Genomic DNA, 288,358 nt, shown 5'->3' on the forward strand with positions numbered 1-288,358 from the left:
GAGCATCCTAGGCCTCTACCCACTAGACACCAGTAGTAGCAACTCTCCACCCCACCCCACCCCAAATTGTCCCTGATTAAGACCCACAGCTGTAAGATTTTATTTAAGCTTCATTGGTACAAAAAGGACATAGTCATTTTAAAAAAATATTTATTTATTTTATTTGGCTGACCTGGTCTTAGTTGCAGCATGCAGGAGCTGGTCTAGTTGTGGCATGCAAACTCTTAGCTGCAGTGTGTGGAATTGAGTTCCCTGATCTAGTTCCCTGACCCCAGGGATCGAACCTGGGCCCCTGGGAAGCACAGAGGCTTAGCCCCTGGACCATCAGGGAAATCCCTCAAAGGCATAGCCTCAGGACATGTTTTTGAGAGAAAACAAAGCAATGTTTGATTTCTGAACCACAGAGACTAAGAGATGGGAAGAATGATGACCTCATTATGAATGAAACGGGCAACGTCAACTTCTATTTGGTTCAGTAGATGAGGAGGGGTAGGCTGCCCCCCATTTAGCTACAGGACATGCTGGTTGTTGTGAAAACGTGACCTGTCCACTCCAAGGAGTTCATTTCGACTGCAATTGAGAAGTATTTTTGCGATTATAAATTATTTCCCTCAGGCAAGTATGTATAACTCACCACCTTTCCTTTCCTTAGTTTTTCCTTGCTCTTGAAGTAATAATTTGAATGCTTGCACACTTGCTGAAAAATTATTAAATAATCATTTCTGATTACCTTAACCATTCTGCTTTACTAGAAAAAAGAAAGAAATATAGCATTTGAATAACCAGGATCATTGCTGCCTTACATTCTCATTTTTCACCCTGAAAACTAAATTCACATACCATAAATAGATCCCTTTTTCTCTTTTCTTTGTTTCTTCAACACGTGGGAGGAAAAGCAAAGGAAGAAAGAGGAGCCTGTGTCTGCTGTGTTCTGAACTATAATGGGGTCAAGTCTTAAAGATGAGTCATTTTAGTACAGACTGTTTGGATTTGCCTTGTTGAAAGGAAGCACCTTCCTTTCAACAAGGAAATAACCACCAAAATGTTGGTGGTGTTTTTTTTTTTTGAATCAGATAAATTCTGAAACCAGGATATTTCTGTGCTCCAGAGATGTTAGCATTTATGATGGATGCCATCGGTGGATGGCACATTAAGTTCTTGAACCCAAGGGTGTATTCAGTTCCTCCCAATGAATTAACAATCCACTCAGGAGGGTGAGAGTGGTAAAGTGAATAGCATTTTTCAGGATTTGTTTTTATCAGTCATGTCGGGCTATTCTTACCTTGTTTGTACCACATGAAATGAAATCCCACCTTCAAGACACTTTGGAAGAGCTGGCCACCTGATGGCAAAGTGAAATCTTGGCAAGAATGGATAAAATCACTAACAGTCAGTTGTCTCATGGTGGACAACTAGAAAAGTGTGGAAGAGAGAAGAACTAAGGGTCATGCAAATTAAAATTACTTTGTGTGCTGTGCTTAGTCACTCAGTCCAGGGGATCTTCCCAGCGTAGGGATTGAACCCAGGTCTCCCAAATTGTAGGCAGATTCTTTACCAGATGAGCTACCAGGGAAGTCCTTTAATTCCCTTTTAATTACAAAGCATAAAAAGCAAAAAGGGTATTTCTTACAATGCCAGTGTTTGTTTAGTTATTAACAACTAAACCCTGGCACCAGAGGGTGGTTACTGTTTGGCTTGAGTCAATCAGCACATTCATTCTCCTTGACCATAGTCATTGGTCAAGCACACCAGGCTTCCCTGTCCTTCACTATCTCCTGGAGTTTGCTCAAACTCATGTCCATTGAGTTGGTGATGCTATCTAACCATTTCATCGTCTGTCATCCTCTTCTCCTCCTGCCCTCGATCTTTCCCAGCATCAGAGTCTTTTCCAGTGAGTCGGCTCTTCGCATCAGGTGACCAAAGTATTGGAGTTTCAGCTTCAGCATCAGTCCTTCCAATGAATATTCAGGGTTGATTTCCTTTAGGATTGGCTGGTTTGATCTCCTTGCTGTCCAAGTGACTCTTGAGAGTCTTCTCCAACACCGCAGTTTGAAAGCATCAATTCTTCGTCACTCAGGCTTCTTTATAGTCCAGCTCTCACATCCATACATGACAACTGGAAAAACCATAGCTTTGACTGGATGGACCTTTGTCAGCAAAGTAATGTCTCTGCTTTTTAATATGCTGTCTAGGTTGATCATAGCTTTTCTTCCAAGGAGCAAGCATCTTTTAATTTCATGGCTGCAGTCACTGTCTGCATTGATTTTGGAGCCCAAGAAAACAAAGTCTGTCATGGTTTCCATTTTTTCCCCATTCATTTACCATGAAGTGATGGGAGCAGATGCCATGATCTTAGTTTTTTTGAATGTTGAGTTTTAAGCCAGCTTTTTCACCCTCCTCTTTCATCCTCATCAAGAGGCTCTTTAGACTCATGAGGCACTCCAAAATTATTGCACCTTCCTTCTGGCTGCCTTCTCCATCAGCAAGCGCAAGGGTTAAGGTATGTTCAGGGGAGCAAATGCTTCCAAAAAAACCAGTATTGCTCTTAGGAATCTGGTATTGCTGACTAAGGACCCTGAAACCAGCTATTTAAATTGTGAAATGTTAAGTGTGTTATTCCTGAGGCAGTTTGTAAATTGTTATTTTTTTTTTCTTTTCTTTCTTTTTCTTCTTCTTTTTTGGGGGGAGCCTCACCACAAGGCTTGCAGAATCTTGACCCCCCGACCAAGCACTGACCCTAGCAGTGGAAGCACCACCTCCTAACCTAGATTGCCGGGGAATTCCCTGTAAACTGTTATTTTTCATTAAACAAAAAATTAGGACACTCCACACATATGTTATCGCATTTTGTTTTATGCTAGCAAAATGTCTCTTCTGAGGAGTTCACCATTTATCAACTCTTTTCATTTTTTGACAGTATAAATTCTTCCCCTTTGTCAATTAAAGAAAGGCACTCGTCATCCAGCTCTACAGGGATTCAGTCATTAACCACTGCAGTTGCTGACCTTCAGTATACCTTGAAAGTTCAGGATAGAGATCAGGATGAAGCCCTCTGTGCTCTGGGAGAACTGGCAGAACAGGCCTTACCCACAGATATTTTTCAGGAGAAAATTTCATGAACCCAATTTCTTGCATCTTCTCATACTTAGAAAAGCACTAAAATCATTAAGGTATCTGTGCCTAGTGACTAGCAGTAACCTTTTATCTACCAAGATATGTGCTTAGTTGCACGTCCCCCTTCTTGAAAATCACATGAAACGGAGCAGGACCCTACGGTTCTCCCCACCCTTCCCATGTCTTCAGTCTGCCTTTTGTGTGTAGATAAACTTTAGCCAAAGAATAACTTTAATCAGAGAAGTGAGAAAATGCAAAAAAAAAAAAAAAAAGGAAAACATTCCAACAAGATTAAATAATAAGAGTTTAGTCATTAAGCATAGTCAAGCACTTTCGTCCCTCCTAAGGGCTACAGATAATATTCTGAGCCATGTCCTGTGAACTGTCTTATGGATACTGAAACCCCCATCAGGCAGAGAAATTAACTACATGATGACAAGACTGTGGACATGACGTAGCTGCCACTGTTCTGAGAGCCGGCCTCAAAGAGATGGGAGCAAACCGACCCCGGAACTGAAGGCTAACTGCACTTAAAACAGGATGCTGCTGCTCAGGCCTCCGATGACTAATTTCAAGATGACTGTCAGAGCTGACTGTGCTGTTTCTGCATGCAGCCACTCCCTCCAGCTATAAAAGTTCTTGCCCGGATTGTCTATGGGAAGGATCAGCCTTTGTACAGGAGTCCATGGACTCCACTGGTGACAGGCCTCTAAACTAAAGCAAACTTTCCTTTCCACCAGCCTGGCCTCTTTATTGGCTTTTGAGCTGTGAGTAGCCGGCTCCCCACTTTTGGTAACATGCTAAACTCCCCGCCTTTTACCTACTGGGAGCCGTTCCTCAGAGCCCTCTGAGAGGGTGGCTCCTGGGCCTATATCGTCCTCAGGAAGCCCCCAAATAAAACTGAAACTCATAGCTCTCAGGTTGTGCGTTTTTATTTCAGTCGGCACCTTTCTCTCTGAAGGGAGGGGACAGAGTCAGCCCAAGGCAAAAAGGAAAGTCTGTCTTTAGCTCCTGACTCCTGCTTTTCTAAACTTCTCTCCAGCCTCCTCACCTACTATGGGTTGTCTCTCCTAACTGTCCCAGAATGTAGGTCCCTGACCACCTGTGCCAAGGTTCTCAAGCCCCATATACATGTCCTGTTCCTGTCTGATTTCTTCTTGGCCTTACAAGGGCTTGAGGGGCCGAACCAGCAAAAGGCAACCCCCGTCCCATCTTACATCATCAGCTATTAAAAAAAGTGCCCCCTTTCTCCTAGAACAAACCACAGCAGACCGTTTCCCCTGCCTCCAGCCCTGCACCGGCTTTGTTTCGTCTTCCAATGGTGAGGTCACCTCCTGAGGAGAAGTAAGACCAATCTCGGCTTATTACCACTGGGGCAGAGATGAAAGAAAGGACGTTTTTGTTTCTCGAGAGTAAAGAAGCCCCAGCCTTACTGTTGTGACCTATGACATGTCCTTGAGGATGGTGTTTGTCCTTGAACAGAATCAGAACTCTTCCTCGGGCAGAGTAAAGTGTGTCTATGAGTAAGGAAATGAGGGGATGCTTGGCTGCAAAGTGGGGAGAGGGGACTCCAATACTGAGGAGTCCTGGGCTATTTCCAAGAAGCGTTCCATGTACCTTGTTGACTTTTTTTTCTTCTTTTTTTAAATTTTATTTTTAATTGGAGGACAATTACTTTACCCTTGTTGACTTTTTTCAATAAGATTGGGGCTCCGGGACATTCATCACGATGCAATAAAACCGACCTGGTCAGACCTTTGTGCTTTAAATATGTCTTTACAAGTTACATAATGAAAATGCCTGCTAGTATGTAATCTGACGTGTTTTCTCCTAACTAGTTGACTCTGCACTGTTAGCTTCACCTACAGTGGACAAATACCTTCCTCCTGCAAGGCCTTCAGTTCCACTTTGGACTAGAGATGTGGGGATGAAAGGCCTGAGGCCTTCCTGCTCTCAGGAAGCTAAAGCAGAAGAAGCTCTTAGAACAAGGTCCAGAGTCTGGCCAGCTGGGCTATGGATTCAGTGTTACAGTGAGGCATTTCAAGAAAATACCCTAGGCCCTGTGTCTAAGGTCTTTCTTTGAGATTGGAATGAAAACTGACCTTTTCCAGTCCTGTGGCCACTGCTGAGTTTTCCAAATTTGCTGGCATATTGAGTGCAGCATTTTCACAGCATCATCTTTTAGGATTTGAATAGCTCAGCTGGAATTCCATCACCTCCACTAGCTTTGTTCGCAGTGATGCTTCTTAAGGCCCACTTGACTTCACATTCCAGGATGTCTGGCTCTAGGTGAGTGATAACACCATCTTGATTATCTGGGTTATGAAGATCTTTTTTGTATAGCTCTTCTGTGTATTCTTGCCACCTCTTCTTAATATCTTCTGCTTCTGTTAGGTACTTACCATTTCTGTCCTTTATTTTGCCCATCTTTGCATGAAATGTCCCCTAGGTATCTCTAATTTTCTTGAAGAGATCTCTAGTCTTTCCCATTCTATTGTTTTCCTCTATTTTTTTGCATTGATCACTGAGGAAGGCTTTCTTATCTCTCCTTGCTATTCTTTGGAACTCTGCATTCAGATGGGTATATCTTTCCTTTTCTCCTTTGCCTTTCACTTCTCTTCTTTTCTCAGCTATTTGTAAGGCCTTCTCAGACAACCATTTTCCCATTTTGCATTTCTAAGGTCAGATGAATCTGGGGTAAGAGCTGGCATTTACAGCCTCTCGTGGGCAAATTACTTAATCTCTGTGAAATCGTACCTGAAATGTGGCTAGGAAACCTACCACACTGTGGTTGTGTGGAGACCGATTAAGTAATACAACATAAGCGAAGTGCCTGCCAGCAAAGGGAGCACGCTGAACGGCAGCTGTGGTTGTTATTGCCTTAATGACCTAATCTCCTGTCACCTAAGACACATCCTCGCTTCCTGCCTCTCAGAATCCTGCCCCAGCACAGCATGCAACAACATGTAGTTTCCCTACCCTCATCTTTCACATGGAGAAGGCAATGGCACCCCACTCCAGCACTCTTGCCTGGAAAATCCCCTGGACGGAGGAGCCTGGTGGGCTGCGGTCCATGGGGTCGCTAAGAGTTGGACAAGACTCAGCGACTTCACTTTCACTTTTCACTTGCATGCATTGGAGAAGGAAATGGCAACCCACTCCAGTGTTCTTGCCTGGAGAATCCCAGGGACGGGGGAGCCTCATGGGCTGCCGTCTATGGGGTCGCACAGAGTCGGACACGACTGAAGAGACTTAGCAGCAGCAGCAGCATCTTTCACAGGGTGCCGCCTCTGTGGCATTGCTGCCTAGACAATCAACCATCAGGGATTTGTGCTCAAGGTACTGCCTCTGGGGATGAAGAGAAAGACCACACACCCCAGGGCCAAGCAACCCAGTCCTCCTGCACATCATGGGAGAGGATCGAAGACTGGCAAAAAGCCCCCCACATCACAATAGGGTTCTTACAATTTTAACAAATAAGCAAACGTTCAAATTTAAAATTTTATTTTGCCTTGTGGTACACAAACCTGCTCATTTCTTCCTGATAACAGTTATAACAAACAGCAGTAAAATGAGCCTGAAATGGATATGAACTCATTTTGCTGGAAATAGGCAATGACCTGGTCCCATGTTTGATTTGCCAGCCTTGGGACCTCTCCAAACACGTGGTGTGAAGACGAGGTATTAGTCCAGTCGCCTTGAAGGTCAGGTCAGACAGCACAGAGGAAGAGGGTGCAGATGAAGGGATCAGATGCTCCGCGGGTTACAGGGTGCTAAATGATGGGCTGAGATGCTCAGCACAGATCCATCTCTTCCAGGAACCAGGATTCCAACTGTCATACACTTTAGTCCCTTTGTTACTTACACCCTAGAAAATATTCCTACAATGTAATACATGCTTATGTATGTGTATATATATATATATATTCATATATGTATGTGTATATATATATATTCATATATATATGTATCTATTTTCAGAGTGAGAGAAAACAGAAAAAATAAGAGGAGACTTTTGACTAAGGAAAAAAAAGTCACAGATTTCTAAAAGTTAGATAGATCTGTGTTAATATCGTCACAGATAATTCAAAATCAGAGAACCAGATTTTAGCAGGGAGTTTTAAATGCCTCCTTCCTGCTGTTGAGAGATTCCTAAGAATATTCTGAATGTCGTAGATTTTAACTTTGTCAGTGTCCTGGAAAGATTTTTTTTTTTTTTAACATTTAATTGTATTACATTTCTCTTAAAGCCCTTTCCCCACTGTTATTTTTTAAGACATTTCATTTCTGCTTCACAGGTCACTACGGTGATACTGATACATTTTCTAAAGGACTATTACAACACCATGAACTGCATGGACTAGTCAGCCACCCTGCTCAGCACTGGAAATGTAGACATTCATCCATTCATCCAACAAATATCTGTGGAATTCTTTCCAAGTAAAGCCATTGTGGAAGACTGCTAACAGTTGATTTAAAGATCATTATCAACAAAAAAGTTTTTGTCTGCCTGCTGGGGCAAGGGATGCAGGGAGGAATAAGTGAAAGGCTACAGGGAAGTACGGGTGGGACCAAGGACTTAGGGACCAGAAAGAGAGCTATGCTCAAGCCTCAGTCTTCCTGTGTGACCCCAGGAAGCAGTGTAAGCTCTCTGATCCTCAGTGTCTTCCTCTTCAGAATGTGGATCCACCATCATTCATACAATGAACCTGTCCACTATGTGCTAGGTACCGGTCCTTGTCAAATTCATTTACTTACGCTCTCCTGTTAACTGCTGACCCCAGTGCTCCGAGACAACTGGCCACGAGGTCCTCAACAAATGCTAATTGATGTTCTCCTGTCCGTCTCACCTATATATTCATTTAATAAACTTTGAACAAAGCCCTGTGCTAGGAAGCCCTTGGTTTAAAGAAAAAAGAGATAAAGGCCACACCTCAAGCTTCCCAATCTAGTTGGAGACACAATCCATAAACCCATAAATTATCCAGTAATCATTGTAATGAGAGCACTGTGCATGGAACCTTATTGGGAATGGAACTGAGGCACCTCGCCTGGCCCGGGGCTAGGGTGTGGGGTCGGGGAGGAAGCAGGTGGCCCCGAGCCGAGGTGAGGAGGCTGGAGGAGGGATCCGCCCTCTTTCTGCCAGATATGGAAGAACCAGTACTTGTGAGGACCAGCAGGTTCAGTTCAGTTCAGTTCAGTTCACTTCAGTCGCTCAGTTGTGTTCGACTCTTTGCGACCCCATGAATCACAGCACGCCAGGCCTCCCTGTCCATCACCAACTCCCGGAGTTCACTCAAACTCACGTCCATTGAGTCGGTGATGCCATCCAGCCATCTCATTCTCTGTCGTCCCCTTTTCCTCCTGCCCCTAATCCCTCCCAGCATCAGGGTCTTTTCCAATGAGTCAACTCTTCGCATGAGGTGGCCAAAGTACTAGAGTTTCAGCTTTAGCATCAGTCCTTCCAAAGAACATCCAGGACTGATTTCCTTTAGAATGGACTGGTTGGATCTCCTTGCAGTCCAAGGGACTCTCAAGAGTCTTCTCCAACACCACAGTTCAAAAGCATCAATTCTTCAGCGCTCAGCTTTCTTCACAGTCCAACTCTGCCTTGACTAGACGGACCTTTGTTGGCAAAGTGATGTCTCTGCTTTTGAATATGCTATCTAGGTTGGTCATAAATTTCCTTCCAAGGAGTAAGCGTCTTTTAATTTCATGGCTGCAATCACCATCTGCAGTGATTTTGGAGCCCCCCAAAATAAAGTCTGACACTATTTCCACTGTTTCCCCATCTATTTCCCATGAAGTGGTGGGACCAGATGCCATGATCTTCGTTTTCTGAATGTTGAGCTTTAAGCCAACTTTTTCACTCTCCACTTTCACTTTCATCAAGAGGCTTTTTAGTAACTCTTCACTTTCTGCCATAAGGATCTGCATATTTGAGGTTATTGATATTTCTCCCAGCAATCTTGATTCCAGTTTGTGCTTCTTCCAGCCCAGCGTTTCTCATGATGTACTCTGCATAGAAGTTAAATAAGCAGGGTGACAATTTACAGCTTTGACGTACTCCTCTTCCTATTTGGAACCAGTCTGGTGTTCCATGTCCAGTTCTAACTGTGGCTTCCTGACCTGCATACAGATTTCTCAAGACACAGGTCAGGTGGTCTGGTATGCCCATCTCTTTCAGAATTTTCCACAGTTGATTGTGATCCACACAGTCAAGGGCTTTGGCATAGTCAATAAAGCAGAAATAGATGTTTTTCTGGAACTCTCTTGCTTTTTCCATGATCCAGCGGATGTTGGCAATTTGATCTCTGGTTCCTCTGCCTTTTCTAAAACCAGCTTGAACATCTGGAAGTTCACGGTTCACATATTGCTGAAGCCTGGCTTGGAGAATTTTGAGCATTACTTTACTAGCGTGTGAGACGAGTGCAATTGTGTGGTAGTTTGAGCATTCTTTGGCATTGCCTTTCTTTGGGATTGGAATGAAAACTGACCTTTTCCAGTCCTGTGGCCACTGCTGAGTTTTCCAAATGTGCTGGCATATTGAGTGCAGCACTTTCAGAGCATCATCTTCAGGATTTGAAATAGCTCAACTGGAATTCCATCGCCTCCACTAGCTTTGTTCATGGTGATGCTTTCTAAGGCCCACTTGACTTCACATTCCAGGATATCTGGCTCTAGGTGAGTGATCACACCATCGTGATTATCTGGGTTGTGAAGATCTATATTGTACAGTTCTTCTGTGTATTCTTGCCACCTCTTCTTAATCTCTTCTGCTTCTGTTAGGTCCATACCATTTCTGTCCTTTATTGAGCCCATCTTTGCATGAAATGTTCCCTTGGTATCTCTAATTTACTTGAAGAGATCTCTAGTCTTTCCCATTCTGTTGTTTTCCTCTATTTCTTTGTATTGATCACTGAGGAAGGCTTTCTTATCTCTTCTTGCTATTCTTTGGAACTCTGCATTCAGATGCTTATATCTTTCCTTTTCTTCTTTGCTTTTCACTTCTCTTCTTTTCACAGCTATTTGTAAGGCCTCCCCAGACAGCCGTTTTGCTTTTTTGCATTTTTTTTCCATGTGGATGGTCTTGATCCCTGTCTCCTGTACAATGTCATGAACCTCAGTCCATAGTTCATCAGGCAGTCTATCTATCAGATCTAGTCCCTTAAATCTATTTCTCACTTCCACTGTATAATCATAAGCAGGTTACTGCTTCTGAACTTCGGAGAAGGCAATGGCACCCCACTCCAGTACTCTTGTTTGGAAAATCCCATGGATGGAGGAGCCTGGAAGGCTGCAGTCCACGGGGTCACTGAGGGTCGGACACGACTGAGCAACTTCACTTTCACTTTTCACTTTCATGCATTGGAAAAGGAAATGGCAACCCACTCCAGTACTCTTGCCTGGAGAATCCCAGGGATGGAGGAGTCTGTTGGGCTGCCGTCTATGGGGTTGCACAGAGTCGGACACGACTGAAGCGACTTAGCAGTAGCAGCAGCAGCTTCTGAACTAAGGAAGGAATAACAATGATGTAAAACTACAAGCACATCGCAGTGAAACATACTCTCTCTGATGACGAAAATGCAAGAATTCCAAGGAATAGCAATGGCTCTTCAGGAAAAGGATCTGACCAAATAAAACCCATATGGTCAGACCTTTGTGTTTTTAATTAATTAATTTCTGGCCGCTCAGCATGTAGGGTCTTAGTTCCCTGACCGGGGATCAAACCAGTGTTGTTTGCAGTGGAAGCACAGAGTCTTAACCATTGAGTGGCCAGGGAAGTTCTTTTGTGTTTTTAAACATATCCTCACAAGTTACATAATGAAAATACCTATCAGCTTGACCTCTTTTTTTTTTTAATCCTTCACGTTCTTATTCAGAGTCATCTGGATGAGCTCAGTTCACCTGGCTTTTAGAAGCGTGATAGAGTCACATGGTTGGCAAAAGCTTCTAAAGTTACCAAAATGGCGCTTGTGTCCTGACTGCTTCTGGAGGAGGTAGCCCGCCACTCTCCTGACCTGGCCAGTTACAATACACCAAGCCAAACCCAGTGCCCACCCCAAACGGGACCAGTGAATAGAATTCAATGGGCTCACGGCAGACACAGCATGGCCGCATCTGGGAGAGCAGGTGAGACATGAAAAAAAACCCTCTGTCGAAGCATGTGTGCGTTAAGAGCAAACCCAAGTATATCTGAGACTAGAGGAGTGGGAGTCAAAGTGTAAATAAACTGTAGAAATGAGGATGCTTGTGCAGAGAGTAGAAATCCTAGAAATGTGAATTTATTCTCTTTGCCACCCAGGGGAGCCAGAGATTCATGAAAATCTTACACAGAGCTGCCTAAGTTAAGAGCCAGGGACTAAAAATGCACTATTTCAGTTTGGGCTTTTGCAATTGTAGGCAATGAAAAAACAACTAACCAACAAAAAAAGGAGAATTTATTGATTCACATAACTTAGAAGTTTTGACGTGTGTCTGGTTTGGGCTCAGCCAGCCCCAAGGGCTCTGGTGGGCTTGTCACAGCCTGCCCCGTCCTTCTCTGTCTCCCAACTGAGCTTTGCCCCATGATGCTTTCCTGCCATCCTGGGCCTTCCTCACTTGGGAGCAAAGCCAGGCCCAGCTCCAGGGGGAGCCAGTACGTACTCCTAGAAGAAGGAGAGAGGTGGGTGTTCTCATGTTTTCCAGATAACCTCCAAGGTCCCCCTGAGATAGTTATTTTGTATTTCATCTTCGTTTTACAAACAAACCTCAGGTGGATTAAGTAATTCTCCGAACTGTTAAGTGATTAAGTGGTGGCATGCATGCTCAGTCATTCAGTCATGTCCAAGTCTTTGCAACCCCATGGACCATATCCCGCCAGGCTCCTCTGTCCATGGAATTTTCCAGGCAAGAATACTAGAGTGGCTTGCCATTTCCTCCTCCAGGGGTGGAGGGAGGGAGGAGGGGTGGGGCTGGGCGTGGACACAGGAGGGTGTGAGGTGCTTTTAAGTAATTCCTCCCTTTCTTCAAGCACAGCCTAAGTCATAAAACCTTCTATAGAGGTAAGTCCCAAAGAATGGAACAGAATTTTCATTCCGTGGGAGGCACAAGTTATTATCTGGTGTAGAGCAGTTTGTGGGGATGGAGTGCGTGAGGTGAGGCTTCAGGAGTGTGGACGGGACAGCTCGCCTGTCAAAGCCCTCACGGAGCAGAGTCCGGCTCTCCACTGGGGAAGTGGGGCAGAGGTGGGGGGCGGTGGCCCGGAGGCTGCTGTCAGATGCCAAGGCTGACCTAGGAGGCTCTCTTACCTTCTGGGGACTCACAGCCTGCAGATGCTCATCTCCCTGTTAGTTGGGACCAGGTTGCTATATCTTGCGGAGGTTGGGGGAGAGCTGCCTTGAGTCCAGTAGAGGTGGGAACAGCCAACCAGGATGACTTTCAAGCCAGTGAGGGCAGGGACTTACCCGTGATCCCCATGGGTGGGGGGTGGGACACACTTCTGATCCCTGGTCAGGGAACTAAGCTCCCCCAGGCCAGGAGAGGACTGACTGGAAGAACTGGAATTAACTGTGTGTAGAGTGACTGAACAGGGATCTAGAGGTCTGGAAGAACTGGAATTAACTGTGTGTAGAGTGACTGAACAGGGATCTAGAGGTCTCTAGAAAGCAAGGATTTTTTTTCATAAGAAAAGCTGACATTCTAACTTCTCCTTGAAAGGGGGAGAATGTTCAGGAGGACACTTGTCATTCTTCAGTCACTCAGTTGTGTCCAACTCTTTGTGACGCTATGGGCCACCAGGCTTCCCTGTTCTTCACTATGTCCCGGAGTTTGCTCAAACTTCTACCCATTGAGTTGGTGACACCATCCAACCCTCTCATGCTCTGTCGCCCTCTTTGCCTCCCGCCCTCCGTTGGCCTCTTCCAATGAGTCGGCTCTTCATATCAGGTGGCCAAAGTATTGGAGCTTCAGCATCAGTCCTTCCAGTGACTAGTCAGGATTGATTTCCTTTAGGACTGACTGGTTGACACTAGGTAATCGCAAATGAGGGAACGTCCAGAGCACAGGTGACTTGGAGACAGATGAAAACTGAAGCCAGGCCTGGCTCTTGAAAATTTAATCCATCTGTGACTTGACTCTAGTTATTGTAAGAGCACAGCCCAAGCCTAAGAGTAATTGGTTTTATGCTACTGGGGCGTCTTTGGTTTCTTTTGATTTTACATGAGAATTATAAACTATTGTAACTTATTTTAGTTCTGAAAAAGAAGGAAAGAAAAAAAGATTTGGACTTCCCTGGTGGTCCAGTGGTTATACTCTGTGCTTCCACAATGGGAGGCACAGTTTCAATCCCTGGTTGGCAAACCACGATCCTGCATGCTGTGTGATGTTGCCAAAAATTGAAAAAAGGAACAGAACAATGATGCACACAAGACTTTTGTGAGTTGTGTTTGTGTTGGTAATATTTGGGATATCCAGCATTTCCAGGTCCCATCCTGCCTTAGTCACTTCCTTCAGTTTCTGCAGATAAAAGTTCAGGCAAAAGGAACCCCATTACTATGAGGCTCTTGCTTTAAACTCCAGTGTAGAAATCTATCGGTGATGGAGGAGACCCGTTTACTTTGGCCAGCAGCAGACCTGAGCGGCAGCCTGGGCTTTCCCCCCAGCCTCGATCCGCACAGATTTACTGCTCTACTAGTCATTCAACAAACACTCTTTGGGTGTCTACTACATGCCTGGCACTCTTCTAGGCACTTGGTTCTCATCAGTAAAGGACACACAAAAATTCTTACCCTCATGGAACTTATAGCCTAAGATAAGAAGGCTGACCCAGAAAAATGACAGCCTGTGGTAAGCACCATGAAGAAGACTGAAGCAGAGTAAAGAGGGAACGGGTGGTACAAGGATGTGTATATGTGTGTGTGATGCACGCATGTGTATGCACTCCTACTTTAAATAGGGTGGTAACACGTGAGCAGAGGCCTGAAGGAAGGAGGGAGTGACATACAAATATGTAAAGGAAGGGATTCTGAGTGGAGGGAACAGTACACGCAGAGGTCCCGGGCTGCAAGCCTGGTTGGCATGTGCAAAGTGGAGCAAGAAGGCTAATGTCCCTGAATGGAGTGGCCAGGGCAAGAGTGACAAGTGAGGGGGTCTGAGAGGCATTAGGTGGGATTACGTATGATTGTCAGAGTCCTCATGGGCCACAAGATGATCTTTTATTTGCCCCTGAGGGATGTGTAAAGCCACTGGAGAGTTTGAGTAGAGAAGTGACAGGAGACTCGGGACTCTCAAAGGACCGCTCTAGGTGCTCTGTGGAGTCCAGACCAGCGCTGTGCAGTAGAAATATAACATGAGCCACAAAATGCGAGATATTTGTCATTTAAAATTTTTTTTCTAGTAGCCATGGTAACAAGTAAAAGAAACAGGTGGAAATATTTTACTGTATGTAACTTAACCTAATATATCTAAATTATTAAGAGTACAAGCTGTGATCACTATAAAATTACTGTTGAGGCTGTTAACATTTTTTACATACTCAATCATCAAAATCTGGTGTGTGTTTCACTCTTACAGCATCTCTTTGGAATAGTCAGACTTCAAATGCTTAATAGTCCTTTCTGGCTTGTGGTTACACAGCCAAAATTTGGTCTCTGTACTCTCTCACCCCCGTTCCAAATTGAATTCTGAAACAGAGTTTTGCAGGGAAGAAGTAGAAAAGAGTAGCTTTATTGCTTTGCCAGGCAAAAGGGGCCACAACAGGATGATACCCTCAAAGCTGTGCCCCAAACCTGGAGGGGGCAGTGAGGAGTTTTATAGTAATGGTTCAAGGAGGGCGTGATCAGCTCGTGGGCGTTCTTCTGATTGGTTGGTAGTGAGGTAATGGGACTGTGTGTGAGCTCAGTCGTGTCTGACCCTTTGCAACACCATGAACTGTAGCCCACCAGGCTCTCCGTCCGTGGAATTTTCCAGGAAAGAATACTGGAGGGGGTTGTCGTTCCCTTCTCCAGGGGTAATGGAGTCTGCATCATCAGCCTTCTGGTTCCAACCCATTTGGGGTCTGCATGCTGGTGGGCAAAATACGGTTAACGTCTCCCACCTAGCCGGGTGTTTCTGTATTTGCAAAACAGTTCAAAGATACTGTTCCATGTGTCCCTTGAGGGGGAACCAGGACCCTTCCCCAAGGCTCCACCATTGTTTTTTGACTCCATTGTCTCCACATCCCCTCCCTTCCCTGATTAGCACCTGTTTGAACCCACCTGTTGGAACTCAGGGAAGGTCCTGGAGGCTGAATGAAGACAGTTCTTGCAGAGGTGCAAATAAGAGAGAAGGGTGAATAAAGGTGAGGCTGAGGGCATAAACACCCCAGGGAGGAGCAATCTAGAGAAATCACTCCTGCTCCCTAGCGCAGAGAGTAGAAGTTGATCTATCTCCCAACCCTGCTCCCCATAGGGAGGAGGAACTTTACTGGGAATAACTCCAGGTCTGACACAAAACACATTAGAAGAGTCCAAAAGTAGACTTTCAGCTTGGGCTGAGCATTGTAATCCCTTCCTCATCACACTCCAGCACCAGGAAAGCCCCACCATCTCTTGATCCCCAAATTATTTTGGAGACATTATTAACATAGCTGGTGTGCCCGACACACTGCCAAACAAACTGAAACATTGGAGTCTGGAGGAGAGAAAGGTTTATTACAGGGCCACGCAAAGAGATGAGGTGGCTCATGCCCTCAAAAGCCCCGGGTTTCCCAAGGGCTTCTGCAAAGTATTTTTAAAAGCCAGGTGGGGGGATGGGGGCTTCCCCCGTGGAAGAGCCCACCTGCCAATGCAGGAGACCAGCGTTCAATCCCTGGGTCAGGAAGATCCCCTGAGAAGGAAACGGCAACGTACTCCAGTGTTCTTGCCTGGGAGATCCCATGGACAGAGGAGCCTGGCCGGCTATTGTCCATGCGGTCGCAAAGAATCAGACAGAGCAACTGAGCCAGAGAGCAAGGAGGGGTTGTGGGGTTGCAGGGTACGTGATCACTTGGTGCACAGTCCTCTGACTGGCTGATGGTGAGGTAACAGGGTGGTGTCACAGAGGTGAGCGTTATCAGCCCTTAGACTCCAGGAGGCCTGGGTCCCCACTGTCAAGTAGGTAACATCTTCCATTTGGTGGGGGGCGGGGAGGGGTGTTCATGTCTGCAAAACAGCTGAGGAAATTTGCATCAGGATACTATTATCTAGATACTTCAGACAGGAGCTAAAGTGGAGGATAAAGGGGAAGTCCTGCCCTGGGAAGGCCCCATAGGTCCTGCTTGACCATCTTTATCAGCACTCCTCCATGGGTGTGCCCTGGGGTTGGGGGACAGGCGGAAGCTCTGTTTTCTCTTTGAGGCCTGAATTTCCTGATTTGTGTTCTTGGTTAATCCCAAATGCATTTGATAGTCAGGCTGGATCAACTGTATTTCTGTTCTTTAGAGGGGAGGCTGGGAGAGAATCCAGGGTTCCTCTCCCCACACCACATTTTGACACATTTGTTGTCATGAACCCTTTTTCTCATAAGAGATAAAAACTATATTTTAGTATGACCTTGGTAAAAAGATGAATCTATTAATATTATATATGAAAAAATTTCCTTTGACTTAAAAGTTATTTTTTTCTTCTGATTTTAAGACAACATAAAACATTGTCCTGGGCCCTTTAAAGAATTGTGGGCCCCAGATACCATGCCTGCTGCGCCCAATGGGGACATTGACCCTTCACCCATCCTCTCCCCTCACCCCCACCCCCAAGGGCATTTGAGTCCCTCGAGACCTTTATGATGTGGCCTCTGAGCTAGATGGACCCCTGGGCATGGAGCTAAGATCGCACTGCCACACAGTGTGGCCAAAACCAAAACTTTCACTTTTTTCCCCCATAGAGAAAGTTAAAGGAACATGTAAAAGATGTATTTCAAAAATATATATGTTTATGTATTTATATTTATTTATTTAGGCTGCATGTGGGATCTTTTTTTTTTTTAGTTGTAGCATGTAGGATCTAGTTCCCTGACTAAGGAATGAACCCAGGCCCCCTGCATTAGAAGCACAGAGTCTTAGGCATTGGACCACCAGGGAAGTCCTCAAAAGATGTATTATTTTTTCTTTTCCCCTAGTCTTCAAAATCTGGCCTAAGCAGTCACAGGCATTTGGTGAATTCTGCATTCTTTATTCAGCTGCTCAGCCCAAGCCAAGTTCAATAGATGTAACCCCTTCAATACCTTCCATGAGCATTCCTGGGGGGAGGGGTCACCTGCAGTTTGGTTCTCCTCCTTCCAGGTACCTTGTGGGATAGTTCAGTTCAGTTCTGTCGCTCAGTGACTGAACTCTTAAAAGTTCAGTCTTCTTGCGACTCTTTGCAACCCCATGGACTGCAGCATGCCAGGCTTCCCTGTGGGATAGTACTTTCCCTTTAAATTTGGGCATGGCCACGTGACCTGTTTTGGGCAACAGAATGGGAGCAGGAGTGTCATGTGTCACCTCTTACTGAAACACTTTAGGATAGCGTGACCATGCTCTCCTTCTCTGTCCTGGGTCCACCCTGTGGCAGGTGATGAGGTGGACATGCATGTCTCTGAGTGAGGACATGTTAGGTAGGTAGAATAGGGAAAAGGAGTCCAAAATGGCGGTGGCTTAAAGACAAGAAAGGTCCGAGGACCACAGTGAAGACTTCAGGCAGAACAAACAGAACAAACAGCACTCCTGGCTAAGCCCAATTTGCATAGGGCAGGCCCAGGTGGAGGAAAAAACATATAAAAGGAGGAGCCAAAGCGCTTTCTCTCGGACTCTCTCTCCTGCGTGCGCACACGCTCTCGCTCTCTTGCGCGCGCGCGCTCTCTCTCTCCCGCGCGTGCTGTCTCTCTCCCTACGCACTCCTCCACTCTCTTCTCTTGGAGTCTTGGATTCTCCTGCTATCTTCTAAATAAAATGGAGCTGTAACATTGATTTGCCTAAGAGCTGTAACACGGTTTGTCCAAGATACGAGAGCTGTGATGCCCCGAGGGCTTTAATGTCCGTTGCTCCAAATCTTTGTTGTGACGAGACAAAGAACCGAGGAACATACACTCGCGTGACAGACACAAGAGAGCAGAACCCCCTGGTGTGATTGTGGACTCACAAAAATATTCACAACCTGAAAGTTGAGAGTTATGCCTTGTGAAATGAAAATATCTCCTGCCATATTAATAAACAAGAAACGTCACAGCTATCAGGGGTTTCTGGCCTCCAAATGTGAATGTACTGTGCTGTGCTTAGTCACTCAGTCGTGTCCGACTCTTTGCGACCCCGTGGACTGTCACCCGCCAGGCTCCTCTCTCCATGGGGTTCTCCAGGCAAGAAACTGGAGTGGGTTGCCATGCCCTCCTCCAGGGAATCTTCCCAACCCAGGGATTGAACCCAGGTATCCTGCATTGCAGGTGGATTCTTTACCATCTGAACCACCAGGGAAGCCAAATGTGATCCAAACTGTGATCCAGCAGAGGCTGCCACCACCACAGTTATTGCTGAAGAGCTGGGGGAGTGCAAGAAGCAAAGTGAATAAGGAAACAAGATTGGCCCCAGATATATGAGGTGCATATGAAAGGAATGAATTCACTGAGCCCAGAGGCTTGCATCTTCCGGTACATAAAACATTAAATTCTACATAAAACATTAAATTCCTTAACTTGATACCTGATCTTTGATGTTCAGACTGCCTACTCCCTTTGTTGCAAACTTATATATATCCTGACGTCTCTTCCTACCTCCTCTGAGCAGTTTTCTCAGAGCTATTGAGATGCTGTCTCCTGGGCTTGGAGTCCTAAACATTCCCACTAAATAAAATAACTCTCTACTTTCAGATTGTGACTATATTTTTCAGTCGACAGTTTTATTTGCAGGAATGTTCAGGACTTCAAGCCCCGGAGACAGCGTCTCAAGTGACCCTGAGAGAATAGTTCCGAGGAGGCAAGAGGAGGAGCCAGGTTGTTTGGCCATAAAGGGCATAAAAAAAATGATTCTTCATGAAAGAAAACCAGATATCCCAAGTTAAGGAATTTAGTGCTTTTCTATATATGGGAAGATGCAAGAATCTGGGCTCGCTGAAATCCTTCCTTTGATGGGTACCAGGTATCTGGAGCCAGTGTCCAGTTTCCTCTGGGCTGCAGACTGATGACTCTAGATGGCAGGAATTCTTCCCTTCCTGAGTTCCCTCAGAGCTCATCAGCTCACCACTTCCCGTGGCTGCAATTGCTAGTGACTATAGACCTAAGAGAAGCAGAAGATATTAAGAAGAGGTGGCAAGAATACACAGAAGAACTGTACAAAATAGATCTTCACAACCCAGATAATCATGATGGTGTGATCACTCACCTAGAGCCAGACATCCTGGAATGTGAAGTCAAGTGGGCCTTAGAAAGCATCACTACAAACAAAGCTAGTGGAGGTGATGGAATTCCAGTTGAGCTCTTTCAAATCCTAAAAGATGATGCTGTGAAAGTGCTGCACTCAATATGCCAGCACATTTGGAAAACTCAGCAGTGGCCACAGGACTGGAAAAGGTTAGTTTTCATTCCAATCCCAAAGAAAGGCAATGCCAAAGAATGCTCAAACTACCATACAATTGCACTCATCTCACGTGCTAGTAAAGTAATGCTCAAAATTCTCCAAGCCAGGCTTCAGCAATACGTGAACCATGAACTTCCAGATGTTCAAGCTGGTTTTAGAAAAGGCAGAGGAACCATTGATCAAATTGCCAACATCCGCTGGATCATGGAAAAAGCAAGAGAGTTCCAGAAAAACATCTGTTTCTGCTTTATTGACTATGCCAAAGCCTTTGACTGTGTGGATCACAATAAACTGTGGAAAATTCTGAAAGAGATGGGCATACCAGACCACCTGACCTGCATCTTGAGAAACCTATATGCAGGTCAGGAAGCCACAGTTAGAACTGGACATGGAACACCAGACGGGTTCCAAATAGGAAGAGGAGTACGTCAAAGCTGTAAATTGTCACCCTGCTTATTTAACTTCTATGCAGGGTACATCATGAGAAATGCTGGGCTGGAAGAAGCACAAGCTGGAATCAAGATGGCTGGGAGAAATATCAATAACCTCAGATATGCAGATGACACCACCCTTATGGCAGAAAGTGAAGAGGAACTAAAAAGCCTCTTCATGAAAGTGAAAGAGGAGTGTGAAAAAGTTGGCTTAAAGCTCAACATTCAGAAAACAAAGATCATGGCATCTGGTCCCATCACTTCATGGGAAATAGATGGGGAAACTGTGGAAACAGTGTCAGACTTTATTTTGGGGGGCTCCAAAATCACTGCCGATGGTGATTGCAACCATGAAATTAAAAGATGCTTATGCCCAACCTAGATAGAATATTGAAAAGCAGAGACATTACTTTGCCAACAAAGGTCCGTCTAGTCAAGGCTATGGTTTTTCCAGTGGTCATGTATGGATGTGAGAGTTGGACTGTGAATAAAGCTGAGCGCCGAAGAATTGATGCTTTTGAACTGTGGTGTTGGAGAAGACTCTTGAGAGTCCCTTGGACTGCAAGGAGATCCAACCAGTCCATTCTGAAGGAGATCAGTCCTGAGTGTTCATTGGAAGGAATGATGCTGAAGCTGAAACTCCAGTACTTTGGCCACCTCATGCGAAGAGTTGACTCATTGAAAAAGACCCTGTTGCTGGGAGGGGTGGGGGGCAGGAGGAAGAGGGGACGATGGAGGATGAGATGGCTGGATGGCATCACCGACACGATGGACATGAGTTTGAGTGAACTCCTGGAGCTGGTGATGGACAGGGAGGCCTGGTGTGCTGTGCTTCATGGGGTCGCAAAGAGTCGGACACGATTGCGCGACTGAACTGACTGACTGACTGATGACATCCTTGCTTATTGATTTAGTAGGAAATTTTCCATTTCTTGTTACCATTATTGGAGAAGAGGAATTTTCAGACCTTCTTATCATTTTCAGCCTCCCTCCCCATAGTGGGTAGAATACGTTAAGCCACATTTGTTCTCAGGCTCAAGCCCTTTAGCGCTTCTGCAGAAGGAGAACTTGCTTATCTGATTGGTTAGAATTCAAGATATCCCCTGGCCTGGGCTTTGCTGGTGAGCTGTGCTGTTGGTCTGAAAGGTCTGGACGGACAAGACCTACTCTCTCTCTTTTTTTTTTTTCATGCGCCGTGCCCGCCCGGGGCACTGCCCCCTCCGTCCCCTCTACTCTCTTTTTTGTAATCTGCCTCCTCAGGACCTTGCTTGTCATTTCTGCCCATTTGATTGCCTGGGCAGGTGGACTTACTCTGTCCTACCAACCTAGTCATCACAGACTTGGAAAAGAAGCATTGGTAGCAAAAGGATTTACTTAAGATTCCTGGCCTCAAACATATTCAATCTGATTTGTCATTTAGATGCTAAGTCGTGTCCGACTCTTTTGTGACCCCATGGGTGGAAGCCCACCAGGCTCCTCTGTCAATGGGATTTCCCAGGCAAGAATACCGGAGTGGGTTGCCATTTCCTACTCCAGGGATCCTCCTGACACTGGGATGGAACCTACGTCTCCTGCATTTGCAGTTGGATTCTTTACCATTGAGCCATCTGGGAATCCCATTCAACCTTATGCATCCAGCCTAACTCCAGCTCAGCAGTGGGGGTTGTTGTTCTACCAGTTCTTCGGCTAGTGTTCCTTGGGTTTAGGACACTTAGGAATAAATCCTGAGGGGGAAGGAGGAATTAACGGTCTGTTACCCTAAACACCAACTCAAACCCTAAACAGCTCCTTTAATAGCATACAATCTACTATTAATTTCCTTATCTCTCGAATTTCCCAAATGAAAGCAGCATTCCTAATAGCTCACCCATATTATTGTTTCAGAATAGCCATTATCAGAAATGTAATGTCCTGAGGGAGAAGTAAACAGAGAACAAAATAAAGAATAAGTGCTCAGTCAAGACCCTTTATGCACCTATTTCAAATTCACTTTTTAGAAAAATCATTAAATGGTATGCTTTGGAGGCTTATTGGCAGGGAAATGAAGCCATAGAACAGGGTCTCCAATCTCTGGGATCTAATTCCTGATGATCTGAGGTGGAGCTGATGTAATAATAATAGAAATAAAGAGCACTATAAAAGTAGTGTGCTTGAATCATCCTGAAACCATCCCCCAACCCAGTCCGTGAAAAAATCGTCTTCCAGGAAACGGGTCCCTGGTGCCAAAAATGGTGGGGCCTGCTGCTCTAGAACATCCTACAGAGTCAACACTCACCGTCACCTCCCCATCAGGCAGCGTGCACTCACCTCATCAGAGAACTCACACGCTCAAATGTTAACATTAACAATGTACATATTAATACAACAACAATAACGTGTCTGATGAGCTGGGCCATCAGTTGTATAATTTAAACGACTAAAATAGACATCATGAAGGACCACAACATAACAGTATTTTTTTTAATTTTTCTATTTTTTTTAAACAAGTATTCACAGTCAGATAATTCTCGTAAGAAAAAACAATGAACCTTGAATGCCCAAACCGAATAAAATGTTCAGAAATGGGAATTTGACTATTTAAAGTATATTCCTGTTGTTCTGTTTTTTTCTCCAATGCAAGACTTGTGTGAATAACAGGGCTTTTGGCTTGGTTTGGAGAGAGTTTTACATTTGCAAATTAATGACCCAGTCCTCACTGAAATGGTAATGTCTGAATACTTCATTTCTAAAACAAACCCAGATCTGGAATTTTTAATAGCCTGGGCCTGAGATTGGTGTTCATTTGTGCCCTGCGGCATACTTCCAAGACTGACAGGAAAAAACCCAACTGAGCTCAATTGTTGGGACCATTTGAATGAAGGAGAGCAATTCATTTGAGGTTTACACTGCATTTTTTCAGTAAGTCATTTAATGCAGCAATGTCTACAATCAGCCACTAGTGAGAAATTATGGGAATTTTGAAGTATTTATAAAAAATGATTTATAATGTTATATGAGTTAATTCAACAGATATTTATAAGCACCTCTTTTGTGTCAGGCACTTTGTGGATACAAAGACAAACTAGACAGGGTATTTTAACTTTTTATTTTTGTATTGGAGTATAGCTGATTAACAGGCTTCCCTGGTAGCTCAGCTGGTAAAGAATCTGCCTGCAATGCAGGAGACCCCAGTTAGATTCCTGGGTCAGGAAGATCCCCTGGAGAAGGGATAGGCTACCCACTCCAGTACTCTTGGGCTTCCCTGGTGGCTTAGACGGTAAAGAATCTGCCTGCAATGTGGGAAACTTGGGTTTGATCCCAGGGTTGGGAAGATTCCCTGGAGGAGGGCATGGTAACCCACTCCAGTATTCTTGCCTAGAGAATCCCCATGGACAGAGGAGCCTGGAGGGCTACAATCCATGGGGTTGCAAAGAGTCGGACACGACTGAGAGACTAAGCGCAGCACATAGCTGATTAGCAATGTTTTGACAGTTTCAGGTGGACAGCAAATGGACTCAGCCATACATATACCTGTATCCTCCCCAAAGTCTCCTCCTATCCAGGCTGTCGCCACCTAACATTAAGCAGAGTTCTTTGTGCTATACAGTAGGTCCTTGTTGGTTACCCATTTTAAACATAGCAATGTGTACATGTCCATCCCAAACTCCCTAACTATCCCTCTTCCCATCTCCCCCTCTCCCGCCCCAGCCTTGCAACCAAAAGTTCATTCTCTAAGTCTGTGAGTCTGTTTCTGTGCAAAGTAAACAGGATTTTGAAAAAGAATTATAATAGGAGGTGATAGATGCTATGAGTGTGATAGAATTATGCCTAGAGGGTGTGGTCCCAGGGTTGGGGTGGAGGATGGACAGGAAAAAAAGTATTAGAACTTGTCTTTATCTCATACTTTAAGTTTTTCTATTTTTGTATGTTTTTAGATAGACATAATTGGTCCAATGACACACATAAAATTTATAAATAGACATAGGTAGCTATGGTATATAATTGGTCATTTAGAGAACACTGCTAAAGAAGACCAGAAATAGGAATCATTTGATCTGATATGTGGAGGACTCAAAATAACGTTCCCAAATGAGCATATTTGATCTGAACGCCCCAGGAATCCTGGGCAGAAAAGTAAGGGGACCATCTTAGTCAGAAGAAAAGTATTGCAGTGGTTTTCACATGTGTGTGAGCGTGTGTGCTCAGCCATGTCCTACTCTTTGCAATCCCATGGCTCCTGGAGGAGCCCTCCAGGCTCCTCTGTTCATGGGATTCTCCAGGCAAGAATACTGGAGTGGGTTGCCATTTCCTCCTCCAAGGGAACTTCCCAACCCAGGGATCAAACCCTAGTCTCCTGTGTCTCCTGCAGTGGCAGGAGGATTCTTTGCCACTGAGTCACCCGGGGAAGCCCAATAACACTTTTACAAAATGTGGAAAGGCTAGAGAGAGCCCTGCATCCGTGGTGGGCTCATCCAGTGAGGGGAGGGAGGGGCGGACTAGGTAAAAGATGGAGAAGGACTTTGCCGAGTTCTCAGACCTGTGTTTTACCAAGTGCAATGGACAGGAGGGGAGGCGAGGGCAGGATGGTTAACCCTTGCTCCTGTAGACCAGTCCCTGGGGTCCTGTTCCTGGTGATGATGCTGAGTGGGTCTCTCTCTGTGGGAGGGAAGAAGGAATGAGAACACATGGCTCTCCTGCCTCACTGAACCTCTAAAAGGTAGTCCTGAGTAGGAGAGGGTCTGGATTTTTAATTCTTGGACCATAATGGTCCTCCAGCAATCTTTGGCCATATCCCTAACATTGATGACCACAGTGTTGATCTCAGACTTGGGGTTAGATAAGAATTATACTTGAACTCAGTCTTTTTTTCTTTTGGCTGTGCTGTACAGCACGTGGAATCTTAAATCCCCAACCAGGGATTGGACCCGTGCCCCCTCATTAATTAATTACTTTTAATTGGAGGATAATTACTTTACAATATTGTGATGGTCTTTGCCATACATCAGTGTGAATTGGCCACAGGTATATATGTGTCCTTCCCCATCCTGAACCCCACCTCTCACCTCCCTCTCCACCCTATCCCTCTGGGTAGTTCCAGAGCACTGGCTTTGGGTGCCCCGAGAAGCAGGAATTCTTAACCACTGAACTTACAAGGGAGGCCCCCCAGTTATTGAGAGGTCCTTTAAATTCTGTGCCTGCCAAGTTCCTTCCTGCAACCTCTTCTCTTCCAGCACCACTCCCTCACTTTTTCCCTGTTCTCAACCAACCCCTGGGTGCTTCAGTGAGTTGCTTTTGCAGCTTCTCTGAGCAGAGGTAAAAATGCATTCTCAGGATCTGTGGTCTCCTTCCTTTTCCTTCTCTTCTGTCCCTCTCAAACCAGGTGTTAGTGTACAGAACAGGGAAACACAAAACCAGGACTTGCCTCCTCTCAAATGCCAAAAAACCTGACTGATTTAAGCAAAGAGACTCCAGCATCCACTTGACTTAAAGCTAGTAAAATGCTATTTCTGAAAATTGTGTTTCAATTGTGTGAGACATTATCACGCCGCGGCTATTGTTATTGAAGTCAGAGAACTGTAAAGGAAATATATTTTTAGAAGAAAAGAGACGTAAATCATGTTTTGGTTCTAGGTTTTTTGATTAAATGGTGTCTGTATCGCGAAGCCTAGCATTTCTCTTGTTGATTAACGAGATGTCCTCAGGGTTCCGTGGCCGCCTTTCCGGGGTCTGGTCAGCTGCACCCGCCCCACCCAGGGACTTGCATCCTTACCAGCTCAGGGCCCACTCCTGGGCTTGCTACTGCCCTCTGCAGACAGCTCTCCTGTCTTCTCACCCCCGATGTCATCTTAGTGCCAGAAGGCACTGACAGGATGAACTGCAGCCCCAGTCTTTTCACCTTCCTGCAAGTGTTCCTCTTACTTCACCGATTGTATGTGTGTGTATGTGTGTTTATCCCTCCCCTTTTCCATTTCTATCACTTTGGGTCCTTTCTTCATTTTCCGACTTGTATTCAAACCCCACCTTCTCCCTGAAACCATCCTTGATTACTCAAGCCAGAGTTTTCTTTCTCCCAGGAACACTCACGACTGTTGGGGTCATCTGGATTTCTCCTCTAACTGCCTGGTGCCCTGGTTATTTGTGTGGTTACCTGGTACCTAGTGAGGAGACATACACAGGTGAGACAACTAATAGCTTTTTATAGTTATAGATACAAAACTGTAGGTATTTATAGTTTGCTATTTTCTTTCTAGATATTTTATGAGTTTCTGAAGGGCAGAGGCTAAGTTCTAAAAACTGAATCTTTAGATTCCACATGTAATTGATATCATATTGTATTTGTCTTCATCTGACTTCACGTAGTATGATAACATCTAAGTCCATCTATGTTGCCACAGATGACTTCATTTCATTCTTTTTGATGACTGAGTAATATTCCATTATATATATGTATATGTATATGTATAAACATTATTTATCCATATATATGTCTCTATGGCTAAATAAAAGGATATGTAGAGTTCCCTGGTGGCCTAGTGGCTAAGATGCTGGGCTTTCACTACCATGGCCCAGGTTCAATCCCTGGTTGGGGAACTGAGATCCCACAAGTTGAGCAGTGTGGCCAAAAAAAAAGACATACAAATGAACTTATTTCTGAAACAGAAATAGACCCACCAATATAGAAAATAGTCTATATATAAAATAGATAACCAACAGGGAACTGTACTCAATATTCTATAAACCCCATAAGGGAAAGGAATCTGAAAAAGAATGTATATATGAATCATCATGCTGTACACCTGAAACTAATAAGATATTGTAAGTCAACTATACTTGAGCAAAATAAAAAACTGAACCTTGTTGGTACCCCTCACACCTGGCACAGCATCCTCAGAGCAGGTGTTGGGGTGTTCCAGGACGGAGCTGCAGAGGAAGGGTGGGTGGGGTGTCGTTCTGGGCTCAGCAGCACCCAGCTCTCCTCCCTTCCGGCTGCAGGCACTGTGCCTTCCCCACTCTGTGATGAAACCCGAGCAGGAAGCATTTGTCTGCTGGTGCTCTAGCAATGAGGGCCGTGAAAAGGAACTTGAGCTGAGATGGCAGTCAGCCCAGAGGTCACCCATGATGTAGAACAGGGGGCCTGGAGGGGCATCCGGGCAAGCAGCAGAACTGGCAGGACCGAGAGAGCCTTGGTAGCTGTAAGCCGTTGACATTTGCAGGCTGTTACCTAAGCATAGCATTGCCCATCTAATGGATACTTATTATTTAAATCCTTGGTGGTTAGGAAGTTAAATAGGTAATTGAGAGCCAAAGTGGGATACTTGGAAATTTGGCACCTTAAATGCAACAAATCTAAACTAAAACAGGGAGCAATTCAGGGCAAGAAGGAGGGTTTTGGGGTCAGACTGACCAGGGTTTGAATCCTGGCTCCTGCAAGTCATATGTCCTGAACTGGTAGTTGTCAAGCTTTTTGGTCTTAGGATCCCTTTGTACTCTTAAAACTTATTGAGGACCCCAAAGAACTTCTGTTTTTATGGGTCACATCTATGAATATTTGCTGTTTTAGATACAAGACCAAAGATTTTTAACAGTGATTTATTAATTCATGTAAAAATAATTATAGTGGCACTTTCCTGGCTGTAGAGTGGTTAAGACTGCATTTCTACCGCAGGGGGTGCAGGTTTGATCCCTGATCTGGGAACTAAGATCCCCCGGGGCCTCAAGGCATGGCCAGACCGCCCCTGCCCTGGCCAAACCCTCCCCAAACCTGTACTATACCTAGGGCTTCCCAGGTGGCACTAGTGGTAAGGAATCTGTCTGCCAATGCCGGAGACACAGGAGATTCAGTTCAATCCCTGGGTCTGGAAGATCCCCTAGAGTAGGAAATAGCAACCCATTCCAGCATCCTCACCCGGAGAATCCCATGGATAGAGGAGCCTGGCGAGCTACAGTCCATGGGGTCGCAGGATCAGACATGACTGAGCAACTGAGCATGCAAGCATGGTGCATATCACTCTATCGCATGTTAATATATTTTTGTGAGCAGCAACTTTATTTCCCCCCCAAATTCTTTAATATCTAGTTTAATAGGAGGTGGATTCTCATATTTGTTTTTTTATCTGTCGGGATATGCTGTTTTGGATGAAGTAAATGAAGATCCAGCTTTACAGGTACACAATTGGAGAATGGGTTTTTAATAATATTTCAATGAAATTGTGGGCATTTTTCAATATTACACCAAGATTCAAGACAATCAGAAGTTTCTTAAAGATTAGTTGCAACTTGAAACTGAAGTCTTATCAGGGAACTTCTGTATGGGGTTTCATTAAAACCCATTGGTCTTTTACTTTGAATGAAACTTTTTTAAAAACCCGTTCATGATTTTGTAACATCTTACATAGGTCCCTTGGAAAATAGTTTTCAGAAGTTGCAGGACTTACAAATGTTGACTCCTGTTGTTATACAATATCAAAACTTCACATTTATTAACTCTCATTGATGTCACTGAAAAATCTTCACGGATGGGGAGGCTTTGAAGCTCATGGTAGCAGAAACAAATTGTCTAAAATTCAAGTTTCATGTTGAAGCTTATATCTTAATAGCTGTCACAAATAACATCAGCTGTTTTCTTTGAAGTGGAAGACTCAGTTTATTTTTGAGAAAATGTTTGCCTGGTCCCTAAGGGTGAATTACCAGTTTACGTGTCAGTCTGTCAAGTAAAAACCATGTTTTATGAAAAAAGCAGCTAGTTCAACTTGCGACTCAAGCATCATACAGGAGCTTTTCCCTGAGAAAACATCGTAGTTTGATATACAGAAGAAGGACTTTTATGTTATGCCTCAGTTTCCCCCACAAAATGTTAAAAAGATGTCTACTCAAGGGTGTAATTTAATAAAATTATTAATTTGTCCTGCCGCAGCAAGGGTCCTTTAAAGTGATCTGGCTTTTTTGTTGTTGCCACTGCCTTGATTAGTGCTAAGGCAATAATATTTTTTCCCATAAGTAGTTTTGCAAGATTGGTGGAGATTCAACCCAGAAGAAAAAGGTAACATTGTACTTAGTACTGTTATGAAAAGTTTTGAGCTTGTGAACCTGGGCATTCAAAAGAGTCCTGGGAACAAGAGGATCATAGACCATACATGAGAAATGCTGTCCTAATGTAAGCTGCCTGACCTCTCTAAAATAGGAATAAAGCTGTTTTATGAAGTAACTAAAATATTATTTAATAAGGAATAATGCATGGAGAGCACCTAGTATTGTGCTGGTATATAACAAGGGTTTGTTAAATGTTCACTATTACTATTAATGTTATCTGTTGATATGTGAGGGTGTAGCTATCATTTATAATAGTAGTAATGATGATATGCTTTCATTTTTTCCATAAACTCATTCCTTTGGCAGATCTCCTTGTAGTTAGTGGCTCCATCTGTCTCTTGTGGTCCTTCTCTCCACTCAGCCAGTGTCTACTCACTCACAGACACTGCTGATGTGACCTGTTTCAGGTCCTCAGGATGGTCCCTTCTCTGCCATTTTCCTGCTGCCACCAGCTGGCTTACAGAGCATGGTTTGGAAAGAGACTGCCGCCAAAGACAGTTCTGGCTGTTGGTATGCTGAAGAATTGATGCTTTTGAACTGTGGTGTTGGAGAAGACTCTTGAGAGTCCCTTGGACTGCAAGGAGATCCAACCAGTCCATTCTAAAGGAGATCAGTCCTGGGTGTTCATTGGAAGGACTGATGCTAAAGCTGAAACTCCAAAACTTTGGCCACCTCATGAGAAGGGTCTCTGGAAAAGACCCTGTTGCTGAGAGGGACTGGGGGCAGGAGGAGAAGGGGATGATAGAGGATGAGATGGTTGGATGGCATCACCGACTCGATGGACATGAGTTTGAGTAAACTCTGGGAGTTAGTGATGGACAGGGAGGCCTGGCGTGCTGCGATTCATGGGGTCGCAAAGAGTTGGACACGATTGAGCGACTGAACTGAACTGAAGTTTACTAATCTGTAAAGTGGGAAAAATAGTCTTTATATAGATTTTTTTTTCCTAGTGAAGATTAAATGAAATAATACATTTGAAAGTAACTGATACATATATATGTATAGCTGATTCACTTTGCTGTAAAAGTAGAAACTAATAGAACACTGTAAAGCAACTATATACTCCAATAAAAATTTAAAAATAAAAGTAAAAGATAAAGTAGCTGGCAGAGTGTCTAGCTATGGCAAATATTCAGTGCATGTTAGTACATTTTAACTGTATAAATTCTTCCAACCTATGAGCATGGAATATCTTTTAATTTACTTGTCTTTAATTTCTTTTATTTATGTCTTACAATTTTCAGTGTATGAGTGTTTCACCTCCTTGGATAATTTATTCCTAGATATTTTTATTCTTTTTGATGCAATTACAAATGGAATTGTTTTTTTAATTTCTCTTTCTAATAGTTTATAGGAGCATAACAGATTTTTGTGTACTGATTTTTTTCTTTTCTTTTTTTTTTTACTGAACTCCTTTATTAGTTTTAATGGTTTTCTGATGAAGTTTTTAGGGTTTTCTGTGAGAAGGCAATGGCAGCCCACTCCAGTACTCTTGCCTGGAAAATCCCATGGACGGAGGAGCCTGGTAGGCTGCAGTCCATGGGGTCACTAAGAGTCGGACACATCTGAGTGACTTCACTTTCACTTTTCACTTCCATGTATTGGAGAAGGAAATGGCAACCCACTCTAGTGTTCTTGCCTGGAGAATCCCAGGGACGGGGGTAACCCCAGTGGGCTGCCGTCCATGGGGTTGCACAGAGTCGGACATGACTGAAGCGGCTTAGCTTAGCAGTACAGAAAATCATGTTATTCACAAAGAGCACAGATCCCACTGTTGGTAGGAATATAAATTGGTATAGCCACTCTGGAAAATAGTAGAGTTTCTTTAAAAAGTTAAAAATAGAACTACCATATCTGGCAATTTCACTTCTGGATATTTATCTGATGAAAACAAAAACATTAATTTTTTTTTCAAAAACTCCAACTTGAAAAGATATGCACCCTATTTTCACTGCAGAATTATTTACAATGGTCAAAAGATGGAAATGACCTAAATGTCCATTGTTGGATGAATAGATAAATTGTGGTGTATATAGAGTGTTATTCAGGTATAAAAAAGAAATGAAATCTTGCTGTTTTGTGACAACATGGATAAACCCCAAAGGCCTTATGCTAAGTCAGACAGAGAAAGACAAATACTCTATGAACTCTCTTTTCTTTTAATTAGAGGATATTTTCTTTTCAATGTTGTGTTGGTTTCTGCTGTACATTAATGTGAATCAGCTATAAGTATACATATACCCCCTCCCTCTGGAGCCCCTTCCCACCCCCTGATCTATGTGGAAGTTAATACATGCATACTCCAAGCTCATAGACGCAGGTTGGTGGGTGCCAGAAGCAAGGGATTAGAGGGAGGGAGAAATGGATGGATTTTTTTTAAAGTTTAAATAAATTGAATTTTAAAAATGGATCATAGTAAATAAAATATACAAAATTGCAAAAAAAAAAAAAAAAAAAAAAAAGGAAAGAAAAGAGGGATGCTTCCTGTTGCTCTTGTTGATACGCCTAAAAGGAGCAATTCCTGATCTTTACTGAGAACCAGAGGCTACGTGATTCTAGAAAGGAGAAAAGAACCAAGTGGATAATCTGTTTCTGGTCAGAAGTTTCTAGCAGATAGCTTTTTTTGGTAGAGAAGAGTCTACACCTTTTTCTATCTTCAAAAAACCAACAGCTTCAGATTTCTGGGCTTGTCCTGGGGGACTACAGAGATGGTAACCTCAGTTCTATTTCCTGGATCTTGGTTCAGGGATGATAGTCTGTAGGAATTTAGTCTCTTTGGGTAAAAATCATGGTTCAAAGTGTGGCTTGCTAGAATGGGTTTCACTTCTAGTCTTGGAATAGCTTTGAAAGCAAAGGGAGACAGGCTCATCAGAGGCGTGGGAGGCACCCTCTGATTAATTGTCATCTAATTGTCATCGGGGTGTTCTTTCTGAGCGCCCGCTGCACGGGAGGTGTGGCCACTGGGTCTACTGCGAGAGATGGAGGTCTTTGCTGTCTCTTCTCCTATAGGCGGTAAGATTCCCCTTGTTTCCCTAAAGGTTAAGGCCTCAGGTGAAGTGACTGATTTCTTCCCTAGAGTCATGTGTGCACTGACTCTGGGGGAGTGGGGCATGGTTGTATGTGTGCTCAGTCCTTCAGCTGTGACCGACTCTGTGCGACCCCATGGACTGTAGTCCCCCACCAGGCTCCTCTGTCCAAGGGAGTTCCCAGGAAAGAATGCTGGAGTGGGTTACCATTTCCTCCCCCAGGGTATCTTCCTAACCCAGGGATCGAACCCGAGTCTTCTGCATATGCAGGTGGGTTCTTTACCACCGAGCCACCTGGGAAGCCCATGGGACAAGATTAGTGGATGGTTATATGATGGGTCTGATTATCACAAAGACCCAGTTTTAGACATTCTACTCCACTGTCAGACCTCAGGGTGGATTTTAGTTTGGGAAAATAACCCTCAAGGCATATGCATAATTCATAAGGCCACTTTTCTGTGTGCAGAGGAATGGTCCTCCTGATGCCGTGTGAGAGGGCCCTGAGAATGGGGAGCTGGAGTCTGTCCCCTGGTCTTTGCTGGCACCGGGCAGGATGCCCACGCCGGGCTGGGCAAGAAGCCTGCACCCTGTCACCACTGCCCCCCACACCAGACACCTCTGAGCTTTGCGGTGTGCATGTGAGCTTCTGTCTAGATGCCCTTCTTTTTGCTCGCAGCCCAGAACCTCCTATTTCCCCTTTAAGACCCTGTCCAAAGGTCACGTCTGCTTTTCTAATAACCAAATCCTATGGCCCTGACAGAGTCTGTTTTCCCCTCTGTATGTTCCGAAGTGTTCCCACCTGTGCTATAGTGTTTCATTATGGCAGGAAAATTACTTCTGAACTTGGAAAAAAAAAAGATTGTATTTATTTATTTGGCTGTGCCAGGTCTTAGTTGTGGCACGTGGTATCTTTATCTGAAGCACGTGGGATCCGGTTTCCTGATCAGGGATTGAACCCAGGCCTTCTGCATTGGGAACCCAGAGTCTTAGCCACTGGGCCACCAGGGAAGAAGCACTTCTGAATGTTTCTCTCCTTCTCACTGGACTGGGAGTTCTTACACCCAGGGCCATGCTGTCTGCTTCTTTGTATCTGCCCCAGAGCTGAGCACTGGGCATGCCAGCTAGAAGGCGTTCAGTGGGTCAACGTCGGTTGAATGAATGAATGCAGTCCAGCCTTTTGGGCCTAATGTATAGTTATTAAGTGATCAGAAACCACCTTTGTAATAATCTCATAAACCTATGAGATTATTTGGTGATCTATGGTTTTCTCCATATAGTATTACGTTCTCCTTTAACATTTAGGAAATTCTTTTTAAAAATTACCAGTCCGTCTCAATCATGATACTATAGCCTCCCACCCCCAAAAGAGGTGACTCCCTGGTTCTGCCCTGCACAGAGCAAGGGCATGCTTTCAGGGGCACGTGTGGAGGTGGCACCTGGAATTCAGGTGAGTGAGCCCCAGGAAGAGAGTTTGACCGGCTCATTTTCATGGTCTTACAGTGAATGAGATGAATTTTTTTTCTGTTGAAAGGTCTCCCCTTAGTGGTTGGTGGTTCAGGTGGCAAAAGAGGCACGGAGGCAGATGGTGTGTTTCTGTGAACACTGGTGTCCCCACAAGCACGGCTTGTTCTAGGCAACTCTCAATCTGTGATCGGATGGGGAGGGAGCACTCTGAGCAAATCCACTGATCATGTGACTAGAGTAAGTGTAGAGTAATCCTTTTTAAAACGTGAGTTATGGAGCTCTGTGATGTGCCATTTATCTGTGTCTGCCGTGGCAAGGAAGCACGCCAGGGCAAGTTTACGACTTGGTGCTCTCAGCTGTATTTAGAGCTGTTTCCCACACCTTTACTACACATGGATGAAAATATTAAGCGCCTAGAGTTGCTTGTTATCAAACATGGAGTAGATATGTGAACACATAGAAAGTAAGCTGCTTAATTTCTAGGTTTCTGTGTCTGTTTAAACACTGTAATGTTTTGTTTCGGTTTGAGTGGATTTTTATTTATGTATTTGGCTGTGCTGGTTCTTAGTTGCATCATGAGATATCTTTAGTTGTGGTGAACTCTTAGTTGCAGAATGTGGGATCTAGTTCTTTGAGCAGGGACTGAACTCAAGCATTGGGAGCACAGACAGAGTCTTAGCCACTGGACTACCAAGGAAGTCTCTTGTTTTAATTTTTAATATCTAATATATGCGAGAAAGGTTTTCTTGGAAGAAAGCTGAACAGCTTTGGAAATTGGAAAACTTCTAGAACTCTAAACCAGGCAGGTGAATTTTAAAGAAAGATAGAAGGGATCAATGCAGTCAGTCATAAATTTGCAAAGCTTCACTAAAAAATGGAAGGAAGGAGTCTTACATTTCTTTTCCCTCCCAGAAAAATGGTGTTGACAGGGGGCCACAAACCTCGGCTGAATGGAACCAAATGGCACTATTTGCATCCACACAAAATATTCAATCTCCAGTTTTAAGACTTCAGTGTCAACCAAAGAGGAAAAAAAAAAAACAAACACACCATTGCCTCCAGACATCTTTTTCAAACAACTGTAGCAGCTGTTTTAAGGGCAGGTGACCATACAGGTCCCAGGCACTCAAGGTCAGACCTCCGGGAGAGCATTCACCTTTATTGGTCTAAAGACAGCAAACATTCAGCACCTGCTTCTCTGTCTCACCCACATCTTACTGGCATCCCTAGGGCCTGGCACTGGTCTTCACTTGATGTTCAGCAAGTGGGTGGATGCTGCATGTCCACGTGGAAGATACTGGTGTTCAGAGGGTGCTTGGTGCAGTGAGAGGCACAGAGCGGGCATCCAAAAAATATAAGGAAATAGGAATGAAAATATGGGCATGACCTTCAGGAGGCCACAGGTCGGTGAGCGCAAGCACTTGGTCCTGCCTCCTTCCTGGGAGGCAGCAGTGGGTTGAAGTTTCCGGGGTAGGCGCGCGCGCGCGCGCGTGTGTGTGTAGGTGTGTGTGTGTGTTCCACCTGGGGGACTTTGCCAAGGTTCCAATGTAATTTATTTTTTAAATAAGACTTTTCAATAAAATTACACCCTTCCTCTTCCATTATGGTGAACACTTAAACTTACATTTACACAAACTTCAATTAAAAGCCAAATTCCAGGCCTAAGGTATTGGCAACACTCCCTTTCAAAAGAGAATATGAAGTAAATTAGTTGAGCTGATTAAAAACACCTTCATCAAAGTAGAACTGTTGGTGCCAACAATATTAAGACTTGAATTATTGATTTCTTTTTTTTTTTAATAACAGATGGTACATTAGCAGGGAAGAAAAACGATTCTCCTTCCTCTGCTGCCCATCCTCCTTTTAGCTTCACTTTGGGGATAAGAAGGGACACTGATCTATTGCTGGCAATCGAGGAAAGGGAGGTGATGGAGCAAGGCAGGAGCGCACGAAGGCAGAGGATGGGGCCCAGGTTAAATGCGATGAAGGAAAAGGAGAAATGTAGACCGCAGGGAACAGAGGTCAGACCCCTGAAGGAGGCCGCTGTCCCCGCAGAGGGGCGGACACCTCTATCCGCAGCCCGGCCCCGGGGGACCTCCAGGCCACAGCCACGAGCCGGGCGGACGCTGGAAGCGCGCACAAGGGCGCTCCCGCTACCGGCCGCCAGAGGGCGCGTCCGGAGCCGGCGCGGGGCCGGGGAAGGGAGGAGGGGAGCCGCGGAGACGGGTCAGCCGCGGCGGCAGGGGCGGCGGCGGCGGCAGCCGTGCAGCTCCGCTCCCCGCGCGTCTCCCGTCCCCGCGCCCATATAGGGCGCGCAGCCCCGCCGCCGGGATGCTGCCGCCCGCCCGCCGCGGCCGCCGCCTGGCGCTGCCGGCACTGCTCTCACTGCTCACCTGCTCCCTGGGTAAGTAGCGGGCGGCCCAGGCGCGCACTGGAGAGGCGTGGGCTCCCCGGCTGCAGCCGCCCGCGCCCCGCGTCCGCGCCGGGGGAGACGCCGGGCGGCCCATCCCTGCCTTGCCCCGCGGGCGCCCGCGCCCCGCCGTCCCGTCCCCGCCGCGCCTGCGGCGGCAGCGCCCTCTCCCGGCGTCCCGGCCGGCGCCGGCTCTCCGGGACCCCGGGACCCCGGGGTGCGCCTGGCCGGCCTCTTTCGGCTCGCTGGGGTCCCGCCGCCGCTCCGGTTCGACTCGCGTCTCAGCGCTTCCTTCCGCCGGGAGCGGGCGGCCGGCCGGGCCGCGAGGGCGCGGCGCCCACCCCCACAGGAAGCGCGGAGTGAATGTGCAACTGCGAGAAACTTTGGAGCGAGGGAAGCGGCGGCCGCGGGCCCGCCCCCTTGCCTTCCGCCCGCGTCCCGCCGGCCCTCCGCGCCCCGCGCTGGCGGCGGAGGCTGGAGGCGGGCGGGCCGGCTTTGCGGCCCGCGCTCCCGCGCGCTCTGGCCCGCGTCGCCCGCCCGGCCCGCGCGGTCGGCCAGCGGTGCACCCCCCCACCTCGCCAGGGGCTCCCTGTGGGGTTCTCGCGGAATTGCCCGGGCCCCCTAGGCTGGGGTGTCCACCGGGTCCCAGCCCCTTCTACCGGGTCCTTGACCAGGAAGGGAGGACCGGGTGCCCGGCTGGGCCTCTGGGTGTCGGTCGGGGCGCGGGGGAGGCTGTAGGGAGTCTTCCGAACCCTGCATCTTCCTGGGGAAGAATTAGAGAACTCTGCAAACAGTGCTTGTCTGCTGCTGCTGTAATGCCCCTTCCCATTTTTTCTTCCGTGCTCCTCGCAAGAGCATGCCCCCCCCCCAATAAAATAATGTGATAAAAGTTAAAAAAAAAAAATCATTGCAATTGGATTTCATGGTTGAGGTGTGTTCAAGTTTGAAACCTTGGAGGAAAAATATTCCTATTAGCGTTCTTGGGGTTGTTGTCATCTCAGACTTTTTGTTTCCAGCCTGTTAAGAGGCAGTGATTTCAGATTTTTAGAAATGGCAGAATGGTGCGATTTCGGAAAAGACGTAGCGTCATTGTGCACGGCTGTTTCGGTAGCCCACCGGAACCTTGGCAGCCGTTTCTACTTGGACTTAAAACTCTCGGAATGAGGACCTTGACTGTGTACCCCTGGCCTGTCTATAGCAGTTCAGTAAGTGTGGGAAAAGCCAGTGAAATTAATTGGTAATTGTTCACACGCGTGATTAAGTAACAATGTAATTAAAAATGTTTGGGCACCTTGGGCTGCGAAGGCTGTAATTGGCGGTGGGGGCGCTACTGAACTTGGCGGGGATCTGCTTTAGCAGAAGAGTGCATCGCTGGGGTGGGGGCGCCCGGAGAGGAGGGGAGGTTGGAGGGACGATGAGACTCCCGGCTGCATCAGTTGGCCTGCTGCCTGGACGTTTTGCACCTCACCAAATGGGGTGGGTGGGAGCTGAAATTGGCGTTCTATTTATAGCTCTGCACTTTGTAACTGCTGTCCTGGGAATGTAATATTTGTGTGTAATATATTCACTATAGGGGCTGAAGTGCACACTTGTGTTGCTCTGTGGATCTGTTTTTCACTGCAGGAAAGGGAATGTCTGCACTCGATAATATATTACCCGACATTCAGAATGAACTAAAATGTCCACACGTTCTTAAAAGATGTGTTTTAGCCTTGTGAAATTGTCAGATAAGCACAATAAATAAGACATAAGACCTATTAAAAGGTCCCTGTGAAACATTTGGTTTTGTGAAGGGGATTTCATGGTCGGTATAGACAGAAAGCTGTGTTCTTCCAAATCTGAAGTAAATCATGAGTTCCTTTTACTGCGTTCTGCTTTGATGTTGTGGAAGGACAGGGAGAAATAGAAAGGTGTGGTACCCAGCCTTCATATGTCTTGAAATCAGGGTTCTTGGACTCCTGTTGAAATAGAGAGGCTTCCAAGGCATGAGAACAATTCAGACAGTGTAAAAATACCTGAAATATTCCCTGATTAGTGGACCTGACTGTGTATACTTTAGTTCTCACACAAGCGTAGTGTATTTATTTAAGCTTTCAGAGAAGTCAACAAGAACATTTATTTTAAACCCAGGTGGTTATACAGACAAAAGTCACTGCAACTTCAGTTCTAAAGTCCAGAGCCAAGACTAGACTCAGAAGATTTATTCATGCCTCTGGGTCAGCCACTATGTGGCTTCTCCTTGCTTTGAGTCTCGGTTTTTTCCCTATAAAACGGGAGGCATAGACTTGATAAAATACTAAAACTTTGCCATCTCTTACAGTGTCAACTGGTTTTCTTGTGGCAGAGTCTATCCGCTATCCCCCAAACCCTTAGTTTTTTCCTGATTCAAAAAACCTCTTAGGGGTCCCCAGGCCCCAGGCCAGGGGCTGGTGCTAGGCTGCACAGCAGGAGATAAATACCGGGTGAAACTAAAATCATCCCCCCCCCCCACCCCCCGCCAGGGGAAAATTGTCTTCTACAAAACCGGTCCCTGGTACCAAACAGTTGGTGACCACTGTCTTAGATAATCAGCAGTGTTACAGACTGTGTTTTGTCCTTCAGATACATATATTGAAGCATTGATCCTCAATATGACTGTATTTGGAGATGTGCCTTTAAGGAGGTAATTAAAGTGGCTCTGTTGTAAAGAATCCGCCTTCCTAGGCAGGAGATCTGGGTTTCTTCCTGGGTCGGGAAGATTCCCATGGGGAAGGGAATGGCAGCCCACTCCAGTATTTTTCCCTGGAGAATCCCATGGACAGAGGAGCCTGATGTGCTACAGTCTATGGGTTCACAAAACAGTGGGACAGGACTTAGTGACTAAACAACAGCACAACAAGGTTAAAGGAGGTCATAAGGGCAGGGCTAATCTAGTAGGACTCTAAGAGGTAGAGACTCCAGAAATGCCCACAGAGAAAAGGCTGTATGTGGGCACGGGGAGAGCTCATCCAGCTTCAAGCCAAGGACAGAGGTCTCAGCAGAAACCAACCCTGCTATCTCCATGGTCTTGGACTTCTGGCCACCAGAAGTGTGAGAAATAAGTTTCTGTTGTTTAAGCCCCTGCCCACCCCACCCGCCCATAGTTTCTATTATGGCAGCCCTAGCAGCCCTTGCCGACAAAGGTCTGTCTAGTCAAAGCTATGGTTTTTCCAGTAGTCATGTATGGATGTGAGAGTTGGACCATAAAGAAAGCTGAGCGCTGAAGATTTGATGCCTTTGAACTGTGATGTTGGAGAAGACTCTTGAGAGTCCCTTGGACTCCAAGGAGGTCAAACCAGTCAATTCTAAAGGAAATCAGTCCTGAATATTCATTGGAAGAACTGATGCTGAAGCTGAAACTCCAGTACTTTGGCCACTTGATGAGAAGAACTGACTCATTGGAAAAGACCCTGATGCTGGCAAAGATTGAAGGCGGGAGAAGGGGACAACAGAGGATGAGCTTGTTGGATGGCATCACTGACTCGATGGACACGAGTTTGAGCAAGCTGCAGGAGTTGGTGATGGACAGGAAGCCTGGCGTGCTGCGATTCATGGGGTTGCAAAGAGTCAGGTACGACTGAGCCACTGAACCGAGCAGACTAATAATACATGGGATGAGGGGAAGGGTGGAGGAGCGGTGGTGGCAGCAGTGTGTCTGGTGGAAAGACATTTTCAGCGGCCCTTGCAGACAGGGGTCGCCAGTGAGCTGTCTGCAGGGAGTTCTGAGTGCGTCTCTTGGTAAAGTTGATTAAAAGTGACTGACCCGGCAGTGGTGCAGGCCTTCTGCCGTTTCCTCCTTCTTGTTGCCTGTTACGTGAATCTGATGGCTGGAGCTGCGGTGGCCATCTAGTGACCATGAGGTGACCTTGAAGACAGAACCGGTAGTTACAATGATGGAGCAGAAGGGATGGTACCATCTGGGTGCCAGGTAGATGTGGAGCACTGTGCCAACCCACCATTGCCTGTTTCCACACATGTATTGCGTGAGATAACAATCTGTCTTGTTTAAGCCTCAGTTGTTGGGTTTTTTTTTTTACCTACATGCAGCCAAACCTAATTGTAATTGATACATCTGTGAGGAAGCTTATTTGAACCAATGATAATAGATAGTAGCATTTGTCTTTCTTATCCCTGTTTCTACTGAGTCAGGTTATATTTCTTAGCACCTGCCAAAATCAGGGATGATTTTCCACTCTGAGCCAGGTCTTGCTTGGATTCTTTTCATGACAGCGAATCAGACACGTTAGGACCCCAAGAATCACACCTGGCTCCAGGTTGCTTTGTGCTCTTCTGTTTTGGATTTTTAAGCCCTTCTCTTATTTCTTCAGCATTACTCAGATATTACCGGCACAGATTTAACTGTCTGGGTGGATTCTTTGTTGTTGGACACCAAGCTGGTGTGGCCCCCTTGGTCACCAGCTTGATCCAGGAGTTTGCCTGTAGCCAGTAGTCAGGCTCTTGGGATGAGGGGGTGGAAGCAGAGGGAGGAAGAGCAGCTGTGTCAAATGTGGGTAGAGGAGGGGAGGAGATGTCCTGACCCTTGTGTTCAGTTCTTCTGAGGGAAACACTGTGGGCCTGGTACTTAAGTCATAATTATTGACCTCATTTGGACCATTAGGGGCCAGCTTTTTTTGCTTTTCGTTAGAAACATTATAATAGTTTACAGATGTTACTTGAGAAACCTATATGCAGGTCAGGAAACAACAGTTAGAACTGGACATGGAACAACAGACTGGTTCCAAATAGGAAAAGGAGTATGTCAAGGCTATATATTGTCACCCTGCTTATTTAACTTATATGCAGAGTACATATGAGAAACGCTGGGCTGGAAGAAGCACAAGCTGGAATCAAGATGGCTGGGAGAAATAACCTCAGATATGCAGATGACACCATCCTTATGGCAGAAAGTGAAGAGGAACTAAAAAGCCTCTTGATGAACGTGAAAGAGGAGAGTGAAAAAGTTGGCTTAAAGCTCAACATTCAGAAAAAGAAGATCATGGCATCTGGTCCCATCACTTCATGGGAAATAGATGGGGAAACAGTGGAAACAGTGTCAGACTTTATTTTTTTGGGCACCAAAATCACTGCAGATGGTGATTGCAGCCGTGAAATTAAAAGATGCTTACTGCTTGGAAGGAAAGTTATAACCAACCTAGATAGCATATTAAAAAGCAGAGACATTACTTTGCCAACAAAGGTCCGTCTAGTCAAGGCTATGGTTTTTCCAGTGGTCATGTATGGATGTGAGAGTTGGACTGTGAAGAAAGCTGAGTGCTGAAGAATTGATGCTTTTGAACTGTGGTGTTGGAGAAGACTCTTGAGAGTCCCTTGGACTGCAAGGAGATCCAGCCAGTCCATTCTAAAGGAGATCAGTCCTGGGTGTTCTTTGGAAGGAATGATGCTAAAGCTGAAACTCCAGTACTTTGGCCACCTCATGAGAAGAGTTGACTCATTGGAAAAGACCCTGATGATGGGAGGGATTGGGGGCAGGAGGAGAAGGGGACGACAGAGGATGAGATGGCTGGATGGCATCACTGACTTGATGGATGTGAGTTTGAGTGAACTCTGGGAGTTGGTGATGGACAGGGAGGCCTGGCGTGCTGCAATTCATGGGGTCGCAAAGAGTCAGACATGACTGAGTGACTGAACTGAACTGAACTGAACAGATGTTACAGATTTTTAGTTCCTTGAGGCAGTACCAAGGGCTTCCCTGGTGGCCCAGATGGTAAGGAACCCACCTGCCAATACAGAAGACCTGGGTTTGACCCCTGGGTCGGGAAGATCCCCTGGAGAAGGACATGTCAACCCACTCCAGTATTCTTGCCTGGGAAATCCCATGGACAGAGGAGCCTGATGGGGGACTACAGTCCATAGGGTCGCACAGAGTTGGACACGACTGAGGGGCTGAGCGCGCACACACACACCTTTCCCAGTATAAAGGAGAAGTCACAGTAGGCGTCAGGGATTCATTAGACCTCTTGACTGAGTCTCCCTTAAGGCCACGTCTCAGAGGTCTGATCACTAAGCTGCTTCCAAAGAAACCAGGTAAGGGCTGATTTGAACTACCAGAACATGTTAGTAAGTTTTACGTAGTATTAAAGGGAAAAGCTGAACTCAGAGTTTCTTCATCTGTTCAGAAGGTGTTGAGCATCTAGTATGCGCCAGACACTGGGGTTGTTGCAGGAAGAACCCGATATAGCCTGTCTCTACCCTCATGGGGCTTGCAGTCTCGAAAGGGAAGGTGACACTGAACAGGAGCACCAGGGGCAGGCCTGTGGTCTGCCCAGTGCTGTGGTGGTGTCCAGGGCGCTGTGACAGGTGTTTCAGGGACATTGTTCTGTCGCTCAGTCGTGTCCAACTCTTTGCGACCCCACGGAGTGTAGCCCTCCAGACTCCTCTGTCCATGGGATTCTCCAGGCAAGAATATTGGAGTGGGTTGCCATGCCCTCCTCCAGGGGATCTTCCCCACCCAGGGATCAAACCCATGTCTCTTGTGTCTCCTGCATTGCAGGTGGATTCTTTACTGCTGGGCCACCAGGAATTGATGAGGCTTTACTGGAAATCTGGAGCTGAGGTTCTCGATGGGGAGTGGGGGTGGGGGCGGTCATCTTGCCCCCCCAGGGAATCCTTGTCCATACGGAGAGATTTCAGGACTGTCACAGAGGGTGGTTTGGCAGGGGCACTGCTGAGCAACCCACAGTGCCATGGGACATCCCCTTTCCCCTCAGAGAATCAGCTTTCCGGTCCAAACCGGCAATAACGCCAGGCTGAGAAGCCCTGACATTTTTCAAGGCAGGGCCTTGGAGCTCAGACCTGAAGGGGAAGCAGAGCTCAGCTACCATGGGGAGGATGGAGGGGGCCAGGACAAGGCTCTGGCTGGAGGAAGCGGGTGGAGAAAGGGCGGGACTGGACAGGGGAGGGGGCTGGAAGGTCCATGGGCGCCTTGCAGACCAGCGTGGAGATTTTGGACTTGATCCTTAGAGCGGTGGGGAGCTGTTGCAGGGCCGTCATAGGGAGTGATGTGATTTGACTTAACGTGTTAAGAAACTCAAGCTGGTGGTTCTGTAGAGCAGGGATGGGCGGGGGCTGGTGTGGACGTGGGGGACGAGTGAGGAGGCTGCCAGAGTCAACCTGGCGAGAGCTGATTAAGAGTCAGAGGCGCGGTAGTTGACTGGTCCAGTGGGCCGAGAGGAGGGCCAAGGATGAGTCACAGGCTCCCGCTCTGAGTGTAGGTGGAGAGCAGAGCTGTTTACTGATACAGGATCTGATGGAGAAGGACCAGATGTGGTCAAAGGAAAAAATTGTTTTATTGTAGTTAAATATATATATAGCATAAAATGAATCATTTGAACCATTTTTAAATGTACAGTTCGGTGGCATGAAGTATCCAGACAGTTTTCTAAAGTTTGCTTTTAATTTTAGGGGGAGGCAAAGATGAGTTCTGTTTGGACAGGTTGAGTTTGGGATGCCTGTGAGATGCTCGGGTACCATGTCCAGTAGCAGTGAGATCCACTGAGGGTCTGGACCTCAGAGGAGAGGTCTGCACGAGAGAGATTTAAGGGGAAATTTGAGTTCATTTCTTTCTTTATTTTTTTTTTTTTATAAGAAGAGAGCCTTGATTGACAACATAAACATTTAAACATTTATTAATACTAAAAATGTCTGTGTAATAAAATTGGAGAAGCAAACAGGCTTTATCTGTAAAGCTGATCTGATGTAGAGCAGCAGGTTTAACCAAAACAAATGAGTTAAAGTATCATGAAATACGATTTGAATGCATCTCAACTAGAGCAGTGCCAGTCTCTCCTAGGGATACAACTTACTTTCACTCCTAAAGGAATATTTTATGATCTTACAAGGTGATATGTTTTGGTTTACATCATTGCTTCCCATAAGAAGCTCAAGGCTCTTTACACATCACACTGAATTTATCTTCTCCAGATCCTCGAGGGTGGATAGGCAGGAGCTTGTTTGTCATTTATGAAATGAAGGAAGCAAAGGAAGATAAATGGCCAAACCCAGTTGGGGGAAGGGAAAAATAAAAAAAGACAGGCGTTCTGTTGCTTTGAGTGGGTGTCGGACTTCAGCACACATGGGAACACTTCAGGGTCTTAAAGAGTCTCCTTTGTTAAAATGCAGATTTCTGGGTTCCAGCTCCAGCTTTTGCTGGTTCAGGAGAGCCAAGACAAGGCCCCGGGGATCTGTGTCTTTAACAGGGCGCCAGGTGAGTTGTGTCTGCTGGCACGTTGCAGAGCCCTGTTGGGACCACCCTGGCCCAGGTCTGAACTAGGACTGTCACTGGTGGTTCCCGTGCACGTCTGTAGAATGTAAAGGTGATTGCTGGTTGCTTTGTCTTTTAAGGTGCGGTAAGGAGCTGTTATGGGGAAAGCAGAGTGTGGAGGTGAGGCCTGATACTCGGCATTCAGGGGCTCTGCCTTCTTGGGAAGGGAATGAGAAACCCCAGAATTGGAACTCAGAAGTCTTCCTCTGGTTCCAGTATTGTCTGGCAGATTTATAATCCAGTATTGTTTGGCAGATTTATAAATGCTACTGGAGGGATTCTAGTACCTGGAGCGTGAGTCTCAAAACCTGGAGCAGTGGGCTGTTGGATCAAAGGTTTTTGGACTATAGATGAGTTCCTGGAATGTCTCAGACTGTGGATACTATGGATTCAGCGGCACTGACCACTGTGCTTTTGGGGACCCACTTGTTTTGTGTGGCTGTGCTGGGTCTTCGTTGCCACACAGGCTTTTCTCTGGTTGGGGGCTCCTCATTGTTGCAGTGCACGGGCTTCTCATTGCGGTGGCTTCTCTTGTGACCGCTCCCCGGCTTCAGAGCACAGGCTCGGTAGCTGTGGCCCTTGGGCTTAGCTGCTCTGTGGCATGTGGGATCTTCCCGGATCAGGGATTGAACCTGTGTCTCCTACATTGGCCAGCGGATTCTTTACCACTGAGCCACCAGGAAGCCCTGGGACCCACATTTTATATTTCAAAACTAAGATAGTAAAAGTCAGGCATAAAACGAGCCTGACAGTTGACTGCTGAATGTTCTCCAGCAGTGTAAAGGGAGTTGGACGGAGCTCTGACTTCCTGTGTTTGCATGTTAGCTCTCCTGGACCCCTTCCGGGTGTTCTGGGGGGTGGGGTGTGTGCACAGGGTTCTTCTGCCCTCACCCACAGCTCCGCCTGTGGACCCTGCTTATGACTTCGTCGCCAAAACTCTGTTTGAGTTGGAGTTTGCTTCTTTTCAGATCCTGAATGGCATATGGGTTTTCATATCATCTGTTTAAATGAGATATGAATCAAAGAAGCAAAAAATCTTTTCCTTCCTAAAATATATAATTCTTTCCTTTTTCTCTTTTCCCCCCTCTGTTTATTGTCCTTCCTGTACATATGCTAACCCTCTGGCATGTAGAGTATATTGGTCCTGGCAAATGTCGCTGCCGAGTGAGGGAAAGTCTGTGTTCCAGACTCCATTTCCCGCTGATTTCTGCGAGGAAACAAGGGGACGTGTTTCAGATGGAGTGAGATCCAGTGTGGGCAGCGGGGGGCTCAGGCAGGAGGAAAGTGGGGTCTGTGTGCTCCCTGCCATGGGGGAGCCTCGCCTGCCTTCATTTCTCCCAACTGGCTGCATCCTTTGAAAAGATTGGGAATCCCATGGAACACAGCGAAGAGGTTCCCGACCCTGAATGTTCTCTACCTGCCGTGGTGTTGGAATGGTGCTGGCGTTGTCCCCAGAGCAGGGGATCTCTTTTCCCGAGAGTTTGCTGTTTATATTTGGTCCCTGAGCAAAAGTCTCTAGCTCTTGTGTCCATCCTTCTCAGGTGCTCTTAAGGAGAGGGCTCAGAAAACACCTCACATGCCTGCCTTCTCTCTGCCTGGCCACGCCTTTCTGTCTCCTTGGCAGTTTAGTCCCTGAGATGTTGGGGTTCCCCTGCTCCCGTCTTGAGCATCCAGCTTTGTGGCTCTGGTTCCACCATGCTGCGGAGACACTGAATGCGCTTCTGCGCTGAGCTGCACTGGGGACCAGGCCGTGATGGGGGTGTTGCCACTTGAATCCCTTGCAGCAGCTCGGGAAACTGGGAACCCTGTTGAGTTTTCCCACAGTCTGCTCACTGTCCTTTATCCTGTAGCATCTGAATGGCGCCCCAGGCTTACCCCGTTCATTGGATCCGAAACCTGGAGTCACCTACCCTCGTCTCACCATCGGCCCTTCCCTGCCCTCATCCACTCGTGGGGTCCGTCTCCAGACCTGGAGATGCTGCTGCTTCAACACCTCAGCGTGACTCTGGCTCTCCACCTGCTGTGCCTGGGAGTCACCTCACCTTCATTAGGTCCCTTAGCTCTCAGAGTCTGGCTCCAGCACCGTCCTGGCTGGTGTGTGTGTGTGTTATTTGTCTCTCCACAGCCCACCCCACACGCTGCCTCTGGAAACTGGTCTCAGGCACACCTTTCAGCATGGCATCCCCCTTCTCAAAAGCCTCAGAAAGCTTTCGGTGGCACTCAGAGTAAGACCGGACTGACCCCTTTCAGGATATGGCCCTGCCATGCCAGCCTCACCCCTGGCTCCAGTCACACAACACCCCTGCCCTGCCCCCCACCAAGGTGTCCATGCCCAGGTCACTCCCCCCCCCCCCCCCCCCCAGGTGCCCATGCTCTGGGCACGCTGGACGGTTGGACGTGCTTTGTGTGCAGAAGCCTGTTTCCAGGCCTCCTCCTCTTGTGCTTGGAGCCTCTGCTACTCTGCTTGGTGCTTTGCCCTCCCTTCTTCTCAGGGGCTCCCTGGGCAGCGGTGCCATCAGAGCGCGCCCATCTGCCCTTGGCAGTTGACACAAGACTTGTCTGTGGGGTTAGACCTCCTTGGGGAGCCGCTGCTTCGTCATCGTCACCCAGCTCCTAGCATAAAGCCTGGTGCTTAACTCAGGCAGCCCCTCTTTGGTTTTCTGTTGAACACGCGAAAGCATACATTAATAATGATCCTGACAGTGGCTGCTCACACCCAGAGCCCCCAGCACGTGCCAGCAGGCCCCATTCTGAGCCCATGTGGTATGTTGTGTGGCCTCACCCATGGGCTCTTCAGCTGCTTTGATTCTGCCCTTCTGTCCTCAGCTCCCAGAGTCACGGGAGCTCCATGCGGGGTGCCCCCCGCCCCCACGTCCGCAACCCTGGAGACAGTGGCTTTGTGAGAGGAGCATGAGGAATGCAGGTGCTTGAGCAGACGCCTTTGTTTCTGTTCCCTCTGCTGCCAGGGATTATCTTCAAAGCAGGTCAGGGAACCAGTTAAATTGGCTGCAGGCCTTGCATCCCGGAGTCCAGGCCCCTTCGGAAGAGCTGGAATTAAACCTGGAAGCCCTAGGGAGCCGGGGCTGCCTGGGGCGGGGTTTGCCACTGAAACCTGTTATGTGAAGTAGGTCACAGCAAAGAACGGACCAGGGGGAGCCTTGAGCCTGGGGGCGCCAGCCAAGGCTTCTAGGGGTGGGCTCTGTCCCAGACAGCTGGGGTGGGGGCCCAGGATCGCCTGGTCCCATGGTGCTCATTTATTTCCTCCACCGACACCTCCTGAGCCTTTAGTCCTGCTGAACCTTCGCTAAACCCTTTCTGCCCATCCCACAGCTTTCCCATCCTGGCAGCTCTCCTCTGAGGGGGCCCCTTAGCGTCTTGGTGCTTTTCATGTTTGGTACTTAATTTGGTTTCTGTGATCAAGGTTACAGGAGTTGGTACAAGGTGAGTTGGGTACAGAAACAAAGCAGAGATGGGAGGCTCCAGGGGTCTTTTCTTGCCTGGGCTGGTCCTGCTTCCTCCCTCCCCTGGGGGGATGGACGGAAGACAGTTGATTAGTGTTGCCTAAATTCATCGCAATTAATTCCTCTCCTGTTTCTTACACTCTAGGGCCGAGGCTAGCCTATAAATCTCAGGCCCGGGATCACTGTAAAATTTGATGTATCTCTCGGGGTAGATGTGCTCACACACATTCGTTGGCTTGAATTATCTAAAGTTATCATGAGAAAGGTCTTATTTCTATTGCCTGCCCTGATTTGCACTTTAAATATAGTTCCCTGTAGCAGTTACAGGAATGCATGTTGAAGATAGAAAAGGGAAAATTACTTTTTAAACAGCCGCTTGGCATAGAAGAGCATGATTTACCTTTTAGACTATTTCTCCAAGTGTGCATTAAGACCAAGCTTTCAAGAATATTTTTCCCCCTACTGAATCTGGAAATTAGTATGAAGCCAAACAGCAAACACTGAGCCTCTGGCAGCCACCCCTCCTTGCTGGGGTCTCTGCCTCCCTCCTGCTGTGGGAGAGTCCCACTCTGTATTCTTGTTATGGTTGTCGAAGGTGACAGATAATTTCTTACCTCACTCGCTAATTTTTCTCACTTTCCTCCTCTGTCAGCACCGTTTTTTCCTTCATTTCCACAAACTGCAAAAGCTGGGATTTTGTTGGTAAGGTGTTAGTCGCTGAGTTGTGTCTGACTCTTTGTGACCCATGGATTCCTGTGTCCATGGGATTTCCCAGGCAAGAATAATGGAGTGGGTTGCCATTCCCTTCTCAGGGGATCTTCCTAGACTAGGGATTGAACCCAGATCTCCTGCGTTGCAGGCAGATTCTTCACCATCTGAGCCAACAGGGAAGTTGGTAGGAATTCTGTCAGTGATTCATTATTTTATATTTGGATTTGTTAATGAGATAGCGTATCCTGTGCCTTCAAAATGCATTTGGTTCCTTGATGATTTGCTTTATTTAGATTATGGAAATGCAAAGATAAAGCCAACTAGTGTTTTTCTTAATATTCATCTAACGGGGATTATCTTGCCATGTTCTGATTTGCTCTTATGCGTGCAAGTAACTGCATTTCTTATGTTATTGCTTTAAATATTATATAATTTATTTCTGTCATGGGAAAAAGGAGTTTTTAATTTCATAGAGTGATGGAGAGAAATATGTTTTGTTTGTTACTTGTTTTTAAAGGGTATTTTAACTTTTTGTTGTCATTTAGTGGCCGAGTCATCTCCAATTCTTTGGGACTCCATAGACTGTAGCCTACCAGGCTCCTCTGTCCATGAGATTCTCCAGGCAAGAATACTGGAGTGGGTTGCTATGCCCTCCTCCAGGGGATCTTCATGACCCAGGGATTGAACCGCGTCTCCTGAATTAGCAGGTGGATTCTTTGCCACCTAAGCCACCTGGGAAGCCAGTATATTTTTTGCAGAGAATTAAAATCTAGTTTACCCTTCCCTCAGTTAAGCCTTGCTGAATAAAAGTATGGTGTTTTTATTCCATAAAGACAAGGATGATTTGTGGAATTCACTTGATTTATGGGGAGCATCTTTCCTGAAGGTAATTCTTAAACAGTAACACTGTCAGCTAACATTAGCTGCTTGTTTATGAAAGGTAATGTGTTAGTAGTATTTAGAACCAATACATACTAAAGACACTTTTTCTTCAGTACAGAGTCTGTTCTGGAGGGCAAGGGCTTTTGTGTTGACACACTCTTCTTTTTCATAAGGCCACCTGGCCTTGGCAGAAAAATGAGGTTAAGACTAACCCTGCTTATTAGCTGAGGAGTCACTGAATTTGTTACATTGGGAAGGTTATTTTTTCTTGATAAAAGGAAATTCTAATCCAGAGAGCTTTGACTGTCTGTGCTCGGAATTAGGCATCCATGAGGTTGGGGGAGGGCTTCACCTGGTGGCTGCATGGTAAGGAATCCCTCTGCAAAGCAGGAGCCACAGGAGAGTCCGGAAGATTCCTTGGAGGAGGGTATGTCAACCCACTCCAGTACTCTTGCCTGGGAAATCCCATGGACAGACGAGCCTGATGGGCTACAGTTGGACATGACTGAAGCAACTTAGCATGCCATGCACAGGGTTGGGGGAGATGGATTTTTGAGGCTCAAGAGTCCTGTATTAGATTGACCACAGTTTTTACATCCCATAGGTTGACACACTGTTTCATTTTCTAGAATTCTGTGATGCTGAGGGGTGTTGATGTGTTGCAGCCTCCCTGTAAGATGTTTATTAATCCATTTTGGGGATCTTCTTGAGGGTTTTAAATGTTTGCTAGTTTAGAGATATGTAAAACAAAACCGAAATATTAAATACCCAGAAGCAGAATGGTGTTTGATGTTAAATCTCTCCTCCCTTCTTAGAACTTTGTGAATGATTTGGGCTTTGCATTTGTCGTGGGGGGTGTGTGTGTGTAAAAAGTGAACTAGGCATCGATCTTAGTGACCATGAATTCAGTGGGGGCACTAAACTCCTTTGTTCTCCGGGGTTGGCGATGTCAGTGTAAGGAGACAGCCCTTAAATGATGGTTCGGGAAGACTTTCATTTGATAAATATTTATTGACTTTCTTCCATGTGCTGCCCCTGTCATAGGGGGCAAACAGTACATAAAACCACATTCTTGCCTTCATGAAGCTTACATTAAACTAACATAGAGGACAAGCAATAAACAAATAGCTGTAGATGGTGTCAGTGGTGGTAAGCGCTCTGGAGAAGAATAAAGCGGAGTGCAGGGTGGGGAAGGGGTCGGGGGACACTGCACTCTCCAGAGCCTCGTACAGTGCTACCTGGGATCTCAGTGCCCACAGAGAGGTTCATCTGGATATTACCTGCCTTCTGAAATGTCATCCTGGAAGTGGAAGTGATTAAACCACGTTAGTGATTTGCTTCCGAGTGTGAATATGTTTTAGATTTGAGGCAGTGGATGTCTGGGGCTGGGGTGGGAGGATTCCAAGCATCAGGATGGGTGGTCCTGTCTCCTGCTTCTGAGCAGGGTCTTCTCCATTACCTAGAATCCTGTCCTGCCCACCCCCATGCGCCTTGCACTGCTCTGTTGTTCCCTGGAATTGTCTGGCCATCCTTTCCTACCTTCTTGCGCCACAGCGTTGTTTTCTCTTGGGAATGCTAATTGGAGAAAGCAGACTCTGAAATGCTTCCTCTTAGCTTTTCAGGAGAAACTCACTGTAAAGTTAAGGTATTATGGTTTTGTCTGGTTACCCTTCCTGACTGGTTTATCATTTTACTTCCTATTTCCCACGTGTTACTGTCAGATTATTATTATTATTTTAATGTAGAGCCTAGATGTGTCTCTGGGGATATCTTTGTCTATATGGGCTCCGACTCAAGGTCATTCTAAATGGGGAATGATTCTACTTCCTCTCTCTCCCCTGGCGCCGTGGCTTTAGCCGGGTTCTGGTAACTCTCCCCACGTGCCTGGAGCAGCCTCTGCACCACCACACTGACCCGAATCCACGGAGGTGGACAGCTTGCCCCAGATTTCGCTCCGCTGCCCGCCGGGCTCTGACAGGGATGTGAGAGTGGGAATTTGCACTTCTTCCCGGTGGAATCTCAGCAATTCCCCTTTGCTTTTGGAAGGCACCAGAATTCAGGTTTCTAGGAAGTTGTACTCTGTATGCCTCTGTCTTGTGGTTTAAAGCTACAGATACAAATGGTATCCTCTTTAGATGTAGTGTTTCCTTCGCTGGGAACCTGAGCCTGTTGACTTCACACCAGTGGATGCTCTTAGGTCTGGAGAAGGGCGGCCTTCGGTACTAGTTTGCAGCAATGCAGCTGCTTTTAAAACGAGCAAAATTTATTCTGTTAAAGTATATATATTTTTTCCATTTTAAGCAAAACTGTTGAATATGAGAATGAATCTTAATTGCTGATTTTAATGTACAAATGTTTCTTATTTCTCCCTCCCCCCCCAGCTTTTGCTTTGGTTTCTGAAGATGTGAAGAAAGAGGCCATACAGTCTAAGGTACTAATTCTAAAATAAAATGTATTCTTGCTGTCTGAGATTTGTCTGTCTTTTCTTTAATGGGAGCTATAATGATTTCATCTTTCAATGAATTAATGAAATGTTGGTCAACATCGGTTTTTGAATCCACAGCAGCAACTCACAGATAGTCTTGCTTAAAAAAAACCTTTATTAAGGCAGATCCACTTGGTTTTAAATTTTATCTTAAGAAAAAAGGTGTTCGGATATGGAGCTAGACATTTTAGAAGTCTTAACTTGGATACTGTAGATTTTTTCTGGTCTTTCCACGTTTTAGGTTGTTGTTCAGTGGCCCAGTCATGTCTGACTCTTTGAGACCCCATGGACTTAATCTTGGACCTGGTTTTCCCAGCCTGTGAAACGTGTGCTGTGTCGGGGTCACAAGTCCCTGAGTGCTCCTCACCTTGAGGTGACATTATGTGAAAGAGCATCCTGGGGACTGGCTGAGACCCCAAAGGTGACCACCAGGCTCCTTGTACAGTCAGAACCTGAAATGAAGACGTGGGGGACCCATGGTGGGGGAACAGCATTTTTCCAAATCTCAGAGCTGCTCCTCTCCCATCATTGGTTGCATTCAAGAACTGCATCTAACTTTTGCCATTTGGGGTTGCATTAGATCAGTTTAGCATTTGAGAAAGAGAATATTTTTTAAAATATGAGTTGTTTTTGTCACATTAATTAAGGCTCAGTTGACTCTCTTTTTTGCCCCACAATTAGTATAAAAGCGTTTTTAAATAGAATGTTTCTTTTACCAACAGAGTGTGATCTGTTCTAACTATACCATGGGGTTCCCACACAAGGGAAATGAGGATAATAATTCCTTATGGTTTTGTGATTCTTTATGGTTAATAAAGCATTTCAGACGTTTAATTTGGTTTGCTTTTCTCAGTGGTTGTGTTATTGCTAAGCAAAGCAGATACTCGCATACAGAGCAGAGAAAATACTCGCTTAGAGAAGTGAGTTGATCGAGGTCACTTGAGTATTAAAAGGTGAAGTCAGAATCCACTTTCAGACTCCGTGAATTCTTCATGCTGTAAATTTGTATTACGTTGTCCTGTGCATTGTCAAGTGTTTGTTTGGCTATAATGAAGCTCATTATGAATTTAAGGGTTATTAATAGGGAATTAAAATTTTGTATAATAGATTTAGGAATTATAGCACATACTTTCAAATATAGGTTTTTACTCATCTTTCCAAAAGAGGAAATACATATATTTTTGGCCTTAAAAACTTATATGAATATAAGTAGAGATACGGTAAGTCCTATATCTTAGTGTCATTTTTTTCATGCAAAGGTATTAAAGTCCTTGAAAAGTGTCATTAACCCCATCTGTGCTTGGCTACGGAGCCAAAAAGCCATTAATCCCCTGAGGAGAGGCAGTGATGAAATGTCTACTGTAGCCCATGCCAAGGCTGGGAGACGGAGGAGAATCGATTTGTCCAAGGTTGTCTGAAGTCTGTAGATGAACCCAAGACAGGACTTAACGCCCTTGACAGTCATCATGTTCACTGGGGTGTCCTTGGCGTATCACCCTCAGCACACCTGAGAACCGTCACTGTGGCCCAGAAGGCCGCCCTCCTTCCTGCCCACCCCACTGCTCATTGCAGTCAAGGGCCCTGGTTCCCTAGAACCAGGCCAGTCCTGCTCAGAGCTGGGGGCCTTCCCCAAGTCACTCAGCTCCCCTGGTTGGTGTCAGGAGGCTCCTCACGGAAATCCCGAGGCAGCCGTCACCCTGCCGTCCCGGCCGGGGCCTGCCCTCTGGCCCAGGTGCGTCTCCTGGCTCCCCGGTCCCTGGCTGTGTTGAATTCTGGCCCACCCCGGCTTTCCGTGGAGCCTGCCCTTCCCAGCTCATGCTACGCATGGCCTCAGCCAAGCTCTGAGGGTGACTTCGACCTGCCTTCCGTCCTGCGCTGGCCTGCGACACTGGGCCCTGTGGGACATAGGCGTGGAGCCAGGCTCTGGAGCCAGATTGCTGTGGTTCACGGTCCTTCTCCCACCCTGGCCCCCGGCGGACACAGCCATGCCCAGTTCCCTCATCTGGAACAGGACTGCCCTCACAAAGCGGTTTTGAAGATTGTGTTGTGTGTCTGCCACTGAGAGCAGTGCCCGTCCCTATTTACACGTTTACCTGCTGTGACAGCAAGAAAGGCCCCGTGCAACCTTTCAAGAAGTTTCCACACAGGGGTGGGTGGGCGGTTGTGATCAAGCTGAAGATGCCAGTTTAATTCTTTACTTAAAAGATTTCATAGCAAATTCTTGTGAGGCTTTTTTTTTTTTTAATCTTCTTTTAATGAAGGATTTATAAACGAAGCATCACATATATGGATTGCAAGTGTTCAAATCTCTTGTGTTTTAAAGATAAAAGCTGCACTGAAGTTTGTCTTAGATCTCTGTTTTTCTGGCCAGGGTAGGAGCTGTCTGTGGGGTGCGTGTCCTGGTAGCAGATATCTTTCCTGTCTGAGTAGCAGTTCCGTTGACCTAGAGAACTTTTGATAGTGAGCACGTTTTGATGGATACTGATGGTGTTAGAAACACACAGCAGAAGAGATAATAAAACAAACCATGTGTTTCTTCTTAGGAAGAACTAAGCCTTTTCACAAGGAAAGCTGGAGACAGAATTTTAAATGTTCTGTCAATTAGTTCATTTACTCCAATTTTCTTTCTCAAAGGGGAAATTAATGAAGACCATTTTGGTTCCATTTCAGTTCACCTAAATCAGGCGATTCTTGGATATTTTATTTTTACAGTTTACAAATTGAGCCGTTTGAAATGGTCAGTCATTTCCTACCTATTGTATCCAGCAGTCAGAGCTGCAGTGCTTAATAACAGGAAGCTGTGGCATTTCAGTTGATTTTCTTTGGTTTTGCCAAGGCATCTGGCAGAAAGTCTAGCTCCTGTTCCAGCTTGGCTGGAATCATTGAGTTCAAGATACTTTTTATGTGCAACTTCCGGTAAAGGTGGCTTTTGTTGTAGGTATTATTAATACTTTTGCTGTTGCTGTTCAGCCACTCAGTCATGTCTGACTCTTTGATACCCCATGGACTGCAGCACGCCAGTTTTCCCTGTCTGTCACCAACTCCCGGAGCTTGCTCAAACTCATGTCCGTCGAGTTGGTGATGCCATCCAACCATCTCGTTCTCTGTCATCCTCTTCTCCTGTCTTCAATCTTTCCCAGCATCAGGGTCTTTTCTAATGAGTCAGCTCTATGCATCAGGTGGCCAAAATATTGGAGCTTTAGCATCAGTCCTTCCAATGAATATTCAGGACTGATTTCCTTTAGGATTCACTAGTTGGATCTCCTTGCAGTCCAAGGGACTCTAAAGAATCTTCTCCAACAGCACAGTTCAAAAGCATCAAGTCTTCTGTGCTCAGCTGTCTTTATGGTCCAACTCTCACATCCATACATGACTACTGGAAAAACCATAGCTTTAATTATACGGTCCTTTGTCGGCAAAGTAATGTCTCTGCTTTTTAATATGCTGTCTAGGTTGGTCATAACTTTTCTTCCAAGGAGCAGGCATCTAATTTCGTGGCTGCAGTCACCATCTGCTGTGATTTTGAAACCCAAGAAAATAAAGTCTGTCACTATTTCCATTGTTTCCCCATCTATTTGCCATGAAGTGATGGAACCAGATGCCATGATCTTAGTTTTCTGAATATTGAGTTTTAAGCCAACTTTTTCACTCTCCTCTTTCACCTTCATCGAGAGGTTCTTTAGTTCCTGTTTGCTTTCTGTCATTAGGGTGGTGTCATCCGCATATCTGAGGTTATTCATATGTCTTCCGGTGATCTTGATTCCCACTTGTGCTTCATTCAGTGCAGCATTTCGCATGATGTACTCTGCATATCTTTTAGCTTACTCTCAAAGTATGTTTCCATTTCATGATGCATGTTTCCTGAACAGTGCCTCTGGGGGAGGATTGGGCATGCATTACTGGAAGGTGTAAGGAAGGAACGCTGGAAAGGAGCCAAAGACCTGGATTTCAGTCCTGGCCTGTGGCTAGAATGGCTGTTAGATGTTGTGCAAATCCTGTACCTTTTCCGAGCCTCTTTTGTTTTATCTGCAGAAGGGGAATGTTGGATTGGATCATCTCCTATGCTATTTTTAGAAAATTGTAGTAGAAGACACATAAAATTTACCATTTTAGCCATTTTTAAGTGCACAGTTCAGTAGGGCTATGTATGTTCATACTGTTGTGCAAGCAGTCTCCAGAACTCTCTTCATCCTGCAGAACTGAAACTTTCCTCCTGTGAAACCACAGCTCTGCATCCCCTCCTGGCCCCTGGCCCTCCACCACCCCGTTTTCCATCTCTGAATTTGATAGCTCTAGGTACCTCACGTAGGTGGTGTCATACAGTCTCTATCTTTTTATGACTGGCTTATTTCACTTAGCATCATGTCCTCAAGGTTCATCCATATTGTAGCATGTGTCAGAATTCCCTTCCTTTTTTAAAAAAATCTACTTATTTATTTGCCTGTTTCGGGTCTTAGTTGCGACACTCGGGATCTGTGGGCTCTTTGTTGTGGTGCACAAGTTTAGTTGCCATGTGGCATGTGGGATGTTAGTTCTCCACCCAGGGATCGAACCTGTGTCCCCTGCATTGGCAGGTGGATTCTTAACCACTGGACTACCAAGGAAGTCCTAGAATTCTCTCCTTTTTTAAGGCTGGTTAATATTCCATTGTACCAAGAGGCCACAGTTTCTTTATCCATTCCAGTGCTACTTTTGGATCTGAAATTTCCAGTTTTCTATAATCCGTGTCTAGCAGCCAAAGGTGTGGCCTGGCAAGGAGGAGGTAGCCTGGTCAAGGGGAAGCCAAGGGGTCCGTCCCCGGGCTCAGGCTGTGCTCCTGGCCAGAGAGGCAGTGAGTCCACACGTGCCGACCTAGGATGCTAGCCTGGCCCTGGTTGAGCACATTTAGGGAAGTGGTTGAGCCTTCCAGTCTTCTTAGTGGCTCTTCTGAAAAGTATGTGTTTTATCATCGTTGGGGCAAGCAGATCAGTACATAACTCTGAGGTTCTTCTCCACTCACTGTTATTTCTACCCCTGAGACACAGAGAATTTCAGAAAATGCTGCCGAAGGTGGCTGCTCCCTCGTCTGCGGTTACAGTCCCTCCTACATCCTGAGAGGACACGTCTCGGTGGCAGTATCTTGGCTTGTAAGCTGCTGATGTTTTGTTGATAACGGCTCACGACTGCATTTCTTGTTGCCGTCGTGAGGGAAATGGAAGGATATTTGCCACCGTCCAATTGTCATAATTATAGCGTGTGGTGGTTGAAAATGGAAAGGGGCAATTAGAGGGAGAATTCCTTCTGCCAGAGGAGACAGTGAAGATGGCAGATTTAGCTGCTGACACTCTGCGCTTTGTGGAGGAGTCTTTGAGGAGCTGGTTTGATCAGGATCAGGTACATCTGTGCTCACGTGCCCACGTCCACGTTTCTGTGTTTGAAGCTCTGCCGCTCTGAGAGCCCCTTCTGTGCTCAGGAAATCTTGTGAGCCCCAGGCGGACCCCCTCCCTGCAGGGCTGCTTCTCAGGTAGGAGAGAATACAGTGGAGGCATTGCTGATGGCAGCATGTCTGAGCCCCCCAGATGATAAATACGGTGTTTGGAGGACCCCGTCTTCCCAAGGAACACACAGTCAGAATGGGTACAGTCCTGACGCGTTTGTAATGCTTACCATGTATCAGCGTTTAAAACGATCTCTCCCAGGAACATTGTGAACCATTTTACACGAGAAGAAAGAGCCTCAGCTCAATTCGGTGACTTGCCCACCATCACGTAAGAGAGGAACGGCCCCATAGGAGTCTTCTGTTCTGATGCAGAAATATATTATTGCTGCTTTTCCTGCCTTAATTTTTGTCTGTTTCTTTAAGGAAGCACTTCCAAGCTCTCATTTTCCATGTCTTACCCCCAGATGTTAATATGTACCATACATGTTTATTTCATGTATTGCTGTTTTTGTTTTCTGTTAATGTGACGAGATTGATCTTTTTCTCTTTTATTTAAAATACAGAATTTGGAGAAAAGTGATATATCAAAGAAAAATGACATAGGTGAGTAACGATTTCTTTTTTTTTTAACTTAAGAGTTGATATCCAGGGGCTATTTCTTGTAAATTACATTTCAGTGAAGTGAATTTTTCTTTCTGATTTTATTTATGTGATAAATGTTGTTGGCCAAATACTTCATCTTTTGCTCAGCCCAGTGTTTACCGTCACGAAGACACGAGAACACATTTCAGATGAACATATTGGAAGTAATAATCCATGAGCTGGATTTATTTCTCTCAGCCTCAGTGTATTGAGCTGCTGGTAAAGGGAGACTTCCGTGCTGGGGGGCCGCTGTAAGGAGTACAGCGGTGATGGAGACAGTCTGTTCTCAGGGGCGCACGCACACAGTGGGAGGAAGGGTCAGCTGTGGCCTTTTTCATGTCCCCTCTGCCTGGAGCCGGGGCACCACTGCTGACCGGCAGGCAGCCTGTCCCCTGCGGGTCAGCGTGGTGACCACGTCTTCTGTCAAATCCTCTGGCGGAGGCGGCTCCTGGCTTCTCTGCAGACGCTGCACGTGTCTCTCAGTCCCACCCGCTCCCAGTGTGCACTCACGGCCTTATAAACCCATCTTTCTCCCCCATGTATCGTCGTGAGCATTGTCAGGGTTGTGACCATGAGTTAGTTGTGTTTTTTTTTCTGGCTTCAGTTTTGGGAAACAGGCTCTAGGTGATGACGGGAGGGCGAGGCTGGCCTCTGTATGTTGGGTCTCTTCCCCAAGCGTGTGTACTTGGTCGTCGTGGGTCATCCCAGGACAGGTGATGGACACTCGGGAGGTGAACCTTGGATGAGGGGAGAGGGACACACTTTCCTTCGTAAGGTCCTCGTTGCCTGGGCCTGGATTCTGAGGAGTCTGGAAGGTGGTAGTGGCCCTGCTGGGTGGCGGGGGTAGGATGGGCTGTGCTGGGGCCCAGGTGTACAGGGACCACAGGGGTGCGGGCTAGAGTCTTGGGGTCTTGAGAGCAGTTGTGTTTAAGAAGCCACAGTGATGCGCTGCTTGTCTTCCCTACATGACAACACGACAATGCCCTGCCTGGTCAGCCACTCCTCAGGAGATTTAAAATAGAGATTTTACCTCTGCAGCCAACCCTGGTGGGTTTCGGCATTTGTCTGTGTTTTTTTTTTTTTTTAATTTACTCTTTTATTGAAGAATACCCTCTTTACAGAATTTTGTTTTCTGTCAAACCTCAACATGAATCAGCCATAGGTATACATATATCCCCTCCATGTTTTTTTTTATTTTTTATTTTTTTTGTGGAAACTGCTGGGCCTCCTGTAGCAAATGTTTTTTTTCAGATTGATTTGTTTAGTTTAGGCCACACTGGGTCTTCGTTGTCACGCCTGGGCTTTCTCTAGTTGTGGCTGCGGGGGCTACTCTCTTGTGGCGCGTGGGCTCTAGGGTGTGTGGGCTTCCGTAGTTGCAGCACGTGGGCTCAGTAGCCGTGGCTTCCGGGCTCTGGAGCACAGGCTCAGTGGTTGTGGTGTGTGGGCTTAGTTGCACTGAGGCATGTGGGATCTTCCTGGGTCAGGGATCGAAGCTGTATCCTCTGCATTGGCAGATGGATTCTTAACCACTGAGCCACCAGGGGAGCCCGTAGGTGGTTCTTAAATGAACGGTGGTGCTGGTCTAGCGCATGAGTTTTCAGCATACCTGGGAAGCTCCCCGAGCAGGTGAATCTGCATTCTCGCAGTTGTACATGGCAGAGCTGGTAATACTTGACTTGGTATCTGTTCATCTGAAGAAAGACCCAGAGGGCTTATCTGCCACACCCTTAATGTGAGTTGGTGGGACGGATTGGGGTTGGGGTTTACTAAAGCAGCTGACCCAGCAGAATCCGCACCCCGTCGCGGTCTCATGGTCCACAGGGTCTGGTGACCGGCTCCAAGGGTGGGGTGGTCTTTTCATCTCTTTTGATCCAGTGCCTAGTCCGTACATTCACCAGTGACCATTGTTCTGGCCAGCATCACTGTGTGGCTCTCCGTGTGTGTGTGTGCATGTGTAGGCGTGCACGTATGTTTATCCCTCTGCCTCACATCACAGGCTGCTTGTCATGTAGCTTTTGTCTGAAGAACATCACGTTGATTTCTCATCAGAAAAATGCCAGCGTGTGGAAGTCCATGTTTCTAGTTACTTTCTGACCGAGACAGATTAGCACGTAGTGTGATGTTTGGTATGGTGTATACTTAGAAATGAGACTCCAAGAACCTTGGGTTGCTTTACCTGTGCAGAAGAGTTAATCCTCCTGTGTAGCCCTCTCCAGTTCTGTTTCCTGGAAGCTCTTTGCAGCCTCTGTCCGCTTCAGCACCGCCTGGGTCCTCTCCGCCCCCGTGATGGATGTCTTTATCGCCCCTTCTCACCCGTCACACTCATCATTATTGTCAGGCATTTGGTGTGCCGCCCATTTATTGCTCATTCCTGGAGGAGAGACAATGACAGTCTGTCTTGAGTTGTGACAGTGTTTGCAAAAGGCAGATCACAGTGGGTTTCAGGAAGTATCAGCAAAGGGATGGAATCGTCTTATTTGATTCCAGTGACCAGGCTGTGGGAGCTTGAGAGTTGGGGGGCTGAGCCACGTGAATAGAGAAGACGGCTCCCGAGGTGAGCCCTGGGGTCTGGACTTGGTTAACATGCGATGAATGCAGTCTGCAGAGCTTAGGATGTATATCAGGAAATATTTATTGATGCTGATACAAAGAACAGCAGGACAGACTTCCCTGGTGGTCCAGTGGTTAGGACTCTGCCCTCCCAGTGTGGGGGCCTGAAGTTCAGCTGGGCTTCCCAGATGGTGCTAGTGGTAAACAACCCGCCTGCCAATGCAGGGACATAAGAGACTTGGGCTCCATCCCTGGGTTGGGAAGATCCCCTGGCGGAGGTCATGGCAGCCCACTCCAGTATTGTTGCCTGGAGAATCCCACGGACAGAGGAGGAGCCTGTTTGGCTATAGTCCATGGGGTTGCAAAGAGTCGGACACGACTGAAGTGAGTTAGCACGCACACGTGTTCGATGGTTGGTCAGGGAACTAGATCCCACATGCCGCAACTAAGACTTCACATGCCACAACTAAAGATCCTGAGTGCTGCAACAAGACATGCTGCAGCTAAGACCAGATAAATGAGAATACATATTTTTTTAAAAAGAAAATACCCCATTTGGAAAGAAAAATAACAGCAGGAATTTAAGAACTAAACTGGACTAGGTTCAAGATGGAGAAGGCTGTGCGCTTCCTTCCTCCTGCAAGAGAACCAAAATCACAGCTAGCTGCTGAACAGCCATCAGCAGGAGGACACTGGAACCCACCAAAAAAAGATACCACATGTCCAAGGACAAAGGAGAAGCCACAACAAGACGGTGGAAGGGTTCGAGCACGATAAAATCAAATCCCATAGCCACCGGGTGGGCGACCCACGAACTGGAGAACGTTAATGCCAGAGAAGTTCTTGCACTCGTGTGAAGGTTCTAGGCTCCACACCAGGCTCCCCAGCCTGGGGATCCCCAGGGAGTCTGACTCTGAAGGCTGACAGAATTTGATTCCAGGCCTGCCACAGGACTAAAGGAAACAGGGACTCCACTCTGGGAGGGTACAAACACATAATCAGACTGGACTCCTCGGGTTCTTGTCTGGAATGGGGGTGGGGCTGAATGCGGGCATCTGTCACTCACTGTATCAGGGCTATAGTGCCGGGCACACCTGGGTACCCCTTCTTCTCTTGCCTCATACAGGTAACTCCCCTATGTGTCCGTCCCTTGCCTCACTCTGCAGCCACTTCTAGCTGTAATCTTTGCTGGTGACCTGTGTTCCACTTGCTGTTGCAAACCTCTGCTGCTCCCTCCGTTGGGAAAGGGCCCCCTGGGATCCCCAGGGCTCCGTGCCCTCATCATGTCCCCTGGGGAGGCCCTGCTCTCTGGGGTCCCAGGTGGCTCCGGGGCCCTTCCCCAGTTTGAAAGCTGTTACTCTATAGACCCGACAGAGGATGAGACAGTTGGATGGCATCATCGACTCGATGGACATGAGTTTTGAGTAAACTCCGGGAGTTGGTGATGGACCAGGAAGCCTGGCATGTTGCAGTCCATGGGGTTGCAAAGAGTTGGACATGACTGAGCAACTGAACTGAATCTCTAGACGCAGCCTGTTTGTGTGGCACATAGGTTCTTCCTAATCTGACGTGGCTGACACTGCCTTTCTCTCTGACTTCATCACTGGCTGTTCTCTTCATCCTTTTCTCAGAAATGCCTGATAAACCTCCCAGTCACCCATTTAGGGCTGCTGCAGAGATGAGGTGGGCTGAGGGCTCCGTGATAACCCAGTTCTTTCTCTGCCACTCAACTGCTCCCTTCTGTGCCTGCGTCTGCAGAAAACGGCTACATTTCAGTTTTATTTTTTAATTTATGTATATATGTATATTTTGCCGCATCCCATGGCCTGTGGGATCCTAGTTCCCTGCCTGAGCAGGGCTGGAACCTTCACCCCCTGCAGTGGAAGCATGGACTCTTAATCACTGGGACCACCAGGGAAGCCCCACTGCTGTGTTTTAAAGGAAACGCAGGGTGCATCCTTCCCAGAAGCTCTCCCTGCCCTGGCTCCCTGCCTCCAGGCCCCAGCGTCCCCGCCTGGCTCCCAACACGGAATGCTCCGTGTTGTCTCCTGAGCTGGACTCCTGTGCTGGAGCCGCGCTTGCATCCTTCCCAGAAGCTCTCCCTGCCCTGGCTCCCTGCCTCCAGGCCCCAGCATCCCCGCCTGGCTCCCCACACGGAATGCTCCGTGTTGTCTTCTGAGCTGGACTCCTGTGCTGGAGCCGCGCTTGCTCCTTTTGTGCCCTGGACTCTCGTGCTAGGAGAGGCTCAGTGTTCGCTGAGTGCACACAGCATGTGAGATCCAAGCGCGTGATAAAAGGAGGGGGAGTGAATACAAGTCATGGCACAGGACCCAGGAGATGGAAAGGGGGAGAATTTGCTTCCTCTCTTTTTGCCAAGCCTCTTCCCCATGCGAAAGTGCTGCTGTGTGTGCGAACTGTGGAAACTTTGCTGATCTGGTAGAGGAGGTGGTGGGAGGTGATTCCTGCAGGGTTAACCTCTTGACAGGTGGAGCTGCTCTTTTAAAAAATTTATTGTGAATTATTTTGAACATACCAGGAGCTACAAAGATTCACATCCAGGTATCTACCTCCCAGATTAAGAGACAAAACATTGCGAACATGGCTGCAGCCTTTAAACCAGTATCTTGATTTTGGTGTTCATCACTCTCCTATAGTCTTTGTTTTTCCAAAAAATTTTTATTTTATTTTTGGCTGTGCTGGGTCTTTGTTGCTGTGTGGGCTTTTCTCTAGTTGCAGTGAGCGGGGGCTACTCCTTAGTGGTGTGCGAGCTTCTCGTTGCAGTGGCTTCTCGTCTTGGAGCTTGGGCTCTAGGGCTCAAGGGCTTCGGTAGGTGTGGCTCCTGGGCCCTAGGGCACAGGCTCAGTAGTTGTGGCGCACAGGTTTCGTTGCTCCGTGGCATGTGGGATCCTCCTGGAGCAGTGATCAAACCCGCGTCTTCTGCCTTGGCGGGTGGTTCTTTACCACTGAGCCACCAGGGAAGCTCTCCTGTAGTCTTGGCTACTTTCACATCAGTTAGATATGTGTGTACATGCGTATCATATAGCATATATCCATTTTATATAGATTTATGTTTATAGTTTTGAAAACCATTGATTTATGCCGTATGGTCATTACCTCCCGCATTTTTTTCAGTGTCTGGAGGGTTCATCTCCAGCTTCCGTCTGGGTTGTTCCATATACAGCTAGTTGATCTTTCTTGCTGTGTGAATTCCACTGTGTAGTATTCCAGTTTGTGTATCTTGTGAATGTCTGGTTTGCTTCCAGCTTTTTTATTTTCACACAGTGATGCTGCGGTGAGCACTCTTGTTAACATATACGAGGGCTTCTCAAGGATGACATACCAGTGAAGTTTCTGGGTCATTGCAGATGTGCGTCTTCAGCTTTATTACACTTTGCAAAAATTATTCTCTGAGGTTTATTGACTCCGTTCTTGAACAGAAATAAACCTTGTTTCATTCTGATAAGTGAGTTATGTTAATGTCTCAGATGTAGTGGATCGGAAGTTACATTTCAGCTGAAGTAGAAGACACTTATTTGAGTGTTATCTGTGTGTCTGATTTGTAGAACCAGGATGCTGACTTAAAGTAGAGATAGTACGTGGAAGGTTCGAATTTATATAAACTCCTACATAGAAGGAATTAGGTCAAATTCAGCAGGTTGTTCAAAAAGCATGTTGGATCATTTTTAGGATTTGGATGGCTCACTGTGGGGCTGTTTGTTGTATGAATATTTGAGTGAGTGAATAAATGAACAAAACTGTAGAGCTCAACACAAGAATGGTAAAATACAATGGAATAAATAGAAACCAAGTTAGTGTCCTTGAAAAAAAAGAGTTAGTCACTCATTCGTGTCCAACTCTTTGCAACCCCATGGACTGTAGCCCGCCAGGCTCCTCTGTCCATGGGATTCTCCAGGCAAGACTACTGGAGTGGGTTGCCATGCCCTCCTCCAGGGGATCTTCCCGACCCAGGGATCAAACCTGTGTCTCTTTCATCTCCGGCATTGGCAGGCGGGTTCTTTACCACTAGCGCCACCTGGGAGTCGAGGTGTTAAAGGGAAGAGCTCACAGTGTGGGGAAGGTCCCCATATTGGTTTATAGTCAACCTTGCCAGAGGCTGCAACTTTATGCGGTGTCTGCCTTTGGCCAACACCCCTGTCTGGTGGCAGGGTCCTGGCACACCTGCAGTTTCTTTCCTTCATCATGAGCTCGGAACCTGGGCAGGCCTGACATGCTTTCCCGATGTGGGGTCTGAGCCTCCCCCTCTGGAGGCGAGACCCTCCTCTGGTCCGGAGGGGTGACAGATCAGGGCTGCCTCCCTCCCAGCCCCGGTCAAGACCCTGACGACCCTGAACCCAGGCTTGACAGGCAGCTCATTCCCACTGCAGCCCTGTTGCCCTGCAGTTATGGGTGTTTTCCTGGAGACGAACTTCACCCTGGCCAGGTGCCCCCTGAGGTCCCTGCTGAGTGTCGCCTTGAGGGGCCGTCCAGAGCGTGCTTGCGGTCCCGTGTCAGTTTGCGCGGAGCTGCTGAAACAAGGTGGCTCAGACTGTGTGGCTTCCGCAGAAATGTGTCTCCGCGTTCTGGGGGGCGGGGGGTGGTTTCCTCTGAGGCCGCCCTCCTCAGCTTGAAGGTGGCCGTTTTCTCCCTGGGTCTTCACAGCAGCCTCCCTCTGTTTCTCTTGCCCAGATCGCCTCTTTTCATAAAGACAGCAGGGTATTGGGTTAGGGGCTTCCCTGGTGGCTCAGCTGGTAAAGAAGCTGCCCTCAATGCAGGAGACCTGGGTTCAACCCCCTGGGTCAGGAAGATCCCCTGGAGGAGGAAATGGCAACCCACTCCAGTCTTCCTGGCCAGAGAATCCCCCGGATCAAGGATCGTGGTAGGTTACAGTCCTCTTTTAATAAAGGCACCGAGTATGTTGGGTGAAGACCTATACTAATGACCCTACATTAACTTGATTGCCTGTGTAAAGACCCAGTTCCCAATAAGCTCACGTTCTGAGGTCCTGGGGCTGAGGACACTTCATCCCGTGAAGCTTGGGGGTCGCAGTGCAGCCCCTAACAGGGAGGCGCATTGTAGGATTCTGTGTAATTGTTAAAAGGTTTCTTGCAAACACAGTGGGTTTTCGGTGACTGGGGAGGTGCGTGTTCTAGACATTTTCATACTTTCTCACATTTACATTTGCATACTTTGTGACAGATGCAGGAACAAATTCACAGTTTGTTACCAGACTGGGTCTAGTACAGCCAGCGTATTTACTTGCTAACTTCTAGGAAGGAAGTTGTAGAGATGAGTTTAAAAAGAGAGATTTTGTCACTAGAATTACATATAAATTGACTTTTTTTCCCCTAAGAGTTTATTGCCTGAAGGCATGCCTTGTGACTGTTTTTTTCCTTTTCTTTTCATTTTGATTTGTTTTCAAGTTTATTTCAGTTGTTGTTTTAAAAGGAAAAAAAAAAAAAAACCTGAACAAATTTTTTTGTTGTTCTAGATTTAAAAGAAATTGTATTTGTCATCCAGAGTCAAAGTAATTCTTTTCATGTGAAGAAAGCAGAACAGTTAAAACAAAGCATCCTAAAGCAATCTGCAGATCTTACACAGGTACGTAAAGATGACTTGGGATGTCTGATTTTTTTCTTGATACGTTTATGTTTTCCAAAGCTCTTGGTCCATAGAGAGTCAGTTCTATTTAGATAGAATACATCTTCTGGCTTGTTTTGCTGGCTTAATATGGACTATCTGTTGTTTAAAATGCTCTAGTTAATTTCAAATGCTCTAAGTATCATGTTCTAAATTATTATATACATATTTTAACAAACATGTAAAAATGTATAGGACTAGCATGGTTTTATCATAAAATATGACAGAAAAAAGTGGAAGAAATAACTTTTTAAAGGTGGAGCTTAAAATAGCAAAGATAATTAATGTTCAAAATTTTGGTAACAGGTTCTAAGGCAGTTTTTATGTTGAAATAACATTTTCATTAACCTTTGTGCAGTAGTGCTTCTATGAGTTTCTTAATCTGTTTTTTGATTGGATATTATTAACTGAACTTCTGATTTGATTTATAATGTAATATCCGAGGAGGATTATGGAGAGAAAGATTGACACATCCAGGTTTACTTTAATAAAGTTTAAAATAAGCGTGAACTGAATTTAAATCTGCTCTGCATATTGTGGGAGGTTTGGGGCAAAGGAAGATCTACCCACGCATGCAGCCATATAGAAGCGTTCCTCCTTAGCCAAGCAGAGACAGTCCCCCCAGCCCAGTACACTGCATGGCTGTGGCCTTGGCCTTCAAGACAGAAGTGCTTGTCTGCAGGTAAAAGCCATCAGAGTTCTTTGACCAGAGACCTGTGTGTTTGGCGGATGGCTTGCTTTCTGTCGGTGGGAGCGTGGAAGTAAAGGGTTGGCAATAACAATGGAAAACTGAACCACCTTAACGGTGTTCAACGTCAGGGCGCTGCTGGCAGTGAGGTTTATTGTGTTTGCTCTTTAAATGCTGTGTGTGAGAAATTCATCCGACCTCCCCATGTTGGATGAGGACAGATCCTGGTTCCTCTCCTTGGAGCATCAGCACTTCTCAAGGGACAGGAAGGGATTGCAGGCTGTAGACAAGTGGGTTTTTTTTGTTTGGGGTGGGGCAGTAATTAGAGATAGTAGCTTGATTAAAGTTCTCTTTTGACTGGGCTTCCCCTATGGCTCAGCTGGTAAAGAATCTGCTGCAATGCGGGAGACCTGGGTTCGATCCCTGGGTTGGGAAGATCCCCTGGAGAAGGGAAAGGCTACCCACTCCAGTATTCTTGCTTGGAGAATCCCATGGACTATGGGGTTGCAAAGAGTCGGACATGACTGAGCGACTTTCAAATTATTATTTGTCTGGAAACTCAGCTTGGGGCAGTCTCTTCTACTAAACCTTTTCAGATTCCATCACAGAGGAACTCCTGTAGCAACCTTGCACGGCTGGTCTTCCCCCATGGGCTCTGGTAGAGGCGGATGCAGGGCAGCGGGGGGATGTGGAGGGGTGGGTGTGGGGTGAGGGGGTGGGGGCGGGGAAAGTGGAGGGGTGGAGGGGAAGCCAGGAGCCCACATAGTTCCTCAGTGGGGTCCAGGTGAGTGTTCATGGCACTGAACTCAACCAGGCCTTGGCAGTTACCCCAGACTGGAAGTCAGTGATAACATCAGGACAGAGTTATGCATCATTTGATTTCATGTATGGATTAAGGGCACAACTATCTCTGTGTAGCTTGTTCCCAGAAAATACCTTCCTTCTTGGAAAGGCAGATTCATGTGTGTTTTCTTTATTTTGTTTTCTTTTTTTGGCTGTGACTGCAACATGCCGGATCTTAGTTCCCTGACCGGGGACTGAACCTGTGCCCTGTCTAGTGGAAGCGCAGAGTCTTAACCACTGGACTGCCCGGAAGTCCCCTGTGTGCCTTTTAGATTATATACCTTGCATTTACTCCATCCTGGTAGTCCTCACTGTTAATGTGATTGGTTATATACTTTGCCAGCCAAGGCCACTTGATTAAGTATACCCCCAGTACTTCCTCTACTAGTTGCCAGCTCCTTTTTTGCTGTTTAATTTTTCATTTTTTTTTTTGGCAAATGGGTACTTTTTTTGTTCTAATAGGCACTCATCACTGTCTCCCTACCTGTCTTATCCCCTTTGCTCTTCTGGGAAGAGTGTCTTCCCGGGAACCAGGGACAGGACACTGCTCCCAGAACTTTGTTTACAGTGGGGAAAAGGCATTGTGGGTACCTTTTGGAGGGAATCAATAGGGATTATTATTATTATTAAGGCTATGGCTTTTCAAGTAGTCATGTATGGATGTGAGAGTTGGACTATAAAGAAAGCTGAGCACAGAAGAATTGATGCTTTTGAACTGTGGTGTTGGAGAAGACTGTTGAGAGTCCCTTGGACTGCACGGAGATCTAACCAGTCCATCCTAAGGAAATCAGTCCTGAATATTCATTGGAAGGAAGTTGCTGAAGCTGAAACGCCAGTACTTTGGCCACCTGATGCAGAGAACTGACTCATTGGAAAAGACCCTGATGCTGGGAAAGATTGAGGGCAGGAGGAGAAGAGGACGACAGAGGATGAGATGGTTGGATGGCATCACCGACTCGATGGACATGAGTTTGAGCAAGCTCCGGGAGTTGGTGATGGACAGGGAAGCCTGGCGTGCTGCAGTCCATGGGGTTGCAGAGTCGGATATGACTGAGCAACTGAACTGAATAGGGATTGTAAAATGTTCCTTCTTCTTTCCTGCCCCTTAGGCAGAAGGTGCTGTTAGGGGCTGGGAATGCCTGCTTCTTCAGGGATCTGGGGCTCACATGCAGGACCACTGGGTGCTTAAAACTGGCAGTAGACTCTGGGGAGGGTGGTTACAGATTCTTGTCTAAACAGACTGTGGCCATCGTGTATATGGATGGAGAGCGTGTGCATCTCCCGGGAGTGGAGGCAGGTGGCGGCAGCTGAGGGTATGGATCTGGCAGAGCTGTGGGGCCTCCCGTGCTCCTTACCTTTCACCAAGACGCCACACCAAAGCTTGCTAACTTTAGTCCCACCTCTGGTGCCAGCTTCATTTCCCACCCCTCATCCCTTTGTATTTTGTTTGCCAGTAACTGCAAACTCCTTGGAGTCCCTGGGCCTGCCTGGCTATGCCAAGCCTCTGTGACCTTGCACAGAACCCCCTTCATCTTGACAAGCTCCCGGGGATGTCTTTCTGTGCAGCGTCCTGACCCACAGGGACGAATTGCTTCCTCCTTGGTTCTGCTTTTATTGTATGGTTTTCACTTTTGTACTGTTTTTGTTCCATCTCTTTTATAAATTTTGAGAGCAGAGAATGTCTTATTGGTTTTTGATCCTCAGAACCAAGCACAGAGCTTTCCATGTTCAGAACCTGAGTCCTCAGTGAATATTAAACTGAGTCCCTGAAATTAATCATCCAACTCTTTCCGTATTTTCTTTTCTATTGTAATAGAAGTTTCCTTTTATTTCTGTTACAGTATGGTCACTTTTTTTCTTAAACTGTTTTTAAAAATTGAAGTTTAGTTAATGTACAATGTTATGTTTCAGGTGTATGACAGAGTGAGTCAGTTATATAACTGTGTGTGTGTACACACCTTACACACACAGATAATTTTTTTTCAGATTCTTTTCCATTATAGGTTATTAGAAGGTATTAAATATAGTTCCCTGTGTTCCACAGTAGGTCTTTGTTGTTTATCTGTTTTGTATGTAGTAGTATGAATATGTTAATCTCAAACTCCTAATTTATCCTTCTCCCTTCCCCTTTGGTAACCATAAGTTTGTCTTCTATGTCTGTGAGTCTGCTTCTGTTTTGTAAATAAGTTTGCATATTTTTTTTTTTGTTTGCACATATATTTGTCTTTGGCTTACTTCACTTAGTATGATAATCTTTAGATCCGTCCATGTTGCTGCAAATGGCATTTTGCTCTTCTTTATGGCTGAGTAGTATTCCATTCACTTTTCACTTTCATGCATTGGAGAAGGAAATGGCAACCCACTCCAGTATTCTTGCCTGGAGAATCCCAGGGATGGGGGAGCCTGGTAGGCTGCTGTCTGTGGGGTCGCACAGAGTTGGACACGACTGAAGCGACTTAGCAGCATCAGCAGCAGTATTCCATTGTATATGTACCACACCTTCTTTCTCCATTCATCTGTTGATGGACACTTAGTTTGCATCCATGTCCTGACTATTGTGAATAGTGCTGTAACGAACAGTTTTGACTACACACAAACACACAGAGCGCACAGACTCGTATGAAATCACAGGTTCTTTGAAGGCAGATGCTCTGGCTTGTTCTGCTTTTAATTCTTTCATAGTACCTTTTGCATAGTGAATATTGAGCATCAGATCAGATCAGATCAGATCAGTCGCTCAGTCGTGTCCGACTCTTTGCGACCCCATGAATCGCAGCATGCCAGGCCTCCCTGTCCATCACCAACTCCCGGAGTTCACTCAGACTCACGTCCATCGAGTCAGTGATGCCATCCAGCCATCTCATCCTCTGTCGTCCCCTTCTCCTCCTGCCCCCAATGCCTCCCAGCATCAGAGTCTTTTCCAATGAATCAACTCTTTGCATGAGGTGGACAAAGTACTGGAGTTTCAGCTTCAGCATCATTCCTTCCAAAGAAATCCCAGGGCTGATCTCCTTCAGAATGGACTGGTTGGATCTCCTTGCAGTCCAAAGGACTCTCAAGAGTCTTCTCCAACACCACAGTTCAAAAGCATCAATTCTTCGGCGCTCAGCCTTCTTTTGAATTGAATTCAGAATAAATGGAACAAATGAAAACTAAGCATTATTTTAAGTAAAGTATTTTATCTATTAAAATTATTTGTCTTAATTTTTAAATTGATTAGAGCCACCACCTCTTATATTAAATATAACAACTATTTTATTTCTCCCCAGGAAGCCACAGAGTTTAGGGAGAAGAGTAGACTAAAACGAGCATGAGTCGATGCTTGGAAAGTGTGATCTCACGCTTAAGTGGATCTTTGAGAGACAGTATGGAAAAGAACCAGAGCATTCACTGACTGCTTTCAGCGTAACAATGACTAAGGAAGATGGGAATTCACTTCCCCATAAACAGTCCACGTGAGGAGGGCAGGAGTAGGCAGCCCTGCTCTGCTTTCCTTCTGTCTGTTGCTTGCTGTGAGCTGAGGGGTCTTGTCCTTACTGCATGGTTGAAGCTGGCTGACACCCTTACTTTGCATCCTGGTGTGTGGAGGACAAGTAGGGATCTTTTAAGGATATGACCTTGAAGTTGTTGTTCAGTCACCAAGTTGTGTCTGACTCTGCGACCCCATGGACTGTAGCCAGGCTCCTCTGTCCTTCACTATCTCCCCGAGTTTGCTCACATTCATGTCCATTGAGTCGATGATGCCATCAAATCATCTCACCCTGTCACCTCCTTCTCCTCCTGCCATCAATCTTTCCCAGCATCGGTGTCTTTTCCAGGGAGTCAGCTCTTCACATCAGGTGGCCAAAGTATTGAAGCTTCAGCATCAGTCCTTCCAATGAATAGTCAGGGTTGATTTCCTTTAGGATTGACTGGTTTGATCTCCTTGCAGTCCGAGAGACTCTCAAAAGTCTTCTGCGATACCAGATTTCATTAGAAAGCATCAGTTCTTTGGCACTCAGCCTTCTTTATGGTCCAGCTCTCACATCTGTACATGACTACTGGAAAACATAGCTTTGACTGTGTGGACCTTTGCCAGCAAAGTGATGTCTCTGCTTTTTAATACGCCGTGTGTCTAGTTTCAGTGTGCTCCTGCTTAATTTGTAGTGTCATTTGCTTTCACTATTTGCCGGTTAGATCGCCTGTTTAGCCAGTGACTTAGACGGCCACTAGGTGGCAGTATTGGTTTTACATTTAAAGACACCTAATTAAGCATCATCATCAAGAAACCCCTCTCCCCATCCCGTTTCCATGGTCATAGGAGGAGTCTAGACTGAAGCAATAGGAAAGCTCCCTTTAATTATCAGAAGGTATGTTTTTCTTATTCTGAAATTTGTTCCTAGCGTCAAAGCCAGCTGCTGCTGCTGCTGCTGCTAAGTCGCTTCAGTCGTGTCTGACTGCGACCCCATAGACGGCAGCTCACCAGGCTCCCCTGTCCCTGGGATTCTCCAGGCAAGAACACTGGAGTGGGTTGCCATTTCCTTCTCCAATGTATGAAAGTGAAAAGTCAAAGTGAAGTTGCTCAGTCGTGTCTGACTCTTCGCGACCCCATGGACTGCAGCCTGCCAGGCTCCTCCATCCATGGGATTTTCCAGGCAAGAGTACTGGAGTGGGGTGCCATTGCCTTCTCCGGAAAGCCAGCTATGAGTATTGAAATAGTTATGACAGAATGTTGTTTTAGCACTTGGGTTTAATTTGCCCACAAGATCCAGGGTGTCCTGTTAGGACTTAAAGTAATTTCATCTTTGGGTTAACAAGTCTTGTGGTAGTTGAAATGGCTGGAATGATTTTAAGCATTTGTAACTGTACATGATGCTGGCTCATTTTTTTATCTTTGTAGAGTTCTTCATGTTACTTATACAATTGAGAGTCGTATTTATTCCATGGGTAGCATTTTGGAGATCCACAGATGGTTGAAAGTTCACATTGGGTCTGCAGACAGTTCTTTGAGCAGTGATAAGCTACCCTGACCTATAACTCCATGAAAATAGAGAAAGAAGATGCAGTGCAGAGAATTAAGTGCTGAGATGCACAAAGTATAGGGCAGCAGGGTCACTTTGAGAGGCAGGTAGTGGCTCCCAGGTTATAGCTTGACTGAAACTTGTTGTAAAAAACTGACATTTTTTTTTCCTTTTTTAAAAAAATTAATTTATTTTTTATTGAAGGATAAATGCTTTACAGAATTTTGCTGTTTTATGTCAAACCTCAACATGAATCAGCCATAGGTATACATATATATCCTCTCCCTTTTGAACCTTCCTCCCATTTCCCAACCCCTCTAGGTTGATACAGAGCCCCTGTTTGAGTTTCCTGAGACATACAGCAAATTCCTGTTGGCTGTCTATTTTACATATGGTAATGTAAGTTTCCATGTTACTCTTTCCATATATCTCACCCTCTCCTCCCCTCTCCTCATGTCCATAAGTCTATTTTCTATGTCTGAAACTGACACGTTCTTGAGAAAGAATTGATGGCCTAGTCATCAGCTGGGGAAACTGAGGATGTCTGAACCCCAGGCAGAGTTATCAGGGCCTCTCCAGCCTGTGGCATGGAGTGGCCGGCTCCTCCTCCTCCGAGGGGCCAGCCCCATCGTTCGCCAGGTGTGTGCTGCGCCTCTAATGGGACAGGATGTCACCTGCAACCTGAACTTGATGTCTTCAGGTTGCAGTTTTGTTTTTTTCCATAGATTTGCCCACCATGAGCATTCAGAACAGTTGCTAAGTGAGGAAGGAATCACCGGTAAGTTTTATCATGTGAATATTTATCTGATACCCCAAAATATCTCTTCCTCCCACACCACCAGCTGTCTAGAGCTGCAGTTTATTTATTCATTACTCCTGTCGGGTTGCACTTGACTACGAAATCTGCCAAAAATTAAGGTGCAAAAATGTAATGGTTGCTGCAGTCGTGCATCTGCTTTTAGCTGTTCTCTTTTGCTCTGGCAAGTCGTCCTCTATGCCTGTTTTGCCTCAAGATGCTAAAATGCAGTCTTACTGAAAACACAAGACGTTTTTCATTCTTCTCATGTGACTGGAGGAACCGGGAGCCTAAGCGAACTTTCTGTCTGAGACTTATTACTGTATTTGGAGTTGTTACTGGAGTGGTGAAGCTGTTCTTGTTTTCTGAAACAATCTGGGTCATTGTGGGTTGTCACTCCCATCTCTAGGTTTGAAGCTTACAGTGCAGTTCATAATGTTTTGAAGTCTATAGTGAGACATTTCTTCTAAAGAGGAAGGCAGCAGACTTTACCAAGTGCTTCCTATGTGCAGAGAACCATTCTGGATTGTTGTGGAGCAGTTTGAGAGGAATTAACAGATACTCCAGTTCCTTGAATTACTTATAGATGGTGGTGGTGGTTTTTCAGTCGCTCAATCATGTCCTACTCTTTGTGATCCCGTGGAATAAGATAGATGGTAACAATCTCATAATAGAAAATGCAGGAGACGCAGGTTTGATCCCTGGGTCAGGAAGATCCCCTGGAGAAGGAAATGGCAACAACCCACTTCAGTATTCTTCAGGTGCCTGGAGAATCCCATGGACAGAGGAGCCTGGTGGACTATAGTCCACGGGGTCGCAAAGAGTTGGATATGACTGAGCAAGCACACACATAAGTAGAAATTAAAAATCAAGTTAAGTCTATTAACCTATCTATTTGACAAATATTAACTGCACAATTCTAGCTATATTAGGTACTTTCAAACATCTCTAGGCAGTCCATGGGACCCTTGAAAAGACAATAGTCACGAAGCTGTTTAGGAAGCAGTGCGATGTGTAAAAAGCATGAGTGAAAATAGTGCCGATAGTGCATGTGAAGCTTGAGGAGATAAAGAGGGAAGACTTGTGTCAGGTTGGGAAGGGGGGACGGGAATTGAGCTGGAGGGATGTTGGTTTAGAACCAGTCCATTCTGAAGGAGATCAGCCCTGGGATTTCTTTGGAAGGAATGATGCTAAAGCTGAAACTCCAGTACTTCGGCCACCTCATTCGAAGAGTTGACTCATTGGAAAAGACTGATGCTGGGAGGGATTGGGGGCAGGAGGAGAAGGGGATGACAGAGGATGAGATGGCTGGATGGCATCACTGACTTGATGGTCGTGAGTCTGAGTGAACTCCGGGAGTTGGTGATAGACAGGGAGGCCTGGCGTGCTGTGATTCACGGGGTTGCAAAGTGTCGGACACAACTGAGAGACTGAACTGAACTGAACGGATCTGGAAGATGTAGACATGAATCATCAGTATGGTTGGCTTTGGGGTGCCTAGAGACCTAGGGTTTTTTGGGGGGATAAGTAAAGTGTGTTTTAGCAGGAAGAGTGGTCTTTTTAGATTGAAATAGGTGGAAAGTAGAGCTGGCGAGGTGCGGGATGTGGTGGCCTAGTGTGGGGTTCCTGAGTGCACATCCCTAGAGAGAAGACTGCAAATTTGGAAGAAGTGCTACTGTTTTTCCTCAAATGTTTTCTCCCTGCATTACAGATGGAAGGGTAATGTGCAGTTAGAGAGCATGACTATTTAAAGAGGCGCATGAACAAAAGCCAGGTGGAGGTGAGGCTGACGGAAGCCCACGAGGACAGAGTGTGTGACAGTCTCTGATTTAATCAGCACTTGAGTGTGTTCTGTCCTAAATACCTATTCCGGGTGGCGTCTGGGTGTCAATTATGTTATGACTTAGGTGTTTTGAACTTGAAAAAATTCCTCCTGGAGTGGATGTTTGTGGGAAAATTCTGTTTTTTTTGTTTGTTTTATTAAATAAAAATGGGCACTGACACTTCGGTCTCTGTGAAGCCTCTATTGGAGAAGTTTGTGTCTGTGGTCTGTGTTGTGATGCAGAGACTGTCCAGTGAGAGGTTTTGCTTTTTTCTCCTCTCCTGCGTCCTGGGATCCAGTAACCATGGTTGATCCCAGATCATTTTTACTGCAGCTTCAGAAATGTATGAACACTTGCTTAAAATTATAGGAACCATTTTGTTCTCCTAAGGGATTTCTTTTTCAAACTTTTATTTATTTTCATTAACTTTTATTGGAGTATGGTTGCTTTCCAATGTTGTGTTAGTTTCTGCTGTACAGCAAGATGAATCAGTTACATGTATTCATATATCCCCTGTTTTCTGGACTGCCTTCCCATTCAGGTCACCGCAGAGCATTGAGTAGAGCTCCCTGTGCTATACAGTAGGTTCTCATTAGTTATCTCTTTTATACATAGTACCATTGGGGAAACAGTGTCAGACTTTATTTTTCTGGGCTCCAAAATCACTGCAGATGGTGATTGCAGCCATGAAATTAAAAGACGCTTACTCCTTGGAAGGAAAGTTAGGACCAACCTAGATAGCATATTCAAAAGCAGAGACATTACTTTGCCAACAAAGGTTCGTCTAGTCAAGGCTATGGTTTTTCCTGTGGTCACGTATGGATGTGAGAGTTGTGTGAAGAAGGCTGAGCGCCGAAGAATTGATGCTTTTGAACTGTGGTGTTGGAGAAGACTCTTGAGAGTCCCTTGGACTGCAAGGAGATCCAACCAGTCCATTCTGAAGGAGATCAGCCCTGGGATTTCTTTGGAAGGAATGATGCTAAAGCTGAAACTCCAGTACTTTGGCCACCTCATGCGAAGAGTTGACTCATTGGAAAAGACTCTGATGCTGGGAGGGATTTGGGGCAGGAGGAGAAGGGGACGACAGAGGATGAGATGGCTGGATGGCATCACTGACTCGATGGATGTGAGTCACTCAGTCGTGACTGATCTGATCTGAATAGTGTATATATTTCAAATCCCAATATCCCAATCCACAAAGGAGTTTCAAAATAAGATTAAATTGGAGGGCTTCCCTGGTGGCTCAGTGGAATAGAATCCGCCTGCCAATGCAGGAGACATGGGTTTGGTCCTTGATCAGGGAAGATCCCACGTGTCGCAGAGCAGTGAAGCCTGAGCACCAGGACTATTGAGGCTGTGCTCCAGGGCCTGGGAGCCACGACTGCTGAACCCTTGTGCTGCAGCTGCTGAAGCCCACACACCTAGAGCCTGTGCTCGGCAATGAGAGAAGCCGCCACAAAGAGAAGCCCGTGCACCGCGACTGGAAAGTGCTCCTGCTCGCCACAACTAGAGAAAGCCCACACAGCACTGAAGACCCAGCACAGCCAAAAATAAATACGTACAAAGATTTTTAAAAGAGATTAAATTTGAAACAGTGAAGAAGAGAGGCTAAAGCATGGTGGTTGTTTTAAAATAGGTTCTAGTAAAATAAAGACTCATGTATGTTTTGAAGACTCTGAAGTGTGACCCTTTACCTTAGCACCAGGCACAGGTCATGCTTGGTCGGGGAATCACTCTGAATGAGGAACAGGGAAGAAGTCCCTGCAGGACGTGGAGAGGGGGATGGGCAGAGCTTAGAATGAAGGCAGGACCTGGGGGAGGGGCAGAAGCACAGATGAATTATGGATGCATTTTTAAAGCATCCTCCAAATACAGAAAATTCAGAAGTGGATTAGGCTTACAAGGTGTGTTTTATTTTTTAGGTGGGTATGGTGCCCCGATTGGGCTTCCCTGATAGCTCAGTTGGTAAAGAATCCACCTGCAATGCAGGAGACCCCAGTTTGATTCCTGGGTTGGGAAGATCTACTGGAGAAGGGATAGGCTACCCACTCCAGTATTCTTGGGCTTCCCTGGTGGCTCAGCTGGTAAAGAATCTGCTGCAATGTGGGAGACCTGGGTTCAATCCCTGGGTTGGGAAGATCCCTTGGAGAAGAGAAAGGCTACCCACTCCAGTATTCTGGCCTGGAGAATTCCATGGACTGTATAGTCCATGGGGTTGCAAAGAGTCAGACGTGACTGAGTGAGTATATTTCATTTTATAGCAGATGTTGGATTACATTTTCTGTTTTAGGCCAAAGGGGCCAGACTAGCTGCTTAGAAATCTTTGTACTCTCCCTACCCACAATAGCTTAAAAAAAAAAAAAGGAAAGAAAACTTCATTGTTCAGAGACTACAAGATTGTGCATGAAGGAAAAAAAAAGAATGTACAAAACCAACAAAAGAGTTTATCAAGGTCACTAGTTTAAAAAAAAAAAAAGGGTCAATGTTTAAAAATCATTTGTATTTCTATATAAGCAGTGACAATTAGAATTGAAAAATGTTAAATGATATCATTTATTCATAGCATCAAAAAGCATTAAATACCCAGGGATAAATCTAATGAGAAATGTTCAGTATTCTACATTGAAAAGTAGGAGACATTACTGAGAAAAATTGTTCAGTTGTGAAGTCATGTCTGCCTGTGACCCCATGGACTGCAGCACGCCAGTCTTCCCTGTTCTTCTCCCTGAGTTTGCTCAAACTCATATCCATTGAGTCAATGATGCCATCCAGCCATCTCATTCTCTGTCGTCCCCTTCTCCGCCTGCCCTCAATCTTTCCCAGCATCAGGGTCTTTTCCAGTGAGTCAGCTCTTTGCATCAGGTGGCCAAAGTATAGAGCTTCAGCTTCAGCATCTGTCCTTTCACTGAATATTCAGGACTGATTTCCTTTAAGATTGACTGGTTTGATATCCTTGCAGTCCAAGGGAGTTCAAGAATCTTCTCCAACACCACAGTTCAAAAGCATCAATTCTTCAGCACTCAGCTTTCTTTAGAGTCCAACTCTCACATCCATACAGACTACTGGAAAAATCATAGCTTTGACTAGATGGACCTTTGTTGGCAAAGTGATGTCTCTGGTTTTCAATATGCTGTCTAGGTTTATCATAGCTTTCCTTCCAACTAGCAAGCATCTATGGAGAAGGAAATGGCAACCCACTCCAGTGTTCTTGCCTGGAGAATCCCAGGGACGGCAGAGCCTGGTGGACTGCCGTCTATGGGGTCACACAGAGTCGGACACGACTGAAGTGACTTAGCAGCAGCAGCAAACATCTTTTACTTTCATGGCTACAGTCCCCATTCACAGTGATTTTGGAGCCCAAGAAAATGAAGTCACTGTTTCATTTTTTTCCCCATCTATTTGCCATGAAGTGATGGGACCAGATGCCATGATCTTTGTTTTCTGAATGTTGAGTTTTAAGCCAGCTTTTTCACTCTCCTCTTTCACCTTCATCGAGAGGTGTTCAGTTCCTCTTTGCTTTCTGCCATTAGGGCGGCATCATCTGCACATCTGAGGTGGTTATTTCTCTCAGCAGTCTTGATTCCAGCTTGTGATCCATCCAGCCCGGCATTTCTCATGATGTACTCTGCATCATGCTGACTCTGCAAAGAGCCGGAGGCAACTGAGCGACTTGCGCTTCACTTCACTTCACTCTGCATATAAGTTAAGTAAGCGAGGTGACAGTACACACCCTTGACATGCTCCTTTCCCAATTGTGAACCAGTTGGTTGTTTCGCGTCTGGCTCTGTTGCTTCCTGACCTGCAGACAGGCTTCTCAGGAAAGTTAAAGAAAAATTAAAGAAAGCCTAAATGAACAGAGAAAACACATACTCATGGATTGTAAGATTCAATAGTGTGTCCATTTCCCCTAAATTTATCAAGAGATTAAATGCAATCCCATTGAAAACCCCAGTAGGTGTTTCACTGGAAATTGCCAGGCTGACTCTAAGATTTACATGGAAATCAAATAACCAAAGTGAAGAGAACAGGCACTTCTAATTTTGTTGCCATCTTTTGTGGTATGAACTTTATTTAAAACCTGGCAGAATTATAACAGTACAAATAAATGATTCTTTCTGCTTATTCACAGAAAGTTTTGGAAATCACTGTTTTCTTGAGAAGAGTTAGGCCTTGGCTTATTAATTAAAAAAAAAAAACACAAAAAAAACCCTTATTTCCATGCAATAAGCCAGGAGAGCTGGGAGCAAAGCTTTTCATGGATTAGTGTGAAGAAGCTTGAGAAAATGGCATTGTGTTTTCTATTTTTAGATTTTTTTTTTTTTTTGTTGTTGGCAAGGAGGTAGGGTGAAGCACTTCCTTGAAAGGTGAGCTGTGAGTCAAGTGGCTTTCACTAAGCTTCCCTATTTGTCGTTCAGTTGCTAAGTTGTGTCTGACTTTGCAATCCCATGGACTGTAGCACGCCAGGCTTCCCTGTCCTTCACCATCTCCTGGAGCTTGCTCAAACTCATGTCCATTGAGTCGATGATGCCATCCAGCCATCCCGTCCTCTGTTGCTCCCTTCTCCTCCTGCCTTCAATCTTTTCCAGCATCAGGGTCTTTTCCTCTTTCAGCTGAGACCAATCAAATGCTTAATTTCTTAGTGAAGTTTGTTTTTTGTCATAATTGACAGGTGTTAGGTAATAAGTTTTTATTACATTGCTATTGAATAAGAATTTATGCATCCATTTACTAAGTCTTTGTGGAATATTGACTCAGGCAAGGCTTGGGCAAGATGCCCCAGAATGCAGAACAGTGAGACAGTCTGCTTCCTCAGGGGCTTGCTCAGCAGTGAATTCCTCACATCTTGTCATGAACATGCCTTTCTGTTTGGCCCCCAGCATTTGGACCTGCTCCCTTACCAGCAAATTCAACCCCATGTGAGTCTGGTGGGGGTGGGCTCAGCCCACTAAAGACATCAGAGGCCAGATTCAGGGTCTCCCTGACTCAGGAAGGGTGTTGGACGTTGTAACTCAGGATTCTGAGTTTGGAGCCAGGACCCATAGATGTGGTCACTTAATTCTTTTTATTTTTTGGTCACACAGCTTGGCATGCAGGATCTTAGTTCCCCAACCAGGGAGCAGTGGAAGCATGGAGTCTTCACTGGACCTCCAGGGAAGTCCTGAAGTGCTCACCAGCTCTCCTTCCCCTGGTGGTGACATTGGTGGCCAGAGGCTGGTGGTGACGGTCAGGACCAGATGTGGCGGCAGCACATGCTGGTGTGTGGAGGTGACACCCATGGGGTGACCTCTTCCTTGTGATTCCCTGTGGTCGGGCCCCTGCCTGAGCTGCCCTCCGGGAGGCCCATGCTGGGATCGAGGGACACTGTACATTCCTTTCTGCAGCCACATCAGCAGCCACCATGAGAACACAGGCCAGGCAGCAGACTGCCCTGGTTGGAAAGTTTGGGTTTGTTGTGAAATCTGAACTCAGCCTTGAAGTAGTGTTTGCTGGACTCCTGCCTGGGGTGGCTGCAGGGACTCCCACGGATGGACAGTGAACTGGGGTCTCTTGGGATGTTAGCAGAGGGCTCAGTCCATGGGCTCGCTAAGAGTCGGATACGACTGAGCGACTTCACTTTCGCTTTTCACTTTCATACATTGGAGAAGGAAATGGCAACCCACTCCAGTGTTCTTGCCTGGAGAATCCCAGGGACGGGGGAGCCTGGTGGGCTGCCGTCTGTGGGGTCACACAGAATCGGACATGACTGAAGCGACTTAGCAGCAGCAGCAGCAGCAGCAGCCACTCTGAGCTCACACAGCACCCTGAGTTCCTATTTCGGAAGGTGGGCTTGGTGGGATTAGCGAGACTCCTAACACGTGGGGCTGGGGTCTGCAGTGGAGACCCTTGAGGAGGGTTCACGTCTACAGGAGTGACCACAGCTGACTTTTATTGAGTGCCCGCTAGTGGTAAAGAACCCGCCTGCCAGTGCAGGAGATGTAAGAGACTTGAGTTTGATCCCTGGGTCGGGAAGATCCCCTGGAGGAGGGCATGGCAACCCACTCCAGTATGCTTGCCTGGAGAATCCCATGGACGGAGGAGCCTGGAGGGCTACAGTCCATGGAGTCGCACAGAGTCGGACACGACTGCAGGGCCTTAGCACACACTGTCATCTTTATTTTACTTTGCGCTCGTGTCAGTGCACTCTGCCACTTTTGAAGCCTCAGCTCATCTAAGTTATTCCGTGGTTTCTGTAACTCTCCCCATTTGCAGAGAGGAAACCAAGGCCTCGCGGGATTCAGCAACCTGCCCATGCTCCCATCCCTCATAAGAGGCGCTGTCAGGTCTGCCTCTCAGTTCTGGCCTGTCTCCCGACACGCAGGTGGGGCCTTAACCTCAGGGCCAGGCAGCAGATCGCTGCAGCTGCTGTGTGCAAGTGACTCCATGCCTGTGCCCTCTCTCGCTTTACCTGGCTTTATTTTTTTTTTAATACCATTTTTTGTTGACAGTGTATTCTAGATTTATTTGCTTAATGCCTGCCTCCTTCATTAGAACTTGAGATCCAAGAGGGCAGGGACTCTGCCTTGTGTTTGCACAGTTGCTTGCTATCATCCTGGAACAGTACCTGGCACATAGCAGTCGCTCAACAAATACCATACAATCAATAATAATATTAGTAACCATCACATTCAAGCATATGCCAAGTGCTTGGCATCTATTAACTCACTTGATCCCCAGGACTGTTGTTACCCTTGTATTAGAGGTGAGAGAACAGACCACAGGCAGGTCTGGGAACTTGCTCAAGGCTGCAGGGTTCAGAAGAGCTGGAGCTAGGATTCTGATGTAAGCACTTTGGCTCCAGAAATCAGGTTCCTAAAATGCTAAGCTTCACAGCCTTTCATGAATGAGTGAATGATTATTTAAAGCAGGTTTTATGAACCATAAAAATGTATTTAGTAGAGCATTTCAAAGTAAATAAATTACATAAATTAAAATAAATTACATCAATGATGAGGTAATATTTTTCTCTTGTTAAGAAATGACAGTTAATGATTAAGACAAATTTCTGGGGGAAAATATATTTAATACAGGCTTAGGTTCTTGGAAGGTTTGTTATTATAGCATCACATGTAATCTGCTGGTCCACAAATGAATGGTGGGTTTTTAAAGGCTAGTAAATCTGTCTGATATATGTTCCCAACAAGATATTATACATCTCTATTATTATCCTCATAAGATATGCCTACTTCATATGGAAGAAATTATAACAATAAACAGATGTTAATTTTTGTCATGATTTATTTGTTAGTCTAAAAGCTCAGTTCAGTGCCTAAAAACTATATAATTGTTGGGCTTTGGAAATGCATTTGAACTGGGATCAGTCTTAAAACACAATTCAGTCCTTTAGAACGTTTGCCTAATACTGAATAAATGTCTTGGGTTTTGCTTTCTGAGCACTTGGTCTGAATAATGAGACTGAATTAGACCATAAACTCATGTACTGCTAGGCTTATATTTTATATTAAGGTATGGGTGGCGCTAGTGGTAGAGAACCCACCTCCCAGTGCAGGAGACCTAAGAGACCCGGGTTCAATCCCTGGGCCAGGGAGATCCCCTGGAGGAGGGCATGGCAACCCACTCCAGTATTCTTGCCTGAAGAATCCCATGGACAGAGGAGCCTGGCGGGCGATGGTCCAAGGGTCAAAAAGAATTGGACACAACTGAAGCGACTTAGCTCATATGCAAGGACAAGTGACACATTTTGGGAAATAGTCTGTTAACAAAGGAAAAGGAAAGCATCACAGACTTAAATTAGTGGATTTTTTTTGGCAACCCACTCCAGTATTCTTGCCTGAAGAATCCCATGGACAGAGGAGCCTGGCGGGCGATGGTCCAAGGGTCAAAAAGAATTGGACACAACTGAAGCGACTTAGCTCATATGCAAGGACAAGTTACACATTTTGGGAAACAGTCTGTTAACAAAGGAAAAGGAAAGCATCACAGACTTAAATTAGTGGATTTTTTTTTTTCCAGAGAGAGGCAGAAGGACTAAAGTGGTCCCAAACCAAATTTGTCTAATAATTAAAGTTACTTATGACATTTAAAATATTAATCTGCTTTGATCTACATTCACATGTTGGCATTTTCATTCATACTACTGATATTTCTAGATATAAATTTTGAATGATTTCTCCCTCCATATCAAGAATAATGGGCTTTTTCCTCTCAGAGCATCTTCAGATGCTCAGCTGTGGAATCTGAACCTTTTCGTGAATGAAGATGATGAATATGTATGAGAGCCAGGTAACAAGGGAGAGTGTTGGTTTTGAATTTTTGGTTCCCAGTAATTATTAGTGTCTTTAAATGCGAATGTGCCTTGAGAAAAAAAGTTCAAAGGAAGCACTGTGGGACGGTCCTGTAGGCTTTCTGACTTCAAAGTGCTTATTAGGATAGAAGCAGATGCCTGCTAGAAATGTAGATTTTTGGTTCAATGAGACAAATAGAATTAAAGTATTTAAATTACCGTGATCAACTTTTCCATTTAAAAAAATTTTCCTTTTCTGTCATTTACCCTTATTTGATTATTTGTATTTTTAGTTCCCTTATGCTTGCCTCTGAAATGGTATTATCTCATTTTTGATAGAATTTTACCTTCAGCTTTTAGGTTTGAAATAGTAGCATGGTTATAAGTGTTCTTTAGGTTGGTGAGAGGCAGTACTCCACACATCAGTGCCTTTGCTATAGCGTCTAGCTTTTATTCCAAAGGGCTCTGTCGATAGAACATTTTCTTACTTTTCCCTTGATTTTTTGTTTGAAAACTCTTTCTTATTCAGTCAGGCATTACATTTTAAAAAATGGTCTTTGTGTCCAAAAGTGCTTTAAGCTGTCGATATGGTACTTAAAAGAGGTGTAAGTCTTGTAGTATGGATAGAAGAGACAGAAAGAATATAAATTATTACAGTCTCAAGTGTTAAGAACTGAGATAAGATCATTTGATGGAACATTTTTTGTTACCTTTTAAATTATTTTATCTCAGGGAGCTAATAAGGGCTTCCCAGGTGGCACAGTGGTAAAGAATCTGCCTGCCAATGTAGGAGATGCAAGAGACATGGGTTTGATTCCTGGGTCTGGAAGATCCCCTGGAGGAGAAAATGGCAACCTGCTCCTGTATTCTTGCCGGGATGATCCCATGGGCAGAGGAACCTGGGGTACTACGGTCCATGGGTTGCAAAGAGCCGGACTGAGCACGCCCACACCATGCTAATATTTGGTTGGCCAAAAAGTTTATTTGCGTTTTTCTCTAATACCTTACAAAAAACTCTGAATGAACATTTTGGCCAACTCAATACATATGAATATGTGTGTATCTAAGTCTGGGTCTGTGTGTGCATACAGACAGAGAATACATAAATACACACACATACATACATACATATATACACACATATGTATATATAAAACAAGAATAAAAGCTATTGGTACTTTCTGAGGATTAATAGACAAAACTTTGTAAGTAAAATGTTATTGTTCAGTTGCCGAGCTCTCCTGTCCTTCACTATGTCCTGGAGTTTGCTCAAATTCATGTCCATTGAATTGGTGATACTATCTAACCATCTCATTCTCTGTCTCCCTTTTCTCCTCTTGCCCTCAATCTTTCCCAGCATCAGGGTCTTTTTCAATGAGTCAGCTCTTTGCATCAGGTGGCCAAAGTATTGGAGCTTCAGCATTAGTGTTTCCAGTGAGTATTCAGGATTGATTTTCATTACGATTGACAGGTTTGATCTCCTCTCTGTCCCCGGAACCCTCAAGAAAGTCTTCTCCAACACCACAATTTGAAAGCACCAGTTTTTCGGTGCTCAGCCTTCTTTATGGTCCAACTCTCACAAATGGCCTTGGCTTATTCAAGATCATGTTCTTGAGTATCAAGTGAGGACCTATTTTATATTTTGAGACATATTTGGAGATAGTTGTCAACATAGAACACTAGTTTTTGAAATATTTCTATTTGGAGATGCAGAGGTACAGAAAACTTGACTGCCATTTTTGTGTTAACCAACTGAAGCAAATATGAAATCCAGGCATGTGATTTAGTAAACAAAAAGTAATGGAGATAGGAAAGATTGTAACCCACTAGTAATCCAGAGAGCTTATTTTAGTCTAGAGTTTAACTCCTCCTCTGTACTGCCTAAACCTTTGTCTGCTGCACTTTTATCATCCTGACCTTTGCATCTTTGCCTGGCAAGGGCCCTCACAGTCTTTCTGCTGAAGTTACTTGTCTGGTGTCATAGCAATGCTTGTTGCCATCCCTTGTATATTTCCTGTAACTTGCTATATAACTCAGAAGGGTGGCTCTTGTTTGGAAGCCACATTTTTGTATTTATTTTTGCTGAAAACAGATTTTTACTTAAAAGATAGTTTAAAGTGTATATGTAATCATTTCATCATTCTGACACAAATATTTTCATTTTTCTGGCTCCTTTATGCTCTCTGTTTTGTTTTGCATGGTTGGAGTTATGTCTGTTTTAATATTTAACGTAAAGACATTCCCACTGTCATAATGTCTTCATTATTATAATTTCATTTGCTACATAAAAGCGCATTTGCTACTTATTTTCTTGTAAGACTTTTTTTTTAAGTGTCTTCTGTGTTTCTTTTCTAGCTAGTGCATATTAGCATGGTCCCAATTAGTTTGAGAGAACTCCAGAAAGTAGTGAAGGACAGGGAAGCCTGGCATGTTGCAGTCCATGGGGTTGCAGAGTTGGGACACGACATAGTGACTGAACAACAAATAATTATTTGAAAATTTAATCCATGTGTTAAAGTTATTAGTTATCTTCACACATGATTTTTTTCTCTTATATAATCCCCTATGAATATGTATGTGGTATATATTTGTGTATTTATGGCATATGTGTACATGTACAGATATGGCATATATGTGTGCATATATGGCATATTTGTGTATAAAACATACAGCTAGTATGTGTATATGTATACATATAACACATTTTGAAAGACAGTGAGAATTACTTCATTATTCAGAATCAACAGTAGGAAAGCCCAGAGTTATATTGGGTAGCTGCTAATTCAAACTTCAGGGTTTGCTTTTCTCTGTAACATGCCATATTGTTAGTGTGATGTAACCTTCAGTTCAGTTTAGTTCAGTTGCTCAGTTGTGTCCTACTCTTTGCGACCCCATGAATCGCACGCCAGGCCTCCCTGTCCATCACCAACTCCCGGAGTTCACTCAAACTCACGTCCATCGAGTCGGTGATGCCATCCAGCCATCTCATCCTTTGTCATCTCCTTCTCCTCCTACTCCCAATCCCTCCCAGCATCAGAGTCTTTCCCAATGAGTCAACTCTTCACATGAGGTGGCCAAAGTACTGGAGTTTCAGCTTCAGCATCATTCCTTCCAAAGAAATCCCAGGGCTGATCTCCTTCAGAATGGACTGGTTGGATCTCCTTGCAGTCCAAAGGACTCTCAAGAGTCTTCTCCAACACCACAGTTCAAAAGCATCAATTCTTCAGCGCTCAGCCTTCTTCACAGTCCAACTCTCGCATCCATACATGACCACTAGAAAAACCATAGCCTTGACTACATGTAACCTTAGGTTACTGTTTTTACATTACATATTTGTACATGAAAGTTAAAAAGTACTATATAAAATGAATAAATAAGACATATTTGATAGTTCAAAGATTTATATTGAAAATCATTCTTTCTTAAATAATAAGCTTATATGAACTTCAAGAATGGTATGTAATCTACTTTAGTGTGGTAATATTTCAAATAGTTAAACATGTATCCTTAAAGTCTTTTCTCTGTAATAGTTACCTGGATATAGCTTGTATAACGGAGAAGGCAATGGCGACCCACTCCAGTACTCTTGCCTGGAAAACCCCATGGACAGAGGAGCCTGGTAGGCTGCAGTCCATGGGGTCGCAAAGAGTCGGACACGACTGAGCGACTTCCCTTTCGCTTTTCACTTTCATGCATTGGAGAAGGAAATGGCAACCCACTCCAGAGTTCTTGCCTGGAGAATCCCAGGGACGGGGGAGCCTGGTGAGCTGCCATCTATGGGGTTGCACAGAGTCGGACACGACTGAGTGACTTCATTTTCACTTTTCACTTTCATGCACTGGAGAAGGAAATGGCAACCCACTCCAGTGTTCTTGCCTGGAGAATCCCAGGGATGGGGGAGGCTGGTGGTCTGCCGTCTATGGGGTCGCGCAGAGTCGGACACGACTGAAGCGACTTAGCAGCAGCAGCAGCAGCAGCAGCTTGTATAAAGCACAGAATATGCTGGAGTTTGTTGTGGGGGGTGTTCAAGCTTATTATATGTCTGACTTTTGGCTTGTCACAACTGCAAATAGATTGAATACTGCTTAATCGTTTTATATTTATAGCTTAAAAAATATGAGTCTCTATGTATATGTATATGCATGTATATATAGCTATGCTGCTGCTGCTGCTAAGTCGCTTCAGTCGTGTCCGACTCTGTGCGACCCCATAGACGGCGGCCCACCAGGCTCCCCCGTCCCTGGGGTTCTCCAGGCAAGAACACTGGAGTGGGTTGCCATTTCCTTCTCCAATGCATGAAAGTGAAAAGCGAAAGTGAAGTCGTTCAGTCGTGTCTGACTCTTCGCCACCCTATGGTCTGCAGCCTACCAGGCTCCTCTGTCCATGGGATTTTCCAGGCAAGAGTACTGGAGTGGGGTGCCATTGCCTTCTCCAATATATAGCTATAGTTGTGTCTATTTCTGGATCTTCGTTCTTACTAAGTTTATACATTTTGAAATTATATCATTATGCTGTAACTGTTGTTGCCTGAATACTTAAGGATTCTATTTCTAGTTTTCAGAACTGAAACTCTTCATTATGATGGTGTTTTAGTGTTTTTAGGGCATTCTAAAATTTTTTTCTTCACATGAGATAAATTGTATATTATTCCTTTTGTTTAGCCGAAGTGTTTTATTTTCCATTTTCCACATGCTTCCTCTGTTGGGTACACAGTAAAAGCTGTTTACACCTCTGAGTTTTCCCTCACTTGTCCTGGGCTCTTCCCTTCCAGTCCTCTTTGCAGATATGCAAATTTCAGGGCTCCAGCGCTGTCTGGAGCCTAGGCGCTGGGGAGTTTGTGTGGGTTCAGTTGAAGTCCTTCATTTCTAGTGGCTCCTGAAGAGAAGAAAAAAGAGTAGTATGAAGAATAAAATGTCAGATCTTTAAAAATACCTGGTTTGAAATTTGAGTCTTTTAAAGAAATCTTTGTGGTCATATTGTATTATTTATTTTTTGCTTTGATGGTTGTTTCTTCAGGAAATGCCCACCGTGCTCCTCCTTCACCAGCTGGCTCAGCAGGAAGGCGCGTGGACCATACTTCCGTTGTTACCGCTGTACGTCGCCCATGAAATGTGCTCATTATTGGCATCTCTACCTGACACTTGTAGGCTCCCTTGTTTTCTCACTAAGCGTGTTTTTCCCGAGAGTCAGCAAGTAAAGTCATTGGATTCTATGACTGCTACCTTAATCAGATTTCTTAATGATTGATTCTTAATCATGAATAGCTTATATTTTTAAATGTTTCTTTCTTAAAAGATATAATATCAGTACATTTGATATTTTGAGACTGATTTTGAGATCTGTTGAGCTGGGGTTTGTCATGGAAAGCGTTAACTTGAACTCTGGCTGTTCCACAAACCATTAGTATCTGGCTTTTCTATTAATATAAGCCGAAACTGTACATGGAAGAAAAATATAGGGGAAAAAATTCAGATTTCTTGCTATTTTATATGTCCTTTATTTACTTCCTGCTTTCTCTTCCTTAGTAAGTTTTAAACCTTGTTATAAACTCACTTTATAAAAATGATTACTAGAATCTTTCTTTTTCTCAGCTTTTCTGTAACATATAGCAGAAATTCATCATGGATTTTCTTCTGTGAAGAAGAGACAAGAATACAAATTGTACAACTCTTAGAAACACTCAGAAGATATGACCCATCAAAGGTAAATACAACTTCAAGTATTTTTATTTTGCATGGAGAAAGTGCTTAAAGCAAATTTAATTTTGATTAAGAGGTTTTTCAGTCTAATAAAAACACTTAATTTAAAATTAAGAAGAACAAAATAGGCCACTCTCACCCTGTGATATGCAGCATATTATATGGAATGTGTATCTCTCTCAATAAACTTGCTTTAACTTTAAAGAAAAAAGAATGAAATAGCAGTTAAATATCTGGAAGCAATGTTTAATAATTCTCTTTGAGGTTTGGAGCTGTCAGACAGATGGAACTTACAATGAGCCATTTCTAAATGGAAAGAAAAAACTATATGTTTTACCAGTTTTAGAGAATTAAGAAAACTGTAAATCAGAGTTAAGAAATAAGTTCCAATTGGTTATTTCTCTTTATCAACAATGACCACATATTGTTTTAGGTAAGAAATAACTTTGAGTACCAACTGTGTGTTGGGCACTATGATAGCAGGAGGAGCTTGGACAGACAGACAAGGGTCTTGACTGGATGGGTGGTGCAGAGGAGCAGGGGGTGATGGACCATTGAAGAAGCAGTTACAGTTAAAAGTGAGACATCTTTTAAGGGAAACACTGGGCGTTGTTAGAAGTAACACAGCAGGGCATCACATCTTATCTGGGAAGGTCATGACATAATGTGACATTTAACCTGAGTCCCATGGAGTGAGTAGGAGTTAATAGGAGAGAGAACTCTAAGCAGAGGGAACAGTATCTGAGGTCTGGAGGTGAGACGGAAATACCTTGTGAGAAAAGTTCACCCCTGCCTTCATATTTTAACATTTTATCTCATGCAGATAGGATGTTGCAGATGGATCATGTTTACCTCTGAGTGCTGAACACAGTGTTTAACACTTACTAGGTGGTCAGTAATGGAGAAGGTGATGGCACCCCACTCCAGTACTCTTGCCTGGAAAATCCCATGGACGGAGGAGCCTGGTAGGCTGCAGTCCATGGGGTCACTAAGAGTCGGATAGGACTGAGCGACTTCACTTTCACTTTTCAGTTTCATGCATTGGAGAAGGAAATGGCAACCCACTCCAGTGTTCTTGCCTGGACAATCCCAGGGACGGGGGAGCCTCGTGGGCTGCTGTCTATGGGGTCGCACAGAGTCGGACACGACTGAAGTGACTTAGCAGCAGTAGCAGGTGGTTAGTAAATATGTGTGTGTGTGTGTGTGTGTGCATGCTCAGTCATGTCTGACTCTTTGCAACCTCATAGACTGTAGTCCGCTAGGCTCCTCTGTCCATGGGGTTTCCCAGGCAAGGATACTGGGGTGGGTTGCCACGCTCTCCTCCAGGGGATCTTCCTGACTCAGGGATAAAACCTGCATCTCCTGTGTCTCCTACATTGTCAGGTGGATTCTTTACCACTGAGCCGCCTGGGAAGCCCTAAATATTTGTGTAGGACTGAGTAACTCTGAAACGTCAGCTAACCTGCTGGGCTACAGGCAGTGTCTCTGGAGGGTCACAGGCAGCTCTGCAGCTTTGTGGAGGGTAAATTAGGCTGTTCAGTTCTCTTGGAGAAGCTCAGGTTATGCCCTGATCACTTAATGGGATTCTTCCAATGTGGAATAAGCAGAATTGGGTCTTTTCTGGTATTGCTAGACACCCGCCCCACCCCTGTTCTGATGCCCACTCCAGAAGTGAATCAGATTCATTGAGGGTATGGAAAAGGAGCCATGGCTTCCCAGTGCCCGCAGGGTTTGTTGATGTGGACACACACAGAATTGGGCAACGGTGACCGTTAGGTTGGTTTCTCAAACGCTGGAAAGTTTGTTACTACAATAAAACCACTGGTCTTGATGCTTTTTAAATTCTGTGAGGACCCATTATGATTTCTTTTCATGCTTTTGATTTCTGGGAAAACACAGATATAATTGAATGCGAAAGTTGTTAGGTTAAAAAAATAATTCCTTCAAAGGAGAGAAGATTTATGAACGTGTCTCATCTGGTCTTTTCAGATGGTGCTGAGCAGTGTCTTTGTGCTGTGTGCCACATTTTATGTAAAACATTTGTTAGCTTTTATGTTTTCCTTTGACTTGAGAAAAACTCCCAGCTCTTTTCTGGAATGTAGGAGTTTTAATCGCCTCCTAGTGTTTGCTTCACCTGGAGATTATTTTTTCCATTATCCATAGCTCTAATTCTGTACAGAAGATGGTGACTCATTCTACTTTTTAATGAAAATTGGAATGATAAATTTAAAAGTTCAGAGCAAGTTCATGAAAAGCAAGTACAGAACAGAGGTAAAATAAGACATTTTCTTCTTTTGTGAGCTCTACCACATGAAAAAAAGTCAAGGATGTTTTATTTCATTTAGAACTAGCACTAGGGAATAAAAATTACATGATGTTGAAGTTAGCTTAAACCAGTGTTTTTTTTCCCCCGACCATATGAAATTTTAGGAAAAAAGTATAAAACAAACCTAGTTTTGACACTGACACAAATAAACTATATTAAAATAATGTGTTAGAGTATCATTATTTCATTGGATTCTGACATTGTTTCCCTTCAATATCTTGTCATTCTCACTAATCAAATTTATGCTGTTATACAATATTTTAAATGAAAAACTTTAATCTTTATTAAAGTAATTAATCTCTGTTAATTGCCTTTCTGGGTGATTTCTATAAATTTCTATATCTTATTGAAGTCTTTCAGGTTTTTTTCCCCCTATAGTATGCTTTTATTATGTGTGCATTTGCTGAAATGTCTTTAATTTTTAATTCTTAATAGAGGTAAAACATGAGTGCTGGCAAAGAGTAATTCTAAGATACTAATAGAACACTGAGTTATTCTTTTACAGTTTGTCTTAATAGTCTTCATTAAGAAGCCATTAAGCAAATTACTGGGCTTCCCTGGTGGCTCAGCTGGTAGAGAATCCACCTGCAGTCCGGAGACCTGGATTCGATTCCTGGGTTGGGAAGATCCCCTAGAGAAGGGAATGGCTACGCATTCCAGTATTCTGGCCTGGAGAATCCCATGGACTGTATAGTCCATGGGGTCGCAAAGAGGGACACAACAGGGAGTGCTTCTTCACAGAATATGTGTTAATTTCTCCCTTGCTGCTAAGTCGCTTCAGTCGTGTCCGACTCTGTGCGACCCCATAGATGGCAGCCCACCAGGCTCCCCCGTCCCTGGGACTCTCCAGGCAAGAACACTGAAGTGGGTTGCCATTTCCTTCTCCAATGCATGAAAGTGAAAAGTGAAAGTGAAGTTGCTCAGTCGTGTCCGACTCTTAGCGACCCCATGAACTGCAGCCCACCAGGCTCCTCCATCCATGGGATTCTCCAGGCAAGAGTACTGGAGTGGGGTGCCATTGCCTTCTCCCAATTTCTCCCTTAGAGTAGTTTATAATATGCGTCTATGCTTAGTTGCTCAGTTGTGTCCAACTCTGCTACCCCAAGGACTGCAGCCCCAAGGACTGCAGCACGGACAGGCTCCTCTGTCCATACGGATTCTCCAGGCAAGACAAGAATAGTGGAGTGGGTTGCCATGCCCTTCTCCAGGGGATCTTCCCCACCTGGGATCGAACCCAGGTCTCCTGCATGGCAGGAGGATTCTTTACTGTCTGAGCCACCAGGGAAGCCCACTTTACAGTATAACCCCCCACAAAAATATTGAAAAACAGTCTTATATACTAGATAGCCAAACACTGCTATTAATCATTAAAATACACAAACATGTTCTGCATAAATTTATGTTTGGAACAGGAGAGTATAATAGTGGAAGATTATTGAGAAAAGTGCTAAAATATACTGAAAATTGAAATAAAATTATCATTTATTTATGATGAAGTGTTTATTTTCTTTAAACAAGCTATATTTACACGGTATGTTTATGTGATGATTTTCATGTTGATTAATGTTTAGTCATTTGAATTTTCTTTAATATAAATTTAATTGGAGGCTAATACTTTACAATATTGTATTGGTTTTGCCAAGTACATGTGTTCCCCATCCTGAACCCCCCTCCCACCTCCCTCCCCATACCATCCCTCTGGGTCTTCCCAGTGCACCAGCGCCGAGCATTCTGTATCATGCATCGAACCTGGACTGGCGATTCGTTTCACATATGATATTATACATGTTTCAATGTCGTTCTCCCAAATCATCCCACCCTCGCCCTCTCCCACAGAGTCCAAAAGACTGTTCTATACATCTGTGTCTCTTTTGCTGTCTCGCATACAGGGTTATCGAGTCATTTGAATTTTTAAGAAGATGTTGAATTTTCTATCTTAAGCCAAGGTTATTTGCTTTATAATTACTTCCCTTGCCCAGTGGTGACTTCATATATCCATAAAGTGTTGGGAAGAAATCCTCGGGTAACTAGGAACCTAGACCTTTCATGTCTGCTCATTTATGACTTGTTGCCGAACTGACCCAGACTGAGACGGGGAGGTGTTTGAAATACAGCCATGAGCAGAAGAGGGCTCTTAGGAGACAGCACTGTCTCTCTCCTGCTTTTATTTTCTGATAAGGAATAAGGAGGGAGGTCGTGATGGCTGGATAACAGAAAATACTACCAAGCTTTAGAACTTCAGGTACTTAACGATTCTGCTGACGTTTCTTTAATGGTTGCCTTTGAAAGCTCTCCCAGGATTGGTGCATCATTTAACACAAAACTTGGAGCACCTGGGGCAGGGGAGGTAGCCTGCAGATAGAGCGGAGAGCGAAATGGACACCACCCCAGGTCACAAGGAGGGTGTGTTCATAATGATGCAGGGGAGACGGGCGGTAGGCAGACCTGAAATACTGCATCAGATGGTGTAAGTGCTGTGGAGGAAAGAACACAAAATGAGAGGGATGCCGGATAGGCTGGGGTGGACTTCCTTCTCTGTTTAGGGTATTTAGGAAGAACTTCACAGCTCACGTCAGTTTGAGCCATGTGTGAAGGAGCCAAGGGAGTGAGTTTTGTGGTCTCTGATCCTGTGCCCACGGCCCACATACCCAACAGGAGCTGCAGACTCACCTGGTTCAAACATGAACTCTGCATTCCCCTTTGTTCCTCTTCCACCTCAGTCTCCCGCTTCCCAGAAATGGCATCCCTGTCTATCAGCCTTTCCCTTCTCCAGCGGGTCTTCCCAACCCAGGAATCGAACCGGGGTCTCCTGCATTACAGGCGGATTCTTTACCAGCTTCAGCTACCAGCGGAAGCCCTGGTATCTCTTGTATTGGGGTAGGCCAAAAAGTCCACTTGGGTTTTTCTGTACAAACTCAAACTTCTTGGCCAACCCAATATTATTAATGTCTGATATTCACTTGAATTCCTAATTTTAGCTATCGCATTATTCAGTTTTAGAATTTCTATCTGGCTCTTGTTTATAGGTTCTAGTTCTTTGGTAAAAATCATCTTTTCATCTATTTTCTTAACCATATTAACTATAGTTTAACTGCAAAATCTTATTTGTGAAGCTCTAGTTCTCATTTTTCTGTTTTTGGTGTGGTCCTGTTTCTTGGTGTGCAGGGTTAATTTTCACTAAATGTCAGCTGTTTGATGTGAAAAACTGAAGAGATTGTGGGTGGTATCCCTTCCTACAGGAACATTTGATCTTCTCCGGGGTTGTAGACCTTGTTTGGGTAGGTCTGTTTACAGACCGCCCTTATCCGTAGACCCTTTCCCCCGGTAGACCCTGTACTCCAGGCTTGGGCTCAGAACTACTGCTGAAGTTTCCCTCTGCTTAGATTTTAGCCACCTCACTGCTGTTTTCCACTTGGTTCTTCTGTTTTTCTCTTGGTTTTTGTGTAGCCTAGGAGTTGAAGGGAGATTGCAGGTAGAATTTTGGCATCACTCCTTTGGGATCCCTGTCAACCTCGACCTCCATGGCAGCCTCCAGCTCCAGCTCTGTCTCTGCGGTGCAGCCAAACAGGAGCCCCCAGTTGCCACTCTCTGTTATGTGCTGTCCTTTGCTCTTGTTCAGTCGCTCAGTCTTGTCCAACTCTGCGACCCCATGGACTGCAGCATGCCAAGCTTCCCTGTCCATCACCAACTCCCGGAGCTTGCTCAAACTCATGTCCATTGAGTCAGTGATGCCATCCAACCATCTCGTCCTCTGTCATCCCCTTCTCCTCCTGCCTTCAATCTTTCCCAGCATCAGGGTCTTTTCCAATGAGTCAGTTCTTTGCATCAGGTGGCCAAAGTATTGGAGCTTCAGCATCAGTCCTTCCAATTTAATATTCAGGGTTGATTTCCTTTTGGATTGACGGGTTTGATCTCTTTGCTGTCCAAGGGACTCAAGAGTCTTCTCCAGCACCACAGTTCGAAAACATCAATTCTTTGGTGCTCAGTCAGCCTTGTTTATGATCCAGCTGTCACAGCTGTGTATGACTACTGGAGAAACCATAGCTTTACTATATGGACCTTTATCGGCAAAGGGATGTCTCTGCTTTAATACACTGTCTAGGTTTGTCATAGCTTTTCCTTTGCTCTGAGAACCAGCAAATTCCTCGAGGGTAAAGAAGATGAATATGAGGTTCCCATGGGTGGGCTCCCCTGCCCTCTGGGATGTTAACCCTCACATCCTGTTTGCCTGTTGCTTTCCGATGCCCTCAATCATTTGCTCTAAGAATTTCTCCAGCTTTTGTATTTATTCTTGGTGGGAGATGGGTCTGACCCAGGCTGTTCTCTTGTGACATATGAACCCTGGTCTCTCTTCGGCTTCTCTTTTGTACCTTGTTTCCCATATCCAGTATCTTCCAGCCACACCAGACTAAATTTTTTCATCAAATATATATCAAGTTGTTTTTTTTTTTCCCCCACCTCAGGGACTTGATATCAACTGCCCCACCTGTTCATCCCCAGATGTGTGCTCAGCTTAGTGATCTTAAAGCTGAGTTCAGCGGTTATCTCCTAAGAGGGTCCCTCTCTTTCCAGGGTGGTCTCCATCACTCTGTTTTATTTTCATCGTAGCACATGCAGTCACTATCTGAACTCATTTTATTTTCCTGCTTGCTTTCTGTCTCCCCACTGTTGTATAAGCTCTGTTCCCACCTGGTATGGGATAAATGTTAAATGTTAAAGTGAAGTGAAGTGAATTCGCTCAGTTGTGTCCGACTCTTTGCAACCCCATGGACTGTAGCCTATCAGACTCCTCCATCCATGGGATTTTCCAGGCAGGAGTGCTGGAGTGGGGTGCCATTGCCTTCTCCAGGGGATCTTCCCAACCCAGGAATGAACCCGGGTCTCCCTCATTGCAGGCAGACGCTTTACCGTCTGAGCCACCAGCCATCAATTTGTTAATTGATAACATAATAAATGTTAATTAAATGAATGAATAAAATAAACACTGATTCTGGCAGGAATTTTCTGTTTTCTCCTTCCTCTCATCTTTCAAGCACCAGAGGGTGGGGACCGCTCTGCAGCCATGGGCTCCATGCTGGCTCCTGCCATGTCACTCATGGCTCTTTCCTGACCCCTCGTACCTGGGAGAGTTACGGTCCCTTTGGCAAATAAACCTCTTGAATTATCCTAATTTGAGTGTGTCATCCTTCAGCCTACTGACTCTGCTTTGGTCACTAAAAATAATCGAACCCAGGTCTCCCACATTGCAGGCACAGCCTTTACCAGCTGAGCCACTAGGGAAGCCCAAGAATACTGGAGTGGGTAGCCTATCCCTTCTCTAGTGGATCTTCCCAACCCAGGAATCAAACCAGGGGCTCTTGCATTGCAGGTGGACTCTACCAACTGAGCTATCAGGGAAGCCAGTAAAAATAAATTAGTATATAAATTTCTACATTTGATTGTTTTTATATTCAAGTTGTATTCATAGACTATCACTTTGTTCCTAAATTCATTAAATAAATGTTGAACTTAGCAAAAAAAAAAGTAACAGTTTTCTTTAATAGTATTTTGATAGGAAATATTCTATAAAATAACATTTTTGTGTTTATAATGTAATGACTAACATTTTGTTCATCCTGATGGTGTGATCTTAAATTGCTTTCTTCATAGACAAAGATTATGCTGTATTCATTATCATATGAGTATCATATTTTTGTTAAAATTCTTTAAAAATATATAATCGGTGCTTATGCTTTATCACTCAGAATATTTAACTAAAACTAATGGTACTTATTTGTTTTCGGTCTTGCCTGAATGGCTTTTTAAATTTTTTTTCTATCTTTATTTAACAGGAATGGTTTTTAGGAAAAGCATTACATGACGAAGAATCTACAATAATTCACCATTATGCCTTTTCTGAAAATCCTACAGCTTTTAAATATCCTGACTTGGCTGCCGGCTGGGCCCTTAGTATCCCACTGGTAAACAAGTAAGAATGTATTAGACTTTCTTTTCATTTCATTTTGTGTATGAATCACCTTTTATTTCGCTAAGTCTTGTAACTGGTGGATCTGAGTGAGCTTTTTAGCAGAGACAGCAAGTGGTAGAGCAGGGAGACGGGAAGCAGGAGCCAGACACAGAGGCTCCATCCTTACTCGTCCTGTCTCAGGGCTCAGCTGCTCTGTGCTTCCTCTTCCTCACCTGCTGCAAAATGAGGTGAATGATGAACTGTGAGACTGAGGAGGCCCCATGAGTGCTCAGGACTGTATACCCAGGAGGGTGACCACTGCTGTCCCTGGACCTGGTGATCTCCAGGTGTGACTTTGTCAGTAAGGAAATGAATCCGCAGCATGCCTGTGGGGCTGGGTTGATGTCTGGTTATGTTCATGGATATATACACGAGTTTAAACGGGGCCCGGGCAGAAGATGCTGTAGATAATCATACCTGGCTATTTGTGTGATAATCCCAGTGATGCTTTTGTGATGTGAAAGGAGAAGGTAAATTGTAATTCAGGGGAAATATGGCTATTGACAGTCCTCTTAACCTAAATAATTCAGATTATTTGTGAGTTTTTGTTCTTTCAGGAATGGAGAGTTGATAATGCAAATGTGGTTTTTATTTCTACAAAGATTAAAGTGTTTCTATTATTTCTTACACTAAGTTCCCTGTTTCTAGGGGTTGGAGCCCTGAAAAGCTTTTTAGCCCATTGTAGATGTAGAAGGTTGGAGAAGGCAATGGCACCCCACTCCAGTGTTCTTGCCTGGAGAATCCCATGGACGGAGGAGCCATGGGGTGCAGTCCATGGGGTCGCAAAGAGTCAGACATGACTGAACAACTTCACTTTCACTTTTCACTTTCGTGCATCGGAGAAGGAAATGGCAACACTGGCACTCCAGTGTCCTTGCCTGGAGAATCCTGTGGACAGAGGAGCCTGGCAGGCCTTGGTCCATAGTCTCAAAGAGTAGACGCGACTGAAGCAACTTGACATAAACGCACTAGAGACTAAGGATTAGCATACTCCACGGTTAGAGGCTCCAGGGGACCTTCCCGACCCAGGGATTGAACCCGAGTCTCTTAGGCCCTGCACCTGGGATGTGTCTAGTTGGATCCTATCCAGTTAAATTTGATGGGGACAACTTAAGGCGTCCACAACCTCTGAACCATAAACAGCTGCCAGGGAACTTTAGGGCATCAGTTGGGACCAAACTAACTGACTCTGGAGACCTCTTTATTGACCTAAAAAATTAATCAAAATCAGAATTCTCTTAGAAGGCTCTGTCTTGTGTGGTTAGTCAGCAGCGCCCACTGCAGGAATGTTTATTCTCCGTGTCTCCTTTCCTTGACTGATGACTCAGTAGGTAGGGCAACGATTTATAGTTACTTATGAATTTCTTCTGCTCAGTTCAGTTCAATTACTCAGTCGTGTCTCACTGTTTGTGACCCCATGGACTGCAGCACACCAGGCCTCCCTGTCCATCACCAACTCCCAGAGTTTACTCAAACTCATGTCCATTGAGTTGGTGATGCCATCCAACCATCTCATCCTCTGTCATCCCCTTCTCTTCCTGCCTTCAATCTTTCCCAGCATCAGAGTCTTTTCAAATGACTCAGCTCTTTGCATCAGGTGGCCAAAGTATTGGCGTTTCAGCTTCAACATCAGTCCTTCCAATGAACATTCAGGACTGATTTCCTTTAGGTTGGATCTCCTTGCAGTCCAAGGGACTCTTCAAGAGTCTTTTCCAACACCATAGTTCAAAAGCATCAATTCTTCTGTGCTCAGCTTTCTTTGTAGTCCAACTCTCACATCCATACATGACCACTGGAAAAACCATAGCCTTGACTAGACGGACCTTTGTTGACAAAGTAATGTCTCTGCTTTTTAATACGCTGTCTAGGTTGGTCATAACTTTTCTTCCAAGGAGTAAGCATCTTTTAATTTCATGGCTGCAGTCAGCATCTGCAGTGACTTTGGAGCCCCCAGAAATAAAGTCTGCCACTGTTTCCACTGTTTCCCTATCTATTTCCCATGAAGTGATGGGACCAGATGCCATGATCTTTGTTTTCTGAATGTTGAACTTTAAGCCAACTTTTTCACTTTCCTCTTTCACTTTCATCAAGAGGCTTTTTAGTTCTTTACTTTCTTCCATAAGGGTGGTGTCATCTACATATCTGAGGTTATTGATATTTCTCCCAGCAGGCTTAATTCCAGCTTGTGCTTCTTCCAGCCCAGCGTTTCTCATGATGTACTTGGCACATAAGTTAAATAAGCAGGGTGACAATATAGAGCCTTGACGTACTCCTTTTCCTATTTGGAACCAGTCTGCTGTTCCATGTCCAGTTCTAACTGTTGCTTCTTGACCTGCATACAGATTTCTCAAGAGGCAGGTCAGGTGGTCTGGTATTCTCATCTCTTTCAGAATTTTCCACAGTTTATTGTGATCCACACAGTCAAAGGCTTTGGCATAGTCAATAAGCAGAAATAGATGTTTTTCTGAAACTCTCTTGCTTTTCCAATGATCTAGCAGGTGTTGGCAATTTGATCTCTGGTTCTTCTACCTTTTCTAAAAACAGCTTGAACATCTGAAAGTTCACGGTTCACGTACTGTTGAAGCCTGGCTTGGAGAATTTTGAGCATTACTTTGCTAGCGTGTGAGATGAGTGCAATTGTGCGGTAGTTTGAGCATTCTTTGGCATTGCCTTTCTTTGGGATTGGAATGAAAACTGACCTTTCCAGTCCTGTGGCCACTGCTGAGTTTTCCAAATTTGCTGGCATATTGAGTGCAGCACTTTCACAGCATCATCTTTTAGGATTTGAAAGAGCTCAACTGGAATTCCATCACCTCCACTAGCTTTGTTCGTAGTGATGCATCCTAAGGCCCACTTGACTTTACATTCCAGGGTGTCTGACTCTAGGTGAGTGATCACACCATTGTGATTATCTGGGTCATGAGGATCTTTTTTGTCTAGTTCTTCTGTGTATTCTTGCCACCTCTTCTTAATGTCTTCTGCTTCTGTTAGGTCCATACCATTTCTGTCCTTTATTGAGCCCATCTTTGCATGACATGTTCCCTTGGTACCTCTAATTTTCTTGAACAGATCTCTAGTCTTTCTCATTCTATTTTTTTTCCTCTATTTCTTTGCACCGATCACTGAGGAAGGCCTTATCTCTCCTTGCTGTTCTTTGGAACTCTACATTCAAATGGGTATATCTTTCCTTTTCTCCTTTGCTTTTGGCTTCTCTTCTTTTCACAGCTATTTGTAAGGCCTCCTCAGACAGCCATTTTTGCATTTCTTTTTCTAGGGGATGGTCTTGATTCCTGCCTCCTGTACGATGTCACAAACCTCCATCCATAGTTTATCAGGGACTGTGTCTATCAGATCTAATCCCTTAAATCTATTTCTCACTTCTACTGTATAAGCATAAGGGATTCGATTTAGGTCATATCTGAATGGTCTAGTGGTTTTCCCTACTTTCTTCAATTTAAGTCTGAATTTGGCAATAAGGAGTTCATGATCTGAGCCACAATCAGCTCCCAGTCTTGTTTTTGCTGACTGTATAGAGCTTCTCCTTCTTTGGCTGCAAAGAATATAATCAATCTAATTTTAGTGTCAATCATCTGGTGATGTCCATGTGTAGAGTCTTCTCTTGTGTTGTTGGAAGAGGGTGTTTGCTATGACCAGTGCGTTCTCTTGGCAGAACTCTATTAGCCTTTGCCTTGCTTCATTCTGTACACCAAGGCCAAATTTGCCTGTTACTCCAGGAGTTTCTTGATTTCCTACTTTTGCATTCTAGTCCCCCTATAATGAAAAGGACATCTTTTTTGGGTGTTAGTTCTAGAAGGTCTTGTAGGTCTACATAGAACTGTTCAACTTCAGCTTCTTCAGCGTTACTGGTTGGGGCATAGACTTGGATTACCGTGATACTGAATGGTTTGCCTTGGAAACGAACAGAGATCATTCTGTTGTTTTTGAGACTGCATCCAAATACTGCATTTTGGACTGTTTTGTTGACTATGATGGCTACTCCATTTCTTCTAAGGGATTCTTGTCCACGGTAGTAGATATAATGGTCATCTGAGTTAAATTCACCCATTCCAGTCCATTTTAGTTTGCTGATTCTTAAAAAGTCAACATTTACTCTTGCCATCTGTTTGATCGCTTCCAATTTGTCTTCATTCGTGGATCTAACATTCCAGGTTCCTATAGCAATATTGTTCTTTACAGCATTGGATCTTGCTTCTGTCACCAGTCACATCCATAACTGAGTGTTGTTTTTGCTTTGGCTCTGTCTCTTAATTCTTTCTGGAGTTATTTCTTCACTGATCTCTAGTAGCATATTGGGCACCCACCGTCCTGGGGAGTTCATCTTTCAGTGTCCTATCTTTTTGCCTTTTCATACTGTTCACAAGGTTCTCAAGGCAAGAATACTGAAGTGGTTTGCCATTCCCTTCTCCAGTGGACCACATTTTGTCATTTCTTCTACTCAAGTCACCAGAGAAACTGGTTACTTAAAACATCTCATGATACTCACTTTCTTAAGCTTTCTCATCAGAAATGCTTCCTCACTGGAAATATACTCTGCATCAGTTGCATCATTTGCTCAATCATGTCTGACTCTTTGTGACCCCATGGACTGCAGCAGGCCAGGCTTTCCCGTCCATCACCAACTCCCGGAGCTTGCTTAAACTCATGTTCATCGAGTCGGTGATGCCATCCAATCATCTCATCCTCTGTTGTCCCCTTCTCCTCCTGTCTTCAGTCTTTCTCAGCATCAGGGTCTTTACTAGTGAGTCAGTTCTTTGCATTAGTGAATGTTGAATTAACACTTTCCAACGTTTCCTGGTGATCCATCTAATGTGTTCTCCTAACCCTAACATCAATTTTTAAAAATTGCATTTTTGGATAAATGCTTGTTAATTTTCAATAAGGTGATTTCTTCAAATAAGTGTTACTACAGAACACAGTTATTGGTTTCTTCTGTTGTTTTTCTACCTGCAAACCTTATCTTGATTTTCTCCAATATCTTACTCTGTTGACTTATCTCACAAGTGGTATTAGAAAAGTCAGTAGGAAGTTTTCCTAATACAGAACTGAGGGGTTCGCCATTTGTTGCAAGTTTCCAGTCTAGCTGCTTGTGTGATTAGAACTGAAAGCTGAATGTCGAAGTCTTATTTGCCAGGAACTGAATATTTAATGAAGAAATATTTTCATGAAATAACTGGGATTTCTGGCCTTGCTGGTTCCTGAAATTCGCATTTGAAAAGCCCTCGAGTATAGCCCTTGGTTGTGTACAGAAGAATGACACCTGGGCCCCATCGCTGGGACTTGCCTCTTCAGTTAGATGAATTCCCCCTGCACACGTTTAGAGCTGGGACTCCTTTGCAAGATGACTGGGCTAGGCTGCGGGTATCCCATGCAGCTGACTCATCCAGGGGAAGTTCATGATATTGATTAACCATCACTGGTTCTGGCAGAGTCCATGGGTTGCTAAAGGCAGCCACTTACAGATGCCAGCGTACACACTGATCTGTCTCCAGTCAATCAGTGCTCATCTTAAAGAGAGTCTGTCAGTGGCTGTCACTTTCTGTCCTTCTCTGGTTTTCCTCGAAGGAAAATGTACAAGAACTGAATGAGAAAGAAACTTGGAAAGTCAGGAGTAGAGAGCCTGTTTAGGGTGGCAGTTCAGAGGTGTTTATTGTCTATTGAGGGGCAGGGGTAGCATGGCCGTCTGACATTGGCATCTGATCACAGCCCCTGTTTCTTGCCTGTGGCGGTAAGCTCAGGTATGACTTGTTTTTGGTCTTTGGAGTCTGAATATGGTCTGATCAGATTTTGAAGGCACTTGTCATGAGTCCAGATTCCAAAGTTAACTTGAAAGAGTTTATTTATAAAAACTGGCTTCAACCAAGCAGAATTCGAGCTGGGCAAGATTCTGTGCCAGGGCAGGTTTTTTCCTCAATATATATCAGGAATGTACTAAGAATGCAGTCTCTTTATGTAACATCCTCACCCACTCCTGCTCACGGGTCCGTGCGCAGATACCCAGCAGGAATGTGACAGAGATTCTTTCGGGCTTTTTTAGGACTGTCGGCCGTCAAGCCACATTCGTATCAGCCGTAAAAACCAGTGCTTTATAACTAAACGTAAATTACAACCTGTGTCTTCCTCCTTTATCTCTGTATGACACAGGGCATCTAAAGCCTGTGCCCTGTGACAGCCTGGAGGGATGCGGTGGGGAGGGAAGTGGGGGGGTTCAGGATTGAGGGGACACGTATGCCTGTGGCCAATTCATGTTGATACATGGCAAAAACTAGCACAATATTATATTTATCCTCCAGTTAAAATAAAATTTCTTAAAAAAGAAATATTTGTGCTTCAGCCAGGCTGAAAACTCAGTAAGGACTTTGAAAACTTTTCTTTTTAAAATCACTGTGATTTCTTTGCAGTTAAAATATTTATTAAGTGAAAGTGTTAGTCGCTTAGTCATGTCCAACTCTTTGTGACTTCATGGACGCCAGGCTCCTCTGTCCATGGGATTTTCCAGGCAAGCATACCGGAGTGGGTTGCCATGCCCTCCTCCAGGGGATCTTCCCGAACCAGGGATCGAGCCCGGGTCTCCTGTGTTATAGGCAGATTCTTTAGCATCTGAGCCACCAGGGAATATTTATTAGGAGGTTTGTAATTGAAATGAGGGGTCCTACCTCTAGTCCTGTAACAAGCATAGAACCGTGTGGCATCTGAGTGTTCTTGGTAAGTGTGTAATTCTCTCTCTCAGCTTGGAATCAAGGAATACACTGGTATTTGCTCTCACCCATCCAGGCTGCTCACTGAGCACTAGGTTTGGGGGGCAGTGGGCCGCGTTGGGGTACACAGCAGGAGCCGTTTAGAGGGTGTTGTGGGGCTGCTGTGTGTGATGGATGAATGGGCTGTGCTTCCCACTCTGGGAGCAGAGGAAGCTTCTGTTTAGTCTTGAGGGAAAGTCTGGAAGCCCAGAAAAGGCTGCCAGGCGAAGGTTGGGTCGGGGTGAACTAGGCCAGGGGTGTGCTCTGGAGGTGGCAGGAGGGTGCTGAGGAGCCAGGGATTCTAGAGCCTGGTGGGGTTTGGGGCATTATTCTGTGTTGAAAAGAGCCATTAATAATTTTTTGAAGCAAGAAAATAACTTGAAACTGTTATTCTTTCCTGCAACCATCTGCTCTCTCCCCCTGAAAACTCCACAAACTGTAGTTCATCAGGGTCATTAAAAACAGGAGACTGAAACGCGGCAGCTTGTGTTTCCTTGTTGTGCAAGCTTCTTTGCTTTTCCTTTCTGTTATTCAGTCAAGGATTATCAAGAGTTCACACACTTTATGGCTTTTTGAAAGACATTTATTGTGTCATATTGTGTTTTATGTTATTTTCCAGGTGTTCAAACAGTGAAACCTATGTTTGCAACAGGTCTTACCTTCATTTCCTGGTGCACAAATAATTCTGTTTTCATAGTCCTTTGCCTTAAGGAAATGAAAGTCTTACTTTTACCTTAAAATTTCTATTTTTGTTTTCAAATATTAGAAAGTCTCAAGAATGTATTATTCTTGTTTGATGCCTGTTTTGGTTTTTAAAAAACCTCACATTATCTCTTATTTTCTAGGCTTACAAAGAGATTAAAGAGTGAATCCCTGAAATCTGACTTCACGATAGATTTAAAACATGAGGTGGGTCATGAATTTGTTTGCTTAAAAGTCTTTGTAATCAAGAAACTGTGTCTTTTTAAATGGTAATAAGATCGTACACATTGATAATTACCTTAAACATAAATAGGTTTAATGCACTAACCAGAAGACAAAGGCTGGCAGATGAAAACCCCCGCGTCTTTGCACTTCCACTTAGCACATCACTCCACGTAACCCCCAAACTGTAGGTAATTATTTTATAGTGTTGCTGCTGCTGCTGCCAAGTCGCTTCAGTTGTGTCTGACTCTGTGTGACCCCATAGACGGCAGCCCACGAGGCTCCCCCATCCCTGGGATTCTCCAGGCAAGAACACTGGAGTGGATTGCCCTTTCCTTCTCCAATGCATGAAACTGAAAAGTGAAAGTGAAGTCACTGAGTCTTGTCCGACTCTTAGTGACCCCATGGACTGCGGCCCACCGGGCTCCTCCATCCATGGGATTTTCCAGGCAAGAGTGCTGGAGTGGGGTGCCATTGCCTTCTCCATTTTATAGTGTTAGGTTAATCATATTTCCATTATGGCTTTTAATCGTAATTATTTTTTGTCTGGCTACTCATTGTGAAAACTGATAAACATCTTTTACTTTTGTGTTTATGTAATATTATTCACTTAATACCATTATATTATGATTGGTTAACAGAAAATAGTAGAATTCTATATTACTAAAGTGAAAGTGTTAGTCACTTAGTTGTGTCTGACTCTTTGTGACCCCCATGGACTGTAGCCCACCAGGCTCCTCTGTCCATGGGATTTTCCAGGCAAGAATACTGGGGTGAGTTGCCTTCTCCCCTGGAGAAGGATCTTCCCGATCTAGGGGTCAAACCTGGGTCTCTTGCATTGCAGGTGGGTTCTTTACTTCCTGAGCCACCAGGGAAGCCAGAGGTGAATGTTTAAAAAACTTGCCAAAATGTCATTCAAATACCTCTGGTCTAATTTGGTGCTTTGGTTGCTCTTACGCCTCCATCGAGTCTCTGTGCTGGCGCTCTACAGCAGGATGGAGCCATCTGGTCCCCTGGCACTTAGTGGACGCTGGTCAGTAGGGATCCTGAGGCAGGTGGCAGGCATGCCATCGTGACTCCAGTAATCTCTGATCATCTCTCTGTGCAGCTTATTCGTGGGTACATCTGATGGCCAACCCTCCTTTCCCTCCAGAGAATTATGAGTCTTAGGACATTGGGGTCAGTCATGACACATAACTCAATCCAGCAGCACAGGCAGCCTGCCAGGAGCAGAAAGGGCACTCGAAGGATTTTCATTTCAGGGGTGTTTTTAAATTATGAAAATACAAGTCAGAAATCATTCTTTTCCATGAGAGGGAGGGAATGACTGGTTGAAAGCCAGGGTCTGTCTAGATTTTTAATGAATAATCAGCTCAGGTATAGATCCCCAGGTTTGGGAGCTTATGGAACATTGAATAACATACATAAAAAGAAAAAAAAGCTCTTAACATACCTGAAAGGTATAACCATCAGTCAGAATATCTGTGTTTAAGAGAGAGAGCTTGACTGGTTGCCTGGATGTGTCTCCCCAAGAGGACCCCGCTTTGTTCTCACCAGAGTGAATAGCTTTCTTGAATCCTCTCCCTCGCCCCCTTTTCTTCATTATTTTATAATGTATGAATGTGTCTCTGAATATATACTGTATAGTTTTGTATTCTTCTGGGCTTCATATAACGGAGAAGGCGATGGCACCCCACTCCAGTACTCTTGCCTAGAAAATCCCATGGATGGAGGAACCTGGTAGGCTGCAGTCCATGGGGTCGCGAAGAGTCGGACACGACTGAGCGACTTCACTTTCACTTTTCACTTTCATGCACTGGAGAAGGAAATGGCAACCCACTCCAGTGTTCTTGCCTGGAGAATCCCAGGGACGGGGGAGCCTGGTGGGCTGCCGCCTATGGGGTCACACAGAGTCGGACACGACTGAAGCGACTTAGCAGCAGCAGCAGGGCTTCATATAAACAGGACTGTACCATGAATATGATTATAATTTGATTTGAAACTCATCTGTGTTGCTGTGTGCAGCTTTAATGAATCTATCATCACTTCCTGCAACAGTCTGTCTCGGGGCTGTACGGTGGTGCCTTTGCCCAGCCTCCTGGTAGTGGGCCTCTGGGTCACTACTGGCTTTTTGCTATTACAGTCCCTGCTTCTGTGAACATTTTTTACACGTGTCACAGTGATCATCTGTAAGAGTTTCTCTACAGCAGAAGCTTTTAGATTGTTTTGTGATTGGGACTCACTTTAAAAAATACGTTTTTCACTGTGACTTAGTGTACTTGTGTGTTGTTCTTGTGTTTTGTTATTGATTTCCAGCTTAGCACGACTGGTCTGTATAACAGTCATTTGAAATATTTTTAGGCTTAACTCTAAGACCAGATTCATGTTCAGTTTTCACAAATGGAGAAAAGGATAAACGTGCTCTGATTGGAGGGTATATTATTCTCTTCATATCTACTGGGGCTTCCCTGGTGGCTCAGATGGTTAAGAATCCACCGGCAGTGCAGGAGCCCTGGGTTTGACCGCTGGTTCAAGAAGATCCCCTGGAGGAGGGCATGGCTGCCCACTCCAGTATTCTTGCCTGGAGAATCCCATGGACAGAGGAGCCTGGCAGGCTAGAGTCCATGGGGTTGCAAAGAGTTGGACACCACTGAGTGACTCACACTTTCACTTATATCTGTTAAAGAAGAAATAGATACATCAGTTAATCCTGTGTGCTTTTCACATATCTCCTCCCTCTCTCCCTTCCTTTTTTTTGTTTGGTCTGCTTGATACGTCATCTACTAAGGGAGGGTATGAAACGCTTCCCTCTGAGTGCAACAGTGTCTCATTGTGGGGCTGCCTGCTCTTGCTATTTATAGTCTGGGGCCATGTCAGTAAGAAGTATGCGGGTTTAGACTTGTCATGTTCTCTTGGTAAAGTTTTCTTTATCTCTAGGAATGCTTGTTGCCTCAGTGTTCATCTGTTGACAGGAACACTTCCATACTAGCTTTCATTTGGTGTTTGCCTCATAAGTGTTTTTCATCTTTTTTCTTTCAGTACTTCCATGTCCTCATCTTTTGATGTGTTTCTCTTGAAGAGGATATGCTTATCTTTTTCTCCCAGTTTGACAACCTTTATCTTCAAACCACGTAGAAATTTACATTGACATTTTTCAGGATTTGTTGTCGGTCGCTTAGTCGTGACTGACTCTTTTGTGACCCTGTGGACTGTAGCCCACCAGGCTCCTCTATCCATTGGATTTTGCAGGCAAGAATACTGCGGTGGGTTGCCATTCCCTGCTCCAGGGGATCTTCCCGACCAGGGATCGAGCCCATGTTTCCTGCTTTGCACCTTTGTTCCCCCTCCCATTTTTCTTTTTCTAACCCTAACCCTTTTGGAAGTTCGGTCTCCGTGTCTGTTTCTTAACGGTTATTTTAAACATTTTAACATGCATGCTTAACCTTGTTGTTTAGTCATTAAGTCTTGTCTGACTCTTTGCCACGCCATGGACTGCCACATGCCAGGCTCCTCTGTTCTCCACTGTTTCCCGGAGTTTGCTCAAATTCATGTCCATTGGATTGGTGATGCTTACCTAACCATGGCTAATTAATCAATATCCTGAAATTTAAGGACCTGAGAATGTATCCCTTTCTCAATTTGATGCTCTTTTGTCCAGTAGCTTTGTTCTGTCGTTCCTTTTAAATCTGCAGCTCAGATGTTGTCTTTACTTTATGCGGTTACCATTTGCATTAACTCAAACCCTGTATTTCCTCACTATTTTGTTTTGCTTCTGGACCCTGCTAATGGAGATCATTGTTATTCTTCCGGAAGTATATCATTCAGAATTTCCTTTTTAGTGAGGTGGCAAATTCTCAGGTTTCCCTGTAAAGATGCTTTATTTCAGCTTTGTTCTTGAGACATAGTCGCATTGTGTGTTGGAGTCTGGGTTGTGAGCCTTTTTCTCATCACAGCAGTGCCGTTCCCCTGTGCCCTTTCTTCTGTTACTGCGGTTGTGTTGGATAATAAGCCATCACTCGCACGTGGGTCCTTTGTAGCCAGTCTGCTGTTTCTCTGGCTGCTTTTAAGATTGATCTTTGTCTTTGGTGTTCTGTGGCTTTCACTTGTTCAGTCACTCAGTCGTCTCTGGCTCTTTGCGACACCATGGACTGCAGCACACCACTCTTCCTGTCTTTCACTGCCTCCCAGAGCTCACTCAAACTCATGTCTATTGAGTCAGTGATGCCATCCAACCATCTCATTCTCTGTCACCCGCTTCTCCTCCTGTCCTCAATCTTTCCCAGCATCAGGGTCTTTTCCAGTGAGTCAGCTCTTCACATCAGGTGGCCAAAGTATTGGAGCTCCAGCTTCAACAACAGTCCTCCCAATGAATATTCAGGGTTGATTTCCTTTTGGATTGCCTTATTTAATCGTCTTGCCATCCAGGGGACTCTCAGGAGTCTTCTCCAGCACCAGAGTTTGAAAGCATTAATTCTTTGGTGCCCAGCCATCCTTATGGTCCAACTGTCACATCCATACATGACTACTGGAAAAACCATAGCTTTTACTGGACGGACCTTTGTTGGCAAAGTAATATCTCTGCTTTTTAATACTGTCTAGGTTTGTCATAGCTTTTCTTCCAAGGAGCAGTTTCACTATGGGGTGTGTGTGTGTGTGTGTGTGTGTGTGTGTGTGTGTGTGTACAGAGTTTCCCTGGTGGCTCAGACGGTAAAGAATCTGCCTACAATGTAGGAGACCCAGGTTCAATCCCTGGGTCTGAAAGATCCCCTGGAGAAGGGAATAAATACCCACTGCAGTAGTCTTGTCTGGAGAATTCCATGGACAGAAGAGCCTGGCAGGCTGCAGTCCATGGGGTCACAAAGAGTCAGACATGACTGAGCGACTAACATATATGCACACACATACACCATATACTTTATTTTCTTGGGCTCCAAAATCACTGCAGATGGTGAATGCAGCCATGAAATTCAAAGACACTTGCTGCTTGGAAGAAAAGCTATGAAAAACCTAGACAGCATATTATAAAGCAGAGACATTACTTTGCCAACAAAGGTCCATCCAGTCAAAGGTATGCTTTTTCTAGTAGTCATGTATAGATGTGAGAGTTGGGCCATAAAGGCTGAGCGCTGAAGAAATGATGCTCTTGAACTGTGGTGTTGGAGAAGATTCTTGAAAGTCCCTTGGACTGCAAGGAGATTAAACCAGTCAATCCTAAAGGAAATCAACCCTGAATATTCATTGGAAGGACTGATGCTGAAACTGAAGCTCCAGTACTTTGGCCACCTGATGCAAAGAGCCTACTCATTGGAAAAGACCCCTGGGAAAGATTGAAGGCAGGAGGAGAAGGGGATGACAGAGGATGAGATGGTTGGATGGCATCACTGACTCAATGGACATGAGTCTGAGCAAGCTCTGGGAGATGATGAAGGACGGGGAAGCCTGGAGTGCTGCAGGTGCAGAGTTGGACATGACAAGCGACTGAACAGCAACACCAGTGTGTAGACGCAGACTATTTTTTTTCTCCTCTTACTTAGTATTCATTGGGCCTTTCTATAATAGAATTGTTAAACAATTAAAAAAAATTCTCAGCCACTGTCTTTTCAACTATTTTCTCCTTCCCTCTGTTACTCTTTCTGGAACTTTAGATATATGCTAGAGGTTTGCACTTCTCTTTCATGTTCCCCATCTCTGTTTCTTGCTGCGATACAGTTCAGATAATTTGGGGGGCTTCATCTTTTAGTTCCCTAATTTTTATTCAGCTGTGGCTATGATAGGCTGCTTATCCTTACCATTAAAATGTTCATTTTCAGCTTGTATTTTTCATGTCTGATGTTTTAGATATTTCTTTTTCAAATTTGCTTTCCTGTGTAATCTTCCAGAAATTTTGCTCATGTTTTAAAGTTTTTCTTTATAAAAATGTATGAAACAATAGTTTTTATAATCTCTGTGCTTGATCACTCTGATCCCTGGATTCTTCTGGGTGGGCCTGGTTAAGCTGTGTCCGATGGCTCTTGCTCTTCATCTCCTGTCTTTGTTCTACTTTCTGTGATCTTTCTGAGTGCTCTTGCTCCTGAGGACTTCACCTGTGACAGTCCGCGAGTCCTATTAAGGTTGTGGGCTCCTCAGTAAGGCTTTGCGTTAGCTTTTGCCGACTTGCTAGCGACTCAGGGCCACTCTGTTTAAGGTATTTTTGGACTATGTAGGTGACAGATTAGGGAGGCCTGGCTCTTGGTTACAAAATCTCAGGATAGCTGGAGATGATTTTTCCCTATCTAGTGTCAAAGTCCCAGCTTCATGTGGGGGTTTGCTGTTAGACACCCCTACTTGGGCGAGTCATGGGCTTTATTCTCTTTAACGCATATCAGAACCTCAGCATGCCCAGGACCCAGGTGGTGCCTGCGAGGAAAAGTGACCCTCAGGGACCGTCTCTCCCAGGTTCTTACTTTCCAGTTTTGTCTTTGTGAGCTCTACATTTTGTGCCAGTTTAGCAGCACATTAAAAAGCTTTTAAAGATATTTTATGCAGTATTTTTAGATAGTTTCAGCCCGTTGGTTATTCAGGGTGTGTAATTACCATCCTGCAGGAAACCAGAGTCACGATGATCTTATGTTTTATCTTTCTCTGTGATGCTTTAGAATCCTTAAAATAGCTTCCCTCAAATTGCTTATGACAGTTTTGAAATCTTTTGGAGGTCGGAATATTGATTCTCTTTTAAAAGAATTAATGTATTGGCCGCACAGAGTCTTTGTTGCTGCTCAGTAGCTTTGCTCTGTGCTTTTTGCAGTGCACGGGCTGCCCGTTGTGGGGGCTTCTCCTGTTGCACAGCACAGGCTCTAGGCCTGCGGGCTTAGTTGCAGCACATTGACTCGGTAGTTGGTGCACGGGCTTAGTTGCCTTGTGGCACGTGGGGTCTTCCTTGACCAGGGATTGAACTCCCGTCCCCTGCATTGGCAGGTGGATTCTTAATCACTGGACCACCAGGGAAGTCCCCCAGGATATTGATTCTTAATTGTTTATGGTTAATAAAAGATTTGATTGCTCTACATGGAATTATTGTCTTGGTGTGTGCTGTGAAGTCACTTCAGTCATGACAGACTCTTTGCAACCCCATGGACTGTAGCCCCACCAGGCCCCTCTGTCCATGGGATTCTCCAGGCAAGAATACTGGAGTGGGTTGCCATGCCCGCCTCCAGGGGATCTTCCTGACCCAGGGATCGAACCCGTGTGTCTTACGTCTCCCGCCTTGGCAGGCAGGTTCTTTACCACTAGCGCCACCTATTGGGAAGCCTGCGGAATGCTGCCATGTAAATGCGGTTCAGTGTGATGTTCTCTAGAGAAGGGGAGGTGTAGCTTTCCCTGGAGACACGGCGTACCTCCGTGCACGGTGGTGTTGGCTCTCATTCACGCCGGTTTCCTGTGTGACAGATCGCGCTCTACATCTGGGATGGAGGGGACGGACTCCCGCTCACGCCCGTGCCCGAGTTCTGTACAGACACTGTGGGCTCCTCCTGCGCCACCTCGTTCCAGTCTTCCCTGCCGCTTTGTGTGAGTAACAGGAGGACAGCTTCCTCGTGTGTCAAAGGGAAACATACATGCTGTGCATGATGTTGCCCTAGCAGTTCACACACTGATCAAACACCGTCACTTGCCACGTGCCCGGAGAGAAATATATATCACGTTTCTAGGGATGATAGCCCCGTAAGGTAAGCACCATTGTTACCCTATTGGACACATGAGAGGGGGGCACCCCGGAGCTGCAGAGGCATGTCCCCTGAGTCAGTTCTTTGGCTGAAGGTATAGCACAGAGCTGCTGCAATTCCTGGTGTATTTCCTAGAAAGGCAGTGTCAGACATTTCCAGTTGTTCCCAAGCCCTCTCCTGAAGCCCACCTCTACCCTCCTCTCAGCCAGCAGCCCCACTCCGACCTCACCTGAGACTGTCCAGAACTTTGAGAATGCACCAGCTCATGGTGGGCCCTCGGTCCAGTCCCCAGGATGAACCCAAAGACCATGGACTCAGCTGGGTGGTTAGCAGCCCTTCCTCGTAAGGAAAAGCAGGTTCACCACCTCACATGTTATCCGTTATTTCCAAGTCATTGACACAGAAGTCTGGGTTGCAATTTCAAAGAGGAGTATGTGTATTCACACACACACACAGTAGCAGTGGGAGAGAATCTGTGCTGGTGGCATAGTACTTGAGAGGGAAATGTCTTTCCAGACTTTGTGCTTGCTTGTTCTCTAATGTTCTTCTGGAAAATCTGGAAGGGTTGACCTCCTAGTGCCTTGAGTGGCATGACGAAACTGCAGTTGCATGTCGCTGTAAACCAGCCCCAAATAATGCGGAATCAGGATTGAATGTCCCTACAGCCCTGAGATGGTGATAAAGGGGTCAGCCCCCGCCCTGGCCCCACTGTGAAGTGCCCACAGCCTAGGGGCTGGATTGTCCACAAGCCCCTCTGTGACCCCTTCATCTGAGCGACCAGCCTGGGCTGGAGCCAGCGCCCCCACCCCTGCGAGGTGTTTGACGTAATCCTGCCTTTGGCAGAGGACAGAGCACCGCTATTGCCTAGACTTGCATGGACCATTAAGGGCCATAAAAATACTGTAAACATCAAAGTGAGGCCAGGCTCCCTAAAGGGAGTCATCTCTTACTTTGCACTAAAACATCCTTCTACTTCTCTCTCCCTTTTAAAAAAAATTTTCACCAGCTGGAAAAAGGAAAGGGAAGGTAACCAACACTTCCTGGGCACCTGTGATGTTCATAGTAAATAGTAGTAATAAAAGCAGCTGTGCTGGTGGTTATCATCCCAATTTCCTGAATGAGCTGGAAATTTAGAGGACATTCGTCCAGCTGATACACGGGGGATGGCACGGCTGGGATTCTGGTCTCCGTCTGGCTATGAGTGAGTGAGTGAAAGTTGTTCAAGTTGTTTCTGACTCTTTGCGAACCCATGGACTATACAGTCCATGGAATTCTCTAGGCCAGAATACTGGAATGGGTAGCCTTTCCCTTCTCCAGGGGCTCTTTCCAACCCAGGGATCGAACCCAGGTCTCCCGCATTGCAGGCAGATTCTTTAGCAGCTGAGCCACCAGGGAATCCCAACAATACTGGAGTGGGTAGCCTATTCCTTCTCCAGCAGATCTTCCTGACCCAGGAATCCAACCAGGGTCTCCTACATTGCAGGTGGATTCTTTACCACCTGAGCTATCAGGGATGACCCCCCAGCCCTCCACCCCCCACCCCACTGGCTGAGCAAAGCATTTGTGGTCCTCCAAGATACAGTCGTGCCCTGAAACTTGATTCTGGAGACAAGTTTGATGTCCCTGACATTGGTGAATTTGAACTCAAGAGCATGTGACAACTAATTTGGGTGTGCTGTTAAGATACATCGACTCATGTATGCATTTTTTTTTTTTTTAAGGGAAATCCAGTGAAGAAGGAGGATATTTTTGTTGCAGTGAAAACATGCAAGAAGTTTCATGGTGATAGAAGTATGTTTTTTTTTGGATTATTCATTTTTATTGAACTTTAAAAATCCACACTGCCTTTAAAAAAAAAAGGACAAATCAGATATGAGCTCAGCTCAAGAAGGGGATAATGACAGATATATTATTGGAAGTGCAAGCAGTTATATAATCAGTCTTCCTCCTCATAGCACTTCAATCACCAAGATCAATTAGAAAAGACAATTTTGTATTGCAACATGAGAGGCCGTGGCCCTTCTAAGGACTGATTAGAGCAGTGTTTTAAATTGGAAATGGAAATGCTCAGCTGTGGCAATCTCAGAGACTGTAAGTGGATAATAATCCATTTTGCAAAACAGTGTCCTGTTATGTCCAAGTGTGGACTCTGAGCTGTGAAGAATGAGAGGGGATTTCTCAAGGTAACGGAATGTCAGAGAGAATGTCTTTCTCACGCCGTTCCTTCTTTTTATGTTTATTTCACACTCACACATCAGAACTTGTAAGTAAGGATGTGTATTTGCTCAAGTGTAGATATACAGAGAAAAGTAAAAAATGTTTGTCTTACAAGCCATGGTTCCTTCTTAAGGAAATCCTGCACATAGATGTTTCTATTTAATTTTTTGATGCCATTCCAGAATTCTGCATTATGATGATACTGTTTTTTAAAAAGCCTATTTATAAATACATAATTTATCTGTTTTTTCACCTTCAAACAACACTTTTCTCAAGTTGAGGATTAGACAGTCTTTTGCATTTTCTAATTTTAGCACATATTTTATTTTTTTTCCATGAAAAGACTCTCAGTTTTACCAAAAGTGTGATATTTATAGAGGAGAGATTTCTAAACCAGCTGTCATTTTTGTGGGATTGGAGCTAAGTGGGGCATTTATATAATTTATGTGATAATATGATATTTACAAATGATGCTTTAAAGAGGAACATATTTTACAGATAAAAGAATATTATAATTTTGAATTATGGCATTGTTTAAGACACTGACATCAATTCAGGTCTGGTTATAGTCAACACTATCTTAAAAGTACGTTTGCTATAAACCTTCATGGTTACCTAAAATAGTCACAATAAATTCTAAGTCCTATTAAAATCAGTCTAAATAAATATATGCATTCATTATACAAGAATTCCTAAAATACTATTAAAAATCAATATAGAACTTAAAAATTTCATTTTTCATAAGTTTAACCTAGGTTTAATATCCTTTTGTTTTTTACATAATCTGGAGGGACGATTTTTGATAAATACCTTTCATTAAAAAAGTGTCAAGGGAACTGAACTAGACTGCTTTTCTTCTTTTTTTTTTTAAACAGCAAGCAGAAGTGCTCAAATTGATTTATTTCATCTTGAAGCTGCCTTTGGAGTATATATCAATGTTAGGAATGGGGGTGGTGGTATATTCTCTTTTGAAACACATTTTTCAAGTTGGCAGTAAAGTGGTAAAATTAGGGATGGTCTCTGTTGTAGTTTTCATATTCTACAGAAATGAAAAAAAGAGTTAGCTAATTATTTTATTTTATTTTATTTTATTTATTTATTTTAATTTATTTTTTTAAATTTTATTTTATTTTTAAACTTTACATAATTGTATTAGTTTTGCCAAATATCAAAATGAATCCGCCACAGGTATACATGAGTTAGCTAATTTTAATTTGGTCATTCTGAGTAATCTAGTTTAAGTTCAGTTCAGTCGCTCAGTCGTGTCCGACTCTTTTGCGACCCCATGAATCACAGCACGCCAGGCCTCCCTGTCCATCACCAACTCCCGGAGTTCACCCAGACTCACGTCCATCAAGTCAGTGATGCCATCCAGCCATCTCATCCTCTGTCGTCCCCTTCTCCTCCTGACCCAAATCCCTCCCAGCGTCAGGGTCTTTTCCAGTGAGTCAACTTTTCGCATGAGGTGGCCAAAGTACTGGAGTTTCAGCTTTAGCATCATTCCTTCCAAAGAAATCCCAGGGCTGATCTCCTTCAGAATGGACTGGTTGGATCTCCTTGCAGTCCAAGGGACTCTCAAGAGTCTTCTCCAACACCACAGTTCAAAAGCATCAATTCTTCGGCGCTCAGCTTTCTTCACAGTCCAACTCTCACATCCATACGTGACCACAGGAAAAACCATAGCCTTGACTAGACGGACCTTTGTTGGCAAAGTAATGTCTCTGCTTTTGAATATGCTATCTAGGTTGGTCATAACTTTCCTTCCAAGGAGTAAGCGTCTTTTAATTTCATGGCTGCAGTCACCATCTGCAGTGATTTTGGAGCCCAGAAAAATAAAGTCTGTCACTGTTTCCACTGTTTCCTCATCTGTTTCCCATGAAGTGATGGGACCGGATGCCATGATCTTAGTTTTCTGAATGTTGAGCTTTAAGCCAACTTTTTCACTCTCCACTTTCATCAGGAGGCTTTTGAGTTCCTCTTCACTTTCTGCCATAAGGGTGGTGTCATCTGCATATCTGCAGTTATTGATATTTCTCCCAGCAATCTTGATTCCAGCTTGTGCTTCTTCCAGTCCAGCATTTCTCATGATGTACTCTGCATAGAAGTTAAATAAGCAGGGTGACAATATACAGCCTTGACGTATTCCTTTTCCTATTTGGAACTAGTCTGTTATTCCATGTCCAGTTCTAACTGTTGCTTCCTGACCTGCATACAAATTTCTCAAGAGGCAGATCAGGTGGTCTGGTATTCTCATCTCTTGAAGAATTTTCTACAGTTTATTGTGATCCACACAGTCAAAGGCTTTGGCATAGGCAATAAAGCAGAAATAGATGTTTTTCTGGAACTCTCTTGCTTTTTAGATGATCCAGCGGATGTTGGCAATTTGATCTCTGGTTCCTCTGCCTTTTCTAAAACCAGCTTGAACATCAGGAAGTTCACGGTTCACATATTGCTGAAGCCTGGCTCGGAGAATTTTGAGCATTACTTTACTAGCGTGTGAGATGAGTGCAATTGTGCAGTAGTTTGAGCATTCTTTGGCATTGCCTTTCTTTGGGATTGGAATGAAAACTGACCTTTTCCAGTCCTGTGGCCACTGCTGAGTTTTCCTAATTTGCTGGCATATTGAGTGCAGCACTTTCACAGCATTGTCTTTCAGGATTTGAAAGAGCTCAACTGGAATTCTATCACCTCCACTAGCTTTGTTCGTCTACTGCTTTCTTATTTTGCATAAGGTTATGATAATCCTTTCAGATATTTATCAAATGCTTTTATATTTCAATTTTGAGTCAAAGGTTTATAAAAATTATAAAATCTTCCAAGTCTGTTAGGAGCATAAAGACCAAACCTCCCCAAACCAGATGTACTGATTTACTGCTGTTAATTGGGTCTGGGGTCATTGAAGCCTGAGATCCAAAAGATATCTTGAGAACTTCGCAGTGGAGTTGCTGTGGCAGGCTGTCTTTAAACTTGGACCTGTTTGTTTGAAAAGATAGTATAGGTGGCTGGATTTTAGGGATCCTGATGTCCATGTTGCCTGATGGACGTGAAGTCTGCCAGGCCAGGGGGCTCTGGCCCCCCTTTTGGAAACCTAGTTCTGTCACCAGTTGGTCAAGAGAATTACCCGTAATCGTATTAGTTTTAGTCAACAATGCCACAGTAACTGATTCTAACTGCTAATCCTTTTTTTTTTTTAAACACATTTTCTGGTGTTTTTCACATTTTTTTTTGAAAGTTGCAGTTTATGTATTTATAGTTGGCTGTTCCAGGTCTTTGTCGCCGGGTGCAGGCTTTCTCTAGCTGCGGCGATCGGGGGCTGCTCTCTAGGTGTGGTGCAGGGCTTCTCACTGCAGGAGTTGGGGGCACAGGCTCTAGGGCGTGGGCTCTGCAGTTGCGGCACGTGGGCTCCGGAGCACAGGCCTGAGCAGTTCTGGTGCATGGGCTTAGTTGCCCCACGGCATGTGGAATCTTCCTGGACCAGGGACCAAACTCATGTCTCCTGCATTAGCAGGTGGATTCTTAACCACTGGACCACTAGGGAAGTCCCTTTCACCTGTATTCTGTCATCTGATTTCATGTTGACGGCTCCATGTGATATGGTAATTATTGCTGTTTGCTTGATATTGCAGAGAAAGGAAGCTGACCATGGGACGACACACTGGCCCAACTTCTTGCAGACTGAGCAGGGGAGCGGGGCTCAGGTTTTCTGGCCGTGAACCCCCAGTTCCTTCTGCCACAGCAGAGCTGCGCTGTGACCTCTTTGTGTGTGTGTGTGTGCTCAATCACAGTCGTGTCTGACTCTTTGCAACCCCTTGGACCCCATGGGAGTTTCCAGGCAAGAATACTGGGGTGGGTTGCCATTCCCTCCTCCAGGGGATCTTTCCTGACCCAGGGATTGAATCCACATCTCCTGCATTGGCAGGTGGATTCTTTACCACTGTGCCACCTGGGAAATTTTTTGGATGTGTTAGGAATGTAACGCTTGATAAATAGTATTTGATAGCTGTGTTGATTCTCTGCTGTGCTCAAGGTCAGATCTGACTTGGCTGGAAGCAGTGACAGGAGGCTTTTTACTTTCAGTAGCAGTGAAGACAGCCAGGACTTCAAATCTACAGATGATCTGAAACACACACGGAGCTGGGGAGTCATGTGGCCCCCCGTCCTCGCATATTACTGCGGCAGTCAAGCAGAATGCACGGACTTGGGGCTTTGTTTTTTCTTTCTGTACGCACTCTGGTAGAAACACTTGAGGTTACAGAAACCAGACAACAGTGAAGGAAGAAATAAACAGACCAGGCTGTGCTTATCTCTGAGCAGTTGAGTGCGCTGTCATTGACTTCCCTGGAGGTGGTCTCACTGTCTATGCCCTGGGTTCTGACTGGAGTGGACGCTCGTCACGCCCCAGTCCTGGCTCCTCCAGGGGTGAGGATGTGAGGGAGAGAACAGTCCGGCCAAGGCTGTGGTCAAGGTGAGGGAACGTACACACGGAACTCATTTTTCATACTCTTTTGGAAGAATCGATACAGCCAAATTTCAAAATTAGAAAAAAATTATTTTACATCTTACACTTTTTTTTTTCCTAACAGTAAAGCAGACCTTTACGTAACTACTTGTATCTTGATTCTGATTTAGATGAATTAAAGCATCTTAGGACATAGTTAGCAAAAATATACTCTGTCTCTTGGCTTAAGAAAGCAGTACATGTCAACAGCATCAAACGAGCATGGTTTGCTGAGATGCAAGTGGTTGGTAGGGTTTTAAAGAAACTTTGGAGGTATTATATAAAGCAATGAACTGCCATAGCATGTGAGGTTAGGTTTAAGCGAGGAAAAGCTCTCTGGAGTTAATAAAGCAGCTTCGTTGCTTCCTCTTGGGTTACGTGTCTTTCCTCATGTGATGTGAACTATCAGCAAAACGTTACGGGTCTTGTGTGTCCTTCAGCCACGTGCTTCCTGTGTGGGTCCCACTTATGTCACGGCAGCCCCCGTTTCTGTTTGTCAGCTGGTGGGTTGTGAGGTGTTCCCCCTCCTGCTGTCTCCCTCTAAGTAGAGAGGTTAAATTGCCATTTGCTCAGCCTTTAGTTCCTTATCACAGCCTCCGGAGCTCCTAAAATAAACATTTGACATCTTTCAGCTTAAAAAAAAAAAACTGGTATCTTGACTGTATTGATCTTCTCTAGATGTGAACATACTGATGCTAAAGAGTGTGTTCCCTCTGGTTGGAGAGGTTTATTGAAAACAGGAGGTTGAATCAAAATGCAGCCAGCCAACTGGCAGGCCATATCCTGTGTTAGATGAAGTCAGTGGATTAATTATTTTCTTAAGTTAATTTTTATTGGAGTTTAGTTGCTTTACAACTTGTGTTCCCACTTTACAGATGTGTTCCCACTGGATAGCAAAGTGAATCAGCTATATGTGTACACATAGCCCCTCCTCATGGGTTTCCCTACTATTCAGGTCATCACAGAGCACTGAGTAGAGTTCCCTGTGCTATACGGTAGGTTCACCTTCAGTTCAGTTCAGTTGCTCAGTTGTGTCTGACTCTTTGCGACCCCATGAACCACAGCACGCCAGGCCTCCCTGTCCATCACCAACTCCCAGAGTCCACCCAAACCCATGTCCATTGAGTTGGTGATGTCATCCAGCCATCTCATCTTCTGTCGTCCCCTTCTCCTACTGCCCTCGATCTTTCCCGGCATCAGGGTCTTTTCAAATGAGTCAGCTCTTTGCATGAGGTGACCAAAGTATTGGAGTTTCAGCTTCAATATCAGTCCTTCCAATGAACACCCAGGACTAATCTCCTTTAGGATGGACTGGTTGGATCTCCTTGCAATCCAAGGGACTCTCAAGAGTCTTCTCCAACACCACAGTTTAAAAGCATCAATTCTTCGGCGCTCAGCTTTCTTTATAGTCCAACTCTCACATCCATACATGACCACTGGAAAAACTGTAGCTTTGACTAGACGGACCTTTGTCGGCAAAGTAATATATCTGCTTTTAAATATGCTATCTAGGTTGGACATAACTTTCCTTCCAAGGAGTAAGCATCTTTTAATTTCATGGCTGCAGTCACCATCTGCAGTGATTTTGGAGCCCAGAAAAATAAAGTCAGCCACTGTTTCCCCTGTTTCCCCATCTGTTTCCCATGAAGTGATGAGTTCAGATGCCATGATCTTCGTTTTCTGAATGTTGAGTTTTAAGCCAACTTTTTCACTCTCCTCTTTCACTTTCATCAAGAGGCTCTTTAGTTCTTCACTTTCTGCCATAAGGATGGTGTCATCTGCATATCTGAGGTTATTGATATTTCTCCCGGCAATCTTGATTCCAGCTTGTGCTTCCTCCAGCCCAGTGTTTCTCATGATGTACTCTGCATAGAAGTTAAATAAGCAGGGTGACAATATGCAGCCTTGACGTATTCCTTTTCCTATTTGGAACCAGTCTGTTGTTCCATGTCCAGTTCTAACTGTTGCTTCCTGACCTGCATACAAATTTCTCAAGAGGCAGGTCAGGTGGTCTGGGATTCCCATCTCCTTCAGAATTTTCCACAGTTTATTGTGATCCACACAGTCAAAAGCTTTGGCATAGGCAATAAAGCAGAAATAGATGTTTTTCTGGAACTCTCTTGCTTTTTCCATGATCCAGCGGATGTTGGCAATTTGATCTCTGGTTCCTCTGCCTTTTCTAAAACCAGCTGGAACATCTGGAAGTTCATGGTTCACATATTGCTGAAGCCTAGCTTGGAGAATTTTGAGCATTACTTTACTAGCATGTGAGATGAGTGCAATTGTGTGGTAGTTTGAGCATTCTTTGGCATTGCCTTTCTTTGGGATTGGAATGAAAACTGACCATTTCCAGTGCTGTGATCACTGCTGAGTTTTCCAAATTTGCTGGCATATTGAGTGCAGCACTTTCACAGCATCATCTTTCAGGATTTGGAATAGCTCAACTGGAATTCCATCACCTCCACTAGCTTTGTTCATAGTGATGCTTTCTAAGGCCCACTTGACTTCACATTCCAGGATGTTTGGCTCTAGATGAGTAATTACACCATCGTGATTATCTGGGTCGTGAAGATCTTTTTTGTACAGTTCTTCTGTGTATTCTTGCCACCTCTTCTTAATATCTTCTGCTTCTTTTAAGTCCATACCATTTCTGTCCTTTATCAAGCCCATCTTTGCATGAAATGTTCCCTTGGCATCTCTAATTTTCTTGAAGAGATCTCTAGTCTTTCCCATTCTGTTGTTTTCCTCTATTTCTTTGCATTGATCGCTGAGGAAGGCTCTCTTATCTCTCCTTGCTATTCTTTGGAACTCTGCATTCAGATGCTTATATCTTTCCTTTTCTCCTTTGCTTTTGGCTTCTCTTCTTTTCACAGCTATTTGTAAGGCCTCCCCAGACAGCCATTTTGCTTTTTTGCATTTCTTTTCCATGGGGATGGTCTTGATTCCTGTCTCCTGTACAGTGTCACGAACCTCAGTCCATAGTTCATCATGCACTCTATCAGATCTAGTCCCTTAAATGTATTTCTCACTTCCACTGTATAATCATAAGGGATTTGATTTAGGTCATACCTGAATGGTCTAGTGGTTTTCCCAATTACTTTCTTCAATTTAAGTCTGAATTTGATAATTAGGAGTTCGTGATCTGAGCCACAGTCAGCTCCTGGTCTTGTTTTTGTTGACTGTATAGAGCTTCTCCATCTTTGGCTGCAAAGAATATAATCAGTCTGATTTCGGTGTTGACCATCTGGTGATGTCCATGTGTAGAGTCTTCTCTTGTGTTGTTGGAAGAGGGTGTTTGCTATGACCAGTGCATTTTCTTGGCAAAACTCTGTTAGTCTTCGCCCTGCTTCATTCTGTACTCCAAGGCCAAATTTGTCTGTTACTCCAGGTGTTTCTTGACTTCCTACTTTTGCATTCCAGTCCCCTATAATGAAAAGGACATCTTTTGGGGGTATTAGTTCTAGAAGGTCTTGTAGGTCTTCATAAAACTGTTCAACTTCAGCTTCTTCAGCATTACTGCTTGGGGCATAGACTTGGATTACTGTGATATTGAGTGGTTTGGCTTGGAAACGAACAGAGATCATTCTGTCATTTTTGAGATTGCATCCAAGTACTGCATTTTGGACTCTTGTTGACCATGATGGCTACTCCATTTCCTGTGAGGGATTCCTGCCACAGTAGTAGATATAATGGTCATCTGAGTTAAATTCACCCATTCCAGTCCATTTTAGTGCGCTGATTCCTAGAATGTCGGCATTCACTTTTGCCATCTCCTGTTTGACCACTTCCAATTTGCCTTGATTCATGGACCTGACATTCCAGATTCCTATGCAATATTGCTCTTTACAGCATCGGACCTTGCTTCTATCACCAGTCACATCCACAGCTGGGTATTGTTTTTGCTTTGGCTCTATCCCTTCAATCTTTCTGGAGTTATTTCTCCACTGATCTCCAGTAGCATATTGGGCACCTACTGACCTGGGGAGTTCCTCTTTCAGTATCCTATCATTTTATTTAACTTATATGCAGAGTACATCATGAGAAACGCTGGACTGGAAGAAACACAAGCTGGAATCAAGATTGCTGGGAGAAATATCAATAACCTCAGATATGCAGATGACACCACCCTTATGGCAGAAAGTGAAGAGAAACTAAAAAGCCTCTTGATGAAGGTGAAAGTGGAGAGTGAAAAAGTTGGCTTAAAGCTCAACATTCAGAAAACGAAGATCATGGCATCCGGTCCCATCACTTCATGGGAAATAGATGGGGAAACAGTGGAAACAGTGTCAGACTTTATTTTTTTGGGCTCCAAAATCACTGCAGATGGTGACTGCAGCCATGAAATTAAAAGACGCTTACTCCTTGGAAGGAAAGTTATGACCAACCTAGATAGCATATTCAAAAGCAGAGACACTACTTTGCCAACAAAGGTTCGTCTAGTCAAGGCTATGGTTTTTCCAGTGGTCATGTATGGATGTGAGAGTTGGACTGTGAAGAAGGCTGAGCTCCGAAGAATTGATGCTTTTGAACTGTGGTGTTGGAGAAGACTCTTGAGAGTCCCTTGGGCTGCAAGGAGATCCAACCAGTCCATTCTGAAGGAGATCAGCCCTGGGATTTCTTTGGAAGGACTGATGCTAAAGCTGAAACTCCAGTACTTTGGCCACCTCATGCGACGAGTTGACTCATTGGAAAAGACTCTGATGCTGGGAAGGATTGGGGGCAAGAGGAGAAGGGGATGACAGAGGATGAGATGGCTGGATGGCATCACTGACTCGATGGACGTGAGTCTGGGTGAACTCCGGGAGTTGGTAATGGACAGGGAGGCCTGGCATGCTGTGATTCATGGGGTCGCAAAGAGTTGGACACGACTGAGCGACTGATCTGATCTGATCTGATCATTTTGCCTTTTCATACTGTTCATGGGGTTCTCAAGGCAAGAATACTGAAGTGGTTTGCCATTCCCTTCTCCAGTGTACCACATTCTGTCAGATCTCTCCACCATGACCCACCTGTCTTGGGTTGCCCCACGGGCATGGCTTGTTTCATTGAGTTAGACAAGGCTGTGGTCCTAGTGTGATTAGATTGACTAGTTTTCTGTGAGTATGGTTTCAGTGTGTCTGCCCTCTGATGCCCTCTTGCAACACCTACCGTCTTACTTGGGTTTCTCTTACCTTGGGCGTGGGGTATCTCTTCACGGCTGCTCCAGCAAAGTGCAGCCGCTGCTCCTTACCTTAGATGAGGGGTATCTCCTCACCGCCATCCTTCCTGACCTTCAACGTGGGATAGCTCCTCTAGGCCTTCCTGTGCCCGCGCAGCCACGGCTCCTTGGACGTGGGGTTGGTCCTCCCGGCTGCTGCCCCTGGCCTCGGGTGTGGGGGCGTGGGGGTAGGTCCTCCTGGCTGCGGCCCCTGACCTCGGACATGGGGTAGCTCCTCTTGGCCGCTGCCCCTGACCTCAGATGCGGTGTAGCTCCTCCCGGCCGCCAACTTGGGTAGCTCTTCCTGGCTGTTCCTGCACCGTCGCAGCCTGGCGCTCTTGGCTGCTGCCCCTGACCTCGGACATGGAGTAACTCCTCTTGGTCACTGCCCTTTGGGCATGGGGTCCTCCCGGCTTCTGCCCCTGACCTCGGACGTGGGGTAGCTCCTCTTGGCCGCCCGCGCTTAGTGTGCCAGTCGCAGCCGCCCCAAGAGATCGCTAGTCTTTCCCATTCTGTTGTTTTCCTCTATTTCTTTGCATTGATCCCTGAGGAAGGCTTTCTTATCTCTCCTTGCTGTTCTTTGGAACTCTGCATTCAAATGGGTATATCTTTCCTTTTCTCCTTTGCTTTTGGCTTCTCTTCTTTTCACAGCTATTTGTAAGGCCTCCTCAGACAGCTATTTTACTTTTTTTGCATTTCTTTTTCTTGGGGATGGTCTTGATTCCTGTCTCCTGTACAGCGTCATGAACCTCTTTGCATAGTTCATCAGGCACTCTGTCTATCAGATCTAGTCCCTTAAATCTATTTCTCACTTCCACTGTATAGTCATAAGGGATTTGATTTAGGTCATACCTGAATGATCTACTTTCTTTACTTTCTTCAATTTCAGTCTGAATGTGGCAATAAGAAGTTCATGATCTGAGCCACAGTCAGCTCCTGGTCTTGTTTTTGTTGACTGTATAGAGCTGTTTCTTTGGCTGCAAAGAATATAATCAATCTGATTTCAGTGTTGACCATCTGGTGATGTCCATGTGTGGAGTCTTCTCTTGTGTTGTTGGAAGAGGGTGTTTGCTATGACCAGTGCGTTCTCTTGGCAGGTTCTCCTTAGGTATCTATTTTATGCATAGTATCAATAGTGCATATGTGTTGATCCCAATTTCCGATTCCTTCCCACTCATGGACTATTTTTCAGCCATAAGAAGGAATGAAATTAGGTCATTGTAGAGATTGGCTGGACCCTAGAGACTGTTGTTGAGAGTGAAGTAAGTCAGGAAGAAAGAAGTATTCTGTATTAATTCATATATGTAGAATCGAGAAAAGCTGTACTGATGATCTCATTCACAAGGCAGAAGTAGAGACATGACGCAGAGAACAAATGCCTGCAGTAGCTTAATTCCTGATGAAAGTTCAGTTCTCTCCCAGCTGCCGTGCAGGTGGAGACGGGGGCCAGAGTGCCCTGACGCTACTGTGTCAAGTAGCCCTTCCGTCTTACAGACACCCGATCCCCAAACCAGGAATCGGAGCACAGCCTTGGTGTTGTCACTAAGCCTCTCCTAAGAGGAGAGAAACCAGGGCTTTCCTATGTGCTCACTGACTTCACACCGAGACAGAATGTCCGTTTGTCAGTTGGAAAACGGCGGATTCCTCAAATCAGAACAGTCATGCACATCTGGTTGTGTGGTAGATTTTGCTCAAGGGTCAATTCCTTTTCGTTTGTAATCAGAGTTTTGCATGTCAGCCCATCAGGAGTAGAAAGGACTTCTCTGCATCTCCTGCTTCTCAGTGGTGCAGCCAGGTGGAAGATGTATGCCATCTGGGCAGATTTTTTTTTTTTTAATAGTACAGTTCTTTTTACTTTATCCTAATTTTATTTTTTTTTTTTTTTTTTTTTTTTTAATTTTATTTTATTTTTAAACTTTACATAACTGTATTAGATTTGCCAGATATCAAAATGAATCCGCCACAGGTCTGTAGCAAACATTCTTGAAAGTGACATTCACTATTGTTTTATTATGTGGGAGGAAGTACGCTTCTCAGTATTGAAAATGAAATAGTAGATCACGTTAACTATATTGAAATATTTTCTCCAAGTTTAATATCTTTAGGAATAGAGTGTCTTAATATAATATGAAATATAAATAATAGAAAGAATTCAGTTATTCTCTATTCAAACAGTGATGATAAAATAGACCAAAATGTCTAAAGTTTTAAGCAGTTTTGCATCAATTCTGGTTTAAGATAGTCTTCATCTGCTGTTGTAGGAGACTTCACCTTGACTTCAGTTCTTTGCACAGGCATTACAGTGATGAGGATTGGATAGGTGATAACATTGTTCACTGTTGGATGCTTTTGGGGTTTGAGACTCAGAACACGTTGCTGTGTTGAAATGGTCGGTCCATTTTAAAATGATTGGTCATGGTGGTACTGGTTTCCCAGATGGCGCTAGTGGTAAAGAACCTGCCTGCCAATGCAGGAGATTTAAGAGATGCAGATCTTCCCTGGGTTGGGAAGATCCCCTGGAGGAGGAAATGGCAACCCACTCCAGTATGCTTGCCTGGAGAATCCCATGGATGGAGGACCCTGATGGGCTATAGTCCATGGGGCCACAAAGAGTTGGACACGACTGAAGCAACTTAGCATGGTCTTGTACAAAGGCTGAATCGCTGATAGAGATAAAACTCCTTCCTTTAAACCAGTTCCAGAAAGAGCCCTCCGCCTTTTGGAATCCCCAGAGCACCCAGTCTTCAGTCAGCTATTCACTGAGCACTTACTGTGTCTCAGGTTGTATGGGGTGCTGGGCTCTGAGAAATTCTTACCTCTGGTAACATTTCTGTTTCACCTGTTTCAAACCAAAACAGGAAACAAGTAGGTTAGGTGTGTTGTTCAGTCGCTCAGTTGTGTCTGATTCTTTGTGACCCCATGGACTGTAGCCCGCCTGGCTCCTCTGTCCATGGGATTCTCCAGGCAAGAATACTAGACGTTCCCTTCTCCAGAGGATCTTCCTGACCCAGGGTTCGAACGCAGATTCTTTACCATTGAGCCACCAGGGCAGCCGGTCTTGTCTGGATAAGTCCTGCTTATTATGTGCAAAGCCAAGGGCCAACACAGGGCCAAGCTTGGGTTTTCTTGTGCTGGAATTTGGACAGAATAAGAATTTTTCCTTTTTTCTTATATTTTCCCTTAGCAACCTTATCTATTATTATTATTATTATTTCAAAATTATTTATTTTTAATTGGAGGATAATTTACAGTGTTGTGTTGGTTTCTGACATACATCTGCATGAACCAGCCGTGTCCCCTCCATCCTGAGCCTCCCTCCCAACTCCCACCTCATCCCACCCCTCCAGGTTGTCACAGAGCACCAGGTTGGGCTCCCTGTGTCATACAGCAGCTTCCCATTCGCTATCTGTTTTACATATGGTAATGTATATGTTTCAGCACTACCCTTTCAATTCCTTCCACCCTCTCCTGCCCCCAACCTTATCATTTATGGATCTTTGTCAATTCTGGCATGGAGAAATCTTTATATCTGCCTTTTTTTATGATTGCAGAAAATTGTATTTTAATATATAAAATAATATTTAGTGGCTTAAAATAGGTAATTTGGAGGTTACCATAGCAAATGTCCAGAATTCCTAAGTCTCTTTTTTTTAAGAGCTGGTAAATAGTGGACTATGGAATGATGGACTTTTGTATTTTCTGTATATGGGCTATCTGAGTTTGTCTTCCAGTTTGCTGACTGGCATAGCTAGACACTTAACTTTGACATTGCATGGGTGGTTTTTGCATATCATTTATTTTTATTTAGGTTGGGGGAAAAATATAAATGATTTAATAAAGGTTCAAAATATTGACCTGAAGATTTGGTTCATCAGAGTTGAGATTCTTAAATCAACAGTATAAAATCTAGTTTTTTTTATGTTGATGATCTTTTCTATTAAAACAACACTGGAATCCCTTTAAAATTGAGATGCACAGGTGGTAACTTTAAAAAAAATTATAGAAGAAAGCAATTACTGAGATAGTTGGTCAAGTGAATTAGTGTCAAATCGTGGTCAAGTCGGGTGTGGAGTCACAGCTAACTTTGAGGATCTCACCCTAAAGTACAGAAAATCAGCCAAGTTTTCTGCTGTTTGTGTTTATTAAAATAATTTACCTGTTCATGATACAGTTTTAGAATCTGCAGTGGTTTTCAATTTTATTTCTTCTACGCTTTCCAAAAGTGCAACACAATACTATCAACCATCACATGTAGTGATTTTTAAAAAATTAATTAATTTATTTTATTTGGAGGCTAATTACTTTATAACATTGTGGTGGTTTTTGCCACACATTGACATGAATCAGCCACTGGTGTACATGTAGTGATTCTTAATGGCAGGGTCGTGTCCTTTATAGGGTCGGGTGGTCCTGTTGGCATCTTTGGGTGGAGACATGTGTACTTTGAAAAGGTTCCCCCCTCCATTGTGAGGGAGGCAAGTATACATCTCAGCTAGAACCACTCAGAATATTCCAGCCCCTAGAAGTAATTGTATCCCCACACCCCTAAAAAACATCTAAAACTCCAGTTGTGAATTTCAAATAAAGCAGCCTGGGGAAAGAGAAAAATTAGTTAAAATTAACTTCTACACAGCAGTCTAATCCGACTAGACAATGTATCTTCCTGTGGAAGCAGCAATGAGGAGGGCCTGTGCTGTTGAGGTTTCTCAGGGTAGGAAGGGAGCACTAAGCCTTGGAACACCTGGAGAAGAACACGTGCTGGTTCCCTTCGTTTCTGGGAGGCCATCCCGTCACGCGGGGGTTCCAGCTTCTTGGGTGACTGTGCCAGTGATGGTCCCCTCTCTGGTTTTTTCAGTCCCCATCGTGAAGCAGACTTGGGCGGGGCAGGCAGGGCACCTCGAATACTACAGTGATTACGCAGACAGCTCCATTCCGACGGTGGATCTGGGGATTCCTAACACAGATAGAGGTGAGTCCTCGGTCCTGACTGATCCTCTTACTCAGAGTGTCCATTCTGTAAATATAGTAGCTTAGGATAAAAATGAAGTATTTTATAAATACTGTAATGTTCCCCTTGTGTAAGTTTCTTTCCTTCCTCCTCACATCTTTATCCATGGATGTGGACCGATTCTTGCAGTTTAAGCACTGCTTTTAGTATTAACAAAGGTTCTAAGTTTTTAGTTGGTCATACGTAAGTGATTGACATACATGACGATTATGCACATGACAGTTACGGTAGAGTTTAAGCACAGAGTTTTTGTACCTTCGTAATTCACTGTGGCCATAATGGGGTGCCTGTGTCTTAGTCACTCAGTCGTGTCCGGCTCTTTGTGACCCCATGGACTGTAGCCCTCCAGGCTCCTCTGTCCCTGGGATTCTCCAGGCAAATTACTGGAGTGGGTTGCCATTCCCTTCTCCAGGGGTCTTCCCGACTCAGGGATCAAACCTAGGTTTCCTGCATTGCAGACGATTCTTTACCATCTGAGCCACCAGGGAAGCCCCCCTCCCAGAGTTAACTTTTCATATTCCCATGCAAAGTGTCTCTTCATTCAATTTTAGCCATTTATTCAGCCAGTATTATCATCCGACTGTGGTGTGCTGGCCCCTGCTAGACACTGAGGGAAACAGGAATGAAGCTGATGGTTTCCATCTTCCAGAAGCTTATGGTCTGTTATGGTCCAGGATGCATTTCGTTTGTACTTCTGAGAGGCACTTAACCACATCCTACATGGGACATATGTAGTATAAGCTCATATACGTATATATAAGTAAATTGTTGAAGTACACTTGTTTTTCTCTTCAGATTGCAGGCTTTCTAATTCAAAACATTTTTTATTTCAAAAAATTGGAAGTATAAATTTGGCCACCTCACCTTCAGATGCTCTTTACGCATCTTAATTTTTATCCATTGTTCCTGCCACATTTTTCTTGAGTTTTCTGGTTCCCCCCAAACCTTTTTATGAAAAAAAGAGTAGTAAGTTGATGATCTTGTTCCATAGAGTAATTTATCTTGGTTATTTTATGATACTGTCATTCATAATGCCTTGATTGATAGAGTAGAATCAATATGCCATCCTGTAGTATTGATTATTCTGACAAGATTAGTATATATATCACTAAGTCTGTCTGTTGCTGTCTGTTTTGGAAAAATGATTTCAGATTGAATTTTCTTTTTTTTTGTTTATCTTGCTTTTTAGACTCTAAATTGACTCTAATACTCATAAATTGATGCATTCTTGATTTGTTTTATTTTCAGTCTGACCTTATTATTGCTTATATTTATGTTCTACCTTATCCAAAAGGAATTTGAGATGGCTTTCAAAAATATATACCATAATGTACTAAAATGTATTATGGTAACCATACTATAATGATTAAAAATACATAGAGTGATCAAGAATAAGAAAAGTAAAGGTTAGTTGAGTGCTTTGCTCTCTATTGTGTCACTTAATACTTTCTTGAATTGAGGGGTTTATTCTTATTTATCGACTTGCATTCTCTTCCCAAGCATTTAGTGCTGTCCTGGCCTCAGCATTTTGCATTAAAGGTTTGCTATCTTGGCATCTAAGGGACTGTGCCTCTGATCGCACTGTATCTGTAGTGTACATCCTAGAGCTGGCCACCATGTCTGGCGTATTAGAAACGTAATAGCAAATATTTACAAAATAAATAATTGACAGTATAATATTGTATCTTGCACCATTGTTTCCCTAAGGTTGTGATGCCTGAGGTTCTAATGTTTCTTTCAGAATAAGGTGCTCTAAGGAAAGAAGCCAGGCTCCTGTAATTTCTGTAAGACTTAACAGATTTCTTATGTGTCTGGAGTGAACTACAGCGTTTCCTGTACCTGACTTTGTGTAATTCCCCTCACCTCTCTAGGTCTTCAGTCTCTCATGTATGAAATGAATGACTGACTTCATGATTTTTATCATTCCCCCTGGTTCACTAAGTCCATGGAAATTAGAAAAGGCTGGTTTTCAAAATTTCAAATTCTTAAGTGAATACCAGTGTTTAAACTTTGACTCACAATGTGTTAAGGAAAGTAATACATTGTAAGTTTTCTTCTCACCTTTCCTAGGTCATTGTGGAAAGACATTTGCCATTTTGGAAAGATTTCTAAATCACAGCCATGACAAAATACCGTGGTTGGTCATTGTGGATGATGACACATTAATAAGGTAAGGGGCCCTCTCGTCCTCAGGTGGCTTTAAATTCTACATGTATTCATAGTCAGAAACTAGGGTGGGTACTTCTGCTGCTGGCCAGCATGTAGAAACAGGGACTGGATTTTACCCTCACATCTGAAACACGTTTCCTACCCCCGCCCCCCCCCGCCCGCCCCGCCGTAAAGGACACATTATCTGAAATGAGTTATTTTTAAAACATGGACAGTAGTATAATATGTATAATAATTCAAACCTAAATAATTCAAAACTAAAATAATTTTAATGTTGAAATCAAACATCAGTCATATCACTAAATGTGAGTGGGTTTAGCTCACTTAACAAACTTTTCAAAGTGCTTCATAAAACAAACCCCAAATCTATGCTTTATACGAAAGACACATAAACATAGTCGTTCAAAAAGTCTAATGATAAAGGGATGGGTAAGGTTTGCCAAGCCAGTGGGAACAATAAAAATAAAAAATTCAGTTCCCAACTCAAGCTAGGAAAAGAATCACAAAGTCAACCCAGATAAACAAGGAAGAAAATAATAATAAAGATACATGCAGAAATAATGAGGTAGAGGTCAAAAAATCAGAGGATCAAACTAAAGAGCCAAAATTTTGGTTCCTTGAAAAAAAATTAACAAATTGTGTCAAGTGATTTCCAGTAGATACCATTACGTGGAAAAAGCCAAGTGCATAAGAGTGTATTCTGTTTGCTTCCCTGTGTGTAAGAAAGAAGGGGAAATAAAACATACCCATGTGGACTTAGCTGTTCAAAAACAAAGTGGGCAGATAAACTGGAAGTCCATGAAGTAGCTCCCACAGAGGGGTGGGTGGGAGCGTGGGGTAGATGGAGTTGGGGTATGTGTGCCCCTTTTCTATCTCTTTGTTTAGTTTTGACTTTGGGAAGTGTGCTCATATTTTACCTATTGAAAAATAAAATGAATCTATAAGGACGGGAAAAATCAATAAGGATGAGGAGAAAGCTTAAACAAACTAACTGTATTTCAGATGAAAACATAATCACACTGAAGGGAAAATATAAAGCAAATACTGCTGAAGATGGGTTTTAGAGACACACCTTCAGGGGTAGAGAAGTGGGGATGCCAAAGAACTCCTGAGATTTCAGTCGGTCTGGTTTTTGTCATGAAGCAACTCTGAAGGTACATTAGGTAGGTTGTAGGACTGAGTAGATGGCTAAGTGGTAATAGTGTTGGGTGGGAGCCATGGTTCTCACTGTGGAAGGACATGGCATGGGCCAGGTCAAGCTGATAGGCTGGAAGACTGGAAGTAGAGAAATCTCCAAGAATTCATAATTTCTATTAGACTCATGGTTTTTACAGTGTGTGTGTGTGTGTGTGCACATATCTTTCTAGTTCTTCACACCAAAGAAGACCAGATACAAAGATCCCCAGTAGCACTGAGCAACTAATGAACAGAACTAATACTACAACTTTCCTACTAAAAGGAACCAGGCCTTCTCAGAGAAAGAGCTGATTTTAAGGTTGAGGCAAGGAAGATATAGGAAGACATTTTAACTTTTTTTTTTCTTATGCCAGAGAGTTAGGAAGTGCTTAGGAAAAAAAGAAAGAAAGAAGAGTGCATGTTAAGAGGACACAGGAGCAAGCTTGAAGAGGTTCCCGTTGGTGGAATCTGGGACAAGAAAGAGCATTAGTGTCATTGAGGATGATAATAATGGATTATGAACCATGACAGTTAGGAAGCAATGAGTTCATGCTTATAATAAAAAAGTAATGAGGCAGATCTGGCTCCATAACAAAATACCAAATAATAAACAAAATAATTTATGTTAAACAACAGAAATGTATTTCTCATTTTGGAGGCTGGGAAGTCCAAGATCAAGGTGCTGGCGAGGCAGCTTTCCAAGGCTCTTCTCTTGGTTTGAGGGTGGCCACTGGCCTGGTGTGTGCTCGCGGGACCTCTTCTTTGTGTGCCATGGAGAGTGTTCTCTAGTGTCTCCTCTCATATGGACACAAGTTCTGTCGCATCCAAGTCCTACCCTGGTGACTTCGCTGAACCTCCTTCTAGGCCCTGATACCTTACAGGGAACTGTGTTGGATTCGTGATCTCCAAAGAAGAAGATTTAACTTTGGGATCAGGGACCAGGCTTGATCACTCAAGAGCTTTTGTGCAGCAGAGTTTTATTAAAGTATGGAAGGGGACAGAGAAAGCTTCTGACATAGACATCAGAAAGGGATGGAGAGCGCCCCCCGCCCTTGATAGCCTAAGCAAGGGAGTTAAATACTTTTAAAATTAGTTATTGCAATAAATCAAAAGAATGTCTCAAGGTTATAAACATCTTAGTAGACCCACTCCCATAATTTACATTTTAAGATAACAGATTAGCCAGAAGGTTTTCAGAAAGGAGAGCCTGTCCTCAAGCAGGATACATTGTTGTTATATGATCCTTGAAAAGTGAAGTTGCTCAGTCCTGTCCGACTCTTTGCCGATCCCATGGACTGTAGCCCACCAGGTTCCTCCGTCCATGGGATTCTCCAGGCAAGAATACTGGAGTGGGTTGCCATTTTCTTCTCCAAGGGATCTTCCCGACCCAGGGATTGAACCCAGGTCTCCCACATTGCAGGCAGACGCTTTAACCTCTGAGCCACCAGGGAAGCCCTATATGATCCTTAGTACAGAGTTTAAACTGAGTTGTTTGTTGTGTAATCATAAGTTCTGGGCTTAAAGGAAGCATTTTATGTGACTGAGGCTAAGGAATGTAGAGGAAAGAAAAAAGATATTTGTCCTTTCCTCCTCCTTGAAAATTCCAGAGCCCTGTCTCCGCTTCGAGAGCCCCAGACCCCTTTCTCCTCCTTGGGGACCCCGGACTTATCAACCTGCCTAGGAATTGACTCTCTCAGCCCCATCTTGAAATATAGTCATGTTGGGAGTTAAGGCTTCAGCATATGAATATTGTGCATGGGACACAGTTCAGTCCACAGCGGGCAGGTTCTGGCTAGCAGGGAGCGAGGAGTTCTGACTGGTTGATGGAGCTGGAAAAGTCATCTCTCTGACACCATTAGAGTAAAGACTGATTCAGGCAAGAAACTGACGGATGCCAAACTAGGGATAAGTTTTGATGAGGACCAGGATACGCTAGTGTTAGAGTGTCTGCTGGAGACTCTGAGAAACAGCAAAGGCAAAATAGCAAGTGTCCAGGGGAGACCCCGGGCAGCACCGTGTGATCAAAACAGACACTCCCAGTGGAGGACAGGCGGATGCCGCAGGCCAGACAGCATGCCTTCTTTATCCCTGCAGCTCCTGAGAATGCATAACCTTGCCTTTGTTATAAGGAAACATCAGACAAACCCAAGATGAGGACCAATCTATTAAAAGGGGGGTGGGCATTTATTTTTTTAAAAATACCGGTGTCATGAAAGACTAAAAAAACCGAGGAACCATTAAAGGAGATGAAACTGAGAATAAAGTGAATGATAAATAAATGCATTTTTCTGAGCAGCTCATGGATATTCCCACAGCCCTGTGGAAGCTGTCACTGTTGACACACGACAAGGAGGCATAGGGGCCGGAGGTATAGACAGACAGACACAAAAGGCCACGGGTTAGGGAAGCCCCCCTAGAGGAGGCCGTAAGTACAGTGCAGTGGTGTGCCACAATCTGAAGGCCCCCTGGAAAGCTTTGCTGCCCAAATTCCCTTCCCGCCTTGCCTTCACCTGCCTGCCAAGGACTCATCTGTACTTTACAGGTTCCCTTTTTAGCCATCAAGTATTGTAACAGACACCAGCGAGGTCTGAAAAGGTACACTGAGGAGTTCTTTCAGTGGGGAGCAGGCCACTGGCCACCCTCCTTCCTCGCCCAGCCACGCTGCCCGTCCACGCGAGGCGGCCACTGCTGGTCGGGGCTTGTGAAAACGGGAGCACGCTGCCCATCCACACAAGGCGGCCACTGCCGGTCGGGGCTTGTGAAAACGGACGGGGGGGACCCTTGTTTCTCAGTTTCTCTCCAGTTTCCAGTGATGCACAGTGTACATCAGGTTTTTTTCTTTTTTTTTTTTTTAATCTTTCTTCTGTAAGTCTCCTGAATCTCATCTCTGTGACTGAGAGAGAGTATTGCAGAGTATAACCAATGGGGTGTAAGAACAGTAAAATATGTATTCTGCAGACACATTTGAATTAAGGAACTGTCGCTTCTGTTCCCTTGGGAATCTTAGCATCTCCAGGCTCCGGCACCTGCTGAGCTGCTACGACGCCCGTGAACCCGTGTTTCTGGGAGAGCGTTACGGCTATGGGCTGGGCACCGGAGGCTACAGCTACATCACGGGAGGAGGAGGGTAACTATAAGCTTGGCTTTCTGGAAATTGCACTTCTGTTTCTGGGATGCAGGGGTGTGTCTGTGCCACGGGCTCTAGGCTGATACCTAAGTGCTCTGTAAATGGGGGGAGCTGTTACTATGATAGGAACGTGAACATTAAAAAGAACCCACAGTGAAGAACATTTTATTCCTTGAAGAAATTATATATATATTAAGTATGTATATATAGATGATATATATAGATGATATATATATATGAATGTCAGGGAAGTTGGTAGAAATGCGCGTGTAGTAGTGATTGCTTCTAGGCGGCCAGTTAGTTTTGATTGTCTGTTTGAATGAAAAAAATTTTGGGTATAGATTTTCATTTCAGAAAATAATTCATTAGACTTCTTAATTATCCAGTGCTTATTGATTGTATTTGGGGAAAAGAGTAGTTACAGAAGTTTAGATTTAAGCAATTCTGGGATATTTGTGTGGGATTTATGGGTTTTAAATATAGTTAAGAATCAGTGCTTTTAGGTAAGCTTCTGCCTAATCTCTTATGGGGAGAGATTTTGATTTGATTTGTGTAGGTGAATCAGTCAAGCAGTTAGCCTGTTCTGTTGTTTCTATAGTATTTGCTGCTGGGTGTTTAGGGAGAATCTTCTTATCCACTGTAGTGATTTACACGTATTCAGCAGGTTTTGTTGAGTATCCACTATGTGGTGGGCAGCATTCACTGGATTGTAGGTTTCTGAACCCTCGGACTTTTTATTCTTACTTGGCAATCCCCTAGGTTAAAACCGGGCCTACGACTACAGGGTGGTCTTCCAGGGGTTCCTGTTTTGGTCTGGCCTGGTTAGTGGTGACTGAAGTATGGTCGTGGAGGTGGCCTTTCCGATTGATAACCAGGCCTGGGCAAGTTCTGATCTTTGTTGATCTACCTGAGGCCATTAGCAGTAGGAAGTAGGGGTCCACCGAGGCCTTGGAGAAGACACTAAAGCATCAAGCCGAGGAGTGTTGAGCTCGTCATCATTTAAGAAGGTTCCAGCTCTTTGCAGCCTTGTGGTAATGCATTAGTATCCTGGGTGAGGGGCTGGTGTCCATTAAGCCAGAGTTTCCCCTTTTGTAAAGGGTAGTGAGGGACAGGGAAGCCTGGCATGCTGCAGTCCATGGTGTTGCAAGGAGTCGGACACAACTGAGCGGCTGAACAACCGTGCTTTGTACTTGGGTCGATATATTTTGCAGCAGGAATGTGTTAATACTTTGACCCCAGAAGGGGCAGAGCCATAGCCTCCTGGTCCCCCCGCCCCTCGTCCTCCTCCCCGCTGTGCTGTTGTCAGAGACTCTCTGTGGTCCTCTCGCTCCCTGCTCAGAGGCTGCGCTGCCTTCCCGTTGCTGTTAGTCTGGACTCTCCTCTCCTACTGCAGGCATCTGACTAGAAGATGATCGCTCAGATTTCAACCAGACTCACACTGACCTGGATCGGGCCTCACTTTTAACCACTTCTCGTTGGCTAACCCCTAGCCCCCAGGTGCTCGAGACCCGGCCTTGGGGCTACGTCTCTAACCTGTCTTTCCTCCTGCCTTCCCACCCCCAGACCCTCTCGCCCGGGCAAGGCTCTTCCCTGGAAGCCGGCTCATCTAGGCTTCCACTCACTCATCTCTTCAGCAGTTCCTTAGGTTAGCGTGATTTGTATCTTATTTGGGTTTTTCTTTGCGGGACCAGGGGAGTGGAAGTCTTTTGCGCCCTTGTACAGCCCCTCATTTCCATTGGGATAAAGTCCAGTTTCCTCACTGGGGCTCACCAGGTCTGCCTCTGTCTTGGCAGATGCTGTTCTATCATCTTAGACTCATTTCTCTGCGCCCTCATTCTGAGAGAATTCATGCTGAACCTCTTTCAGTTCCTCAGAGGCACTGTCTTTTAACGCTTCCCTCATATACGGCGTCTGCTGGTCTCTTCATAGCACAGTTCCCCACCCCGCCCCCGCCGCCTTCCGCCTCTGTCACCTGGCTAATCCTTCTGCTTCTTGTGGACAATATATCATTCTCAAGCCCTAAGCTAGTCTGGCTCCTGAATCTGGGTTAGATACTTTGCTCATATACACGAAGCACATTATGCCGACCATTATCATTTAATCGCCTATTTACTTTCCTGTTTTCCACCCAAATTATGAATTATTTGAAGGCTGCACCTGCATCTCATTTCTCATTGCATCCTCACTGCCTGTCGTGGAGATGCAGTTTTACAGGGTCCAGGGGACAAATGAATAAGCAGATGCATGAACACTGGTACTGATCTTTATATGACTAACATGGACCAGTGTCATGTTCTGTTCATAGCAGCACTTCACAAAGATGCAGAAACATTCTTCATGAGATTGTCTCATTTCTGCCTTTGATAAAAGCTGCAGGCATAATAGTTTCTCTGATGTTACAAGAGACTTTTCTGATGATCTAGCTTAAGAACCAACATGCTTTTTTTCTAAACAGCAAGTCAGAATCAATCAATGGCTTTTAAAAACCAGTTAATGGATCACAACCAACATTTAAAAATAATGAAATATAGAACAGAACAGAATAAAATAGATATATTATGTAGCAAATGTTATGTGTATTTTTCAGTTTTACACACATACACAAAACATAAATGGTTACATATGGACTGTGTTTCTTGTTTCCTCACTGTGGTTTAGAGTCGAGTAAGTTTTTGAAAACCATTGCTTTAAATTAAGCCCCAGTTATCAGGGATAACCCAGGAATGTGGACTCCAGTGATGTATGTGTGGAAAATGAGACCTTTGCACTATTAGAATCCAGCTGTCTGTTTTCCACTTTGTTGCTTACTCCTTGAAAGTTTGGGTAATTAGAGATAATTAGTTCAATAACTGTTTTCTTAAAAAGTGCTTACATATGTTTGGGTATGAAGCTGTGCTCAGGATGTCATTGGTGATCTGGCTCCTCCTTGGAAGAGGCCTCGGCTCTGTTGCCCAGAGAGGCCACCATGACCTGTTCATCTGCTCAGAGCCCAGCACAGGTCTGGCCTGTTTCTGACACACTTCTGCAGGTGTCTTGATTTGCAGGTATGCCCTTGGCAAGTCCCTGACTCCTATTTTAGTCTTCCTTATTTTAAAACTATTTTTAAAATTACTGTATTGTATACTAAAGGAAGTCATATCATTAGTCTTATAGCCTTTCAACATCTTTTTTATAATTAACATTTTTTACTTTTATTTTTTTAACTGATGATTTACACAGTGTTGTGCTCATTTCTGCTGTACAGCAAAGTGACTCAGTTATATAGCCATTCTTCTCAAATATTCTTTTCCACCATGGTTTATCCCAGGAGACTGGATATAGTTCCTGTGCTATTCAATAGGACCTTGTAGTTTATCATTCTAAATGAAATAGCTTACATCTATAAGGAGAAGATGTTCAAGCTGGTTTTAGAAAAGGCAGAGGAACCAGAGATCAAATTGCCAACATCTGCTGGATCATGGAAAAAGCAAGAGAGTTCCAGAAAAACATCTATTTCTGCTTTATTGACTGTGCCAAAGCCTTTGACTGTGTGGATCACAATAAACTGTGGAAAATTCTGAAAGAGATGGGAATATCAGACCACCTGATCTGCCTCTTGAGAAATTTGTATGCAGGCCAGGAAGCAACAGTTAGAACTGGACATGGAACAACAGACTGGTTCCAAATAGGAAAAGGAGTACGTCAAGGCTGTATATTGTCACCCTGTCTATTTAACTTCTATGCAGAGTACATCATGAGAAACGCTGGGCTGGAAGAAGCACAAGCTGGAATTAAGATTGCCGGGAGAAATATCAATAACCTCAGATATGCAGATGACACCACCCTTATGGCAGAAAGTGAAGAGAAACTCAAAAGCCTCTTGATGAAAGTGAAAGAGGAGAGTGAAAAAGTTGGCTTAAAGCTCAACATTCAGAAAACTAAGATCATGGCATCCGGTCCCATCACTTCATGGGAAATAGATGAGGAAACAGTGGAAACAGTGTCAGACTTTATTTTTCTGGGTTCCAAAATCACTGCAGATGGTGACTGCAGCCATGAAATTAAAAGACACTTCCTCCTTGGAAGGAAAGTTATGACCAACCTAGATAGCATATTCAAAAGCAGAGACATTACTTTGCCAACAAAGGTCCGTCTAGTCAAGGCTATGGTTTTTCCTGTGGTCATGTATGGATGTGAGAGTTGGACTGTGAAGAAGGCTGAGTGCCGAAGAATTGATGCTTTTGAGCTGTGGTGTTGGAGAAGACTCTTGAGAGTCCCTTGGACTGCAAGGAGATCCAACCAGTCCATTCTGAAGGAGATCAGCCCTGGGATTTCTTTGGAAGGACTGATGCTAAAGCTGAAACTCCAGTACTTTGGCCACCTCATGCGAAGAGTTGACTCATTGGAAAAGACCCTGACGCTGGGAGGGATTTGGGGCAGGAGGAGAAGGGGACGACAGAGGATGAGATGGCTGGATGGCATCACTGACTCGATGGACGTGAGTCTCAGTGAACTCCGGGAGTTGGTGATAGACAGGGAGGCCTGGCGTGCTGTGATTCATGGGGTCGCAAAGAGTCGGACATGACTGAGCGACTGGTCTGATCTGATCTGATCTGATAAGGAGAAGGAAATGGCATCCCACTCCAGTATTCTTGCCTGGAGAATTCCGTGGACAGTGGAGCCTGGTGGGCTGCAGTCCATGGGGTTGCAGAGTCGGACATGACTGACTAGCACCTACATCCATAACTCTAAACCCCCACTCCATCCCTCTTCCCCCCTTGGTAACCACAAGTCTCTTTTCTATGAGTCTGTTTCTGTTTTGTAGATAGATTCATTTGTGCCATATTTTAGATCCCACATAAAAAGCGCTGTCGCATGGTATTTGTCTTTCTTTCTGACAACTTCACTTAGTATGATAACCTCTAGTTGCATCCATGTTGCTGCAAGTGGCATTATTTCATTTTGTTTTTAATGACTGAGTAGCATTCCATTGTGGGTGTGTGCGTGCGTGTGTGTGTGTGTGTGTATTGCATCGTTTTTATCCATTCATCTGTTAGACGTTTTAATTTCCACATCTTGGCTGCTGTGAATAGTGCTGTGAATGCAGAGGTGCACGTCTCTTTTGAATTATAGTTTTGTCTGAGTGGGACTGTTGGATCATATGGTAATTCTAATTTTAGTTTTCTGAAGAACCTCTATACTATTTTGCATAGTGACCACATCAGCTTACATTCTTACCTACAGTGTGAGAGAGTTCCCTGTTCTCCACACCCTCTTCAGCATTTGTTATTTGTAGACTTTTTAATGATGGCCATTTTGACCAGTGTGAGGTGGTGCCTCGTTGTAGTTTTAGATTCTCATTTCTGTAATAATTAGCGATGTTGAACATCTTTTCCTGTGCCTGTTGGCTATCTGTATGTCTTCTTAGGAGAAATGTCTGTTAAAGTCTTCTGCTCAGTGTTTGGCTTGTTTTTCTGTTGAGCTGTATGAGCTATTTGTATATTTTGGAGATTAAGCCCTTGTTGCATCATTTGCAAATATTTTCACCCATTCCATAGGTTGTCTTTCTTTTATGACTTCTTTGCTGTACAAAAGCTTGTAAGTTTGATTAGGTCCCATTTGTTTATTTTATTTCTATTGTCTTGGGAGGCTGACCTAAGAAAAATCATTGTAGCATTTATGTTGGAGAAGGTTTTACCTATGCTGTTTTCTAATTTTATGGTATCTGTCTTACATTTAAAGTCTTTAAGCCATTTTGAGAGTCACTGATGAATGCTCGATTTTTAAGAGAGGCAGTTCATGGTGAGTTTTCACACTTGCAGTTCCCTTTTGTATAGTTCACAGCACCATTTTTCTCCTTGTACAGCCCTATTTCCTTGTATCACCTTAAATAAAGAGCTTCTTTTTCGTCTTGTCGTACTCCATCCAGTCTTGTGACATGTCAGCAAAGGCAGGGAGTCTTCCATGTTGCTGCGTCACCGGCCGTGGTCACTGGTGCTGGTTACACAGTTCTGAACTGAGCCCCGCTGAGCAGGAACGGATGCGTTTGCATCGGGGACTGTGCTCAAGGGCTCTGTCCTCTTTCCCTCCCTCAAGAAGAGCTTTACAAACACGGATCAGCAGACCTTTATTGAGGACTTACTGTGAGACCCTCTATTTGACGATGGGAATATATGGATACATAGATAGTTTTGCCGTCAGTAAAGTCTTTGCTTATAGGGAATGAACTTGTGAATCATTTTAGTCCTATCAGCTCTCGGGTTATTCATGATACAAAAACATCTAGTACTACTCTAGGACCAGAAGGGAAACTAGAAACTGATCTGTGCTTAAAAAGAAGAGAATTTATTGCAGGAACTTGGTACAAGGTATTGGAAAGGGCCAGAGGACTAAAAGGGAGCTGGTGGCTTTACCCAGAGCTCAGTAACTCCAGGAAGTGCTGTTGTTCCCGAGGCTGGAGGAGCAGAAGATGCTGGATTTGGGAGCCGCTGGCACAGGTTGCTGCGGCCACCGCTGCTGTCAGGCTAGCAACGCAGCACCCGGGGCGGACCCGGGACTGGCTGCCACTGCTGCTTGGGAACTGTCCCTAGAGCTCTGCCAGCCTGTGCCAGCGTTCCTGGAGCCTGTGGCTCCCGCATGCCCAACACCTGCCTCTGGCTAGAGACCAGCTGAGCCAGGAGCAGACGGCCTCCTCCAGGGATGTGCCCCTTGTTGTCAGGATGAAGCTGGGATGTAGCTGGCCAGGGAGTCTGGAGGGCACTGCAAAGTCTCCAGCTTCCTGCAGTGCTAGGGAGAGCGCAGAAAGGCGGGGACAGTGTGAGTTCCACTGGGAGGTGCCCGGTGTATCAGGTCAGGCAGCATTTTAGCACCAGTGGAGGCCAATCAGTCTCTTTCTCCCACCACCCTTCTCGAAATCACCTCATGGAGGCTTCTGTGAGCAGGAATCATGTGGACCACGCATATTTTCCAGTTAGATTTGATCTCATTGTCAGTTATCACCTGTATGACTTAGGTACCTTGTATATCCGGGTCCATCTGCCTGCTGGGGGAATGTTGGCAGATTTTGTTACTGATCTCATTAAGCATGTGTGAACTTATGAACTCTTCTAATTTTCCAGTGACATACTAGAAAGAGAATACTGCCTATTTATTTGTGTATAAGATATATATGAAGAAATACGCTTATTAAATAACTTAAGAGTGATTTTTATGAAACACTACTGATGTTGACATCTTTATGAGAAACGTGGCTCTCAACTCTATTTCCTCATTTAGATGACCAGTCGCAAGGCCCTAACTGCCTTCTCTGTCTGCTCTGGCTTCCCCCAGAATGGTTTTCAGCAAAGAGGCCATCAGGAGACTTCTCGCCAGCAAGTGTCGCTGCTACGGCAACGATGCTCCAGATGACATGGTCCTAGGCATGTGCTTCAGTGGCTTAGGAATCCCCGCGACTCACAGCCCTCTCTTCCATCAGGTGAGAAAAAGGGTTTTAGTCCCACCTCAGAGCGGGAGATGGGGATTTTCTTCTCACTTGAAGATCCTACTTTTTTCTCTTCACGTATTCTTCTGGAAACAGTCTTAAGAACTGTGTAGATAGGCTCCAGGCGGGGACATCTTTAACTAGACCTGTTTGTCCAGAGGGTTGATGCTGAACCTGTACAGCATGAAGACAGAACGCAGAAACATGTGCAGAATGAAATGGTGTTTCACCTGCATCCTTGCATGCGGGACCAGGCAGAAGCTGTTCCTTCCCCCCACCGCCTTTTGCGTTAAAAAAAAAATTGATGGCATTTAGAAACTGTCAGATGCTATTTAGAAATATCAGGACTGACCCAATATTGTCCTGCTTACCACCGAGTGTTGGCAGTTCTCCACTGGCCTCAGTCTTTATAGCATTGGCTGCGTTTTTATTGGGCTTTCTCCCCTTTGGGTGCTATTAAACTAATTAAATTTCAGTATAGTATCTCAATAAGCATATATTCTGGGGTTTATAGAAGAGATGAGGTTATGTTCACAAGGGGTGGTTGGCGCTAATAAGGTCACCATCCTGCAATGTGGGGTAAGAAGGAAATCCAATTACAGTATTTTTACATATTATGTAAAATTTTACAAAATAACCATAGCTCACACCCATTGTTGAGAAACTGAAAGCTTTTTGAAATTGGAAATATCTAAATGCACATGTATTTTAAGTGTCCTCCCTTACATTGAAAATATAGTTGTCATGCTTATTCAATAACCAGTAGCCATACAGAGACTTGGGCATGACAGAAATAGCCCTGTAGGAGAACTTGAGCAAGGCACAGAGAGTGCATAAGTTACCAGCAAAGGCAGAACCCATTTTTTGCGTTCTCGAGGACTGCAAGGAAGGATAAAAAAAAGAACTCTACAATAAGAAATGTCTGAGAAGCCACCTCCTTGGTACAAGTCGGAAGGTACTTGGCCATCTTTTAAAACCTTGAGCCTATATGTGATGTTCTGAGGACTTAGAAAAGCAGGTTATCCTCTCTGACCCCTCTCTCTTGTTCTATCTCATAATGTTTCACTCACAGAGAGGAAGAACAATGAAAACTGTGGGTGTATAAGGGAAATAATTTGTCACTGGTAATATCACAGTCTTGGGGCTTCCCAGGTGGCTCAGTGGTAAAGAACCCGATGCAAGAGTTGCAGGTTCGATCCCTGGGTGGGGAAGATCCCCTGGAGGAAGGCATGGGAACCCACTCCAGTATTCTCGGCTGGAGAAATCCCATGGCCAGAGGAGACTGCTGGGCTACAGTCCCAGGGGCCGCAGAGAGTTGGACACGACTGAGCACACAGCACACATCACAGTCTTAGTTTTTTATAGCAGCTTCTTTACGGAAGAATTCATTAGTAAATGAAGCGGTAAGGAGAAAAGAAAGAAGGAAAATAATCAGTAAATAAAAGTCCTTTGAAAGTAATTTAAAAAGTGTTGTTTCCCAAACATTAAAACTCATGATTTTGCTAATTCACATAATACATTTTAAACCTTTCCAAAGTCAAAAAGTGTGCTCAAAACCCATCCTCCCCAACAGACACTGCTTTATCTTCCAATTCTTAAGCCTCTTTTAAGAGAGTTTGCCCTGATTTGGACATTACTTTCCATTTGTAATGTTTGAACACTGGAAAGAGTTGGATGATACGTGAGTGACTAGTACTTTCACAGAAGAGAGTGTATCTGTTCATATTGAGAAAGAGAAAAAAAATCTAGGATTCTTGGTGAGTTAGAGTGGGTGTGTGGAAACAAGCTGGATTCAAAGTTGCCTGGGCCCCATTCCTTCTCTTTTGAGTCAGGGAAGGTTATTGTGAAATCACAGGTTCAGAACAGACCTCAAGGAGTGTGTAGTATAGCTCTCTGTTAAAAACAAAGTGTCTACAGCATGTGGTTTTTCTGCGGTTCCAAAATTATATGCCACTAATGGGTATAACTGTGGTCCGTGTGATAAGATTGATTGTTTTCTGTGATTATGGTTTGTGTGTCTGCCCTCTGATGCCTCAATGAATCAGCCTTGTCTAACTCAATGAAATTAAGCCGTGCTGTGTGTGGCCACCCAAAATGGGCGGGTCATGGTGGAGAGGTCTGACAGAATGTGGTCCACTGGAGAGGGGAATGGCAAACCACTTCAGTATTCTTGCCTTGAGAACCCCATAAACAGAATGAAAAGACAAAATGATAGGATACTGAAAGAGGAACTCCCCAGGTCGGTAGGTGCCCAATATGCTACTATGGAGAAATAACTCCAGAAAGAATGAAGGGATGGAGCCAAAGCAAAAACAATACCCAGTTGTGGATATGACTTGTGATAGAAGGAAGGTCCGATGCTGTAAAGAGCAATATTGCATAGGAACCTGGAATGTTAGGTCCATGAATCAAGTCAAATTGGAAGTAGTCAAACAGGAGATGGCAAGACTGAACGTTGACATTCAAGGAAATCAGCAAACTAAAGTGTACTAGAATGGGTGAATTTAACTCAGATGACCATTTTATCTACTACCGTGGGCAGGAATCCCTTAGAAGAAATGGAGTAGCCATCATGGTCAACAAAAGAGTCCGAAATGCAGTACTTGGATGCAATCTCAAAAATGACAGAATGATCTCTGTTCGTTTCCAAGGCAAACCATTCAATATCACAGTAAACTAAGCCTATGCCCCTGGAGAAGGAAATGGCAACCCACTCCAGTGTTCTTGCCTGGAGAATCCCAGGGATGGGGGAGCCTGGTGGGCTGCCGTCTCTGGGGTCGCACAGAGTCGGACACGACTGAAGCGACTCAGCAGCAGCAGCAGCAGCAAGCCTATGCCCCAACCAGTAATGCTGAAGAAGCTGAAGTTGAACGGTTCTATGAAGACCTACAAGACCTCTTAGAACTAACACCCAAAAAAGATGTCCTTTTCATTATAGGGGACTGGAATGCAAAAGTAGGAAGTCAAGAGACACCTGGGGTAACAGGCAAATTTGGCCTTGGAATATGGAATGAAGCAGGGCAAACACTAAGAGAGTTTTGCCAAGAGAACGCACTGGTCATAGCAAACACCCTCTTCCAACAACACAAGAGAAGACTCTACACATGGACATCACCAGATGGTCAACACTGAAATCAGATTGATTACATTCTTTGCAGCCAAAGAAGGAGAAGCTCTATACAGTCAGCAAAAACAAGACCGGGAACTGACTGTGGCTCAGATCATGAACTCCTTATTGCCAAATTCAGACTTAAATTGAAGAAAGTAGGGAAAACCACTAGACCATTCAGGTATGACCTAAATCAAATCCTTTATGACTTATAGAGTGGAAGTAAGAAATAGATTTAAGGGGCTAGATCTGATAGACAGAGTGCTTGATTAACTATGGACAGAGGTTTGTGACATTGTACAGGAGACAGGGATCAAGACCATCCCCATGGAAAAGAAATGCAAAAAAGCAAAATGGCTGTCTGGGGAGGCCTTACAAATAGCTGTGAAAAGAAGAGAAGCCAAAGCAAAGGAGCAAAGGAAAGATATAAGCATCTGATTGCAGAGTTCCAAAGAATAGCAAGGAGAGATTAGAAAGCCTTCCTCAGCGATCAATGCAAAGAAATAGAGGAAAACAACAGAATGGGAAAGACTAGAGGTCTCTTCAAGAAAATTAGAGATACCAAGGGAACATTTCATGCAAAGATGGGCTTGATAAAGTAGAGAAATGATATGGACCTAACAGAAGCAGAAGATATTAAGAAGAGGTGGCAAGAAGACACAGAAGAACTATACAAAAAAGAGCTTCATGACCCAGTGATCACGATGGTGTGATCACTCACCTAGACCCAGACATCCTGGAATGTGAAGTCAAGTGGGCCTTAGGAAGCATCACTATGAACAAAGCTAGTGGAGGTGATGGAATTCCAGTTGAGCTATTTCAAATCATGGAAGATGATGCTCTGAAAGTGCTGCACTCAATATGCCAGCAAATTAGGAAAACACAGCAGTGGCCACAGGACTGGAAAAGGTCCGTTTTCATTCCAATCCCAAAGAAAGGCAATGCCAAAGAATGCTCAAACTACCGCACAATTGCACTCATCTCACACGCTAGTAAAGTAATGCTCAAAATTCTCCAAGCCAGGCTTCAGCAATACGTGAACTGTGAACTTCTAGATGTTCAAGCTAGTTTTAGGAAAGGCAGAGGAACCAGAGATCAAATTGCCAAGATCTGCTGGATCATCAAAAAAGCAAGAGAATTCCAGAAAAACATCTATTTCTGCTTTATTGACTATGCCAAAGCCTTTGACTGTGTGGATCACAATAAACTGTGGAAAATTCTGAAAGAGATGGAAATACCACACCATCTGACCTGCCTCTTGCGAAACCTATATACAGATCAGGAAGCCACAGTTAGAACTGGACATGGAACAACAGACTGGTTCCAAATAGGAAAAGGAGTACGTCAAGGCTGTACACCCTGCTTATTTAACTTATATGCAAAGTCCATCATGAGAAACACTGGGCTGGAAGAAGCACAAGCTGGAACCAAGATTGCCGGGAGAAATATCAATAACCTCAGATATGCAGATGACACCACCCTTATGGCAGAAAGTGAAGAGAAACTAAAAAGCCTTTTGATGAAAGTGAAAGAGGAGAGTGAAAAAGTTGGCTTAAAGCTCAACATTCAGAAAACGAAGATCATGGCATCCGGTCCCATCACTTCATGGGAAATAGATGGGGAAACAGTGGAAACAGTGTCAGACTTTATTTTTGGGGGCTCCAAAATCACTGCAGATGGTGATTGCAGCCATGAAATTAAAAGACGCTTACTCCTTGGAAGGAAAGTTATGACCAACCTAGATAGCATATTCAAAAGCAGAGACATTACTTTGCCAACAAAGGTCCGTCTAGTCAAGGCTATGGTTTTTCCAGTAGTCATGTATGGATGTGAAAGTTGGACTGTGAAGAAGGCTGAGCGCCGAAGAATTGATGCTTTTGAACTGTGGTGTTGGAGAGGACTCTTGAGAGTCCCTTGGACTGCAAGGAGATCCAACCAGTCCATTCTAAAGGAGATCAGTCCTGGGATTTCTTTGGAAGGACTGATGCTAAAGCTGAAACTCCAGTACTTTGGCCACCTCATGCGAAGAGTTGACTCATTGGAAAAGACTCTGATGCTGGGAGGGATTGGGGGCAAGAGGAGAAGGGGACGACAGAGAATGAGATGGCTGGATGGCATCACCGACCCGATGGACATGAGTTTGTGTGAACTCCGGGAGTTGGTGATGGACAGGGAGGCCTGGCGTGCTGGGATTCATGGGGTCACAAAGAGTCGGACACGACTGAGCGACTGAACTGAATGGGTATGGCATGGCCAGTGAATCTTGTGAAGAAAATTGTCAAAGTAACCATTTGAGGACTCTGGAAGTCAACCAGAAAGCATCGAGAAGCGTGAAATCCTGAAAAACTACTATAGTTTGGGGGTAATAGCAACAGAGTCTGAGGCCTTTCTGGCTGAAACCCCCAATCCTACCTGATTTCCATCCCAGCTTGATTAGAGAGAGCAGCAGTTTGACCAGTATGGGCCAGGTTGGAAAAAAAAACAAGTTTTCTGTCAGGGGGTGAACTTGATTGGGAAAGAGATGAAAACCACAGGTGTGCCAGCTAAAATTGTCAAACTTGGGTAGGAAACAAACAAGAAAAACCCACATCTTCACTGGCCTGAGATTGTAGTTTCAATTATGGTGAAGAAATTTATTGTCAGAAGTTTATATGTAATCCCCTGGACATAAGAGCCTAGTAGGGCTAGATGGCTTCCCTGGTGGCTCATCGGTAAAGAATCTGCCTGCAGTGCAGGAGATGTGGGTTCCATCCCTGGGTTGGGAAGATCCACTTGAGGAGAAAATAGCAACCTACTCCAGTTTTCCTGTCTGGGGAAATCCCATGGATAGGGGAGTCTGGCAGGCTATCTAGTCCTTGGGATCACAAAGAGTCGGACTCGACTGAGTCACTAAACAAGGCAGGGCTGGATAAGCCAGCCACAGTTCTCTGGCCCACTGGGAAGCTCTGTGCGTGCACATGGGATGGTGATGAACCTGAGAGAAAGTCAAGGCCAAGGCATGTTTGAAAATCCACTGAAGTTTTGAACGTCCTTTGCAATCCAAATGTAGACTGAAGCTTTATGGACTTGAGATGTCTGAGTCCAATCTCTGCCTATAGTATAATCTAATACAGTTGATTAGATTAAGTTGCTCAGGCATAGGAGTGACTTGTAGAAAATCATACTAAAAAATGAGAATTAAAGCTTGAGGAAAAAAGCAGCCACACATTCCAGGGAGAAGGCGTCTATGGTATAAGTTCAATTAAGTTAGTCTTTTATAAAGAGTAGTAAAAGTGAACAAATTTGTGAGTTGCTATAACACATTATTTAAAATAGCCAGTTTCCAACCAATTATGGTGAAAGTTGCAAAGAAACATATTCAGGGAGAAATGTAGTCAACAGAAATGGACTCTGAATGGGACCAGGTATTAGATTTGACAGACCAAGGCTTCAAAGCACCTAATTAAAAAATTAAAAAAAAAACTATAATCAAATAATTAAAGGAAAATATTACAGTAACTCAATGAATAGCAAATCTTAATAGAAAGATAGAAACTTTAATAAAGAACCAGATGGAAACTCTATAGTTGTAAAACCCAACAAATGAAATGAGAAATTACCTAAATGAACTTAACAGTAGATTGGAGATGCAAAAGAAACAATCAGTAAGTTTGAAGGCAAATGAATAGAAATTACCTAATCCAAAGAACAGAAACGAGACTAAAGAAAAATGAACATGTCCTCAAAGTGGTAAAACATAAAGTATATCAACGTACATTTAATGGGAGTTCTTTTTAAAAAGAGAAGGGAGAAAAAAATGGGACAGTTTTTTTTTTGTTGTTTTTTTTTTAAGAAGAAAGAACATTTTCTCAAATGTTGTAATGAGACGCAATCTGTTGGTCTGAGGAACTCAACAAGGCCCTTACAGGAGAATCTGGAAAAGATTACACATGAACATGTTCAGTCGTTGAAAAACAATGACGAAGTGAAAACCTTAATAAAAAAACCTAATGAAAATTGAAATTAAAATGTTATTGGCTAATGTCTCATTAGAAATAATAGAGACCTGAAGGCAGAAAGAAAAGGAAGAATTTAACCAACAATTTGTATCAGTAAAACTATCCTTCCAAAATGAAAGTGGAATAAAGACATGCAGTTCAGTTCAGTTTAGTTCAGTCGCTCAGTCATGTCCGACTCTTTGCGACCCCATGAATCGCAGCACACCAGGCCTCCCTGTGCATCACCAACTCCCAGAGTTCACTCAAACTCACGTCCATCGAGTTGGTTATGCCATCCAGCCATCTCATTCTCTGTCGTCCCCTTCTCCCCTTGCCCCCAATCCCTCCCAGCATCAGAGTTTTTTCCAATGAGTCAACTCTTCGCATGAGGTGGCCAAAGTACTGGAGTTTCAGCTTTAGCATCAGTCCTTCCAAAGAACACCCAGGACTGATCTCCTTTAGAATGGACTGGTTGGATCTCCTTGCAGTCCAAGGGACTCTCAAGAGTCTTCTCCAACACCACAGTTCAAAAGCATCAATTCTTCGGCACTCAGCCTTCTTCACAGTCCAACTTTCACATCCATACATGACCACAGGAAAAACCATAGCCTTGACCAGACGAACCTTTGTTGGCAAAGTAATGTCTCTGCTTTTGAATATGCTATCTAGGTTGGTCATAACTTTCCTTCCAAGGAGTAAGCGTCTTTTAATTTCATGGCTGCAATCACCATCTGCAGTGATTTTGGAGCCCCCAAAAATAAAGTCTAACACTGTTTCCCCATCTATTTCCCATGAAGTGATGGGACCGGATGCCATGATCTTAGTTTTCTGAATGTTGAGCTTTAAGCCATTACCAGATAAACAAAAAGTGAGAAGAACTTTTTGCTAGCAGACATTCCCTTCCCTTAAAAAAAGCTAAAGAAAATCCTTTGGGCTGAGAGAAAATGATACCATGTGGTACCTGGAATATATAAGTGAGTGATTAAGTACACTGGAAAGACCATATGTATATACATGCTTGTGTATATATATACACGTGTATAAAAAATTAAGAAAAATGTGAGCATAAAATATCTGTATGTGTATATACACATATCTTTCCACAAGCACTGGAACAAAGGGAATCACTTTGCAGTACACCTGAAACTAACGCAACGCTGTAAATTAACTATATTTCAATTTAAAAAATGGTATAAAAAACTAAAAAAAAAACATACCGTGCAAATCACAAGAGAGCTTGAGTGGCTATAGTAATATTAAAAACAATACATTTTAAGAACAGAAATATTAACTAGACAGAAAGTGGGACATTTCATGACAAAATGTCAATACATCAAGAGAAAAAATGATTATAATATAACACGTGTTTATAGCTAACAGATCTTCACATTACATGAACTAAATGGAATTGAAAGGAGAAACAGACAAGTATTAGCTACTGGTCACATAAAAAACATTTCATTTGACAATAGAATAAACTTTCTTTTTCAAATGTATATGGAATATTCTCTAGGATAGACCAGAAGCTAAGTCATATTGTTTTGCCCAATATATTTAAAAGGATTGAAAACATACATAGTACACCCCCAAGAACAGTGGAATGAAATTAGAATCAACAGAAAATGGAGACATTCCCCCAGTATTTGGAAATTAAACAACATGCTTTAAAATAACCCTTGGGCTGAAAAAAAAATAATCATAGGAAAATTAGAAAATGAGAACACAACATATCCAAAAATTTGAGTTCAGCTATCGAGTGATTAGTAGGAAATTTATAGTTTTAAATATGTTGTGCTGTGCTTCCCTGGTGGCTCAGACAGTGAAGAATCCACCTGCAGTGCAGGAGACCCCGGTTTGATCCCTCGGTCGGGAAGATTCTCTGGAGAAGGACACGGCAAACCCACTCCAGTATTCTTGCCTGGAGAATCCTATGACAGCGGAGGCTGGTGACCTTTGGACCCTGTGACCACAGGGTCACAAGGAGTCAGACACGACTGAACGACTAACACTCTCACTTTCACATGATAGAGTGTTAGTAGGAAATTTATAGTTTTAAACATGTTGTGCTGTGTTGTGCTTAGTCGCTCAGTCATGTCCGACTCTCTGCGATGTTAGGAAGGAACAAAGATATTAAATTACTAGTCTTAAGTTTCTACATTGAGAGCAGAAGAATATAAAATCAAATCTGAACTATGTGGAATAAAAGAAATATTAAAGATCAGAGCACAAATAATGAAATAGGAAACAGAATATCAGTTAAACCAAAAATTAGTTCTGGTCTGATTAACCTTTAACTAGCTTGACCAACAGAAAACCAGTTGTTCTGTTTTTGCTGTTGTTTGTTGGTTAGTTGCTAAGTTGTATCCAACTCTTTTGTTACCCTGAGGACTGTAGCCTGCCAGGCTTCCTTGTTCATGGGCTTTCCCAGGCGAAAATACAGGAGTGGGTAGCCATTCCGTTCTCCAGGGGATCTTCCCCACCCAGGGATCTATCCTGAGTCTCCTGCATTGCATCAGAGAGGATGTAAGTTGCCAAACCCAGAAGTGAAAAAGGGGCATCATTATATACCCTACCAAATTATACCAACAAATCAGACAGTTTAAATGAAGTGGAGAAATTTCTAGAATCACACTTTTTAAGCAAGTCTATTTCTTAAGAAATAGAAAATGTATTTAAACCTTTATACATTGATGAAACTGAATTCGAGAAGCAGCAAGAATGTTTCCCAACTCAGTTTATGATGCCACAGATGTATGCTGTATCCCCAGGAGCAAGCACTAAGAAGATCACTTAAAAAATAGCTAAAAAATTAACAAAGGGATTAAAATGGGATATCACAAAAGTAAACCAAAGGCCAGCATTTCTCTTGAACACAGATGTAAAAATTCATAATAAAATGTTAACCAGCAAATCTAGCAAAGTGTCAAAATTGTTGCTTGTTTTTCACACTTAAAAATGAACTGTTGGGAGATACAATTACATCTAAAAGGAAAAAATAAATCCATAATACCTTTGCCTCTATTGACGCAGATTCCAGAAGTGATTGATTGCATCTCAGGAGTCATCCATGGAAGTCAAGTGCAGGCTTATTAAGCATTCAGTTCAGTTCAGTTCAGTCGCTCAGACGTGTCCGACTCTTTGTGAAATCATTTCTGATAAATGAGGTCACGGAAAAGAACAAGACAAAACCGGAAAAGTAGAGTGCACCCAGAGCAGCATCTGTGATGCTCAGAAGTCTGTACTGCCTCTGATAATCAACCTCTGGGCTCAAATACCAAAGAGAATCGACACAGGCAGAGGGGGCGCTGTGTACACAGAGAGAGAGATGGCTTAAAACTGCAGGAGGACATAAGTTGGGCAAAATGTAAACCTTATCTGTAGAGATGACAGCTCGCTGAACAGTGCAACAAATGGAGGTTAAAACTATTTTAGACGCTTTACAGCTGTACTGAGCTATGATTTACATCCCATACACAGTTCTCACACAGTGATGGTGTGAATGGCAGCTTGAAACATCTTAGCAAATTTCCAGAGTTAGACCATCACAACCCTGGTCTTATGGCCCGATAGTCAGGCCCCCCACACTTCCCTTGAATGGCTTTGCAGCCATTCCCCACTGCATTTGCAGACCCAGGACACCACAGGTTCGCTTCGTGTCTCTACTGCTGTTACTGTTCAGTCACTAAATTGTGTCTCTTTGCGACCCTATGGACTGTAGCATTGTCCTTCATTATCTCCTGGAGTTTGCTCAGACTCACATCTATTGAGTCAATGATGCCATCCAGCCATCAACCATGTGTCTCTACAGTGCTGCCTTTTCTAGACCTGTCCTTGTCCCTGATGAGACCTGTGTTTCCCTTCTCTGAAAGACATATGCTTGATTCCACATCAGAACATCAGAAGAGCAACAGGAACCCCCAGAACGCTTTGCCCAACCTCGCCATACACACACCATGTATGGCCAGAGTTTCTTTAGACCTGGGAAGTAAGTTTTTCTGCCTCTCTGCAGAAGTTTTAATAGTAACTTCAATGACTTATCAAGGAAACCTTTTCATATTACCACAGTTGATCTCTCAGGGGCATGGCTGTGGAACCTAGGAGCAGAATGCGGCTGTGTTTGGAGCATTGTGCTGGGGTTAAGGAAGTAACTGGAGATGCAGAAGCAAAGAGCCTAGAGGCAGATTTTCCTGGAAAGGATTCTCCTCTTTGCTGTTAGATTCCCATAACCAACACCAGCTCTGGAAGGAAAGCAGTCGATCCACACATTTAAATGTTATTCTAAAGCAGGACTGTTCCCGGTGAGTGAGAGGGTGCGATTCTCTGTTCTGTCTGCAGGCGCGGCCCGTGGATTACCCTAAGGACTACCTGTCTCACCAGGTTCCCGTGTCTTTCCACAAGCACTGGAACATCGATCCCGTGAAGGTCTACTTCACGTGGCTGGCGCCCCGTGAGGAGGACCGAGCCAGACAGCAGAACCGAAGAGGCCTCAGAGAGGAGCTGTGAAGCACGGAGCCCACGGGCACGGGTCGGAGGCCGAGACTCGCGCTCTCCTGCTGGGCTGCGTCTCGAGGCTCACCTGTACGTGACACACGGCGTTGGAAGCGTCCTGACTGCAGGTGGACGTGTGATGTGGTCATTTTTGAGTTGGGGGCGGGGAAGAAGTCATAGAGAAAATAGATTTTTTTTCTTTTCTGGGGAAAAAAAATCACTTGCGTTGGCATTATGCAGTTCTTGTAATACACAATGATTACTGTGTATTTTTCAAGCTGTGAAACAGCAGCTTTATTTCTGTCACAGAAAAATAAATGGTACCAGAAGTCTCCTTCCTGTCCTCGCCCTTCATTATAACGGACGTGTCAGCTGGGCATGAGGCTGGAGAGACGTGACTGTCTTCACCATTATACATAAAATAAAGAAGAGAAGGTGTCTTGACCTGGATGTTACCATGGGGCCAACTTTTAAACCATACTATTGATGATCGAAATGATTTCCTGGTAACTCAGTAGGAAGACTGCTATATTAAGGATCATTCGTAAAACATCATAAAAGTCTAGCAAATGAAAAAAGCCCCTGGAGTCTGTAATCAGGGTTGTTATGTTTTATCTGTTTTTCTGTTTATGCCTCATAAAAAGAGAATAAGAAGTCTTCTGCGAGAGTTTTCTGCTTCTTTAGAGGTTCATCTGTGTTCTGTTTCTCCCTGAAGCCCTATTTTTATGACCTACTTATAACACAAAAGTGTACTGACTGCTGCCAGAAAAGTGTTCTCAGTATTTAAAAAACAGCGTTGTATTTTATTCAAGTCACTGAGTTCTGTGTAAAGTCTCATCAAGTATATTAAATTAATTGTACCTGGTATTTTATTCTTATTGTATATTACGTAATGACTCCAGACTCAGAAAGGACCTCCCCAGTGTCAGGGAGGGCTGCATGGTGATTTGGCAACTTCCCAGGGTTCTCAAGGAATTAAATCTGCAAACAGTACTTTGAAACTGCACTAATTTCCACATCATCGCTTTAATATATAGTAATTTAATACACTATTAATTTTTAAAGCTTATTCTGTATTTGACATTTAATTATATAATTCCATTTTCTAAAGGTCTTTGCACAAAATTTGATTTTACTGTGTCTTAAACTAATTTTGGCATAGTAAAATACTTTTTAAAAAATAAAAATTATTAATTTTGTTTATAATGTTTTTATATCCAAGCATAGGGTCTTAAAGCTGTGCCACCAAACGTACCCATGTGTGTGTTTTAACGATACATTTTTCTTGCAGCTTATAAGGATTTCCAAAACAATGCAATAGTATTTATCATTTTTCCAAACCAGCCAATACCAAGACTGGTGTGTTTTCAGTGATAACTGAACACACTGGATTCATTTCTCTGAAAGTGGATTTTGTGGTCTGTCCGGGGAATGGATCCAGCGTGATCGGTTGGGTGAGACGCGCCTGAAGGATTTACGCGTCTGGACGCCACGGCTGATGACGTCAGCACGCTGTAGCTGGGATTCCCGTCGCTGTCGCCGTCGTAGCCACCTTCGTGGTCCTGTAGTAACGCACCTGGAGGGCTGGGCTGCCTGACCCTGGAGAAAAGCCTTCAGCTCCTACTCGTGCCTGCCGTCGTCACACTCAGACGACAGTGTGTTCCTCTGACAGGACTGAACGTGAAGCATCTCTACGTGAAGGGCCTCATCAAGCTTTCTCTGTTACGATGACCTGTGCCTTCTGCTGATACCGGGGCGCCTCCTCTGGTACTTTTAGGTATTCTGTTAATTATGTTTACTTTTTGGAACTGTGTAAGCCTAACAATAAGTAAAAGGACTTTGCCTAAGTTTCTGATTTCTCCAATGTATTTATGAGTCCGAGTGGAGTGGGAGTGGGGAGGGCCATGGGGAAAAGGAAATAATGAAATCAGAGGAGGAAGTTGGCAGCTGGGTAAACACAGTTTTTAAAAAGAAAACTAAAAACCTATCCTTTTGAAAGGATAACCATGGACATTGAAGATGTATTTACACATGGTCTATAAAACCATTATCTATTTTATTATATAATGAATTGGAAATATGTTGAACTGATTCTCATAGAGTTCGTATCTTAAGAACTAGCTTTGAATCTGAACTTTCCTGGACAGACACTGTCCTTTGCATATTTTCTGTGCCTTTTAAATAGGAATTTACTTCAAATGGCTATTTTAATACTGGGGTATCACTGTCAAGGAGTTGCAGGTGGAGTCACTAGAATGCCATTTTTGCTTTTAAGCCACTTCTGCTGATAGAGCCAAAACAAGCTTCCTGACTAAATAGGACTTTTACATTTTGTAGCAAAACAGAAATCCAAACATAAACACAGCCTTTACAGACTGTTTGGGAACAAAGGGCCATGGGCATGCGACTGCCAGTGATGCTTGGCACGGGTGTGTACGTATCAGTGCTGAGTTTCATGATTTACTGAATACCTGCAGTACTTCCACAAACATATCCATTGCGGTTATTTCTGTATTTTCCTCAAAAATTTATAACAGAGTAGACATTTGTAAGAATGTCTCTGCTGTCTTCCATTCATAATCAGAGATGGAACTTACCTGGACTAAAATGGATCAATCAGTAGATTCATTCAGCAACTATTTCTTAAACCCTTACTACATGTCAGACCTTCCAGGATGACCCTTGCCTCTTGTCTGCCCTCCTCACAGTGTTACCCCGGCATCCTTGAATGCCTGGCACACAGTAGGTGCTATCATTTTATGTCCTCAAGCTTTCTATCAACATGTCACCTGCAAAATATGCTTTCCTTCTATCTATAGTAAGTGAAGGCTTTGGGACTTCTCTGGTCCAATGGCCAAGACTCCCTATGCAGGGGGCCCGGGTTCCATCCCTGGTCAGGGAACTAGACCCCACATGCCGCAACTAAGAGTTCACACACAGCAACTAAAGATCCTGCATACTGCAACAAAGACCCAGTGCAGACAGATAAATAAATATTAAAAGAAAGAAAGGGAAGACTTTGTTTCTGGCATTAAGTCTTTTAGCACATGTTTTCACTTTAAAGACACATATTCCTGGAAGGAGTTGGGGTAGGTACAAGGGAAAAGGACATAAACCAGTAATAAGATGATTTATAATAATAATAAATGCTCTAAATTAGACACTGAGAACAGGGAGACAGAACCGGGTGGGGCTTGGGGACTCCTTTGGATGGAGTGGTCAGAGAGGGCTGCTGAGAAAGGGATGCCGAGTGAAGACCCCACCGAATACACAGTCAGGAATGCAGAGAGAGATGCACGCAGTGTCTAGGAAGGGGGGACGGCAAACCTGAAGGCTCTAAGGTGGGGACAAATCTGGCATGTCCAAAAACAAGAGCAAGCCTGTGTGACTGCTTGGCTGTTGTCACGGTTATCATTAAACATCCAGCTGATGTCAAATAAACAGTTGCTATGGAAGTCTGGAGCTCAGTGCAGAAGTCAGAGCCAGCGTTATAATTTCGGGACTTACCAGTAATTTTTAAAGATTTTGGAAGCCCACAGGACTGGACAAGATCGCGTTGGGAGAGAAGGAAACCGAGTCAGCCTGAGCAGGAGGGTCAGGGGGATGGAAGGGAAACTCGGGACAGGTTTGTGTAAAGGAAACCAAGGAAAGAGCCTTCTGAGAAGCAAGTGGTCGTGTGTCACATGTTGCCAAGAGGCCCATTAGGAGAGGATGGGGAAGGGACAGCGTGACCTAGCAGCATGGGAGTGACCTTGACGAGATGGCTCCCGGAAAGGCGGCAGAGTGGGAACTGAGATGCAGAGAGCAAGAATAAACATTTGGAGGGGTCTATCGTCATCAAGTCGCTCAGTCGTGTCCGACTCTTTGTGACCCCAGGTACTGTAGCCCACCAGGCTCCTCCATCCATGGAATTTTCTCGGCAAGAGTACTGGAGTGGGTTGCCATTTCCTTCTCCAGAGGGTGAGCAGTCTATAGTTAGTTCTTTTTATGATTTAAAGACAGGCTAAGTAGTTTGAGGGAAACCATGGGATCTCTGGAGTTTTTATTTTAAGGTGGGAGATTCTAGGAGACGTCAATGTGAGATGCGAGTGATAAGTAGAGGGAAAAGGATGAGAGATTGGACTGGCGTCCTGGTGACATGGAGGGGGGATCCACAGAGTCCAGTGCAGGAATCTTGACAGGAGGGTCTACTGTCAAGAGGAAGGTTGTTCGATTTGCTGACATGAAGATGTGGGTACTGACACTGATCATTTCTGTTAAGTGTGAGACAGGGTTGTTTGCTGAGAATGTCTGACTTTTTACACAGGTTTACTTCACGGAAATGGCAACATTAATAACAACGACGATGATGGCAACCACTTATGTGATGCTTATTATACTTGGCACGATTCCAAGTGTTTCACACATTATGTTATTGAGCCTTCACAACAACCTCTGAAGTGAATACTAGTGTGTTCCCCAGTTTATACTGGCGGTAACTGAGGCACGGATTTAGTATCCAGCCCAAGGCCACACAGCTGCTAAGTCAGTGGCAGAGCTGGGTTTTGAACCCAGACATTTTGGCTCTAGAGTTTATTCATATAATCTCTTTGCTCCTTCACCTCTGTCAAGAACATGTAGCCTCTTCCCAAACCATGCATCTGGTTCTAAAACACTAGCACAGTTAAAGACCATGAATCCAAGAGTTAGGGATTCTAACCCTAACTGGTGGTCCAGTGGCTGAGACTCCACGCTCCCAATGCAGGGGGCCTGGGTTCCATTCCTGGTCAGGGAACTAGATTCCATGTGCCACAGCTAAGAGTTCGCATGCCACAACTAAAGATCCCATGCAGCCAGATAAATGACTATTAGAATCCAAGAGTTAATCATGAAGTAACTCTACAGAGATGAAAGGCAAGTATGATTACATACCAAATTACAGAAGCAATATGTACTGGGTGGTGAAAAAAGGAAAAAACTGGCTCACTGAAACTGAATTTTGAATTTTTGTTCTAGAACTTTGGAAAACAATACCTCTGGTAAGAGTTACGATCCTTATACACTGTGGCCCAGAAGGTCTCCCCTGAGGCACATGCCCTAGTGAGACACATCCTTGCCCTGATAAGCTTGAACAAGAATGTTCAGAGTAGCAGTGGAGAATTGGTAGGTTCTGGAATGTCTTTACAGTGTCACATTATGCTGTGGTTAGCATGGGTGAAATACAGCTACGTGACCCGTCTCAATGTTAAGCAAGTTTTAAAAGATCACAGAATAAAACTTACAGTTGGATCTCCTTTATGGAACTTGAAACTGGAAAATGAAAGAATAAATGTATATAGATACACATCTAAAAAAATTAAGAGGATAGACAAAATTCAAGATAGTAGTTACCTCCCCGTCTCTAAATCCTTTTACTTAATCACCCCTCATCTGAAAAATTCTGTTTCCCATATGACATGACTGTCCAGGGGTTAGGACGTGGGTATCTGGATATCTTTTTGGGGAGTGTCATCAGCTCACCACAGTATGTGAAGTGACACTCTGGCAGACGGGTGAGTCAGGGGAATCTGAGGATGGCCTGCCTACTCCTTCTTTCATTCACTCATTCATTCACACTTGACAGATATATTTTGGGCAACTATCACAGCCAGGGGGCTTCCGTGGTGGCTCAGACAGTAAAGAATCTGCCTGCAATGCAGGAGATGCAGGTTTGATCCCTGGGTTAGGAAGATCCCCTGGAGAAGCGAATGGCAACAACCCACTTCAGTATTCTTGCCTGGAAGAGCCTGGCAGGCTATAGTCCATGGGCTAGCAAAGCGTGGGACATGACTGAGAGACTAAGACCTCGTGCCAGGCATTGTGCTAAACACTGGCTCAGTGATGCCACCTAGATTATCTCTTACCAGCAAACACACACACAAACACACATTTATTTTAAACAGCTAGCCATTCTTTGGCTTCCCTGGTGGCTCAGACGGTAAAGAATCTGCCTGCAATGCGGGAGACCTGGGTTTGATCCCTGGGTCAGGAAGATCCCTTGGAGAAGGGAATGGCAACCCACTCCAATATTCTTGCCTGGGAAATCCCATGGACAAAGGGGTCACAAAGAGTCAGACATGACTGAGTGACTAACACCTTAACTTCAGTCATTCTTTACACAGAGAAGAAATTAGGCTAAAGACCAGCCTGAGGGACTTCCCTGGCGGTCCAGTGGTTAAAAGACTCTGAGCTCCTACTGCAGGGGGCATGGGCTTGATTCCTGGTCTGGGAGCTAAGATCCTGCTTGCTATGTGGCCAAAGAAAGAAATAATGACCTAAAGATCTGTCTGGTATTATTCTGGGCTTCTCTGCCCGCAAGTCTGCTGGATATTTTCAGACATTCCCAAACCTAGAATTTCTTTTTACTAGATTACCTTCCTGTCTTATTTCCACACCCCCTCCCCACCCCACCATCGAGTTTCTACTGATTTTATAACCCAAATTGGGAGTTATTCTGCTCCTTTTTTATCAGGGCAGGATGAGCACAGGGTTAAACAGTCCTGTGCTGGCCTCATTATTATGTGACCTCGGGCTGGTCACGTCATGTCTCTGGGCCTCAGTGTGGTAATGAAATGCAGTTTGAACTTTAAAATGCTATGATTCTACTATCTAAATAGAGGGCCCCTATCACTAACTATCCCCCATAGGTGCTATTTCCACATCTGTGCTCCATCCTGAAAAGACCTTAATCTCAAGACTTAATTACAATGAATTATCTGCTCTATCAATCTGGAAAATTTTGTCAGATTGAGTTTAATCAATTTGAAGTACATCTGACTTTCATTCACGGATTCAGAAACAAGGAGAACTGTAATAAGGGTTTTAAGATAATTTTTTATGGACACAAAAGTTAACTTTGGCTCACTCAATCGATATTAAGTTTTCTCTTATGTTTTAAGGTTCTGGAGATGTCATGGTAAGCAGAAGCAGACAGTTTATTGTTCTTGAAGAATTTATCACCAAGGGCACAGATTGGAATAAAAAACTACTGGGCTTCCCTGGTGGCTCAGTGGTAAAGATTCTGCCTGCCTTTGTGGAAGACATGGGTTCAATCCCTGGTCTGGGAAGTTCTCACAAGCCACGGAGCAACTGGAGCCCATGCACCACAACCACTGAGCTGCAACTACTGGAGCCCTAGAGCCCATGCTCTGCAAAAAGAGAAGCCACCGCAATGAGAAGCCTGAGCACCACAATGTAGAGTAGCCCCCAGTCACCACAACCAGAGAGAAGCCCTCACAGCAACAAAGACTCAGCACAGCCGAACAGAAATCAGACAAACTGCTGCTACTAACTCACATGATTATGAACTTTAATAAATGCTGACAGGGATTTGGGCTTTGATTTGAGATACAAAAATAAAAAGCAGTTAACCAGGTAAAGGGTCAGGAGGAGAGCATTTTAGGAAGAGAAACAGAAGATGCAAAGGTTCTGTGGTGGCGGGATCACAGCTTCTCAGAGAAACTGAGGAAAGCCAGTGAGGCTGCCGTGCTCTGGGGTTGCGTTTCACGGCCCGTGACTAGCTTTTCTCACGGACCTCTCCATGCGCTCACTGTTCCATAACAGAATCCCAGAGTGTTCACTGTATGTATGTTTACACTGTAATTCATCTAAGGATTTCTCCAGTATCGGTTATTTTGATCATTTGCCATTTCCACACTTTGGATTCATTTTTATAAGGGATTAAATAGAAGCTTGCTCCTTGGAAGAAAAGCAATGACAAACCTAGACAGTGTATTAAAAAGCAGCGACACCACTTGGCCAACAAAGGTCCATATAGTCAAAGCTATGGTTTTTCCAGTAGTCATGTACAGATGTGCGAGTTGGTCCATAAAGAAGGTTGAGTGCTGAAGAATCGATGCTTTGGAATTGTGGTGCTGGAGAAGACTCTTGAGAGTCCCTTGAACACCAAGGAGATCAAACCAGTCAATCCTAAAGGAAATCAACCCTGGATATTCATTGGAAGGACAGAGGCTGAAGCTCTCATACTTTGGCCACCTAATGTGAAGAGCTGACTCATTGGAAAAGACCCTGATGAAGGCAAAAGAAGAGGGCAGCAGAGGATGAGATGGTTGGATGGCATCACCAACTCTGGACATGAGTTTGAGCAAACTCCAGGAGATAGTGAAGGACAGAGGAGCCTGGTGTGCTGCAGTCCATGGGGTTGCAGAGAATCAGACACAACTTAGTGACTGAACAACAACAAATATGTGGAATATAAAATATGACATGAACATATCTACAAAACAGAGACAGACTCACAGACATGGAGAACAGATGCACTAGTACTAGTCCATCCATATAGGATGGATAAATAACAAGGTCCTGCTACATTTTTAGCACAGGGAACTATATTCAATATCTGTGACAAACAATAATGGGAAAGTGTGTGTGTGTGTGTGTGTGTGTAAATCACTTTGGTATACAGCAGAAATTAACACAACACTGTAAATCAACTATACTTAAAGAAGTAAATCAGTGTGATTAGTTTTATCTGTTTGGGAATGCTGTTTGCATTTATCAATTAGTTTTCCTTTCATAGTTGTATAAGAGCTATAACATAAATTGTCATGGACTGAACTCTGCATGCTAAGTTGCTTCCGATACTTTGCAACCCTGTGGACTGTAGCCCACCAGGCTCCTTTCTCCGTGGGATTCTCCAGGAAAGAATACTGGAGTGGGTTGTCATTTCCTACTCCGGGGGGTCATTCTGACCCAGGGATTGAACCCAGGTCTCGAACCCAGGTCTCCTGCATTGGCAGGTGGGTTCTTCACTGTCTGAGCCGCCTGGGAAGCCCAAAGTCATAAAACTTGGATTTTAATCCTGACTCTACAACTTACTATGTAATACTGAACACGTTGATTAATCTCTCTACACCTCAGTGTTCTCTTCTGTAAAATGCATAGAACCATAGTTCCTACCTTTTAGGGTTGTTGTGAGGAATAGATGAGTTAAATGATATAATCAATGAGAATACCCAGCACAATATATAGAAACCTACATTTAAGCTGTGTCTTGTTTGAAAATTATTCATGCCATTTTGCTCCTTATCTTCCTAATTCTGATAAATTTCCCTAGTAAAACAAAAAAATTATTGATAGAGCCATATATCTAACTTACAATTTTTCTGTGCTATTTGTAAATAGCTCTTATAATTGAAAAAAAAAACTTAGAAATAAAGGATATAGGACATTTTTAAAATTTCCAAGCAGAAGGGATTTAGTAAAGTTGCCAACAAGAAATCTTGGGGGGAAAATAGCATGAGCTATCCTTGGCAAGATTTAGCTTGGGTTGCTAGTTCTAACAAAGGTGCAAATTATTTGCTTGGAAAGCTGCACATACCTTTGGTATAGAAGAGTTGTAATGGGGATCACTTCACATGGTTTTCCAAGGACCCAAAGGATTAGTTAAAAATTCAATTTCCTTTTCGCATTAGGCAACAGAATCATAAAACTCTCTGAAAACATAATACCGTAAAACACCTACTTGGACTTTTGGGGCGCTCTGTAAACTATATACCCAAAGTTTCAACTTCCAACTGGGAGGAATATGAGATGGACACGGGAACTTTTCACCTAGCTGAGGATTTGCCATCTGTATTAGATTCCTACTGCTGCTGTAACAAATGACCACAACTCAGCAGCTTAAAACAACATCAGTTATTAGCTTAGAGTTCTGGGGGTCAGATGTTTGGAACGGGTCTCACAGGCTCATCAAGTGTCGTCAGGGCTGCTTTCCTCCGGGAGCTTCCGGGGGGGACTCATCTCCTTCCCTTTAAGTGCGGGATCTATTTCCCTGCAAGCTCCAGATGCCGCCTGCACCTGCATCCCTCGGCTCCTGGCTCCTGCTTCCATCTTCAAAGACGGCAGCGTGTCATCATGTTTAAACCTCTCTCCACCTCTGGCCCTCCTGCCTCCCTCTCACTGGGTCCAGTGATTACACTGGACTGACCGGGAAAGCCCATGATACCCTCCCCGTCTCAAAGTCTTTACCGTCATCACATCTGCACACCTTTTGCCACCTGAGGTGACGTGTTCACAGGCCCTGAGGGATGAGGATGTGGGCATTTCTGGGGACCGTGGTTCTGTCCACCACACCATTCGAGGCTCTGTTCTTCCTTGAAGTCAGATTTACTTGGGTGTGTTTCTGTTCTGTGCTACCTTGGGCTCTGTGGATGATGACGCTACATGTGTGACAAATGCTTTCTCTGCCAGATCAACTCTGCATGCATTTTTGTATAACTTGAATGCAACCAGGATTGTCCTAAAACTGTTTTTAGTTTACAGCTGAACACACTTCTCCCTGTCATCACACAGGACACGTGGAGCCTACGGACAAGAGGCCCCCTGACATTTCTGCAACAGCTCATCATGTCGGTTTGCACACGATCATCACCTCCTGGTGTTCTCACATTTTGTTACGGAAGGTGGAGCACCTCAGAGAAATGCTGGCAACAGGGTGACATGAGAACCGCCTGGTGATGGCTGGAAGCCAGCCTCTTTTGTCATGCTACTGTTTCTTACTATTTCCAAGGATAAGGTCTCTGGATTGGCCCTTAAGTTGCTCAGCACTAGCTAATTTAGAAAATTTCCACAGTGGATCTTTAGGAACTACAGGTAAGGGAAATGACCTTATGGATGAAATCATAGCTAAATTTAAATAGACTTCCAACAAACAGTTTTAGAAGCCTTTGCAAAAATTGAGTTCATTGCCACTTTCATGGGGAATTCTATTCCAAGAGATGATTTCAACTGCAATTCCCACTAAGAGTGAAAAATGGATTTAAACAGGGATATTCTGAAAAGCACAACTTAACAAAAAAGTTCTGCTTTTGCATTGTGTGCCATGAATGACACGAGCCCTCACTATGAGACTTACGAATGTGTTTTTCTGGCAGGAAACCTGGGAGTTCAAAAGAAGAAAAGTAACTGTCTGAGAAACACGCGCATCAGCCCAAAACCAAGGGATGGACTTAGAGACACAAAGCACAGCAGCAATGACACTTTTAATGATGGTCTTGCAAGATTGGGTGTCTGGTGGGCAGGCACCCTCAGGGCAGTTACAAGCAATTTGTTTCCTAACACGCAGGTCCCTCCCCCCAGTTCATCATTGGCTGAGTACTATGGGATGTATAATCTTCCTAGATGTCACCTAAGTTTCATTATTTCCTTACAGGGTATCGTTCTTTCTCCCTTCCCAACTTACATTCTCATTTTTCAACCAAGATTTTCTTGCTAGTTTGTCCGTTCCCCAACATCCTGTTTACCTAGGGAGCCTCCAGGTACATGAGCTGCATCACATCCACAAGCCATCAGGCAAGTTCACGGCCAGGGCACAAGCCACATGTGGAGTCCTGTCTCTTCAGGATCCAGTCTGATCTCCCTCCCCCAACCTCAACTTTATCTAAAGAGTCCAGGTCTAAAGAGTCCAGGCATCAATGTTGTCTTCAAAATGGACCATTCAAGTTTCTATTTCTTACAACTGTTTTCAAATGATTGCATTTAAGTTCTATTATTTGCACTTTGAGGGAGCAGAGAACCAAATACCAAATCCCTGAGGAAACTGCCAGGCATCTGTGGGCCATGTGGTACCTCAGGTCAGATCAGACAGGCCCACAGAGAGTTAGGAAGGCTCGACTGGTAACAGCCAACTGTGGGGAGGGAGAGCACAGGCTAGAAAAACACTGTGATAAGAGACAGAACCATTCCCTGGAGATACTGCTTCTACAGAAGATGGAGGAGCCAGATTCCCATGGTGACTCTGAAAAGAAAAGGGAGAAGATCGGGTGGCTAGTCACTGTAGCACACACAAAAATCACCTCAGAAGAGAAGTCCCTACCAAGTACAGAAATACAAAGAACAAGCCCGTGTTACTGAACGCTAGAGGAAAAAGAAAATATGCTGGTGTCTTTGGGGGTGTGGGGGTCACTTTAAATATTTTCCACCTTTCCCAGTTAGGTGCCACCTCCTGGCGTCTGCCACCCCTGGGACCCCATAATTCACACTGCATTTAGAGACTCCAGCTGTCTGGTAGTGGTTCCCACTGCAATTTCTGCCCAAGAAGAGCAACCACACAGAGTACGGGGATGCTGTGGCCCCCTACCAAATCCATCGTCCACGATCATGGTAATGTTAAGGTAGTTGGAACAGAAAAACGAGTCCAAGATGGTGGCTAGAAGAACCACTCATTGGGTAAACGAGAGAAAAAGGCTGTGAAAGAGGAAGCCAAGGACTGGTCTGAGAACCTCTGACAGGATAAACATGCCCCAAACAGCTCCCCTCCTCTGATTGGCCTTAAGCGTATGCCCCTTGGCATTCCCTTCCCTTATTGGTGGTGGGTACAGCCCTATTTTGCATAACGCTGAACCAATCGGGCTCCAGAGAGAAGAGACAGAACCTATAAGATGGGAAGCAAGAGGGAGCCACTCCTATGGGGTCAGTCCCGGTGCACTATCTGCAGCCTACTGGAACTGTAACTAGTCTGTCGAGACAAGAAACTTGAGGGTACACTGTCTGCTGCCTCTTTAATAAATCCTGCCTACTTGAGCTATAATTAGTTGTTTCAAATGCTTGCTAGGATGAGACAAGAGCAGAGAAATCCCATCTGCTCTAGTTGTAGGTTAGTCTGTCGTTTCAAATCTTTGTTACAACAAGACAAGAGCCAAGGGAGATGAATAAACTGAACTGACAGTAATAGTGTGCTCTCTGGTCCCACTCAAGGTGGGAGAGCAGGGTCTATATGATAAATCCACTTTAACATTCCAACATCCCTCAATCTTGGATGCCTTTCTCTGCAGTCCACCAAGGCAGTCCTGGCATATGCCATCGTTAGTCCATATTTCAGACAATCCACCAAAAAGAGCTCTTCCTCTCTATTCCAGCTAAAGCATTGTATTCAGAATTGTGCTTTGCAAGCCCATCTCAGCCTTATCCAGTTTTACATTCCTTCCACTGTGATTTCATGCCCTTGAGATCCATTCCCACACAGACTGTTTTCTATCTGTATAAATGGGAATGATCAGAGAATTCTTTTGGTATCACACAGCCTCAAATATTGAATGTCAGGGAAAATAGCTTATAAAGGACTCGACTACAATAAATGATGAAATTTGTGGATCAGCTCCTACGTTAAATTTTCTGAGTTTGATCCTTGTGCTATTTATGTACTTGTTCTTAGAAAATGCATACAAATCTGGGCAGAAACAGCCTACTAATCCTCTGCCACTAGTCGTTTCAGTCATGTCCGACTCTGTGCGACCCCATAGACGGCAGCCCACCAGGCTCTGCCGTCCCTGGGATTCTCCAGGCAAGAACACTGGAGTGAGTTGCCATTTCCTTCTCCAGTGCATGAAAGTGAAAAGTGAAAGTGAGGTAAGTGTCCGACTCTTCATGACCCCATGGACTGCAGCCCACCAGGCTCCTCCGTCCATGGGATTTTCCAGGCAAGGGTACTGGAGTGGGGTGCCATTGTCGTCCTCTAAAACATGGCTAAACATAAACCGCATACTTACACTTAGAGCATTATTGTTTGTGTAGCCCTTAGAAGGATTTTGAAAAATTACATTATTCTTACCTTTTCAAGTTAACATTTAAACTATCTCATCATAAGCTTTCCAAGGAGAATAAGATAAAGATGATTCTGTGAACTTTAAAAAAAATTAATTTATTTTTAATGGAAGGATAATGAAATCTAGAAAGATGGTACTGATGATTTTGTGAACTTTTAATATCTTGCTAAGAGTATTTTTTAACAAGTTAGTTTTAAGGCAATCTGACTCTTTCAGGGAATGGAAGTTTGACTTAGCTTTACACTTGATTAGAGTCCAGTCATTTTACAATTTTACATTTCTGTAAAATTAGAGGTTAGCTTGTATAAAAACAATAAGGTGCATTGATTTTTCTTCCGTCTGCTAGAGCAGATAACCTTAAGGGTCATGATTTTAATGTAATATAGGAATTAGCCAGTTTTGTTTCTAATTTAATAGTCTTATTTCATCATTCCTTCTCTTACTAACTACATAAAACCCCAGAGTCTGATAACTTTTAAAAAATGGCTGGGCCTTCCCTAGCCAGACAGCGGTTAAAACTCGGTACTTCCATTGCAGAAGGTGTGGGTTCAACCCTTGGAGAACTAAGATCTTGCATGCAAACCACCCGCTCAATATACCCCCGCCAACAAAAAAACTTTGTCTCATGTTGGTCCCTTCTTTAATGGGTTAACTAAAGTGTTGATTCATCTGTTTGTATGGTAATTATGTTCTTAACATTTTGAGTTACGCTTTGACAGTTCAAATAGTCATAAAACATGTAACTGCAGTATACTGTAAAAAAATTTTAAACTGCTAAATCACCCTTTTGATCCATCCAAATGAAATCCAAATACAAAAGTGATTTAACACCTATCATCATTCTCTAAAAAATAGAGAAATGAGCTCATTTTTAACAAGCTGAAGCTTAAGTCACTGTTTTTCCTCCTTAAACTCATGCCCACAATTCTCAAAAGTCATTAATAATCTTATCATACTTCTTGGCAAAAATGTATATATATATAAATTATTTTTAAAAATTTCCTTTGACTCTAAAGATCTAAATGTTAAAATAGTCTCAATTGATTTATCATAATTATTATGAAAGCACAATAAGTCAAAATAAGAGTTTTGTATGAGATGTTTTGATAGTTATTGATTATAAGAAAGTTTTTTATTGGAAACTCAGCTCAGTGAAATTAGTGGAGCTTTATACAATGTTTCTATATATTCAAAGATGAATATTACTTTTTGTTATTTTAATTTTGCTAATCTAATATGTAAGCACCTCAGTAAGTAGATGGAAATGGAAATATTATCAATATTAGAGTACTGTCATTTAATTCTTTGAAATCCTCTGAGTTACATGCCAAAAATTACAATGTAGTTTATTCATACAAAATTATGTTTGGTGATCTGTCAGCTAAATAACTCCATTGCATCATCCTTCAATTTTGTTGACAGCAAAGAACTGGAAACCACCTGATTTACATAAAGATTTCTAGCTGGTCACTTCCCATGGCTGATACCAAAATTTTGAATGGATCTTTTATTTTGCGCCTAGGGGGCTTTCTCGGAGAAGGCAATGGCAACCCACTCCAGTACTCTTGCCTGGAAAATCCCATGGATGGAGGAGCCTGGTGGGCTGCAGTCCATGGGGTCGCTAAGAGCTGGGCAGGACTGAGCAACTTCACTTTCACTTTTAACTTTCATGCATTGGAGAAGGAAATGGCAACCCACTCCAGAATTCTTGCCTGGAGAATCCCAGAGACGGAGGAGCCTAGTGGGCTGCCGTCTATGGGATCGCACAGAGTCGGACACGACTGAAGCGACTTAGCAGCAGCAGCAGCAGGGGGCTTTTTACCCAGAGCAATGCATCCTAGTGAGATTAGGGGTAGTAGAGTGCAGGCCTTTCTTTTATAGAGTGAGAAGGGAGAAGTGAGAACTCTGCCCTGAAGTACAGAGTTCAGAGCATGGATGCAAGTGCAGGTCTGGAAATGAATTCTGTTAAAAATCCCAAACCACTTACAGTTTGAAAGCTGCTACTCCAGAGAACTTAGCTCACAGTTTTGTGATGCTGCCAAGCAGGATTCCCTTAGCCACCAATACTGAGCTTTCCAGGGGTTTAAATGACTTCCCGGCACAGGTGTACTGAATCCATCCACCGTGCCATTTGTGCAGTTAGCCAATGTAATTCCAACAAGAAACTCATAAAATGAAGAAAACACAACCTAGAAATTTGTATCAGCATTTGACAACAGTTTTTTGAGGTAAGCACTTTAAAAAAGATGAAAAATATTCTCTGTCTTCAGACACTAATGGCAATGTTTTATTCTGACATTAAAGCACAAAGTCATACTGACTCATCTGCCTGGAATTAAGATGCAGAAATGTCGTATCACATCCCCAGTGATATGAAGAAAGGCAGTCAGTCAATCAGAGAAAATTAGCAGAATGTTTCAAGAGTCTACTTAGAGCTATCATCATTTGCCGGAAAACATCAGTTTAAACCATACACAAGGGGAAAGATAGGTAGTCCCTCCCCTTCTTCTTCCAACAATCTCTCAAGAAGCTTGTATTTAAATTTCAGTGAGCGATCTTTGAAATGTAAAGGAAACAAGTTTTTATATTCTCTTGCTACTGCTGCTAAGTCACTTCAGTCGTGTCCGACTCTGTGCGACCCCATAGACGGCAGCCCACCAGGCTCCCCCATCCCTGGGATTCTCCAGGCAAGAACACTGGAGTGGGTTGCCATTTCCTTCTCCAATGCATGAAAAGTGAAAGTGAAGTCGTTCAGTCGTGTCCGACTCTTCTCGACCCCATGGACCGCAGCCCACCAGGCTCCTCCATCCATGGGATTTTCCAGGCAAGAGTACTGGAGTGGGGTGCCATCCACTTGCAAATCATTTCACTCTACAGCCTCACATGGGGCTTCCCTCATGCTCAGACAGTAAAGAATCCACTTGCAATGCAGGAGACCTAAGCTCGATCCCTGGGTCAGGAAGATACCCTGGAGAAGGGAAAAGGCAACCTACTTGCTTGGAGAATCCCAGAGGAGCCTGGTGGGCTAGTCCATGGGGTCACAAAGAGTCAGACACAATTGAGCAACTTTCACTTACTCACGTAGAAGTCAGGGCTAATTTAATTAATTGGAAAAAAAGCAAATACATATAAAGCTCCTCAAACTCATCCTAAGGCATGCAGTGTTAACTTGTAGATGAGAGTCTTTGCTATGAGATTATGTATTTTATACACACACACACACACACACACACACATATATATTCCAAGATTTCAGATTAGAGTATTTATCTGCCCTCTGATGTTATGAAGGAAGGCTATTTTAATGCAAGAAAATGAATATGCTTCCTTGGCATGGACCAGGGGCCCCTGCCGGTCCCCATTTGTGAGGGGTCAGTGGTGAGCACACTCGCGTTTCCTTCTCCTCTTGGGACTCACTCGTCATCATGCTAAACTAACCCAGCTGAGAGAAATGAGGAGACGATAGCTTCCTGTGCCTGCTGATGGCTTCCTGTGCCCGGTGGCCGAGGGGGAGGGCACAGCAAAACACCCTACTCCCCTCACCTCTGACCTAAGGAGCAAGGAAGTGGGAGGCAAGCATTGAACCATTCAAGTCTGTATGAGTGAGTCCCCATGGAGAGGAGGTCGGGCTGTTCTCCTAATTCTTGGCTTTCACCATCTCCAGATGGGACTTTGAAGGAAAATGATCCATTACACCCAACCTTTCATCCTCCCCACTAAGCAAGTGGCTTGGCCTGGGACGTGGATGGAGGATGAAAAAAGCAAGCCATGACCGAACAGTTTGCCCCAAACATTTTCCCAAATGCTTCAGAAATTCAGGAAGTTTACGAGGTTTCTAGTGAGGAAAGAGAAGGTTTCTCTTTTTCTTGAATAAACTTTTTTGTTTTGTTTCATCTGGTGCTCTGAATCCCTTGACTGCAGAACTGAGAATGCCTTCCTCTAGTTAGTTAACGGGTTCATTTTCAGGCTTCTTCAACTTAAGAGCTTTAAGTCCTCACCTCTCAAGGATCGTCAGGATTTCCTGAGTGGCTTTAAAAAATGCAGATGCTCAGGCTCCGTCCCTGCAGAGTCGGTGACGACAGGTGTGGCCTTGGGACCCTCCACAGCACAGCAAGGACTGAACTCTAGACACGCGGGCGCTCTGAGACGTCCCCTCACATGACTCGGATAACAGTGCCGGGAGGGCGCTGCTGTTCACTCCTGGGAAGAGAGGCCTACGGTCTGACGTTGTGTGGCCTGCTCCGTTTGTTTTAAGGATTTCTGCCAACCTTAAATGCAAGAACACCTTCCTTCTGCTCCCAGTTACGCTACGAAAAGCTATTTTGCTCCTGAGGCTCTAACTTAAGAGATACTTTGCTTTTTGTTTTTATAAATAAGAAACATCTTGTAATTGTTTCTGATTATAAAGATGTATGTTCATTATTAAAAGCACAATGCAGAATATATAAAGAATAAAACCGTCTGAAGAAGATAAAAGGCACATGTAATACATGCACCTGAAAAAAACCGCCATTCACACATATCGTGCAAAACACCACTTCATGTCTGATCACAAAGTTGGGATCATATGGTATAAATGGGTTTGTTACTTGATTCTTTCACGTAATAACATTTCGGGAAGATGCTTAAGGTCAACAAATAAATACAAAACCATGTATGTGTGTGTTTGCTCTCATGACGGTGTAATATTCCACCACACAGATGTACTGTAGTTTATTCAAAGAACTGGATTTTGATTTCACTGACTTTCTCTAATTTTCTCTTTATTTTCTATTTCCAGCTTCCCCAGACATGATTTCATTTCCCTCTAGACAACAGACTCGGGGCAAAAAACTTGATCCAATCAGGATTTGAGGTGATTTGAGGGGAACTTCAGGCTTTCTAAGAGCTGTCCTTACATCTGGGGCTTGGCACTGCAGGATCTCAGGCTAAAAATCTGAACTATTCATCAGGGCCCTTGTTTTCTGCCACACCCTGATGTGCAGTTTTACCTCCTCAGCTCTGTTAGACTGTTCAGACTGTTTAATCAGGCAGCCTCTTAGCAACTATTTTCTGCTTACTTTCTTGGCTGCTAGACCCAGACTCATCTATGGTGTGGCAAATTCCTCGAGGACAAATGCAACACTCAATAGTACAGATCATTGGGGCTCACTTTTCTGCAGTTCCCTTTACTTTACGATCTTGGCACCTCAAGCCCTGGCTGCCTTGCTAACTGTGCATTCACTTCTGCCTCCAAACTCGAAAAATCTCCAGGCAACTATTCTCTGCCCGGTCTCAAACTCCTGCACAGAAAATGAGCCTTTCCTTGACGGTAAAGGGGACCAAGAAAGGTCAGCCCACCCCAGAATATTGTCGTTATTAACTTTGGGCTCTTAGCTCTTCAATATTAATTTTCTTGGGCTGTGCAACAAATTATACATAAACGTAGAGGCTTAAAACGACACACTTTATTTCACAGGTTCTTAGGGTCAGGAATCCAGACACAGCTTAGCTGGGTCCTCTGTGTCCACTAGAGGCAGGATCACCTCTCAAGGCGAGACCAGGGAAGGTTCCGCTCCCAGGTACACTCAGGAGTCACACTTGTGGGCTGCAGGGCTGAGGGCCGTTCCCAGCCAGCTTCTGGCCACAGTCCCTCTGTTCCCACCCCATGAGCTACTCCCCCGCGGCTGCCTGCTCCATCAGCGTCTACACGCTGAGAAGCTACACGCTGGGAGAGCTTGCTAGCCAGGTGGACCTTACAGTCTCACGTCGTGGAATCACAGAGTGACAGTCCGGCACTTTTGTGATAACGCTGGTTAGAGACCACTTAGAAGTCACACCTGCACTCAAGAGAAAGGGATCGCACAGAGGCATAGACTCCATAGCTGGGGACCATCTGAGAGTCCACTATCATGGCCTGCCTGCCCTGGCCAATTTTTGATGACCAGATTCAAAAGCTTTCCCCCACCCCTCAGTTTTGTTTTTATAGTTTTCTTGGTGGAAAGTTGGGTTTAATACAAGTTACTCTATCAGTGCTGCAAGCAGAAAAGTATACATGAACTTTTTTGTGGGAAGATACACATAACATATAATGCACCATTTTAACCATGTTAAAGTGTACGATGTAGCGGCAGTTAGTTCACTCTGCAGGGCGTGCAAGCATCACCACTACCTAATTCTAGAACATATTCATCATGGCACACGGAAACCCTACACCCATCCATCGACTCCACTCCCTTCTCCCCCAGGCCCTGGAAACCATAAGTCTGCTTTCCGTCTCTATAAATGAGCCTATTCTGAATATTTCATGTTAACTGAATCATACAATGTGTGGCCTTTTGTGTCTGGCTTCTTTCAGCATCACTGAAACCAAGGATCACTCATGTTGTAGCATGGTGTCCAGACTTCTTTTCTGTTTATGGCTGAAACATGTAATTGTACAGATATGCTGTGGCTACTTTTAATTCACACAGATAAATTCGGCTATAGATCTCATTGTGCTTTTTACTCTGTTTTGATTCAGGAACTTAAAAAAAATTATTTTCTTTGAGGTATAATGGTCAAGCGTTACAACTGGATGAGCTTTGATAAATGTATGCATTTATGAAACTACCACCGCAATCCTTATCACACAGAACGCTTTGATCTCAATGTTCTCGTGCGCCTCCTGTAGACAAGCGCGTTGGCCTACCAGGGGCCCGGGACAGACACTGATCTGCTTTCTGTCACCACAGTTTTGCTTTTCCCAGAATTTCATATAAATGAAACCATTCAGTGCAGCATCCAATGACTGGGGCTTCCATGGAGAATATGGAAATTGGAGAGGAGAAGTTATCAAAGAAACAATTTTCCATTACAAAATTCCCCAGGGAGATAGAGAGACTTCAATGTTATAATTAAAAGGTCCTATTCTACGTCTAGCATGATAAATAAAAAACAAAACATAAAGCAACACATAAGAACCTCTGATGCTTAGACGCAGCCATGTGAAATTTAACAGAACAATAAAGGGCCGATCTGAAAGATGAAGAAAACCACAGGACTCCTACGGGAGGGAGAATAAGATGGGTGTCAAGCAATACCAGATGTTGGAATCAAAAGGATCAGTGCCTTGTAAGTGCTGAGAGTAAGTGATTCGGAACCTAGGATGCTATACAAGCCACACTGTCAATCAAGTCTGAAGAGCCAGTAAACAAACTATTAACTATGCCAGGATGCAGACATTTTATTTCTCATGTGCTGTATACTGCTTCTTAGGAAGCCCTCATGTTCCAGCCAAATGAGACAGTAAACAAAAGTCCCCTCCTCAGCTCAACCGGAAGGGTTCCAGAGTTGACAGAACAAAGCAGGTTTAGAGAAAAACCAGTCCAGCTTGCTGCAGGAAGACGGACAACTCCAGCGGGGGCGCTCTCCTGGGGAAAAGGAGGTCCATATGGCTTACAGAACTACTGAGAGGCGGGGTGAACTCAAGAACGTGATGAAGGGAGGAAACACTAGAAAGGCAATTAGATACTCCATAAAGTAAAAGCTGTAAAGGAGACACATGTGATCGTAACACACTAGCTCTGCAGTGAACAGTCTCTACACAGATAACAATGTCATTATTTTACTGATATGGAAGACCTTAAAAATCCACCTACAGACAAAGAGGAGAGCAATTAATTTTTGTTCCAAATAGCATACAAAGCGTGTAGAAGTGCTTATGACAAAGCGGTGAGGAGTGCGAAGAGGATGTGATGGAAGGATAGGAAGGCTGTATGCTCATATTACAACCTGAAGTGTTGACAGATAATGTCTAGAGCTGATGTTCTAAGAAACGGAAATTTAACTCTACTATCTGACGTTAAGAAATGTAATTAGCAGAGAGATAAATAGGTGATATAACTACATTGGGGGCAGGAGGAGAATACAGGTAAGGGGATCCCTAAATTTGCTAAGTAAATAATGATAGTAAAAAGTATATCATCTAACTAGCAGTGTTTTAAGTGAATGGGTGTGTGTGCGTGTGCATGCTGAAAGACGGGCTTGGTGTGTTTGGGAAGTCAGAAAAATAAACACTGCATATATCTTTCATTGGGGCACTATTTTTATGAACATTTTTGGTAAATAGTAAAGCATTTGGTAAATGGTAGATTAAAAAAAAAGCATATCATCTAGAAATACACTGGCAAACACAAGAAGAGTTAGTGATGCCTGGGGATCTGAACTAGGGAGTAAAGGACTAGAATAAGAACTTCCGCTTTTCAGTACCTTCCCTCTGATTTTTAAGACTATGCATATGTGTTATTTTTTATAAAATGTGAAAACACAAACATTTCAAAGGCAAGGTAATTTAAAAGATGGTACTGACTTGAGAACTAAGGTCCAGATTTATGAAAAACTCAGCAGACTGTAAAAATGAGTCAGATTTTACCGTAGGTTATGATATGATCTTAAAAAATTTTTATCCAGGGAAAGACTTACTACACTTTGCAGAAAACAAAGATTCCGAGGCACTGGGTGACGTGGTTTAAGACATGAGACAGGTTCCAGCAAGGATGCTGCTGCCCTGGAACAAGGCAGAGGGGATGAGGGCCTGGGCCAGAGCAGTGAGCACTGGGGGTGAGGAAGGCTGGCGGGGGCTGTGTGGGTGTGCTGGGGTGGGAGGTGAAGAATCAAGGGTCGCAGGCGGGCTGACTGAGGGAGCAAGACGATGAAGGCTTTAGACTTGGTCATAATGCACCTGAAATGAATCAAGTGGCCTTGGGAAGGTCACTGGGTCAGGTAGAAACAGGAGTGTATGGCTCCGGAGGGAGGGGTCAGGCAATAATACAAATCTGCCCAGTGTCCACTGAAGCCATGATGGTGGGTTAAACGGCTCAGACAGTGCTCACAGGAGCAGCCTTGGCCAGGAAAGCATCACCAAAAGCATCTGATCACCACGGCGCATGGAGTGGTGGCAGCATCCTGGGGCTGGACGCCTCAGTGGACACCCAGCCACCTGGCTCGGGCACATCTCTCCTGGCCGGACCTCCTCCTTCAAGCCTCAGCTTTTACTCTTCGTCTCAGAACTCCTGCCACAGACACTGTGGGAGACTCCTTTTATCTTCATGTTCTCTATCACAATTGTCTTGTGTGGCATGTAATGAGCAGTTTATTTAGTGGCCAACAGAATACATAGGCTGTGAAAAATAACCAGAAAAGCAAATGAATTTTTCATTTAATCGTTATGTAGGTAGAATTTTAGGTGGAGAAATGAGGGCAGCTGGTTCTCTCGGTCAGTGTATTTACTGGGACTTATTTTCCACGTAGTGCTGGGCCATGCTGCCTTGGTTGTTGATTTCAATACAGGCAAGGTATCTCTTTACCTCTCACAGAATAACTTCAGAAGCAACTAGATATTTGGAAAAAGTGACAACGGTCTGAATGTTAAATAATAATCTGAACAATTTATTGATACGCTTAAAGGAAAAAACAAGTGGAATTAAAGTGTTCAACTGCACTGCAATAGGCAAGGCTTGATAACTGTCTCCTTGGAAACCAATTACTGCTTGACTTCCTGTGGCCACAAAGACGAGGAGAACTGGGGGAACATAAAAACCAAAGGAAACTTTGAGTTGACAGATGGGTCATAAACATCAAGTTTTCTCAGTGGAGGCATGCATGCAGTCTCCTGCAAGATGATCTATACCAAACGCTTGGGCACACGGCTTCCAGATATCAAATACGTCATGAGATGGCTTACTCTCCTCCACTCTGGCCCAGCATCCATCCTCATTACTGCAGACTAACAGTTTGATATTGCCTTCATTATTCCACAGTACCTGATTTATATATTTTCATCTTAAATGGGTCCACATAGATAGTGGTTTGGATCATTTTGTTGACCTGAGGTTGAATGATATGTCATTTGAGTCAACAGACACACTCACACACACACACACACATAAATGGATAAGAAACAAAGGTAACCAGAAAATCCACAGCCAGCACAACCATCTAACAAAGCAAGGATCCTTCATTTGGCATTAAGTTCATTTGGCATTAAGTAAGCCAAACTCTGGGCTTCCTGGGTGACGCTAGTGGTAAAGAATCTTCCTGCCAATGCAGGAGATGCAAGAAATGCAGGTTTGATCCCTGGGTTGGGAAGATCCCCTGGAGGAGGAAATGGCAACCCAGTAGTCTTGCCTGGAGAATCCCATGGACAGAGGAGCCTGGTGGGCTACAGTCCATGGATCACAAAGAGTTAGACACGACTGAGCACACAAAACAAGCCAAGCTGTCCCAGACAGGAATGATCATTTTTCAAATCAACCTGTACAGAAAGAAACAAACATTTGAACTCTGTGGTTTTAACTGACCAAACAAGAAAGTTCACAGAGGAGACAATGGAAAGTCCAGTCCTGTTGTGGCGCATTGACGCTCTTTAGTGTTCATTCAGGAGTCCCCCTTGGGCTGACTGGGTTCACCAATGAATTTGGATAATATAAAATTAGGTAGCAAGAGAATGCTGCAAGACCGAATTTAAACACTTGATAATTTTGCAGTTATGAGAGCCACTGTTCTGTGTCATGGTCTGGAATAATGAATCACAGCTTTGTTTAGACAGCAGAACAACTTGAAACCAAAGAATTTGTTTTAGAAACCCACAAATACTGAGTCTACTTCCTCACGACACCAGGAACCATTTCAAACACACATAATGATATATTTGGAACACAGGCAATCAGGCTAAACAGGATCATCCAACTAGGAGTTTTCTATTAGTATATCTGATGCTATTGATTCCTTGGATTTGGTTGTCTGCTAACCTCTTAACAGATCAGGCGGCAGCAGCTCACATGGGTGTGGACACTATGGGAGAAAAATCTTAAAATCTAGAAAACATTACAATTCATTTAGTTTCCCCCTCCCCTAGAGAATCAGAAAAACAGAAACAACTGTTGTTAAAATCTGAGTACTTGAGCATGATAGCCTTGGCAAACTGTTCTGTAGGAGTACCTTTTGGAGAGTCACTGTTGTAGCAAAAATAGAAATCAAGGCCTAGGCATCAGAGTTGTGGGGTTCAAATCTGTCCTTTATTGAAGTCAACATTAGCTTAGTTTCACTTCAGAAAAGTTACGAGTCTTTGATCTGTCATACTGACTCAAAAGTCAGCAAACTCTTCTGCCTGGTTGAATTCAGAGAACAGCGCATTGTCTCCATCTAGAAATTCAAGGGCTTCTTCCCTGGCTTAGCGGTAAAGAATCCACTTGCACTGAGAGTGCCGGAGACATGGGTTCGATCCCCGGTCCAGGAAGATCACACATGCCCTGGAGGAACCAAGCCTGTGCACTGCAACCACTGAGTCTGTGCTCTAGAGCCTACAAGCGCAACTCCTGAAGCCCTTGTGCCCTAAAGCCCTTGGATCTGCAACAAGAAAAGCCATGGCAATGAGAAGCCCTCGTACTGAAACTAGAGAGTAGTCCCCACTGGCTGCAATGAGAGAAAAGCCTGTGCGGCAGCAAAGTCCACGATAAACATTTTTAGAAAATTTAGAAATTCAAACCCTTTGAACTACTGCCAATTTAAATAAGTAAAAATTGCTATCACTCTCCCCCAGCCTATTTACAATATCTATAATTCAGGTAAGAAAAGACATATTGAAACTGTCAACATTTACAGGGTAGGGCAGTGGATTTTAGGTGATAGCTGGCAATGCACAGAGTAGAAGGCTTAGGAGGAGGGGGAGAATACTAAGAGGGCAGGAGAGAAGAAAAATTAACAAGAGATGCTGAGTTTTAGAAAGAGCGGGAAAAAAATGTACAATTTTATTGAAGTATATTTGACTTACAATATTACATTAGTTTCAGTGTACATCACAGTGACTTGATATTTTATATATTACATACCACAGGAAGTTTTATAACACTGACTCTATTCCCTGTGCTGTACATCACATCCCTGTTGTTGATGTACTCCTAGGTTGCTGCAAAAGTAATTGTGGTTTTTGCTGTTTGATATTGGAATACATTCTAAATAATGTATGTTGGTTATGTTATATATCATTTTAATTTGCATTTCTTGCTCTATGTTTTTTTGCTAATAACTTATTACTTGCTCTTTATTTCATGTTTAATTTAGACTATGGATATGATGTTAGACAAAAAGCAAATTCAAACAATTTTCTTATTTGAGTTTAAAATGGGTCATAAAGCATTGGTGGGTCAGTGGTAGAATTCTCACCTCCCAAAATGGGTCGTAAAGCAGCAGAGACAACATACAACATCAGCGATGCATTTGGTCCAGGAACTGCTAACGAACGTACAGTGCGGTGGTGGTTCAAGAAGTCTTGCGAAGGAGACGAGAGCCTTGAAGATGAAGAGCATAGTGGGTGGCCATCGGAAGTTGACAATGCAACTGAGAGGATCATCAAAGCTGATCCTCTGAGAACTACATGAGAAGTTTCTGAAGAACTCAACATCAACCATTCTATGGTCGTTTGGCATTGGAAGCACATTGGAAAGGTGAAAAAGCTTGATAAGTGGGTGTCTCGTGAGCAGAGTGCAAATCAAAGAAATCATCACTTTGAAGTGTCATCTTCCCTTATTTTACACAACAACAATGAACCATTTCTTGAGCAGATTTTGATGCGCAACGAAAAGTGGATTTTATATGACAACTGGCAATGACAAGCTCAGTGGCTGCACCTAGAAAGAAACTCCACAGCACTGCCCAAAGTTCAACTTGCACCAAAAAAGGCTCATGGCCACTGTTTGGTGGTGTGCTGCCCGTCTGATACACTATAGCTTTCTGAATCCCGGCGAAACCATTACCTCTGAGAAGCATGCTCAGCAAATAGATGAGATACATCAGAAACGTCAACTTAGGCTAAAAAGACATTTTTCTTTTTTTAAAAAAAGACTTATGTTTTTACCAAGATATCCTTTTTGTCTCCCCTCCAAATCTGGCAGGCCAAGAAAAAGCAGGTGTGTAATTCTAGATCTAAAACTAGGAGTCGTCATTGGACTGGAAATCAAAACCGCAGAAAGAGCAGGTTGAGAGAACCTTACAAGAATCTCTGCTGAGAGACAGTAAGTTAGACAGCCTGCCTGCAAGCCCCCTCCCCCATCCCTCCCCTGAGCGCAGGTACCGGGCCTTCTGACATGGGCAGAACAGGGCAAGGGAGTCCAGCACACTCAGCGCCCGGGGCCAGTCAACAGCTACACCCACACCTGTCCACCAAGGGAGGAGCTTTCAGCTCCCATTGGGAATACAGTCTGGTGTGGCGACAGGCTCCTGATGGGAGAAATGTCTCGAGTCTGTGTTGACTCTCACTGGCTAACCTTTCCTGAAGACTAGGCCAAGCCGGCTGAGCACACTGGAGCTGGACAAGTCTTGGACCAACTGCAGGTAGGGACACCCACATTCATTTTCTCCCTTTCTCTCTCCCTCCTCTCTTTCAGCAGGGTTTTTGAGCCCCTGATGTGTGCCAGATCACTGTTCTTGGCACCCAAGATGGCTAGGAAACCGTCAAGGAGCTTCCATTCAAGAGGAGGGAAATGGAAAATTAAGGTCCAATTTATTTTTCAGATTTAAAAAACCTCTATGAAGGAGAATAACTTGTAGGAAAGCGGGTCAGGAAGACCCTTTCTGATGAAGTGACTGAGGGAAAGTGGCCCTACTGTTAAGGAAGGAGGGGAGGGGACCTTCTTTGTCCCGTGACTTAGCCAGCTACTGTTTCATGGATGCTGACAGAAGACACATGATGCTGGGAGACAAAGGACTTTGTTTTTCATGGCACAGAGAGCATCAGGAACTCCACATGTCTGTGTCAGTTCCTTTCACTTCCCGGTCCCACAGGGTGACGTTTGGATGTGGTGAGCACCGTGGGCTGGCATTACATGTGAGGAACTCGGAGCTCAAAGAGCCCTGATCTTTTTAAGGAGCTCCAAGCAAACTGGCCTACTGCTGTCTTAGGAAGGCATTGTGTGTATTACATTGGCCAGTAAACAAACCTGCCCCAGGCTCCAGAATGAGGCATAATTCCTGGTTCCTAAGGCTCTGAGCTTTCCAGACATCCTTCAAAAGATGGTCTGGAAGAAAAGCTGTCAGTGCCTCAGCTTGTAAGACACACAACAGACTGGAGTGACCTGTCTACCCACGATGCAGTTCTAAGAGATGATGGCCACCAGTAGGGCCAGACGGGTCCCCCCTTGGTTGGGCGGGCCTTACGACTGCTTCCAGCCAATGAGCTGTGAGTGGCTGTTACTGACATGGTACATTCCGGAGCCCTCTTTTCACTCTGGCTCAGGGATGTTTGAGACAGTGGCTGTTCAACCAGTCTGGGTCTCAAGGGGTTCACAGGGAGCAGAACCCTCAACTAACCTATGATCAACATGGAACATAAACAAAAATGAAACCTTTGTTCTTTAAGTCAGAAATTGCCAAACTTCAACCCACAGGCAAAATCTGGCCTGTAGTCTGTTTTTGTGTTGTCTATGAGCTCAGGAATGCTGGGGTGATCTTTTTGTTATGGTTTCAGATAGATGAAGCTCCATTTTTAACGTATGACATTTCCCTCTAAGGATGTAAAAGAGTTAGGCATCTGTTGCGACCCCATGGACTATACAGTCCATAGACAGCAAGGAGATCCAACCAGTCCACCCTAAAGGAAATCAGTCCTGAATATTCATTGGAAGGACTGATGCTGAAGCTGAAACTACAATACTTTGACCACCTGATGCAAAGAACTGACTCATTTGAAAAGACCCTGATGCTGGGAAAGACTGAAGGTGGGAGAAGGGGACGACAGAGGATGAGAAGGTTGGATGGCATCACTGACTCAATGGACATGAGTCTATCAGGAATTAGTGATGGACAGGGAGGCCTGGCATGCTGTAGTCCATGGGGCTGCAAAGAGTCAGACACGACTGAGCGACTGAACTGAACTGAACTGATGAGCTCAGGAGTTTTGTTTTTTTTAAATGTCGTGAAGAAAAAGCAGCAGTAAACAGAGAATAACATGGTTCAGAGTCCTGCATGGCCTGCAAAGGATAAAACATATACTCTTTGGCACGTAATAGAAAATGCCCTGCAATCCATGGTTGACCTGGCCAATCTATCTGATGTGGAAGAAAATAAAAAATATATAAGGGAAACAAAAATAAGAAAAGTGTTGGAAAAAGCAGTCAGTGTCAAAGGCTATTGTATCAATGGAATAAGGTGAGTTTCTGAGGCGTTGTCATTGGCTTTGAGAACATGGCAGTTACTGGGGGCTTGATAAGTGCAGGTCCGTTTGGACCTTCAGGGACAAAAAAAAAAAAAAAAAAAAAAAGACCAATTGGAGTGAGGAAGTTGAGTCTCAAAACGAATACAACTGTTATCAAGGTTCACTGTGGACAAGGAAAGAGATGTGACAGGAATGGGCTGTGGGGTCAAAGGAGAGTTGCTTTTAAAGACGGGAGAAAGCAGGGCCTCTGAATAATCTCAAGGATCAGCCAGGTGGAGGAGGAGCTGGCCTAAGAGAGCAGGAGAGATACGAGGTGACTGAAGGAGTGAACTCCAAAGAGCAGAGAGGAAGTGATATGACCTCAGTGGGAGGACCCGCCATCATCAGGAGGAGGATCTCTTCTCCCGTTGCAATAGGAGAAAAATGAGTCTGCAAATGCAGGAGGACCTGTGGCTTCAACGGTGATAAGACTAGGGAGTTCTTGTCTGATGACTTCTATTTTTCAGTGAAATATGAGGCACGTTAGGGAGGGAGAAAGCTGTTGAGAAGAGGGTAGGGGACATTTGAGGGGAGAAGAGAAAATTGAAATGTCTCAGAGACTGAGGGGACTCAAGCTCCTAATGAGTAATCAGTGAGGAGGGCTGAGGCACCTTTTGAGATGATCATAAATTTAAAGTCAGCGTGACAGTCTGGCTTTGCGACATCTCCAGCAACTTTTAGTGTCTGGGTGCCAAGGGGAGAAAGTCAATCTTTTGAATCAAACATATTTGGAGTGCAACCATTTGAGTGTAAATGAAAAACAGAATGTGCTGAGCTGCTCTGGGAGTTTTTTAAGGGCTTCTTGAAGGGTCCCTCCAAAGACGCGCTAAGCTGACCACTAGGCACCCTACTTCAGCACAGTGGCCAAGGGTATGTGCTCTGGAGCCAGAGTGTCCCAGCAGAAATCCAAGCTCTGTCACCTGTAGACCACAACCAGGCTATTTAACTTCATTCAGAACAAGGTTAGTGGTTGGACTCACCTCATATGATGGTGGTGAGATTTATCTAAATGAATTCTTCTAGTAAAACCTTCAGAACAATATCTGATCCATAGGAAGTGTTCCCACATGGTCTTGGTATTTAGCTGTATGCCACAATTTTCAGGTGACCTAGAAGCCAGATTAATATTAAATTTGCCAAAACCCTGCCTAGAAAGCTTGTGCTGTCCAGCCTTCATTTAAGCCAGGCTTTCTCCCTCTGGGGAACAAGAGTAAACACATTGAGAAATGAAGGTGTTCCCTAAGGCTCAAGTCCACTTTGAAATGCTGAGTCATTTGCAGAATCTTTTACAGGGTGAGACTCTTCACACTGAGTGCTTTAGACTGGCATTCGCAAGGGAGTATTTCCTGGCATTTTACTGGAAAGTGACTCTGAGGGACAAAGTGGAGTGAGCCAGGGACTAGCAGAGGCATTTTCCTACACAGCTTCCTGAGGTGAGTGGTTGGGGAAGACATCCACTGCACGGGGCTGGCCCCTGCAGGCAGAGCAGAAAAGACCACATGCCTGCATCTGTCTAATGTGATGAATGTACTGGAATCAGGAAGAGAAGCCTCTTCTTCCTGCGATGTCCCTCCATAGCACTTTACTGACAGAGCTTAACATCATGCTTGCTACAAAGGAAAAATGCTAAAATGGTCCTGCCCCAGGAGGCACAGCAGGTAATGGAGGATGGACTAGGGCTGAAGGATGAAGGTAACTTGAAACTTGTCCAAAGGGCACCAGAAACACTGATAACATCAGTCTAATGAAGGTCCAGAAATGACTCTACCATCTAGCTGCTGCTTCTGTTATATTTGCCTAAGAGGAGAGATTTAAAAAACCAGACCTGGGGTAAACCTCCATGGAGGAGGCGGCGGCGGCGGTGCCTGCGGCCGCCTGCTCTACCACCTGAGCCGTGCTTCACTGCCGCTGCCACCGCGTCGCAGCGGCCATGGGACCCGTGCTCCCCGAACTCCCTGGGGACGGCCATGGCCAGGCGGGCGGTGGTGGCCGGTGCAATCCCGGCCCCCTGCTGCCCCCGCCCAGCCCACGCCTAGAGGCCTCCCTGGAGGCCGTGGCCAGACAGTCGCCAGGTCTAAACACAATTAAGAAGTAGAACTGCCATATGACCCAGCAATCCCACTGCTGGGCATACACACGGAGGAAACCAGAATTGACATGAAGAGACACGTGTACCCCAATATCCATCGCAGCACTGTTTATAATAGCCAGCACATGGAAGCAACCTAGATGTCCATCTGCAGACGAATGGATAAAAATCTGTGGTACATATACACAATGGACTATTACTCTGCCATTAAAAAGAATACATTTGAATCAGTTTTAATGAGGTGGATGAAATTGGAGCCTATTATACAGAGTGAAGTAAGCCAGAAAGAAAAACACCAATATAGTATACTAATGCATATATATGGAATTTAGAAAGATGGTAATGATAACCCTGTATGCAAGACAGCAAAAGAGACACAGATGTATAGAACAGTCTTTTGTATTTTGTGGGAGACAGCGAGGGTGGGATAATCTGGGAGAATAGCATTGAAATATGTATATTATCATATGTGAAACAGATCGCCAGTCCAGGTTTGATGTATGAGACAGGGTGCTCAGGGCTGGTGCACTGGGATGACCCAGAGGGATGGGATGGGGAGGGAGGTGGGAGGGGGGTTCAGGATGGGGAACATGTGTACACCCATGGCTGATTCATGTCAATGTATGGCAAAACCACTACAATATTGTAATTAGCCTCCAATTAAAATAAATAAATTTTTAAAAAATTAAAAAAAAAAAAGAGCTTCTACAATCACAGCAGATGAAGATCCACTAGTAAATTGATCAATATTTTTGGCTGGCCCTCCAAAGAAAAGGTTAGGAATCTGATGGTCCAAGTAAGTTAGGTGACTGGCTTACATTACACAGCTTGTAAGTGAAAGAGCCACTATATGACCAGAAAAAATTCATAGGGCTCCAGAGCCCGCCCTCATTTTCCTCATCTGTAAATAATAATTTGGCCACCTCTGTGACATCAGATGTTCCAGATTAAAAAAACATGAATAATAATTTTTAAAAATGAATAAGCCTGCTTTTTCCCATCTAAAGAAAGCCCCTCTAAGTAAGCAGCTATGACATGTGTGCCTCAGGAGTATGGGTATTACTGCTGTGTGAAACATGCTGATTAAAATCATTGTTTCTGGAACACAAAAACAAAAACAAAAACAAAATCCAGACCTAAGCAGCCTAGTCTATAGTTCAATTGTCAAGATCAGGGTTATTAGTGAACTGTTTGCAGAGCAATGAGTAAGTTAGCCCGAGAGAATAGACATGGCACCAGTGCTGAAGGTGCCATGTCGTTAACGCTCAGTCGTTAATTAATGTTAGGTTTGGAGATTCATCTACTTCTCTCATAGTTAACTAAAAGAAACAAAGATGTATAAAACTTTATTCACATGCTCTTCTGTTTTCTTCTGACTGAGCAATATTCCAGCTGCCAAGATTTCCCTTCCAGCAACCTGTCCATCATCAATTCTTTTCCACTTTGACTCCTCTCCTCTCTTAACCAGTTTCAGAAAAAATGTAAAATAGGGAGCCCTCTTTCTAGGGCTACCCCTAGGGCATGTGGCTGTTGGAAAATATTTTTGCAGAGCGCCTGTCTGTATATAAACAACTTGATCAAAAACGCATTACAAAATTCATGGACCCATGTCCATGAATAATGGGTAGAATAATGGGTAGAAAAGAAGGACTTATTGATTATCTTTCCATTAGTGCATGTGAAGATCCTTTGTCCTGTGTACTATGTGAGTGTCACTCATCACCCATCAGTGTCTCAGCCCGATTCTGGTGGCCCGATCTCATGTGATCCTGTGGAAGAATTGCTGTGCCAGCCGGCGGGAGCACCCTGCTCTCCAACCTGTCCTTCTGGGACTGCGTTCCACTCCAGAGCCAGGGGCCGACTCTATTAGCATGACTTCTGGAGCCCCAGAGGACTTCTGGTCTACCCCACACAGGGAGCAGAGGGCTGGAGTGTGCTCCTTAGAGAGAAGAGATGAGGACTGGACCCATGAAGGCCACAGCCTGGGCTTGGGACACCCAGTGCGGATAACATGGTGGGCCCCAGCAGGTACCAGGGGTCATCAGGGAGGGCCATCTTTCATGGAGGGCACTCCATTCACTGGGTCCTGGGGCCTGGAACCAGCCACAGGATGCTGCTTCCCTTATCCAAAGGCTTCACTGCCTCTTTTCAGGTCTGGCTCACTGCATCTTTGACCATGGAGACAAAATTCACTCTCTTTGTTGTAACTGGAGATATGCAAAGCGGCTGAGCCATAGCTTGTCACACAGTGAGCTCGTGGTAGGGCCACAACCCTGGTCCCCAGGCCAGTGACCACTCACTCTTTCACGCCATGTGGCGTCTGATGTTCTCTTGCTCCTTCCCTGCAACATTCAATGCCTCTTTCTGTTTCCTGGTATTATGGACTGAAGGTCTGCATCTCCCCACTGTCCGTACCTGAAGTCCTAAACCCCAGTGTTGCTGGTTTTGGAGATGGGACCTCTAAGGAGGTGATTAAGGTGAGATGAAGTCATTCGGATGGGGCCCTGATCCCAAAGAATTAGTATCCTTCATTCATAAAGAAACATAAGGCAGCTAGTGCACGCTACCCCCAGTAACAGGCACCAAGAAGAGGCCACATGAGGACATAGTGATGAGGCGGCTGTCTACAAGCCTGGAAGAGAGGCCCACCAGAAATTGAATTTTCTGGCACCTTGATCTTGGACTTCTGGCCTCCAGAACTGTAAGCAGATAAATTCCTGTTGCTGGGGCCACCTGGCATTTTGTGGTATTTTGTTATCGTGGCCTTGGTTTCCTAGGGGATGTTCACCCCCTTCCAAAACCAACTTCCAGATCCCTCTCAGCAAATCTTCAAATTCTACCCTTGTCATCTCAGTCCTTCAGAGGCTTGCCTTCAGTTAGCACCCTGATACATAAACCCACAACGATGGTTATTAACATCATAGCTTCTAGCTAAGATATTTAATCAGGACTACTTCTGGATAATCCCCTAATTCCAAAGACTGGTTTTAACAGTGGGCTTGTAAAACATGAGGACAATCAGATTGAGGAAGTCAACTGCTTATACAGGCCTCCCAGAGGGCCCTTGAACCCCTGTGAAAAGCAGCTGCCTTCTCTCTCATGAAGGCCTCAACCCTAACTTCCAGACTATAGCAAGCCTTTTGCTTTCAGTATCCAGGTGAGGAAAACTTATATTCCTACAGGGAATAGGGAAAATAATTCTACTTAAAAGTATCAGTCATTCATTACTGTATCATTTATTTGAAATTAGGCTATTACATATCATGTTTCATTTGAGTAACTGAAATGGAACTTAAGTACTAGTAATACATTGGGTTACAAGTGACAGGAAAATTAAACTCACAGAATCTTAATAAGAATTTATTTTTCTCTTAAAAGTAGGCAGATTCTGGCTTTGCTTTAGCAGCTTAAAAACAGGGACTCATTCTCTTTATACATTTTCACCTTGTCATCCTCAGCGTGTTGGCTTTTGTTCTCCTGATTGTGCCTCATGAACAAAAGTGACTGCTGCAAACTCAGAAATCATCCTTCATTCGAGGCTGAAAAAAGGGAGGACATGTCAGAACTGTGCCCAGTGGCCTCTACTAATTGTTAAAGGAGGCTTAGAAAGTAGCTATTTAGTTTTTTAACCTAATATAGTTGCTGAGTGAGCCATGACTGGAAGAAATTAATTTGTGCTTAGAGATGGTGCTTTTCACAAAATCAACTGTTAATGCTAAAATGTATGGAGTGATATTTGTACATGATATCTTGGAAGTTTTCTGTAAATAATTCTAATTGAGAATTACTTCCTTTTCTCCAATTATAAAACTTGTGCTTGTTTGACTTGCCTGTAGCTAAGATACAGAAAGCAGTGGCAGGTCATTATCCCCACCACAACAAACAGAAGAAACTGAAAGAACTGCAACAGAACACGTTTTAAAAAGAACATCGGCTACTGGGAATAAAATAGGTCTAGTCGCTAGGAGTCGGACACGACTGAGCGACTTCACTTTCACTTTTCACTTTCATGCATTGGAGAAGGAAATGGCAACCCACTCCAGTGTTCTTGCCAGGAGAATCCCAGGGACGGGGAAGCCTGGTGGGCTGCCGTCTATGAGGTCTCACAGAGTCGGACATGACTGAAGCGACTTAGCAGCAGCAGCAGCAGCAGAGGAACTGAATGCCAGAGTAGAAAGATCTCCTTTCCACTCTGAATGCAGATCTGTAGCTCTCTTCCTACTTCAGGTATTTGACAAGTGTGTGCATGGGCTCAAAACTGGACTCAATATTGCACAGGAACTATGACAGAATAAAGAGAAACAGAGCTTTTGAGGGCTGGTGTGAAAGCCAATTCTGGAGCATTCCTAAAGCAAAGACACTTTTTTCCTGCTGATTTCTTGTCATGGCAGCTTTAATGAGTACTTTGGTGGTAAGGGAGGTGCAAGCTGAGCTTGCAAGGAGAACAAAGTTCCTTGCACTCTGAAGGAGCACAGATGCCAAGATCATGCTGAAGAGAGAAGTGCAGGATAAACCAAGCACACCTCTCGCCCTTGAGACATCTGAACCAGAGGTGAATTGACTGTAACAAAATCTACAGCCTTTCCCCAGTGCCACTGCTGGCTCCATCATGCTGATCGGCATTTTATCTTACCCTGGCTGCCTGACACAGGAAAGGGCAAATCCTCTCTGGGGGGAAAGAACACTTACTTCAGTCTTTACACAACTTTTACACACACAGTTTCTGGCAAGTAAAAAAAAATAATTACAATACTTGGGGGGAAAAGGGGGACAATCATGAGAAAAAAAAAACCAGGATAAACTGATGACCCAGATATTATATTTAACAGACAAGGTTTTATGACTATTATAATCATGCTAAAGAAAACAGGGACAGAAGATGAACAAAACTGATGACAAGATCTTGGGAGAACTTCAACAGGGAAATGGAATCTGTTTATCTATCCCAATGGATACTCTAAACTCTGAAAAATGTAAAGAACTTATTGGGTGAATTTAATATGGCATCACCAACTCAATGGACATGAGTTTGAGTAAGCTCCAGGAGCTGGTGATGGAAAGGGAAGCCTGGCGTGCTGCAGCCCGTGGGGCCTCAGAGTCGGACATGACTGAGTGACTGAACTGAACAGTACACTAAACACATGAGAAGACACAAGTACTGAACTAAAACTTGGGTCAATGAAATTACCCAAACTTTTAAATAAGCACACAGAGACAATGGAATTTAAAATAAAAATCAACATAAAAAAACTTGTGAAGAACATTGTCAAATCACATATGTGGCTGAAGTCCTAAAGGAGACAGGAAATGGGGTGAATGCAGTATTTGAATTTTCTAAACCTGACAAAAGATCTCAATCCACAGATTTAAGAATCTCAGTGCATCCCAAGCAAGAAAAATGTAAGTCAAACTGAGGTATATCACAAGCCAAATCCTGAAAACTAACGAGGGAAACTAACTAAAGGGGGCAATCTTTAAAGTAGCCAGAGGAATTAAAAGACACATTAACTTCAAAGGAACAACAATCAGATTGATAAACTTTTTAACAGAAACTCCAGGATGGGATCCACATGGCAATTCAATATGTTTAAGGTGCTAAAGGCTCTCATGTTCTTAATTCTGGGGAAGCTATCAATTAGAAAGGAAGATAGTAAAATAGAAAAATAGATATCTGAAGACAAAAATCTAGACAATTCATTTCCAGAAGACCTACAGTTAACAAGTACTAAACAGAAGTCTTCTAGCTGAAAGGAACAACCTGTGAAGGAAACAGAACTGCAGAAAGGAAGGAAGAGCCTTGGAAAGGATAAATTCGTGGCTGGATATATAAGAGCGTTGACCATTTAAACCAACAATAACAAGGACTTGTGGGATTTAGATCCAATCTATGACAACCCAAGTGCAAAGGGCAGAAGGGAGTAAATTTAGCTGTACTTGTTTACTATTTTACTCATGAAGAAGTAAAGTTTATGAGAGATGTAGATAAATCAAGAATGCAGATGTAATTGCTAGAGTAATCACGAAAAGCAGAAGAAAAGCTAAACACCTAGCAGAGGAGGGATAATGGAATGTTAAAATACTTAATCAAAATAATCAGAAAAAGGAAGAACATATGAACAAACAGATGTGACTGATAGGAACTAAGTAAAACCACACAAATCCAACAATATCAGGAATTACCTTAAAAATAGAAACTGACTAAAAACTTTCATTTTAAGAATGAATTTTATACTGGGTTAAACAGTAACATTCAACTTTATACTGTCTAAAAGAAATACACTTTAAAATATAAAAAAGCCCTTATAAGTTGAAAACAAAAGGATGGAAAAAATAGGCAATGCACACATTGACCTATGGGGCTTCCCTGGTTGTCCAGTGGTTAGGACCCAGCACTTTCTCAGAGGGGGTGCAGGTTCAGTTCCTGGTTGAGAGCCCACATGCCAAGTGGCGGTCAAAAAAAAAAAATACCTTGTTTGCAAAATTAATAGCAATGGAGGACATTTGAGGCGAAAATACTATTAAAGGCAAACATTTCATAAGCATAAAAGGGAAAATTTAACAGGAAGACATAACCATTTTAAATGATTGCATCTAATAATATAGCTTCAAAATACTTAAAGCAAAAATTGAATGACCTAGAAGAGAAACAGACAAATCCATCCTTGTAGTTGCAATTTTTAATAAACTCTTTGTTTTACAGTACAAGCACACAAAAAATCAGTGAAAACCCTCAGAAAACTAGAAATAGAAAGCAAATTCCTCAATATAAAAAGGATGTCTATAGAAAATGCAGTTATCAGACTAATGTCACCAAATTGAATTATTTCCCCCCTAAGTTTAGGGAAAAGACTAGAGTTTTTTGTTGTTGTTGTTGTTTTTTTAAATAAATACTTTTATTTTAATTTTATTTTATTTTTAAATTTTACATAATTGTATTAGTTTTGCCAAATATCAAAATGAATCCACCACAGATATACATGTGTTCCCCATCCTGAACCCTCCTCCCTCCTCCCTCCCCATTCCATCCCTCTGGGTTGTCCCAGTGCACCAGCCCCAAGCATCCAGTATCGTGCATCGAACCTGGACTGGCAACTCGTTTCATACATGATATTTTACATGTTTCAATGCCATTCTCCTAGAGTTTTGACTCACTATTCAACACTGTTTAGGAGATCCCACACAGCACAAGACCACAAGGAAGATGGAACTGCACAAAGAATGGAAATAGAAAAGTAAAATTATATTTGGAGATGAAATGACTGTATTCAGAGAAAATCCAAAGACACTTAATAAGTACCATATCTAATGAATTTATCAAGATCACCAGATATAAGGTTGACATAAAAATTAACTGCATTTCTACACACCAGCAGCAGTCAGAAAATAAAATTAGAAAAATAATGTTGTTTACAATAATATAAAAAATATCACCTCCCTAGAAATAAATTTAATGAAATAGTTGCAAGACCTCTACACTGGAAGCCATAAAATGTGCTGAGAGATATTTAAAAGGAACTAAATAGAGATTTATCATTTCACATACTGAAATATTCAGTATTATTAGGACTACAACAATCTCAAATTTATCTACAGATTCAGTTCCAATCAGAATCTCAGATTTTTTCGTGTGTAAAAGTTGACATGCTGATTTCTAAATATACATGGAAATATAGCTAACCTAGCATGGTCAGATCAATCTTGAAACAAAGTCTTAAGATTTACATGACCAGATTTCAGGACTCAGCAAAAAACTCATAAAAAGTTATTGGCAGAAGGATATAAATTAGACAAACTGAATGGGATACAATCCAAAAATGGGTGCACACATATGTGGGCACTGTAAGACAAAAGCAGTAAGTACAATTCACGAGGGAAATTATGCAGAGAAATCAGGTCTCTCTGTGGAACTATATGAAGCAGCCACGTAGATTCTGGTGGATGACAGCATACAAAGCTTAAACTGAAAACACAAAGGAACAATGGTCCTCAGCTGGGGGAGACATTTGGGGGGGTTGCTGGCCGTCACAATGGTGAAGAGGCACTCCAGACATCTGGAGGCCATGGATGCTGCCAAACACGCTGCAATCACAGGAGAGCCCCCCACAACAAGGAACTGTCGCACCCAAAATGTGATCAGTACCACCAAGGCCGATAAGCCCTGGTCTGGAAGGAAGAACAGAAGACTCTTTGTGACCTCAGGTGGACAACCGAGTGGTGAACAGATCATAAGAAAAACTGTCCATAAAATAAAGAATGGACAAGTTTGGTTTTGTTTGAATAAAGCCATTTTTTCTATCAAAGAAAAGGATGAGGTAAGTTACAGACTTGAAGACGAGCTACGTGATCAATCCACACTTCGGACCAGGACTCTGGCAGGCAGACTCTAAAAATGGTCCCTCTAACCCCTGATTCTTGGGATTCAGGATCACACCCTTGGGCTATCTTCCCTGGAGTTGTGTGTGAGGTGGCGGGGTAACCTGGGATATGTGTGAGCGTGCTCCGTGAGCCTGCGAGGAGACACACTCCCTGGCTGGCTAAAGGAAACAAGTCTTCTGGAAAGGAGGGAAGAGCAGGCTACAGGTGGCAGCAGCAAGAGGCTGAGGCCCGCAGGCCGGCCGACAGCCCACGTGGACCGGGCACAGCCGACAACCCTGAGCCCGGATGCATGTCCTTCTGCAGATGAACCCCGATGAACCCACAGCCCTGACCAGCACCTCGACTGCAACCTTGTGTGAGGGCCCTGGAGGGAAGGCCCGGGGGAGCCAAGGCCAGACTCCTGGCCCATGTGAACCCTCAGGCGGGAAGCACGTGCTGTGCTGTGTCACCGGGTGTGCTCTGTAGTAACACGTGCTGCAGATGCACAGCCAGGGTGCCGCCTACATGTGCCTGACACAAACACCACCCACCCAGCACGTCCACAGCACTTGAACCACCCTTTGGCAGGAATTCCAGGGGCTCATAAACACACATTTTCGGTGCTCAGCGTCACTCATATCATGCCATCACAAGGGAAAGCCGCAACGAGACACACTACATGCCTACAAGGCTAAAAGGAGAAAGACCGCCAATTCTGAGCATGGACGAGGATGTGAAGCAAACACTGAATTCTTGGGAAGTATTGCTTAAGAGTTTTAAAAGAGCAGCCACTTTGGAAAACCTTTCGGCAGTTTTTACTAACAAACCAAGCATCTGCGCCAGGGTTCCACAAATGGCAGCCCATGTGCCAAATCCAGCCTGCCACCTGCTTTTTAAATAAAATTCCATTTATGACTTGCAGAGCCTGAAGTATTTATCTGGTCCTTTACAGAAAAAGTGTGTGCTGATCCCTGGTCTACACTATGTCTCAAACAAGGCCCTTCCTGAAGGCAACATTCCGCAAAATGCATGTTCGAGGGAGTTCATTTAAGTTTTATACTTTAACAGCTTCAAGCCAGGAAGGGAAAAAACCCGAAATTCCCACCAAGAAAATTCCCATATATTCACATATGGAGTACTTTACAGCAATTAAAAGGAGCAAAGTATTGGTAGATGTAACATGTATGATGCTCTCACAGGTTGAGCAAAAGACACCAGACACAAAAGAGAACCATGTAGTTCCATTTACATGAAATTCAAGAACTAGTAAAAATATCTGACAGAAACTGGCACAATGGAAACTGCTGGTGGCGGGGTACAAGGTGCCTAGGGGAGTCTTCTGTAGCATTGCAAAGTCAACGTCGTGACCAGTGCGTAGACACTGGTTACCATGGCCCTCAATTAGAAACTGCACGTCTCCTACTGAAGAATATCTGGAAAGTGCAACAAAATTTAACCAGACATTGAAAAAGCAGGCATGTTACCAGCATTTAGAAGGCAACTACTCTCAGGATTTTTCTTTACTTTTTTCTGGTCTTTTTCTTTTTCCTTTTAACGGTTTCAAACCTACTGAGAAGTTGCAAAAATAAAACAGCCCTTTCACCCAAGTTCCCCCTTACCACTATGTATTCTGGGATGTATGCCTCCCTACCTCCAAACAAGAACGCTCTCCTCCACTGCCACAGGGCTTCCTTTTAAAACAAGACTGTCTGAAATTAACCAGAACCCCAAATGGTACTTGATCATTTTTCTGACGATGCACAGTGATTCAACATTAACTAGTATTTAACCGGAGCTAGGAGGGGAGGGAGCCCCCACCCACAGGCCGCGTCTCACAAGAGTACACGTGGGTGGGGACAGGGCATTTGTCCTAACTGCAAAACCAAATGTTAAGTTTTGGTCTCTGGTTTGATTTCAACATTGCATTTGGTGGCAAGCAGCGTCACTGGTGCAGAAAGGCTCTGGAGGATGCTGACCGCAGTGCACGCCCATGGCCCATCTGTTCTGGAGGCTGCAGACTGGCTCCTAAGCAGTGTTTTGTCAAACATTCTCTTCAGGCCCTTCTGAAGTATAAAATAGTCCCCACACGCCACAGCCCTCAGGTCACGTCTGCTTTACCGGGTGTCTCAAGGGTGACAATCCTAAAGACCCTAAAGGAAATCAACCCTGAATATTCACTGGAAGGACTGATGCTGAACCTGACGCTCCAATACTTGGGCCACCTGATGCAAAGAACTGACTCATTTGAAAAGACCCTGATGCTGGGAATGATTGAAAGCAGAGAAGGGGATGACAAAGGATGAGATGGTTGGATGGCATCACTAACTCAATGGACATGAGCTTGAGCAAGCTCCGGGAGATGGTGATGGACAGGGAAGCTTAGCGTGCTACAGTCCATGGGGTCACAAAGAGTCGGACATGACTGAGTGACTGAACAACAACAGCAACAAGGGTCACAGGCTTTTGTTCATCCTCCAATAGGGTCTCAGTATTAAAGAACCATCGGAGAGGTCAATGTCAGTCGCCATAAGTGAGAAAGGAGTCTTTGGGTAAGGGGTGTTTCAAGGGCCCACTCTTCTGATCATCAAATGATACAGAAAGCCCTGAAAGCCAGATGAGGTGTGCATCTGTGGACTGGTTGGGAGGTGGTAATTTGCCATAATTATCTTGCCCTGTAGTATCAAAAAGCCCGAGAGCAAGTGGCTGTCTGCCAACCCGAGCCGCACCAGCATGGGGAGTGGGGACGACTGGACACCTTCGGGGTGGATTTCCTTGTTGGAGAGACTGGCTCTGCCCAATGGCTCTTTCACTGACAGCACGATTGTTTGTGTGGCTGAAGTCCTTCTGTGCCCACTTTACATATTTCGTGTTCAACATTGGCCTCAAATTCTCTACCAGGGTACTGGCAGCACTGTAAGTGGGTCTCACAGCTGCTGGACAGCACTGCCCGTTTTAATTCAGATGCTCAAATATTTCTAGATTTGGCCTGTGGGGGCCCCCTTCAGGCTGGCTCTTAGTCTTTTCGTTCTTATAATTCTTGGAACCTTTTTGCATTTTCTGGCAAAAAAAAAAAAAAAAAAAATTGTACTCTTCCTAATCCACTGATGGGATCAGCTATTTCTCTGAGGAGCTCTGGTTCTTTTTGTGAAGGAGGACATTTAGAAGACAAGTCTGATCTGAGCACTCAAGTGTGCTCATTGCTACTGGGTTTCCATTGCTTCTAGGCCTGGCCAGCAGATGGAGATGAAAATGCACACCTGTACACAGATACAGACATAGATAAAAACATCCACATACCCACAACACCTGTAACTGTTTCTATATCTATCTGTACATGTATGTATCAACCATTCTGGAGCTGACACCAATACATCTAATTCTGATTCAATACTAGTGTTATTTCTAGCCTTGCTCTTTTCCATGTTGGTGAACCCCCTCTCAGATCTGATCAGAAGACTTTTTTTCAACTGAAGTTTAAGTCGGTGGGAGGACAGTCAAACTTGTGAGCCTGGGTACCACTGAGGCAACAGACACCACACGGGAGTAGATCATCAGTGGCTTTCTGTAACTAGTTTATGCATAGCTCAGCTTGTCTAAGCAGAACAGTTGCTGAGTCCATAAAGGCTCAGTCACTCTTGCTGCACAGACTGAAGTAGGATGTGGTAGGACCCAGATGTGGGCATTGGCAATAGCAATGCCAGGACCCAGGAGGTAAAGAGAGGTAAGCTCCCACCCCTTGCTGCCGGGAGCCACCACGGGAGATCCCACTCATGACAAAGGTCATGCAGAGAGGACCTGACAGGCAAAGGCAGATCAGGACTCTAGGGACTCCCCTCGACCTGCTTGAGCATCTACCCCAAAACCAGAATCTGTCTGTCTACTGTTTATTATATCATGCCTTTCACCAACTCTTCTGACATTAACAGGGGGCTATCCCTGATCACCTTTCTCTGAAGGAAATCAACTTATAGCTCTAGTTAATAAGTCCCCTGGGCATAATAGGAGTGTTTCAATTCAAACCTCTCAGATGGCTTTCTAACTTGCCTGACAGGTTTATCCAGACTCTTACAACTATGCATGTGATTGTTTATAGCCTCCCAACCACGAGAGGCAAGGGAAGCTTAAGATAGTCTAACAATATAGAGCTTCTCAGGGAGTTAAAAATTATTAGAATAGAACTGGCGGAGGATTTCATTGTTGAGCCAATGCTTGCTGCCAAGTCTCCATATCCCTTACCCATTGTGTCCTTCTGCGTATATTAATTAATATAGTTGGTGTATAGGAAAAATAGGTAGTAGCCTTGATGTTAACAACTTTAGACCCTCAAGGTAATAAATTCCTTCCTTGTTACACCCCACCACACCTTTGCCCTATAGGAATGCAACTTTATCTAGTGCTTTCGGGGAGTGGCGCCAAACTTGAGAAAAATCACCTTTGTAGAAAAAAAGTTTTCTGGTTGATCAACCTTTATCAGAGGAAAAAATGTTAACAGGCCTCCTGGCCAGAAGATGATGTAAATCACCTAAAGCCTTTTGCATACGATAGGTTTGCAGAAAGAAAGCCTGGTCTCAATAAGGGTCAAGGACTGCTGACCTTGCATGACTTTGCACCCCCCTATTATCCTCTATGTACAACTGAGGATATAAAAGTTCCTTTTAAAAATAAAGTTGCGGGCCTTGCTCACCAAAGCTTGGTCTCCCCGTGTCATTCTTTCTTTCTTTCTTTCTTTTTCTCTCTTTCTTTCTCTCTTCTTCTTTCAGGATGACTCCTTGGAGCACAGGGGCCCTCGGAGTTCACTTTTTTTGCCTGGGCTTCTAAGACCTGATCGGGAAGGTGCCCTGTGTCTTCACCGGGGAGAGGGCATCCTGTGTTCTCACCCCACCGAGAGGGCACCTGCGGCCTCTGTGAACAGAGCAAGTTCCGTGTCAGGAGCTTTATTGGCTTTCTGTGTAAACCAAGGAAGATCAAGCCTCTTTCTCTCCCCTTTACTTTTAACTCTTTCTCTCTCGCTGATGCCATCATCCTGAGGGTATCCCTGGATCCTGCTGGGGCTGGACCCCGGCACCCTACTCCTGAAGGAAGTGATTCTTCACACTCAGTCTCCAGCCTAACATCGGAAGGCTCCAGACTGCACTGGCCTACAAGGGGTAGGCCTGTTCCTGGCACTCTGGGGCCTCCTGCAGCATCTGGCGGCTTGTTTCAAGATTAAGTTTATCAGCAGACCCCTCCCTCCTCTTCAGGCAGCCAGAGCCTGACTCCTCTGCTCTCCGAGGGGCATCACAGTGAGGAGGCTGGATTGCTCGGGTCACATTCCAGAATCTAAACCAGAGACAGCAGTGATTAGCCTGCTGCTAGAGCTTGGCTCACATTTTGTTTAAGCCATTTTTTTTTTCTTTTTAATCTTGAGTCTTCAAATAAAAATCAGATTTCTGACTTCTCTTGAAAAATATGAAGATGTGACAACAAGGGCCCCACGTGCTTATGCATGGACCCTCAGCTCGAATTGAGGAGGGGCATGTTTCCCCAGGGCTCCACGTGCCCCCACCAGGTCTCCTCCCATTGCCCTTCACCGTGGGAGAGTCTGCTCTGCATGGCTGATGCGGTTCGCTGCATCAGAGGGTGTGGGAGTTTCTCTTGCTTTGTGTCTGCCTTGATTCCACAGTCTTGTTTCAGGGCCACCTTGAGCCCACCAACCTTTTGGGAAGCAGAAGCCCAGCACCCCATGGCTGAGGCCAACTTTGGGCCAGTTGGGAGAGATGAAGCCAGGAAGAATGGTGGTGTACACCAAGACTGGACTTCAAGTTCATTTTTGAGACCAAAGTGGAAAAGAAACCAGGCTCCCAGAGCATATCTAACTGCCCAATCCCCCATGTACCCAGTTAGCAGAGGAAGCACAAAGAGCTGAGGGACATAGAGAAGTAGGCTCAAGCCGCACTGTTTGCTTTTCTGGGTGCACACTTGACCCCATTTCCCAGACAGCCCTCTGGTCAGAGTGGGGTCATGTGAGAGCCAGGCAGACACCCTTGTGGATAGCAGTGATGGACATAAAGTTCTAGCCTCGCCCTTACTCCTCCTCCCTCTCCCCACCTTCCACTCAAAAGCTCTTTCTTTGACTAAGGAGTCACAGATTCAGCAGAAGATTCTGAGGTCCGGAGGATGGATGAGCTGTGGGTGAGGAGGAGCCCAGGTCCCTGCCATGATCATGCAGAGCAGAAATTTCCTTCTCTACCTCCTCATTGGACTCCAATGAGAGCAAGAAATAAAACATCTATGGTTTTAAGCCATTGAGATTTGGGGGTTAACTGTTAATCATTGGATTCCAATGAGAGCAAGAAATAAAACGTCTATGGTTTTAAGCCATTGAGATTTGGGGGTTAACTGTTAAAATAGTGTGTCCTGACTAGTAACACTGGCCTTGACTAGTACACAGAGATTAAGGGTTTAACCAAGGTACTTCCAGAAAGTTCAGTTTCTTTTGCGGTCAAACTTCTCAAATAAATGTTACATAACCAAATACTTTCAAATTGCTTCCATCTAATCATAGCCTTTTTACCAATAATCTGGTTTGTGTTTCTGTGGTGCACTTGCCAGAAATTTTAACTGCCAGATCCAAAATACTTTCCAGCTCTCATTTTACTTGTGCTCCTGTGGTATTGGACACTGTCAACCATACTCTTTTTCCCAAAGCTCCTCCCGCATCTCTCCCCACGCCCAAGAGGTAGGCTGTTCCATCCTCCAACTCCACCACCCCTCACTAGCGTGTGACCCTGGGCATGTCTTGGGTTTCACTTGGCTCACTCACTTGCGGGCTTCGCTTGAGAATTCCATAAGATAATGTGCTGCTCACTGAATGAACGCAACAAGTAAATGGTGGGAAAGCCCACTGAATGTTAGCTGCTGTCGCTGTTATTAATCACACAGTGTCTTTGCTTTTCTTCTCTTGTCTCCTCCTCTGTAAAATGTTTTGGCTCTTTTTTCCCTCTCTGCTCCCTGACTGCTGGCTTTTCCAAAGCTTACTGTCTCGAATCTTTTCACATCTCCTTTCTCCTCTGTGACTGACAAGTTTTTTATGTCAGGTTCTGAATGTTCTACCAAGTTTTATTTCCAGTCTGGGTTCCCTATACCTCTTCCATCATGGGTCATCAAAACAATCACACATGCAGAATAGACACACACAGAACAGACGGGATTCAGTGCTTTCCTCTGGGCACACCCCCATCAGAGACTGGATCCGTAAGGAAGACTCCTTGCAGACCTGAACTGTCATGTGAATGGCACCCCACTCCAGTACTCTTGCCTGGAAAATCCCATGGATGGAGGAGCCTGGTGGGCTGCAGTCCATGGGGTCGTGACTGAGCGACTTCACTTTCACTTTTCACTTTCAGGCATTGGAGAAGGAAATGGCAACCCACTCCAGTGTTCTTGCCTGGAGAATCCCAGGGACGGCAGAGCCTGGTGGGCTGCCGTCTATGGGGTCGCAAGGAGTCGGACACGACTGAAGTGACTTAGCAGCAGCAGCAGCAGGTGACCCAGCCATGGCACAGCCCGATGATCTGGCAGAGGTTCCTGAGAGGACTGTGGCTGCTCACTAACTTCCAAGACCTTCCTACCCTTCAGGGTTCATGACTCGTGGTCCCCCTAGTCTTCTCTCCCAAATGCAGCCCATTCAATGATTATTTCAGTTGACTTTTTTTTTTTTATGGGATGCAGCAAAAGCACTTTTTTTTTTTTAATTTTATTTTATTTTTAAACTTTACATAATTGTATTAGTTTTGCCAAATATCAAAATGAATCTGCCACAGGTATTCCCAGGGTATGAGCCACACAATCTCTGACTTAAAAGATACTTCTCAAAAGGAGACTAAAAATTAATTTAAAAAACAAAACAACCAACTCTGTTGGGAATTCCCAGAGCACGTCAGGAAGCCAACAGGCTTGGGGAAGCCGGCTGTGGAGAGACCTGGGGCTTGGGTCAGCTCAGCTGCCTCCAAGCTCACGTGCACACTGGGCTGAGCCCAGTCTGTGAAGTTCCCTCAGCTGCCATGGGAGGGGGCTCAATGGGAGCAGAGAGGAAGGAGCCCCCACTGCCTGGAGCCCCCCTCCCCCAGAGGCAACTGGGGGCTCAATCAAGCCAGAAAGGGAGGAGCCAGCTCCCTGAGAAGCAAGGAGGTCTGTGTGGTGTCCCAGGAATTAAGACATCTGAGAGGTTTCACAGAGATTGGCTGGTCAGCTACACGAAGTGATAACATGTCTAAGAGTGTGCTCATTCATAGGGCAAGTCCATTCTAAGAGAGTTTTCTGCATTACTGGCACCTACCTAAGGGTTTTGTGTTGGACAAGTCCTGCTAAGATCAGTTAGTAGCAGTGAACAAGAACAGACACGGTTCCAGCTTTTGTGACCGAGGGACTGGAGGGGCTGGGGGTACTCACAGCGAATGGAGACCTAGGAGGGACAGCCAAGAGGGACAGGCATGTGCCTCTGGGCTGAGGGACCGAGAGCATGGAGCAGGAGCTGGTGGGGAATTAGGTGGTTCTGAGTCCCTTAGGATAGCTCTCCAAACAGAAGAAGAATGCTCAAGAAACTGTCCAAGAGGGAGCCCCGGGCATGTGAACTAAATAGAGAACCCTCAGAGGAATCTGGCCTCTTGTTCATGGGTTCATGGGAGTGACTTTGGGAAACAGTGCTGGAGTGAACTGCTTCCTGTCACTCAGATTCCACGGGAATAAACAAACTTGGCACCTTTAGAAGCGCTTTCAAAATGTTTTGAAAGGAAATGCTGGGCTGGGGGTGGGGGTGGTAGGAATCTCTGTGCCCACTAAAGCTCAGCAGGAGGATGGCGTGTGCATGGGTTGGAGCCCTCAATGGGATGACTGTGGTGAATTACAAGGCTATCTGCCCCGTGGCCATGGGCGAAGGCCGTGGAGCAGAGAGCGCACAGTGGACGTCCAAGACCCAGGAGCGACGAGCAGACTTGCTTTGTTTAACCTACGCAGTGTTAACAGAAAAATGAGGAAGTTGCCAACATTTAAAAATAGGTGGATGTAGCATAAAACATGGATTTCTAGCTTCTTTTGAGAAAATGGAGAGTCTGAGCAAATAAATTGGCTGCACATGTGGAGCTGTGTATTTCTACACCACGGCAGATTCATCCATTGATATCATCTGTATGGCCCTTGCAGAGACCTGAGTTGGTAACCTTTTGCTATGGCAACTGATCATTCAAGCAGGTACTTTTTTTTTTTTTTTTTTTGGCTGAGAATAAACAGATTCTGGGGCTTCCCTGGCAGCTCAGCTGGTAAAGAATCCACCTGCAGTGCAGAAGACCCTGGTTCAATTCCTGGGTCAAGATCCCCTGGAGGAGGGATAGGCTACCCACTCTATATTTCTTGCCTGGAGAATCCCCCTTACACAGAATAAATAGAATGCTTGGGGCTGGCCTTGTCTCTGTCCACACTGGTTCCTTGCAATATCCAGAGTCTCTCTGTTGCTTCTGCCAGAGCTCTGCATGTGCCCTTTTGGCCACGCTGAACTACATTTCCTGGAATTCTCCTTTCCCCATGCTTCCTGTCAGCTCAGCTTTGAGGAGATTCTCTCCACAGTTCGAGGACAGAAGGGGGCAGCCATTTTGTAACACACACACACTTTCCAATCTGTTGATCCATCTTTCTGGCCTGAAGCAGCAACGTGATCTGCAACTGCTCTCCCGTCCGCCTCCCCACCCCTTCCCTATCCTGGAAACTTCTTCCAGGTTCTCTGACTCCTGGGTAAGCTGTCCCTGATGAAGGACCTTGGCCTCTGCAGGATACTTGTTACCTAGGTCAGAGGCAACAAAACCCAACGTGGGTGAGCTAGTCCTTGTGCCCGTGGGGTTCCAGCCTACTCATGACCTTTCTTCCTGACCACCAGCTTGGAGCTCTGGACTCTACAGCAATAGATATGGAGACAACTTTGCAGAGACTACTTACTGAACCACCATGAGTACGTAAGCCAAGTCCCTTGAATAAATCCACATGTATTTATGTCTCATTAGTTTTGCCTCTCTGAGAAAACCTTGATGACACTACACAATACTGTTCTCTGTTGCTCTCCCAGGGCACAAGCCTTTATCAAGGCTGGAGTCCCAGGGTCTGAGACAGGGCCTGCCGACATATATATCTATAGCCTCTCCTCACTAAGGCCCTGTGTTACCCAGTCACCTTCCCAGAGATGTGCCATGCTGTTCTGTGCAGCTCCCCACCAAGGCAGGATCTATGACTTGAGCCCCTTTCTTCGTCTGGTAGGGATCCCACTGCATGACTCTGTCCCATTGCCTTCACCCTGGAGTATCTAATGACACTTCTCCAGTGATCTCAAACAACAGGAAGAAGGCTTGACTTCAGGCCACTTCTGCTTTTAACCTCACTGAGGAAAGCCAGTGCAACCTCTTACTTCCACGGAGTTGAGAGGTCCGCGAGTGAGGAATAAAATAAAGGGAAACAGCATAAACACTCCAATAATTATCCAGCACTGAAGATGTGGATGGATATGTGTTCCTTTGCTGGTGGTTCCTAAAGCCAGCTAGTCATTCCCAAATTATATACCTGCTAGGGTTGGGAACAGGGAATCTATTTGTAATTTAAAAAGCTCTGTCAAATGGTTCTTTTATGCACAGATGAATGAAAAGTAACTGTCTTCTACCATATTATCCATATTCAATGCCAATTCTCTGAGTGGAACATTCTGATGGCAGTGGATAGCAGATAACAATGATTACCCTAAACTAGGATCTGGTGTGTTGGCTACTCCATATGGCTAAATATGCATTTGAGTGTTCTGGAAGCCATGAGAGGCAGTATCTTATCCAATATTCTTATGTAATTGGGAGACAACCTCATGTGTGGGAGAACACAGCACTGGGGATTCTAATCAAATGAATACATTTTAGGGTTAGGTCTAGACATCACTGGGGCTGCACCTCACAGACTTGGGGGGAGGGGGCCAGAGTTGGGGGCAGGCTTCACTTTTGCCTTAGTGCCTCCTGGGGCAGAGGGGAGGAAGCATTCTTGCAGCTGTGGGTCAGACTGCCTGGAGCTGCCCTGGCAGAATTCTAAGAGGCTAGGGGAGTTTCAGTTCACTGGGGAAAAGAAACACAAAAGAAACAGGCAGAAGCATGACGATGGTAATGGAGACTGGTAAAAAAGTAAAGCCTGTCTGGAACACTGCACTGAGCTGGGTTTCAGCAATAGCATGCCTGATGGACACGAGAGCCACAGGGCCACGTGCGACAGTCAACTGGCCAGAGAGACCTTCTCTGTGAAGCAATGGAGTTGCCAAGGGAGGTTGTCCAGAGGAGGTTGTAGGAAATTGAAGACAGAATAACTAAAGATAAAAAGGTTGAAACTGACAAATAAGAATGTCCCCCAGTCTTATGCTAAAACACATTTGAAGAGGGAGTCCAATGAAGTCTTTACAAAGAGATGATTGAGTCCGTGCTGCATTCTGGGAACTTTCCCCCAAACTTTCTTTGATAAGCCAACACCATCACCTAGTGCTAAGAGCTCCAGAGAAGAAAGCCCCACAATGTGTGGGTGCCAGACCCCAGCCCAGACGGGCGCCTGCACAGTGGGCTGGAGAGAACTACTCACACAGAGGAGATGGAACTCAAGAAACTAGTTTCCAAACTAATACTGTCTCATCTGAGGAGGCTCCTGTGAGCACCAAAGAGGGACTAGACAGTTTTGTGAAATTCGTGTAATAACAGGAATTTGGGGTGGGGGGAGCTCATTTTGGGTATCCAATTTATTGAATTCAGCTTCTTGCCAAGGAAGCTGGTCTCAAAAGAAAAGCCATTTTCTAGGCGGGCTTTTTAAAGGAATGTTCTCTGCAAGTCCCTGCAACAGCAAGGGTAGGAAGCTATGTGTAAAGATGGCTTTAATCACCTGCTACACTGGCTAAACCAGTAGAACTCCCTGGAAACAGTCTCCGACATGAAAGAGATGGTTGAGAAAGAAGGCTCTCCTGCTCCAGTGCTACCTGGAAGCTGAGTCACAGCCATGAACATTGGTGAGCAGGCAGAAGAAATCAAGAGCTTAATTCTACTGGCCTGGAGGTTATCCATTAGTGGTCAATTAACACAGCTCTGTTAATTACAGAGCCAGCAGAATCGTGGCTTACCTCTGCCTCTGAAAATACTGAGAAAACACACAAAGTTTTCTCCCCCAAGGTTTATTTACCATATGCTAGTGCTGCCCCTTGGCTTCCCCTCTGCATAACTGACAAAGCCTAAGCCTGGCCGTTTAAGATGTTTAACAAGTTAGCGATGAGAGGTCAGGACAAGGGAAGTGGGTCTGGTGCAGACTGGCTATGGAAAGGAGCCCAGTGGGCCCTGAGGAAGTGCTGAGTCAGCCCAGTGACTTTGTAGTTGGCAAAAGTTACACCTCTATGGGCAAGTTGAATTTTGTTGAGGGCTAATTTTGAAAATGATAATGAATTCTTAACTGAGAATGTATTGGCAAGTGGCATTTAGGATTTACTTAAATAGCCAACTTGCTGGGTGCTTAAAATACTGTGCAGTAACCTTCCACATCAACTAGCCAGTTTCCTGCCAGCAGGGAATCATCATGGATGCCCAAACCAGACTTGGTGTCCTGGGGGCACACAGCGCTGAAGTTTTAATTTCCCAAGAAGAACGCTTCGGTGTGGAAAGAACTTGTAGTGAAAAGTGAAATGACAATTCCTTGACTGCTTCAGAATCTCCACAATGACTGTGAAAAGTGTACACAGCGGATCCTCGAATCACGCAACAGAAGATCATCCAAATTTTTATTCTGTTTTTTCCTCTTAGAATTGAGTATTTGTGCAGAAAAGCATGGTTTATGCCAATAAGAGAAGTTTTGAGAAAGCCTCTCCCACACCTTTTTGAAACCCAGGCTGAAATCTCTTCCCTTGCCGCAGATGGTAGAGACGAGGCTCAAGTCTATCAAACTCCACTCCATGTCTTGCCTGACATCCCTGCTCTGTTTCTGTCTGCAGAGTCAGGAAAATGTCTAATGTTTAATATCTGAATACAATATTTGATGTGTACACAGTAGAAGTATTCAAACCTCAAACCAGTATTGAAACCAAGTGTAAACTAAGACAATGGTTTCTTGATCACAGACTGGAAATGAATGTAAACTCTATTTTTTGTGAAGTGTGTTTTAAAAACTCCTGCCCCAAGATCACTGTTCAATGGGATCAACTGTCAAATTTATTCTAGTACAAGACCAAAAAAAGGAGAAGCCTGTCTAGTTACGGGAGGAGGTGTGACAGCGGCTTTAAGGCTGTATTCTATGCTAAACTATATGATACTGTTCTTAAAAGAATCTATAAAAATTGCTGGGCAGCTTTCTCAACAAAAGGTGTGTACAACAGAAGGGAAGAAAGCAGGGCCCCCAAATAAGGCTCTTAAATTGTTGATAAAGAGAGGGGAGAACTAGTATTCTGTTAAGATTCAAAAAGAACTTCGTTTCAATAGTCTTCACCTGACATGATACTTATTTTTCTCAAAAAAAAATAAAGTCCCTTTTTGAATTGTCTTCCTGCATATATTTTTACAAACATTGTTTCCTTCATCTCTGTGATATCTTACTGTTTAATTTAGCGACTTCTGCAGCATGGATTAGATGTTAACTTACTATATTAATGTGTGAGAGGAAAAAAATTATTTAGAACATGGGAACTTTAATGAACAAATGTTTATTTTCTTTAAGTTTTGGAGTATAATTGTGTTTGGTGTTTTTTGGTTGTTCATAAAAAGGAAATTAAGTCTCATTCTTCTAAATATTAAGGAAGAAACTGTTACAGATGCAAACTTCAGAAAAATAACGGGGGAGGGCAGAAGCACCAGAATATTTACTAGCAAAGTATATTTTTTCTTTGTTGCTTTTTTAATAGTGGCAAGAACTGGGCAGGACTCAGGAAGTTCTAGAATATGTAATAAATTTTACTTTAAAATGAGAATGTGATTTTTTTTGGGGGGGGGGGTATGCTACTTTTGATAAAACTTAAGTGATTTGCAGGGTGGTGGTGGTGGTGGTGGTGGTGGGGTGATGGATATATCTAGTTTCAATTCCCATTATCTTTACCAATTGTTCCAGACATAGGTGAGGGTTAGCTGGGTTAAGGGTCCAAGGTTAAGTCAAGGTTACAGTGTCCTGATTTGAGGCAGAGCTGTGGATCAGACTGAGACCTCAGTCAGAGAAACTGCCTCAACAGTCAGTCTCTGAGCCACTCTTGAATTTTAAAGTGCCCCAGAGTTTTTTTATTTTTTGAGTATTTTGATGGAGTACTGATAATTTATATATTCAGTGTGTTTTAATCAATCCCAGTCATTCTTTTTGATGCTCACAGTGTCCCAGATTTAATCACTGGGGGCCTTCAATTGGCTACTGTTCATTTGGCATTACCATTAGTATCTGGGTACTTCTGTGCTTTTCAGAACAAAGCTCACTTTCTTCATTCCCTATCCCAGACCTGTAATCAGTCAATTCTTGTTTAGTAGCATGAGAATACAACACTATTTTGAAATCAAACTCGACACCGATGGGAAGCCAAAGGAGACAGAGCATTATCAGGTGACATACGTGCGTTAAAACGTTAAACTCGAATCTGGGTGAGGTTTTAGCACCTTCTTCCAGTTTACTTGGAAATGCAGGGAGCAGAAAATAAGAGTTAAATAACATGGGGATGAAAGCAGCAGACAAATCCAGACTCTTAGGCCACCTATCAGATGTGTGGCCTGGTTTCTTCAACAAGTCAATGTCACAAACAATGTGGGGAAGACTGTCATAGATTTGAAGAGACTTGAAACACGCAAACATAGGGTCGTTACTTGAATTCCATTTTCCAAGAAAAACTATAAAGCCATTCTGGGAGTTGCTGGGGAACTTTAATATAGATTCACAATTAGAAGATACTAGACAATTATTAATTTTTTGGAGTATAACAATGGTATTGTGATGGTTCAGCTAAATATTTTTTGGTAATACAGGCCAAAATGTTTAAGGGTAAATTTAATGACATCTGTAACTTAAAGTGCTATATAACTATCTATTACACATTTAGGAAGAAGATATGGTAAATTCAACAACCGTTGAAGGAATGTTGGACCTAGGTGATTTATTGCACTATTTTCCTTTTCCATAGATTTACTTTTTAACTGCTAAAAAAAGTTTTAAAAAAGGGATATAACAAACTCCCAGCCTTTGGGACACAGGAAGCATTTTGCTCCTGAGAACATCATGCCAAAGTTTCTTCCTGCCTTTCCTGCCCGGGAGATGGTACAACCAGGCTTCCCAGCCTCCAAGTCAGAGGTCTTTCTCATCTCCTCTTCCTTCTTCAACCTTTTCATTCAACAAGTACCACACTTTTTTTCCAATTACCTTTTCCAAATATACTGTGGATCTGCCCCACCCGTGGCCACTATCCCAGGGTAGCCCAGGACTGACCTCCCTTCTCAGTGATCATCTGCTCCTCACATCAGTTTAACTCAGAGCCATCTTTGTAAAGTGCAACTCCAACAGCGCTGCCTCTCGGTGACTCCCCATTGCTTAGAGGATAAAGTCCAAGCCCCTAGCATGGTGTGCGCTGCCGCACCTCCCAGCCCCGCTCCAGCGACATGGAGCTGGGCTTGCGTGGTCCCCTCTTTTGATGCCCTTTGCGTCCTCCTCTGCCCCTGGCCAGCTCCTCATGGGCATCCTGGAATTCCTGAAGGCAGGAGTCCTCCTTCCCCAGGACAGCTCCTCAGACCCCCTGCTACCTCACTGGGCTGCAAAATCCCCCATAATAGCATGTTTACACTGCTGTTACTCTATCTGCTCGCAACTGTCTGAGGTGTGTAGGGACTGGAGCCAAAGTGTCCTGCTACCCACCTATCCTTGTGTGACCCTGGGCAAGTAACTTAGCCCTCTCATGCCTGCCACCTGGTCTACGGAGTCAGGGTCGTAATACCAGAACCTAACTTACACAGTGCTGAGCATGAAGGGAGCCCAGACGTGTCAATCTTGGCAAACAGTGCCTGGTCCATTACAAGCACTCAATAAGCGCCAGCTATTAGTATTATCTCCACTGTGTTCCTGTTGTTCCTGTCTTCTCACTCCACGGTGAGCTCCGTGAGATGAGAGGTGGTGTTTATAGATACCGCCATGTGCCAGGCACGGTGTTAAGTGCCTGCACCTCATTTAATAATCCTCACAGATGAGCTGAGTGCCAATCCTTTCTCCCCGCTCCTGTCTACCCCTCCTTTCCTGCCTCCTTCCTTGCCCCCCTTCCCCTCCCTCCTTCCCCTTGCCCTTCCTTCCTTGCATACACATTTTAGTGCCTTGTGTGTGCTGTCGGGAGCCAGCATGGGAGTCCCCACCCATGACAAGGTCATGCGGGAGAACTCTGATGGCCAAGGCGAGTCAGAGCTTGAGGGGGGCCCCCCCACTGGACCTGCCTGAGCGTCTACCCCAAAACCCAAATCTGTCTGTTTTACTATTTTACGACTTTCACCAACTCTTCTGACATTAACGGGGGGCTATCCCCGACCACCTTTTTCTGTAAGAAAATCAACTTAAAACTCTAGTTAATAAATCTCCTGGGCATAATAGGAGTGTTTCAATTCAAACCCCTCTGATGACTTTCTAGTTTGCCTGACAGGTTTGTTCAGATTCACAGCCTCCCAACCATGAGAGGCACGGGAAGCTTAAGATATTCTAACAATGCAGAGCTTCTCAGAGAGTTAAAATTGTTAGAATATAACTAGTAGAGGATTTATTTGTTGAGCTAATGCTTGCTGCCAAGTTTCCATATCCCTTACCTAATGTGTCCCTGGGAGTGTATTGATTAATATAGTTGGTGTATAGAAATGTAAGTAGTAGCTTTAATGTTTGTAACCTTGGACCCTTGAGTTAATTCTTTTCTTGTTATAGCCCACCACACTTTTGCCCTATAGGAATGCAACTTTATCTAACGCTTTTGGAGGGTGGCGCCTGACTTTAGAATAATCACCTTTAGAGAAAAATAAGTTTTCTGAAGAAAGGGTCATAAAATGTTAACAGGCCTCCTGGCCAGAAGATGATGTAAATCACCTAAAACTTTTGCATATGATAAGTTTGTAGAAAGAAAGCCTGGCTTCGATAAGGATCAAGGACTACTGACCCTGCATGACTCTACCCCTTCCCCCATTATCCTCCATGCACAACTTAAGGTATAAAAACTACTTTGGAAAATAAAGTGCGGGCCTTGCTCACTGAAGCTTGGTCTCCCCATGTCGTTCTTTCTCTTTCCTTTTCCTTTTCAGGCTGATATCCCCTGGAGTGCAGGGGCCCTCTGTGTTCACTTTCCTGCCTGGGCTTCTAAAACCCACTCGAGAAGGTGCCCAGGGTGGGGCACCTTCTGCGATTCGAGTGGGTGCCTGAGGCCTACGTGAACAGAGCAAGTCCCGTGCTGGGGCTTTATTGGCTTTCTGCGTAAACCAAGGAATATCAGCCTCTCTTCTCCCTTCTATTTTCTTAACTGCAAAATTCTTTCCTTATCTCTTTATCTATCCTTTTAATCGCCGATGCCGTCCTCCCGAGGAAACCCCTGGATCCAGCCAGGGCTGGACCCCGACAGTGTGCAGTCTTTCCTAGTGTACAGATGAAGACACTGAGGTACAGGAAGGACAAGGAGCCTCTCCACAAGCACCTGAGCCAGTTGCACGCAGCCCCTGGGCTGGGCTGCACTGCCTAACTCAGAGGTTGGTGTGTGCACCACTGGACCAAATGTTCTTTGCACCCACAGCACATAGCATGTTGACGGCTACTCACTGCTCACTAAGTGTTTGTGAAATGAACGAATGAATGGTTAGTAAACTAAGTTACAACAAGGGAAAGAGGAACATAGGGAACTCAGGTTTGCGGGTGGGCACGATAGGCTCTGAACATGCAGGTGAGAAGCCTGCCCAGGAGATATCAGGGAAGTCCAGGCTCAATGGCAAACCATGGTGGAGTGGAGGCTCAAGAGGGGACCAGTGAGGACATGCGTGCCCTGTCTGTCCTTCAAAAGGCAGTCCCGCATTTTATTGAGAATTCACCTTAAACTGAAAAATCTGGAAAAATCTTCATTGAGGTGAATATTCCCTTGTGGTTGTTGTGGAATTGTCAGCATTTTGGGGTGGCTCCCTTCTTATCTAACTCCATAATTCCTCAAAGATTACTCCAAGATGATGTCAAAAAATAATTTCTTGAAGATTACTCCAAGATGATGTTTAAAAATTCCCTCATGATTTTAGCTCTTCTGAGCAAGGATTTAAAGTAGTTGCTACGAGTTCTCTTATTACTTCCATAGTGGAAAGGCTTTTCTACTACCTTCTCTGGGATTTTTCAGTTTCAAATTCATTCTCTTTGATGGTGTTACTCAAGGGGAAGGCCAGTCTCCACTGGGTGGGGGCGGAAGGCCAAGGTCACGTCATCAGGAAGCCTTCCTGAGTGCCCGCTCTGGATCAGGCCCCCAGTCTCCATTGCCGTCATGTTGGCCTACGTTACACAGTTCTAATAGCATTTTCTTTCTCTGAAATTACCTGAAGTCACAGACACTGAGTGTTTCCAGTCCCTCCCTCGTGGAATGGAAGCTCTCTGAGGGCAGAGTCTGGAACATCCTTGCTCACACTACTGGGTGGGTTGGAGGTGCCCGATAAAAACTGCTGAACAGATGAAATGCGGACACATGTGGCGTGGAGAAAGGAAGACGCAGAAAGAGGGGTACAAACACACGGGAAAGAGCCACAACGTGGCCCCATGGGCCACACCTGCTGTTGGGGCTTTAGCTCCTATTTTAATCAAAAATAGAATGCCTTTTACTCCATTATTCTACTGTTTTCTATGCTGCTTCGTCACCGCCGCTGGCCTGTGGGCTCCGAGCCTGGCAGTGCTTCCTAAGTCAGTGTGTCCTGTCACTCATTCACTCGTCCCCTGATTTCACTTGCTCGAGGGGATGGAGTGCGACTCCAGGCTGGGGGGTCTGGGAGCTCAGGGTCCTCATGCGGCAGACAAACGAAGAGGGACCACACATCGCAAGACTTTGACTTCATAATTCTGCTTATTAAGTCTGAAACACCAAAGAAACACTTGCCTTCTCTCATTGGCCTGGAAGGCTCTATTAGAAGCTGTTAGCAACAGGAAAACGACCCACTCTCGGTGGCCCAACTGCAGCTCCCAAAGAGACCTTCATCAATCTTCTTAGAATTTTTATTTAACTACTTTCAGAAAACATCTCACTGATCAGTCTTTTTTTTAAAAAACGAGGCTAGAAATTTATATTTCTTTGCATTATAAGTGGAGTAATTTATGTTCCAAATTTGAAATAGGTAACAGTCCAAATTCAATGACAACACTTTCCATTTTTCATGTTCATTGATAAATATTTTTAAAATGTCATTTAAAAAATATGTGTTATTATTTGGTATAAAAAGACCTGTCATGCTCAAACTATGTGACATATGGGGAAAACACTGACTTCTTTTAAGAGAGCCACTGTTAGTATAAAAAAAACCCCTCTCATTTATTAACCAGATTCCAGAGTATCAGGTGCCTACTTTAAAGACGATATTCACACGTGCTATTTAGAATTCTATGCCTGAAGCGTCCATGAACATTATCATGGAATTATGAGGTCTGTTTTAAAATGCATCCTGTGTGTCCACCATCACCTCCATCTCCTCCACGTGGCCCGCTGTAACCCTGACACCCACCCCAGCCTCCTCCTCCCCTTCCTCATCTTCGCTCTGGCCACACCATTATGTCCTCGCTCCCATCACCCTCCTCCACCTCCCCTACCTCTTTCCACCTTGTCTGCGTACACCACCATCAGCCCCCAGTCCCTCTGCATTTCCCGCCACGTGGACATTCCCTCAGGCGGTGAATCAGGGTCACTCAGCTTTCCTTGCCTGTCGGGGGGTGCTGCCTACTAACTCTGTGCTGTTCGTGTGTGCAACCTTCCAGCTTGTGCTATTACACGACCTGCCGACGGACCGGCAGAAGCAGCACAAAGATGGGACAGCGTGATTGGCCGTCTTAGTTACGCAAAGCTTAAGCTGGCAAATTCTTTCCACGTCGTTTCTTTTTACCTTGTTCTGTTCCAAAGGGCTGTACTGTCACATCTAATTGCCTCATTAATATCTGAAAATGGTGTTAATTTCTTACAAAAAAAAAAAAAAAAAGAGGGGGGTGGAATCATTGGTTTCTTCCAGTTGTTTCATCTATTTTGAGTTTAAATAAAGTTTTTACAATTGTTTTTCCAAACAGCATTCCTGGACTTTCGAGAGCTGACTCTTCACCTTTGACTCCGTATGGTTTCAACGTGAGAGGAATGTGAGGAACGAGAGATCCTGGTGAGCCAGAGTTATCACAGGCAGCTGGAATGCTTGGCTGCACTTCATTATTTTTCACAAAATGACAATCTTTCTTATTCCTTAACATCTGCTAGGATTATAGATTTGTTCTGTAAAACAATGGCAGTTTGACAAATATTGTATATTAATGCATGTCTAAGGAATCTGGAATAATGGCACTGATAGGCTTACCTGCAGGGCAGGAATAGAGACGCAAATGTAGAACACCAACTTGTGGACACAGAGCGGGAAGTAGTGGGTGGAAAGAATTCACAGAGTAGCACTGACATACATACACTCCCATGTGTAAAATCTAGCTAGTGGGGAGCTGCCGTATAGCGCAGGGAGCCCGGAGGGTGATGACCTAGGGAGTGGGATGGGGGAGGGAGGCTCAAGAGGCAAGGATATAGGTACACTTACAGCCGAGTCACGATGTTGTACGGCAGAAACCAACAACGTTGTAAAGCATTTACACTCCAATTAAAAAATGAAAAAAAAAATAGCAATTTGAAACATCACCCTCTAAAAAAACGTAGTCATTAATATTTTCTAATGTGAGATCAGAAAGCAGACATGCCATTTCTTTAAAAAAATCACTTAGCTCAAGTTTGAGGTTTTCTGTACCATTTCTTCCAGTCTTAGAGACCCCTCCTTCCACTCCACACAACAGGTCTGTCTGGGAAACTAAACAAATACACACATGCCAGCCTCCAGGGGACAGTCCCTCTGCTGCTCTGACAAGGGCTTGCCCTTCACGAGTCGGCACCTCGAGGTGCCCAGCATGACCCTGAACAGCATCATTTTAGCATCTAGCTCAGTCATCTCGTGGTCCTTTCCAGGGGACATTTTCATGATGTAGTAGGATTTATCACAGCATCAATTTGTCTCTTCTCTAGTTTGTCTACATCACAAGGCTACATGCCCCATGGGGACTCATTATATTCTAGTATCTGGCATGAAAATATTTGTTGAATAGATAAACCATTAGATGCTACGTAGGAATGGCATGCTTTGTTCAGTACCTCTTGTGGGCCTCTTGAGATTAGAAAGGAACAGACAATGAAAAGGTGAAGCTATTGGATGATAAGAGTTTCTTCACTGACAAGAGTTCCCATCCCAGAGCAACAAACTAGCACAGTCAGGAAGTTAAGACCGACAGGTCACCAGGCTGGGACTGGACAGCGAGCACTGGAGACACAGCCAGCGCCACACTTAGGGACGGCACGGTGAGGCATGACATGCAGCTGGGCGCACGGTATCCGAATGGGGCTGGAGGAGCCCCGCAGGGAGGACAGAGAGTCCTCTGACAAGAGCCGCATGGAGGAGAGTCTGATTAACTTACGGTGTCTCCATCTGCAGCTGAAAAGGTGACTGAGCCTAACTTCAAGTGGCCACAATGGGGATAAAACAGTGGGATAAAAAGGGGCCAGAAATGTACACAGGTCCAGAAACCAAATTAAGGTTAGTACTGTGCATATCCAACTCCAAAGAGATCAATGTCCATGGGAAATGTTCCAAGACAATTCAAAGCACGGCTCTAATCCATCTGGGGGGCACTCTGCAGCCCTGGCCGAGCTCCCGGGGTACTGAGAATGTGCATCTGTCCGCCACATTTCTCCAAAGTGTTCTAGAGACTCTGGGAGATTCTCAGCACCTGTGGTTCAGGAGAGGCTCCAAAGGGGAAATTCTCCCAGGAAGAACCGGGCCAGCCAGGGGTCTGTTCGGAAGACCAGAGTTGCCCCCTCCCCAGAGTTCTCACCATTCTCCTGTCACTATTGTGCTGATTACTCTGTTCTTAGTTAAATCAGGGGAGCAGTGGGAGAAAGACGAAAACAAGATCCCATCGGGGTTGGCGATTCAGTGTGACAGCGTACAGCAACCCTGAGCTCATCTAGAATCGGGCAACCATAGAAGAGAGGAGAAATGTGGAAATATTGTACCTCAGAGCCTTAAGACTTCGAAGCTGCCAGCTTCCCAGGCTCCTCTGGAGATCTGACCCAACTACCTGCTCACCCTGGAGACCCTCCCCCTTGCATCTTGCAGAACCTGCCCTTCTCTCGGTCCTCTTCCTGACCCACGGGCAGCTCATCACCAGAGCTTGGGACGGGTTCTTCTCACTCTGCCTGATAGTCCCACCCCACTACGTCTCTGCCCCAGGGCCCTTTTTTTTCTCTTTTCACTCTATGCTTGGCTGCTGGACAAGCTCACGCATAGCATGACTTCAGCTACCATCTGTATGCTCATGACTCCCCAACGTTTATTTGTTCCTTTCCAGATCTCTGTTCTAGGTTCCTGGCTAAACAGACCGCCCTGCTGAGTGTGCTCCTCAGCCATCTCAAATCCAGCATATTTCCTGCTTTCTCTCACCACCCAAACCTGTCCCCTCAGCCCCTGGTCTTTCCTGGGAGAAGCCATGAACGAAGTCACCCGGAACCCATCAGCTTCCATTGTTCGCTCCTCGGCCTAGCATCAAACAGCAAGTTCTCTTGCCTTTGCCCCTGAAATCCATCCCTTCTCAGCCTTTCTACTCCTGGGCTGGTAGAAGTCGGCTTCTTTTCTGGTTGCCAATCTCCATCATAACCCTCTGGCTCCATCTCTGTTGCTACTGTTGTGAATTTTCTATGGGAAAATAGAGGATTGGCTCTCCAGTTTTGCACTGAGTTCCCTGGCTACCAGACCCTCTCCTGGGACCTCGTCTTCTCACAGACAGGCTCCCACCACTCTGCCTGCCTTGCCTTCCATTTCCCACACAACATTCCTGCCCTACTATTCTTCTACTTACTTTGGCATGAAATGCATGTCTACATCAGACCATCACGAACTTGAATGTGAGCAAACGTGACTTTTTTTAATACAGAACTCAGCTTTGCTTGAGTTGGCCTGGGCTCCCTCGGGTTACGGCCAAACGCCTTCCCACCAAACTGCATCTTCCTTTTCCTGATCGGACTCCCCCGCTTCTGGCTCAGGCTTCCTCTCAGAATTCCAACATCTCCTCAAAGGCCTGGGAACAGGCCTGTGATGAGAGAGCTGTGCTGCTCTCCTCCTCCTCCTCCCCCGGGGGCGGTGCCCCTCCCCTCGCCGGCCCAGGACAAGGAAGAAGCCCTCAGAATAGCCCATCCTCAACACGTGTTACTTTTCTGTGAGTTCACAAATCTTTCGTTTGAAGGGCTGTCTTCAGCAGTGACAGCCCAGGCTCCCAGGTTCCCACACTAGTTCATAGACCTGTAGGATGCCCAAGTATCTGAAGGCCACACCACTCAGAAATGGACCTTTCAGTTTCTCTTTGAAGCTGTTGGTCTGATGGGAATGGAATCCCGGTCCAATCAGAGATACTCCCATTTGGCTCCCACCCTAGCTCAGGGTCTTGGCTAAGTTCAGGGGTTTTACAAAAGGATCCTCTGGGTCATTCGCTTGGAGAGTTCTACTGTGATGTCCACTGTTGCATTGGGCCCACAGCTGCTGGCCCACACAGGCTGGGAGTGGAGTGTCCCTGGGGTCCCCCCTTTCACCCCCTTTCTGCTTCATCGGTATGCTGTGTCTCAGCCAAAAAGGAACCAGCTTCGGATTCTTAGCAGTTTTTCGAGGCTGTCCAAGGCGACATCTTTTTGCCTACTCCTTTCACTCATCCATCTTTTGGGGTCTGGTCACTTCCCGCAGATTCCCCAGGAGATAGGGGCAGGTTCCTGCTTCGTATGGTCCCCTCTTCAGACCTCCCAGGGCTTGACTGGGAAAGTGAGGTCTCTTCCAGAGACCCACGACCTTGGCCTCACACCCGCCCCACCCCCCCCCAACTCCCTGCCCCCTTTCTGCCCTGGAGAGGTGCCTCCTCTTGTCACTGTGGGGGTGGAGGGCAGTGAGTGGGGAGTCCTGATCCTACCCATCAGGGTTTCTCCCTAATCTTTTCAAGCCAAAGGCCGTTCAATTCCCATAAAGGTCCAGGCTCTTGCAGCTCCAAAGGTAGGAGGAGGACACGCGTCCTCTCAGCCCTCCATGGTCTCTTCTCTTTGCTGAGCGCTGTGGGCCCCATGTCTCACTGCTGAGCAGCGTCAGCCTGGGGACGGCCCTGCATCCTGGCCCTCTGCTGCCTCTGGAGGGTTGTGACGCCAGGCCCATGAGTGGCGCGGCTGGCTGGAGGATCATGGGTCAGGTCCTCCCTTGGAAGGGACGCATGTCCTAATGCTTGACCTCTGTTGCCTTACAACCTTGAGCCGGGACTAAGGGAGCATGCGCATCATCTAAGGAACCCGTTTCAGGATCCAATTCAAGAGCTGGGCTTGCTCTCCGTCTGCCTCGCTCTCCCCTCTCCCTTTTGCTCTTTTCCTGTTTGGCACTGACAAGCCTCTGAGGCAGGGGATCTGCTTGAAAGGGAACACAGAGAACGTCAAGGCAAATGAAGCCGAGTGGCCCCCAGGGGCCAGGGTTTGCCTTCTCAGCTGGGTGTTTGCTCTGCTCACCCAGGACAGATGAATACGGGAGCCATGTGCTTCTTCTAGGAGGAGGAGAAAGGGTGGCTGTAACATCGCAGGGCTCGGGATAGGGGGCGGGAGGGGGGAGCTTTCAAGTATTTCTCTCAAGAAGCCCCTGCAATTAATTGCTTGTGGATCTAAAAACATGGCTGGAAATGCTACCAACCATTGAAAGCAATCTGAGGACAGAGCAGAGAAGGAGACCCCTGGAAAGGACAGAGCGCTTCCTCACGGGCTCCCCTGCTCCCCCAACTCTTGCTGGCTGGTGACCTGACATCTACTGAGCGCTTGCTCTATGCCAGCAGACACTTCATAAGAGGCCCACACTAACTAAACCATTCAATCTTCACAACAACTCGAGGAGGTAAGGACTCAGAGGAGGAAAAGTGAGATGCTGAGATGTCGTGGCAGGACAGCTGCCACCCAGGCCCTTCCATCAGCATCTGTCAGCTGCGAGGAGTTAGCTCCCCGAGCTCTTGCCCCACACTGTCGCTAAGGGCAGAGGAGAATGAATTTATGTCACCACATCCTTCCCGCCGCTGACCACACTCCCCTCCCCACCAACCCCCCAAACCTTACTCCGGGCCCGAAGCTGCCCCAAGGCATGGAGTCTGTTTTGAAATTGTGTTTTGTCTTAAAATTCAGGCAGGTTACTACGTGGTATGTCCACGTTTACTTCTGGACTTGCCCCCTACGGACACATGGCAACAACAGGCTCAGGATGACAGACCAGGCCCGGGCCTAGCAGACCAGAGCTGCCCTGCGTCTCTGGAGGATGAAGTCCGGGCCAGCAGGGGGGACAGCAGAGGAGCTGCTCCCCCCCGGCCCCCCACCCCAGCCTGAGCTCCCAGGCCCCACTCTCCCCCAGCTCGAGCTCTGGCCAGGAACACGCACTGGGCTTCCCCCGCAGGGTGTCCCCGCTCCGTGTCACTCCACACACACCGCAGGAGGCTGGCCGGCACCCTTGGGTGGACAGCCTCCTGACTTGTCACCCGTAGCCTCTCCATGAACCCTCCCTGCTCTTGGAGCTGGGAACCCCAGCCAGGCCCAGGCACCGAGGGGTCTCTCTGCATCAGGCGGTGGGAACCATTCTGCAGTTCTAACGATACTGAACTGTTGACTCCAGGCAAATATCCACATTTTATCTAGTGACTGGTATGCCCCCAACCTTCTGTCACTTATATCCACACCTAAGCACCCTGATTTTTTGGGAAGTGTTAAGAGTACCGGGGTTATAAGCATAGGGGTTCTGGGGACAGAGGGGATGCCAGGCAGTAGCAGTGTCCACAGGACTGTGCACGTGGCTCATCACATGGTCACTGGCAGTCACTTGTGTCCCCAGAGCCCTGGACCGCAAGCCCCATGTAGCTGTCTCCCCCTTGTCTGTGTGGCCAAGACCCAGAAATTGGAGAAATGGTTCAAGAATCCTCAGCCCCCTGTGCGGAGACATGTGTCCAGGCTGGGAGGAGCCATGTTCTGCCAGCACTTGCTCTCCAGGGTCACCAGATGACAGGGACCTTCCAAGTCACTGCTCCTTAGGGGCAGGGGGACTATGGCATGGGCAGGGGGCTGGGGGAGAGGGTTGGTATGTCACTTGAGAGCCAGAGGCTGCTGACTCCACAGAGGGAAAGTCAACCGTATGCCTCTGTTTGGATACAAAAACAGAAACCACTTGAAGTGCTTTAAATAAACTCTTCTGGCCATTTCAGACACTTTTCTTTATCTGACCCAGCAGAAACATTACTTATGTCAAATCAAAACACATGCTGATAAGCAATTCAAGTCATCATAGTGACTTATATCTTGCTAGCATGCTCCTTTAAAGAAGGCTGTCAAGAAGGCATCTTTGAATTACCATCTCATACACTAACCCTTCACTGCTTCCTCTACGGGGGGGTGGCACGGGGGTGTGGTTTTGTCTGAGCAGCTGTGTCAGTAGCGAGCTGGCCTTGGAGGGCACAGCCCTGCAGGGCTGCAGCCCTGCAGGCTCCGGGTAGATCCATCAACACACATGTAATTTGGACCGATATTCCTTTCTCACCTTGCTAAGACAATGTGTTCATCTGTAGAATGGGCATAGTAACATCTTACCAACAGGGGTGCTGTAGGGCACAAGTTCAGTACCCGGCCTTGGCCAGCACTTAGTGGCTGTGGTTTGTCCGTTTACTGCCCAAAGTCCTACAGTTACTAAGATATGGGCGAGGGGGTTGGCTCTTAGCTCCTGTGCTCTGTTATTTTTTAATTTTTTTATATTGTAAAATAAAACAACATACAGAAAAATGCATAAATCCATGCAGTTTAACAAGTACGTGTAAAACTGATACCTGTGCCCACTGCCGAGGCCAAGGAAAAGCCCTGAATGCCACCCCGCCCCTCCCTTCCGTTTAGGGCCCTCCCTGCTGGCCAGGGGTCTCCCTGCCCCTCGCTCCAGGCAGAGCCAGAATGGCTCCCTGGAAAGAGAAGTTGTGCATGAGCCACGTTCCCCACAGCACAGTACTCGGGAGCTTCAGAAGGTCCCTAAGGACAGCTCGCCCATCCCGCTCCCCACACAGAGATGGGGGTGGCTGAGCTCCCCACGGGCTCCTTTTTCAACTACACAGAGTGATGAGCTCGCCTAGGAAGCCACCGTCCAATTCTCCTTTGTTTCCATCCTCTGGAAACATCCTTCCTGTCCATCCTTCCTGACTGGAAACCAAGCTCTGCTGGATTTCTTTGCTCCCAGTGCCTCCAGGCTCAGTTCCCTGGCCCCAGCACCACCCTTGCGGAGAAGACAATGGCACCCCACTCCAGTACTCTTGCCTGGAAAATCCCATGGACGGAGGAGCCTGGTGGGCTGCAGTCCATGAGGTTGCTAAGAGTCGGACGCGACTGAAGTGACTTAACAGCAGCAGCAGCAGCACCACCACCCTTGCAGAGGGAGGCAATGGGTAACTGCCAGGTATCCTGGCAGACTGCCTAGATTCGGGTACTATGTCCAGCAAGGATTTGTGCTCCTGGCCCTTAGAGTACTAATTCTTGAGTTTGGTTTAATCTTATTTTTTACTTTGGTCTCAAGAACAAAGTTTATCTCAGGATAAGACTGTTCATTGTGAAAAGCTTCCCCTTCATTCTCCCATTTAGTATCAACAGAGCACCTCTGTGGATGGCCAGAGCAGCGGGAGGCGCCAGGCCCAGTCCCTAACATTTGGACGTGGGGTTTTCTGGGTGGGGTGGCAGTGGTGGGTGATCTTATCAAGAGCCACCCCAGCCCCTGGCCCAGTGCATAGCCCTCAGCAACCACTCAGCTGCAGGAGTTCTTGGGCCCCTGGAGCTGGGGACCCTGGGTAACAACCTATAGCTGGATCAGAACCTTGCTTATACAAATGGGGCTTTGAGGGATTCTTCAGGAAGTAATCCTGAGACCTCAGTATGACATATCCTTCTGTTAATGACCCATCCTGGTAGTCTGCAGTAGGTCTGTAAACGCACTGCTCTACAGACAACGTCAGCTATCTGGGCACAACTACGCAGCCCTGGGTAGTAAACACCAGTGAGAGACGCCCGCGTTACATGGAGTGGAGAGGCTTGCCAGGCTCGCCTGCTGACCCAGAGACATCTGAGTATCCGTGTTACGGTATTTGTCCCTCCTCACCCCAGGCACACCTAAATCATCACTCAGGCAGGTCCATATACATATAGGCCCTTTCAAGAAGCAAATCCTTGAACTGTAGCAAATGTTTAGTAAAAGCGTTATGAATTAAAGTTGAGTTATACAAGGCTGTGTTTCTTGGCATTAAAAGGGAAAATTGAAAAATTCCGATTAACAAAGGTATTTTGGCAATAACCAATAACCAGCAAAAATTCTGAATTCTTACTATATCTGGTCCTGAATTTCAACAGTTGAAAAGCAAAAGTTTAGAGGCAGAGAGAAGAGGTATTGTGTCCAGATGCAAAACTACTTTCCTATGAAAGTACAGAAAGCACTATGATAGATTTTCTAAAAATCTACGGGAACTTGGAAAACTATTCAAAATGAATCAGGTGAATTGCATTCATTATTCCCCCTCGATTGTCTTCTTGTTAATTTGGCAAATGAGAAAATTAAATTACCTTTTTGATGAATTAAAAGTATCTTGTTAATATTTCTGTCTAACCTTTTACAAAGTTAAGACCAAGCCAAATCAAAGACAGATGGAGCAATCACATCCCATCTCATTAGTGTACCACAGAAGGCATCAGGAGCTGCTGTCCACTGGAGACAGAACTTGGTTCACAACACGTCAAATCTTCAAACTGACTTGGGTGGGGGTGGGTAATCAAGACAGAAATACGACAGTGTTTAGAATGGCAAGTTCCATGTTGGCCTGGAAAGTCACTACAGAACTGTAGTGTGTAGCAGTTAAGAGCTAGTAAGTCTTATTCTTCCCACCACCAATGCATTCAGGTGTGTTTTGGCAAAAGTGCATATGAAGTCAAGTCTAAAGAAAAGGAGCGGCAGAGTAACGGCAGGAGCAGGAGGAACGGAATGCTGAAGACACGGAGATGAGGGCACGGCTGGAAAACAGAGATGAGTTGGTGACAGCAGGGGTGAGAGGTGGGAAAGACAGGAAATGGGAAGGAGGAGCCAGGGCCATCCAAGCAGGATCTGTAAGCCAAGATAAGGAATTTGGACTTCATCCTAAGAGCAATGGAGGACCTCTGAGGGACTTTAAATAGGGAAGTGATAAGGATTGGACATGCATTTTAGAGACTGTGCCTGCATTAAGGAGAAGAGATGAGAGGGAAGAGCAGTCAGGAGGGCATTACAGGTAAAAATGAGAACATATACTATCCTTCCATGTCCACATTTCTGAAATCATATACCAAAATCTGAAATCATATAATAAAGTGAAATATCAGATGGAAATGACAAATTGTAATTTTTGATAACTTTGGTGACAAATTTTATCCAATGGAACTTGACTATGGGATCAAAATCCCTGTGTCTCAGGCAATTTCTGCAATGCTGTCTAGCATCTGTCTAAAGCAGAAGAGATTTAGGATGTGATGGTCATGTATATGACTAACCTTTCAAAGCACTTTTGGATCAAATAGGTTTTCATTGTTAGGGATAATGAATTTTTATGTCTCTTGATATTTCTGGGAAACAAGTAATAGCCCAAGACCTAGGAATCTTCATAATCTCTAGATCTTGATACATGGTTGAATTCATGGTTTATTTTTGCTGGAAAAAAAAACAAAACTGTTTTTCTTAATAGGAAGAACTTATCCTAACTAGGTAGCTTGATTTTTTTTTTTTAATCCTATCCTGAAAGATTGAAGAATGCTGGGAAAGAAAATGACTGAAGGTCATCCCAGTAAAGGTTAATGAGTTTGTAGAATTTTGGAGCTTGGGATTGAAGGTTTTTCTTTGGTCAAGAAAAGTATAGCATTCATTTCAGTTTTTCCCCCCCTCAAACTTGAGGGCACAGTGTGTTCTGATTCACACTATTATCTATGTTATGTAAATAATTACGAGATATGTTCTAGGAATAGCTGATAAGAATGATTAAAAATGCTGTCTCTAGCTTTCTTAATGTTTTAAAAATCATTCTGCTTTCAATTTTTCAATTGCCATAATAAATCTCTCTTATTCCTGAAGGAAATCATGGGAGAGGAAATTCAGTTGGCTTTCCTTTGAGAAGGGAGATAAACCAAGACTTCCAAGACAATCTATCACTTAAAAGACATCCAGAAAAATAAAAGCTGTCTCGAGCTATCTACTTTGTCAATTTTCTCCAAAACGCCAATTTAAACTTTGAATAATACAGTCAGTCGGCTTCAAATAAGATTAACTAGATAGATTCTAAGTGGATAGATTCTCTGCAGGCACAGCTTCAGGCAAACTCATTTTTCCCTTTTCTGACGTCTTAGTCTAACCTCAAAGTGCCAGACCCGGGCATCCTGACAGTCTTGACTGGAAGGTGTCTGCTCTCCTTGGTTAGTGCCTGGAAGCCTGGCTTCAGTGATTTCCTGCCTCTGAGAGCTGGACATGCAATAGCACCATCAATGTTGATCCTCTGACCTGAACACTGGAGGCAGTTAGGAGGAATATGGCAGTTTTAGAAAGAAAACTCAAGGCTGGAACACCTCCATATTGGTGGATTGGTTTGTTCTTCCTGTATTTTAATCCAACATTTATTGAACAGCTACATGTATGCACTGTGTCAGTAACATGGGAAGTTTAAAATATATGTAAGGACCATCTCTATCTCTCTAGAAGTTTTTAACAGCTGGGGAGATGAGACACATATTAAGCAGTAAGACTGTGTTTGCAAATGAAAAGCGAAGCAGACTTTTGGAGCATGGAGCAGGACAACAGGTGTATTTCAAAGGTCAAAGAGGTGGGGAGGAAACAGATGATGGAGTTACAGAGGAAGGCTTCAGAGGCAGATGACAGAGGAGAAAACAGCAACCCAAGCCAAAACACAGAGGCCCGAGAGCAGTTAGCACAGTCCGTCTAGGCTTTCTCTCTGTAGCAGCAAGAGTGATCAGACGGGGAGCAGGACAGGAGATCACACTGGGAAGGAAGGCTTGGGCTGGACTGTGATAACCCGTGTTTCCTACCCAGGAGCCTGATCTAACATATCAGCAATGGGATGTCATCTAGGGCTTTCAGTGAGAGGGTGGCATTCACCTCATACATGTTTTTTTTAATTAAAAATGACTTTTAAGTTAAAAATGAAAAGAGAAGAAGATGACAAAAATGAGGATGCTCTTACACCAGACGCTAATGTCTTTCTTAGAGCTAGGAAGCTCTTCCTTCAATGCTGTCCAACATGCTAGTAAAAGAACCAGATGAAGAAGTTTCTGTCCTGTGCTGTGTAAAGGAATCTCAGGATTCTTTCTCTGGTGGTCCCTGAGTCTTGGGAGCAAGCAGCTTAATGAGCTTTGGGAGTCAGGAGACACAGAAAAAACACAGCAACAACGGCTTTCACAGGCCACACACACATGGCAGGTGACATAAAACAGCTGAGCCATCTCAGCAGCAGCTGCCTGTCCCCACTGCTGGATCCCCAGACCCACAAAGTTCCCAGGAATCACCCTCTCCAGGTCTGCCCAGCCTCCCTGAAATTTGGATAGCGAGTCAAGATTGGAAAGTCAGTGACCCGCTCAAGTTCACTCAATCAGGCAGAATAAGAACCGGAAGCTCTTGTGTGCTTTCTTTAAACATCAAGGGTCCTTATCCGATATGAATCTCCCATTTCTATTTTCCACACTTTTAACTCAATTTTGGAGTTCAACGTCTCAGCTACACTTTCCAGATCCTTCTCTTCCTGTGAACCCTCTAAAGGGGACCACAGGGAGGGGGAGCAGGAGTCCAGGCCCGGTAGGTGAGCAGGTTACTCACAGGTTAGGTTATCAGGGTACTGGGTGGCAAGTTAAGAAACAAAGAAGCAGAACAACCAGAGGCATGCAGTTAGGTCTGAGGATCTGCTCTGTGGAGCTTTGCATTAATTACAGGCACAAAATTGGCAAAATACACTTGCCATCAGCTATTGCGGCAAGGGGATGGGGCTGGAAGGCTAAGGAAGAGGCTTCATGGCCTTTGGCTGTGTAGGAAGGGATCGTTGTCCATGCTTTGGCTTCGTGGGGACACTTTTCACCTCCACTTTCAAGCAGGAACTGACTTTTCATGTTAAGTACACATTAAACTCTATCCCCATTTTTTGTCTGATGGGGATTCTTTTGAGCTGAAGATCAGCTCCTGAGCTGCGTTTGGATCACATTACTGTGGCATGGAGGAAGTGGCTGGGTACCAAAGACAAAGCAATTGCCAAAGAGAACACAGAAACAGGCACAGCAGGCTTGGACTGGAGAGGCAACAGCAACCTCGCAGGGCCCAGTGTGGGGAAGCAGAGGCCAGGAAATAGTTGGGACGGGACGTCACACACAGGAGCTGTGCTGTGAGCACCTGTATGAGCCAAGACCAGGATTCAGAAAAAAAGACAAAAGAGACAGCTGGTGAAGAGGACGCACACACGGGGAAGAGGATGCAGACTGGACCGGGATGATGCCCTTGTCCATTCGGGCTAAGAGTCACCACCCATTCCCAGTGGGGAAGAATTCCAGGTTCATACCCACAACCCCTCATACAATCCTTCTTAAGTTCAGAGCCAACTTCACCTGTGGCCCAGGGCACCACCCACTCCGCATTTGTGGTGACCCTGCCACGCTCCCTACTCCGGGCTCCCACTTCTTTTCCCAGCAGAAATCCTATTTTTCCCCCTTCAGGAGCCTTCTTCCAAACTGTTTTGCAGGACTTTACAGGGCGCTTTCATTTGTAATCTGAATATCCCTACTTCCAGGAAGGTTAAGTTCACTTTTCTTCCAGAAGTACCTGGAAGGAGTCATGGGGGTTTGCTTCAGAAAGGCCCCCATACTTTTTAGAGACGCCCCCACCCCTAAACAGGCCCAGCTGCCCACACTGCCGCCCAGCCCCGCTGGGTCACCACTCCACTCCACTCGCGTTCCCCGGACCACAGCCCTCCTGTCTCTGGAGCCCACTTTGCCCCTGGGGAAGGGTAGGTGGGGAGACAAATTGGCTCAGGCAGGTGCAGGCTCTCCCTGCCCTGTCTGTATTCACAGGGATTTCCTGGCAGGACTCCTGAAGTTTTTCCCTGCAGTCTGATTTCTTTTGGGGACACCCAGTCCAAGCGGAAACATTTGAATATATATCGCTCTCCTGCTCCTACAGAGCTCCCGCTCCATCAGGCGCATCAAGAGGAATGACTGCACACTGGTCTCAGTGGCAGTTAAGAACTTTCCCAAAGTTCTATGGCAGTTAAGAGGGGAGTCTGCCTGGAGCATCATAGCTGACCTCTGGGTCAACGGTCCTGAGTTCTAAGCTCCTCAGCTCCGGTCTTGGATAAAAAAAAAATGCCCTTTCCCATGCATGTAACAAACCTCATATAATTTTCATTTCCAAGTATTGTGTTCAGTCATACCCAGTATGTTGTTTTGCTATTTTCACGTAAAATACCGAGTTAAGGAATGCCAGGAAATTCTCTCTGCCACACTTGGATTGGCTAGACCTTTAGACTAGGTTCCCAGGGTTGACACGCCCAAGGTGGGCAGCACTGTTGGGCTAATGAGGATCATTTCTGCATGGGGGGACACAGGGCCAGCAGGGAGAGGTTGTGAGCAAAGGGGAAAGAAAGGGCAGGGGTCAGAACATCAACAAGGGCCGCAAAGGGCTCAGAGTTCTGATACACGTGCATAAGGGCAGGAAAAGCGTGCGATTTTATCTTTTTATGAAGGACACTGATGTGCAGTTTTCTTTTTGTATCAGTTTTGGTATCAGGTTAATAACAGCATCATAATATGAGTTAGAAAGTGTTTATTTATGCTCTGTTTTCTAGAAAAGATTGTATAGAGTTGGTGTTAATTCTTCATGCATTTGGTTGAATTCTGCCATGAAATCATCAAGGCCTGGAGATTTTCTTTATGGGGAGTTAAAATTTTTATGAGTTCAACTTCTTTATTTAGTTACAAGGCTATTTGAATTATCGATTTCATTTGGGTGACATTTGATAGTTTGAGCTTTTGTGTATGTATGTATAATTACATATAACATTATATTAGTTTCAGATTGCAATATAATGATTTGATATTTGTATATATTGTGGCATTATCACAACACCTGTCACTATACAGAGTTACAAATACCTTGTATGATGAGAACTTGTTAAATTTACTCTCTTGGCAACTTTTAAATATGCAATACATTATTATTACTATAGAGAAGGAAATGGCAACCCACTCCAGTATTCTTGTCTGGAGAATCCCATGGGTAGAGGAGCCTGGCAGGCTACATACAGTTCATGGGGTCACAAGAGTTGGAAACAGCTTAGTGACTAAACCACCACATTATTATTAACTAGAGTTACCATGCTGCAGGTTACCATCCCTTAACTTACTCATCGTATAACTGAAGATCTGTGCCTTTTGACCTCCTTCACATATTTTTCCCACCCTTCGCCTTTGGCAACCACCAATCTAGTCTCTGTTTTGTGTGTGTGTGTGTGGGGGGGGTTTCATTGCTATTGCTGCTATTTTAGGCTCCACATATTTCTCTTTGTCTGACTTATTTCACTTAACAAAATGCCTTCAAGGTCCATCAATGGGGTCACAAATAGCAAGACTTCTTTCCTCTTTACAGCTGAGTAATATTCCATTGTGTGTGTGTGAATAAACACACACACACATACCTTCTTCATTCATTCACCTACAATAGACATTTAGGTCATTTCCATATCTTGGCTATCATAAATAATGCTGCAATGAACATAGGGGTATATCTATGTTTTTGAGTTGGTATCTTTGTTTTCTTCACATAAATACTCAGAAGTGGAACTGGTGGATCATTAAAAAAATTTTTTTGGCAAGCTCTAAACTGCCTGGGCTTCTCTGGTTCCATTTTTCCATGCCTCTGGCTAGGGCACTGGCTCTGCTCCTCTCAACACGGAGCTTCCGTCACTGAGTCAAAGCTGCTGTCCAGTGTTCTATGTCCCAGCCACTGGGACAAGGCAGAGACTCTGGAGTCTTTTAAAGACATGGCTTGGAAGCTGTTCAAATTGCCTCTCACATCCTGTTGTCAGAACTGAGTCTTTTAGCCACACCTATCTGCAGAGACTAAGGAATCCATTCTCCAGCTCGATGTCCATACGTCCAGCTAAAACTTGGGTGTTCTGTTAGTAAAGGAGAACAGGCATGCAAACACAGGGGCAGGGGTTCACAACCAGTTAGTGACATGAATATTCAGGCGTTCAGTTTTAGAAGACAATGCCAAATTGTTTTTCAGGATGGTTAAATCAATTTACACCCGTCAGCAGGACAAAAATTTCCATTAATACACATCCCAACAATAGCTGTTACCACCAAATGTCTTATATATTTATTTTTAACCCATTTAACAGGTATATAATATTTCATTATGATCTTAAGTTGCAGGTCCTTGATTCCTAATGAAGGTGAATGTCTGTCAATATTTTCCCTTTAGTGAAATAAATTAGTTGTTCAAATCTTTTGCCCATTCCTTCCCACCCTAGCCCCAAGATTTTTTTTTTTTTCTGTAGGAGATTTTTAGATTTCGTATAAAATTTTAAATACTGATCATTTGTCGGTTATGTGTTGTAAATATCTTCTGCTTTTAGGGCCTCTCCTTTCACTTTATGATGTCTTTTGTTTAACCTAAGCCCTTAATTTCAAAAACATAATTTTGAATATTCTGCAGTTAGAGCTCTAAGTCTTGTTTAAGATGAATTTCCCTACTCAAAGATTGTAAAAATGCTCTTTCATTTCCTTCTAGAATTTTAACTTTAGTTAAGCTATTAAAATATCTAGAATCAATTTTTTGTAAGGTATGAGATAGAAATCCAATCTGGCCTGTCTTTCCTGTGGATGTGAAATGCCACTTTTACCACTTAACTTTCTATGGAGGTGTGAGTCTTCTTATGAGCTCCACACAGATCCATTGACTGATACTCCATCCTTGCATCCAGTGAAACAATGTTCTACTTTACCATAGACTCCCAATGAGTTTTGAGATCTGGTAGGTCAAGTCTTCTCAAGCATTTTCTGGCTACTTTTTTTTTTCTTTTGCTATTTTTTTCCCCCCTACATTCTATTCTTTCAGAATAAATTGTCAAGTTTCTCTAACAAAATGTCAGTTTGGATTTCAGCAAGCATTGCAAATAATGTACAAATAAACTGGTGGAAATTGATTTCTTTACAATATTAACAAATTTACAATCTTTACAAAAGTGCTGATATCTTTACAACACTGAATCTATTGAGTATCTTTTCATTTAATCTTTAATGTCTTTCAATAACATTTTAATATATTCTCTGAAAAGGTCTCTGTATACAGTTTGTAAAATTTATTCCTAGGTATGCTTTTTTTGTTGTTATTAATTTGGTTTCACTTTTAAAACTATTAGGTAGTTAGAATAGGAAACAGGAGTCCAAAATGGCGGTGGCTAAAAGACAAGGAAGAGAAAAGCCCACAAAAAAGAACAAAGGAAGGTCCGAGGACTGGAGTGAGGACCTCAGGTAGAACAAACAACACGCCTGGCTAGCCCAATTTACATAGGGCAGGCCCAGGGGGAGAAAAAACATATAAAAAGAGGAGCCAAAAGGCTGGGGGTCTCTCTCCCACATGCTGGTGCGCTCCCCCACTCTCTTTTCTTCACGTCTTTGGGTTGACATGCTCTCATGCCTCGAGGATGGATTTTCCTGCTATTTTCTAAATAAAATAGAGCTGTAACACAGAGCTGTAACACTGATTTGTCTAAGAGCTATAACATGGTCTGTTTGAGACCTGAGAGCTATAACATGGTCTATCCAAGACCCGAGAGCTATGACACGCCGAGGGCTTTAATGTCCGTCACTCCAAATCTTTGTTGTGACGAGACAGAACCGAGGACCATACACTCTCCTGACAAAACTATAATTTCTAACTTGTTATAGAAATTGTGTAGAAGTGAAACTGACTTTTGAATATTAATTTTAAACTTGGTTACCTCTGCTGCTGCTGCTGCTGCTAAGTCGCTTCAGTCGTGTCAGACTCTGTGCGATCCCTACCAGGCTCCCCCGTCCCTGGGATTCTCCAGGCAAGAACACTGGAGTGGGTTGCCATTTCCTTCTCCAATGCATGAAAGTGAAAAGTGAAAGTGAAGTCACTCAGTCACGTTCAACTCTCAGCGACCCCATGGACTGCAGCCTTCCAGGCTCCTCCGCCCATGGGATTGTCCAGGCAAGAGTATTGGAGTGGGGTACCACTGCCATTTCCATGGTCACCTCTATTATTGATTAATATAATTTGTAGGTTGTTGGGCGTTTTTATGTACACAACCTGATGTGAATAATGACATTATTCTAATGTGTCATTTTCTAATTACTCTAATGTGTCATATTCTAATTCCTTTCTAACCCTTATATTCTTTGTTTCTTCTTCTTGTTTTATAACAGCTCTGGCCAGAATCATGAGAACAGTGGAATGGGTATGGTGGAATTGGGCACCATTTTCTTACTCTTGATTTTCAAAGAAATGCTTTTAATGTTTCACCCTTATGCCATTAGGTTAGGTTTTGAGTGGATAACCTTAATCATAATAATAGCATTCCCTTATATTTCTTGAATTTACCAAGAGTTTCTTTTTTTCTTTAATTGTGAATATGTGTGGAATTTTATCAAATGTACTCTGTGCCCCTACTGAAGTGTTAAGTGACGTTTTTCTGTGTTAATGTGATGAACTATGTTTAGAGTTTTGCTTCTTTTTTTTAAAAATGGTAACCATTCCTGCACCTGTAGAATAACCCCTACTTGGTCAGAACGTAGTATTTATTTTTCATATTACTGGACCTAGTATACTCTTATCATCATGTCTAAGATTTTTTTCCATGTAGATAAATGAGTGATGTCATTCCATAATTTTAATTTATTATACAGTACTTGTCTGACTTTGGTGTCATAGTTCTCTGGCTCTTAGAGATAAGTTGAATAACATTCCCCTAGTTTTCTGTTTTCTGGAACAGTTTATATAATATGAAATTTCTGTCCTTGTAGACAATAATGAAAATTCTGGAGTTTCAGGAAAAAAGTTTCAGTCTACCAATATGTGCCACAAGCACTGGAGTTTTCTTATACCAGCATATTAAATATTATATTTAAAATACGATAGTTTTGGAGAAGGAAATGGCAACCCACTCCAGTTTTCTTGCCTGGAGAATTCCATGGACAGAGCTCTGAGCCTGGTGCACTACAATCCATGAGGTCACAAAGAGTCAGACACGACTGAACAACTAAGCACAAGGTAGTTTTAGATAGTATAAACTGTACTAGCTCTCCAATTTACTATAACTTTACTGAAAGAGCTTTTGATTTTTGGCATCCAAATGAGGAACATGAAGGTAGTCCACTGGAGAAAGTTCCAGTGAGTCTGGTATATGCAAATGATAATGCTGGTAGCTGTTTCACTTGGGTTGAACAGACTACAAAAACCATCATCAGAATCTTCTCTAATCTCAGTATATGCATATTCATGTGTTTTAACAACATCCAGACCCTGTCCAGATAGTTTTTTTATTGTCATGCAATTTCTATTTTCTTTTTCATAGGCTTTGATCCTCTCCAAAATAAGTCTCAGTCTTTGATCTCCCATCAATCATTGTGCCCATCTGTCCAATTTTTTTACCTTGTTTATTGTAGCCAAGTGTTGTTGTCTTGTATTGGACACTGCTTAAGTTTGCAACAAATGTCTGAATTATTGCTTGTAGGCTAGAATTTTTGTTTATGGGTGATTTACAACAAATTTAGATCTCTTTTGTGATTCAATTTTGAAAATCATATTCCCAGAATGAAATTTTAAAAAATAACTTTATGGAAGTATAGCTGATTCAAACGTTGTGTTAGTTTCAAATATACAGCTAAGTGAATCAGTTATACATATACATATATCCATTCTTCTTGAGATTCCTTTCCCATATTGGTTATTCAGATCAGATCAGCCGCTCAGTTGTGTCCGACTCTTTGCGACCCCATGAATCGCAGCACGCCAGGCCTCCCGGTCCATCACCAACTCCCGGACTTCACTGAGACTCACGTCCATCGAGTCAGTGATGCCATCCAGCCATCTCATCCTCTGTCGTCCCCTTCTCCTCCTGCCCCCAATCTGTCCCAGCATCAGAGTCTTTTCCAATGAGTCAACTCTTCGCATGAGGTGGCCAAAGTACTAGAGTTTCAGCTTTAGCATCATTCCTTCCAAAGAAATCCCAGGGCTGATCTCCTTCAGAATGGACTGGTTGGATCTCCTTGCAGTCCAAGGGACTCTCAAGAGTCTTCTCCAACACCACAGTTCAAAAGCATCAATTCTTTGGCGCTCAGCCTTCTTCACAGTCCAACTCTCACATCCATACATGACCACAGGAAAAACCATAGCCTGACTAGATGAAACTTTGTTGGCAAAGTAATGTCTCTGCTTTTGAATATGCTATCTAGGTTGGTCATAGCTTTCCTTCCAAGGAGTAAGCATCTTTTAATTTCATGGCTGCAGTCACCATCTGTAGTGGTTTTGGAGCCCAGAAAAATAAAGTCTGACACTGTTTCCACTGTTTCCCCACCTATTTCCCATGAAGTGGTGGGACCAGATGCCATGATCTTCGTTTTCTGAATGTTGAGCTTTAAGCCAACTTTTTCACTCTCCACTTTCACTTTCATCAAGCGGCTTTTGAGTTCCTCTTCACTTTCTGCCATAAGGGTGGTGTCATCTGCATATCTGAGGTTATTGATATTTCTCCCAGCAATCTTGATTCCAGTTTGTGTTTCTTCCAGGCCAGCATTTCTCATGATGTACTCTGCATATAAGTTAAATAAACAGGGTGACAATATACAGCCTTGACGAACTGCTTTTCCTATTTGGAACCAGTCTGTTGTTCCATGTCCAGTTCTAACTGTTGCTTCCTGACCTGCATACAGATTTCTCAAGAGGCAGATCAGGTGGTCTGGTATTCCCATCTCCTGAAGAATTTTCCACAGTTTATTGTGATCCACACAGTCAAAGGCTTTGGCATAGTCAATAAAGCAGAAATAGATGTTTTTCTGGAACTCTCTTGCTTTTTCCATGATCCAGCGGATGTTGACAATTTGATCTCTGGTTCCTCTGCCTTTTCTAAAACCAGCTTGAACATCAGGAAGTTCACGGTTCACATATTGCTGAAGCCTGGCTTGGAGAATTTTGAGCATTACTTTACTAGCATGTGAGATGAGCTATTACAGAATATTAAGTAGAGTTCTCTGTGCTGCACAGTAAGTCCTTATTAGTTATGTATTTTATATATAGTGGTGTGTATATATAGTGGTGTTAAACTCCTAACTTTTCACTTCCCTCCCACATTTCCCTTTGATAACCATAAGTTTGACTTCAAGATCTCTGAGTCATTTCTGTTTGTAAATAACTGCATTTTTTCTTTTTTATTAGATTCCACATATAAGTGATATCATATAATTTTCTTCGTCTGACTTCACTTAGTATGATAACCTCTAGGTTCATCCATGTTGCTGTAAATGGCATTAATTCATCCTGCAATGGCACCCTACTCCAGTACTCCTGCCTGGAGAATCCCATGGACGGAGGAGCCTGGTGGGCTGCAGTCCATGGGGTCGCTGAGGGTCGGACACGACTGGACGACTTCACTTTCACTTTTCACTTTCATGCATTGGAGAAGGAAATGACAACCCACTCCAGTGTTCTTGCCTGAAGAATCCCAGGGATGGGGGAGCCTGGTGGGCTGCCGTCTATGGGGTCACACAGTCGGACACGACTGAAGTGACTTAGCAGCAGCAGCAGCAGCAGTATAACATTGTATATATGTATGACATCTTTATCCATTCCACTGTAGATGAATATTTAGGTTGCTTCCATGTGCTGTTTACTATAAACAATGCTGCAGTGAACACTGGGGTGCATGTATCTTTCTGAAAGGTTTTCTTCAGATATATGCCTAGGAGTGGGATTGCTGGATCATATGATGGTTCTATATTTAGATTTTTAAGGAACCTCCACACTGTTCTCTATAGTGGTTGTACCAATTTACGAATGCACCTACATTTGCTCCACACTCTCTCCAGCATTTACTGTTTGTAGATTTTTCGATTATGGCTATTCTGACCTGTGTGAGGTGATAACTTCATTGTAGTTTTAATTTGAATTGCTCAAACAATTGGGGTCGCAAAGAGTTGGACACAACCGAGTGACTGAACTGAACTGAAAAATTAGTGAGGTGGAGCTTTTTTTCATGTGCTTTTTGGCCTTCTGTATATCTTCTTTGAGGAAATGTCTATTTAGATCTGCTCATTTTTTGATTGGGTTGTTTGGCTTTTTTTATATTAAGTTAAAGAGCTTTCTGTATATTTTGGTGATTAATCCCTTGCCAGTTGTTTTGTTTGCAAATATTTTCTCCCATTCTGTGGGTGGTTTTTTCACTTTGCTTATGGTTTCTTTTGCTGTACAAAAGCTTTTACATTTTAGCTAGGTCCCATTTGCTTATTTTTGCTTTTATGTTCATTAAGTGGATCAAAAAAGATCTTGCTTCAGTTTATATCAGAGAGTGTTCTGCCTATGTTTTCTTTTAAGAGTTTTACAGTATCTGGTCTTTATTTTGGTCTTTAATCCATTTTTAGCTTATTTTTGTGTATGGTGGTAGGAAATGTTCTAATTTCATTTTTTTTACATATATCTGTCCAGGTTTTCCAGCATCACTTATTGAAGAAACTGTCTTTTCTCCACTGTGTATTACTGCCTTTGCAATAGATTAGTTGATCACAGGTGCACAGATTTATCTCTGGACTGTCTATCCTGTTCCATTGATCTATATTTCTGTTTTTGTGCCAGTATCATACTGTTAAAAAAAAAATGAAACCATTCCCTCTAAGATCAGGAACAAGCCAAGGATGTCCACTCTTGCCACTTTTACTCAACACAGTTTCGAAAGTCCTAGACATGGCAATCAGAGAAGAAAAAGAGATAAATGGAATCCAAATTGAAAAAGAAGTAAAACTGTCATTGTTTGCAGATGATATGATACTATCCATGGAAAATTCTAAAGATGCTATCAGAAAACTACTAGAGCTCATCAACTGATTTGGTTAAGTTGCAGGATACAAAATGAATACACAGAAATCACTTGTATTTCTATATACTAACAACAAAAGATTAGAAAGAGAAATTAAGTAAATAATCTCATTTACCAGCACATCAAAAAGAATAAAATACCTAGGAATAAACCTAAGGAGGAAAAGACCTGAACTCAGGAAACTATAAGCTGCTGATGAAAGAAATCAAAGATTATATACACAGATGGAGAGATATACCATGTTCTTGGATTGAAAGAATCAATACTGTAAAAATGACTATATTACCCAAAGCAATCTACAGATTCAATGTAATTCCTATTAAATTACCAATGGCATTTTTCACAGAACTAGAATTTAAAAATTTTAAATTTGTATGAAAACACAAAGACCCTGAACAGCCAAAGTCATCTTGAGAAAGAAAAACAGTGCTGGAGGATTCAGATACCTGACTTGAGACTGCACTACAAAACTACAGAAGGATATCTTTGAACTATCCTTGAATAATCCTTTCACTAACAGAACTTTTCTCCAGATGAAACTTCTGCCTGCTTCAGCTGAATGAAACTTTAGTTTCAGTTCAGTTCAGTTTAGTCGCTCAGTCGTGTCCGACTCTTTGCGACCCCGGGAATTGCAGCACGCCCGGCCTCCCTGTCCATCACAAACTCCCGGAGTTCACCCAGACTCACGTCCATCGAGTCAGTGATGCCATCCAGCCATCTCATCCTCTGTCGTCCCCTTTTTCTCCTGCCCCCAATCCCTCCCAGCATCAGAGTCTTTTCCAATGAGTCAACACTTCGCATGAGGTGGCCAAAGTACTGGAGTTTCAGCTTTAGCATCGTTTCTTCCAAAGAAATCCCAGGGCTGATCTCCTTCAGAATGGACTGGTTGGATCTCCTTGCCATCCAAGGGACTCTCAAGAGTCTTCTCCAACACCACAGTTCAAAAGCATCAATTCTTTGGCGCTCAGCCTTCTTCACAGTCCAACTCTCACATCCATACATGACCACAGGAAAAACTATAGCCTTGACTAGACGAACTTTTGTTGGCAAAGTAATGTCTCTGCTTTTGAATATGCTATCTATATAAAAGATAGATTTGCATGTCTTTCAAAGACATTATATATTGTTTACGTCTGTGGAAAAATAAACTCAAGAACCCAACAAAATTAAAAGACACACTACTGTTATAAATTCTCAATAGCAAAAATGGAATTATATTTATATCAAATATATAACTCATAGTCAATTTTCAACTGAACAAATGTTGACAGTGCCTGTGGTCCACTCTAACATATGATTTAAATAATCTGTTTCTCAAAAGTGTGGTAGAAAGTGCCCATAAAAGTGAAAGTGTTAGTCACTCATTCATATGCGACTCTTTGTGACCCCATGGATTGTAGCCCACCAGGCTCCTCTGTCCACGGGATTCTCCAGGCAAGGATACGCGAGTGGGTTGCAGTTCCCTTCTCCCGGGGATCTTCCTGACCCAGGAATTGAAGCCAGGTCTCCTGCATTGCAGGCAGATTCTTTACTACTGCCTCAGCCACCAGGCAGAACTTGCCCATAAAACCACGTAAGTTACATACACACTTGTGCGTACTCAGTCGCTTCAGTCGTGTCCAACTCTGCAACCCTAAGGACCATAGCCTGCCAGGCTCCTTTGTCCATGGGATTAATCAGGCAAGAACACTGGAGTGGGTTGTCGTTTCCTCCTTCAGGGGATCTTCCCTACCCAGGGATTGAACTTGGGTCTCCAGTGCCTCCTGCATTGCATGCACACACCTGGCTTCATGGAATAACTGGGGAAAACTGAGTAACGTCTCTAATCCAGTTAGGGCTGAGTTTGATGTTGCACTACAGTTATGAAAGGTAACATCACTGGGGAAAGAGGGTTCACAGAACTCTATTCAACTCTATTTTGCAACTTATTGTAAGCTTAGTTATTTCAAAAACTAAAAAGTTAGTAAGAAAACACACAGGCCTGCTGCTTGATACTTTCATGTATTAAAAATGTTTTTTTGGGGGGTCATAAAGCATATAGAAAGCATGCTGCATTTACTTCTCAATTCAACTCACTATTGCTCATATTAATTAGGAATGGAGTCTTAAAAGACTTGTGTCAAAGAAGCGGCTTTCACATTTCTCTTTCTCAAACTCTGCTCTTAGAAAATCTGATCTCTGTGAAAGCAAGAATCATAGGTATTAAAAAAAAAATCCCAGGGAGGTTAACCTACAGTTGTCTGTCATCCATCTTAACTTTACATTAGTATAATCTAGGTTTGACTGCAATTAAAGAGGTAGCAATGAAAGCGATGCCCACAGACCTTCATAAAGATGATAGCTTAATCCATGAATAAGAAGGAGCATTACTGTAGCAAATTCTATTGCAGGTGTTACACTCTCAGGTTTATAATACTAATTTAAAATCACTTTGATTCCTCTGGTGCCAAAGTGTCACCATTTCATTCTGATCCCCGGAGTTCCAAAGATAATCCTGTGCTTCAACTTGAAAGCTCTCTGTCTGCTCCCAGGTGTAGAGGCATCTTTGCAGCTGACTGGAGGAAGGGTTTTTTTTGTCACTTCTCCCGTCTGGGCTGCACTAAGTGTCATCTCTCCCACCATGTGGCCCTCCTTTTGTCATTGCAATGGATGGCTAGGCAGCTGTTAATAACGGGAGTCTATCCAGAAACACCATAATCAGAGACCACATTCAACAGCAGCTCAGAAAGTAGTGACTAATGTGAGGCTTTTAGAGCCTATTGAATGTCATCCTTTTCAAAGAGGAGAGTCAAAGTGACTTTTTTGAAAAAAGTCACTTTGTGAAATGACACAGTTCTCTATCCACTCTTTTTTTCCCCCTGAGATATAAAGGGTCCAGTTTCATTCATGTGTTTATTAAAAAAAAAAAAGCTAATAGATACTTCAAGTCATCGGGCTACTTTAAATTCTAAAAGTCTCTAATGTTTTGAAGTTGAAATGGCAGAAACATTTTTATACACTTGGTGATTTCTTTTTCTTTCATGGGTTTCCCTGGATATCTCAGGCTGGTCAACCATATTTATGTGCCTGAAATCCTTGTGACAGACACCACAAGGATGGGAGAAGAAACTTAAGCACCAGTGGAATATCTGATGCTGCCACCGGTCTCTGAGACAGAAAGAATGAGCATGCTCTCCTGTGCCTTTGTAGGGAGGAAAGAGAGTCAGAGGGAACATGAATTGGGGCAGTATTCCAAGATGACAGGTCTTCCCACATGGTTCAGTGGGTAAAGAATACACCTGCAATGCAGGAGGTGAGGGTTAGATCCCTGGGTCAGGAAGATTCCATGAGGAGGGCATGGCAAACCCACTCCAGTATTCTTGCCTAGACAATCCCTTGGACATAAGAGCCTGGTGGGCTACAGTCCATAGGGTCGCAAAGAGTTGGACACGACTGAAGTGACTTAGCATGCACATACACATTCCAAAATAATCACCACCCACCGGGCCTCAGACTTTTATGTACACAGCAGGGGCTGACTCAGTCTTAGTTTCTTCAATCTTCCACCAAGCTTTTGTTGATTTTCATTTTCCTCACACATATACCATCTCCTTAGATTCCCAGGGAGCAGGCCATTTGGTGGAAGAAAGTTGAGTACCTCTAAAGGAATTCAAATAAATTACTTTTTTAGTATTGTCATCTACTTCATTAAAACTTGACTTTGTCTAAGTCACTTTTAGGAAAAATAATTCTAATATTTGACACATTCCTTATATTTAGCCTATAAATACAGAATCTTATTTCCAATGACTCATCTTTGAGAAATAGATGACATTTTATAGACAGATAAACCCATGCTCACCAAAGACCAGGATCCTGATTTTAAACTCCCAGACCCCACTAGTTCCCAGCTATCCTTGCCACCCTTGGTTTGACCTGCATCATCTCCAGCCTCTTAACTTTGAGCAAAGGGACCACCAATGACCTTTGTTTCAGAATCTCTTGTTTCAGAGGCCAGTCACTGGCAGCTGATAAAATATAAGTAGAATCCTGTTTTGGAGAAGGCAATGGCACCCCACTCCAATACTCTTGCCTGGAAAATCCCATGGACAGAGGAGCCTGGTGGGCTGCAGTCCATGGGGTCGCTAAGAGTCGGACACGACTGAGCGACTTCACTTTCACTTTTCACTTTCATGCATTGGAGAAGGAAATGGCAACCCACTCCAGTGTTCTTGCCTGGAGAATCCCAGGGATGGGGAAGTCAGGTGGGCTGCCGTCTATGGGATTGCACAGAGTTGGACATGACTGAAGCGACTTAGCAGCAGCAGCAGTAGCAGCAGAATCCTGTTTGACTTTTAAGAATGACAGGAAAAAATTGAGACTGATGGCTCTTATCTTTGCTGGATTTCAGTTTAAAAATGTGAAGACGTGTTTCTCACCATCTGAAGATCCGCTAACTACGGGGTCTGAATGCATGATTATTATTGTACTCTGATGGTTAGACGCAGAGTCGTGAGTAAGGATCTGGGCCACAGGATGGAAACAAGTGTCACCGTGTGGCCATGCCTCCCCTGGCCCCCTGCAGAAGATGCTCCATTAAACCAGGAGCCAGCTCAGAGCTCTTTTATCCATTGCTCCAAGGGAGACACAGCTGTCCAGAGTTGACCCTCCAGATAAAACCCATCTGCCACCCCTGAGCTGACAGCATGTATAACCTGGAGTAGAGAGTTCACCGAACAAACAGGAGTTAAAGATTCATAAAGACTAAAAGAGTAAAATGATTTCGGAACTACAGGAAATGATATTTTTAATGAGATAAAGTCAGAGAAAACTTACTGACCTCTTGCAGAATGTCTGAGGGACGATTTAGTAAATGGATGAGGGAAAGGACATTTAGAAAGGGGAATCCTCTCCACCTTTCTCAAGCGTATTAGATATTCACAGGCCAAATGTAAGTGGTTGACCATTACTTGCTCTCTGTGTTTTGTCAGTTTGGCAAACAGATCAGTAATTGTGTGGCAAGTCAGCAGTCAATACGTGCGTCTGCATACTGTGTGCTACATAGAGAGTAAAAATCACTAGGCATGAGTATTATTTAATGTTGGATAATGCAGGTGGTGCCAGGTTCTACCTGCCAATGCAGGAGAACTAAGAGACGATGGTTCAATCCCTGGGTTGGGAAGATCCCTGGAGGAGGAAATGGCAACCCACTCCAGTATTCTTGCCTGGAAAACCCCATGGACAGAGAAGCCTGGCGGGCTACAGTCGATGGGGGTCACAAAGAGTTGGACACGACTGAAGTGACTTAGCACAATGCAAGCTGCTGCTTCAACACAAATGACCGTCCTTTTTAGTGAGGGGCATTAATTTCTTTTTCTGTTAAAGCTTGACATCTAATCCCAAATATAAGGCAGTGTGCATGGCAGTTAAGAACACAGACCCTGGCCTCAGCTCTGCCCTTTATGGCTTTATAACATTGGGTAAATTACTCCACCTTTAAAAATGAGGAAAATAATACCCACATCATATTGTTATTAAAATTAAATGAATTCATATTTGTACATTGCTAGAATAATGGCTGGCAAACAGTATCGTCAGAGCTTATTAAATAAACAAATCTCTTCTTAAAAGTGTGTTAACATGCAGTAATTGTAGATGTTATCAAGTCTAGTTGAATTGCAATAAATACACTTATTTCTATCATTTAGCTAAAGAAACTAAGTAAGACCCAGAAAAATAAAATATCTTGTTTAAGGATCCAATACCTGGCAAAACTGAGATACTTAAATCAATTTACATAGTACACTGCCAAGGAGGAACACACACCAGTTCTCTTGCTTCCCTAATTAAAAAAAAAAAAAGAATCATTAAAAGATAAGAAAGAGATGGGGAAATAGACTGAGATTCCATCATTTATGCCCTGACAATGTAGGCCAGCACCTGTCTGTGTGGTTGGATCAAAGTATGTGACCACAGACCCTCCCTTCTGCTGACTCACCCTGCCTCATCAACAGAGACTGGAGATGAAACAGACATAGGAGGTCCCCACAAGGCCCACCAATTATACAGGAGCATGACCGACACGTGGAGAAGGAAATGGCAACTCACTCCAGTATTCTTGCCTGGAGAATCCCATGGACAGAGGAGCCTGCTGGGCTACAGTCCATGGGGTCACAAGAGTCAGACACAACTTAGTGACTAAACCACCATGACTGACATGAGAGTGACGCTAGCGGGCAGAACCACTGTTTCCTTCGCCCCGGGTAATGGTGCTCAACCCTGCTAATAACTGGATTATTTCTGTGTGCCATGTCACCTCAAAACAATGGTAGACCAAAAGACCACCTTAGCAACAATTCTATTAAATATATATGCTCTAAGCATACCAAATAAAAGATAGTGATCGTTAAATTGAACAACAACATAAAAAGCCTCAGACTCAGACATATGTGGTCAAGAGACTCACTTGAAATATCCTAACACAGATAGGTTAAAAGTAAAAGGATGGGAAAATGTGTACTAAGCAAACACTTACCAAAAGGAAACTGGGTTATATCTATTTGTACTAGACAAAGTGGATTTGAACAAGGAAAATTACAAGAAAAAAGAGGCCTCATTACATAGTGACAAGGTGAATGCACTGAGAAGACATATCATCTTTAATATGTATGCACACACAGAAAAATCAAAACCAAAAAAACATTAAGATACAACTGGAAGAATGGCAGGGAGAAATAAATCCACAGTCATAGTTGGAGGCTTTCAGTTTCCTCTTTGAGCAATAGAATAAGGAGACAAAAAAATCAGCAAGACCACAGAAGTATCAAACAATATCACTCCACTGAAAAACAGCTGAATACACATTCTTTTCAAGTGCACAAGGAACACTTGGCAGGACAGACCACATACTGGGTCATAAAACAACTGTAACATAGTTTTAAAAAATTAAGTATGGAAACCATACAAAGTATATTCTCTGACCATACAGGAATTAATCTAGAAATCAACAACAGAAAAAATATCTGGAAAATCTCCAAATTCTTAGAAATTAAATATTTCTAAATAATCCATGGGTCAAAGAGCAAGTATCAAAGGAAATTTGAAAAGATTTTAAATTAAGTGAAAATGAAAATAAAACATATCAAATTTGCGACATAAAGCTTAAAGTAGTGCTTAGAAGAAAACGTGCCATTAAATGCATGTATTAGGAAAAAAGAGGCCTCAAATGAATACTGATTCCATCTCAGGGAATTAGAAAAGAAGAGCAGAATAAACCAAACTTATAAGAAATAAATAAAGATAAGAGCAAGGGACTCTTGAGAATCCCACAGAGAGCAAGGAGATCAAATCAGTCTATAAGGAAATCAACCCTGAATATTCATCGGAAGGACTGATGTTGAAACTGAAGCTCCAATACTTTGGTCACCTGATGCAATGAGCTGACTCACTGGAAAAGACTGATGCTGGAGAAGATTGAGGGCAGGGGGAGAAGGCAGCGACAGAGGATGAGATGGTTGGATGGCATCACTGACTCAACAGACATGAGTTTGGGCAAACTCCGGGAGATAGTGAAGGACAGGGAAGCCTGGTGTGCTGCAGACTATGGGGTCACAAAGAGTCGGATACAACTTAGCGACTGAACAACAAAGGTAAGAGCAGAAAATCATAAAATTGAAAATAGCAAAAAGGTAAAATTAAAAATAGCAAAACAATAGTGAAATCAATAAAACCAGAAGCTGATTCTGAGAAAAGCTCACTAAAATTGCTAAACTTCTGAACAGACTGATCAAGAATATGAGAGCAGAAACATATTACTATATTAGGAGTGAGAGAATGTTACCACTACAGACCCAACACACATTAAAATATTACAAGGGAAACTGTGAAGAACTCTAATCACGTACATTCAAAAACTTACACGAAATGGAGCAATTCCTTGGAAGACACAAACTGCCAAAACTCACTGAAGAAGAACAGATACAGTTCTATATCTGTTAAAAAAAAGGTGAAGTCATAGTTAAATGGCACAAGTCAGTATGGACTAAACAAAATAACTAAGATCAACCTGGGGATGCAGAACTCTTTATTTTTTTCCTGTAGTGAGGAACCAACTGGTTCCCAAATCTGAGATTTTTGCTGTTAGTTTATTTAGGGAAAGGTGCCGAGTAGTAGGCTGAAAACTACAGATTTTGAGCAAATGTCTTGATATAGGAGACTGATACGATAAACTACTCTAAAGATCTTAGTCTCCTTAAGGAGATTATTTTAGCAAATGTGTTAGGGAACAGACATCTACTGGACTTCCCTGTTAACTCAGATGGTAAAAAAAAAAAAAAAAATCTGTCTGCAATGCAGAAGACCTGGGTTCGATCCCTGGGTTGGGAAGATCCTCTGGAGAAGGGCATGGCAACTCACTCCAGTATTCTCGCCTGGGGAATCCCAAGGACAGAGGAGCATGGTGGGCTCCAGTATAGGGGGTCGCAAAGAGTCGGACATGACTAAGCGACTAACACGCTGGAATAGACAGAATCTAGAGACAAGAATACTAGGAGACTGTCAGCAAAATGTACTGGTAAAGATTTGAGCGAGGCAGGCAGCTTTCAAAAATGAATCTAAGGGGCACATCCCTTGTGGCAGGTGTGAGGACTGAGCTGCGCACCAGGATCCAAGGCCTCGTGGTGAAAGGCTTTTTTTGCGGGGGCCCCACTGCCCAGACCGGCTCCTTGGTGGAGAGAAGATGGGGAGTGGGGTGGGGGCCGGGACAGCGCCATCACTGCCTGCGGATGTGGGGCCCCGAGTGACCCCAACTTCAAGAACAGGCCACGACAACGAAAAAAAGAAGTAGAAGCTTGCCAAGGAGAGAGCTGGGCTTTCCGAGCTACCTGACTTTAAAGATGCTGAAGCTGTTCAGAAATTCTTCCTAGAAGAAACACAGCTTGGTAAGAAGGACTAGCTCAAGGTGAATATGAGAAGGGTGTGTTCCACCTGCCGAGCAACGGCTGTGTGTGGGGACTGCCCCAGCAGTCGCGGCAAGTGTTGCACCAAGCCTCTCCACCACCAGTGTTCCAGGCGACTCTCACTGAGCACCTGACAGTTAGAGAGTTTTAAGTGCTTGGGGCTTCGCTAAAGATGATGTGGAATGAGACACAAATGTCGACATAATGATCTCGATTAAAGCATATTTTTAAAATCTTAACTCAGAAGAATGATCAGCTCTGGGGGAAGAAGGGCAGATAAAGCCTGTTATGGACTGTCCTCCAGACTGGAGTCTCCCAAACTTAATTTTCACTTGGTGTAGATCCATTTGTCTGTTTTATTTTTCCCAGTGAAAAGTGCATTTTTGCTAGAGGGCTTTTCATTTTATAAATACACTCTGAATTACTGAAATATGCATTCTGTTTATTCCCCAAATGTGTAATTAGAATGTACATATAACATCCCATTCAGTTCAGTTCAGTTGCTCAGTCGTGTCTGACTGTGACCCCATGAACCGCAGCACACCAGGCCTCCCTGTCCATCACCAACTCCTGGAGTCCACCCAAATCCATGTCCACTGAGTCGGTGATGCCATCCAACCACCTTATCCTTTGTCGTCCCCTTCTCCTCCTGCCCCCAATCCCTCCCAGCATCAGGGTCTTTTTCAATGAGTCAGCTCTTTGCATGAGATGGCCAAGGTATTGGAGTTTCAGCTTCAACATCAGACCTTCCAATGAACACCCAGGACTGATCTCCTTCAGAATGGACTGGTTGGATCTCCTTGCAGTCCAAGGGACTCTCAAGAGCGTTCTCCAACACCACAGCTCAAAAGCATCAATTCTTCCGTGCTCAGCTTTCTTTATAGTCCAACTCTCACATCCATATATAACCACTGGAAAAACCATAGCCTTGACTAGATGGACCTTTGTCGACAAAGTAATGTTTCTGCCTTTTAATATGCTGTTTAGGTTGGTCATAACTTTCCTTCCAAGGAGTAAGCATCTTTTAATTTCATGGCTGCAGTCACCATCTGCAGTGATTTTGGAGCCCAGAAAAATAGTCAGCCACTGTTTTCACTGTTTCCCCATCTATTTGCCATGAAGTGATGGGACTGGATGCCATGATCTTCATTTTCTGAATGTTGAGCTTTAAGCCAACTTTTTTCACTGTCCTCTTTCACTTCATCACTCTTTAGTTCTTCTTCACTTTCTGCCATAAGGGTGGTGTCATCTGCATATCTGAGGTTATTGATATTTCTCCCGGCAATCTTGATTCCAGCTTGTGCTTCCTCCAGCTCAGCATTTCTCATGATGTACTCTGCATATAAGTTAAATAAGCAGGGTGACAATATACAGCCCTGATGCACTCCTTTTCCTATTTGGAACCAGTCTGTTGTTCCATGTCCAGTTCTGTTGCTTCCTGATCTGCATACAGGTCTCTCAAGAGGCAGGTCAGGTGGTCTGGTATTTCTATCTCTTTCAGAATTTTCCACAGTTTATTGTGATCCACATAGTCAAAAGCTTTGGCATAGTCAATAAAGCAGAAATAAATGTTTTTCTAGAACTCTCTTGCTTTTTCCACGATCCAGCGGATGTTGGCAATTTGATCTCTGGTTCCTCTGCCTTTTCTAAAACTAGCTTGAACATCTGGAAGTTCACAGTTCATGTATTGCTGAAGCCTGGCTTGCAGAATTTTGAGCATTACTTTACTAGCGTGTGAGATGAGTGCAATTGTGTGGTAGTTTGAGCATTCTTTGCCATTGCCTTTCTTTGGGATTGGAATGAAAACGGACCTTTTCCAGTCCTGTGGCCACTGCTGAGTTTTCCAAATTTGCTGGTATATTGAGTGCAGCACTTTCACAGCATCATCTTTCAGGATTTGGAATAGCTCAACTGGAATTCCATCACCTCCACTAGCTTTGTTCATAGTGATGCTTCTTAAGGTCCACTTAACTTCACATTCCAGGATGTCTGGCTATAGGTGAGTGATCACACCATCGTGATTATCTGGGTCGTGAAGATCTTTTTTGTATAGTTCTTCTGTGTATTCTTGCCACCTCTTCTTAATATCTTCTGCTTCTGTTAGGTCCCTACCATTTCTGTCCTTTATTGAGCCCATAACATCCCATTACTTACATTAAAAATATCCAGTGCTCAGTTTTGAAAGATAGGCCAAAAAAAGTGTAGAAGAAAACTGAAGAATGCACTTTTTTTTTTTTTTTTTGCTGATACATTTTGCTGTACATCAGAAAGTTGGCTGGAAACTTGTGTTGATCAAAACTGAGCACTAAAATAGATTATTTCTTTCCATTTAATCTCTTAAATATGTACAACGTGCTGCTCTAATAACAACTCCACCCCCACCCTTTAAATGTTTTCTTTAAATCAGTGGGTTTGATGTGTTCTGGATATTTATCTCCTTGTATTTTAGATACATGTAGTTGCAGATAGCCCCAGGAATTAGATCTCTGTGCATTCTTATCCTGGCTGAGTAAGCTTTACCAGTTAATGTCTGTCCACTTGCCTCATATATAAAGTGAGGAAATGGGCCTGCTAATTAAGCTTCTAATTCCTTTGGTTCTGTGCATCATTTTCAAAAATCTCTTTCTGAGGGAAATACCTGTTTGGGCAGCCAGTACTTGCGTTTGTTTATACTCAGAATTTTGCATGCTTGCCTGACTTAGTTGGTTTGAATTGGTTAGTTGAATTGGTTTTTTAAAAGGTATAATGTGTTGATTTTCAGTGAAATCATGGTTCTGTCACTACTTTTGTAAATTAACCTGAAATGTAACCTTCACGGTAACTGGGATGATATGCTTGTAAAAGTGTTCTCTTTCGCTTTTATCCTTAATGTACTTCCTTAATCCCCTACCAACCCTTATCTTGTATGAGAATAATGTGTAACTTTGTGGCTGAAGACTTGAATGAAGATAATGGGACCTTTTATTCTCTAAATAGTGACATATTACCTTCAGCCACAGACTCAATATTAGACCTAAGAATAAAGATCCTAGGTATTAAAAAAAAAAAAAAAGGAATGTGAGGGATAAACCTAAGAATTGGTATAGTTTGTACAAAACCACATGTTTATTTTTCTCCAAGTAAGTTATTTTTCTATAAGAGATAATGTATAGCTATGCTTTGGGGGGTAAAAGGCAGTACATAGTAAATATTTCTAAAGCATCTGGAAAAAGCTGCCTAGTTTAATACCCCTTTCCCTCATCTGTTTAAGGCAGTTTAACATGGTTTGAACTGGTTGCATTTTCCACAATGATTTTAGGTGGTTTTTTTTTGACATTAAAATGACTCCAAGCAGAAAATGAGAACCCTGAAATAGAGGCAGAATAACAAGTATTACTTCTGTTCCATCAAACATAGAATTTAAATACACAATTAAACTGCTCCTGTTTATATGCTTTATCATTAAAATCTTCTTACCCTATACAAAAATCGAAATTACCCGACGGAAAATAACCAATTTGAGACTGAATGAAATGAGCCTGGTGGTCCCAGGGACAAGCACATTTAGCCAAGGAGTGTCAGTAAAATCCATTTTTATGTGTAATTTTGAAAGTAAGCCTTTAGGTCAGCAATGAGTTTGTGCTTGTGCCGAGAACTCAACAAATGTGGCCAAGAGAACAACTCTAGCATAATGCTTTCAGTGCTTCAGACTTCAGCCCCATCTGTTTAAACATTTCTGCAGTGGTGCCCAGAACAGCTTGTTGGTAGCATCTGGGGCATTTTCAAGGGGCAAATTTTTCTAAGGGCCAAATCAGCTTTAAAATATTCAGAAGGAAAATGGGATGGTCTTCTAAATTCTTGCTACTCGAAGCATTGTTCACAGATAAGCACCGACCTATCCTGGAAGTCATTTCATCTGGAAGAAATGCAGAATCTTGGGCCCCATTCCAAACTACTGAATCAAAATGTCACTTCATTTTATCAAGACCTCCAGGTGACTGGTATTGAAATCTGAGACATGGTGGTTTAAGCTCTTTGAGCAGTTTTTTTTGGAGGGGAGAGGGTTGAGGGATGAGAGGATAAGGGCTGTTTTATTAATAAGAAGTAAGTGCTGATTCTTTAGGTGGAGGCTTGGCATTGCAACTGTGTGCCCCAAAGGAAAAGACCGCATTGAGAACAGCCTCTGCTGCCAGCCATGCTCAGAGGTGTCGCCTCTACTGTGGCACAGCAGAGCTCCTGGAGGCCTCTGGGATGCTTGTCAAGTTCAGAGGCAGGAGTTTCAGTATCAGGCAGGTGGTATTAATGCTTTCTTTGTGTATACTGGGTTGGCCAAAAAGGCCATTTGGGTTTTTCCATAAGATCTTGTGGAAAAATCTGAACGACCTTTTTGGCCAGCACAATACACAGATCTACATGTTTTTTGTAACTTGTTTTGCACATATAAATTAACAACTCTCTTCAAGGGGCTGACCCATCAACACTTTTATCAGACCAAGATAAAATGATTAGATCTGTTAACAATCTGACTTTTCAATCACACAAAAACCCAGCTCTTTCCCACGGGAGGGACACAAGTGACTTCCTAACCCACGATCTGGAGAGATGCCGAGCAGTGTTTTCAGGGTCCAAATTTGGTCTTTTTCCAATTTCCAAAGTGCAGTTCTGAGCCCAAATCCCTGGACACATATAGGGCTCTGCCAGTAACACCCTGTTCAGGAGCAGGGAATCCATCCCGTTTCAGTCTCTGGCAGTCAGGACCTCTCTGCTTTGTTTCAAGATGAATCTTCTGGTTACATCTTTGTACACTTTGTTCTCAGGGATCTTTGTGGAAAGAAGAGGCAGACTCAGATGTTCTAGAGGAGCCTGGCCTAGCAATTCTGTGCATGACGGAGCTCTGAGCTGGGCTTGGGGAGGAGCCCTCGCTTCTCTGCTGGAACTTGTGTCTCCTCCCTGGAGCAGCTCCTTTCATGACCTTTAAGCTGGTTCATCAATGTGATTCCCTCTAGAGATGACTATACAAAGTGGCATCTAAATGTCCAGTGATGGTGGTTTAACCATCTGCTTTTATTGATGGCTCACCCAGTCAGTCATTTCAGGGCTGCCTTATGCTCTGCTTGGATATTTATAATGTCCTTCACTGAATCATTCTTACAGGTTCTGAGGACCCTGGTGATGAATTACCACATGGAAACTACACAGACTCCCTGCCCCCCCACCCCCACCCCCACATCCCCACTGGAGACAGTGAGGAGCAGAGGGAGGAGTCCTGGCTCTGAAGCAAGATGTGCTGATGTGAGCCTCTGAGCTCTCGTCTCCTCGTGGTGCCGTCCTGGGTGGGTTACTTAAGCCTCACTGATCCTCGGCTTCTCACTGTGATGGGGAAAAATGGTATCTACTGTACAGCTGTCCTTAAGGATTAAGAGAGATAATACTCATTTAGCAAAACCACAAGCACTTAGGGAATCAAGAGGACTGTGCTCCGTTTCTGGTCGATGGTGAATCTCTCAGCCTGGTTTCCCCAGAAAACAGCCTACGGCAAAACCTAAGTGCTAAAAGCTTTGCTTAGACTTTCCCGGTGGCTCAGCCTTAAAGAATCTGTGTGTCAATGAAGGAGACCCAGGTTCAGTCCCTGTGTCAGGACGATCCCCTGGAGAAGGAAATGGCAACCCACTCCAGTATTCTCACCTGGAGAATCCCATGGACAGAGGAGCCTGGTGGGCTACAGTCCATGGGGTCTCAGAGTTGAACACAACTGAATGCACGCATGCATGTGCACACACCCCTTTGCTGAGGACACACTCAAGGGAGGCAGATGTGAAGGGACCAAGTGAGTGAGGTAGGAGGAGAGAGGCAGCAGGTCAAAGGCGTGCGTGCCAAGCCATCCAGACTTTACCAGAGAAACATCCTGGCAGCTCAGAACACATAGGACACCCCCAGGGAGGGTGTGTGGATGCACTGGGTTCCCACACAGCTCCTTGGGGAGGGGTAAAGGAGGAGAATCCATCTGTTTGCTCCCGTCTCCTGTTGCTGACTGGCCAGTCTCCTCCTCTTCTCCACCACTGGGTGTCAGTTGCCCCACATTTCTGGGAAGTTCTGTCCCAAGAGCAGCGACATCGAGCTCGTGAAAAGGCCTGAAGTAGCAACTTTTAATGCCCGCCTCTCTGCAATCTGGAGCCTGGAAGACCCCTCCTGGAAAGCCAGTGGGGTGCAGTGGGGGTGCCAGTAAGGCCCTGGGATTTGTAAAGAAGCAGTAATGGAAGCACAGGGGCAGGTGGGGAGGGCCCGGCGGTGAGGTCAGAGGCTTGAAAGGAGGCATGGTTGGTTGGTCCTGCCTCCAGCAACACGGGAGATGGGGAGAAGCCACTTGCTGCAGCAGGACCGCCTGCCGGGCAGCCAGGGCAGTGAGGAATCAGCCTCCAACAGGAGGACGGGGACAGAGCTCAGCGAGCCCCTTTGGTAAGGCTGTACTCACAAGAGTACAGCCCCTCTGTACTCACAAGAAAGCCACTGGTGCCAAGTGATCTTCCTCGAGGGTCACCAGTAGCATGAAGCAGAAAAACAAGCCCAAACAAATCTGCGCAGTGCACCCTGGGTCTGGTATCATGAGAGCAGGATGTGGGCTTTCACCAGTCTATGAACATGGAAGGATGCGAAACTGGCTCATGACAGACACTGTTTGGGGGATTTTTAGTACAGGCGGCACTAGAGGCTACCTGGTGAACCGCTCAGTGTATATGCACATGGGCTTTTAGAAAGTAGAAAAACACTTCATTTATCAAAACTTAAAAAAATCTTGTCTCATACTTCATCTACAGAAACAAGCCAAGTGCTGCCTCCTTAACGACGCCCCATAGAAACAGAAGCTGCAGTAGGGGGGGGTCACAGTGTACAGGCCTCGACTTGCAAGCTGGGCTACCTGTCTTTGAAGTCTAGCTGTGTCACCCAAGAGCTGTGTAACCTCAGGCAAATTAAGCCCCTGTGACTCAGTCTTCTCCTCTACGAAGTGGGAGTGGACACAACCCCCTATCTTACAGGGTTGTGGTGGGACACCACCTGTAAACCGTGGTGCCTGGAACAGAAAGAGCACGGTGTGCACTGGCCTCTACTACTAAATGAGTGACTCAGTATATAAGAGGAGTTTTAAAGCTCAAATTGTGCTACAATGCAACAAGAAAATTCTGAAAAACAACAGTCTACAAATGCCCAAACTTCAGAAATGATACGATTTGTTCTTGTGTTAGAATGGTGTGTCAGTGCTTTCTATGGGATGCTATGTTGGTCATGGGCCAGTCCTTGGTCTCATGAGGACTTTCGCTGTCATTGTGTCTATCCCATTTTTCCCTCTGGCATTTGATATATCTTTGCCAAATCCTTGAAACGGCTGATGCAGTCATTTCCTTCCTTCAAGGCCACGGCATAGGTGATGACCACTAAGATCAGTCAATAAGATTACCTGACTGGTGCACCCAGAGCCACCTCTTTAGCCTCAAATTGGAGACTGCATCTATGCATTTTGTCCACGTTGAGTTAAAAATGAATGTATCTTGCTCTTACATTGCTACGTGACATATCAGAATTCAGTAGCACATAATTAGAAAAGTGTTCCAAACTACCAGTTTCTTTGAATACCGTACTTCACAATAATTCAGAGCCCTAAGCATCTTTATCAGTTATTTTCAAATGATTTCTTGGAGGAAGGCTGGCATTTCAACACTGCATGACTTTTCTCAACTGCTCTGAAAACTGCATTCAGATTCACTCCAAAACTACTGAGCTTGCATCAAAGAATTCAGCCTTACAGCAAAAAAATGGCCTTTTCAATAAAAGTGATAAAAATAACTTAAATTGCCAGGGTGCCCTTCTTCTGAAAAACTCATAAAGCCTTTACGTGATTTGGCGAAGGGATTTTCATCCAGAAGAGATGGCATTTGATTAATAAAGTTTCTCAAAGTTTAAATATATTTCTGAATATCTTTCTCATCTGCTGCAGCTGTATTTTCAGATGCAACTCGTTTCAATTTAAATTTACTATGACACACATTTGTTTTGTTTTGCTTTTTAAAAAAAACACAAACAGTAGAAGAGCTGAGTTCCTTTTCTTAGTTCTCTATGGCTCAGTCTCTCGGGATAACAGTTTGTTCCTGAGTCCTTTCATCTTGTTCAGCCACTCCCTGTTTCATCCTTCCCCTTCACTTCGGGAGCGGCCCCAGTGGGCGCTGATGAACAGACCCAGCGCTGATCCACCAAGACTCTGGGCCCCCAGTAACGGCCTTACTTTTTAATAGACTGTCATATTCCACTGCCCAGCGTTCAGATCTCTGAGCTTGGCTTTTCCAGGAAGCTAAATCTCTACCTTCCTCCCATTGTGTGATGGTTAAGACTCTTACCTGTATTCTTGGTCCATCTGAGTGCCTCACACATAGATTTGTGATGCTACCAAATCCACTGACATTCCTATACCCCGGAGTTCTCAACTTCTCAATGGTTTTCAACATTTCTTTAATTTCATCCACATTATCCAAAATTGCCAATTCTTCTTTAAATGTGTAATATGAAAATGTTTTCTATTTTTCAGAATCTTTATTTTTTTCTAATAATATATGTAATATATGTTCACTGTAAATAAAATTTAAATATCCATATGTGATTTCACCTCAAGGAAATGAATGATGCCCGTACGTTTTTTCAGTTTTGCTTTTGATTTAAAAAAAAAAAAAAAATCAAAACTGGGATCATACTTGACTGGAATGAAGTTTAAGAAAAATCGGAACTTTTTCTTAAAGTGCACTGGATGTTGCCCACCAAGTATTTACAGATTTTCTATTGATTTAAGAAATTTTATATACTTTTGTGAACATTTCCCCAGCTGTTATTACTTTAAAAAAATATTTTCGAAAAACTGCATGAGTTTGCTGTTTGAAAGCATCTGAGGGTTTAGGCTCTCCTAAGTGCTCATGAAACTTTAGTTCAGTGAGAGCTTGTGTTGCCTGTGATGTCACAGGAAGGAAAATAACAGCGGATCGTGGCCCCTGGAAAGTTAAGGGACAGTTACAAACATAGCTGACTTTGGTTTATGAGTATCAGTCAGGTCTCTACACAACAAAACCAATACGATACACACACACACACACACACACACACATATGCACACACACTTTTTTTTTTTTTTTTTTTTTGTAATAAATTGGCTCACATAATGGTGAGGGCTGGCAAACCTGCAGATCAGAAACTCGGGCAGGGTTTGCATGTCAGTCTTGAGGTGAAGGGAAGTGGAATACTGTGCCAAATTCATCACTCAGTGATCCCTTAACTAGTTGCTCTTTCATATAGTCTGCAACCAGGCACTTTTAAGACCAAAAGCCCAGAAGATGCTGTCTTAACCAAAAGTAAACTGATCAAAAGCTGTCTTGAAGAACAATCCAGAACTCAGAGATGTGCTTAAAGTCAAGTATTCCTTCCTGATTTTATTACTGAATCTATGTCAATTTAAGTAATTTCCAGTTCTAAATGATTCTTATTTTAAAGGCCAAAACTCCACATTAAAATCGATCAACACTGCTGCTGCTGCTGCTGCTGAGTCACTTCAGTCATGTCCGACTCTGTGCTATCCCATAGATGGCAGCCCACCAGGCTCCGCTGTCCCTGGGATTCTCCAGGCAAGAACACTGGAGTGGGTTGCCATTTCCTTCTCCAATGCATGAAAGTAAAAAGTGAAAGTGAAGTCACTCAGTCGTGCCCGACTCTTAGCGACCCCATAGACTGCAGCCTACCAGGCTCCTCCAACCATGGGATTTTCCAGGCAAGAGTACTGGAGTGGGATGCCATTGCCTTCTCCATCGATCAACACTACTTACTACGAAACATTTAAGGAATAGGTTAATTCTGCCCTGTTATACTATCCAACAGCAAAAAGAAATGAAAATCACCCCCATTTATTTTACAGACCTGAAGCCATAGCTTTAGGTTTCAAGAAGCCATGGCTCTGTCATGTCTTCACTGCTGTTACTAGTGTGTGTGTGCTCCATCGTGTCTGACTCTTTGCGACCCCGTGGACTATAGCCCTCCAGGCTCCTCTGTCCATGGGATCCTCCAGGCAAGAATATTGGAGTGGGTTGCCATTTCCTTTCATTTGGGAGCAAATCAGGTCTTTCACAAATGCTCAGGGCTCTGCACAATGTATTACAGAAAGAAATTTCAGAATAATCTGTATTATGAAGTACATGAAAAAGTTCCTGTAAACATCAGCCAGATGAGTTCAGAGCTTATCAGCCCAGGCACTGGCATAGAGAAAGCAGAACTGATGCCATTCAGGAATGAGATGTGTCTGGAGAAGTCAGAAGATGGACAAGGGAGTTTAGCGTTTGGGCAAGAGTGGGATGGAGATGGTTTGTGACAAAATCTAAACCCCAGAGCAAGACACAGGGCTGGTTGATGAAGAGAAGACAAAGCACGTGTGAGCCAGCAGCTCCACTCACAGCGCCTAAGAAGAGCCGAGGCTGATGTTCCCCAGGGAGCGGGTACTCCGCAGGGCAAGGGTCTTCACCAGGAGGTGGAAGAGAATGGTCCATAAATGCTTTGGGAGAATGAGGAGAACAGTGACCTCACTGCCTGACCCCAGGAACAACTACAATGATAATCATGAAGATGGACTATTAACAGTTATTGTTTCTCGAGGGCTTATTAAGTAGCAAATGTTGCATATGTATTTTTTAAAATTAGAAATCTAGCAGTCTATTCACACTAAGTCAAATCAGTGGAATCAAAATATCATACATTTTTTACTGAGGCAAAAATTCCTAAGTTTTCTAAAAAAAAATATATATATATATATAAAATGCACATTATTTAGATATATGTATACAAAACAGAGCATCACAAGGAGGCTGATACCGAGAGGATAAATAACCAGAGGAATGACTTACACCTCCACACACTGAGGGAGGGAGCACAGACTTGTGGTGCAGGTGCGGGGAAATTCGGTCCTGATCACTGTCAGAACCTGTGGATTCTAACGTGGATCAAAACAAAAGACAGCAGAAGATCAAGTGTTAGGTTGTTGACCCAGATAAGGAACCTAGGAGCAGAAAGGGGAAAGAGGGCAGAAGGCAGAGTAGCAGCGCTTAGAGAATCTGTCTACCAGGGCCTCTTTCACATGTGGTCAGAGGCAGAGCACAGAGAGTGGGGCTGGAGCCCACGAAAGACACCAGGTCAGGAGGAGAGCTGGCTGGCTTCATTTGTCTCTCCAGAGAGCTGGCATCACTGAATATATATATATATAGAGAGAGAGAGATATTTTTTTTTTGGTTCCCATTGACTATATGTATTTTCCCCCCAATCTCTCATAAGGATAAGGCTTCTGGAGTCTTACATGTTATTAGCAAATATGTACTGAGTCTCTACTGTGTGCTAATTCTGGTTGGTGCCCTGAGGGATACAAAGATGTAGAAAACAGGGCCCGTGCTCTCAAGAAACTTAGGGGCAAGAGGAGAATAAAGGTCATAACAAGTCACGTAGTAACATGAGGAGTTAATGTTGAGACACAACAGAGTCATAATTAAGTACATGGCACCTGGTAAGTAAATAGTACAGATAAATAGTTGTCTGGATCCAGAGAAGAGAGGAAGACCCAACTGCCATGAGAAGGTTTTAGTGGGCCTGTGGAGGAGCTTTAACGGAGCACGATGACCTCTGGACAAGTCAAGAGCAAAGAGCCTTCCAGACCTGGAGCAAGACACTGGCAAAGTCAGGGAGCAGGCAGCCAGGAAGCCAGAGGCAGCAGGCCCGAGCTAGGAGTGCCTTGAAGGCCGGGATACAGAATCAAAGGAGCAGGACGTGTCCTGGGTGCGGTGAGAAGTTGGGCGGGTGTGAGCCCTCACTCTGTAAGTTGATTTCTCCTTAGAGGACTGTTCTTTAAAACAATTCCAGGTGGTTAGCTTCAGGACACTCACAGTATCCAGTGAATTAGAGCCACTGATGAGGACCAGACACAAGGCTCAAGGCCAGAGTCTGATAGTTGTTAGCAACTGCTATCTTGTGAGCTGGAGCATGGGACACCAAGAGCCTATCCAAAGGAACGCCTAACTTAGATGGGTTTGCCTTGTATGTTAAATGAGAGGTTTTGGAGTAGACCTAAGAGGAAAAAATGCAGTATGCAAAACTGGGAGTTTATGGATCCACAAGAAGCAACTGGGCAGGGCATATGCTGCAGTTGACTGGTTCAAATCAGCCCGGGCAGGTGGCCATGTTTCAGAGATTTGGTCCTTGTGAGCTCTTGTGGCTTGAGGACAGGCAGGCCTGGTATATCTGGCTTCAAGCTCATCACAAGGCTACACAAACATGCTAAGCCAAACTGGGAATGGTGACATCCCTCTTATTCTTGCATCCAAGTTGCACTGATGGACAAATGGCCATAAAGATAAGAAAGTGTTGTGTGCATACAGGTGTTAAAACACATACACCAGACAATGACTAATGTGCGCCCTTACCTTGGAGTGCCCAAATGAAGACAAGCCACTTGAGGTGCAAGGAATGGTACGTGAAAACAGAATAAACTTCCCATTTCAGATGTGGACAGATTAGTTTGTGAAGTTAATTGCAGAAAAAAATGTTTATCAGTCTTCATATGACTTCTTCAAAGCCCTCTGTCTTAATTTTGTCACCACATTTCTATATTTGGGTTTTGGTAACTTCCTTCTCCTTATTCTGATTTTTAAAGAATGGTGAAAATTATGCATTCAGATCAAAAGCCTTATAATCCCAACTTCCTTCTACATACCATCAGAATACTTAGACTCTCTCTTTGTTCTTCTGTTACTTTTCAGCAAACCCAATGTTATCTTTTAATTCATTTTCATAAGTTCAGCTAATAATCAGATCAGTCAATTATATGGGAGGAAGAAACACATAGGTAAAATTGGGAAAAATAGATATGGAAAAGAGGGGAAATACACTAATCAAAATTGCTTGCTTAGTAAAGCCTTTCCCCCCACCTCCCATCTGCAAACATAAAAGTACATCTCAGTTCTGCGCCCTCACAAAGGATTCTGAAACTTAAGTGAGAGGTATTTTGAAAATTAATTGAGCTTTCCAGGTTCTTACAGGCAACTTTATAGCACACTCAATGGAAATGGAGACGCAAAGAGGACAGCCCTGTCTCTTCATTATTCTCACCCTTGCTCTGGGCATGCTGGATGGATCAACAGCCTGTCAGAAACCTATTTGTAACCATCTTGCTAGGTTCTCATTATTCCCTATGGAAGAGGCATCGAAAGAAGGAACAAATTCTTGTATCACCCAAAGTCCTATCACTTGACAATGACCAGAGAATTAACAGCAAACCACCAGTGAATGAAGCCATCACTACGAACCATACCCCAGATCACTCCTGAGTTATTTCTCTGAAGAGTCTGTGAACTGATGTTTAGATTTCTGTCAGCACCACAGAAAGCATCTATGATGCACTTCATGGAGTACCAGACTGGACCTGGGCGCTGCTCCTGAGCCCTGCTTTCCAGCCACACGACGGCACTGATTCACGCTGTGTGGAAAAGCACAGCACGCAGACCTCACCGTCTGAGACAGGCAGCACCTGGGCGATGGACATGGGTGTAACCAATTCTTAACAATCACTGTTTAGCTCAAAAAGTGAGCAAAATGTCTGATGTGGGGAGGATGAGAGGTCTGAAGTTTTGGGGGAGAGATGGAAGTAAGCTCTGAAGGACAGGCTGGGATAACACATTCAGTAATTAAAGGTAAATAAGTACCCCTCTTCTAGGAAATGAGTCAGGATTTGGAAGAAGGGGTGTAAGTTTTATGATGTGCTGGAGCAGAGAGAAAAGAGCTTAATGAACTGTGGAGGGGGACAGAAAGAGTTCCAAATGTCAATGAACTGAATCAGGACCAAGGAGCTCCACCTAGCACATGTCTGTCTACCGGAAACATTATGGTTTAAACATTGCTCAATGCTTGATGCCTCAGAACACACTGTGCCTGTCATCTGAGAAGGTCAGTTTCATTTATCTCCTTCCCAGATCTCAGGAAGCCATGTGGCTGACCCCCCTCCATCGACCCCAACCCTTTCCAGGATCCCACATGGGACTATTCTCCAGCCACACTGGACCATTCTGCAAACCCAAACATGCTTTCAGTGGCTTCACTGCACGTGCTCTTGAGGGGATCCTTTCCTCTCTCGAACCACCTTTCTCTTTGGACCTTTTCAATGCTTATTAAATGTCAACTCTTTACAAAGGTTCTCCTGGCCCTTCTGTAATTGCTTTCTCCTCTGGACACCTATACCATTTTCTATTTGTAATGAAATTCAACCCATTTCATCATATATTATGGTTATCTTGCCCCAATCTGTCCCCATTTCCAACAGATGATTAACCATGAGTATATGGATTTTTACTTCAATTTTCTTTAGATCCTTGCATGTACCTAGCACAACTTGTACACAGGACATTTGTAATACATTCCGTTCAGTTCAGTTCAGTCACTCAGTCGTGTCTGACTCTTTATGACCCCATGGACTGCAGTACGCCAGGCTTCCCAGTCCTTCACCATCTTCCGGAGTTTGCTCAAACTCATGTCCATTGAGTCGGTGATGCCATCCAACCATCTCATCTTTGGTCGTCCCCTTCTCCTCCTACCCTCAATCTTTCCCAGGATCAGGGCCCTTTCAAATGAGTCAGTTCTTCGCATCAGGTGGCCAAACTAATACATAGTTGGTGAGTAACACTGTGCTGGAATTTGGTGAATGATAATGAATCAGTGGGCTCCCTTTCTGTGGAGAACTCCTTTAGGGGAAGAGTAGGGCCAGGCTCCCACACAGCATGGGACTCTAGAGGCCAGATGCTAAGTGGGGGTGGGACGGGTTTGGTGGTAGGGGGTGCTGAATACGGGGTTGCGGGAATCCGCAAGGTGGTAGTGCAGGGCAAAGTCAGAGTGGGGAATGGAAAAGGGAGTCCAGAAGCAGTGTCAGTCGAAGAGGCAGCAGCCAGCTGTTCACCACGAGTAAGCCCGCTGGGCAGAGGATCGGCTAGAGGTGTGTCTCGGGAGCTTTCTCATAGTCACCAGAGCCGAAACGCTGGGATCTGGTTGAAGGGTTAAGCAGAGTAAGCCCTTTAGGACACTGTCCTCCTTGGGTGTTTCATCGTCTGGGATGTCAAAACTGGGTGTGTGCTGCTGTCTTAGTTCAGGTATCTCCAACGCAGTTTGGAAGAAGTTCTTTGGTGGCCATCTTCATGACCTAGTTAGAGTCAGTTTTTCTTAATTTTCCTTTTAGCAGCCTTCTAAGCATTCTTTTAATGCTCTGTGATCTATACCTGGCGAGCAGCTTTCTCTAAGCCTCATACGACTGAGTGGGCTGGATGTGCCGCATTCGGGGGACCTTTCCTGTCAGAGACAGAAGGCCTGAACTCACCAGCCTCCCGGAAGCTGGTTGTCAGCTTGTGTCTTTGGACTTTGATTTTTTTTTTGGAGGTTCTAGATCCAGTGATAATGAGGAGGTATGGTGAAAACAGCTCTGACAGTAAATACCTAACACAAGCCCCACTTTTTTCACTGAAAAATTTTGTAGTTTAACATTAGTTTCTATGGACTTCAAGTACCTTGCTTTTAAAATGAGATAATAATGCCAAGTAGTCCTGTTAATAAAATCCTGCAAGTCATGAACTTTTTCTTGAGGTTTTATTTCTTGAATCACTTAAGTTCATTAATATTTCTCAAGCACCTGTTTGTGTGGGACCCTGGGCTGAAGTGCCTACACGCCACACCTTGGGCTTCTTATTCCATCGGACCAATCTGTCTTGAGGTACCAGTGCTTTCTAAGGTTCCAGCAAGTCTCTGCAATCTAGAAAAATATTGATCCTGAAACCATAGGTATGTGTTTCATTACTTTATAAGCACTTTTGTAAAAAGAAGATGACGAAAAGCACTACGTGATGACGCTGCCCCAAGGATGAGGTAAGACGTGAGTTAGGAGGGATGCGTGAACTGTGAAGGGCTGGGGAAGAGTCAGCGGCAACCACGACCGCTTATTCTGCAGACCCGGCAGTCCCTCCACCAGTCCTGGTCTGAATGAGGCTGAGAGAAGGAATGGGCAGGGGTTCCCATCTGGCTGGTGACGCTCCAGGCGTCTGCCCTCTAGCGGCGGTGACGCACAGCCTCTTTCTGGAAGGAGTGCCCTGAGAGACCAGGGGAGGCGTGTCACCGTGGGTAAAGAAGTTCTCAGCAGGGAAACAAGGCTTGTTCTCACCCTTCCCTCCTGGAGGAGGCCAGCCCACTTCCCTTTACTTGTCTGCAGTCCCAGGTACAGGGCAGGGCACAGGCTTTGGGGGTAAACAAGCTCAACGCTGTCATCTACCATAGATCTGAGCCAATTCACTTGAGCTCCTTTAGCCTCAGGCCCATCACGTGCATGACAGGGAAGAACAAGCCTGCCTAATCTGAGCTGTTGTGAAGGTTAAATGAGCTGATTTATGTAAAACAGCCGACACAGTATCTGGCAGGTATTAAGCATTTTTTTAAAAGGCTTTTGTTGCCTTCAGATTTGCCTTTGGACATTGTCTATGATTTAATCATTTACTGGAGCTATTTATTGAGTGGGTATCAATAACCTCAGATATACAGATGACACCACCCTTATGGCAGAAAGCGAAGAAGAACTAAAGAGCCTCTTGATGAAAGTGAAAGAGAAGAGTTAAAAAGTTGGCTTAAAACTCAACATTCAGAAAACTAAGATCATGGCATCTGGTCCCATCACTTCATGGAAAATAGATGGGAAAACAGTGGAAACAATGGCAGACTTAATATTTTGGGGCTCCAAAATGACTGCAGATGGTGACTTGCAGCCATGAAATTAAAAGATGCTTACTCCTTGGAAGGAAAGTTATGACCAACCTAGACAGCATATTAAAAAGCAGAGACATTACTTTGCCAACAAACGTCTGTCTAGTCAAAGCTATGGTTTTTCCAGTAGTCATATATGGATGTGAGAGTTGGACTATAAAGAAAGCTGAGTGCCAAAGAATTGATGCTTTTGAAGTGTGGTTGGAGAAGACTCTTGAGAGTCCCTTGGACTGCAAGGAGATCCAACCAGTCTATCCTAAAGGAAGTCAGTCCTGAATATTCATTGCAAGGACTGATGTTGAAGCGGAAACTCTGATACTTTGACTACCTGATGCGAAGAACTGACTCATTAGAAAAGAACCTGATGCCAGGAAAGATTGAAGGCGGGAGGAGAAGGGGACAGAGGATGAGATGGTTGGATGGCATCACTGATTCAACGGACGTGAGTTTGAGTAAACTATGGGAGTTGGTGATGGACAGGAAGGCCTGGCATGCTACAGTCCATAGGGTTGCAAAGAGTCGGACAGAGCGACTGAACTGAACTGTACGATAGCTGGATTCAACCCTTTGGACATAGACAATGGTGAGCAAGCTAGATGCAACCATTGTCCTCAGGGTGCTTGCAGTCCAATAGGGTTACTGAGTGAGAAATGACAATAAAGGGTAATAAATGCCATGAGAAAGGGCGTGCAGAGTCCTTCCAGTGCTCCACCCTGGGTGATCCTCTCCTCGCTGTGTATGGGTTCCTGGGCGACCTCATTCATTCTCCTGGATCCAAATAATGACTCCCAAGTAGAGACCTCCAACACAATCCTTTCTAGACAAACCCAAACCATGTCTACTGGATCTCTCCTCTTGAGAGAGGAGTCTGAACACCTTCAAACTCAACATGTTAAAAACAGAACCACCCTGGTCCTGAGCCACCACCACCTGCAGTCCCTTGCCCGCCCAGACAGCTGAGCCCCCTGTGAGGCCTCAGCCCCCTGGTCTGCCTCATGTCACCTCAACAGCCTGGCCCTGGTTCTACTCATGCTTCCTCCTATGTATCTCTTGAATCCCCCAGTTATCTCAGTTCCAGCTTTGAAATGGTCATTAAAGAGCAACTGCTAACTTTCATTGGACCTTTTTACTATGTGCCAGGTTTTTTTTACCATGTCCTTTAAATGTATTCCCTCACTTAATACTACTGAGCAAGCTCCAGTGACGTTGAGTGTTCCTCCTGTTTCTATAGATAGAGGAGATGAGGTACACAGAGGCTGAGCAGGCTGCAGAAGGTCAGGCGGATGCAAGTAAAGGAGCCTTGTAGCATGAAGCAGTGCCATCAACCAGCCACTCAGTGCTCATCCAGGCCGCTTATCACCTCTTCCCTGGATTTCTACAACAGCCACCACCCATGCCCTCTTTGAAGTTTCACTTCACCCCAGAGTGATATGATGTTTCTACCTGAAGTTCTTCAGTTGCTTCTGTTACCCTAAAAGTCCAAAGTCCGTAACAAGTGTTTTGAGGTTATTCTCCATGAGGTCACCTCTGATGACTTTTTACGGCCTTCTCATGCCTGCCCTTCCCCCCCCCCCCCCCCCGCCACCACACAGCCCTAAAACACTTTCTAGAGTTCCCACACACAAGCTTTCTTTAACTCTGGTTCTTCTCACATTTCTTCTCTTTGGAGAGTCTTACTCTCTTTATGACTGACCTGACTCCTTCCGTTCAGTCTTTCCCCAACCCACGCCCCAGAAATACAATATTTTTTTAGTTAAGTTTCAGTTAGATGCCTCTCCTTCTAGGAATGCTCCCAATTCCCCAAGTCAGAGTGAAATGGGGCAGAGGGAACAGTAATGGCTCCCCAGTGATATCCATTTGTGAACCTGTCACCTTACACAACAGAAGGGGCTTTGCAGATGTGATTAAGTTATAGATACTGAAGTGGGACGATCAGCTGGGGCCATTAAGATGGATCCAATGTAATCACAAGGGTTCTTATAAGAGGAAATCAGGAGAATCAGGATCGGAGAAGGCAATGTGACAAGGGAAGCTGAGGTCAGACTGAGGAAGCCATGAGCCAGGGAACTCCGGGAACAGGTAAGAATGTACATATTTCCCTAGAGGCCCTACTGAACACAGCTCTGTGGATAGCAACAGCACAATTTAGTCCAGTATGACCCATTTAGATTAAACTGAAAATTTAGATAATAAATTTGCCTTGCTTTAAACCACTAGGCTTGCGGTAATTTGTTGCAGTAGCAACAGAAAACCAATGCAGGTTTTCCACGTGCTTCCAGGCCTTTCTTTTCTATGTCTTAAGACTCCTAAAATTCTATTTTAACAGTCTGATCATGTGTTTCTCTCTCCCTCACAGCCTAAAAAGACCTGTAAGGTAATATACTGAATCAATATTATCCCACTTACATTCTCAAGGACCAGGATGGTTCTTGAATCATCAGTTCAGTCGCTCGGTCATGTTTGACTCTTTGCGACCTCATGGACTGCAGCATGCCAGGCCTCCCTGTCCATGACCAACTCCTGGAGCTTATTCAAACTCACGTCCATCGAGTCAGTGATGTCCTCCAACCATCTCATCCTCTGTTGTCCCCTTCTCCTCCAGCCTTCAATCTTTCCCAGCATCAGGGTCTTTTTAAATGAGTCAGTTATTTGCATCAGGTGGCCAAAGAATTGGAGCTTTAGCTTCAGCATCAGTTCTTCTAATGAATATTCAGGACTGATTTCCTTTAGGATTGACTGGTTTGGTTTCCTTGCTGTCCGAGGGTCTCTCAAGAGTCTTCTTCAACCACAGGTCAAAAGCATCAGTTCTTTGGCACTCAGCTTTCTTTATAGTCCAACTCACATCCATACATGACTACTGGAAAACCAATAGCCTTGACTAAACAGACCTTTGTTGGCAAAGTAATGTCCCTGCTTTTTAATATGCTGTCTAGGTTGGTCATAACTTTCCTTCCAAGGAGCAAGCATCTTTTAAAATTTCATGGCTGTAGTCACCATCTGCAGTCATTTTGGAGCCCAAAATAAAGTCTGTCACTGTTTCCATTGTTTCTCCATCTATTTGCCATGAAGTGATGGGACCAGATGGCATGATCTTCATTTTTTGAATGTTGAGTTTTAAGCCAGCTTTTTCACTCTCCTCTTTCACTTTCATCAGGAGGCTCTTTAAGTCCTCTTTGCTTTCTACCATCAGGGTGGTATCATCTGCATATCTGAGGTTATTGATATTTCTCCCGGAAATTTTGATTCCAGCTTGTGCTTCTTCCAGCCTGGCACTTCACATGATGTACTCTGCATAGAAGTTAAATAAGCAAGGTGACGACATACAGCTTTGACCTACTTCGTTCCCAATTTGGAACCAGTCTGTTGTTCCATGTCCAGTTCTAACTGCTGCTTCTGGACCTGCATACAGATTTCTCAAGAGGCAGGTCAGGTGGTCTGGTATGCCCATCTCTTGGAGAATTTTCCACAGTTTGTTGTGATCCACACAGTCAAAGGCTTTGGTGTAGTCCATAAAACAGAAGTAGATGTTTTTCTGGAACTCTCTTGCTTTTTCAATGATCCAACTGATGTTGGCAATTTGATCAATGGTTCCTCTATCTTTTTTAAATCCAGCTTGAACATCTGGAAGTTCAAGGTTCATGTACTATAGAAGCCTGGCTTGGAGAATTTTGAGCATTACTTTGCTAGTGTGTGAGATGAATGCAATTGTGCAGTAGTTTGAACATTCTTTGGCATTGCCTTTCTTGGGGATTGGAATGAAAACTAACCTTTTCCAGTCCTGTGGCCACTGCTGAGTTCTCCAAATTTGCTGGCATGTTGAGTGTAGCACTTTGACAGCATCATCTTTTAGGAGTTGAAATAGCTCAACTGGAATTCCATCACCTCCACTAGCTTTGTTCATAGTGATGCTTCCTAAGGCCCACTTGACTTCACATTCCAAGATGTCTCGCTCTAGGTGAGTGATCTAGATAACACCATCATGGTTATTTGGGTCATGAAGATCTCTTTTCTATAGGTTTTCTGCGTATTCTTGCCACCTCTTCTTAATGTCTTCTGCTTCTGTTAGGTCCATACCATTTCTGTCCTTTATTGAGCCCATCTTTGCATGAAATGTTCCCTTGGTCTCTCTAATTTTCTTGGAGAGATCTCTAGTCTTTCCCATTCTGTTGTTTTCCTCTATTTCTTCACATTAATCACTTAGGAAGGCTTTCTTATCTCTTCCTTGCTATTTTTTGGAACTCTGCATTCAGATGGATATATCTTTCCTTTTCTCCTTTGCCTTTTGCTTCTCTTCTCAGCTATTTGTAAGGCCTCCTCAGACAACCAGTTTACCTGTTTGCATTTCTTCTTCTCGGGGACGGTTTTGATCATTGCCTCCTGTACAATGTTGTGAACCTCATAGCTGGATATAAATTAATATTTATTTGTTAAAGGAATGTTTGTCAAATGTATAGAAATGCTATAATTGATTTTCTTTGCTTCTCAGAGAATAATCTGTAATTAGAAGGTAAGTCAACCATATGTTTTCCTACTTATTGGAAAAGACCCTGATGCTGGGAATGATTGAAGGCAGGAGGAGAAGGGGATGACAGAGGATAAGATGTTTGGATGGCATCACCAACTTGATGGACATGAGTTTGAACAAACCCCAGGAGATAGTGAAGGACAGGGAAGCCTGGCACACTGCAGTCCACGGGATCACAAAGAGCTGGACACATCTTAGTGACTGAACAACAAGAACAACACACTATATGGAAGGAGCTATAGTTACTGCTTTTCCTTCAAGGGATCATTCTTTTTTTTTTTAATTTTATTTTTAAACTTTACAAAATTGTATTAGTTTTTCCAAATATCGAAATGAATTCTTAATTTGGGTTGGAGTCACTTGCATTTGCACACCTTGAAACCAACTCTCTCATAAAGTAATGTGTTGCTTTGGCACTCCTGCAAGCACCAAACCTCTTTTTAAAAATATTATTTTTAATTGGAAGATAATTGCTTTACAATATTGTGTTGGTTTCTGCTATATATCAGCATGAATCAGCCATAGGTATACATTTGTCCCCTCCTTCTTAAACCTCCCTACCACCTCTCACCCCACCCCACCCCTCTAGGTTGTCATACAACCCCCGTTTGAGCTCCCTGAGTCATACAGCAAATCCCCACTGGCTATCTATTTTATACATGGTAATGTATATGTTTTCACGCTACTCCCTCCATTTGTCCCACCCTCTCCTTCCTCCCCTTGTATACAAGTCTGCTCTCTAGGTCTGCGTCTCCACTGCTGCCCTGCAAACAGGTTCACCAGGACCATCTTTCTAGATCCCATATATATTATTAATATTTGATACTTGCTTTTCTCTGCCTTCCTTCACTCTGTATAATAGGCTCTAGGTTCATCCACCTCACTAGCACTAACTCAAATGTGTTCCTTGTTATGGCTGAGTAATATTCCATTGTATGTATGTACCACAGCTTCTTTATCCATTCCTCTGTCAATGGACATCTAGACTGCTTCCATGTCCTGGCTATTGTAAATAGTGTTGCAATGAACATTGGGGTAACATGTTTTTTTCAATTATGATTTTCTCATGGAGGCTTCTTTTTAAAAGAAGCTTAAAATAAAGAGCATTCTCACCCACCATCCTCTCCTCTTTGAACCCTAAGGTCAATGACCTCAAACTACTTATGGCTGACAGGTGAGTAAGAATCATTTTGGGGAGCTGGTAAAATGAGACCTTCCTTGATCTTAGCCTTGACCTGTAGTTTCAGGATCTCCAAGAGGGGTCTGGTTCTCCAGGTGATTGTGATGCAGATCCAAGCTGGGAACTTCTGAGACTCAACCCTACACAAGATGAAGTGCAACCATCACTTCCACCACTAGATGTCAGGCTTTTACTCTGCACTCTGGGTAAAGCTGAGAAACTGCCTAGCCTTGCCCCTCCCCCTTCAGCTCCCACCTCCAGGGAAATTCAATATGTTTGGGGCCAAGTGCTAGGACAGGTGCTCTCATATGCATCATCCCACTGAACCTCTCAACCACACAGCAAGTCAGGCATTATCCCCAAGCTACAGATGGAGAAACTGAGGCCCAATGAGCTAACCAGTAACTGGCTGAACTGGGGGTTAATTGCAAAGCTCACGTCCTTTCCATTTACCCATGTTGCTTTAACCTGTCTGGCCTGGACAGCTGACTGTCTTGCATGCAGGAGGAGTTCAGGAAATATTCGTTTAACAAACAGACGAAAAACTTAAGCCAAAGAGCAGATCAAGGTGAAATCTCCAGGTGCCTCTTAAAGAATTTTAATAATTTATTAAATAATTTATAAACTATTTTTATTTCTATTTTTATAGAAGGGCAAGGATAAATTTAAAAATGAGTTATACATGGTACCTTTTACATTATCTGGTAGTCTTTAGAGATAAACAAGGCAAAGTCCAATGTTGGACGTGCCAAAAAAAAAAAAAAAAAAAATCCTATTCAGGATAACCAGTGTGGCCACCTGCAAAAGTGGATTATTGTGAGGCTTGGAAGAACGGGTCCCTCTAGAGCTGTGGCTTCACAGTTCTGTCCCTCAGAGGCTTCTGTTCCAGGAGGTGTGTCAGGAGCCTCCTCGGTGGTTGGTGAATGTGTGTGTGAGTGCCTGTGTGTGTGTGGAATCTGGGACAGATCAGAGAGACAGGATATTGAGACCTTTCAGCCCCCATTTCAAGGAGAACACCCACATTTTATTGACTTTATGGGTCTGTACTTCACATAAGAGTCAGCTTTTAAACATGGTTCCTACCATCAGCAAGTAGAAACTATTGACTGATAAGCAACTGTAGTATTCTGAGCAGAATTCTAATCTGCATTAGCAATATGTTAAACAAAATACTTTGTACTTATTCTTAAGATTTTTCAGTTAAGGAAAAAATGTTTAAGGTTCTCAAGAAAAAAAAATAAGGCACCAAAACAATTTGCCTTGGAGATCCAGAAACTGTTTAAGAAAGGTCCAGACAGAATTAGTCCCCTACCTACTCCATTGTTTTATTTGCTTGCTTGTTTCTGTTAAAAGCAAATAGGACGTATTAGTAAATGATGGATGGGACTAAAAATGAAACACCCTCCTTTTTAGCAACTGTCGTGAGCCAGGGACATGACTGCGTGCCAGAACACATGAGGCTCTGAAACGCACGGACTGAGGGGAGTGACATGGTGGACTTGTGAGCTGGTTGCTTAGTATTCCCTAAACCTCCTTCCTCCCCCTGTGCCCCGATTTTAAAGACTGTTAGACTCCCATATACAAATCACAGCCAGATCTTTTTTGACCCACCTCCTACAGTAATGAAATCAAAACAAACATAAACAAATGGGACATGCTGCTGTTGCTGCTGCTAAGTCGCTTCAGTCGTGTCCGACTCTGTGCGACCCCATAGACAGCAGCCCACCAGCCTCCCCCGTCCCTGGGATTCTCCAGGCAAGAACACTGGAGTGGGTTGCCATTTCCTTCTCCAATGCATGAAAGTGAAGAGTGAAAGTGAAGTCGCTCAGTCGTGCCTGACTCTTAGCGACCCCATGGACTGCAGCCCACCAGGCTCCTGAGTCCATGGGATTTTCCAGGCAAGAGTACTGGAGTGGGGTGCCATTGCCTTCTCCGAAATGGGACATAATTAAACTCAAAAACGTTTGCACAGCCAAAAAACCATAAACAAGATGAAAAGACAACCCTCAGAATGGGAGCAAATATTTGCAAACAAAGCAACTGACAAGGGATTAACCTCCAAAATATGCAAACAACTCATGCAACTCAATATTGCAAAAAAAAAAACAACAAAAAAAAACCAACCCAATCAAAAATTGGGCAGAAGATCTAAATAGACATCTCTCCAAAGAAGGCATATAGAAGGCCAACAAACACATGAAAAGATGCTCAATATCACTAATTATTAGACTATCACCTCACATCAGAATGACCATCATCAAAACATTTATAAAAACTTTCTGGAGATGGTGTAGAGAAAAGGGAACTCTTTTACACTGTTGGTGGGAATGTAAATTGGTACAGTCACTATGCAGAACAGCATAGAGGTTCCTTAAAAAGCTAAAAATAGAACTACCTAGCAATCCCACTCCTGGGCATATATCCAGAGAAAACCTAATTCTAAAAGATATATGCACCCCAATGTTCATTATAGCACTACTTTCAATAGCCAGGCATGGAAACAACCTAAATGTCCATAAATAGGAATGGATAAAGAAGAAGTGGTACATATATACAATGGAATATTACTCAGCCATAAAAAGGAACAAAACTGAGCCATTTGCAGAGATGTGGATAAACCTAGAGATTGTCATACAAAGTGAGTCAGAATAACAATAGTAAATACAAAAGTAAAAAAAAAAACAGTAAAAATTCCAAGTAAATGTATAATATCACTTACATATGGAATCTAGATAAATGGTAAAAATGATCTTATCTGCAAAGCAGAACCAGGGACACAGACATAGAGATCAAATGTATGGACATCAAGGGGGAATGGGGGAGGGGATGAATGGGGACACTGATATTGACATACATACACTGTTGATGCTATGCTATGCTATGCTAAGTCGCTTCAGTCATGTCCGACTCTGTGTGACCCCATAGACGGCAGCCCACCAGCATCCCCCGTCCCTGGGATTCTCCAGGCAAGAACACTGGAGAGGGTTGCCATTTCCTTCTCCAATGCATGAAAGTGAAAAGTGAAAGTGAAGTCTCTTAGTCGTGTCTGACTCTTAGTGACCCCATGGGCTGCAGCCTACCAGGCTTCTCCATCCATGGGATTTTCCAGGCAAGAGTACTGGAGTGGGGTGCCATTGCCTTTTTCGTACACTGCTGATACTATGTATAAAATAGGTAACTAATGAGAACCTACTGTATAGGTCAGGGAATTCTACTCAGTGCTCTGTGGTGACCTAAATGGGAAGGAAATCCAAAAAGAAGGGGAGACATGTAAACATACAGCTGATTCACTTTGCTGTACAATGAAACTAAGAATACTGTAAAGCAAATATAGTCCAATTAAAAAAAAAAAAAAGTAAAGACTGTTAGGTAGGAGCTATCGTAAAGACTGGGATCAGCACATGGAGCCTGTATGATTCCTACCAAGTTCCCCTCTCCGAGCTGCTTAGGATCAAAAAGAGAGGAAAAGTTAGAAAAAAAAAAAATCAGTGTTGAGTACAGTTTGGAAACACTTGGCTGGAATAAATTAGAACCACATTTCCATCACCAAGGTCCAACAAGCAAAGGAAACCACCTTTTTCTCCTCTTTGGAAACGAGATGCTGTCAGAGTTTTGGGAACATTGAGACACAGAGTTTTGGGAACATTGAGCTTCCAGGCACAGCTGTGACACTAGGTCCCACCAGGTCTCTGATGACCCTTCTGCACTTACCTCCCCTTGACCTGTACCCCTTCTCATCCCTTCACAAGGCACCAAGTCTTTTAGGAAGGTGGAAGGAGACAGCACCATTCCCTGGAGATTTTGCAGACACCAAAATTTCCCTGGTAAATTTGCAATGACCGTCTTGGTCCTCAGGACAAATGGGCAAAACTGAGGCTTTTATGTTTTCAGGAATGAAGGCCATTGACAATACCGGTTTGCAAAACTAAACAGTTCTGTTTAGAACAGCTATTCTTGTTGTCCTACTTCCTTACATTCTCTAGTGCTTATAAATTTCAAATGTATGCACTTGCTTATTCTTGCATATTTGACCATTCTTTAAAAAACGCTTCCCCGGTGGCTCAGCTGGTAAAGAATCTGCCTGCCAATGCAGGAGATGCAAGAGATGTGGGTTTGATCCCTAGGTTGGGAAGATCCCCTGGAGAAGCAAATGGCAACCCACTCCAGTATTCTTGCCTGAAAAATTCCATGGACAGAGGAGCCTGGCGGGCTACAGTCCATGCAGTCGCAAAGAGTATGACACTTCTGAGCCCACATGCCTAAAAAATGTTGGGGCTTCCTTGATGGCTCAGTGGTAAAGAAACTGCCTGCTAAGGCAGGAAATACCAGTTCAGTCCCTGATCCGGAAAGATCCCACAGCCCTCGGAGCAACTGAGCCCAAGAGCCACAACTATCAAGGGCCCGGGAGCTACAACTACTGAAGCCCGAATGCCTAAAGCCCATGCTCCACCACCTTAGAAGCTCCAAGCCACCTTAGGAGATGCAAGAGGTGTGGGTTTGATCCCTGGGTTGGGAAGATCCCCTAGAGAGGGAAATGGGAACCCACTCCAGTATTCTTGCCTGGAAAATTCCATGGACAGAGGAGCCTGGTGGGCTACAGTCCATGGGTCACAAAGAGACATAAATGAGCAGCTAAGCACACTTATCAAGACAGTGAGGAGCTGGGAAGGGGTAGCTGGCAGGTCGGAGGGAGGCAGGGCCTCCTCCAGGGTGTAGGAGGAGCTTAATATCTGAACACTCTGGGAGCCTGGATAACTGGGTCACCTTTCCCTCTATTTCCATCCAGCAGCCAGTCCAGGTCGGTGAGTCAGCAGATGAGTTAGCACCCAGAGTGCCAAAAGCTGCTTAGAGTCAATGAAAAAACTCGGTTTGTCACAGTCATAGATCAGTGAAAACTGCTATCAAACTTCTACGCAAGACTCTGTTAAGTACTTTTTCCTCCCTCTCCTTCCCTTTTCTAAGGATTTTGGAAAAAGAAAATTTTAAGTACACAGAGTTAGGATGGAGAGGAGAGGCAAAGATTTAAGTTATTTGAAAGGGAAGTGGATTAAAAGAAAAGATAGATTTCCAGTTTAAAAGCACTGAGTGAGTGCAAGGACAATGAAACATAAAAGTCTTACTCTTCAAACTCAGAAAGTGATAGTTCATTGGCTTAATAGATTTTCAACCTAACCAAATTGCCTTTTAAAAATCAGCTAATGCTATGATTTTTCCAGTGGTCATGTATGGATGTGAGAGTTGGACCATAAGGAAGGCTGAGAGCTGAAGAACTGATGCTTTTGAACTGTGGTGCTGGAGAAGACTCTTGAGAGTCCCTTGGACTGCAAGGAGATACAACCAGTCCATCCTAAAGGAAATCAACCCTGAATATTCATTGGAAGGACTGATGCTGAAGCTCCAATACTTGGACCACCTGATGTGAAGAGCCGACTCACTGGAAAAGACCTCGACACTAGGAAAAATTGAGGGCAGGAGAAGGGAGTGACTGAGGATGAGATGGTTGGATGGCATGGCCAACTCAATGGACAGAGTTTGAGCAAACTCTGAAAGATGGTGAAGGACAGGGAAGCCTGGCATGCTGCAATTCATGGGGTCGCAAAGAGTAGGACACAACTTAGTAACTGAACAACAACAACACTGTCTTTCTCATGACAAGAATTTTTACCTCAGTTTTTTCATAAGCCTCAAGTTTCTTTACCTTTAGGTCGGCTTCTGTAGTATGGAGTTTGGTATGAATGCGAGTCATTCTTCAACTTTTTGCTATGTCCAAACCTGCTATCCAGAAGGCTATCCTGCCTTCTGAATGCTAATCCTGGGATCTGAGCTAGAAGAGATGCCACAAATCACCTGGCTTACTCTTCGTGTTTTACGGTTGAGGGAATTAACCCTAAGCCCAAGATGTGAACCAACTTCTTCCAACATCATACTGCTGGCTGGCGGCAGTGCAGGGCATAAGTACGCAGGCGTAAGTACGCTTTAGTCTGGACTGCTGATTTTTCTTTGTAATATTCTCATGAAGCTAAAGCAATTCACTGACCCTTCAAAATTTGCTTGATAGTAGTGGAAATATTGAGGGTCACCAAGTCACCCAAGGGGCAAAGGGCCCAGAATGTGCTAGAGATAACTCTTGCCTGGTCACAATTTTGTCTACAGCTGTCCCCAACTGGTATTACATGTCAGCTACAGGAAAGTTGTTCCCTAAGGAGGTGTAGCTCTGCTGTGAGGTGTGAGGTGGCTACATGCACATTTCAGAAGGTCCTTTGCACTAGGGTTCACACACACCGCCCTGGCATTTTCCCAGCAATGCTGTATTCTAGCTGGGAGGTGGTGAGCTTCTGGGACCACCGGGGACATAAAAGGAAACTTGCGGAAGTGGAGGCAGAGCCCTGGAGGGCTGGTTGATGGTTGACCAGGTTGTGGCTTGTAGGACAGGAGGAAGAACAGCCTGTATACATCTATGCAGTGGTCTGGGTTTGAAGAAACCTCCATGGTAGACAGTTGTATACACTTTTGGGAAAAGAAATTCGACAGCGTGTTGTTTACATGTTTACAGTGCTGTTGGAAGTGTTGTTAATCACAGCCCTGGGCAGATTGAAGATGATGTTTAAATTCTGGGCCCTGCCAATCTGAGTGTTTGGGAATGGAAAGAGATGAGTCCTGAAAGGGTGTATTTCCATATTCCACATTCCGTATCTGGAAGTTATCCACGTTGTGGTTCAACAAACCATATATGAGTCTTATGAATGCTTCATGCTTATTTGGGGGGACATTCCCCTTGTGAAATACATTTGAAACATCCATGCATCCTCATATTCTTCTGGAAAACAGACAAGTGGGACCCATCCAGCTCCTCTCTTATCAACCATTTCACTCCTCTCTTCCCAAACAACCAAACCAAGCTTCAACACATATCACCATCAACAGACAGGAAGCGGGGGCCAGGGGGCCGGGGGGGGGGGGGTCTTATACAGCGGACAAGCACGGGACTGGGGCTCAGGAGGTCAATGACAGGACCACCTGCACTGCCGCCAGCCAGCAGTATGATGTTGGAAGAAGTTGGTTCACATCTTGGGCTTAGGGTTAATTCCCTCAACCGTAAAACACGAAGAGTAAGCCAGGTGATTTGTAGCATCTCCTCTAGCTCAGATCCCAGGATTAGCGTTCAGAAGGCAGCAGAAAGCCACAGCCAGAGGGCAGCACAGTGAGGGCTTCCCTCGTCTTCTCAGGGAGACCATCTGCACGTTGTGATTTGCAATAAAGAACTTTCAACGGGTAGACGTTTGCCAGCACTGTGACTACAGCTTCCAAAAGGAAAGGGGGAGAGAAAGGGAGGACTGAGACTAAAACAGGGAGAAGAGTTTATGACTTACCAAGAGAAACAGGTAAGGGACATTTATGCTGAGCTGAAAAACTATGTGTGTGTATCAAAAAAAATCCACTCATGGTGTGTGGATGAGGAGCTGAGGTGGAGAAAGATGATAAAAGATTTTTAAACAGGAGTTTGATCCAAATCAATCGACACAGTATTGTGTTTAAAGCAGTCCACAGTACAGAGTGCTAGGGCAATAAGAACTTCTGGAGGGCCAAGTTTACTCAGATGGCTTTAAGCCTTTTAAATTTTATAATTCATTTTTAATGGGAAACTTTTAAAAGTGTACATGCCCTTGTTTTCTGAGACAGAGCACACTAACTCGAATACACAATAGAGATAATCCTTGGGTGCATAAGTATCAGTCATAACTCACTCTGTGTTTAGTTTTTTCATTATAACTGCAGACTCAGATGTAGATTCAGATGGTAGATTGTGGGCTGATGGTCCTGAAATGTGTTTTTTGTTATTACTACTTGGGAAAATCCCTGGTATCAATGTGCATAATACTTATTTGCCTCCTTTTCATAAAGATGGCTGAGGCCATGACAGCTAAATGAATTCCTGAGTAGTTTAATGTAGCTGCCTCGCAGAACATCAATGATCTAGTTAAGGCAATCTTTCTAATTGTCGCTGTGTGTGTGTGTGCTAGGTTGCTTCAGTTGTGTCCGACTCTATGTGACCCCATGGACTGTAAGCCTACCAGGCTCCTCCGTCCATGGGGATTATCCAGGCAAGCATACTGGAGTGGGTTGCCATGCCCTCCTCCAGGGGATCTCTCCGGCCCAGGGATTGAACCCGCATCTCTTATGTCTCCTGCATTGGTAGCTGGGTTCTTCACCACTAGCGCCACCTGGAAAGCCCCCTAATCGTCACTATTGGTCCCTTTTACTTGTAAACTCTGTTCAGTTCACAGTTAACGCTCTGATCACAGGCTCCTCGTCAGTCCAGGCCATCCTCTCTCAAGGTCACTGGAAGTGCTTCTCTACATTTACTTTCAACAGGGCTTTTCACTTTGAGCTACGAAACTGCTTTAATATCACAGCCAATCAGGGTCCTCTTTTCCTTCTGGCCAGTAAACCAACCTAGTGTACAGTGTTCATATAATCTTTAGGTACTGGACTCAAAAATTGGGGTTATTGACAGGTTCAAGAGCTGGTGTCTTTTTGCTACTGAGAAAATTAAAATCATTTACATGCATGCTCAGTCACTCAGTTGTGTCCGACTCTCTGTGACCCCATGGACTGCAGCCCGCCAGTCTCCTCTGTCCATGGGATTTCCCAGGCAAAAATACTGGAGTTGGTTGCCATGCCCTCCTCCAGGGGATCTTCCTGACCCAGGGATCAAATCTACAGGTCCTGGGTCTCCTGCATTGGCAGGCGGATTCTTTACCACTGAGCAACCACACAACGCATCAGTACATCAGATATTGTTACATGATCTAAATTGTGTTGGATTTGTCTCTATGGTACAACCCCCAACCCCTCCAAGTATAACAAGCTTTCCCTATATGAGCTCCGATTCCAATGGTCAGTCTAGGCCCCCAAGGTCTGAGGATGGTGGACAACAGTGGAATCAGTACTCTTCACAGTGCAACTTGGTGTCCAAGGTAGGTACTTACTTCTCAAACAAAAAAAAAACAATCCCGAGACCACGTAACTGATAAGGAGTTACTTCACTAAACTCTGGGTTACTTCACTAAACTTTAGATACAAATTTGTCTCAAAACAACCTATGACTTAAAACCAAAAGAGTCACCTTAATAACAAGCTCAGGGTAGAACCTATTAGAACACCTAATGGTTTTCTACTTTCCTATTTACTCAGGAAGTATTTAGTTTGTCACATAAAGGGCATAATATTGGAATTCCTTCCTCTTTATTGTGTAGTTTAAAGCTTTCTATCAGTTATTGTTTTGTTTATGCATACTTTAGCTCTCTCCTTGTAAATTAATTTCAAATGTATCACATTTTGCTATTAGCTTTTTTTTCAGTTTCAACTGATGTATTTATTTTCTCTGGAAAAAGTGAAAGTCACTCAGTTGTGTCCGACTCTTTATGACCCTGCGGACTATACAGTCCATGGAATTCTCCAGGCCAGAATACTGGAGTGGGTAGCGTTTTCCTTTTCCAGGGGATCTTCCCAACCCAGGTCTCCTGCATTGCAGGCAGATTCTTTACCAGTTGACCCACAAGGGAAGCCCAAGAATACTGGAGTGGGTAGTCTATCTCTTCTCCAGCAGATCTTCCTGACCCAGGAATCGAACCCTGGTCTCCTGCATTGCAGGTGGATTCTTTACCAACTGAGCTATCAGGAAAGCCCTATTTTTTATTTTGCCTGGACTGCTATATAAAAATTCATTAACATACAGTCTACATTATGATTGGCTTTTCAGGTGCCAGCACTCTCTGAAAAGCAACACTGCTATTTGCATTTATAGTATCACATAAAAAGCATATAATTCTATATTCATCAGTACATTTGTTGCATTTTTCTATTTGCTGTGTCTATATATTTATTTTTAACCATATAGTTTTACACCTTTTGCCAAGAATTGTTGGGATATTGTTACATCTAGGGATTATGATTTTTGTGTTGGTTCTAATGAATGGAATGATATTTTTATGAGTAAAATAAAATAATGTTTCTCCTATAAAACCACAATAAAATCACTTTCAAAAGTTAAGTGTGATTTAAAAAATACTGAATTTCCCCCTCAAATCTGGAAGTGTTTTGTAGTCAAGCATGTCTCTAAGCGTCTCTTCAGTACGTGCAGAAACAAATGCTACCACTTTTACTTTCATTTGTTGAACGTTTAGTCACTCTGGGTGATTGCCTGAGAGAGACACCCCCACTTCAAAAGCCTTGCAGTCCAAACCTCTTCCTGGCACATCTTAAGAACTGACACTCACAGAAATTCACACAACACATGAATATGTGGAGTGTTCCAGAAGCACAGGCTGCTTTGCATGTTTTACATCAGGGTTTCCACCCCAGTGTTTTCCTAACCAGACATCTGATGGCAGGAATAAGACAGCTGTAACTTTAACATTTTAAGTAAACCCACTTGTGAAGCACTGTCCCACAAAGTAGAAGAGGATCTTTTATCCCAGAAAATTTTGACTGGAGTTCTTAAGCAGTTGCAATGTGTGATGGTGACTTTCACTTAGTGATTTAAAAAAAATTCCCAGTTTATTTATTTTTATTTTATTATTTTTAAAAATTTAATTTAATTGGAGGCTAATTACTTTACAATACTGTATTGGTTTTGCCATACATCAACATGAATCTGCCACGGTTGTACATGTGTTCCCCATCCTGAACCCTCATCCCTCCTCCCTCCCCATACCATCCCTCTGGGTCGTCCCAGTGCACCAGCCCCAAGCATCCTGTATCCTGCATCGAACCTGGACTGGAGATTCGTTTCATATATGATATTATACATGTTTCAATGCCATTCTCCCAAATCATCCCACCCTTGCCCTCTCTCACAGAGTCCAAAAGACTGTTCTATACATCTGTGTCTCTTTTGCTGTCTCACATACAGGGTTATCATTACCATCTTTCTAAATTCCATATATATGTGTTAGTATACTGTATTGGTGTTTTTCTTTCTGGCTTACTTCACTCTGTAGGCTTACTTCACTCTGTATAATAGGCTCCAGTTTCATCCACCTCATTAAAACTGATTCAAATGTATTCTTTTTAATGGCTGAGCAATACTCCATTGTGTATATGTACCACAGCTTTCTTATCCATTCGTCTGCTGATGGACATCTAGGTTGCTTCCATGTGCTGGCTATTATAAACAGTGCTGCGATGAACATTGGGGTACTCGTGTCTCTTTCAATTCTGGTTTCCTCAGTGTGTATGCCCAGCAGTGGGATTGCTGGATCATAAGGCAGTTCTATTTCCAATTTTTTAAGGAATCTCCACACTGTTCTCCATAGTGGCTGTACTAGTTTGCATTCCCACCAACAGTGTAAAAGGGTTCCCTTTTCTCCACACCCTCTCTAGCATTTATTGCTTGTAGACTTTTGGATCACAGCCATTCTGACTGGCGTGAAATGGTACCTCATCGTGGTTTTGATTTGCATTTCTCTGATAATGAGTGATGTTGAGCATCTTTTCATGTGTTTGTTAGCCATCTGTATGTCTTCTTTGGAGAAATGTCTATTTAGTTCTTTGGCCCATTTTTTGATTGGGTCATTTTTTTTTTTTTTTGGAATTGAGCTGCAGGAGTTGCTTGTATATTTTTGAGATTAGTTGTTTGTCAGTTGCTTCATTTGCTAATTTTCTCCCATTCCGAAGGCTGTCTTTTCACCTTGCTTATAGTTTCCTTTGTTGTGCAGAAGCTTTTAAGGTTAATTAGGTCCCATTTGTTTATTTTTGCTTTTATTTCCAATATTCTGGGAGGTGGGTCATAGAGGATCCTGCCGTGATGTATGTCAGGGAGTGTTTTGCCTATGTTCTCCTCTAGGAGTTTTATAGTTTCTGGTCTTACATTTAAATCTTTAATCCATTTTGAGTTTATTTTTGTGTATGGTGTTAGAAAGTGTTCTAGTTTCATTCTTTTACAAGTGGTTGACCAGTTTTCCCAGCACCACTTGTTAAAGAGGTTGTCTTTAATCCATTGTATATTCTTGCCTCCTTTGTCAAAGACAAGGTGTCCATAGGTGCATGGATTTATCTCTGGGCTTTCTATTTTGTTCCATTGATCTATATATCTGTCTTTGTGCCAGTACCATACTGTCTTGATGACTGTGGCTTTGTAGTAGAGCCTGAAGTCAGGTAGGTTGATTCCTCCAGTTCCATTCTTCTTTCTCAAGATCGCTTTGGCTATTCAAGGTTTTTTGTATTTCCATACAAATTGTGTAATTATTTGTTCTAGCTCTGTGAAAAATACTCGTGGTAGCTTGATAGGGATTGCATTGAATCTATAGATTGCTTTGGGTAGTATACTCATTTTCACTATATTGATTCTTCCGATCCATGAACATGGTATATTTCTCCATCTGTTAGTGTCCTCTTTGATTTCTTTCACCAGTGTTTTATAGTTTTCTATATATAGGTCTTTAGTTTCTTTAGGTAGATATATTCCTAAGTATTTTATTCTTTTTGTTGCAATGGTGAATGGAATTGTTTTCTTAATTTCTCTTTCTATTTTCTCAGGAACAAGACAAGTGTGCCCACTTTCGCCACTACTATTCAACATAGTTTTGGAAGTTTTGGCCACAGCAATCAGAGCAGAAAAAGAAATAAAAGGAATCCAAATTGGAAAAGAAGAAGTAAAACTCTCACTGTTTGCAGATGACATGATCCTCTACATAGAAAACCCAGTTTAAATTTGCTTCTATTTAGCACATTTTTGTGTTTCTTTAAAATCATTTTTACTTCTGCTTCAAATTCAGGCATACTCAGAAAGGGGAAAAAGTGATTTGCTTTTATGATGGTGTAATACGGTGCAGAAACATCACATACATTTATAACTTGAGATTTATACCACTAACGAATTCCAGAAGAGATCTAAGGTGCTATGTGGAGACATGGGTTTTGCTCTTATCTGGGCGCCTTGAAAATGTAATTTATGCTGGTGTTTTGTCCCATATGTTTACCACTCCTTGGCATTTGGTGATTAATGTCTGTAAGTGGAATAAAACTTATACTGAAGGCATAAAACATCCTCTCATCTGTGAGGTCTTGGCAAGCACTGAGACAACTGCAAGAGGAAATACTTTGAAATTGTACACTAGGCGCAAAAGAGCTTAATGGCCATTTTAATTTTAAAGAGGAACTCAGACCGAAAGATAGGTGTGTTTGTGTGTGTGCGTATGTGTTCAGTCCTGTCTAACTCTTTGCAACCCCATGGACTGTAGCCTGCCTGACTCCCCTATCCATGGGATTCTCCAGGCAATAGTACTGGAGTGGGTTGCCATTTCCTTCTCCAGGGGATCTTCCCAACCCAGAGATTGAACCTGAATCTCCTGCACTGGCAGGTGGACTCTTTACCACTGCTCCACCTGGGAAGCCCTTTACAAGCTGAAATATAAAGTCACGTTTTAAAGGGCATTTCCACCAGGAACTGTCCAGGCCTTCCCTTCTGCACTCTCTGTGCAAGTCACACTTCATCCCTGGCATCCCTCTGGGAAAAGGAAACACAACACAAGCCAAGAAGGAAGGGTCATACTGGCACACCATTCATGGTCCATTTAGGAATGAGGTGACAACTTTACATGTTTTCATTTGCATGGTGTCATATATAAAGACCCAGGGAAAAGGTCAATCAGACAAGTTTGACATCGTGTAAACAATGCACCTTTTACATTAATCTCTCTTCCTAATCTGGTGTTACACGTAGGGTAGTAAAATAAGGGGGAGGGGGAGGAGGAGGAAGGTAAGACTGAAGAAGGAAAGACTGCAGCAGACCTCCATGTTGGGGTTGGGAGGCAAGGGACTTACCACACATCTCATGGGTTGGCTGATGGTGGACAGCTGGTTTTCAACAGGACAACTGTATGCTTCAGCTCAGTAATTTCCTTTGGCAGAAAGACAAGCAGCATCCTCACCACTTCTCAACTCCATTTCCGTGCCACCCGCCCTGGTACCTCTGTGCGTCCCTGCTTCCTCTGGCTACTTCTCTGGGACACAGCTCCTACCGAGTCAGGCACAGAGGAGAAGCAGCTGTGTGGAGGGAAGGAGGAGGTGTTGAGTCAACACTGGAGGCTCCTCTCTGCAAGCCTGGCCAGCCTGCAGCACCAGTGGGGACCGTGGGCCTGGCCCTGGAGCATCAGGAGGCATGCCTACAAGGGAAATCAGCATCACCTGTGCTTATTACAGACTCAACTTCCTGGGCTCTCCCGTGGGCCATGGAAACCACAACCTCTGTGGGTTAGGCCCAGGAATCTGAATTCCTCATCACCTCCTGAAATGATCTGGATGACCCAGATCTGACACCCACCAGGCTCTCATCTGGACTGTCTCTTGCTGACCATTTGTCACTGACACTACGCTTCCAAGGTCACTTGAATTTGTCCTGCTTTATCCCCTCTGAAGAGAAGAAACCCTGAGTCACAGATGTCCGACAAAACTCTCTAAGAGACCGTCCTCATCAGCACTGACATCCTGTCTTGGCAAGCACGGCATGCAGGTGCATCCGGGTCATGGCCCGATAGCTGCTAGGCTGGGAGCAGAGCTGGTCCCACCACAGCCCAGCAGCTGCGCCCTGCTTGCTGTCACGAGGAGGCTCACAGGCAGGCCATGGCCAGGAGATGGGTACTAGACAGAGGCAGGGAGAATCGGGTCAGGCTGGCAGGAGAACATGGGGGAGGACATTGGGACTGTCAGGAAGCTGGGGCAGGAGCACACTGGGTCAGAGTAAGCCAGGAGTCCAGCAGGTCAGAGACAAAGTCTGCCTTCCTGAGGGGGAGCAGAGCTCTGCAGAGTGACCTGCACTGCTGGACCTCTGGGGCGTTCTGGGGGAGGCAGGAAGTCTGCCACCCTGAGAAACTACTGACGTGAAGTCCTGGAAATGCAGCCCGGCTTCTGAGACAAGCCAAATCCTTCTTGGAGAGTCTTTTCTTCACAGCTCAGAGTGTAACAGTCTCTCTGGACCTCAGTTTTCTCATCTGTAAGATCTGGGTGCTGAGTTGGAAAACCTCTACTTGATCTTCTAGCTCTGTTTCTACAGAAACCAAACAAAATATTGGGTTGACCAGAAGGTTCACTTGGTTCTTCTGTAAGATGTCATGGAAAAACTTGAATGAACCTTCTGGCCAACCCAGTAAATAAATGAGACAGGAAACAACGAAAAGAAATTTTTACACAAGATAGGAGGGGAGGCAGAAGTTTCTGGAGAGGTGAGAGTCACTGAAGGGAGGAAGGAAAGCCTGGCTAAAGCCAGATAAATGGGGCAAGGATGGGAGGGATGTGCCCAGAGTTCAAGGTCCACACTGGATCTGGTACCACAGGAAAAGGTGGGACTCAGCTTCAGACCATCTAAGGTCAAGTCACAAACCAAACTGCTCAGTGCAGCCACTGCGAAGAACATCGTCCAAGCAAAATGACTCAAGGTCCTCAGCCTACTTTCAAGACGATATTGTTACTTATGTAAAAGATGCCCCTGGCAGTATTCACTTTGCTCAAATTCTTAGCAGTGTTGCGCACTGACCTTTCAAATAGCAGGCATGCTGTTCACAGTATTTTTTTAGTTTATTTATTTTTAATTGAAGGATAACTGCTTTACAGTACTGTGCTGCTTTCTGCCATACATCAGCATGAGTCAGCCACAGGTACACATATGTCCCCTCCCTCTTAAAATTCCCTCCTACCTCCCACCCCATCCCCCGCTCTGGGTTGTCAGAGTCCTGGTTTGAGTTCCCTGACTCATAGCCCATTGGCTATCTATATGGGAGTGTCTATGTATTTTTAAAAGTTTGAATAAATGGAAAGAAAATCCCATGTACATGTTCTGTGCTGTAGCTTCGAGTTGCCCGGAGCCCCTCAGTTTCCCATGTGTTTCTAGTTCCCCCGGGCAGAGAGCTGCTTCTGGCGGAGCTACGGAACCCTCCAGGCAGGCGGCACTGGGTTCCTTCAGCAGGGACACAGCTCTAAGGGGCAGGACTCTAGGAGTGCCCCTTCTGCTGCATCTTAGCCCCTAGGGACCTAGAGACTCAGCCAGGAATGATGCCTCCTCAAGGCCGTGCACAGAACCCTCCTTCTAGAGCTTGACTTTGCCCTGGACTGGACTGTGCAAAACCCATCGGCACCATCTCTCCCCTCAGACACAGTGGCTGACACCTCCTCTCACCCTCAACTCTCTCCTCTACAGCTCCTGGCAACACTGAGAGCTTTGTCCCTGTCCACCCTGGGGTTTAGGGGACCAGGCTGGGCCCTCACGCCGTGAGTTTCATAAGAGCACCCAAGTTTGTTCATGGAATGCAGCCCCTATCCCAGCTGCACCATCCTTGCCTTGGTCACAGAAATGGGCTGGAGGAGAGTGGAGGGAGCAAGTCATTTTTCACCACTTTAGAATCCTGATTCCAGCACAGTGGGGTGCACACACTTTTATAGAACTGAGTATCCCTAATGGACAGAAAGAGGACGCATTTCCTCTTAGAAAGCTTTCTGAGATGGCTGCTGAACTAATGCTGGAAGAGCTGAAGCAGACTCAAAGCAAAGTCTTTCATAGGTGTGAGAATAAAAGGGTGAGACTTCACAGGTGGTTTCTTCTTGTGAACTGAAAAGCAGCCTTATCCTCTCTGCTTTGGCTTCCCTGGTGGCTCAGAAGGTAAAGAATCTGCCCACAATGCAGGAGATCCGCGTTTGATCCCTGGGTCAGGAAGATTCCCTGGAGTAGGACATGGCCACCCACTCCAGTATTCTTGCCTGGGAAATTCCATGGACAGAGGAGCCTGGCGGGCTACAGTCCATGGGGCCGCAAAGAGTCAGACATGACTTAGTGACTAACCCACAGAGACACCACCGCTGCCATCCACAGTACTTGTCTCTCTTCAACTTTGTTCTTACTGGAAATTACATATTTAAAAAAAAAAATTTTGACAGTGTTCATTTTCAAGTTCACAGTTGGTTCTTTTTCATTGCTACTTGTACCTGTTTCGTTTCTTACTTTTACTTAATGGAGTTTGTTTTTAAAAATTTATGCTTTACTTTTTGAACACATTTAGTGTACTTATTTGAAGAATCCCAGGGTTAGTAGAAGGAAAGAAATCTTAAAAATTAGAGCAGAAATAAATGCAAAAGAAACAAAAGAGACCATAGCAAAAATCAACAAAGCCAAAAGCTGGTTCTTTGAAAGGATAAATAAAATTGACAAACCATTAGCCAGACTCATCAAGAAACACAGGGAGAAAAATCAAATCAATAAAATCAGAAATGAAAATGGAGAGATCACAAAAGATAACACAGAAATACAAAGGATCATAAGAGACTACTATCAGCAATTATATGCCAATAAAATGGACAACGTGGAAGAAATGGACAAATTCTTAGAAAAGTACAACTTTCCAAAACTGGACCAGGAAGAAATAGAAAATCTTAACAGACCCATCACAAGCACGGAAATTGAAACTGTAATAAAAAATCTTCCAGCAAACAGAAGCCCAGGTCCAGATGGCTTCACAGCTGAATTCTACCAAAAATTTAGAGAAGAGCTAACACCTATCCTGCTCAAACTCTTCCATAAAATTGCAGAGGAAGGTAAACTTCCAAACTCATTCTATGAGGCCACCATCACCCTAATACCAAAACCTGACAAAGATGCCACAAAAAAAGAAAACTACAGGCCAATATCACTGATGAACATAGATGCAAAAATCCTTAACAAAATTCTAGCAATCAGAATCCAACAACACATTAAAAAGATCATACACCATGACCAAGTGGGCTTTATCCCAGGGATGCAAGGATTCTTCAATATCCGCAAATCAATCAATGTAATACACCACATTAACAAATTGAAAAATAAAAACCATATGATTATCTCAATAGATGCAGAGAAAGCCTTTGACAAATTTCAACATCCATTTATGATCAAAACTCTCCAGAAAGCAGGAATAGAAGGTACATACCTCAACATAATAAAAGCTATATATGACAAACCCACAGCAAACATTATCCTCAATGGTGAAAAATTGAAAGCATTTCCTCTAAAGTCAGGAACAAGACAAGGGTGCCCACTTTCACCATTACTATTCAACATAGTTTTGGAAGTTTTGGCCACAGCAATCAGAGCAGAAAAAGAAATAAAAGGAATCCAAATTGGAAAAGAAGTAAAACTCTCACTGTTTACAGATGACATGATCCTCTACATAGAAAACCCTAAAGACTCCACCAGAAAATTACTAGAACTAATCAATGACTATAGTAAAGTTGCAGGATATAAAATCAACACACAGAAATCCCTTGCATTCCTATACACTAATAATGAGAAAACAGAAAGAGAAATTAAGGAAACAATTCCATTCACCATTGCAACAGAAAGAATAAAATACTTAGGAATATATTTACCTAAAGAAACTAAAGACCTATATATAGAAAACTATAAAACACTGGTGAAAGAAATCAAAGAGGACACTAACAGATGGAGAAACATACCATGTTCATGGATCGGAAGAATCAATATAGTGAAAATGAGTATACTACCCAAAGCAATTTATAGATTCAATGCAATCCCTATCAAGCTACCACGAGTATTTTTCACAGAGCTAGAACAAATAATTTCACAATTTGTATGGAAATACAAAAAACCTTGAATAGCCAAAGCGATCTTGAGAAAGAAGAATGGAACTGGAGGAATCAACCTACCTAACTTCAGGCTCTACTACAAAGCCACAGTTATCAAGACAGTATGGTACTGGCACAAAGACAGATATATAGATCAATGGAACAAAATAAAAAGCCCAGAGATAAATCCACGCACCTATGGACACCTTATCTTTGACAAAGGAGGCAAGAATATACAATGGATTAAAGACAACCTCTTTAACAAGTGGTGCTGGGAAATCTGGTCAACCACTTGTAAAAGAATGAAACTAGAACACTTTCTAACACCATACACAAAAATAAACTCAAAATGGATTAAAGATCTAAATGTAAGACCAGAAACTATAAAACTCCTAGAGGAGAACATAGGCAAAACACTCCCTGACATACATCACGGCAGGATCCTCTATGACCCACCTCCCAGAATATTGGAAATAAAAGCAAAAATAAACAAATGGGACCTAATTAACCTTAAAAGCTTCTGCACATCAAAGGAAACTATTAGCAAGGTGAAAAGACAGCCTTCAGAATGGGAGAAAATAATAGCAAATGAAGCAACTGACAAACAACTAATCTCAAAAATATACAAGCAACTCCTACAGCTCAACTCCAGAAAAATAAACAACCCAATCAAAAAATGGGCCAAAGAACTAAATAGACATTTCTCCAAAGAAGACATACAGATGGCTAACAAACACATGAAAAGATGCTCAACATCACTCATTATCAGAGAAATGCAAATCAAAACCACGATGAGGTACCATTTCACACCAGTCAGAATGGCTGTGATCCAAAAGTCTACAAGTAATAAATGCTAGAGAGGGTGTGGAGAAAAGGGAACCCTCTTACACTGTCGGTGGGAATGCAAACTAGTACAGCCACTATGGAGAACAGTGTGGAGATTCCTTAAAAAATTGGAAATAGAACTGCCTTATGATCCAGCAATCCCACTGCTGGGCATACACACTGAGGAAACCAGAAGGGAAAGAGACACGTGTACACCAATGTTCATCGCAGCACTGTTTATAATAGACAGGACATGGAAGCAACCTAGATGTCCATCAGCAGATGAATGGATAAGAAAGCTGTGGTACATATACACAATGGA

The 288,358-nt window shown here is 44.2% G+C and overlaps 1 protein-coding gene across 1 annotated transcript; it reads left to right on the forward strand.

Moving 5' to 3' along the window:
- Positions 1-35,849: 35,849 nt before the first annotated feature.
- Positions 35,850-157,257, forward strand: B3GLCT (beta 3-glucosyltransferase). Its single transcript, XM_044927321.2, has 15 exons — positions 35,850-36,051; positions 51,792-51,841; positions 57,878-57,917; positions 65,995-66,104; positions 88,591-88,667; positions 89,166-89,277; positions 97,431-97,567; positions 105,207-105,270; positions 112,711-112,830; positions 114,707-114,776; positions 129,753-129,866; positions 131,976-132,075; positions 136,258-136,377; positions 143,686-143,830; positions 155,258-157,257. The coding sequence occupies exons 1-15, from the start codon at positions 35,979-35,981 to the stop codon at positions 155,423-155,425; spliced, it is 1,500 nt and encodes a 499-aa protein (XP_044783256.2). The 5' UTR covers positions 35,850-35,978; the 3' UTR covers positions 155,426-157,257.
- Positions 157,258-288,358: the final 131,101 nt, after the last annotated feature.

The sequence above is a fragment of the Bubalus bubalis genome, chromosome 13 (genome assembly GCF_019923935.1).
Source record: "Bubalus bubalis isolate 160015118507 breed Murrah chromosome 13, NDDB_SH_1, whole genome shotgun sequence".
In the NCBI taxonomy this organism is placed as follows: domain Eukaryota; kingdom Metazoa; phylum Chordata; class Mammalia; order Artiodactyla; family Bovidae; genus Bubalus; species Bubalus bubalis.

Coding starts and splice junctions, on each gene's coding strand:
- B3GLCT (XM_044927321.2), top strand. CDS start 35,979: ATGCTGCCGCCCGCCCGCCGCGGCCGCCGCCTGGCGCTGCCGGCACTG. Junction 89,278..97,430: donor GAAGATATGACCCATCAAAG/GTAAATACAACT, acceptor TTTATTTAACAG/GAATGGTTTTTAGGAAAAGC. Junction 132,076..136,257: donor GATGATGACACATTAATAAG/GTAAGGGGCCCT, acceptor TGGGAATCTTAG/CATCTCCAGGCTCCGGCACC.